The sequence below is a fragment of the Rousettus aegyptiacus genome, unplaced genomic scaffold (assembly GCF_014176215.1).
Source record: "Rousettus aegyptiacus isolate mRouAeg1 unplaced genomic scaffold, mRouAeg1.p scaffold_m13_p_3, whole genome shotgun sequence".
Taxonomy (NCBI): Eukaryota; Metazoa; Chordata; class Mammalia; order Chiroptera; family Pteropodidae; genus Rousettus; species Rousettus aegyptiacus.
In genome coordinates this window covers 49,288,868-49,577,225 of record NW_023416306.1, presented here as the reverse complement: position 1 = coordinate 49,577,225, position 288,358 = coordinate 49,288,868, and the positions used below count along the sequence as shown (strand labels likewise).

The window sequence follows — 288,358 nt, the reverse complement described above, 5'->3', positions numbered from 1 at the left end:
AGGGGGCAGGGGACCCTCCTGCTGCAGAATCTACCGTCGGAAGATAGGCACTCTAGTAGCACTGCTCACCTCGGATCACTGAATCACTTTTCTAAGGCTTGGATTTTTCTTTAAATGATAAAGATACAGCTAGTTCATGCAATACCTATTCTATCCTCGGTTTGAAATTCTTACAGTTATAGAAGGTTTGTTATTAGGTTCTCCATCTATAAGGCAACTAGTCACAGACCCACCACAGGTAGCCACTTCTGGAGCTTTGTGCTTATGAAGAAGGGTAATAAAGTGAGAGGAAGAAGGGAAGGGATTGAGCCGTTAGCAAGAGGTCTGAGACTTCCAGCTAGCTGATGTCTTGGTATCATTGGTATCACTTTTCCCTGAAAGGTGACAGCAACAGAAGCGAGCCACCTGCTACAAATTGCCAGTTTAAGAAAGTCAACTCTCTCTTCAAACCCAGTCCATTCCAAGTTGAACATAGATAATGAATTTTTATCACTGAGCTCATATGCAAGTTCATATTTAAATCTATCTTTTGTTAATTGATTGCTATTATCATTTCTACTGTAAATCAACATAATTTCCATATATGGATTTGTTAGTATCTTTTGTATGCCCCATGGACTTGGAAATCAACGGAAACCAAGCAGAGTTCCCTCTTTTTGGATTTAATTGTAGGTAGTTCCTATTGGTTTCTCCTGGATTTTCAGGATTCTGTCTCCAGGACTGCCTCATTTTCCCTGGGACTAGACTTCCTTAATGACCATCATCATCATAATGTCAACATATACTGAATACTTACCATGCTTGAGGCATTGTGTAACACACATATACTTCAGGTAATGACTTCACCCGATCAGTACAACTCTGCATAGTTGGTGTTATCATTATTACTATTAACCCTCCTTTTAAATTGAGGAAGTTGAGTCATAGAGAAGGTTCTTGCCCACAGAGAGGGCTGGAGCTGGGACTTATACCCATGTCTGTGTGACTCCAAATCCTGAGCCTTCAATAGGTCCACCGTATATATTCCATCTTGACTAGGATCTGAAAAAAAAATTCGTTTTCACCAGTTTCACTAAAACTGTGGCCCAATGAATGGCTCCCTCTGAGGGCAGGTTACATACTATTTACCAAATTATAGAAATACGAATTCAGTCCAACGTAAATGAGAGCTACCTGAATGTGGTAAGTCCATGCAATTATATAAATTAATGTTTCAGAAATAACTGAGTTGCACTGTGAGGAAAAGCGGTGGGTTTAATGGGTCTCTCCACTTTGATTCTTTTCTGTGTGTCACTGGGTAAGTGACTTAGCTTCTTTGTGCCTCAATACCTGGAATTGGAGTAGATGCAGTTTAAGGCAGTGTTTTTCAAACTGCTTCTCACAAACCATCAGTGGGTTATGAAATCAATTTAATGAACCACAATCATTATATTTTAAGGAATTAAATAGAATAGTAGAGTATAAATATATTTAAAGTATTAGTGCTATACTATGTACAGTATTCAAATAATAATAGAGAATAAAAAGCGGAGTAACCCACATGTAGTAAGATAAGTATGTTTGATCAATCTTTGTTTCAGTGTGGGGTGTGTTTGTGTTAGGTCACAACATAAAATATATTTCTTATAGAGGATCATAGTCAAAAAAGTTTGAATAACACTTGACTATGGTTCTTTCTACCTTAAATTGGAGGACTCTATCCAATAGTTATGATACTTTACACTCAAATTTGCAGACTGTCTCTATAATTTGTTAGTGACCATTGCATTGGCAAAATCCAGCAGAAGAAAGAGGGAAAGAGTCTAATAGAATCTAGAATCTAATAATGTTCAGTGTCTCCTTGATACCCAAAGTTCTTTCCTTGATATAAGAAGCTAAATGTACTATGATTGTCAAATAATGATGTTTTTCTTCTGATTCATGACTATTATCATATTTTCTCTTCTTTAACATATTCACAAAAGTGACATCTATGCCTTTCTCTACTCAACACAATTTCATGAATGATAAGAAACCAAAGTAACACAACTAATTTTCCTAGCATTTAGGAAAAATCTGTATGAAATATGTGGTACATTCCTCTGATCCCATTTACTTTGCAGCTGCACTTTTCTTGTTTGCTCCAAAATGACAATTTAGTGTAAAAACATAACAATCTAGTCTAAGTAGATTCTACCAAATCCGTCTCTTGCCCATTCATCTCTTTACATTGTTCTGAGAAAAAGTCAATTTCTTTTTGAGCATGTACCATCTAGATGATGGCAGTCAATGTGGTAGGCTACCAATGGCTTTCTCTAATTATCTCCATAACGATCTCCTAGTGTGTTAAATGGTTCCACAAAGATCCTCCCTACCACCAGTATAAAGGAGATCTAAAGTCTTGGGAAGGAGAACTAAAATAAATGCTGGCTTCACAAAAGCAACAGTTCCCTAAAACCCAAATCCAAATGCACTAGGATTCCTGGGTTACTTTTCAAAGATAGATTCCTGAGCCCCTTGTATAGATAGTTAAATTAGGTAGATATTCTAATTTGGTAGGTCTGAGATAGGGCTTACAAATCTGTAACATTTTTAACGATGGACAGCATAAATACAGAAAAAAGGTAAACATCATAAGTGTATGACTTCAAGCATTTTCACACAATGAACAACTATGTTCTATGTCCCAGAAACTGATCATAGCAAGAAACAGAAAATACTAGAATACCAGAATTTCTTCCATGTTCTTTTTCCAGACTTTGCCTCTTTCCCACAAAGTTAGCCAATATCTTGACTTTGAATAGCGTAGATTGGTTTTGCCTTTTTTAAAATTTCATATAAATGGAATTAGATATACTTTCCTGTGTTAGGCTTTCTTTGTTCAACATCATATTTATGAAATTTATGTTGTCACTATATTTGTGGTTTATTCATTTTCATGGTTGCTCTGTTGCTAGATAATTAGGTTCTTTCCAATTCGGGGCTCTGACAAAAAGTGTTGCAATGAACATTCTTACATATGTCTTCTGGTACACACACATATATATGCACTTATTATTGGGTACATATATAGAAATGAAATTGCTGGGTCAAAGAATAGTCATATAGTTAGCTTTAGTAGATACTGCCAAAAAGTTTTTCAATATGGTTATGTCAAATATGAATATTTTAAACTCTTGTCCAGATGACTCGATGCTAGGTTCGTAACTGCTGAACATGAAAAGAGCATGAGCATTTGAAGGCAGCCATTATGTTGATCTCTTTCTACTGTTCCCAATGTATTGGATAATATTTTACATATGGTAAGAGATCAACAAATATCTGTTGAATTGAATTAAATTTTCCACCAGAAGCTTTCAATTCACTTTATTTTCTGATCATTTTTCTTACAACGTTGTAGAACAGTATTCTAAATGAGATAGTAAAAAAGGAGACATTAAACCAACCACATTAGTTGGTCTCACTTCATAGTCTTGAGAAGAACTCCCATAGGGTCAAATTCCCTCAAAAAAATCTGTAGTACTAACGCTGGCTTACCTACAGACATATTCTGTATGAGCTGAATGCTTGTGTCCCCCTCAAATTTCTATGTTGAAGCTTTAACCCCTGTGTGGCTATATTTGGAGAAGGGTCCTCTACAGAATTAAGGTTAAATGAAGTCATAAGGGTAGGACCATGATCCGATAGAATTAGTGTTCTTACAAAAAAAATACCCAGAGGTCCTTCCTTGCTGCCCCACCCCTCACACACATATGCACAAAAAAGAGGCACTGTGAGGACAAAGCAAGAAACTGGCCCTCTACAACCTGGGGGAAAGCTCTCACCAGACATCGACCATGCCAGTGCCCTGATCTCAGACTTCCAGCCTCTAGAACTGTGAAAAAATAAATTTATGTTCTTTAAATAACCTAGTTTGTGGTAATTTGTTATGGCAGACTGAGCAGACTAATACATACTCCAACGTAATTTAATAAACATTTAATGAGCCTATTGGGTTTGAATGCCATTTTAATAATTTAACTAGGTTCCAAAAGAAAACTGGAATTTAACTTTCAGAGGGACACCTTAGCAAACAATTTCAAAGAGTTTGTTGACTGATTTCCAGGAAAAGAGAAGTCTCATTTCTGCCTACATCCAGGAGACAAATTCTTCAGATGTATGTTTAGGTTGGTTCCAATCCACAAGTTCCAATATTCGGAGCTAGTAATAATGCTTGTTGATGTATGCAAGAGATGCTCCAAAAGAATGACTCTACAGAAAGACTGAAAGTGAAAACTAAACATGCTTATGATTAAAAAATTAAAGGGAGATTTCAAAACAATTCTTATAGTACAATCCTAATGTTGTTTTTTAAAAAGCCTATTTATCTATGTATAGCCATATACTCATACCTATAAACAGGAAAAGAAAAGCCTAAATGAGGAAACAGAGAGTCTCATATATGTCAACAGGGCTGGAAATTGGTTAAGCTTTAATGAAAGGCAATTTGACAAGTAACTTTCAAATTTTAAAGACATGTGCTCTTTGACCCAGTAATTCTAATTCTGGGATTATTCTTACATATTAGCTCATAAGCCCACAAATGTAAAAAGATGTTTATTACAGCATCGACGGTAATATAGAAAAAAATGAAAATAATCTAAATGCTCATCAGTAATGTAAAAGTGAAAATAACTCATGATACAATCATACAATGGAGCCATGCAGTCTTCAAGAAGTATGTGGTAGATAGTTCTCTATATGTACTGGTATGGAAAGCTATCTATGATATTCTTGTTAAATGAAAAAAACAAGTCACAGAGCAATATTTATAGTATGATTCCATCCATGTAAACAAAGAAACTTCCTGTATATGATTCTGTGTGCAAAAGCTTAGGAAATGAGTATGGAAGAATAGTGTCGGTTATGGTTACCCTTGGGGAGAACAGTGGGATAAAGGGTAAAGGGTAAGTATTAGTCTGCTAGAGTTGCCATAACAAAATACCCAGACTAAGTGGCTTAACCAACAGAAATTTATTTTCTTACAGTTTTATATGCTAGAAGTCCAAGATAAAGGCGTCCACAGGTTTCTTTGGAGGCTTCTCTCCTTGGCTTGTCCTCACGTGGCTTTTTCTCTGTGTATGTATCCCTGGCGTCTAAGTGTCCATATTTCCTCTCCTTATAAGGATGTCAATCAGATAGGATTACACTCCACCCAAACAGCCTCATTTTAACTTAATGACATTTTAAAGGCCCTATCTCCAAAGAGTCACATTCTGAAGTACTGAGACTCAACATGACTTGAGGGGGGATAAAATTCAGCCCATAACAAGATGACTTCCAAATTTTGTTTATATTGTCTCAATTTTTTATGATGAACATATATCTTTTCTAATTTAAAAAAAGATAGGAAAAATCAACTAGGTAACAAATGTTAATGGAGAAATATTAATAGGAATTATCTCTAAAGAACTAAAGGTGATCCTTATCCTTGCTCTATCCCTGTTTTTTAATGTTTCTAATGCTCTTCAATGAATATGCATTACTTTTTAGTTAGAGAACAGAATAAATATTATTTTTTAATAAAATAAATAAACCCAATAGCTTCCTCTTCAAAAGCCTGGAAATTAGACATATTCAGGGAAAGCACCTACCTTTAGAATGGGCTAGTGATCTTTAATAATTTACAATGACATTTCACTTGCAATAAGTTATTTTAAAATATGAGATCATTCAGAGATGGCATGTAATTCTTAGGTTATAAAAACTGGCATATCTTCTCTCTATTTTCCAGGTTACAATAATAAATGAATCTAGCCTTAAATTAGTGACTTTTTCAAGCAATTATTCAAATTAAAGACTTTTCAAATGACTATTACATTATGCCTATGGTGTGAATTGCATACTTTTTCTTAACTTACTAAATTTCATTAAGTAATGAGTCTTAATCTCAACACCATATAATAATAATGTCCTATATATTAATAGACTACCTTTTCCAAGAGATGTAACATAGTCATTAACAAAATAATCCATCATGTTCTAAAATCACCTGCAGAGAAATGTATAAGGAATAAATAGCTTGCAATTCTAATACTTAGGTGCTTTGCCTCAAGGTTTAGAGCTCAGTCGGAAAAATCCATGTGATTTGCTGGCTTCTGAGTTCAGCAACTTTTCCTGGGACACCTCCTAAGTGAACTACTGTCAGGTGATGGGTTTATCATCATCCAGCTCTCAGGAGAGTTCCAGTCTGCATGTGCAGAAGAACAGATGTTTTGAACAGAATTTCCTAAGAAGGAAACCACTGCACATTCCCCCATGTGAGTATTTGAAGGATGAAGCCATGACATCTTCCAAAGTGGCATCTTCTTTTTTTCGCTCTCTTTTTTTTCCCCTTAGAAACTGCTTTTAGTGCTGGTAAGAGTGGATTTCCCAGAGATAGAAAGCAATCTAAAGTAACATAACTGGAAATTTTGAAAATTTTCTATTTGTGGTCAGTAATCTCAACAGTTTTCTTCCCATTGGGAAACCACTCATCACTTCTGACTATTCCTTCATCCGCTGGAATGTAGCAGATTTGGAAATTCCCAATCTCCATTCTTGTCAGGAATCTTTTTCTTCACCCTGCCAAGTCTTGTCAACCACAGAGTTTGCATTTACCGTTGGTTTCAGAAATGGGCAGGGTTTCTTTTCCCCTCACATTTTTAGGAGCAGTAAGTCAAACAAACACTTGGAGAATAACTCTGGATGGAAGATGACAGAGGAATGAATGGCTTCCAGTGTTACGCCACCAACTATGATGTTCCACAAATTCTTTGGCAGTAGAAATACTATATTTAAAAATACTTCTTTCCTGTAAACTTTTAACTAAAAGTTCACTTACATTAGCAATTATCTAAACATCTGTCTATACACTCACTTCTATTCAGGCTGTGAGGGTTAACCATGTTTATCTACCTACTGAAAAAAGGGTAAGAGAGGGGAAAAAAAGGCCAAGTGATTGAGAGCTACTGTTTGTGTCTGGATTCAATTCTCTTTCATCCTCAGTGTAGAATTTATGCCATTTTGTCCCTAGGAAGTAAGAAGCAGGCTCTTTGCCAGGTTTTTCGATAGGAATGGGGAGCCATCTTGTACTGCTGGGTTAGTTGGAGGGGCTCCATGCAGGCAACTGAGCAGCACAGTTTACAAAAGGAACTGAAAGAAGACAGAGGAAGAAAGGGGAGAGGTGGTTGCTGGATGGTCCTGGGCTGGATGTTGGCTGTTCTTCCTTGTTCCACTTTGGTGAGCAGGGACGTGAACCCCCACCCACTTGGGTAGTCCTTTACACTTTACCACACATTCTTACATACAGAACTCATCTGGCTTTCTCAACATCCCCATGTTAAAGAAATGGCCGGTATATACAGTAAATACTATTTTGTATCATGTCCCATTAAGTTCTCAGGTTGTTGAGTCAGACTACCAGGCTTCAAATCTTAATTTAGTCACTTCCTAATGATGTGAACTTAAGTTAAGCAATTAACTTCCTTCTGTTTCATTTTTCTTATTCATAAAAGGGTGATAACAATCATGTCTACTTCACAGGACTGATGTAAGAATTACATGAGATAACACACATCCTCAGCACAAGACCCAGCACATGGTAAGTCTTTAAAAGATGTTACTTACTATTCAGCATTTTCTTGGTATCATGCCTAGAAAGTTCTTCCCCTCCCTAAGAGTATATATTCACTCATACTTCCTTTTATGGTCTTATGTTTTACATTTAAATCTTTCTAAAATTTTATTTTATTTTGGAGAGAACATTTAACATAAGATCAATCCTCTTAAAAATGTAAGTGTATAAAACAGTATGTATTGTTAACTACAGGTACAATGTTGTGCAGCAGATCTCTAGAATTTACTCATTTTGCTTTTTATGCTCACTAATTAGAAATTCCCATTTCCCCACTCTCCCTAGTCACTGGCAAACATCATTCCACTCTTTGATTCTATAAATTTGACTATTTCATATAGCTCATATAAATGGAATCATGTAGTATGTACCTTTCTGTGACTGGCATACTTTACTTAACATAATGTCCTCAAGGGTCATTGTTATGGTCTTATGTTTTATTTAAATCTTTCATCTACTTGGAATTTATTTGGATATATGGAATAAGGAAAGGATCTAACTCTACTTTTTGCAAAAATGGTTAGAAGGCATAATATTTTAAACAACAAAATCATGTAATGCACTATTCCCAGCAAGAATAAGAACAAGTAATTCTTTCATATTGAGATCAATTCAATTTTATCTTTCAAAAACTAATTTCTACATAGAGTGATTTTTCCCCAAAAAGGCTATGAAATTATTAGATTTTCTTACCTACTTAATCCTGGGTTCAGTCATCAAAGAAAATAAAACATTTATTTATCTTCTGAAAATATTAATGAAAGAACAATATCTGAAAAGAAGTAAAAATAAAATGAGAAAATTAATGACACACTGGTAGGACCAAGACTTGTCTATGCTGGCAGGAAGGAGCTGTAAAAAATCCATACTTCTAGATATTTATAGACAAAGCAACAAAAGAGGGAAGGAAACATAACGCAAGCAAAATATTTGTATTCTATTTGCTTAAACCTATTTATTTTTTAAAATTAACATGGCTTAACAAAATACACAAAATGTAGACTGATTTAGAAATGGACAAGGAAGATGAAGAAAAATAAAAAGAAGACTAGGAGTATAAATAGGCAGCAGAAATGAAGCTGATCTAAACATATCACAATATTCTGTGCATTTCCTATGAATGGGCCAAATTTGTCCCTGAGCTTTCAACTGTCAATGTAGGATTAAACATAATCTCAGTCACAAAATACCAAGTACCTTATAAAAAAAAAAAAAAGCAAGGCAATTTTTCAGAGTATAATATACAACAAAGGTAGATATTGTTGGTTATCTTGCCAGAGTCTATTCTCCTTTTCATCTTTTCTAACAGAACAAAACTGAACTCAGTTTTGTTTAGGTATATATCTCTTCCTCATGTTCAGGTATATATCTCTTCCTCATGTAGCACTAGTAATTGAAGAAATATGACCCAAGAGGTGGGCTGATTAGTATGACCAAACCAATGATTGATTCAGGAATGACAACAAGACAACAAGGAGATGACTGCTAAAGACTTCTAGGAAAGTTCTTTCTTGGCCTTTAGAGAGACCAAGCAGAAGCTTGTGTCTCTTATCTGCTGGATGTGAAAAGAAGCTACAGTTACTACTGGCACCATCTTGAACATGAGGGAAACCAGCCTGAGGACAGGCAAAATATGAGAATGGAAGAGCCAAGACAGTTGAAGAGAAATGAATCAAAAGCCCTGAACAAAGTATATCGGACGTCTACACCACTATTAGATATCTATTCACTGAGTCTCATTGTTTACTAGTTTGACAATGGTGTCTGATATTGCAATTTAAGAAGCTGATACATAAACCCTCAAGTGTATAAAAACATACTCTCTTTTTCTGCCGAGATTTTCTATTTGTTCTTCTATGATTAACACATTTTCCTTTATCTCCATGAGTTGTTAGAATAGCTGTTTTTAAATCTTTAACTGCTAAATCCAAAATCTGAGTAATTTAAAAGTTGGTCTCCATTGGTTCTCTTTTGGGTATAGAATCACATTATCCTATTTCTTTTGTATAGAAATTTTGGACTTTAGGTGGATACTGTAAATAATACAATGTAGAGGCTCTGGATTCTATTATATTCTCTTGAAGAGTACTGATTTCTTTTTCAACATGGCTGAACTCAATGCCTAAACTCTTCCTCTCCTGCAGTGGACAACAGGTAAATGCTCTGTCCAGTACTTCTAGCCTCAGCTGGGATGTTGGGAGTCTACCTCAAGTGAAGATGCCAAGTAGGCAGTTAGATGGATGCATGGATTTGGAGCTCAGGAGTGAGATTTAGCCTAGAGATGAAAGATTGAGAGGAGTCAGTATTGGATGGTAGGTGAAGCCAATGAAGTAAATTAAATCATTCAAGCATAAAGGGAGAAGAAAGGAGGGCATATTAGTTTGTTATGGCTGCCACAACGAAGTACCACAGACTAGGTGATTTAAACAACAGAAAATTTTTTTCTCAAAATTCTGGAGGCTAGAAGTCCAAATCCAAGTGTCAGTAGGGTTGGTTTCTTCTGAGGCCTCTCTTCTTGGCTTGTAATGGTCATCTTCTCCCTATGTCTTCCCTCTGTATCTGTCTGTGTTCAAAGTCCTCTTCTCATAAGGTTACCAACCATATTAGATTAGGACTCACCCTAATAACCTCATTTTAACCTTTGAATTGTCTTTAAAGACCCTATCTCCAAATATGTCACATGCTAATGTACTAGAGGTTAGGACTTCCATATATGAATTTGAGAGGGGTCATAATTCAGCCCATAACAGAGGCCATTAACTAAGGCCAAAGGAACTCCAACATTTAAAGGTCAGGAAGTAGAGGAAAAACCAGCAAAAGAGACTTGGAAAAGATTTGCCGTAAAGGTAGGAAGGTAATCAAGAGGGTATCCCAAATGCCAAAGGAAGAAAACATTTCCAGGAGGGCATGGTCAGCAGTGTCAAATGCTACTATGAGGTTAAACTTGATATCCTACAGGTTTAGTAAAAGGTAAAGCACTGATGACTTTGTTGAGAACACGATGCATTGGCATGGTGAAGTGAAAGTCTGACTGAAACACAGTAAGCAATGAATAAGAGAGAAGAAAATAGGGTCATCTAAATTCTCTGGAGTTGGAAACTGAGTGGAGAGAATAGGAAAGATGCCAGGCTTTACCATGGCACATACTGAAGACTGGCTCATGCAGCCCCCACCTCAACACCCTTTTAGCTTCCTTTACTGTCCTGAATTACATTTGTTGAGTGCCTAATCTGTGCCAGACACTGTTTTAAAAGCTTGGGGTACACCTAAGAACAACAAATATCCCTACTCTCACGGAGCTTAACTTCAAGTGAAGAGAGACAGACTATAAGCATTAAACATAACAATAATAATATATTGTAATTAAACACAAACAATAAAGTATAAAATTATACATAGATTAGTAGGTATAAGAACTGAGAAAAAAAAAAGTAAAGAGAATGGAGTAAAGTGAATGGGAATTCCAGGAAATGAAAAACTGCATTAGTAAATATCAAATAAAGGGAGATACAGTTAATGAAAAATATGCAACGCTTCCACACTTAGAACCACCAAACAATCTGAGAAATATGAAAAGAGCAAATACATGGAGAGAGGTACAGTTATGTGGAGCTTTTCCGCACCAACACAAATTCCCCAACTGGACACCGAGTGTCCAATGATTCAATTTAATTTGGACACTAAATGCCCAGAGTTAGCAACAGAACCCACAGCCTTATGGCTCCATCTGCCCCGACTCCAGACACCAGTTCAAACTTCCAGACCTCTCATGCATCTGACTGACCTACTATATATAAATGGGCAGTTCCCAAGAACCCCACCTCAGGTTCACTATTTGGTACAACAGCTCATAGAACTCAGGAAAGCACTTCACTTACTATTATTGATTTATTATAAAGGATATTATAAAGAATACAACTGGCTAGCCAGATAGAGTAGTACATAGGTTGAGGTCTAAAAGCATCCCAAGTACAGGAGCTTCTGCCCCCAGGGAGTTGGAGGTATACCCCCCTCCCAGAATGTAGGTGTGTTTACCAGCCTAGAAGCTCTCTGAACCCCATAGTTTAGGGGTTTTAATGAGGTTTCGTTATGTAGGCATAGTTGATTAAATCATTCGCCATTGGTGATCTCCAGCCCCTCTTCCCTCCCAGGAGTTTGGGGTGGGAGGTTGACTCAAGAGAGAAGAGTTAATCTTCAAGCTTATTGAGATAAACCTTACATTTTAAGTAATATGAAGCATCAACTTTTCCTAAAAGGAGGAGGAGAAGAAGAAGGAGGAGGAGGAGGAGGAGGAGGAGGAGGAGGAGGAGGAGGAGGAGGAGGAGCAGGAGCTAGGAGATATGCTCTCTTTGAAATAGCTGTGTGACTTTGAGCAAGTATCACTTCAATCCTTTCTAATTCTATTTCTTTCCTATAGCCACAGAAGCAGAAATCCCCTAGTGAGAGAGTTCTTTGTGGTGGCCAAATATAAATGGAGTTGAATAACACAGAATTAAAGAGAATACAATGCTAGAATGGAAATCCCCAAACTATCCAGTTAGAAATTCTCTCTAATTGTCCTGGTTCTTGTTCTTTGAGTATTGACCACCGTTTGATGTCAGGCTTGGTTCCAGTGTCCCCACAGGCAGAGCAAGGTAAAAAGTGCACATTGCTGGGGAAAAGCCACCAAGGATGGGGCAAATTAGCAAAGGCAATGTAAAAGGGTCTACTCTGTAGGCCTTCCCACCAATAGCTGTGATCACTCAAATGCCCCCTTGTAAACCAGGCCTATGGGAATAGTTGTACAAAAAAAGAGGCTGGGAGGGATCTTTAAAGAACCTTAAATTACAAAAATTCAGAATAATTCAGATGAACAGCCCTCAGGGGAGAAACTGAAACAAAAGGCTGAAGTGTTGAGAATATCTGCTCCAAAATATCTTTCACTGCATATATGTATTATTTTCATTGATCTTATTACAATGAATTCCACTAATGAAAGATTCATTTAATGTAAGCTGATTTTATAAAGTTGGAACTATCTCTAGGAAGGTTAAAGAGCTATTAAACATCCATCTGGGATATGATTTTGCCCAATCAGTCCACTCTCCTCTTAATACTTGAAATTATGTGCACTCAGGAAAGAGGATTGTGATTGGTGGTGTGAGGAAAATAAGTGGGGGGATTGTTGTAGTTGGGGAGAAGCACGGTGGGGAACAGGTGTAAAGAAGACACTCATATAGTGACAGAGGAATGCGAAAGAGGCAGTGTGAAAAAGGAGGGTATTAATGACAAATCGGCCCATCTCAAATGGCTCCTAAGGCCTATTCTTCTATTTCTTCCTTCTCCCTCCTTCGCCTTATGTGCTCCTGCTCAAGGAAACCAGGAAAGCTGGGACTAAGGTTGGCTACATCGTGGGTGAGCTTAGTTTATTACAAGTTAGTGTGACGAGCTAAAAATCACCTATCATCATGATAGCCAGATGTATTGCAAATGTCAAAGGACCGCCTTACAAATATTTTAGGATATAACCTGTTCATGAACTGGGGGTTTCCAATAATATCCAGTCAATAAATAGTTACTGGGTGCCTACAATGTGAAGGCCTCACTAGGTGCTGAAGATACAGTGAAGATTAAGAGACATCATCTCTGTTCTCAGAAAGCTTAAAAGATCACATTTGTATTTCAAAGGTCACTCAGAAGTGCAGAAAGTGGGTTGAAGGGAAACAAGATTGGAGTCAGAAAACCAAGTAGAAGGCAGCTGCAGAAATGGTTTTTACTCTTCACTGAACATTTTTGCATAGAAGGGTATTAACAAGACTGTAGACTTTTCTGTTTTTGTCAGAACTTTTCTCTTTTTGTCAGAACTTGTATTTTGATTAGTGGAATGATGGGCACTCTTTGCCTCTAGGCTGATAATGAATAACTGGTTTACTTTTAATGTTCTACACAACTACCTGTCAGGATTTGGTTGAGGACAGCTCCCTCTACAGCAGCAGTGGCCACAGAAAGTCCCCAGGCAGAATGTAAAGGTGCTGGCAGATGGATATTCTGTCTTGCACTAAAGTGGTTAGGGCATAGATAATCTGCTATCTCCCAGTGGAGCAGGCATAGATTTTTGGATTCCCCTACAGGTTATAGGAAGAACATGGAATCAGGGAAATTGTCTCAGGCCCATCCACTTAGATACTTCTCTCAGCCATTTCTAACCATCATCCTGGGTATTATTTCACATGTTCTGGTGACCCACAGTTTAAGATACACAACTCCAGTTTTTTGCATAGTGTCTAGCAAATAATAAACACTGTTGAAAGAGTTGACATACAGTACATGTAAGGAACAAGCATGTGTTCATGTTCTCTATGATGTCTGTCTTCATTTCAGTTTTAATTGTTTCTCCTGTTGCACTCGTCCTTTCGACCTTAAGAAGTCTGGCTTCTTTTAGTGGATAATCATTTAGCCACCCTTTCTACAGGTCCTAACATCCCAATGTTATCATTGATACTTCAATTCAGTTTAGAAAATACTCCTGTTTGTAAAACTCTGCCTTGAGTGCTGTGGGGGCCACAAAGATGACTAGGAGGAGCACGGGCCCTTTCTTAGAGGGTATTTCTTTTGACCTTTTCTGGCTTTTTTGAAATTTTCTCTAATCCTCTATTAACTCCTGGCTCTCTCTAGTTCTGCTCAGTCTAGCACCCCATTGCCTCTTAAACATAAATTGTTACATTAATTTCCCCAAATGAATCACACATGCAATGAAACAGACCATTTCCTGGGGATAGCCCTTTCCCATGTTGAATATGAGCTTGGTTGGCCCAGTGACCTATTTTTGGCCAGTGGACATCCGTAAAAAAAAAATACTTGCAGAGGCTAGATAAGTGCATGTGAATTGCAGCTTTTTCTGTTGGAATACTGTCACTTTCATGTGAAGAAGTCTAGCTCAGTCTCTTTGAGGATGAAAGATCATAGAGGAATAAGCCTCGTTATCCCAGCCATCTCAGCTGAGTCCAGCATCCAGTGGCCCTAACAGCTATATACAGCCACATGAGAGGGCCTAGGCAAGACCCACAGACAAACCACTCTGCCCTGCCACAGAATCATAAGAATTAATTGTTGTTTAAGTCAAAGTCTGGGTTGTTTAGCTATGAAGCAATTGGTAACTGAAACACATACCTTATTTTCAAGGCCCTCCCCTGACTATCATAAAAGAGCTCTATGTTAGTCCTGAGGGTCTTCTGCTGACTCCTCAAGCTGTTGTGTTTAGGTCTACTCTGTATGAAGGAGGAGTGTGGGTTCTTGCATCCCCTTCTGGCATCAAAGCATTCTTGGCTTTGTGGCTTTGGACAATTTACTTAACCTTTCTAAACTTCGGTTTTCTGCATTAGAGCAATGCTGCTCAAAATGTGGTCCATTTGTATCCGAATGTTTGTTTAAAAAATAGACTTAAGCAGCTACTTTTATAATAGCCCCACCTGAAAACAATATCAACATCCATTAACTTGTAAAAAGATATGATATATTCATGCAGTGGAATACTTCTCAGCACTGAAAAAGGATGAAACTATTGATTCACTTAGCATGGTTGAATCTCTCAGATATTATTTTGGGCAAAAGAAGCCTGAAACAGAAGAATACATAGTGTATGGTTCTATTCATTTTAAGTCCTAGAATAGGCAAGACTGATTTGTGATTATCAGGCAAAACAAATTTATGACATGGAACAGATCACCTCTGAGTAGGAGGTGGGAAGGACTGACTATAAAGAGGCATGAGGGAATTTCCTGGCATTACAGAAATGTTTTATATCTTGATTCGGGTGTAGGTTAAATGAGTGCATGAATTTGTCAAAACATCAAACTGTACACTTAAAATTTGTGCATTTTTATATGAAAAGTATACTTCATTTAAAAAAAAAAAAGATTGCCAAAAACATGTAGATTTGGGTGGAATGGATACTTTAATTGGCTCTCTCAAACTCGACTTTATTTCCTGTGTTGAGAAGTTGAGAATATATTTCCCAGGTCTCCTTGCAGCTAGGCTTCTGGCCGTGAATTGCTTCTGCCAGTTAGGTGTGTTCATGAAAGATCTGGAAAGTGGAAAGAAGGCAATTCCACTTTGCCATCTTTCCAAAGAGTTTCAGTTCAATAAGTGGTCTCTGGCAAACGGGAGCGCTGACAGGTGCCAGACTCCCTGTTCCACTGTAGGGTGGGTTGGTGGTAGTGACAACAGTGACAGCGTGGCAAAAACAGTGACAGAATGTCAGGTCAGCAACCTCCAGATCTCAGCTGTGGTGGAATGCCCTTGAGACCAAAATTCCAGTGGCTTCCTTTCCTCCAGCCTTTCCGGTGATTTTGTAAGCCCCTCAATTCCTTGTTCTAAATCCTGATTTGCCTTATAATTGCCAAAAACTAAATACCTGGAGGAGTATCTGTTTCTTGTACTAAGCCCTAAGACAGAACCCACCCCGGGCCTAATGGGATGATGGGATGATAACACCTAGTTCAGAAAGTGATTGTGAGGCTCACATGAGATCCTACAGTTTTTAAAAAAGGCACTTGGTATATAGTAGATGCTGAATAAATTAAGCATCTACTAAGTTATTGGGATTTGGGGGTTAAATTATTGACATTATTACTGGACAAGATGTAAGAATCCATGATAGCTTAGACTTGGTACATACATGATGTTGTTGAAAAAAATGGAATGGAAAATTCTGGGACTTAGACACTAGTTCTAGCTGAGTCATAATCTGGTCTCTGTGTGTATGTATGACATCTTGAGTCAGTCTTTAACCTTTTCAAGCTTCTGTTTCTTTATCTGCAAAATGAAGGTCTTATAATAAATGACCTTTTGGATAATCCTAGGGATCTTTTATACTTTAAGGAGATTAACTGACATATGTTGGGGTTTTGTTTACTGGATCTTTCTTCTCTGTCTATACTATGTTTCTGGTGTGTGACTCCCACCCCCACCCTCCTGAGCATAATTGATTGATTTGGGGATGGGAACTGACAAGAGCTGGGCCAATCAGATTTTCTTCTCTGTGAACTTTAAATTAGCCTAGTTCCTTTAATGAAGGAGATAAAACTAGGCAGTTGTAGGGAAACCTCTTTCTTTTCACTAGGTACTATGAAGCAAAGAAAGGAAAATTTCAGAGAGAGAAGAATGAAGCATATCAGCAGAAGGAAGATTCCTAGTCTCTGACAGCTTTCGAGTTCTTTCCTAAGGCCCAGCTGTATGCCTGCCCTCATATTCCATGACATCCCTGTATCCTTATAATAAACTCCTTCCTTTCTCTTTAAGTTAGCTTTAAGTATACAGTGAATCATAGCAGCAATGGTGTTTGTCTACAATGTGTTTTCCCACCCCCTTCTTTTGAATTGGGAGAATTCCTCCCCTAATCTTCATGAGGTTGTAGTAGGACAAACCATTGTGGATGCTCTGCCCACGCCAAACCAAGAATGAGCACATGATCCAGGCAGGCCAATCATTGTATCCTAATCCCCTGGCCACAGTGACTGGTGTGTGTATGAGTACATTATCCAAACAAGGCCGATCAATGTATTCCCTAGGTTGACATAGGGAGTTGAAAAGTGAAGTTTTTTCTGCTTGGATGGCTAAACTGAGATGTTGTGAGTCTGGGACACTCAGCATCATTTTACTCTCTTTGTGAAGAGCTGCTGTCTGAAACCAAGAACAAGCCAACCCAGGAGACAGAGAGAGAGAGAAAAAACTATGAAGACATCATCTGAGTCTTTGATTCTATCCTGCCCAAAGCTAAATCCATCCTAGATTTTCTGGTTATGTAAATCAATTTCTTTTATTTCTTTGTTTAAGCCAACTGAAATTGGGTTTTCATCACTTGCAAACCAAATAGCCCTGACTCATAGAAATTCATGTCTATTACTCACCACAAAAATCCTAATAAAACAATATACACAAATACAAGGTTTTATGATGGAGTTTAGACAACTGTCCCTGTAGAATTAATGAGACCACTATTTAGGCAAGGGTTTCTAAGTTCCCTGCAAAATTCCTTCCAGGTCCACTTGCTGCAGGTCTGTCAGACTTTGGTCTTTGTTATGGGTTGAACTGTGTGCCCTTCCCTCACCACCCCACCCCCTCCGGCAAAAGATACGTTTAAGTCCTACACCAATACCTTGGAATGTGACCTTATTTGAAAATATAGTCACTAAAGATATAATCAGTTGAGGTCATACTTTAGTAGCATGGGCCCCTAATCCAATATGACTGGTGTCCTTATAAGAAGACAGCCATGTGAAGACAGAGACCTAGAGGGAACACCATGTGAAGATGGAGCATTAGAGTGATGCAACCACAAGCCAAGGAACACTAAGCGCCACCAGAACTAGGAGAGAGGCATGGAAGGGATTCTCCTTCGGAAGGTACCAAATCTGCCAACACCTTGATTTTAGACTTCTAGCCTCCAGAACTATGAGACAATAAGTTTAGGTTACTTTAAGCCACCCCAGTTGTGGTACTTTGTTACAGCTGCCCTAGGAAACTAATACAGTCCTCAAAACATGAAGTGTTTGTTGTTTGGGTGATGGCCGCAGGTACAGAAGGTGCTGCACTCAGTGCCTGGGTTGTTATTTTATTTATGGCAGAAAAACTGTCCTTAGACCACCTTCCTACTCCACTATCCCCCTTTCACCATTTGTTTTCCTTTTGCTCTAGGGAAACTGGAGGCCTAGATGGAAATTCTGAAAGGGTGGCCCATAGTCAATCCCAATGGAATTAAGTTCAGAGTCCAGTTTCCAAGGGACTCTAACATCTGAAGATGGCACGTGCGACTGGCTGCGAGGTGGGAAAATGTAAGTGGTGAAAACCACATGACAGGCATTCGGTAGTCAGCACTCAAGGTTCCATTCCCCGCCTGTCTGGGCAGTGTGTAGCCATCCTGATGAATGGGAATTTTCTCTTTTCCCAACAGCCAGCCCCATGCTGCAACACTACCACTGGATGGCCAGTCTAGGGCACAAGAGAGAGAAGGGAGGGGAGGGTGGGACAAGAAATGAAGCAAGCGCAAAACCTGGCACCTCTGTCCCTACGAGAGACACACAGGTGAGAAGACCCCAGCTTGGCTGCCTGTTCTCCACAGAAAACTAATGGAAGATGGAGATGATCCAACACATCACCAGTACAGGATAAAGGCACCCATGCTGAGAGCTACATGGTTCTACTGGAATTGTAGTCTCAAAGAGCTGCAAGAGGGATTCAGAAGATGAGCTGGTAGTTGTTACTCAAATATTTTTCCTCCAGAGTTTTTCTTCTGAAAAGACCACGATCTCCTTCCTCATTAGCTAACTCCTCATCTTACCTGTTGAGAGGACCTCCCAGCCTGGATGCTCCTGACCCTCCAACTAACTGTGAGAGCAGTTGCTGAGAACATTTTAAAGCCTCAACAAAGGATGAGAGTGTGGAGGTTAAAGTTAGGAGCCACTTTCCTACTTAAAGAATAACTTGAAGAGTAAGAAAAAGTAAGTTGTGGCCTTAGGGAAAACAAAAAAATCTCCTAGAAGATGTCAGATACTTGTTTCCTAGCAACAGTTCCATTCAATTGGATTTATTAGTTTAATGTTCAAGTGTGGTAACCACCAAGTTGTAGATCAAACTGTTCTTGTCCTTTACTTGGACAGGTTTTGGTGACCCAGATCCCGCAGGAGCAAATGAATCCAGGTCAGGCTCCTATGTACAACGAGAGCCTCCTCAGGCACTGTCTGTGACAACAGCCTGGTTTCTCCTTCCTCCGCCCCACCCACAACTGTCCCAGCCTCAGGACCCTGTTCAGCCTTCACTCTTCCCTTCACTCACCTCAGAGCCCAATCTGAGACTTCAGTTTTTGGAAGATGAGAGAGCTATGGGATGGGCTCAGACCACACCAAGTTCTTCACCAACTTGAGAAAGTTTGGTATCTCTAAGGCTATCAAGATAGTAATTCAATGGAGATCATCATAGAGGAAAGAAATGAAATCCTGGGTCTAGAATTTTTTTGGCGGGGTGGGGGGAGGGCAAAGGGGGCGGGTGGGCATTGCTTTCAGTTTTTGATTTACTTCTTAAACATGTCAATCTTTGAAGTTGTAATTATCCTTAAGGACAACCTACTTTCACACAATACTATGAGCCAGCATGGTAAATTCAGCCAGAAGACCTCATGGAGACACACAGTAGAGTTCTTGGTCAGCTGATCTGTCCTCAGTTTGCTTCCACACTCATGTGCCTCACTCGTATCCTTCTGAGCATCTCTTTTTAGTGCCCATCCCTTAAACAGCTGGAGTTTGGGGCACAACTCTTTTGCAATTTTCTAAAGGATTTTGCTTGTGTTGATAAAAGGAAACAGAAAAGAAAATAATGACTTAATTTTACTCCCTTTACCATCTCTTTCCTTATCGTAAAAAACTCAGTGGCCTAGAACTATCAGGTTTTTAGTGGCCCAGAACTAGCATCCATGTACCGATGATTCAAAAGGATACAACCATGGCCTCTGCCAGGCTGGCCATGGTAGGTTTCATTTCGTGCAAGAGAAGAAAAAGGAATGGCGTAAAGATGGGAATAGACCCAGACCCCTATGGGAAGCAATCATCAGATAGAGAAGAGTGAGAAGAGGAGTCCTAAGTGTATGTAGCTGGAGCCACTAGGCATTCTTAGGTCAATGTCGTGAAGGGTGTACTCTGCTCATGGAAATGAATGACATCTTCAAAGTAATCACCTGGGGAGATGAGATTCTTATTTCAAAAGAGAAGTCTTTTGTTACAAATATCCAGAAAACCTCTGTAGTATTTATGTTTTACACTTTATTATTCTAGATGTCCTCGGCAATGCCAAATCTTTCCAGAACACACTGATGACAAGTCTAACATCATTTGGAGTGATGCCTAGCCAAAATGCTAAGCAACTCCCTTTTAGGTCAAATTCTAGGTGTGGCTGGCTTAGCAATTTTTGCTTATGCCTTGTAAAACTGTCCAGGAAGGAAAAGACCAGGCTTGGGGGGGGTGAGGGTGGTGGTGGGCAGTGATCATCATCACCAGTCGATAGGGTCTTGACAATGTTAGGTCAAGTGTACCAAGCACATTGCCTAGTAGGTTCAGTGCCACTGAGAGAAAAAGTCCTTATCCTTTGAAGACAACTCTTCTGGGTCCTTGGCAGCCTTGTGTTTGGGTCCTGAGTCTTCTCTCCAACCTCTAGATCTCCTTCAGAAGTCAATTGCCAGTCTTTCTGAAATCCAATGTTCACAGCCAAGAGTAATTCCCCAGATATCCCATTGCAGCTCAGTGCCTCCCTCTAAATCACTCCAACAATAGGAAATACATAAGGCAAAAACATCCCCTCCCTGATCTCACATGCCTAGGCTACTCCTATTAACAAGCTAGATTGTATTTTGCCAGATGGTTTCTCTTTGGGGACTCTTAAGCTGGCTCTTTTACCTAAATCAATGCACATATTTTGAATGCCAGACAGAGTTCACTGTGGTGACCACACTGACACACCCTCTGCAGAGCTGAAAGTAGGTTGTAATTAAGTTAGGTCACGTTGGCTTAATTCCTAAGCCTGGAGATCTCTTGGTGCAGCGACAACCTATAACCAACCTTGGGTCCTAGGAGAACCAGGTGGGTTGTGGGACAAGGAAGACTGTGCTACAGGGCTTGTCCAAGCTGCAGGGTCAGTAGTGCTCACTGGTTCAAATAGCCAACTGTCTAGGGCCAGGACCTGGTCTGAACTCTGCCCTGTCCTGGCTGTGCAACTTGGGCCAAGTCCTTCTGTTCTCCAACTTCCTTACCTGTTAAAGACAGTTGGAATAAGAGGGACACAGTTGGGAAAATGTCTAGGGAACCAATTTGTAATGTAATACAATAATTGTATTGATGAGCATTCTACTCAGGGAGCATTCTGAATGTTGTTTAAAGAAATATTTTGATAAGCTGATGGATGTAAGGGGACAGAAGAACAGTTCTGTATTATATATTTGCTGCCTTGGCCTACCTAGCATCCCTTTTCTTGTCTTCTGGCACCACAAGCCGTATTTCCCTTGGGAGTCTATCTCTCTCACTTTTAGTGGTTTGGGAGTTTAACTTCCATGAGGTTTGTCTCCACCAGGCTCTAGTAGTTGGCATGTGAGCCAGGCGTGGCCAAGCATAGCAGCCAATCCTTTTCGTTACAGGAACTGATTACTGGTTGGGCAAATAACTCAAGTCAATTCCATGTTTTTCAACTCTTTGGGGATATTGTTGGAAACTATTAGATAGAGAGACTCTTTCTGTTGGGGCTGCTGAGAGGACAGGATATAAGTCAAGACCTTCTGACGATCTCTTGACACTATCAATGAAGAGATCCTGCTAAAGAACCGAGCAGGAGAAAGACCAGAGATATGTAGCAAAAGTAGTGGGTCTTGATATCAACCAAACCCCTGGATCCAGCAAGGCCCAAAGTAAGATGCATACTTGGACTTAAATGAATTAATACACTCCTATTTTTGCTTAAGCCTGTTTTTTTTTTTTCAGTCACTTACATTAAAGAAAAAACAAAAAACAAATCTTGACTAATATAACTTCCAGTGGGAATGGTTAGGCAACAAAAGATGGCAAAACAGGTCTTCTGCTGAGAAGACATGAAAAGCTGAGGTGCTATTGCCAGCATCCTCCCTGTCTAGCATTTGCCCTTCCTTTACAAAATGCTCATCCTGCCAACTCTAAATCGAGACTGAACAAGCATTTAAAGAATACCACTTGAAAGGGCACCAGGTATGACCTCTTAGAGACATCCAGTTTATCTACTAATTGTGTTACTTTTAGTAAGTCTCATAGCTTCTCTAAGCCTAAACATGTGCCTGTGAGGATGGAACAGGATAATGTTCATGGAAGTGTTTTGAATTCCATAAAGCAGAGACAATTATCAAGGCAAATCTGAACACTTGCCACTTTGGAAGGCTGCTGCTTTGTAGAGGAAAACATCATAAGGGAAAAAAGTAGCACTTTATCTCTAAAGGAGGCTTAGTTCAGACAACATTTTAGTAACCACAGGCCAATAATGCCAAGTGGAACTTCATCTTTTTGAATGATGATTGAGACTAACTCGATTACTGAATTGACCTTCAGTCTCTCACCTTCTTCTCTTCCCAAAACTACCTCCCCCTGACACACACACACACAAACAGATATAGTCAGAGTTTGTGCCAAGAAGTTCAAATCTTCCAGAACATTCCAGAATAACTGCATGACTAAAGCAGGTAACCAACAGGAGACTACTACTGGGGAGAAAATAATTATACAATGAAACAATCATTCTCACCTTTCCAAGAAAGCATGGAGATGTCTTTTGAACATCTAAAATTTTCCTAGACCTGTTTCTACATGATAGAATCTGTTAATTGAGAAGGTACTTAATGGAACAAATATGAATTCAGTAATGCTTTAAAATGAATTTGTGTATTATTCACAAGAGCAGTAGTTCTTAACATCTGGAAAGACAGTCATAAAAGAATGTACAAGTCTTATTATGAGTTTAGTGTTCACAATCCTTTGGTGCAGGCGACTTCTCTGGCAAACAGATAAGACAAGTAGGACGGCCCCTGAGGGACAGGAGCAGCTGAACCACTGCTGTTCTCCGAGCAGATTCTCTTGTTTTGCCAAAGCTGTTTTCTTAGTATTGTTAACAAAGGCACTGGCCACATGCCCCTTGGATCTGAGGCTGTTTTCCACTTCTTTTTGCACTTTTTCCTCTCAGGTAGGTTAGTCAGGGAATTGAAGTTGGTCAGGGAATTCAAGTTCTCTTCATTATTTCCTAACCTGGGGCGCATTCAGGGCTCTGATTGAAACTTTGTTGCTATTTCAGCTTCTGAACTCCCAAAAGGCAAAACTCAGAACTGCAAATAGCACCTACTCAGATTGCCAAGAGCTGCAAAAGTTTATCCTTGACAGCTTTAAAAAGCACTCATATTAAGTTCTACATTTTAAAGAAGATACTCTGAGTATTCAGGCAAGCTCCCTTCTGGAAAGCCCATTAGTAGAGGAGTAGGATGGCAAGGGCTTGTTTTAAGGGCAAAAGTCACTTTTTAAAGTCCTATTTAAAAAGCCCAAGCTCTCTTCCCATTCCTACACCCACTGCCTTAAGGATCCTGTTCTTGCATCTCAGTGAGAGCTGCTAGCAGGTGAGAGGTCTCTAAAAATCCAGGTGTTTGGGGGGCTTGGCTTAAGAGTATGGACAAAATTTTCCATGGTGCCCCCCCTTACCTTCCCCCAAGGGTACCCATTACCAAAACTTGGGCTAAGCTTCCACAGGCTCTGGTACTTACCCTGGATCCCTACCCTAGTCAAAACTTTTACATCTTCTGACTGCTTCTTCCTGAGAGCTCAAGTGGGGTCTACTGCCATGTTAAGGCTCTGAGCTAAGAAGAACAGTCAATGTGACTCTCAAGAAACTGGGGATGCTATAAAGATCACATGACCAAAAATAAAAATACAAAATAAAAAATGTCCCAGCCCATCTACATACCAGACCCATCCAATTCCTAGAAGCCCAGATAAGAAGGGAAGATGGTAAAGGGCTTGGTGGGCCTAGTGGCCATTGATTTGAAGCTCATGTGTGTGGGGTCGAGGCCATAGGGCTGAGGCAAAGGTTAGACATGAGCCTGGATTTTCCTTCAGGTTCCCTACTGCTCAGCTACTCACAAATACTCTAATCAAGAATAGAACAGTTTATCTTTTCCTAAAAAATTCTACCAGACCAGGAATCCCCAAAGTATGATCTGCAAAATAAGAGCCCTACATGTAACATATACATGTGTGTATATAGAGATATTTGAGTTTTTTTGGCAGGGTATAGAAAGTTGCATGGTCAAGTCAGCTTGAAAAGTGGTAGATTAAACAGAGTTTCAACTGCAGCACTTCATGGAATTCTGTTAATGTACATTGTGACTCTCCAAGCCTGGGCTGCAGGTTGCATGCAGTGTTGTCTACACCTCTGTTGAGCCTTTTCCAGGGAAAGCATCCCATGATGCTAGAGTGTCATGGAACATGCCCTGGGAAGCGCTACAGTGGACCTCACGGGATCTAAATTGGAGGTGAGCACAGTGCTCTGACCCCTAATCCTGCTGCCAGGCCTGAAATAGGGAGGGGTAAGGTGCAGGAGCCTATGGCACTTCCCAGCATCTAGGGCATGCCTTCCCTGTGAGAGTCCCCTCCGTCTGTGGCACATCCTTCCCCGGGCACCAGCCACATCACAAGTCACTTCTGTAGATTTTTTTTTTCTTTCTTTGAGGGAAGAAGCAGAAGAGTGAGACAAAGGGTATGTATGCCCCAATTTTTATTTACCTTGGAGCTGATGGAAAATCATGAGTCGTACCTGAGATTCTTAATATAACTAAATATATATACATACACACATATATAGATATATATCTGTGTGTATATATACTATGTAAAACTATAAAAACAAAATAGTGCAAAATTATTTGAAAAATCAGAGAAATATTTATCACACTCTCGTCCTAATATCCCCTCAACACTTATGTGTATCTTTACTGCTTTTCCGCAGGTAGCTCTTTATGTTTTTGTTATCATTTGAATTCTTGTGTTCCTGGAAATGGAATAAAAGTCCTAATATTTGTCCACCACTCCTGAAGCTGCCTTTCCAGAGGCGGACAAAAGCAGAACCAAGGCAGAGCACCAATTGACACTGCATGGAAATTCCCTTTCAGGCTGGCCCCCTACTCTTCCTCCTGGACCACAACCCACATGCTGCTCCCACACCCACAACTAGTCACTACCACTTCTCCTCCCCCTGTGTTATCATCCTAGGTATGCTCTCACTTCTAGTCCAAGAATACCACTGGCTATATTAACTGGCTTTCTGGATGCGAAGAGGTTGTCTTTGTCAGGCATCATTTGTTTAATTGAATTCATTCTTATCTACCACACAATGTGGGTGATGCTGACATCCCTACCACATAAAGGATGAAAATAAGACCCAGGTTCTGGTCAATCAAAACATCCTAGAGTTAGCAGAGGGAGACACAATTCTGGGAAATGTTTTTTTTTTTTTTTTTTTTTTTAAGTATTGAGTAGAGAGAATTTGTCTACTATGATTGCTGAGAGAATAGAATATTAAAGAGAATGCCTGCTGGAGAAGGGAGAGAACACGGAAGAAAGCAGAGCTGAGAGATGGAAGGGAGTTGGATTGTGATGATCTGTAGTTCTTTACACTGTAGCTGTAGACTACGTTGAAGTCTGCTGACACTGCAGTTCTTCAGTTTCATTCGGTGCACACAGTAGCTTTAGGATCTGACGGCCCTGAGGGCTACCCTGACTGAATGGATCCTGTTGGAACATGGTGAACTTCACAGAGATTCCTGTAGGCCATCTTTTTAATTCTGTAACATCGCTCATGGGGCAATTGACCCAACATGCATGCAGGCATCGTATCTTGTCTCTGGTCTTCTAGCTGAGTATATACAAGTACCATAAGATAAACCCTGTAACTTATGCTGACATTAACCTGTTAGGCAGAAGACTGCTTTGAATCCTCACCAGGAATTGAACAGCTTAAAAGAATCCTAAGCATTTAATACATAACCATTATGTTTAGCTAATCTTCTCAATGCCAGGGCAGACAGTAGATATTTCTCATTGTGCAGATGAGGAAACTAATCTCAGGTGGAGGACCTGCCCAGTGCCAACTAGCTACTGACACAGCTAGGATTCAAACACAGGTCTCATTCCTAACTCTGTGTTACTTCCACAACGCTCTACTGAAACTCAAGAAACCAAAAGCTTTCCTCATGAACAATTTAATTAATCTTTTTTTTTTTTAAAAAAAAAGTTTTTAAAAACAACTTTAAAATCATAGCCACAGCAAACCTTTAAAGACAAACCCAGTTCATACCATCCTAGGTTAACAGAGAGAATTAAGCAACAACTGAGTGTGGTGAGAGCTGAGATAAGGGAGACACTCAGGGGTCAATGAGAACATGTACTGGGAGTACATTGAGGTGGTGGAGGGGAAGTTACCTCAGGAAGTGCTGAGGCTTTAAGAATGAGAAGGTGGCTCAGTAAGCAGAGAGGGCTTACATGGTTTGACTCTTTAGGCCCCTTATATGATAGTATTATCAAACCACACATATTAAAATGTAGTCACTTCCCAAAGTTCTGAAATGTTTTTAATAATTTAGCTTCTTAAATTGTTTGGTGACTAGCAACTAATTTAACAGATAATTAACTATGATTTGTTTGTAATCATTATGTGCTTGGGAAGGCTTATAAAAAAAAATTCTCACCTATATTGTTTTCAATATTTTAACAAGGTGGGAAACATTTCGTTTTATGAATAATTATTTTTGCTCTCTTTTTTGCCTCATTTTAAGCCAGTATTGTTTTCCCTTTTTCTTTTTTTTTCTTTTTGCACAAACATTCCTATTGGTTCTTCAAAGTTTACAGATCTTTGGCATGATGCCTTTAATTGCCTAACAGGTAAAATAGCAGAGAGGTCGAAAGAGAACATGGGACTGACAGAGTATGTGGGAAGGTCCAGGAACCAGTACACTCAACACTTAAAACAGCCTGAAGTCAGTTGTCACAACCTGATGTTAGATCCCTGATGATGGATACCTACATGTAACAAGACAGGCACCATTTCAAAATATATGGTCCCCACTAATATATTTCCTTAAAGACTATAAAGAGCTTCAAGATGTCCTACATTCCCAGATGCAGCAGGAAGAGGCAGCTGCCCCTACCATTCCTTTCCCTTTGGAACACCTTCTACTCCCAAGACAGAGACAAGTTGCCCAAATGGCCACCAGTAAGTCCGGCAGCAGTACTACCACTCATGGTGACAGGGTATTCAGAGTAGACACATGAAGTTGCCACATGTGTTATAGCTGAGCTAGTTCATTTGCTTTGTTTTTAAGTTGGCCTCTGATTTCTAGAAACTCACCGAGTTTCATCAGTTTGAATATATTTCCCAACTCATAGCAAAAGGTATTAAAGCTCTTTAGAAGATTAGGAATGGGGAGGAAACATAGGAAAAAGAATGTTTTGAGACCTCAGAGAAAATATCTTCATAATGTTAAAAAGAAAAAATGCTTATGCCAACTCATCTACCTGCCATGGGGCACCTCTCTGATTTTTCTAGCAGCAACTCACACATCCACTCTGATTCCACAGAAGAAAACCAAGTGTGGGGGCGTGAATTATTTAATGTCGTAATAGCTAATTAATAGCTGAACTGGACCAGAAAGCAAGCTGTGCCACACTTACCTCCTGAGATCTCCATCATTTCCCTTGCAGACCCAACAGGTCTCAGCAGAGCAAGATCCACACCCAGAACCACTAGCATTAGAAGAACCAGGAAGAGAGGGAGTAGAAACACCTGGCCCTTCAACAGGTACTGCCTCAAGGCCCATGCATCAGGCTTGGGCTTAGACTATCTGACAGGCATGGACCAAAAGTAACAAAGAATCAAGAGTCTCTTCATACCCAGGCAGCCCTTGACAAAATGTCAGCTTTTATTTGCCTGAGTAAAAGAATGATGTGGCTTGGCCTCCCTAAGATGCCAAACATTGATAAATTGTTCCATTCAAATGGCTTCTTAGACTTAGCCAACAGAGTGCAAAAAGACCTAGCTTGCATATTCATGTTCCCATTAACGATTAGTCACTTGTAAAGAAGAGGCTGGAGTCATCTGAACATGGACACTCTGACTAAGCACAAATTATATCTCATCCACTCTGGAGCCGGGTGAGGAACAGTGGAGATCCAGGTTGGGCATACGGCCTGTGGTGCTGCTTTTCCATTCCTCATAGACTGGCTAAAATTGCCCACTGGTACCTCTACTGGTCTCCAACGAAGCGCCAACAGGAAGATTCAATGGATCCCATATTCTAATCTTCGCGCCATGACCAAGGCCCCCAATCCATTCCTTTACCCTGCTTTGATCTCCACATCTCATCCAGAATTCCACCCACATCTTGGGCACAGTTCAAACTGTGGTAATTCCTTATTTCCCTGGTGTTTTCTTCTCTACCTTTGATTTTATCCACTTCCTCAAGCCTCCTCTACTTCCTCCTGCCTACTTCCTTCCCTGCCTTTTATACTAACTCTTCCCCCTCGGTCTCCATAAAATTAACTGCCAGCACTGGCCTCACCTAGGAATCTCCCAACACAAAAGGCCTAACAGAAAATGTCTACATCATGGTCTTTTGTTGTAGAGTGACAGTGAAAGACAGGCACCACTGTGTAACTTAAGTTTGGGGTTTTTTGGTTGGGTCTGTAATCAGTGATATCCTTCCCCACTTTTTATCAGAGAAGATAAAACAAAAAAACAAACAAGAAAAAAAGAACCATGAGGTTTAGCTGCCTTATGAGGGTAATGTGGATTTCAGCAGGGCCTCCTGTTGCTCTTTCCCCATCAGCACGTCCTGTTGCAATACCCTAGCTTCCTCCCATCCCTTATCAACTGTCCTGATAAATACGGTAAAATAATCACGATGGAGGGAGGCTGGCTAGCGTTTACACAGAAAAGAGTTGAAGGGTGTTGAAAGGCAGAAGCAGAGCCTGGTAGATGACTGGAAGGCAAAGGCCATAATTCTGCCATGACCCTAATAAGGTCACAGATGTACCTGACTTTTAAAAAAAATCACTAGTCTCATTGAGTGGTCTGTCTCTGTCAAGAGTAGCGGGCAGGCCAAGGCAAAAAACCAAAATGTTAGAATCTCTCATCAAATTACGCCAGGATAGCTGGACCCATCAGGAGCTAAGCTAAGAACAAGGCAGAGACCGCAAGAGCTGAATGACACTAAGATGTACCAGCAACCTGCACAGGATGACTTCTCCCCAAGGAATGGTGCTCCTTTTCTTGGGCATTTGAAAGGAAGCAACCTGGAAGCAACCCGTTTAAATATTAAATTTGTCCTCCTTTTGGTAATATCACCACTACCATTGTATGTTTCCACTCCAAAAGCAGCTGTGCCAGATAGAGGGCTAGAAACCACCAGATATTTCCATGTTTATAGCAGAGAGGGGCACACGTCCCTTCTACGGCTTGCAATGATTTGCCTGGAGTCGATATGCCACCTCTAAATTGACCAACGGTACCATTTCTAGAGCTTGTTCCAAGGGATAGACAGTTCCTGTAGAATAGTATTTGACATGTAGTCCCTTAGTTCTGTATCTGAGCATGGACAGATCTGGGTTCAAATGTCAGTAGCACTAAATGAGACTGCAGCATATGGCATGCAAAATTCTCAGATGACCAAGATTCCCAGCCCCTGGCTATTTAAACAATAATCTAGGTACTGCTGTGTTCGGGTGACCATAAGATAGGGAGATTATTCAGGTGGGACTGTAATGTGAGTCACTCAGAAGCAATGTTTCCTTCAGCTGGTACCACAAGAGGAAGTCAGATTCGAAGCACGTGAAGGATCTGATGCAACACGATTTGATGTACCACTGTTGGCTTGAAGATGGAAGGAATCAAGTTATGAGGAATGCGTGTAGCCCCTATAAGCTGACAATCAGCCTTGAGACCCTAAGCAGAGAACCCAATCAAGCTCACTAGGCCCTCTGGGCTACAGAACTGTGAGATGATAAATGAATATTGTTTCAAGTTGCTAAGTTTGTAGTAATTTGTTATGCAGCAACAGAAAACTGATGCAATATGTAAAGCTCCCGGTAAGTAGACTGCCATAGTTCTAAATCGTCTGGACTTCTTCAGTGTTAGCCCTCCAATCTCCAAATCCTCCTACACCCCAGTCATAAGACCACAGACTTCTTCTGGCCCCTCTCACTAAAGAAAAGAAAAGTATACCAAGAAGACTAGGGAGATAAAGATCTCCCATACTTCAAAAGCCCACCCCAGGTGGAGATACCATTTGAAATCCTAGTAAAAAGAATTAGGTCTTTCTCCATCTACCAACTCCGACACACCAAATGTAGACTCATTAGTTGGCAGGAGCAATTCGCCACAGGCCCTGAGTGTTCCTGTACATCCTTGATGGGGAGGCCTTAACCAGGCCCTTCTCATAACTGTGTCTACAGCAAGAGTCTTGAGAGATGAAGTAATGTGTGCATCTGGAACAAATAGCAGGCCTGCTATAAAAGGTAGTTTCCCTAAGCACGCATGTTCCTTAGCTGTGATGCAAACCCACTGTGTACATGGCATCCCTGGGGGCCCATCTATATTACCACTGTGGGACATGGGGACAGGAGACACCAATTCAAGCATGAAGCTCAAGCCGCTTTCTGTGCTGAGTCACACAGTTCTTTGTCTCTGACTGAGGACTCTCATGTATTCTGCTAGCATTCATGAAACAGTAATAATCTAACTTATTAGCTTGTGAGGTAAAATTCCAGACTCTGACACTATAACACTTAGATCTTTAAATCAGGAGACTTAAGGTCTTTACATTATAAATTTCAAAGGGGTAGAATAGTCTTTCTGAATTTTCTTGTGGATATAATAAACTCTATATCACAAAGTTATTGTGAGACTAAAAATGTAGAGCACACCTGGGATATAGAAAATAGCCAATCACTTTAATTGGACCCCTGCCCTCCCTAGGTACTCATGCCCTCCCCCCCCCCCACACACACACATACAATGAACCAGACAGAAAGCAGTATCTGTCTCCAAGACAGCAGAGTCCATTCCAAAGACAAGAGATGACATACTCTGATATACCGATTCCTGACTTTTGCATAATACTGCACTAGTCATAAAGAGTTTCCACTCATGTTATCTCATTTAATCCCCACAGACACAAAGGTTCAAAAAGGTCAGTCTTTGCAGAAAAAAACAGTAACAGATTCCACAGTCTGGAAAATGGTCACACGACAGAAGCCCAGGGATGTGGACTGAGGCATTGTCGAAACGCAATTGTGCTGTTGGTCTAGCAGCACAACTACGTCCTAAAAGGCACACTCTTTGTCCAAGTAAGCCAAGAGGGCTCTCACCCGGACAGGGCCTCCTGAGGAATGTCAATGCCACTGGAGAAATGGCTGGAAACCACATGATATAAAGATGTTTTTTTATTCAGATATTCTGATTGTTTTTAAAAGGAAAACCAAGACTTTAACGCAAGAGGCTATCCTATGGATGAATCTGGACTTGGTCCCTTTGGGTCCTTGGCAGCTTCTGTTTTGTCTGTAGGCGTTGGGGCCCTTATTTGTGACAGTATCACTTGAGGGTCTTGCTAAGGTTGGAGAAGCCAATGCCAACACAGGTCAGCAGCACTTTATCCCCACCCTTGAGTTCTTCGCCACATGGCTTGGTTTCAATTTTAAACATAATCTGGAAAAAGCTCTTCAAATGCCGCAAAAATTCTATCCTAAAAAAAAAGGAGGGAGGAATGAAAGAGTAATTCAATTTAAAAGAAATTCTCCTCCCACCTAAAACCCAAGCTTTTAATTTCCCAGATCAAGAGGAATGACCCAAATTAAGAAATTCTCATCAAGGCTGATTAAATAATATTTATGTATAGCCTGCCAGTTTCCAAAGAGGATTTAGACAGCTTGCAGAGGTGCACACAAAATAAAATAAATTAAATAAATAAGGTTAGAGGTTAGTACATGACATATTAAGTCTTATTCTACACACTTGTTACAATGGACATAAATATGGTGTTAATCTTTGAGTGGCTCCTGCAAAGAAAGAAACACATACTCTCATGATTCACAGCATCATGAATGACTGCTGCCACTGCCAAAATATAGAATTCTCTCTCTTCATCCTCAACCTCAACAACACCCTTCCACTCACTTAACAAATACTTATGAAGGTCTACAGTGTGCCAGGCATTGCTCTCAGTGCTGGAGATGTTGCCGTCAACTAAAAATCCCTTCTTCCATGGTGTTTTCAATGTCGTGGGGAAGACAAGATAAGTTAAGTGTTCTTAAAAAGAGAAATTTAAATAAAGTAAACAAGGCAGATGGGAAGGAAATGTGGGTATAACAACATTTGTGTGTATATGGCAGGAGGCAATATTAAATAAGGTGGCCCGGGATGAACTCCCAGTAAACATGGCGAGAAATTTCATGGGGTTGTTTCTCGTCATCTTTGTTAAGACAAAGTGATGGCTTCACTCCAAGAATACCTTGGGAACAGCAAACTCTGTGGAAGGCCATGGTACAGGTATGCAGGCCTCTACTTGGCCTAGCAGATTCAGCATCGCCGCAGCTACCTTGACCATTAAGACTTACCTGGATAATTCATTAAACATACAGATTTCTGAAGGTTCTGACTAACTGGCAACTGAGAGGGAGGACATGTCCATGTGGAAGAGCCCAGAATCACAGGCCACAACAGACATCCCCTCCCCACCCCTTACCAGGTCCTGTCTCTCTAGTGCATAGGAGTCAGAAAGGTATTATTCATGAGCACCTCTCATGATATTTGTCAGGCAAGTTTGAAAAATACCACTTTGGTTAAGAACAGGTGGACTACATAGCTGTAATAAAGTATTCTAGCAACCTTGGGTTGTGCTCCCTCCCAAATGGACTATCCAAACTCCTACCCCAGCCAGATGTTTCTAAGGTCCAACTGTATATAGAATCACCTCAGGAGCTTTCAAAATACTGGTCCTAACATACAGATCAATGGAACAAAACTGAGGGTCAGGAAATAAACTCATTCATTTATGGTCAATTGAATTTCAAGAAGGGTGCCAAGATAATTTAACAGGGGAAAGAATAATCTCAACGAATGGTGCTGGAACAACTTCACAGGCAAAAGAATGAGGTTAGACCCCTTCTTCATATCATATACAAAAATAAACTCAAAATGGATCAAAGATCTGCAAGTAAAAGCTAAAACTAAGAAACTCACAGAAGAAAACAGGAGTAAATCTTCATGATCTTGGGCTAGGCAATGGTGTCTTAAATACAGCACAACATTTAAAAGCAGAGTGATGAAAGAAAAAAATAAATTGGACTTCAGTAAAATTAAAATCTTTTGTGAACATTATCAAGAAATTGAAAATACAAGCCCCAGGATGGGAGAAATTATTTACAAACCATATATCTGATAAGGACCTAATATCTAAGATATATAAAAAAATTCTAACAATCTAATAATAAAAAATCAAAAAAGCCCAATTTAAAAATGGGCAAAGGATCTGACAGACATTTCTCCAAAGATATACAAATGGCCAATAAGCATAGGAAAAAGTGTTCAACATCATTAGTTATTATAGAAGTAAAAATCAAAACCACTGTGAAACCATTTCACATCGAATAGAATGGCTACAATCAGAAAGACAGATAATAATGAATGTGTGGGTCAGGATGTGGAGAAATCGGACCACTTATACACTGTTGGTGGAAACTGTCACCACTGTGGAAAGTCTGGCAGTTACTCTAAATGTTAAACAAGGAGTTACCATATGATCCAGCAAAATGAAAAATACACTCACACAAAAACTTGTACACAAATGTTCAGAACAGCATTATTCATAACAGTGAAAACAACCCAAATGCCCATCAACTGATGACAGAATAAACAAAATGTGGTATATCTACATAATGGAATATTATTCAGCCATATAAAGGAACAAAATACCGACATATGCAACAATTTGGGTGAACCTTGAAAACATGCTAAATGAAAGCCAATCACCAAAAAACTCATACTGTATGAGTCTATTTATATGAAATGGACAGAACAGGCAAATCTATTATAGAGGCAGAAAACAGATTAGTGGTTGCCCAGGGCTGGGAGTAGTGGGAAGAATGGTGAACAACCATGAATGGGCAAAGGGTTTCTTTCCGGGGTGATGAAAATATTCTAAAATTAGATTGTGGTTATGTTTACACAACTTTGTGAATATACTAAAAACCACTGAACAGTATACTTTAATATGAGAAAACTGTGGTATATAAATTATACCTCAAGAAAGTTGTTTAAAATAAATAAATGAATACATACTTTTTGAAGTTAAACAAAAATGCACTGATCCTGGTTCCCACCCTCATATAGCACATACCAAACTAAGTATAAAGCCTAATGCGATAAATTTTCCACCTCTTTCTGTCCCTCTGTCCTAGGTGATCTAGTCAAAGAAGGGAAAGGCAAAAAGGAGAAAAGGGGGCCCAAACAATTCCTTTCCCTGCCTGACTGACATGACCAGCATGTTAGGGCTAAGAGATGAAACTGGAACTACCCTGGAGAGTAGGAGTTCCGGGGAGTGCTGCATGCAAACAGAAAAATTCCTCACTTCTTTGCTCTTTCTCCTCCCTATAATGATGCTACATCTCCATTTTTAAAATAACATTCTATTTGTCAACCTTCCTACAAAGCTTTCCCTGGCCAATAACCTTCTGCATTCTTGGCTCTGCTTATGGTCTCTAATTAAATGCTTATGTATAGTTGTTTCACAATTGCCCTCTCCCCCTTTGGTAAATTATTATAAATACCTTAAGGGCAACGACTTTATCTATTATTGAAATCTATTATATACCTGCTAGGCACTATATAAGGCATTCAATAATAAAGTATCGAGTAGAATTTAGGAGTTAGGGCTAATTTTGAGAAATGACTTCAACATTCTTAGCAATTAAGGGAAGTCAGTTCTTCCCCTGCTGGTTTTCCTGTATTACCAACCATTTGACATTTTCAGTTTTTTGCTCTCCATCTCAGCCTCACAACCTCCCCTACTCTGTCCTAGGAAAAAAAGAAAATAAACACATCAAACCCATATATAAACAGTGCACATCTGTGGGCAACGCTTCCAACTGGCAGCAACGCAGACAAAACCAGTCCTCTCACCCACTCGTCTGCATTCTAAGGAGAAAACAGCTTGTTCTCTCTTTCACTGTTGCCTCGGCTCTAACACAGGCCTGCCCCCAGTGCCTCCCTAGACGACTTCCCTCTGAATCGTTCGACTGTGCTGGAAAACCCAGATGCCTGCTCCAGCTGGCAGAATTCCTAAGAGACCTCAGCTTGCTTCTGATCTCTTGGAGGATAGGAGAAACACAGGTTTGAGTGTGCAGCTTTGGGATATTTGTAGACTTTGGAACAGTTAGAAAAAGCAAAGTCACTTCCACGTTTTACATAATGTTCTGCCAAACCCTCAGCCTGTCTGAGGAAGACTATATAGGAGACTGGATTAAGGTATGTTTCAGAATGTCCTCCTACCTCCAGCCCCATTCTCCCTATGTCTCTTGTGGCTGGGCTATCAAAGAGTAAATATGGTCAGAAGATGAGAAACGACCACAGACAATACAAAATCTTAACAAACAGTCTCTTTAAGAAAATAAAAACCAAACGGAGAACAAACTCGCTCATACCTATATGAAGTTGAACAAATTCACATCGGTGCTGATCCACAGCCTTCACCACAGCCCCACAGCTCTGCATGGCTCCTGCCACACACAGGCCCCACGAGGCCCCAACTCCCAAGGGCGGAACACTTCCCTTTCCTTCTCTTCCAAACTCTATACTGTAGGATCCACACTTCTTAGATACAACCACGTGGCCGCACAGCCAGGCAAAAGAGAGCCACGGCACACTGAGAGCAGCTCTTCTCCTTAACATATGACCAGTATAACTGGCATCTTTTCAGACTAACCAATTTAGGCAACTGGGACTGTGCAACTCCTATGTAAGGGACTTAGAGAACTATATCTATGCTAAACTTTTTATTTTCAGGACAAAGTAATTTAGTTTTCAAAAACACTCCCCAAAAACTAATAACCTTTTTGTGAAAGCCTTCAGTTCATCTAACAAGCAGGTTTCAGATAATCCTGGAACACAGAGATAATTTTTCCTATCTATCTTCCAAGAGTGGGTTGTTCCACCAGCCCTGTTGGTCAACAGGTGATGGCCACTGGGCTCACAGTCCATTAAATCTCACTGCCCAGGACTTACTAGGTTGCCCAGCCCTGCCCCTTAAAATACTGCCCCTCTCACCAGGTCCCTCTTTTGACACCTGCTAGAGAGTAGGAGTGAAAGGACTCATGCATGAGCTCTCCTCAGAGCACCAAACACAAGCTACAACAGAGAGTCCTGATTCCTGCTCCATTAAGCCACTTGGATATTGGAGTTACCTACTTCTCAGGTCTAAAGAGTTGCTATGGAAGTTGAGAGGAAGGGAGATTTGGGGATGAGAAGAGAACCTGCTGGATGGGGCCCCTGTAGTCATTACACCACAGCTTTTAAATATAGTGACAGTGTTTTTTCTGCCAAATAGTAGCTTTCCCAAAGCCCAGTTGGCCTCTGCTCTAAGAATTAAGTTATGAAATTTGATTATAAAGGCAGAAGGAAACAGAACCAGGCTAGCTACACTGTTGGGAGATGTGGGTTCCTGGCCAAATTTAGCTAAGAACTTACTATAAGCAGATCACTGACCTCTCTTTTTCATCTGAAAGGTAAAGATATCACTTGCTTTTACCATATGCCAAATACACTCTGGGGTTCAAACAGCTTAATAAAGGTGACAAAGCTTTGCAGAGTTTAAACACAAATCACAAATATAAGGTGGAGTGTTACTGTGCTGGCTCAGAAGAGCAGTTAACACTGAAACCAAATGGCAGTAGGCTTGGCCAGCAGTTTTCCCTGCGTTATCTCGTTTGATCTTCACATTGCAATGCTACAGACTGGGTAAGCCAAGAACCCCCAGTTAGTGTTTAACAAGGATACTAGGCTCTTCCTCCCCAGCACTTCACAAGTAGCAGAAAGAGGTAATTTATTAAAGTTTGAAAAACTTTATAGAGTGGCATGGTTTATTTTAGAACTCCAACTAAAGACAGAAGATCATTTTACAGCAGAATTTGAAACAGGGACTCTCTCAAAAGATGTGGCATGGCAACCTGCCTCAGGCAGAGACGTACTTGTAGTCCAACAAAAGAATCCCAACTCTTACATAAGGGTGCAGTGGGTCAGAAAACCATGGACTCTAGAAGAGATTGTCTGGGTCTGAACCCCATTTGCTGACTGTGTAGCTCTGGGCACGTGACTTGATCTCTCTATGCCTCAGTCCTCTCACCTGCAAAATGGAGCAGGCAGTACTACCTGCCTTTATCATCCTCACAGAGTTATTATGAAAACTTAATGAGTTCATATTTCTTAAGCGCTTAAACCAACATCTGACCAACAGTAAACACTGTTAAGTGTTTATAATTAACATCTACCCTACAGAATTCTTGGAAACAGTAAATAAGATGTGTGTAGCTTGTTTAGCAGGATGACTGCAGGAAGTTAGTGATAAATTTAAAAAATAATGGATATAAATTTATAGACAGCTGAGCAAACAATTTACAACTGACTTCAGGCCTGAGATTGCCCAAAGCAAGTTTATTGGGCCTCCTGGTGCTCAAAGCCACCTTAATGGGAGATTGGATTTCCCAACTGGGGCTGGGCGAGAACCACGGTGTCCAGCACTGATTGGGATCCTCCAGGCAGGTGCACTGCTGGGAGCATGAAGGACCTGACCTCATTTAAACTTTACTTCATCTCCACAAGCCCATGACTTCAGGACTATTTACATTCTCTACAGATGAGACCAAAGCTCTGACCTCATGGCAGCCCCTCTTGCATGAAACCCTAGGAGGCAACTAATCCAAAGGGAGAATATCCTGCAAGTCCCAAGTCTCAAAACGTAATTTTATAATTTGTCTCGCTCTTGTAAAGCTCAGGCAGACTACTTTGTTTTCCCAGGAGATGTAGTAATTTTAGGCAACGTTTCTGGAAGACAAGACACTGCAATTAATGTCTGGTGAGGGGGTGTGTAGAAGAGGACATAGGAACTTTAAAAAGTATCCAGTCACATCTTGACCATCACTACAGGGGCAGCTGACTTGACAAAATTATAAAGGCCCTGTAGCCAAACTGGAAAAAAAAATCTCTAAAAGCAAAAATAAAAAGTGTCAAAGAAAAATAAAAATATGCATTCCATTTTTCACATAATGTTCTGCCAAACCCCATGCCCCATGACCACACACATTTCTAGACACCGCCTCATGTTGTGTGAGCAATTATGCCTGCCTTCTGCTGCCCCGAAGAAGCTGGGAAAGTAGCAACAATGAGACAGCTAAGAAGCTAAGGGGGGCTGTGGTGGTCACAGAGCTGTCAGCCGCTTCCAGCAGGCTCTCCGCAGGAAGAGAATCTCTGCATTTGGGGTGCTGTACTCCCAGCCTTCACCTCCCCTCCAAATGCCTTGACTACAAAGTCTATTTTAGCAATGTTGATTCCTGATGTTAGCATGCCATTTTGAATTACTCAATTTCAGGTTTCCTGTCCTGTGAAATACTTTACACAAGTTATCAGCAGATAATGTGGTCCTCACCAGTTTCCTGCTTATCAGTCTTCCCCCACTGCTAACAGAATGTATTTCCTTGTTCCAAAAAAAACTTCCTACCACTAATTCAAAAAAAAAAAAAAAAGCCTCCAAAAGAATCTCTTTCAAGTTCCTGGGGCCGTACACCCACCCTCTCAGCCATGGTCCAGTGGTGCAATGCTTGCCCCTTTCTCAATGTGATGGCACCACCATTCTTCAGTTATCACAGTACTGTACCTTTCAGATATACAGCATCGGTACCATGATAACCGAAAAAGGACAGTTCAGTCTCATTATCTACCTGAATATTTCCTCCCACATAAGAAGCATCCACATACTCCTCACGCGCAGATAGCCATGTTATGGTCTCAAGTATATAAGCACATGTACACACACCCAGATGTCAGTGCTCAAACAGGTTGCTTACAGCAACCTCATTTACTATCCATGGGAAGTGCTTCTTTAACTGTGCTATTAATAATTCAAGTCTTCTGATGAGCTGCTCTTTTTGGAGAGTGCTTGCTTTAATACCTCATCGGTCAATTTCTGGTAATACTCAATGGCCTCAAACTCACCTTTCCAATTTCCTTACTCATCCAGTGACATTACTATGGACTTTGCCTCTTTCTTCATCTTTCTAGCTAGTTCATACCCTAACATCTTAGACAATAAAAAGGTAGTCTTATTTCCCACAGCTAGGGAAAAGATGGATTTAAAAAACTACCAAAATCCAAGCTATAACAGAACCAGGAGTTTACCTCCAAAAAGGATAAAAATCCTAAGCTTAGAGAAAAGAACTGTCCAATATGCCACACAACTTTAATGGCATGGAAATGACAGATGGGAATGAGAAAACTACAAGAGAGAAAGGAAGGCAAAATCCTTGGTGTTGTCACCAAGTTAACAGTGACAACCTTCAGCTCATTTAAGGATCAGTACAAGCAGATGCTCATAGTGATGGCTATGTGCAGTGCAACACCTTTGTCATTTCGTGCAATTCGAAGACTAAACTGGACAGCAGAGGCTGAAAGAAAACAACTCACGTGTAGGGAGAAAGTGGTCCTAGCAGGACTTTGGAAACATCCTGCTGTCCAAGGGTCATGAGCAGCAGAGCAAGGCTTTGGTTGGTTGAGTCCACACATCCACCCTATAAACACAAATACTTTAAAGATTAATCATTGTACCAACCAAGAATGGAAAATCAAGAAAACAGTCACAGATATCCCAGAATATCAGAACCACAGAAGAGCAGACTGAAAAGTTCAAGCAATAATAAAACAGAATATGGATCTTTTAAGAGTAATATTTATATTAATTAACTTTAGAATGTTAAACTAACAGTTAATCAAAATAACCGTACTAGCTGAGACTATCAGAATAAATAGACATTCAAATTTACTGATACATCTAGAGAAAACGAAACTTTACCTTCATAATTAGAGGAGCAGCAGGACATATAACAAAAAAGCATAATTAGCTCTAGGAAATGTATAGTTAATTAACAAGGGTGAAAGGAATACAGCTTCTATTTATTTCATGTCATAAAACAGCACAGTCAATCAGACATGAAAGGACCTTTACCTGTCAAGGGTCTTACCTATAATACCATCGGGCCACATTCCGAAACTGGGTGCCATGTTACATTAGTTTCTATTCTTTATCCCTCTCTATGTGTCTTAAAACTGAAAAACTGTTACGATCAGATTCCTCCATTCTTATTACTTATGCACTTTTCCTTCATTTTCTTACAAATCAGTAAGCAGAACACAATTCTTTTCACAAACTTTTCAACTGCTTTGGTAGCCTTTCTTCTTTTATTCTTGAATTTCTCAAGCATTTCAGCCATTTTGCTTCTACTAGATGTATGCATTACTGCTGTTTACATTTGTGCTTTAAAAAATGTATTTCTGATTCTTTCTGAGATAACTCTATTTAAAATAAAATAATTCAAACTGATATTGTACACAGTGAAAGAAGGATGGCCTTGAATTTCTACATATTTTGTATAAGTCACAAAAAGAACCCAGTTTTTGACCAAAGTACCTCAATCAATGTCCAAGACTAGATTCATTCAAACTTTGAACAGAACAGGTGGCCACCTACTGCTATTCATGTGGATACATTTCTCTTCCTTTTAAATGCATTTAGGGGTAGGAAATAAATCGATTCTCAGGCACAGACACTCACACTTTGCTATCAGACTTCACTTGTAACAATGGAGTAGGGAAATAAGTGGGCTTAGCTAAGCCTTTATGAAAATCTATGGCTCTTCCTAAATTACCTGAATTAACAAAGAATAATATTTATCTTACTTAGTAAATGTTAGGACAAGAAAAGTTATATATATATTTCCATCCAAAAATAAAAACGTGACCCATGGAGAATGAAGACCAACACTAATTCTGTTTTACAGAATTTGTTCCTTTTCGTAAGACTAAAATTAAAACTGTTCTCTTCAACTTCTGCTTCCTAGCACTATGTTGCTATTCCACCATTTTCAATTGATTTGTATTATGTACTAGACCAATATTTTAGTGCGATGTTAGGATATGTGATATGTACAGGGGCACCCTCCCATGGAGGGAGTAGTGGGGCCATCCCCACAGCAGAAGATGTAACCCTTGTGCTGTGTGGCTTCAATATCACTGCCAAGATGAGACAGGAGCAGGAATCAGAAACAATTCTAGGTGAAGGCAAAGCTATGCAGCAGCTGAGGGCTATGGGCACTGGGACTGCCCAAGTGCATGGGGGAGGGTCTGTCACTCACCTGGCACCAGAGGGAGGCTTTGAGGAGGTGGGAACTTAAACTGGCCCTGGAGAGATAAGTAGGATTTAGAGAGGGAGGAAGAATAAGAGGATGGGGGAAATATGACCCAGGGCCAGAGAGGAACGGCCAGGTGGCCAGCCTGAAAGTAGCTGCATGCTGTCTGTGAAGAAGTTTGCGAAGGTGCAGGGAGAAGGTGGAATAGGTGGACTGATAGCTTTTCTGAGTCAAGGGTTTTGACTTTATCTTGGGAAAATGAGAAGATAGTGAAGGTCTCTGAACACAGGAGTAAAAAGATTAGAGGGAGATTTAAACTGAAGAGGATGTTGGAATCTTTTTGGAAAGGACCTCCTCCCTGCAAGTGAAGAGAGCCAGCACACATAATAACCGTGGGAATGGGAGGAGGGCTGTTGATGGAGGCAGCAAAAAAAGATGCATAGGAAAGGGCAGTTCCAGAAAGCCTAGAATAGAATCGAGAGGAGGTGGTAACTGATGAGACATCAACAGAATGAGAGGGATTCAATCAGAAGATTAAAACGTTGGTAAAAATAAAGAGCACCTCCAAAAAGGATGAAATTTTACTACTCATTTAAACCATGTTACATCACGAACCTAAAAAGAATTATTCATAAAAACATTAAGCATTTCATCCTTTTAACAACTGAAGATGACACAAATAAAGGAAATTTTCTTAATGATTAAAAAAGAAGAAGAAAAAACCTTGGTCCAGGCACAATGAAATGGTTTAAAGTAAAACTTAACCAGAATGAAGAGGAAAAAATGAAGAGCTTAACCCAGATTGTTTTCTCAAAGTAGAACTTAACCAGAATGAAGAGAAAAGAATAAGAATGAAGAGAAAAAAATAAAATAACCTAATCCAGATTGTTTTGTCTTGTGAACTAGTTGGCAGGCTTTCAACCTGAGGCCCATACTGTGCTATTTACAGAGATGTAAAACTCACACTCCAGCTGTGTCAGTCTGGATATTTTGTAATGCGATGTTTCCAATTCCCCTAGGACTACTGGAAAGAGATGGAAGGGCCCCTACGGTCAGAAAGAGGGCTTGCCAGCCAACACAGAACCAAGGAAGGGAAATCTGAACAAGTCACCAAGGGCTTAGGGACACACCTATCACACACACATTCTGTCCTCACAAATGTCTAGATGACAAACTTCCTGAACTTAGTAACTGACAGGGTAACCTCTTGACCATTTACTTCCAACTTCCAAAAAAAATCACTAAATTAAGCATCAAACATTGGACTCACTTAGCATCAAAAAAGCTAAGGCCAGACCTCAACTGCACGAGAATCATGAAAAGATGCTTCCTCCTTCAGGAAGATTTCATTTGATAGAATGTTTCTTTCTGCCACTATATCCTAGCTGAACGGTGAGTAGAAGGGATGAAGTCACTCCACTGACGACACAATTATAGGTCCTTTGTCTTCCATTTTAATTAGATAGGCATTAAATAAAACCGTTTAAAATCTAGACATTTTAATTAACTCTGTAACAGTTCATTCTTACTTGATCCACCTTGAAACTAATGAGACAGTTTCAAGAACAGTGACTTGGATCAGGGGAGAAAACTGTGGCATAAGCTGTTTTCCTTAGTGAAACCTGTGCAGGGGTCAATACCAATGACCCAGCATCATCTTACCATGGTGATTAATAAATTATAGTGGCAAAAGGAAGAATTAAAAAATAAAACAAGATCACCACTGTATCCCTGCTTTACTGGTTTTATTTCACTGGGCTCATATATGATTTTGGCTATTTTAAATAGGGCAAAATTTCCTTGGAGACTTTGGGAAAGACACACAGAAATGTCTAATAACTGAGAATAAATACACAGATAAATAAAGATAAAAGGCTCTTCAGCTGGAGAAAAAATAAAATTTACAAACATTCTACACTATTCAATAGCAAATCATGCAGAATATAGTTCTTGCTAGTGCTTAGTTCAAGAATGTGAGACTTCACATACACAGCAGAGAAATGACCATCCCTCAGAGCCTGTCCTGGATTCTGCATGTCAAAGAAAAGGTGTCACCTTCCTGACATGGAACCAAGGCAAAAGATAGTGCAGAGTAACAGAAATATTGAAGCCAGACTTGTGATTCTTCTCTAACTAAGTATAAAGGACCTTAAAGAATGTATTTTCAGGCAACTTCATCTTATTTTTCCTGCCATCATCTTTCTAATTTCTTTCTTGCTAATTTTAGGTCATCTCGACTATTTTTGGGAAACAGAGTAAAAGTGTGCATATACATATGTGCACATTGCTAATATGGATCAAGACATAAAAACTGTGGCAACTGAGAGAGGATAGGGGGGCCTACGTTGGTCTGAGCTGTGTCCCACCAGCAGAGCTGCAGATGCAAAATGGCAATTAATAAAGTCTGGTCTTTGGTTTCCTGTCACTCCTTCTTTGTCCTGTGTTCTCATTTTTCCAAAGTCTTTGCCATGCTCTGACACAGGCCTGCCTCCCCAAACATTCTTCTATGCTCTAGAACATACTGCAAAATCTAGTCTGTTGACACTATTTTCTGTCTGAATCAATTGTCATGTACAAATCCAGATTTTCAACTTCTCTTGAAAAACCTGAAAATTGTGAGCCCCCACTCTCACATGTTAACAACTGGGGGAGCTGAGAGATGGTACCTGCTTTGGTCAAGGCAATGTATCTCTTCGACTGGCCAGTCCTCACCTAACTTGCTTCACTTTCTTTACTTTCTCTCTCCTGTATGACTCTGTTCCAGTTCTTTCCTCTCTCCACTGTTTAAACTTACCTGCCCCATGTTCCAAACCCGGGGGCTGAATTGCTATTCACTGACTAGTTTAGATAATCCATTAAACTAGCTCATGTTAAACTGTTTAAGGGGAGGAAGAGGTTAACTCCTTGGCTTAAGCCCTTGAAAGAGGAAGAAAGTTGCTAAGGACTAAAAATGAGACACAATGAGTCTGCTGCCATGCCACCCTGAACAAGCCCGAACCCAACTGATCTTGGAAGCTAAGCAGGGTCGGGCCTGGTTAGTACTTGGATGGGAGACCATCCAGGAAGAAAGAGCAGGTGCTGTAGGTATAAAAAATTTTAAAAAATAAAAAATAAGGGACTGTAAGCTGACAAGGTCCTTGCAATCTGTGAGGTCAACCAAGGGTTGCCTTGCCTAAAAAAAAAAAGAATAAAAAACAAGGAGAGAGAGAATGAACTGCTTCCTGATGGCTCCTCTCCCAGACCTGCAGAGGCTGAGGACATACCCTGTAGATTTCTTCAAGCAGTAGCTTGGCACAGTTCCTACCGAGGTCCTCTGGAAGCACCGCTGCTCCCTGGCCCTGGGGGTTGGAGGCCAATTCAGCACTGAGGAAGGTGCCGTTGGTGGTCTCAGCAACCAGTGACAAGCCAAAGCCTGGAGATCTGGGGATTCAAAGGCATGGACACTAAGTAGGGTTAATAAAGTGGGGTTAACATTCACCAGCAAAGAAAAAGACAAACATCTTTCTGATGACGTTCTGTCTGGTCACATCAATCCTTATTAGAGTACCTTCTAGCTTACAATGGAATATACATTACTTTGTGAAGGCCCACATGGCAAAAGATCCAAGTTAATTTTATTCATAGTGCCCGCACTAAGCATGGGGGCACTATGAGTAATGCTTACCAATACCACGCCACCCGTCCATCATCATAGGACATTTTACCACAATCTCAAGTTACCTTTGAGTCACTTGACCAAGAGGAGGGAGGGGACATCCAGCTCAGCTGTAGAGGCAGTGGTGTACAAAAATAAAGAATAAAAAATGGAGGGTAGAGAGAACCGGGAGATAAACTACCATCACTGCTTTAACCTCTTTAGCTGAATTTCCCAAGAACTTCCAAATTTTCTCATCCAAGTGAATTTTTTGAGGTATGTGTATTTGTTATAATAATAAACTTTATATTTGAGATTATTCCACTTAATATATTTGTTTCACAGAAAACAAAATAACATATTAAACTTTATGTGCATTATTTTAATCCCCCCCCCCCGCCTCCAATTTACGGTATGTACTATCAGTCCTATTTCAAGTTACACTGACAAAGCAGTTGGTCACCAGGTGATTTCACTGAAGATGCACATTAGTACAATTTACAAGTGACAGACACCAAAACTTTCCAACTGGTAATGGATAGATTTTTTTTTAAAGTCATTATGAGAGTCAAAATGCGACCACACTAGACAGATGTGCAAGTTGGTCAAAGCACTGACATAGGCCACCAAAAATTGCTGACCCCAAGGTTCTAGGCCATGGCCACAACATAAAACTCTTGCTCCTAGATTTCAATAAGCCTAACTCACATGGACATTTCATTGACTTAAAAGAGGAAAATACCCACCATGACTTTATAAGTTCATAACAGAGAAAGAAGATCATCATTTGTCATCTGAAACTTAAGATTTGGAAAACTAAACACAAACTTAACATAATGCATTGGTTTTAATTTTTAAGAGAGCTTGGAGTTGCTGACCCATGAGTCCACATACACCCACATCTTGATCCATGTGTGAGTTTCCTATTCACCATTGGCCAAGTATGGGACCAGACCACACACTAGGTTAGCTGAGTCAGTGGCATTATAAAAAGCCATACCATAGCTGGAGGCAGTATGGCCTTAAGGCCTGCTATGCTTGATAGCTGGCCACGTTTTAGTAGAGGCAGAGGCCAGGCAGAAAAGGCATGATGGAGATCAGGTCATTCATATAGCTGCTGCTACTATCTATCCTCCTCCATCTCTCTGTAATTCCCTTGGCCAAGAAGGGAAAAAAAAGGAAAAATGAGTCTTAGCAGCTACCTTTTCTGTAGCACCTACTATGTGCCAGGCATTGCATTAATGGCTAACGTATGTGATCTTTTCATCTTTATAGTAACCAAGAGATTCAGGTGTTATCACTCCAACGATATGAATGAGGAAAACAGTGGCCATATTTGAGCAATATGTCAAGGTTTGGTATCATCATTGACCTTTCTAAACTCCAGAAGAAAGGGCCAGCTTTGCACACAAATGCTTTCCCAACTCTAACCTCTGACACCACCATCTCTGTTGCTCTGGACTGTGTGCCACCACCACATTTCTAAAACCACCTTCATTTTTCCCTTGGGCCTCATAAAGGTCAGATATCTCATAACACACTCACCCCTCCATTATTCTCTTTCCTTCTTTTGCTGAAAAGAAACCTCAGATCGAACAACTGTGTAAAGGGTTAACTGTGGCACCACTTAGGAAAAATTGACTTCTTAAACCCACCACAGTCCATCTTAGACTCTCATATTGATTTTTAGAAGACACAACCTGAAAACTTTAGATTCAAAATCCAATGATACTGTCATTCACATTGAAATGATTCAGCAAAAATGAAAACAAACAAAATCTACATACAAGTAGGGCAAATTTGGCAAAATATTCATTAACCACAGGTAGTAGTAATAAACAGGTATTTACTTTCAACTTTTCTTTATATTTAACATTTTCACAGTATAAAAATTGCTTTTACTTGCTTCCCTGATTTATTGGTCTCTAAATGTACAACCAAGTCTATGGCCATGCTACCCCGAACAAGCCCAATCCCCTCTGATCTCAGAAGCTAAGCAGGGTCAGGCCTGGTTAGCACTTGGATGGGAGACCACCTAGGAAGAGCAGGTGCTTTAGGTGTAAAAAATTTAAAAAATAAAAAATAAGGGATTGTAAGCTGACAAGGTCCAAAATAAGGGATTGTAAGCTGACAAGGTCCTTGCAATCGGTGAGGTCAACCAAAGGTTGCCTTGCCTAAAAAATGAATGAATGAATAAATGAATGAATGAACAACCAAAACCTAAAACAGATATTTTCATTACAAAGATCGTCAACTTTTTATTTTCTAAAGTGAGGTTTTCTGCAATAGGATTAACTAAACCAAATTCAAATCTTCAATAACAACTTTGTCACTAGGTTTTCATTCCCTTCAGCTAAGGACTAGACTCCTCATCTCCCAGCACTGACTACGGTTATGCTTTCTACATGACAGGAGTTGCTGGTGACAATGGCAATAAGTCAAAAGGAAATTAATCCTGAAACTGTTCTTACTCTGGTTGCCCAACCTCAGAGCTGGCAGCTTTAACTTCAATCAGAACAGAAGTATGAAAAAGGCTAGGGTAGCTGCAGAATTAGGCTCCAAAAATGCACACACTTACTTCCCAGAGTTGACTCCTTTCATATGGTCTGTGTAAATATAGATATCAGGTATAAACTTGTTGAGGATACTCCTTGCAGAATCCACAATCCGGTTTGCCATCTGAGGTGACACACGCACAGAGTACCTATAAACTAGAGTTAAGGGTATCATTCTGCTTGGACTCCAGAACAGAGAAAAGTTAGTTATAAAGCTGGCGAATATTTGTGAAACTACAATAACAAACTGGGACTTCTACTTCCATTTTATTTTCTAACTGTATTTCATTATTTAACTGTATAGTACCATCCTCAATTTTTATTTATCACATAATTTTTATATTATTGTTATAAAAGGCTTAAATGCTCATGATGAAAAAATCCAAACAATATAGACAGTTAGAAAGTAAAACCTCCCAATCCTGCTCTAGACTTCCTACTCGTACCCTACCCTTAGAAATGGTTCAACTCAATTTTGGAACAAGAGAAGGCAACTCCCTCTCTGTATGGCATAAGCCAGACTCGCTTTGAAGTATTCTCTGACCATCCCCCATTGCTGTAACAAATAAGTCTTTCTCTTAGAACCTAAGACCAGAACAGATAGCACACTGGAGCTGACCAATCCACTCCCTGGTCTGTCGACAGAGGAAACAAAAAAAAGATTAGTGAAAGAACATGGTGGCTGCTGTGTATAAAGACCTAAACAGGTTTTTGTTTTTGTTTTTAATTTAGAGCTTATTTTCAATTATTTAAGTATCGATCACTCCACTTGCAGATGATCAAACACCTCACAACTATAATCTTATGGTCAAAATACTGGTAATTAGCACTTTTACAACAGGGCACCCCCAAAAAGAAAGGAGGAATAGATTAGCAATTAGGTGAAAAAGCTGATGCTTGAAGAAGTGGAAATGATTACCTAAAATTAGACTTTATTACAGAGACAGGCTCTCCCCAACCCTACTAATCAAATAAAAAATAAGTATGTACCAAACACCTGCAATGTGCAATGCATGGCCATGAGCTAGCTACATATGTGGGATGAGGAAATAAAGAAACGGAGAATAACACTATTTTTCCACTACCCTTATACAAACCTCATGAGGCAAGTCCAATAGGAAAAACAAAGTGTATGGTATGCCCATTCTAGCTCAACTCTTCCAAAATTACTATCAATAACACATTTAATTTTTATTTGAGCTTCAGAAACAAAATGCTCTGAGCGTCTGCAAAAATTCGACTACCATCTAGATTCCCTTTTTGATTTATCCAGAACATTCTACTGAAAGATCAATCTTCCTCACACTGAGAATCAACCAGTAACTCCGGGCCCTCCCAGATCTTGCTGTCTAACCCTCCAGCCTGCTCGGTGTTCATCCACAACCCGGAAACATCACCCCCTCTACTCATCCCAATCCTCCATCTTGAACGGTCTTCCTTCATTGTTCCCAGTCCGGAGTTCCTCTCTCTCCTGAAACCCTCCAGACAGCACCTGATTGTGGTCTGCACTTGAACTTACCATGTATCTCCCTTCATATATACACATGTTCTTGCTCGTCAATGAGACCGCACACTCCATAAGGAAAGGGGCCCTGCTGCTGCATCCCTCACGACTTTCCAATACACTACTTTTGTACTCAGTAATACTTGATAAATATTTGACTTGACTCAAAAGACAAACCTGAAATGAGGAAAGAGCAAAGAGGGATTTTTCAATACGCACACAGAGCCCAGTTACATCACCACCCCTTCTGTCCAGAATGTACTTTTGACCACCAGTAGCTTAGACAAACAGTCCCATGTCTCATACCCTTTGGACCAGGTGGGTGCGTGTGAGGCCTGAGGCTGCCCACTCTCCCCAGGAGAGCGCAGAGTCACTATCCTGATACATGATTCGACAGCATTCATGTTTCCCAAAGTTCTTTCAGGTACCTTATGAATTTAAGCTCATAGTAAGCACTTGGCAAGGGCCATGGATTCCCAGTTTTAGGGCTTACACTAAGGACAACTGGGTCACAGAACTAAGTTTCCAAATTAAAAAGATCCACTTCCCAAAGACAACCTCCTCCACTACCCCTCTGGAGATGTAGAAACCAGAAGGGTGACAATGCTAACTAAGTGCCAGTGGAAGTCTATACTACAATTCAGGTAGTGAGGTGAAGGGAAAGGAGCTTTAAAGCTGGCTACATCCCAGGGTCACTGTGGAGTCCCCTGGCTTGGCATGGAGACCCTACCAAGGAATGACTAAGAGTTCTAGAATCAGACTCTCTGTGTTGAAGTCCCAGCTCCAGCAAACTGCAACATACTGGGTCTAATGTACTAATCTCTATGTCATCACTTCCTCATCAGTAAAAGAAGGATTATCATAACACTACCCCACAGGGTTTGCAGGCTCAAATGAAATAATGACGTCAAGCACCTAGTGGTGCCTGGTGGAAGGTTGGAGTCTAGTGAATATCAACTACTGGTTTTCTTATTGTCAGTCCAAGATTCAAATCCCAAAGCAGAGGTTTTTATTCTTTCAGGAATCAAAGACCCCTCTGAGAATCTGACGAAAGTTATCGACTCTCTCAGGAGACACAGGAACACAGTTTTGCAGACAATTTCAAAGATTGTGAACGTCCTAAAGCTTATTTATGAATACCATATTAACTCATATCCAAGAGAGACAAGTTCATAGCTACAGTCTCTATGGCATGCACACCCTTTACCCTCTGCAGGGTTGCAGGTGAGAGAAAGCCAAGGAGAGAGTGAGTGTGTGTGCGCGTGTGCACGCGCGTGCATGCATGTGCACCTAAGAGCATGGTGGGGAGGAAAGAGGAAAAAAGGAAAAGAGGGAGAGAGGGGAAGAGGGGGAGAGGGGGAGAGGGAGAGAGGGAGCGAGGGAGAGGGGGAGAGAAGGAGAGGAGAGGGGGAGAGAGAGAAACGGATAGAGATAGATTGACTCACGCCCATCATCTGGATCTACCTGTTTCTTCATTTAATTCTTATGTACCAGATTATGAGCTACTAGGACAGTACTATAAAATTAAAACAGAGTGCTCCTTTCTCTCTCATCTGGCATCAGACAAAGGGGAGAGTGAGAGTGGGCGGCATTAAATAAACGGTAAGCTCACTTTCTACTCACAGCTGCTGGTAGGAACCAAGAATAGCTCCCATCCAGGCCCTGGCCAGCTGGTCAGAGAGGGAAAAGATGCACTTTGGGCCACAGCTCATTAAAATCACAAATGCACCCAAGAAAATAAGGCTAGTTCTATCAAGCCCTCTTATGAGGAATACAACCTCCAAGCTCAGTCCAACAGTTAACCAGTCTTGCAAGTAAAAACCACAAAACCAGTTAAAGCTTTTTCCAAAGGCGGCTCTTTTTTTTCCCAGGCTCCAATATTGGCCAAATCCACATTCCTTGGAGGTGTTTGTCAAATGGGCAGCTCTGCAGACCAGTGGCTGGAATGTTTGGTTTTCAGACAGGGATCTAAGCAAGGGAGCTGTTTCAATTTTCCAGGGGAGTTTGGAGGAAGATTAAGGAGGATTCAGGTGTCTTATCCCAGGCCAACAGGAGGGATTTGGGCCCTTACCACTGTCTGGCTCAGATTCTATATAGAGGAGGCTCTAAGAACACCCGAAGGAGAAATTAGGGAGGAACAGTCACATCCCAGGTGCCTCAGGCACCAGAGCTTTCAGCTTTCATGTTCTCTGCACAACCCAGGACTTTCCCAATTTCTCAGGATCATCATCAAAGGCTTACTCATGTGGCTTTTGCACACCCAATACAGACAGACTCCCAGTGTGACACCCTCCATGAAACCCATGTTGTTACCACAAGATGGTGTGAAAACAAACAGAGCACATGCTGGCAATCACATTTCCAGACTACAGGTAATGGATTCCAAGCAGGGTTCACTGCAACAATACAGCATTTAGGAAACAAACCTCAAATGAGAAAAACTAACTGAAATAGAACAATGCGTAGGACTTCATGGACAAGGCCATTAACTAACTGCAGCATTTTTGGCAACAATGAAATCAATTTAACTATCCATCAACCTGGGGACTCCCAAGACATAAACTATTTTTCCCCCACCTGCCCACTTTCTCCTCATATGTAAGGAGTGGCCCTTAGGTAGTGCCAAAATAGTCATGTAGAAAACAGACCATAATCCAGGGAAGCTTTGTTAGAAATTCCTCTGTTCCTGATGATCCTTACAAAGAATTTCAGGCAGCACTCCAGGTTTGATCTTTTAACTTTACAACAGCCTTCTCTTACCCATGGGTACGCAGCTCACTCTATTCCATGTTTTTCACTACTTACTGTTCAAGCTAATAAAAGTCGGTTCACTGCACACTTTTCCTCCAAGACAGAGCATTCCAAAATCTCCTGAGAAATCCAAAACTTGACTTTAAGCATCTATCTCACCGCTGAGAAGCATAAATCCTGGTCAACCCTACTTTATCGAACTCCCACTGGGAAGGCCGTTTCCCAGCCCCATCCACTACCCTGACCTCCGACATCTGCCTTTACCCAGATCTTGTCCTCACCTAGAAATTTACCATTTTTAATATCTTTACCACTCTTGTCATGCTCCCTTATCACACCTCTGCCAATCCTTATCCTTGAATCCATCTTAACTTAGTGAAAATTGAAAACTCCAAACTCCCTTCCGCTCACCTCCAGACAAATCAATCTAGAGCCATCCTTACCATATGCCTGCCACTCTCGATCCATCCCTTCTCAAATAATAAAAATAACAGCAGCCACCATTTACTGAATGCATACTTATATGTCCGCACAGTGCCTTATACTATGAATCTATGACCTCATTTAATACTCATCACAGGTACAGAAGGTATCATGGGCCCAATGACAAACAAGACAACCAAGGCTTGGGGGCAAAATCCTACCATCAGTGAATGGTAAAGCCAGAGTTAGAACCCACATCTGTCTGATTCCAACACCTGTGATTTAATTACCTTCTTACCTGGGTTCATCAGTCTCCTTCTCTCATACTTAAATCTACTTTACCCAACCTACAAAAATACTCAAATCATTACCAGCGTTTTATTTTTTAAACCCCACATGAAGGAATCTTATCAACTCTTCATCAAGTTACCACCTTATCTTTCTTTCTACTTCTCTTTCCTGTCAAGATTCTTCAAAGAGTGACCTTTACACGTCATCATTTTCCTCCTGGTCATTCCACAACCCAGAATTAATTATCTGGTCTCAGTCTCCACCACTTTATAAAAAGAGCTCCTCCCAGGGGCATCAGCGGCAGCTCGATGTGAGTTCCTCAGCTATTCCGCCTTCCTAATGCTGACTCCTCTGGGCTCTTCAAGGCACTGACCTGGGCTTCCAAGAAGCTGTGTTTTCTTTAATATGACTTTCTTTAGTCTCCCTTCCTGGGAGCACTTACTTTGCTTTTGCTGTCAAGTCTCAGTGGCCTCTCAAGGTTCCATCCTCCTCTCTTTGCATTCTGCATAAGTAGCTGACTCCAAAGCATTCACTTCTAGCCCTCATTTTGCCCCTAAGTAACAGATCTACATTTCTAATTTCCTTTCTATACTTGTCTCCCTATAACCACCCTAAAGGATCTTCAAACCCCACATGAATAAAACTGAACCTATCTTCATGTCCTCTACTCCACCATATACCAACCAAACATTTGTAGCTACTATAAGAACAAATCTCTCTACCCAGGTGCCCAAGTGAATATAAAAAACCATCCTCACGGACTACTTACTCCTCTATCACAGACCCAGGTAATCACTGCATCTTATCCATCCTGCCTCTAGGATCTCTATAAACTAATAGCCTTGTCTGGCCACTGCTCTCGTCATCTTTCTTTAGCACACAATAATTCTCTATCATTTTTGCCTCTAAGTAGTTGCCATTAGGTGATTTTTATTTTTTAATTTGTAGCTTCCAAAATTTCAATGAGTCAAAAGCCGCCAAAAGTTCTTTCAGTGTCACCAAAGTTTTCCTCAATATGCAAATTTACTCTACAGTCGTAAATTTTTGGTTTAAAATGAAGAACACCTCCTCAGTATGGCCTTCAAACTATCATGTGATCCAGTGATCCAATTCTGGGTATATATCCAAAGAAATAAAATCAGGATCTGTAAGAGATATATGTACTCCTATGTTCATTTCAGCATTATTTACAACTAGCCAATACACAGAAGTAATCTAAATGTCCATCAACAGATGAATAAATAAAATGTGATATTTACATACAATGGAGTGTTATTCAGCCTTAAAAAAAGAAGAAAATCCCATCATTTATGACAACAGGGCACCAGGAATGAACCTGGAAAACACTGTGCTAAGTGAAATAAGCTAGACACAGAAGAACAAATACTACATGATCCCACTTAAACAAGAAATCTGAAATACTAAACTCATAGAAACAAAAAGTAGAATGATAGTGGCCAGGGACTACGGGGTCTGGCCAGGGACTACGGGGTCGGGGTAGGGGAGAGAACAGGGAGGTCTTGGTAAGAGGGTACAAAGTTGCAGTTATACAAGAGGAATAAGACTGAGATATCTACATAATGACTATAGTTAATGATACTGTATTGTGTACTGTACTTTAAACTTCCCAAAAGATCTCATGTTAAGTTTATACTAAAACAAACAGATTTTAAATAAGGAGAACAAGAGGAAACATTTGGAAGTGATGGATATATTTACTGCATTGTGTTTCATGAGCATAAACTTATCTCCAAATTTATCAAGTTGTATACATTAAATATGTACAGCTTTTTAGATGTAAATCATACTTCAATAAAGTTTTTGAAAAGTAAATGAAAATTAAGTATCTTAATTATCAATGAAATAGACGCAGTGTAAACACTTAATAAACAGTAGATATTGTTATTATTCCACCCTCTGATATCTTCCAGACAAAATTAGCTACTCTCTATTCAGATCTCCCAGCCCATTACACATATGTTCATATCATTTTACATATTATATCAGAACTGTGTGTTTATATATGTTTCCTTCATCAGATGATAAGCTCTTCTGAAGGAGGGACTGCAAGTGTACTGGTAGCCCCCAAACCAGAGCCCTCAAGAGAGTATCACATACATGGTAGCCATTTAAGTGTTAATTTAAAAAGAATATGAATCAATCAATCTAGTCATGGTGAGGCAAATAATAAAGCATCATATCTCAGCTAACAATTATAATGTCACTGTTAAGACTTCTCCATGACTGCTGTCTAAAATGTAAATGATCCTAGGGAGAAGTAATGTTGTTATAAGTCATTCTTATCTTAGTGAGATGAAAAAAAAAAATCTGAACCAAACGTAAAGGATACGCCATTCCTCTGATACGTTTGATTTTTCCTGGATCTATGAGGTGAATGGGCTTCAGGACTTTCCTTACAGGACATGAGAAAAACACTTCACCTCCTCCTCCAGGTGGCATTCCTCGTCGCACAATCTGCATAGGTAGTAAGAAAGAAGAGACAAGGACAGGCAAGAGTGGATGACCCCGACATGCAATCCATAAGGTTTATATAAACGAGCTCTTCTTTAGAAGAGAGAGAGCTCTTTTACATACAATTTGGCAATCCCTTCAAGATCACAGCACATTACATTAGCTTCAAGAGAGCACGTGATAAGCAAGGACACCTCGTGGTATGTCAGAAATGGAAGTCCAACATGTCCTTAAAATGAAGGACTGGCCTATTTCATGAGCTAATCCCATTTCTTAACTATCAGAAACTCTCTTCTCTTCCTGTTCAATTAACTAATTTATCAAAACTCTTCATTATAGTCATGCCCACTTAATGACAGGGTCGTGTTCTGAGAAATGCATCATTAGGTGACTGTGCCATTGTTCAAACATCATAGAGTGTACTTAAACAAACCTAGATGGCATAGCTTACTACACACTTAAGCTATATCATATAGCCTATGATCCTCAGCTACAAAACTGTATAGCATGTTACAGTACTGAATACTGTAGGCAGCTATAACACAATGCTAAATATTTGTGTATCTAAACATATCTAAACATAGAAAAGGTACAGTAAAAATGCAGTATAAAAGATAAAAAAGGGTACATCTACATCAGTCACTTACCATGGAGCTTGCAGGACTGGAAGTTGTTCTAGGTGAGTCAGTGAATGAGTGGTGAGTGAACATAAGGGCACAGGATATTACTGTATACTACTGTAGACTTTATGACACTGTACACTTGGCTACTTTAAATTTATTTTAAAATATTTTCTTGAATAATAAATTAACCTTCACTTATTATAAATTTTTTACTTCATAAACTTAATTTTTTTTAATTGAACTATTTGTAATAACACTTAGCTTAAAACACAAATATATTGTACAGTTGTAAAAAATATTTTCTTTCTTTACATCATTCTATAAAGTCTTTTTCTATTTTTAATTTTTTTTTTAACTTTTTAAACTGTTAAAAACTAAGACACAAACACACACATTTGCCTAGGCCAACATGGGGTCAGGATCATCAATATCACTGTCTTCCACCTTCCATTTTGTCCCACTGGAAGGTTTTCAGGGATAATAACAAGCATGGAGCTTTCATCTATGATAACAATGTCTTCTGAAATACCTGCCTGGGGCTCTTCTTGAGGAGATGTCACTCTTTTCAGAAATATGACCATGATGGTTTTCTTGTTTTTGTTTCCTTTTTCATCATAGATTTGCTTGTAAGCAGATAATGTACCATGAACATTCCTCTCTATTAATGATCATCTTTTGGTGTTAGGGTCCATGTTTTCAAACTTTTTAAGGAGCTTCCTGAATTCTACAAAAGTTTCTGCTAAACCCTTCACTAGGAAATTTCTTGAGGGTTCTTCTTTTTATTCTTCTGTAGTTTCCTTTTCTCTTGCCTCTTCTACATCTACATGTTCTTGTTCCAGTTCCAACAACTCCTCAAAAGCCAATTTTTTAGGAACCATTTCTAGGAGCCTCAATATAAGCCTCATCCACACCCAGGTTAAAGTTGTTTGCCATCTCAACCTCAGCCTTGTTACCTCCTCCTCATTCATGGAATATCCTCTGAAGTCATGTACAAACCTCTTGAATGTCTTCTTCCAGATGTCATTCATACACTCCTTGGTGACATCACCCCAAGCCCAAGCAAGGTTCTTGATGCAGTCATAGATGTTGTAATCCTTCCAGAATTGCATCAGTGTCCTCCTCAGTTGCAGCAATAGCCTGGATAAAGGTCTTCCTGAGATAGTATGCCTTATAAGCGGCTGTAATGCCTTGATCCATTGATTGGATCAAAGAGGTGGTGTTTGGGATGAAGATCACCAACAAAAGGTGGGTGGATGTCCAGGAACACTGTCAACAATAAGCAAAATCCTGAAGGTTATGTTACACTCCAAACAGCAATTCAGGAGGGCATCTTAGGAAAGCAGCTGGTCATCCATGACTTTTTACTGCTCCTGTAGTACGTTGCAATGTGTGATTACTGACGACATGCTTAAAGGCTCTAGGGTTCTCACCCTGACAAATCACAAAGGGTTTCTTTCAATTTGTAGTCTGAAACATTGCCCCCAAGCAAGACTGTTATCCTGTCCTTAAAAGCCTTGAAACCTGGTGTGATTTGGCCTCCTTAGGAAAGTCCTTTAAGGCATTTGTTTCCAGAAGAGGAAGGTTTCACATATATTGAATATTTCTCTGGCAAGTAATCTTCCTCCACAATCAGCTTATCTAGAGTTTCCAAAAATTCTTCAGCTGCCTTCACAAAAGCACTCACAGACTCATCACTTACTTTCGCATTACGTAACGAATAACCATTCTTGAATCGTTTAAACCACCCAGGGCTGGCAGTAAATTCAACATTGTAGTCAAGTCCAGCCTTTTTATTTTGGCCAAGATCATCATGGTTCTGAGAGGGATATGCTTCTGTGTCTGGTCTTCAATCCAGATCATTAGAAGTTGCTCCATGTCTGATGTAAGCCCTTCTTAAATTTTTGTTGGTCTTGTTGCCTTCAGTGAAGCAGGTCCTTAGCTTCCATCACTTTGTTCTTGTCCCTTAAGAACACAGCTATGATGAAATGCGACACACCTGACTGGCGAGCAAGAACCGTCACTGATTTCCCATCTTTGTAGTCCTTAACCACTTTTTAATTTCATTTCTAGGTCAATCATTCAATGTGGTTTCTTAATGGCAACATTAGCAATGGACTTTGCATGCTTAGGGGCCATGATGAACAAAATAACATGAGATTAAATCAAGCACAAGAGGAAATAATGCAATCAAAAGACATGGTAAACAGGAGATGTAAGAGGCTGCTGTCAGCGTAACAGATCATTGTTTTATAACAAATTTTTTTTGTTATAAGTAGAAAGAATACATACTAAAATACAATAAAAAGTATAGTAAATACATAAACCAGTAAGATAGTCATTTATTATCAAGTATTATGTACTATATGTTAATTGTATTTGCTATACTTTTATATGACTGGCAGAGCAGTAGGTTTGTTTACACCAGCATCACTATAAACACATGAATAATGCAGTGCACTACAATGTTACCATAGCTATGAGGTCACTGGGTGATAGAAATTTTTTAGCTCCACTATAATCTTATGGAACCACAGTCATATATGCGGTCCATCATTGACTGAAATGTTATTATGTGGCAAATGACTATATTCAATAAAAATGAAGTCAGTTATCCTTTAAAAACATCAATTTTAAAAAGCAGAGATGCTAAATGACTTAAGATATCCAGTTATCACACTAACTTGATATAATTCCTTTCAATAGCAAACAAAGAGATGCTTACATTACTTCTAGTAGGTTCTGAATACACTAAAAATTCTCAGGGGCATCCAGGTTGAAAGACCATGGACATACATTGTATCTAGATGATCTAGATTAGAGAGGCATTATGGTCAGATTTCTGGCTCCACTACTTTTAGCTGAGTGACATGAATGGAGTTGTCATAAAGTAAAGGAATTAATACATGTAGAATGCTTACAATAGTGCCTACCATGAAGAAAATGCAATATAACCGTTGGCTACTATTGTCATTACTAAAGGGTCCCTTTCAGTTAAAAGTCTGTAATCTTTAATTCATGAGTCCTGTGGGTCTTCTTGTAAATGGTGACTTCAAATGGGACACACACGTATACACATATCATACAGCTCTTCCAATGAGTTGGTAAGGTAATGTTTTACACAGATATATACAGCCAGAAATTCACACATTCTTACCTTTAGCTCAAATGATTCACCATCAATCCCAAACTGTTTCAATAATGGGAGGGCCGTTGCCCTAAGAACATCAACCTGTAGAATTATTTCAGAATAAAAAAAAAAAAGTTTCATTAAACCTTGAGCAGATGGCAAAAAGAAAGAGACCACGAAGCAGAATGAGGCATAGCAACAGGTAGATGACGTAGTCTAGTAGAGAGAAAGGATGCTGGCTTACAACTGAATGTGTATGGACCAGCTCTGCTCCCAAGACTGTGATTTTATAAGTCACTGGCTCCTCTGAGCCTCTTTCCTCATAGAGACTTGTACCTACCTCAAGAGTCATCATCATGAGCATCACATTTATCATGTAAAAAGTATCAAAAAACTATCAGGCTCATATAGAAAACAAGCTGGGACCTCTGCTCATTCTTTTAGGTATAAACACTATGAAGAAAATATCAGCTTTTTAAATTAATCTTTTCCCAACACGTTTGTTTAATATTTAAAGCTGGTGGCACTCTGACCTAAACCAAAACAACTAACTACCTAAGAATCCTGCTGATGCCCATCACACAGGCAGCTAAAGAGTAGGTGGTTGATTCTATAAGAAAGTGAGGGCAGTAGGGAAATGATAGCCTCAAACTACCTGAAGCGGCACAAACTCCAAACTGCATAGTAACGGCAAGACTGTGCCAAGTATTACTGTCATCTACTCCCTGCTCAGAGCTCATAGGAGAACTGGGGTCCCTTCTTGTTCATCTGTGGAATTCTCAGAGTATAAGGATGGCATTCGAATCGCATTTATCTAACAAGTCAGTGAATGTTGCCTCAACTGAAACTCAAGAAAGAAAATTACTCCCTTACTTGTTCCCAATGAGCCATTCCTTTGCCTTGTGGGGACTGACCCGATCAGGAAGCAGTGAGGGCAAGCAAAGTGAGCAGAGGATGTAGGGGAAGGCCCTGTTCCTGGTTTAGGCTCTGCCTCTAGTTAGCTGCACGGCCTCAGACAAGAAAATCCCAACTGCCTGAATTATCCTTGTCTCTAAGGTAAAGGGTTCAGCCCGAGTTGCTACCAACTCTAACATGCTAAGATTCAATAGAATGATACTCCAATAAATAAGGTTTTGTAGCAGAGAAAAGACCCCAAATATTCTGCTGTCAGGAAATTAACCGAGGTAGAAATGTTCCATGAAACCTAAATGGATCAGGTGGAACAGAAACTGTTACTAGGAAAACCATTAAAGATTAGCTAATTTCAATTAATTATTAAAGCTAAACATACCCAAATACTTAAAATATGTAATTAAGATTGTCAGAACCAAGAGGAATTCAGTCTATGTTAGTATTAAGTGCAGCTGGGGAGAAGGCTGAGCCAAATTCTGGAAAAAAAATAGGGATGCAAGGATGTGGGTTACTCTGTCTACAAGACTCCTGGGAATTAAGCAGCCACCAGCTCTCTGGGGGGAAAAGAGGTGAGAAAACCAAACTACCCTGTGGCTCATCCTACCTGTACCTGGAGTCACACAGAATGAGTCAGATTTACTCTGAGAGTTAGCCGGAAGCCCAAGTGTAACTCCAGGTGTGGTTCTATCTTCCAAAGCACTCTCCACGTGACATGAAGGGCAGGCAACTTGGTGTAGAGGGACTGAAAGAGTGGATGTGAACTTGAGTCCCACTCTACCTCATACTAGCTATGAGACCTGGACACTTCCCCATCCCACCAGGCTTCCTGCTGTGTAAAATGAGGGGCTAGGCTAGACATGTCCCATGGTCTCCCCTAGCTCTGCTCACTAGTTTTAGCAGAGTGGGGATGGTCTGCAAGTTCTGCTAAAGGGAAACTGAGTAGTCACTCTGTGGTTAGAAAAAGCAAACATCTAACCCAAGTGGCACCTCAGGGCAAAGGTGTTATCATCTGGACAGTTCAGTCACTCAGTCAACAGGCAGAAATGTCATCAGATCCATGCCAAAAAGAGGGGAAGAAACCTGCTCTCAGTTACCTTGTCTGAAACTGACGAGAACACCCACCTCACAGGGTTTGGACCAGAATAAAACAAATATGGTACCCAGTACACAGTTGGCTTTATTGTACTTCTTTTCCTCTTCCAGAATGGTAAAGAAAAAGAAAGGAACCTTCATTCACCATCTGACCAGATTGTTGGCGCCAATAAATATCTACTGCAGGCTCTGGTGCCAAATCATTGAGATTCGAATGAGACCTCCTGGAACTTCTCGAAATTTCTCCCCATTTTCTATTCTTTTGCCTACGAGAAAAAAAAAATATTCCTACCCATTTATAAGGCTCATCCTATCACTTCTGCTTTCAATCTTCATCCTCTCTGGACTTCTGCAGGAGTTACCCTTATTAAATCCTCCAATGCCTTTTATTTTAATTCCTTCCTTCTCCATTACAGCATCTCTTCAGCCTACAAGTAAGCTCAAGTCTCCCTTCATTAAAAAAAATAAAAAATAAAAAAAATTTCAAACCTCATCTTTTCAGGAGTCATCCAATCTAACTTTCTGGAAGGATCTCCTAACCTTTCATAGTCCTCTTTCCAACTCGTTCTTCACTGTTAACTGTCTTTACACTCTACTGACACTGTTTTCTCAAAGGTCAATAAAACTTCTCACTGATGAATCTCCCTGCCCAATCCTGAATAAACTTCTGCTAAGACTGACTCTTTAAGTCCTCTCTGGCTTCTTAGAACTCAACTTCTACTTGGCTTCTCTGAATACTTCTATCTCCGTAGTCACCATCACCAGCTCCTCTTCCCTTACTCACACCTTAAACATTCATTTCCTCTTCTACTCTCAGTCCTTGGGACCATGGGGCAAAAACTCTAATGCCCACAGAGGTCAGAAAGGGAATTTAGGAGGAGGGAGAAAGGAGGTAGATAATGTAAATGGGTCAAATACATGGTGACAGAAAGAAATCTAACTATGGGAGGTGAACACACAATGTAAGTATATATATGCCTTACTGTTATAATGTACAGCTGAAACTTATTGGATTTCATTAACCAATGTCAACATAAAAAAACAAATTAATTAGTTAAAAAATAATAAATCAATTAATAAGCAAGTAAATAAATAAATAAATAGGAAATAAAAAAGAAAGGGAATTTAAATGAATGATGAGGTCAGCTAAGACCTCCAGCTAACTGAAGGGCGCATGCCTTATCCAGACAAGGCAGCTGCTACTCAGCTTCAATTGGTGGCTGTCGTGGAACCCATCAACCTACTATAACATAAAAGCTGGGGTTTCAAACATGAACATCCAATTCAGATATACACACCACCATACTATGCAAACCAAAGGAAAAACAGCAGAATATTTCAGCCAAGAAGCCACCAGTGTTCAATCTCGGCACTGGTCAATCTCATTCTTCTAGGAATTTAACTATCAGTGGGTAAGAAACTGATGGCCTATCACTGAGGCTCCAGACAATAATTTCCAACTGCCCACTGGACAACCTCATGTGGATATCCTGCCAACATAACAGGGAACAGGACCAAAATCAAGCATATCACCCATCATTTAATCATAATTTTCCTCTTTCCTATGTCGAACTCTGATCACTATCCTTTGAGTCAACCAGGACAGAAATTATGGAGTTATTTATGACCACTTCCTCCTATTCTATCTCCAGTTAGTTGTCAAGTTATAAAGTCTCCCTTTACACTGTCCTTCATATCTGTCCCTTTCTTTCCCCTTCCATCTCCCTTATGTTCAGACTAGCTGAGAATTCATCCTTCTCTCAACCTCCAAAGTTATCTTCCTAAAAACCAGACTGATTCTATGGTTTCCATTCCTCTAGAAAATGTTCCTCAACCCTCACACTATGCTTGCACCTCTATCAGAGCCCATAAATATTCAGCCTTGTAGTGTCCCTAGCTGTGCTCACAGCTATCCTCCCCATGAGACTGAGTTCCCAAGGGCAGAACTCATCTTATTCACCCTGGTGCGTAATAAATGTGGACATGAACTGATGGGGAAACCACATTTTGAGATTGCTCAAAATGAAGAAACCACAGGCTGGAGAAGTTACTCTTTATCCAAGATTAGTTACATGTATTTTATCCTGGATTGGAGACAAGTACTAACCAAGGTCACTTTAGTCATGCAGCTGCCAAAAGTGAATAGTCCTGCAGCACATGAAATAATTTTTTAAAAATACTCTGAATAAAAGTTAAGTATTATTTCTGGGGAATTTGTCAACTAATCTTTGCCTGTTAATGTGTAAAACTTTTTAAAATATTGCCAGTGATTACAGCTTTTAAGATCATCAGCAATTATAGAAAAAGAGTATAAAACTGGGATACACAGTGCCAAAGCCTCCCATATGCTTCAGGGTCTTTTCCTATTATTCAAAGCACCTTCACTACTCTCCAATCTAAAAGTGTAGAGGCCTCCTCTCAAGAACACTTTTAACTGAAGAGCCCATTTCCTAGAATCTTCCAGAAAATTCAGGAAAAAAAAAGCAATCTTTTAGAATAAGTTTAAAATTCTAAACAGAGTTTACAACATTTCTTTACAGCTAAGAATTTCAGATCTTGCACTGTACTTGTATTCTAGGAAAAGATTTTATGTACCCAAACTCCCAAGATGGGGAATAAGTCTTTTAATGTCTAAAAACACATTAACCAGGTTTATACCCTAATAAGTGTCTTGGTAAATATCAGCAGCTTCCACTTTGGAGCCCACTGACCCACCTAAATGGTCTTCTTTGGTTAGGAAAGTTACACACTTCACATTCTGCCTCAGAAGCCACTCCTGCATTGGTCTTGGTTCCATGTCTATAGAGGTGAAGGTAAGAGTCCTTGATTAAGACTTCGCGCCATGCCCTCAGCTATAAGATATCTTTTCTGGAAAGCAGAGCATCCAAAGGTAGGGGTCCTTCCCTCCCTACAACAGGTATAGGGCAGACCTAGACAGGACTGCTCTAATCTATTTTTTTTTTCTCTTTCTCTCTTTCACAGGCGTGAGTCCAGGACAAAACCCATCCTAAACTGGCACTAAGACAATTGTGGTGACCACAATGAAAATTCCACCTGTATATTAAATCATCCTCCCCATACCTGCAGGAAAGTTAGCATACTCAATAAAAAACTATCAAACTCACACAAACCTTCCCTACCCTTGTACCCTTTTTCTAAATCTACAAACTCTTCTCATAAGAAGAAAGTCCTAAAGTGTACAATTGAAGCTGGAGAAAATCAAGATCATGTTGCACCAATGCCAAGGAGATATTATTTTATGTCTAAAATTTTGGTTTGCTGCCTTCCAACCTCAGCTATCACATGACCTTATGAAAGTTCTACTCTCACACACTGCAGCCAACAGAGCCATATTTCATGTCAATCATGATGAGACAGACTACAAGTATCTGTTCTGAAGGTTCTTACATATGACAGAAAGGCATCTTGATAAATGTTAACAATTGTCACTGGATTTGTTGATTACAAGTCTTGGTTCATCTGCCTCCTGGAGTGATTAATCTCTACATCTCAAGGTCAATAACAAACAAATACATCCAACAATAAATCTGTGACTTTATCAGGAACTTATTCTCAAAAGTTGGGTTGTAACAAGAGACAAAGCAAAAATCACACCATGGTTTGACCTGACTACTCACCGAAGGGTCAACCTGGTCATTGGTCACTCCTCGCAGAACTATTCTTAATGGATGCTTCATAAATGGAGCCAGACAAAGAAGACTCTCCAGGTAATAGCCAATGCTGCGAAGGACACTACAATCATGTTCCACGGATCCACCATACAGGAGGCCAGGCTGATAATATAAAGTTGTTCCTTATACAAGAGGAAAGAGAATCGCATTCAGCAGGAAAAAAATTAAAATCAAAAGTGCTGAGGAGAAAAGTCTGAAAAGGGCATCCAAGAGAGTTCAAAATGCCATTCCTAACAGCTCACATTTCACTCCAAAAGCTGACTCATTATTGTCAAGCACCTGTAATAATAATGAACTGTGAGTGTAATTTAATAAACAGTAATAAATTAGCCCCTCCCTAACCCATTTGAATTGCCAAAGTTGTAGCAGAGCACAGAGAGATTCTAATGACATCTTAGTCTCCTAATAGCACACGCTCAGACCATGCTGATGGGAGGGATAGGGTGAGAGGGTTTACAAATGATGTGCTAAAATCATCACACCAGCAATCAGCATTTTTTTATCCCCCTGAAGTGAGATTTCCCATATACCACACTCACCAAACAAGATGCCTAGAAAAGGCAAATACTTAATTCCATTAATAGTGGCTATTTTAATTTAATAGTAATAAATGGAAAGATCTACATTTATTTCACAGCTTTAGTGGAAACTTATTATCTTTATTCACTTTTTCACATATTTATATCATTCAAAAAGTTTCTTACTAGATTTACATATTAGAGGAAAAACAAAGTAAGCTACTCTAGATGATTTGGGGAGTATAAATGGGTGAACAAGGTATTTTTACTGCTCAGGTATTTTGCAATGTCTTTTTGCACAATTTATCAATAAATAAATTTAACATTAGAGGAAGGAGATATGTTCACTCACTCAAAAGGAAAGCCGCTCTTGGAAGTTTCATAGAATAAATTTAGATTTTACTAAATTAAAACCCAAAATTGCAATAATCACAATTAGAATCATACTCTTCCTACACTTTTAAAATGGAAATATTCTACATTAGGTATTCTAAATACTATTAATGAGTTGTAAAACCAATCCTTTAGGTTAAAAAGCCAAAAACAGGGAGGAAAAAAAACCTATATAACTACTAAACTCTGCAAATCCGTTTATGCCTGCAAATTAACCAAATAAGAAATTGACCATATCATCAGAATGACGTATTCTACGTGTGCGTGTGTTGGGGGGAAGAGAGGATATGAGGTGGAAGCAGAATCACGTCAATGTCTGACTTCCAACCTAACCTGCATATGTGACTAGAAAAGAATAGAATTACTTGCCCTCTGAATTACCAATATAAACTTTTGAAAAACTCCAACAATTTCAGAGTAAAGCCAAGGAAGACCAAGGGAATCATAGCTTGCAAAGGGCATGTGAATGTTCATGCCTTCCTGTTCTTTGTAAGGTATGGCTGAATGCAGCTACGGATCAAGTTTCATGTGGTGCCAAGCCATTTATGAAGCCAAGCTTGTCTCATCTCTTAAAAGAGTCAACATATAGGAAAGTGCAATTTCTTTTGTTGCATATATGTGAAAAGGTTCATAGTTCATGGAGCCTGCCGAAGGATGTCTGCTATGGTCTTTTATAGATAAAAGAGTTTCTAATAGCAAACGAAAACCTAAAAACAGCCTGAATGTTCATCAGTTTGGAGTAGTTAAAAAAATTATCTTACATCATACAATAGAATACTATATTAGGCCCATTAAAATACTAAGATGGACCTGCATGTGCCAGACAGGTAAAGTAGTCTCAGACATCTGTGCTAGTGAAAAAAAAGCTGGCTGCAGAGCATATGAAGAGCACGCATGACCCTGTTGATGGTCTGAGATGCAGAGGTGCCCACGTAAGCAAATCCATATAGAGGAGACAAGGGCACGTACCCTAAGCTGGCTGCACCTGGGGGACGGAATGAAAGAGGAAACAGGTAAAGGGACTTTCACATTTTTTGCATATACCTGTATAAACTTATTTTAAAAGACAAATTAAAAAAGTAAAATTCAACACATACAACTACCTCAAAGTTTGTTGTAAGGTTTTACTGTGACAATATAAGTAAATGGACTTTGAAAAGTTGTATATAAATGTTGGTATAAAGTATTTTCATTGTTAAAAAAGAGGAGGTGCTTGTTTGTTGATCTAAAAATTTCAGTCTTAAATCGGCAGATTTCACACACATTTCCAAACAATTGTATCACAGACAGGAAACTGGGTTTTTCCATCTGAATAGAATATTTATACCATCAAATAGAGTGAGAAACAGGAATGTTTAAGTAGTACATATGTTGGTGCTTTCAGGAATGAGAAGGAGCTTACCTGTTTGATTTATTTCAATTCGAGAACCATTTGTTATTTTGTCCAACAGCCTTATGAAGCTGGCTTCAAAATCTGTGGAAAAAATTGAAAAAAATCTGTGGCTTCATGTTAGGTCACCATTTTCAGAGCGCACCTCTCATAGATGCACTGCCGTGGAAGGTAAGTTACTTCCTGCATCACGCTTGGGTTTTTCTCAGGACCTGAGGGGGATCACTGGCTGAGGAACCTGAAGCAGCTGAAAAGCACTGACAAGCATATATATGTTTAGTAGAACTATTAGAAACAATCCAGCTTTCATATTCCACAAAAAATAGCAACTCTACCATAATCTAAAGGAACATTAATTTCAGCAGCATAAGACCTATTTTTCTGACCTCAGGAGCACATGCCAAATAAGGGTGAAATAGCAGAAAGTAGGGAAGAGTTTTAAAGTCAAACTCATACTTATTCCAATAATACCTGAGAGGGCAGTTTAAATTGAGGGCCACCCTTCAGGCTTAGAGATAGTAAGAAGTCACTATCTCTCCCATTCAACAGTGTCCCTTCTCCCTTTCTCTGCCATTTTATTGATCTAGAGCTGTATAACCAGTTCATTTATAAAGGTGCTTGTGTTGAATATATAGTACTATTACTACCTTTTAAAAATGCATGAGAAAAGACTGGAAGGAAAAACACCAAATGTTAATAAATGGGTTTCTCTCCATGGTAGGACTTTATATGAATTTAATTTTCGTGTTTAAAATTTAAAGTTCAAAGTTGTTTCAATTCCCTTAAATGAACAGATAAAAGCTGGTCATTCTTTAAAAAGGGGGTAGGTAGGGCGGCCACTGATTTTAAATGTGAAATATGGAAGGTGGTAGAGTGAAGACTCAGGAAAGAATGTCCTCTGACCTTGCCCTGAGGTGATTTTACACATACACAAACACACACATACACACGCAGGTAAGCACTTTAGCTTCAACTTCCTACCCATAAACAAGGACAGGAAGAACCAACTCTTCTGCACTGAATGCATTGTGACTGCCTGACACTTTGATGCAGTTCCCACTCTTATAACAAACTAGCGGTGTTTGCAAGCACAGACCCCAGCAGTCACCTGAACTGATCCCAAAGGGTGAGCAGATTAACTAAGCAATTCCCATCCACCTGTTCTGTTATTTAACTGTCCCATAACTCCTGTCATTAGTAGATACTGCAATCTGTACAAAGACTACTGGGCTACAAGTCAGAAAAAATCCACCAAGTCCTGAAACAAGTAACAATGGCTAATAAGGGTTAATAATAGGTATGTATTAAAGCTTACCTTACAGCCATACATTCTCTCATTTAATTCTAAAAACCCCAAGGCAGGAAGTGCAATTCCCATTTTATAGAAGGCTTAAGCTCAAGAATGCCTACTAGCTTGTGACTGGCAAATGACAGAGCCAAGAACTGAGCCCAAGTCCATTCGTCCTCCAAAGTCCAGGCTCTTAAGCACTAGTTTGCCTAACTCAATTTAATTCCTCAGAGCCAACCTCTTTCTCTCAAAAATCATGGTATTTTTAAGCTACAGGCAGTGACCTAATGAAGGATCCTACATACAATTTAATGTCCTCAATCAACATTTATTTTTAAGGGAATCAGAACAGAATAAATTATATCAGAGTAACTATACATAGTAAAGGTACTGTTCATGAAACTTTAGTTCAGTTTTACATATATTTGTGTGTGTAAGGTTGTAGGGTAGGTCGCAACTACAAAACTAGAAATTACTTCTAGTCTTTTTATATAGAATAGTCTATATTTTAGAAATCAGACATGATCCATACCATAATGCCACTTAATACTTATGTTTACAGAAAAATGCAAGGCACTTGGCACAAAAAAGGAAAACCCTTGATTTGCTTAAGGTTTTGAAATGCCGAAATGAGAGAGGGACAAGCATTTCTGAATAAAGCCCAAAATTAAACTCTATAGCTTTCACAGATGAGGAAAGAAAAATAAAGCATGACTTTAAAACTAAAATTCTTTTTGGTAATCCACGAGGCTCTTAAGCATGAACACAGTTAAAAATGCCCAGCAGAGGAACACGAGTAGGAAAACAATGGGTATATAGAAACCTCCAGGCAGGAACATACCCTGGTCACAGCTAATAAGTGCTTTGGAAGTTGTACTTCAAAGAATCAAATAAAGAGGTAGTTTCAGAATCCTGGCAACAGTGAAGATATAGCTCCATCACCTGGTACATAAAAGATCTCAAGTTCACCCAATGATAGTAAGACTGAAGTTTCCCAAGTTTCATTAAGACAAGATGTATAGGATTCCTTGCCCCTTCACTTCCCACACATCCTCTCTGTGACTCTTTCTCTTCAAGGTTGTTCCTGGGAGTAACAAAATTTTAGATATCTAAAAATATTAAGGGAAAGTTCCAAAAACGAGCACAGTTTTACTACCTGGCTTAGAAATGCACAATTAGGTTATAAAGACAATTAACATTAATGTCATAAAGGTCAGGAAAGTGGTCACCACTAGGGGCATGGAAGGGAGCTATAAATGAAAGAGGCCCCATAGGTGCAGGCAGGAAATGTTCTATTTCTTGACCTAGATGGGGTCACACAGGTGTTTATTTTATAATCCTTTAAGTACTACTTTTATGTCTTACACATTTCTTATGTTATTATATTTCACATTTTAAACAACTTTGTACTGTTAGGACCTTCTGTCTCAGGATTCCTTAAATATCATCTCCACTGCCTAATGCTCGCTCTCCTTTCCCTATCCACCCAAAGAAGTGAGTTCATTTCTTTAAATGGCTGGTAACTCCTATAAGAGTGTCACAGAAATCAGCCTGACACATTCCTCACTACGAAAAACAAAACCAAGTCTCAAAGAAGAGGAGTAAAAGAAGGAATATAATCTAAAGATCTATACTTTAAAACAAGAAGCAAATCTCAAAAATTACAGTTTCAACTTAATGGTATTAATAACTTAAGTACTAGTCTGATTAAATTATGGCATACCTATATGTTAGAACACTATGCAGACTTAAAATTAATGGTTTTTAAATATGTGCTAATTCATTGAGAAAATTCAACACAAATCAATTGTCTCGTTCATTTTTAAAAGAAAATAATAAAATCAGAAATAAAAATAATGTAATAAAAGATTACAAACTTTTCTAGTAAGTTATTCTCCTTTATTTACTGATATATTTGGAATTAAGATATGTAGCTATATGAAAATATGACAAATCAAAATAAATAAAACAAAAGATAAAAAAAGATAAACATGAAACAAAGAGAATGAGAAAATTTATCAAGTAATAAACACTCCAAAGAACAGAAAAGAATGTACAGAGGTGGCTTCAATTGCAAAACAGTTAAAAGCACCACACACAAAAAAAATTAAATTACAAACTAACCTTATTTAATAAGAACAAATGAAAACTCCTAAATAAAATCTTAGAAAAGCGACCGTAACACATTTTTTAGCTATCCACTATGATTAAGAACAGTACATCCTGGGAATGGGCTTCAAATAAAAGAAAACTACAACATAATTAAATACAAGATCAAATACATAAACAGAAAAAAAAATCAAATAACAAGTTTAGTTGCTACTGAAAAGGCATCTGATAAAATTCAGCATCTACTTTTTCAGTAAAATTCTGTTTTACGAAGTATGGAAAATAAATTTATTTAATGTAATATTGTTTATATACAAAAACAGAAACCTTAAAAGTTCAAGAATGTCTTTGTGGCTTCATGGTAAGCAAAGATATCTTTAAAAGGTCACAGAAAGATCTATAAATTGGACTACATTAAAAGTAGCAACTATTGTTCCCAAAGACACCATTGAGAGTGTGAAAAGACAAGTCACGGAGTGGAACACAACATCTGCAATACTTGAACAGAGAATGCAGAAATTGTGGCATATTAAAAAATGTAATATGGCACAGCAAGGAAAACCAACAAACTACTAATGCTACAACAGAGATAAATTTCACAATCAATACAGAAATAAAGAAGCCAAATACACACAAAATACATACTCAAATAAATTATGGTTAATACTTTAAAAAACTAATCTATGGTGTAGAAAGTCAATTTATTGTTTATATTGGGGGTGGGAAGAAATTGTATGACTAGGAGCAAGCATGACAGAGATTGTGGGAGGCACTGGTCACGTTTTCTTTTTTGACATGGGTAATGGCTACGTGGATATATCCACGTAATAGCAATTCATTAAGCTTACATTTATGATTTGTATACTTTTCCTAATGTGTACTATATTTTAATAAAAGACTTTTAAAAATGAAAAATCAAGTTAAAAAAATAACACCTTTAAAAATAAAAAACAAAGAAACCTAATGATCTCTCCATCATGATACTAGGAATACCATTTGATACATCTTTAAAAAAAAATGACAGGTTTCACAATAAGGAAGAAATATCAATTAAGGAAAAGGCTATCTTACCAATTAAGCAAGAGGATTTCAAATACTTTGATTTGACCTCACATTCTCATTTTTTTTTAAAGTATAATCTTTGACCCAGCAATTTTAAATACATCTAGACCTTTATTGTGCAGAAATAGAACGCTAATATATATATACAAAAAATTTTACTGCTGCTTTATAACAAACATTGAACATTACTTTTTTTGGTCCCATACCTTCAAGTTTTCCTAGATATTTTGCTTTGCTTACATAAAAAAAAAAAAAAAAAAAATGAAACCAACAAAGGGCAACTTAATTCTCTCATTTATGCTATTTTGACCATCTTTCAAGTTTTCATTAACATCCAAACTCTTCAATCTAGTTCTTTTATTTACAAACACATTGGGAGGAGATAAGCTCTCTCTAGCCCAAATTCACTACAGCATTTCCTCCACCTCAGAAAATTACTAATGACGATGAAAACATTGTATAAAAGAGTCGATCCACCAGGAAAATCTAATAATGCTAAATGTACCAAACAACAAAGCTGCAAGATATATGAAGCTAAAACTTTTTGAACTGAAAAGAGAAAGACAAATCTACAATTATAATAGGAGAATTCAATACCCCTCTCTCAAAAGTTGACAGAAAATCAGCAAGGACAAAGAATTCGACAATGCCATCAACCAATAGGATCTAATCAATATTTATAGAACACTCCAGCCATGAGAGAATACACATTATTTCCAAGTGCCCATGGAACATATACCGAGATAAACCACATCTCGAGCCATTAAAAACAAACAAACAAACAAACAAAAACCCCTCAACAAATTTAAAAGAATTGAAATCATCCAGAGTATGTTCTCCAACCATAATGGAATCGGAACTGAAATCATAGACAGATAACAGGAAACTATATCCACACTTGGAAACTAAATAACACTCTTATAAATAATCCATAATTCAGAGAGGAAGTCTCAAAAGAAAAAAAAAATACACTGAACTGAATGAAAATTTAAAATTACATCAAAATTTGCAGGACACAGCTAAAGCAATGTTGAGAGGGAAGTTTATTGCACTAAATACATACATTAGAAAAGAGAAAGTTTCCAATAATCTAAGCCTCATCTCAAGAACTTAGAAACAAAGGAAAATTAATCCAAAGCAGTGAAGGAAAGAAATAATAAAAATAACAGAAATAAAGGAAATTGAAAACAAAAAACAATAGAGAAAAATTAATGAAAGAGTTGGGTCTTTTAAACCTTTAGCAAGACTGACCAATAAACAAAAGGGGGTTCGGGGGGAAGACACAAATCATCAATTCATCAATATCAGGAATGAAACAGGGGATGATATCACCCAAATTAATAGGCTCAAAAGAAAAATCAAATGCTTACATTCACTGGAGCAGAAGCACTTGACAAAATATAATAATTATAATAATTTTAAAAATACCTTTTCAAAAATAAGAAAAAAGATATCCATAACTTGATAATAAAGCATCTAAAAAAATACATACAGCTTAACATTATACTTAGTGGAAAAACACTTAAGTCTTTCCCCCTAAGATAGGGAACATACAAGGAGGTTCTCATCACTCTTACTTAAGTTAATGTAGTGCTAAAACTTCTAGCCAAGTGAAGAAGAAAGAAATAAAAGTCATAAAGTTCAGGAAAAACGAAGTAACTGTTCCTATTTGCAGACGATATGACTGTCTACAAAGAAAATCCAAATAAATCTATTTTAAAAAACCCAGAACTAATTCAGTAAGGTTGCAGGGTACAAGAAAAACATCCAAAAACCACATTGTATTTCTATACCCTAGCAATTAACACACAGAAACCTGACTTGTATGTTGAAAACTACACAATGCAATACACGAATCAAAGATCTAAACGAATGGAAAGATATACTATGTTTATGGATTAGAAAATTCAATATAGTAAAGATTGACATATACAGGTTTAACGCACAGTTCCTATCAAAATCCTAGCAAAAATTTTTTTTCTAAATATAGACAAGATTATTCTAACATTTAAATGGAAAGGCAAAGGAACTAGAATAGCTAAAATAATCACCAAAAAAATAACAATAAAGTTGGAGAGATAAGCCTACTCAATTTCAAGGCTTATTATATAGGTTCAGTAATCAAGACTGTGTGGTACCGGCAAAGAGATACACATATAGATCAGTGGTACAAAATAGAGAACCCAAAAGAGGTCCACACAAATATACCCAACAGGTTTTTTACAGAGATGCAAAAGTAGTTTAATGGAATTAAGAGTCTTTCAACGAATGGTGCTAGAAGAGTTGGACATCCATAGCAAAAAAATGAACCTCAACCTAAGTTTTACACCTCCTACAAAAATTAACTTAAGTGTAAAATGTAAAACTATCAAATCAGGATCTAGGGCAAGGCTTAGACTTGACACCAAAAGCACAAGCAGTACAAGAAAAATTTGATTAATTCTATTTCATTAAAATTAAAATCTTTTCCTCTGCAAAAGGCCCTGTTAAGAGACTAAAAGACGAGCTATGAAGTGGGATAAAATATTAGCAAATCATGTATCTGACAAAAGTCTAGAACATGTAAAGAAATCTCAAAATTTAACAGCAGAAAACAAACAATCCTACTAGAAAATGGGCAAAAGACTTGAAAAGACATTTCACCAAAGAGGCTATGTAGATGGCAAATAAGCATACGTTAAGATGTTCAACATCATTAACCATTAGGAATACACCAATTAAGCTACACAACAGCACTACACACCAATAAGAATGGCTAAAATTAAAAAAAGTGACAACACTAAATGCTGGCAAGAATGTAGAGAAATTAAATATAAAGTGGTAAAGTCACACTGGAAAATAGTCTTTCAGTTTCCTAAACATGCAACTGCCATACACCCCAGCAATTGGACTCCTGTACATTTATTCCAAAGAAAGACTATGTCCACATAAAAACCTATACACAAATTTTTATAGCATCCTTATTTATAACAGTCAAAAAAAAAAAAAAAACCTGAAAACAATACAGATGTCTTTCAACAAGTGAGTGATTAAAAAAAACTGGTACTTTTATACAAAGGAACACTATTCAGCAATAAAAAGGAACAAACTTGATAAAAACAACAACTTGGATAAACGTGCAGAGAATCATGCTGAGAGAAAAAAAAAAGTCAACCACAAAAGGTTACTTACTGTGTGATTCCATTTATAGAACATTCTTCAAATGAAAAAATTATAGGAATGGAGAACAGATCAGTGACTGTCAAAGGTTAAGAAGTGGGTGGGAAAGGAAGAAAGCGAATATGGCTATCAAAAGGCAACTTGAGGAATCCTTGTGATCACAGAAAAGCTCAGTATCCTCACTTTTATCAATGTCAATATCTTGGTTATAATATTGCTACTGTAGTTTTTCCAGATGTTACCAATGGGGAAACTGGGTAAAGTGCAGCGAGATCTCTCTGCATTACACAACTGCATGTGAATCTACAATGATCTCAAAATAAAAAATTTAGTCTAAAAAAAAAACAGTGCATAATTCCATCTGGAATAGCATTTTACAGCTTCCAAGCAATAGCACATCTGAAAATAGACCATTAAAATTCTTGGCATTTGTCTTTAAAAGATGAGCATCTTGTTTGAGGCAGCTAAAAATCATCACATGAGAGCAAACTTTAACAGTCAAGAGGCACAAGAGGGCAGGTTCCTAGCAACAAGACAATATTCAAACTAAAATTTATTCATACAGATTTAGCCTTCCCCAAATCCAGGTATCTATCAACAACAACTCTGAGTCCAAGACCATACTGAAATAAAATATAAGTACACCCTTGTGGTATAACAACAAATATTATTTGATGTGTGTCCTTGTTCCTGGCACAGAGCTCCTAAATTCTTTGGAAGTTCCAGAGTGATAGGAGTGTCTTTTAAGTTGTCCCTAAGGAGCCTCTTTTAAACACACTTCAGTTTATGATGATGAGGTGGCATAGGGTGGGGCCCCTAAATAGTTTCAGAATGGGGCATAGGTCCAGTTACTAGAAAGAACATCCACTGACCTGGGGTTGGGAGGTGTCTAGCCTAGAGATTAAGCCCTATAAAAACTCTTGAACAAGGAGAGAACTTTCAGGTTGATGCAGGAATCCACGTTCTGGGAAGGTGGCACACCCTGCTTCTACAAGGAAAGACACTCCTGCTTCAGGAACTTTTTGGAGCTGGCCCTATATAACTCTTATTCTGTCAGTTCATCAGTATTCCTTATTATATCCTTTATAATAAATTGGTAAATATAAGTAAATGTTCCCCTGAGCTTTTTGAGTCATTCTACCAAATTATCAGACCCAAGGAAGGAGCTGTGGAAACCCCCAATTTCTAACTAGCTAGTTAGAAGTACAAGTGACCCAGACTTGCGATCGAGATTTGTAATCGGGCATCTGAAGTGGAGGTTCAGTCTTGTGAGACTGAGACTTTAACCTGTGGAATCTGATGCTATTACCACACAGACAGTATAAGAGTTGAGCTAAATTTGTAGGACATCCAGCCGATGTCTGCTGAGAATTACAGTTGCTTGATGTGAGGGGGAGGGGCGGGGGGGGGACCACTTATCTGGTGAGAGAAGTATTAAGAGTAGAGGAGAAAAAGTTTTCCCTTACAAGCATCCTTTTAGAAGATCCCATTTATGAACAGCCAGGTTAATCATGAAAACAATGCATCAGTTTAATCAAAAGATGTTCTACCTTTCAAAGAACCTCTATGCAACATGTTTCCTCAGCACATTTTAAAGGATTCTTTTGATTAAAACTTCACTTCCCTCTCCTTTTACAGAATCTCATCTGCTTAAGCCAAATGCAGCACTCCCACAGGACCAAAACACTCTTCTCTCTAATTTCACAGGGAAAGACAGTGAGGCTTAGGCATGTGACCTGCTCAGGAACTGGGGTAGGAGCAGTCCCCTGTCCTAACTACTAAACCAATGCTCTTGCCCAAGTCCATCATTTCTGTATTCTCACTTTAAACAATTACCATTTCTGGTGGAATTTTTTCGATTTGGACCTTACCCTACCCAGAAAATGTTAACTCAACTGAACTCTGCAAGACATAGCCCTTGTGAAATCCAGAGGCAGAGGCATTTTGGACAGCTGCTTTTAAAATATGAAGAACACCCATCTATGGCCATGCCACCCTGAACAAGCCCAGTTCCGTCTGATCTCGGAAGCTAAACAGGGTCGGGCCTGGTTAGTACTTGGATGGGAGACCACCTAGGAAGACCAGGTGCCATAGGCGTAAAAAATAAAAAAAATAAGAGATTATAAGATAACAAAGTCCTTGCAATCTGTAAGGTCAACCAAGGGGTGCCGTGCCTAAAAAAATTAATAAATTTAATATGAAGAACACCCAAATCCATCAGACAGAAGGGAGAACAGGCCCTCCGGACCGGATCTGGCTGTGCTCTCTTTACAGCTCTGTCAACTTCACCATCTATCTTACCTAACTGTGTCTTGGCTTTTTTTTACCTTCAGTTAAACAGCAACCAAAAAATACTTATTTCCTCCTCACTGATAGGAGTCTAATGAGACAACATAATTTTTCATGTTCCTCAAGAGTGAAGCACAATTACACATGTGGCTATATAATTAATAAAAACCATTCCAGATAATCTTTCTTTTGGGTTCAAATTCTTCTCATTATTTATAATCCCTCTGCACTAGAAGGAGGCAGTTTTATTTGAGGTAAACTGTTCCGCCTGAAATCACGGAGTTTGAGCTGTGCCTAATCCCCTTCTGAATGAATCCTTATGCAGTTTTCTTGGGACCATTTACTACTATTCTCAACCTCAGGGAAATGGAAAAAAAGAAAAGGCTTAATAATTAAGACTAGGAGGCCAGAGTTTTTCAATATCGGCACTACCAATATTTTAGACAGAATAGTTCTTTCTGTGGGGAACTGTCCGGTGCATTTCAAGATATTTAGTGGCGCCCCTGGGGTCTACCTACTAGATGCCAGGCGCAGCCTTCCAGTTGTGACAACAAAAAAATGTCTCTAAACACTGTCAAATGTCTCCTGGGGAGCAGAACTGCCCCTAGTAAAGAACCATTATATTATACATATAACAAACAAATATTTGGAATCCACTACCTAAAAGGAAAACTTTAGACCAAAAAGAGAAAACGAAGAGAAGACATAATTCTTTAAATATTAGAAATGTTTCTATATAGATGCAGGCACAGATTTCAGATGCCAGAGAGCAGATTATACCCAGTGGGTAGAAGTATACATAATAAAATCAGCTAACATTTATTCTTCTTACATGGCAGGCACCATTTTTGTACTTTGGTACTGGCCCCACTTTACAGAGCAAAAAACTGAGGCTCAAAAATGTGAAAGAATATGCCCAAGGTCCAAGAGGGAATAGCAAAAGCAGAACCAGGTCTCAAACCAAGGTCTAAATCTAAGCCCAAGCTCTCAACCACCAAGCTACTACAACCATAACAAATTAAGGATTTTATCTCAATGTAATAATAGAAAAACCTTTTTAACTCAAAAGCTGTTTCTTTCACCATTGATGATTCTTACAGCTACCATCTCAATCCTATTTGTCTGGATCAGAAGCAGACGCAGAAAGCCTTCCTTCATAACCTCCAGGGAAGTCTCTGTTCTAATTCCAATGAGTCCCTTTACAACATTCAGCTCTCCCTACTTCAAGTTACTTGAGCTCTTGGTCAAGCTCTTCCTTAGAAAGCTCGAGTGGGGCCACCAACTTCTCATGTTTATACCCCCACAAAGCCTTGCACATACTGGGGCTCAATAAAATCTTTTCTGAATGACTGCTCCTGAGGCAGAAGTCCTCTGTACTACCCCTACCCTTCAAAGCCCATACCAGCGGACACTTTTGAGACATGTAATTCTTGCACCTAAGGGAAGATTTTATTGGAAATGCTCTGAGTTTTTTCCAACTCTCAGAATCTGAGTTCAGGAAGAGTCAGAAAGGGAAAGATGACTAGTAACACAGCCTTTTGGTTATCTCGTCAATCAAGCTCACAAAGACTCGCTTGACTACGACCATATAATTGTTTATATCAGGGGCTATGTGTATTTATGTATACATACTTACATGTGTATACATACACATATACATATCCATGTATATGTATGAATGCATGTGTAGTCATCCCTTGGCGTCTAGGGGGGATTTGTTCCAGGACCGTGCAGATAAAATCCATGGAAAGTTCACAAGCCTTATATAGTGTAGTATCTGCATATAGGCTCCAGCAGGGTATGCCTACACATCACTTTATTCTCATGGATTCTGCATAGTGCTCGATGAGTGGTAAATTCAAGTTTTCCTCTGAAACTTTATGTGATTTTTTTCCCCCTCAAACATATTCGATACACAGTTGGTTGAAGCCGCAGATACGAAAACCCTGGCTACAGAGGTCTGACTGTACTTACCTATATTTCAGTTCTCTAAGAAATTAAGCAAATATCCACATGATTTCTTAGGCCTTGAAGCCAGCACAAGGATATCTAAATTAGGGACCTCTTTTTTCCCCTAGTATATTAATAAATTAAGGCAAATAATGCTATATAATGTGCTCCTCAAAAAATACCAGCATATCTGCCAACTAGTACTACTTCCCCCAGTTATCAGAGTCCAGTATCCTCTCGGAAAAATGCCAAGAGGCCACGCTCTGTTTATGCGTATGACAGTGAGGAGATGCTCACAAACAGTGGAGAGGGGAGACAGGAAAGCATCCTTTGGAACATTAAACATTAATTTGGAGGTCACCTGTCAAGAGACAAACACTAAATTTTATCTTATGGGCATTAGAAATCTCCATGCTAAAGTACTTCTATTCCTCTAAAAAATAAAACAAAATAAATTTTAAAAAGCTATGCAGTAGAAGCCTGTCTTCTTACCATAGCCAGCTAGAAGCGATTTCTCTAGGGTAATGTGCAGGTGTAATGGAGAACTGGCTGGAATACCATAGAGTAGGGCAATCATGCGATTGCTTTGCCAAAGGGCCAGACTCAAAATAAGGGCAAGAGATAATCAGGCGAAGGGCCTCTGAAATAAACCAAGCTAGTGGTCTCTCTTTAACTTCTTCAGTGTTCTTGAACAATACAGCAGGGGCAATGATCATGTACCAATACAAACCTTTCCTACTGTCACCAGGTTCCTCTATATGGAATGGAGATGTAGTTCTTTCCTTCCTAACCTTGTATCTCCATCAATGACATGGCATTTTCCTCTTACATGCAACCAATCGCCATTGAAGAGAGGGAGAAATATGTCCAGAAAAATGCATTCAGGCAGATGATAAAATGGGCTGGCCACCTATCACAGGAGCCAGGGCGAAATTAAACACATCGACCCCAAAATCTGCCAGGACCAATCACACATCATCTCCTTCAATCTGCGGACAGGTTTTTTTTCTTTTTTTCTTTTACTGAGTCTCCCAATTTGAGATAACCAGAAAGAAACTTTTAAATGCATGTGTCTTATTCCAGAGGACCAGTTGAAAATCAGAGCCTTCTAATCGATGTATTTACATGGGGCCCACCTTTAATCTATCTTTGTAGGATAAAAAGGGAGCTTGGAAGCCCGTAGTTTGGCGCTTGTCACCAACACTTTACTCACGTCAAGGCAATTAGACCCATGACTGTTAAAATTTTATCTCAAAGTTCCCGTCCAGTGCACATCAATCACAGTCACAGCTGAAAACACAGAATTTTAAAATTCTTTATTCCACACCCAAGGTGTGAGGGCAACCAAGAAATCATGGAGACAGGGATAGCCGGTGTCCAAGGGAGCAGCTGCTTCTAAGATCTGTTTTGGGACAGGGCACGGAACTAACCAGGGGTACTCTTCTCTCCAAATCTCCCCTCATCTTTACATTTGCCCATTCACAACATTTCAGTCGAACAAACTGTTTCTTTTTTGAGAGGTTTACGGCGAGAGCGAAAGGGACTAAAGACAAGCGAGGGGCGAAGCCTGGGATTTGCTGCAACACGTAATACAGGAAAACGTGTAGCTGTTTACTATCAGCACCCTGGAGACGCCGAGCGCAGCGCGCAGCCGAGCTCACCCCTCCCGGCCCGACCCCGCCTCCCCCACCACCTCGGGCGCACTCGGGCGCGGGGGCGACGCCGCACCAGCCCTCCCCAACACGCCCGCGCGACCCGGAGGCTCCCCGCACGCCGGCCCTCAGGGCATCAGCACGGTCTCCTCCTCAACACCTGCGTCCACCCCGCGTGCTGTCCGTCCCGAATCACCTCGGAGGCCTGGATTGTCGTCTCTGGCCCGAATCTTTCGGATTTTGACGGGGCGCCCGCTCAAAGTCGACAGGACCAGACGCTGGCGCAAGAAGTTGCAGCCCGCGTAGCTGAGCGAGTGCGCCTGAGTCGCCATGTGCGCGCCCTGCGCAAGGCGCCGGCGGCTGGGGTGAAGGAACTTCTGACCCGTGCGGGGGTCGCGACCCAGGCAGCAGCGGCGACAGTGGCAGTGGCGACCCGGGTTCCTTCCCGCAGCTTCGCAGTCCCTGCGCGTCCACGTGGTTTGGAACAGGAAGACGGAGAAACGAGACACCGGGTCAGAGGGGAGCGGGGCGGAGCCGGTGACCGCCTACCCCTGCTCCCCCTTCCTGCCACTCCGCCCGGGGCTGTGGGCGGCCCGATACCAGCCTGCGCCGCTATTGGCCTTCGCAGGATCAGGGCGGTGCCCATGCCGCGCCACCATTGGCCCGGTGAAGCTAGGCGGTGCCTGGGTTGCGTTGCCATTGGTCCGCGCTGGAGTTGGGCGGTGCCCGGGCCCCGGCAACAGCGCGCGGCGGGAGGAGCCGGGAGGGGCGGCCTGCGAGCGGTGAGAAGGAAGCTCGCGTTCCGGGGCACTCTCTGCGGGGTCTCTCCCAGAGTAGAAGCAAGGGGAGGCAACCTGCGGGGACGGGTCCTGTACTTAGCCTCACTACTGACGTCAGCCACTGGGATGTGAATGGTATTACCCCACGCCCCTTTTTTCTTAATATAGTAGAAAATATGATTGGCGCGCTTACCCTGTTGCAGATACCTTTCTTGAGCGCGCTGCTAGCTCTCGGCTGGCTCCCCGCTCCCCCCTTTATCTTGCGAAGTACTGCCATTCTCGCCCTACACTGGGGAAAGGCTTGAGGAACACTACAAAGATGGCAGTGGCAGCATGCACTGGGCCTCCAGTCTTCCGACACCAGGCCATTGCTTATTTTATTTTGAGGCACCAAGCCTTGTCTCTTTCACATCGTTCCCTTCCTTTATATTCGCGCCGTCCGGTCCTCACATCTCGCATACCTCAAAATGAGTAGTTGTAATAACTTCACACACACATACACATACACAGATTTTTCCCTCTTTCTTGTCCTCTTCTTACCCTGCACACCAACATCTTACCAAAGATTGGCTGTCACACCTCTGCTCAAAAACCAAAAACGCGCAGTTAACTATCAAATGACCACAAATTTAGGAGTTCAATATCATAATAACTTGGCTTTGCGGCCATTTTTGGACAATGTTACCAGCTTATGAGTTCCAGAACACATGGAACGGGAGTAATTCTGGAAGGGGTGGGAACTTGAGTGAGACTAATGAAAGTTGCTAGCTTTAGGTGGATAAGACTCAGTTATAGGGAACCCCCGGGAAGATCTGACCTCCTATATGGTGACATGTAATTAGAGGTGTGGGTAGACTTTAACAGAATTAGCCTGAAGTCCATTGAGGGAGGTGTGTAATCCATGTCTATTATTGCCAGTTTTTCAGACTGCGTTTTGGAAATTAACAGTGGTGATGTGGGTGTGTTGAAAGCTCAAGGATCTGTAAGGACCTCCCTCAAATTCTACTCTGGGGGACGCCAAAGCAAGGAAAGGAGCCATCACACCAGGAGTGTTAATTATTCGACAACCTTAAAAAACAACTAATAACCTTTGTAGCAAAACCTGTTGATGCCCTGTTCATATCCCTTTGGCTCTTACTACTTTCAGTGCAACCCTGTTTAATTTTCCATTAACAGCACCTATCTCTCTTTGTCTGAGGATTCTTCCCATTTGCTTGCAACGTAGCAGACCAAAGGTACTGGAGAATTAATGCCCGTAATGAGGGATGGGAGTTGATGTATAAATATTCCAGCTTTCTCAACCCATGGGTGAGATAGTTCTGAAATTCTATCGTGTTTCCCTAGGGTTTCCCAGAGGTTTTAGCTCCAGTTGCTCTCAGGGTAACCTGCTTGATTAGGTATTTTTTATTGACTTTCTTTTCTTCTCTGTATACTTCCTAGCTCCTTTCTAATTCCTGGGATTAACTCCCAAATAAACTACTTTCACTCAAATTATTGCCCCAGAGTCTTCTGGGCAACCAACCCCAAAATAAGTTCTAATTTTTTAGCTTTGAGAACTGAGGTTCTCAGTCAATAAATGACCTGCTTGATGTGACATAGCTAATATATAGCAGAACCAGAATAGAAGGTCCTCCTCTCTCTCCCTCTCTCCACCCCCCTCCCTCTCTCCCTCTCTCTCCCTCTCTCTCTCCCGCTCTCTCTCCCTCTCCCTCTCCCTCTCCCTCTCTCATCATATATATTTGGAACCCTGAACCTCCAATAAGAAATCTGCCTACCATGCACCTGCCATGTCACAGACATTAAAGAGAGAGAGAGCCAGTTGTTTCAGCTAACAGCTACCATCAACTACCAAACACAGGAGTGAGTGAGCCTTCAAATGATTCCAGTTCCTAGCCAGCCCAATCAATTTTTGGAGCCACCCTAGCTGATGCCATATGGAGCACAGATGAGCTATCTTTGCTGAGTCCTGCCCAAATTGCGTATTCCTGGGTTAAACAAATGACTATTATTGTTTTAAGCTATGGGTTTGGTGGTGGTCGTTATACGTAGTAACAGATAATGGAAACTACATACCCCTGAACACCTTCCCCTACATAATTTTGGGTTAACAAGCCACAAGAAACATCTTGCATGAAATTTGGAAGGCAATCATGATGTCACAGCCATATTTTTTATGTTGGAAAGTCACTGCAGGGTATCGAGCTCCTTGAACCTCACATACTTATTGGAGGCTGATCTTATGGCATAGAGTAGCAGCCAGGCCCATAGCTCCTCCACCTAGCACCTGACCCTACTTCAACAACTCCAACCACTGGGCCAGCTATGCATCTACGTCACATGACAAAGAATACCGTTTATGCTGGTCACTCACATCATTGAAGTTGGAAGCTTGGAGATGGTGAGAGATATGCAGATTCCAGCTCAAGCTACTGACTTTGGACACCAGGCACAAAAACGACAGCTTCACATAGACTGTGATTTAGGTCAGATCTTTATTTTAAACCTCTAGGGAGTGCTTCTGCTTTTTTGATTGAACCTTGACTAGTATAAAGGCCATTATTGAAAGCCTACTGAGATCAAAGCTCTATATACATGATCTTATTTGGTCCTCATACCAACTAGCTCAAAAGTTATATTATGATTGCTCAGGTGTTTATGATAAAATTCTTTCCACTTTTGTTTATATTTGAAATTATCCATCATGAATTTCTTAATCTGCTCATATTCTTCTTTTAAACAAATGATAAATGTCATACACCTTGCCTTGTAATTACTTCCACAAATACTTCCATTTTAATAAGGATGAAAGCATACTTGGCTCAGCAAAGGGAATTGGATTTAGGGGCCAGAGTAGAAATGGATTCTTCCCAGTCTATAGAGAAAGTTGCTCAGTACCCTACTTTTACCTACTCCTTTGCTGAAACCATAATGGTTCTAAGGGCTTTCTCTCATCTCTGCCTGGAACTAATCCTTAAACTGCTCGAGTTTTAGGATGAATTTCTGTGTCCAGTGCTTCTCCTCTAGGCTCCCACAACAACTACTCACAGCTACATTTTTTTGTATATATATATATATACATATATATATACATACATACATGTATATATGTATATGTATATATATACATACATACATATATATACATACACATATATACACATATATATACATGTGTATATATATGTATATGTATATATATGTATATGTATATATATGTGTGTGTATATATATGTGTGTGTGTGTGTGTGTATGTGTGTGTATATATATATATATATATATATATTTCCTTTGATAACCTGCTTATGTGGCAGCCTTCCTAACTATGCTTTGTGATCCGGTAAGTTCAAGAAGTATATCCTGTCATTTAGAGCAGAAAGTCTTATAATTGTATCTCCAGTGCTTAGCACCTAGTAAGAGTTCAACAACTCTGACTAGAATTAATTTCTTAATCAATTAATTGAAAGACACATGGCTAGCCTAAATCAACAACTCAAAACCGTCTAAACCACTGGTTCTCAAACTTCAGCATGCATTAGAATTATCTGGAGGGCTTGTTAAAACACAGATTGCTAGGCCTTATCCCAGAATTTCTTCAATACATCTGGGGTCGGACCTGAGAATTTACATTTTCTAATAACTTCTCAGGTAAGTTGATGCTTCTTGCCTAAGGACCACACCTTGAGAAGCTTTAAAAACATTTAAAAAGTATGGAAGCCTTCAAGTGTACCAATATACACATGATGGGAGTCCCAGAAGGAAAAGAGAGAAAGAAAGAAGCAGAAAGAATATTTGAAGAAATAGGCAAAACTGCCCAAATTTGACAAAATACATAAACTTCTACACTCAAGTAGTTAATACTTAGAAGCTGAGCCTCCAGATGAGAACCCCATCCTAGCTGACACTGTGATTACAACCTTTTCAGGCCCTGAAGCACAGAACCCAGTTAAGCTATGCCTAAACTCCTGACCCACAGAAACTGTGAGATAACTAATATGTGTTCAAACTACTCACCTTGTGGTAATTTGTTATACAGGTATGGAAAATTAATACACTGGGTTTCAAGCCCAGGTCTGACTGGCTTCTAAAGTCTATGTTCTTTCTCCTCCACCTGATTAAACATATTGCAAAAGGTATTAACTGAGGAGTTGTTGGAGAATGGAGATTATAGATTTGCAGAATTCTAAGAAACACAGGTTCTGTAGTCCAGCCCCTCTATTATGAATAGATCCCCCTCTCCCAAGGGAACACCTAGGGAGGTTTCCATGCTGAGTTGGAAGACAGTGGCCTAAGTCCTGTTTATATTTAGATGATGACCAGAGACAACAATGACTAATGCTTTTAAAGACTTTTTTGTGTGTGTGATTTTTGGAGATCCACTGATTGTGACATTCGATTTCTGTTTTCCTATAATTCTTAGTAGTAAAAACACTGATAAAATTTGAGTTGTGTGCTTGTTTCAGAGCCTTCAGGAGTAGGGCAGGATGAGGAATTTGAGTCTTATTTTATGAACAAACATAAACATCTTTACTGACTATGAAAGTAAAAGAGAAGTGGGTGATCGGCAGGTAATAAGCACTTAGAGCAGAATTTTTGAGACTCCAGTTGCCCAATCTTGAAGCCATCATATCATAGTTATGAAACACTAAGATTTATAATTATGAAACTTCAAGTGTGAATTGAAGCTTAATACATAAATATGGCATTGTTACATAAATGTTACATTCCTGATTTTCTAGTACTGTCTTTAGTTCTATAGTAACTGTCTCCATCAAATCACTCATCACTCATCAAATCACATGTTCCAATATCTGATTCAAAACTATCTATATTACAACTCTTTCACTGTTTTAGAAATACTTAGCCATAAAAAAGACTCTTGATCTATTGACAGTAAAGGGGTATCTAAATGCCTATTAATTGATGAATGGATAAACAAAATAATACCGCAAATGAATTTACCCCCTAGAATTTACCCTACTCTTCAGTATTTTCTTACATAAAAATCTTTATCCTTCTATATTTCTTTCGAACTGTTTCAATATATCATTTTTATCTTTAAAAATAATTTACTGTTACATACTATTAGGGTTCCTTTTCGATTGACTCGCCTGATAATAACTAAGGAGTCACCTTAATCTCATGAATTAAATGTTGGTACGATCCCTCAATATGTTTAAAACTGATTCTGCAATCTTTTTATACCTTTTTAAAAAGCATAAATTTCTGAGACTAGAGTTTCTATCATTTTAGGAGGTCACAGACCAGTAAAATTAAAAGGAAAAAAAGAGAACAATTGTGTTGGTTTCAGAATATGTCCAGCAATTTTTTAATACTCCTTTCAATGGGTGGACCCTAATTTCCCTCCCTTGAGTATGGGCTGGACTTAGTGACTCATTTCTAATGAATAAAATATGGCAGAAGTGACAGTATGACTTCTGAGAGTAGGTTGCAAAAGGCACTATAGCCTCCTGCTTATTCTTCCTCTTGAATTGATAAAGCTTTTTGCATGACTCAAGTATTTCTTGATAACTTTCTTGCTTTCTTGAATATCATGATGTTCCAGCCTCAATTTGTATGCTTTCTTTCCCTAATCTGGAATCAGCCATTTTTTCCAAGAAGCTCTGATTTCTTCTAGTGGGAAGTGATATTTAGAGGTCATAATCTGGGCACTCTGCTATTTTGTTCTCATTTCTAGGCTTTTTCAGTAGATAGAGCAGGAAAATACTTTTTTCTTTTTTAAGATAAAATAAGTATATACAAGTTCATAGTATAGTTAATTCAAACTCAGGGTCGAGGTATTTAAATTAATATCATTGTTCTTATATTTGTATCTCTTTGTTCCTCTAGTGAAAATCTTGATTCCCAAATCCCCCAACATAATTTCTCAATTGCTTTACCCCACAAAACACAAAAAATAGTCTCAAAACAACAGTACTAACACTACCACCAACAATATGATTACAGAAAAGAGTGTACAATATATTTTTTATTCCTTAGGATATATACCACAAGGAATATATAGTGAAAATACTATTTTTTAGAAACACTAGAAATAGTTCCTCTCTGTGTGGTTATGCCAGCTACTCAATACAGAGTTAGACTTACTTTTCTCATTTAGCTTTCAATTTTTAGGAATTAATTTTTTAATTAACTTTATTTCATAATTCTGTAAAATTTATGAAACAAGTCATATTTACAAAAACATAGTCTATAAAGAGAAATGTAGCTACTGTCTCTGTCCTCTGTACCCTGTCCCTTCCTTTTCAATATAGCGGGCTGATTGTTTTAAAAGTTTTTGTTTTAGCCGTATTATTTATTTATTTTTATTATTTTTAATTACTTTATATTAGTAGCCTTATTTTTAAAAAATATAAGTATATATCTATAATTTTATTCTCTCCCTTCAGCGTTCTGAAGGGAGAGATAAGTAGGTTAAGTAGATCAGTAGTAGCGTACCACACATGATTTTCTTCATGTTGGTTTTCAATGAGCAAAAATATATCCTACAAATCACTTTCATAGTAGTACCTAAAGTTATCTCTCATTTTTTATAGCTTCCTTTATGTAAATAGTCCATGTCTTATTCAACAGCCCACTAAAAAATGGAGATTTCTAGTGTCTTGCTATTATAACACTGCAGCAATTAATAGCTCAGCTCATACATATTTTTATATTTTTCTAGTATAACTTTGGGATATTTCTAAAAGCAGATGGCTGGGACAAAGTGTAAATACATACGTAATTTTCTAGATATTGCCAAATTCTCTTTCATACTAATCATATTTTGCATTCCCACTTGTAACATGAAAGTACCTATTTCTCCACAGCCTCACCAAAACAGTATATTGTTAAATTTTCAAATTTTTGCCCATCTGAGAGGTGATAAGCAGTATTTTGACATATTTTTAATTTACTAAAAAATTTCTTTTCCAAATTTCAAAGTAAAATACATAATTCCAAAGTAAAATACAGCCCTTTGAATCAAAAACATTTATGCAAACTATAACAAATTACCACAGACTGAGTGGCTTAAGCAACGAACATTTATTTTTCCCAATTCTGGAAACTGAAAGTCTGAGATCAAGATGCAAGCATGGTTGAGTTATTGAGGAGTCCATTCTTTTTGGTTTACAGATGGCCATCTTTTTGCTGTGTCCTCACATGGCAGGAAAACTACCTCTCTGGCCTCTTCTTAGAGGGAATTGATCTCATTCCTGAAGGTGCCACAGTCTTACCCTACTTACTTCTGAAAGTCACCGCCTCCAAATACCATCACATTGGATCAGGATTTCAACATATGAATTTCTAGGGAACATAAACATTCAATCTATTGCACTCGTGAAATAATCCTTATTTTTCTCACTTTCTCTAGGTTGGTTAAGACTTGCTCAAAGACCAGTATCAGTCTCCAGAACAGCATATACTAACCATTGCTCTGGCCAGTGTTTCTCAATCACACATACAAAATAATAATATTTGTAGTTATTATTACAAATTGCACTCAGAAATAGAAGAGTGAGGCTGGTTATTACCAAAAACAATAGGCTCAGGAATTTTACCACGCCAAGTCTCTGTCCAGCCACCCAAGGATGAGGCTTTTAATATCTCCACACACTTGGAATCCACACCCGTTACAAAGCTCTGTATTGGAAAACTAACCCCATCTGTGACACATGGATGCTTGTAAGTTTCTATCTCAGAAGGTGGTCTTATCCTAACCTCTGAGTTAGAACTACATCTTACTCTGGGGTCTATAGCTTTCTATCTTCTAGTTATAGCTGATTTATTCAATAATGTTGACAGTACTTAAGAGAACAAAAAATAAACTGTTCCCAAATTCCAGTGAAGCATTTTAAAAATTCTATCAACATTTAAGTTTTTTAAAATTATAGATTATATGCTCTTTACATTATAAATAATTTTTATTTGCCTCTTAAAATAGGGCATATGCATCTTGCTGACCACCTGATTTTTAGATGTGACCATGTGTTTTGCTTTGGTCAATAAAATGTGAGCAGAAGTTACATGTGTGACTTTCAGGCTGAAGCTCCTCTTTCCCTTTGCCTTGGCAAGCAGCATTTTTCCATTTAGTAGGTGCTCCATCAGCCTGGCCCTGTAGCGGAGACAAACATAATGTGGCAGTTGATCCTCCATGGACATGTAGCCTGAGTGAAAAATAAACCTGTGTTGTTTTAAGCTACTGAGATTTTGGGGTTGCTCATTATTGTAACATAACCTAGCCTGTCACGACTAATATATCAAAGAGTCTAATGTGGTTCTATATTATGGAGACCTAAGTTTCAATGCAATTGAAGACATTGAAAAATGTACCTCTGAAACAGCACAGAAGTACCGAATAATTACTCTGTAACTAAAAAAACAATGTATATAATCTGTGGGATCAATATCAGGTTACAGGCTAATTAATTAATTATTGTAGAATCATTGGTTTTCAGAGTTTGATGGGATCTTAGAAATGACCAAGTCCAATGCTCCATCCAACATATATCTCTCTGTACCATTTTCAGAGAGCAGTCTTCCAGTATCTTCTTGAAAACTTATATGGATAAATAGCTTATGTCACAAGAGCAGCATGCTCCATTTCCCAATAACTCTAATTGTTTAAAAGTTCTTTGTATATCATCTTGACTTCTTTCTCCTTCTTATGAAAAGGCATTGGTTCTATGACTAAATTTAACCTCTCTTGCTACAAAGATCTAACATACTATGTTCTTCTGGTGAAATATATTCTGGGTTTTTTTTTGTTTGTTTTTTTTTTGTTTTTTTTGTTTTTGTTTTTTTTGCATTATTCCTTAATGTCATTATTTCCAGACCATTCTATTTCCTAGTCATTCACATTTGGATCTTTCTTCAATCTAATAACCAAGAGCCCTCTGAATTTTGCAGGCACTATTCTCTACTCCCCTTCTCCTGCTGTATTCTCCCCACCATCTATCACTATCTTCCCAAGCTGGTTGCTACTGGAATGAAAGCCATACCATAATAGAATGAACCCATTAAAGACACTTTTGATGTGACAGTCCTCAAAGAGATCAAAACCACATTGCGAAGAATAGCTAATAGTTAGGTCTGGGACTATACTAACAACAACAACAACAAAAAGGGACAAATCCCTGAATTTTGCCTTCAGGGAGAAATATTGGAACAATGGGCTTATTGTTATAATTCTAGCCCAGTGATTTTTGGGATCAAGACAATCTGAAACCAGAGAAGGGAAACCAGCTGCAAGAAATTCCAAGAAACATCAACATATGTGTACTTCTTGGAGGGAAATTTCTAATGATTCCTGGGAACATTTAGTAACTTCCGTGCTTACATATGTTTGGTGTGTAAAGGCAAGTGCTCACCTCAAAGATATTCATTCAGAAGTTACACAGTGAGTCTTTTACTTTCTTGTTAAAAATATGTGTCCTACTTTTTTGTTTGTTTATAGAAGTGCTACACGCTGCCATATAAAAATTGGAAAACGTTGAAAAGTACACATAAGTTGGAATTAAATGGGCTATAACAAGTACTCATATACTTAAAATCTTTTCATATTCAATAGATAATGGTACACCTTTTTATGGTCATGTTTGATATGACAAAATTATAGTTCAAAATTATTTGGCTGTGTCATTAAAATTTGTTTAACAGGGTTTAGAATTTTAAAGCTTTAACTACCTCCTTTCTGCTAGAATTATAGAATTTATTTCAATTCCTTGACTTTACAGATAAGGAAATCGAGAATAAAAAAACCCATGACTATTGCATGGTGGACCAAATTGTCAAACTTTTCCAGTTTGGTTGTTTTCAGTGGCTTATCGGAAATATTTATCATTTCAAACTCAACATGTCTAACAAAAACTAATTCTCCACTCAGATCTGAGGTTTTTCCTAGTCATGCTATTCTTTTTTAAAGAGATGAAATAATGTTATTTTTCTGGTTCACCAGACTTACAACATCAATGCCTCTCTCTTCTTCTCAGCACATTCATAAAGACAGAAATTCCTCCTTTAAACTCTCTCTAGGATCCCATCCCTTCCACTTGATTTCTATGCCACTACTTTAGACCCTATCAACTGGGAAGTTATTAGTACAAGTCTCTAATTAATGTCCATCCAGTTGCCTCCATTATTCCCCCCTAACATATCTTTATGTTTTATCAGCCCTTTTTCTGCAATGTGTGTGAAAACTTCCCATTGCTTATTGAATTAAACCTAAACCCTTTGGCTTAATGCTTCCCACTAAAAACTATTTATTTATGTAGCTTTGCGCAGTGGCAGTATTGAAGCCAATGAGGTTTATCTGAGGCATGATTATTGCTGAATGAAAACTATTTATTTACCTACTCTGTGCCAGACACTGTGCTAGGCAGGAAGGGTACAATGATGCACTTAACAGAAGATTCTCTGCCCCATTGTGCCACAATCTAGTAGGGAAGACAGACAACAAAATGAACAAAATAAATATATAACTTATGACAAGTGGTCTGAAGGAAGTAACCAGGGTACTGTGCCCAAGAATTACAGGGTGAGTCTACTGGTTGGTGGGTGATATGTAAATGGGGGAGGAGGGCTGTTGAATGAGGAAGCGAAGAGACCAATAAAGAGGCAACTCCCATTGTCTGGGTAGCAGATGACAATGGTTTGGATTACTGTGGTGGCAGTGGAGAGGGAAGTGGTCATACTAGAGATATGTTTAAGAAGTAGATATGATAACACTTGCTAATGGATTTGATATGAAAGCATAAGGAAAGGGCCGAATCAAAGATCATGCCCATTGTTCTGGTTTAAACAGTTTGGTACACAGCGGTACCAGTTCTGAGTTGAGGAATATGAGAGAAGAGTAGATTGGGGATTGAAGACAAAGAGTTCCATTTGGGACCTAACCAATCATCTAAGGAAGAGGAGCTAGCCCTGGACTCAAAACAGCAGTGGCAGAGAGCAGGCTCCCCTGATCCCTCCTCATAAACCCAGCTCTCCAAGAAAGAACCCAATCCTTTGGGCAACCAGTGGCCTGTCCTCATTCCAGCTAGGGACCCAGCCCAGAGTAGCTTTGACCTTGGCCTGTTGAGTTATATTCTACAGCCTCAAGGGCAGGAAGAATCTGGACACAGCTTTTTCCCAGCAGCAGCTGCTTCTAAGCCTCCTGTGGCTTGAGAAGAAGGGACAGAGAAAAGAGGGTTTCTCTTAAAGATGTCTCCATTTTGCAGGGCCACCTGCTCTAGACTGCCTGTGGGACAGAAAGAAGGGGAGCTCCTCTCTTCCATCCTTCCAATAGTGGGATCCCTTCTAAGAAGCAGCACTGCCACCCACAATTCCCTACTCATTGAGAGGAAGTAGGTCTGCCTCTTTCTGATCTGAAAGATATGCTCTCCCTATTTGGAGCAAATAAAGGCAAAGTCAGCCCCTCCTTGGTCCACAGCCATTCTGAAGCTGAGTCCTGGTATCCTGTTCAGTCCAGCATTGTGGGCCAGAGCCTATCCTGTGGGGATGAGGCCTCTAGCTGGATGGCTCCCCTCTTCCTTCCAGGTGGCCCTCCCTGGACAAGCTGAACCAGATCTGTCTCCCTGGCCATGTGACATGTGTTTTGTGGCCCCTGGAACCTACCCCCACCTGGCTACTCTCAACTCAGCCCCCCAAATGAGGCTCTCATCTTCCTGGAGAGAGATATGGTTGGTGCTTCTGCCCACAGTGTGCAAAATGCACTCTCCAAGGCCGAGTGCTCCCTCTGGCCATTGACCACAGGTGCTGCCCACAGCTGCAGCAGGCTCTGCTCTCCTGCTTCCACAGACAGCTCCTTCAGGCCCAGAGCTGCCCTTCTTCCCACGCTGGGGTAAGGGACATTGGATAAAGATTGGAACATCTGCCACCTGACAGACTCCTGCTGGGTGCTCCTCAGCCTCCTGGCCACTGACCCCAACCAGAAGTAGCTGTGGGCTCACCTCTTGTTATAAGGACAACCAAACCACATGTGGGGAACCTGGGAGGATGACCCTGCCTGCAGCTGCAACCAGGAGCAAGCCATGAAGTTCCAAGCTTGGAATAAAAATAAAAGGAAAGGGAACTGAATCTCTCATTACTTTTATGCACTTCCATCTAGTTTATACTTCATCATTCTGAACTTGATAAGTTATTTCTACCATGTACTGTTCTTAATTTGTATGACATCTTTAAATTATACCTTTCCAATAAGGGAAAACCCTGGGCTGAGAGCTGGAGTTTTGCCTTTCTTCTTTGTGTCTATTGCCCTTTTCCTTTTGCCTAGAGCTGGGAAGGCAGCAAGCCCCTCCCTTGGTTCCCTCCTAAGGGCCTCTGGCTTAAAGCTCCTCAGTCTTAGGAGAAAAACAGCTCAGCCTGTAGCTCTGGCCTAGCCTGATAGCCTTGCCAGTACCCCATGCCAGCCCTATCAGTCATTTGCACATGGATGTCTGGGGGGAGGGGGTGAGAGGGGAAATTGGAAGAGGGAGGAAGAGTCGTTCTTGGGGCCCTTGGCCTTTAAACTGTGAGTTTGCTTCCACCTTCTCAGGAGAATAAAGTACTCCACCCAGGAGGAAGACCTGGGCTTTCAGACCTTGGTTTGTGAAGGAAATGATTTTAGAAGGTTAGCCACACAGGCGTTTGACAGTGCATAAAGGAAACAGTGGATGACTAACAGAAATTACAGGATGGCTCCACCCTCTTGCTGAAATGGCATATTCTTTTGAATGCTTTGGGTAATTTCACAATACTTACTGCTCACTGGGAACAGCTTTCCATCATCAAGGATGGAAATAGGGGTAATCAGAATATCCTTTCCATCTCTTTCATTACCACCTCAGCTCCTCTCTGCGACCAGTCTCCTTCTCTAAGTCTTCATGACTTCAGAAGTCAATTTCTTCTTCTCTAAGTCTTCATGACTTCAGAAGTCAATTTACTTTTACAAGTAGGACAATGGTAGACACACTGAGTAGGAAAAAAGTAAATTCAATTATGCAGCACTTGAGGCTTGAATTCCAGTAAAAGGAAACCTGTTTTCCTCCAGCCATTCACGGAAAAGCATTTATGTTGACACAGCGCCATCTGCTGGCATCTGGAATCTCCGCAGCCAAATACATTTGCCTTCTATTTGTGTTGTCCTTGACCAGTGCTTCTCGCTTAACCCATGCATTCAGAACACGTTCACTGTGTGTTTACTTTGTGCTGAATGATAGGGGTACAGGAAAGCATGGTCACTGCCCTGTATGCTATGTGGTTCTTACACTTGGTTCAAGTCAGAATCACCTCAGGAAATGGTTAAAATGCAGATTCCTAGGTCCCGCCCTGCAAACAGTAGAATCCATTATTACAATATAGTCTGGTAAATGCCACAAAGTAAGGGCAGAGTCTGCTGGAGAAAGAGAGAAGGGACATCTAATCAGTCTATGGAATAAATTGAAGACGATTTCCCAGAGATAAGACTCTAAACAAATGTGAATTGATGAGATGAAGACAGGAGAGTAAGAGATGAGGACAGAGGGTGTAGCACAGGCAAAGGCAAGAGGGTATGAAACTGCATAGGCCCTGCAGGTAGTGTGGTAGGCTAGAGTGAAGTGTGGCTGAGTGCCAGAAAATGAAGGGCCTGGAATACTAAGCTAACTTTATCCTAAAAGCTCAGGGGAATTTGGAAACTTTTAAAGGAGAATGACTTGCTCGGATCAGCAATTTTCGGAACATCCCTCTGGTAGCAATGCTAAGGGGGCAGGACTGAGGACAGGGGATTCTTTGGGAAGGAAGTAGCAGGACAATGGCAGAGAGTGAAGAGGAGGAAGCAGGGAGGAGTTAAGAAGTACAGACAACAGAACCTAATGACTAATACATGGGGTAGGGGCAAGTGAGAGGGGCCTCAAGGATGATGCTAAGGGTCTGGCCTGGGTGACCGGATGTCCTTATTTCCTAAGACAAGGCACACATAGGGAGGGACAAGGTTGGGGAGGGGCAGGGAAGAGCAGGAGAGACACAAGAGAGAGAGGAACTGGACAGTGTTCCTTTCTAATGTAATTGTCACTATCCTCCTCTGACATCTACTGTGTGATCTTAATTCTTCCTTAACCCAGCTGTGCCTTGGTTGTTTCATCTCTAAAATATGGATCATAACAGTATCTCTCTCATAGGATTGTTGTGAGGATTAAATAATTTAATATATGCAAGGTACTTAACGAAAGTGTCGTTTTATAATTTTTAACATGTTATTCAAAATAACGTTTACTGTCAGATTACTGATTGTGATTCTTTGGACCATTGTTCCCAATGCTTCACTTCCTCCATGGTTTAGAATTTTATATCCGTGTCCTTTACTAAATGATTTTGCAGTACCTCCTATTGGTACAGAGTACATTGCCTATTTGGTATCCATGACTTACTCTGGGCAATGCACTGTTAGTGACACTGTAACATAAGCGGAGGCTTAACATGTACTCATGAGGTCTAGCTTCCTCTTTTGTGCTTATGCCACTCACCAACCACACCCTTGTAGCCAGTGGGCCTGGAATGGTGAAGACCAGGGAGCAGGCCTGGTTTGGACCTGCAGCCTTAATCCAGAGGGGCTAGCCAATCTACACACTTGTAAGCAAGATAATAAATGGTTTTGGTTGTGTGTCACTGAGATATGAGTGTAGTTATTACAGAGCATTATTGCAACAATTGCTAACTAACGCACTAACATGAGAAAACATTCTCTTGCCAAATTTTTACACTGCTCCTTGCAAGCAGAGGCCACTTAGGCACCCTAGATCTCTGACAGTGCATCAGGCCTTCTCAGCCTTTATCAAGAGCAATCATATTAGAGGTTTCCCAATTTGTGGTCACTGAGGGTTACTTTGGATGTCTTCATGCCCCTGAGAAGAGAGGCAGGAGCTGGAAAAGTGACAGGTGCAGAACTTACTTCTGCTTATATCTTTCCTTCCCCTTGACCAACTCATGGTCATGACCACAGAATGACCCAACAAAGATAACTATAATATGTTCAAAACCTAGGAGTAGGCTTAACTTGACCTCCAACCATCCGAAGAGCAGTTGTGTTCCCAAGGTCATCCTCTGTGTGGAACTTCTAACCCTTTGTCAGGGAGTTTTTGGGTCTTAGTCTATTTTTCAGTCGTATCTGACAACCCTGCTTTATTCTAGAGAGCAGTGTGGGAAGGACTCTCTGTCAGGAGTCAAAAAACTAGCTCTGATGCCTAATGATCTGACACTGAGTAAGTCACTAAACTTACTGCCTCTCAGTCTTTTGTCTATACAATGAGGATAATAGGACCTGCCCCCAATCATGACCTAGTTCTTGTAAGGATCAAATGAGAAAGTACTCTCAAAATTGTAAAATGAAATATAAGTGATAAGTCTCATGACTAGGAGCTTCATTACTGAGCAGTTAGAGCTGAAAGAACACAGAAATGGTGCCTCCTTCTGTTTGTTTCAGGAACTGCAAGACACCACTGAAGGGCGGCCTTCAACCAGAATGCAGAGTTGGAGCTTCAGGCATTACCAAGTTTTGTTCTATTTCAGGTTCCCTTTATCAGTTGCTCTATGACTCCTGGTTTCATTTGCATCACTCTCCGTTCCCTCAATTTGATTTTGGTTTGGAGGCAGGACCTTCACAGCAGCTTAGAATTCTCCTCCTGACCTGAGATAATTTCTTACCCCACTGCAGGGCTCTGTTGATCATTGTGCACCTTCCCTGGAGGAAATTGCCTAAGATGTTTAGGACAGATTTGATTTTAACAAAGTTAACCTTTCTCCTTTTAGCTCATCGACTAGTGCTTGTTGAGAAATATTCTTCATCTGCTTATCCACATAGTATGTGTTGTTCTCTGGACTAGGCAAAACTGTAAAGACCAGCAGGGTCTATGGCCATGCCACCCTGAACAAGGCTGATCCCACCTGATAACAGAAGCTTAAGCAGGATTGGGCCTGGTTAGTACTTAGATGGGAGACCACCTAGGAAGATCAGACGCTGTAGGCATAAAAAATCAAAAAAAGTAAAAGAGGGATTGTAAACTGACAAGGTCCTTGCAATCTGTGAGATCAACCAAGGGTTGTGTCCCTAAAAACAAACAAACAAACAAACAAAAAACAGCAGGGTTTGTCTCAAGGGTCCTTTCGCCCACCCTTTTGTACAGGTGATATCTTTACAAGCACCAAGGGCCTGGAACCAGGTTGTTCTTGACCTTCGCATTATATCCAAAGCCTCACTGTGCCCCAAGGCATTATACTTCCGCTATCTTCCAGGACAAATTTGAGTAATTAATTTTTTAAAAAGTTATCTGGTAGATGATAGTATCTTAATAGCAATCTTTAAAATCTGAGGGGGAGGAGGTAAACTTGAGCCAGTTTAAGTAAAGAGAATTTCAATCTCAAATTTTAAGATTTGCCTAAAGAGATTATTTGTAGACAGAGTCCTTCATTTACATAATGATAAAGCCTGTCCACATAGCTGCTAAGAGCCTCACCACCAGCTCTGAGACAGGCTCACTATCCATTTTACTATTGAGGATGGTGAGGCTCAGAAAGGTTAAGCACTTGCCCGGGTCTACAGAGTTAATTAGTAATAGAAACAGGACCAGGATTCAGCCAGCTCTTCTAATTCACATTTCATTCCTGTCATCTCATTCTGCCGAAGGGAATATATGATGAGGCAGAGATTGAAAATATCGACTGAAAAAAAAAGATATTGATATTTAAAAGAATTATCCACAAATTTAAATGTTCCTTTGTATCATCATTATTATTAATTAGGTTTTATTTTTTCATAGCATTCATTTCTATCCTTTCTCTCCCATCCATTAGCAGGAAAATTCCATGAGTGTAAAAGCTTGGTTGTTTTCATTGCTGTATTCCTAGGACTGTGCCTGATCTCTGCAAACATTAATTGAAACAAACAAGCAAAAATTTATCACTCAACACTGAATAAAAAGGTGATGCTATCAATTGTACCTGATTAAAACTAGGGGGAAAAGCTGAAAAAAACCCACTGTATTTTTTTAAGTGATGATTAAATAAATTTTTTTTTTTTTTAGAAAAGATGAATTTGGGGGACAAAAATTATATAAACTCATTAAAATGTTTTCAAATACAACAAAAAGTTAAAAAAATCAAATCGATACATCACACCCATTAGGATGGCACACGCACACAGAAAAGAGGCCAAGTGAAAACATGGTAAAAAAGTAGCCATCTGCAAACCAAGAAGAGAGCTCTCACCAGATGCCAGTCCTGATCACACCTTGATCTTGGACTTCCAGCCTCCAGAACAGTAAGAAAATAAAAATTGAAGCCACTCAGTCTGTCGTTTTGTTATGGCAACCAGAGACTAATATAGAACATATGTTTACGTTTCTCCTGAGTAAATACTTAGGACAAAGGTTGTTTGGTTTTATGGTAGGTATGCATTTAACTTTACAAGAAACTGTCAAACTGTTTTCCAGAGTTGCTGTACCATTTTGTATTCACATCAATAATCTATGAGAGTTGTAGTTGCCCTACATCCTCATCAATGCTTTTTTTTCTTCTTCTTCTTCTTATTTTAGCCATCTGGTGGTATATCCTGATATCTCTTTGTGGTTCTACTTTACCTTTTCCTGATGCTCAGTGATGTTAAGCATCTTTTGAGTGCTTACTGGTTAGTCATATATCGTCTTTGATGATGCGTTTATTCAAATTGTTTTGTTATCAGGTTATGTGTGTTATTATTACTGAATTATAAGAAATCTTTATATATCCTAAATACAAGCCTTTTAGGATTAGGCATATGTTTTGCAAAGATTTTTTCCCAGGCTGTGTCTTACCTTTACATTTTCTAAACACTGTTTTTCATATAGCCTAAGTTTCTATTTTTGATAAAATCCAATTTATAATGTTTTTCTTTTATGGTTTATGCTTTTTGTGTCCTAAGAAATCCTTGCCTAAACAAAAATCACAAAGATTTTCTCCTAGGTTTCTTTTGGAAGTTTTATAATTTTTAACTTTCACATTGAAGTCTATGATCCATTTTGAGTTAATTATGAAACATGGAGTCAAGTAGAAATTGAGATCATGTTTTTCCACATGAATATCCTATTATTCCAGCAACATTTTTAAAAAGACTATCCGTTCTTCCTCTGTAAAAAATGAATTGGCCCTATATGCGAGTCTATTTCTGGACTCTCTATTCTATTCCATTGATCCACATACCCATTTTTACACCAACACCACACTGTTTAATTACTGTTGCCTTACAGTAAGCTTGAAATCAGGTAAAGTTCCCCATTTTTGTTCTTTCTCAAGATTATTTTGGATAATCTAAGTTCTTTGTATTTCTCTACACATTTGAGAGTCAGCTTGTCAATTTCTATCCAGAAAAAAAACCCTGCTGTGATGTGATTTAGACTATTTAAGTCCACAGATGATTTGGAGGAGAATTGACATTATAACAATATTGAGTGTTTTGATACATAAACATGTCTATGTCTCTCCATTTATTGAGGTCTTCTATAATTTTTCTCAGAAATGTTTTGTAGTTTTCAGTATTCAGTTCTTGCATTCTAATTTGTTAAATTTACCCCTATTTTTTATTTTCATTTAAGAAAACATTTATTTGCAATTGTCTGTTGCTCATGTATAGAAATATCGCTATTTCTTTGTATTTGACCTTGAAGCCTGCAACTGGAACACATTTGTTCCAGTAGTTTCTTTGTATATTCCTTAGGATTTTCTACATACATTCTCCTTTGTGAATAAAACAGTTTTGTTCCTTCTTTTCCAATCTTCCTTGCCTTACTGCACTGACTAGGACGTCCAACGCCATGTTAAAGAGACATGCTAAGAGCAGACATCTTTGTCTTTTTCCCTACATTTGGGAGAATACATTTACCATTAAGTATGATGTTAGCTTTAGGTTTTGTTTTTTGTTTATGTATTATAAGTTCTTTGGTATCCTGTTGAATCCTGCTGTGGCTTGGAATGTGGTCATTGAAAATATTCTGCATGTGCATAAAAAGAACACACATATATATTTTTATGTCCTACATTTTCTCGTTTTAACACTTTCTCACCTGTCTATATGTAAAGGTATTATATTAATGTCTTAGAGTTGTATCACCCTGATAGATCATATTTTCATTTATTTATTTAGCCTACATCTTGGAATGCATTTAATATCAATATAAAAAGTCTTCCTCCTGCTTTCTTCCTCCCTTCTTCTGAGTGTCACTAAATGGCATTTCATTATATGGACGGACCACACTTAGATTAACCAATGCATCTCACTTTTAAGGTTTTGATTTTTTTGTTTTTGTTTTTGTTTTTATTTGCCATTGAATTGTAAGATTTGTTTATATATTTTGGATATTAGCCCCTTATCAGATCCATAATTTGCAAATATCTTCTCCCATCCAATAAGCCACATTTCATTTTGCTGATGTCCTTTGCTGTGAAGTTTTTTTTATATAGATGTCCTTTATCAAATTGAGGTGGTTTCCTTCTATTCCCATTTTTCTGAGTTTTAAATCATAAATGGGTGTAGAATTTTGTAAATTTTTTTTCACATCTATTGAGATAATTATATGGTTTTTAAAAAATCTGTTAATATGGTGAATTATGTTGACTTTTTAAAACAGCTTGGGATATTTCACACATCAACAATGCACTCATTTGAAGTGTACAATTCAATGTTTTTTAGTATGTTTACAGATGTGTGTAACCATCATCATAGTCCACTTTAGAACATTTTCATACCCCAAAAAGAAACTCTGTACCCCTTAGCTATAAACAGTCTGTTCCTCCTCCACCCTTCATACTCCCAACCCCAAGCATCCAAAAATCTACTTTCTGTCTCTATAGACTTTCCTATTCTGGATTTACATAGAAATGGGATCATATAATATATGGTCATTTGTGATTGGCTTCTTTTACTTAGCACAGTGTTTTAAATGTTCATACATGTCATAGCACATATCGGTACTTTATCTCTTTTTATGGCCACATAAACATTCATTGATTGGAATATTTTGTTGATCCAGTCATCTGTTGAAGTACATTTGGGTTGTTCTCATCTTTTGGCTATTACGAACAATGCTGCTATAAACATCCATGTACAAGTTTTTGTGTGAACATGTTTTCAATTCTCTTGAGTATACTCCTTGGAGTGGAACTGGGTTATATGGTAACTCTACATCCAGTTGTCGACCGACTGTTTTCCAAAATGACTTCACCATTTTCTATTTCCACCAGCAGAGCATGAGAATTCTGATTTCTCCACATCTTCACCAACACTCCTTACTTTCCACTTTTCCTTTTTCCCTACCTCCTTCCTTCACTTCCCTACTTTCTCCCCACCCTATGACAATAATATTTATAGTACCATTGATATCCTAAAATAGTTCCATCAAGGAAGCCTTTCCTCTGTACTTTCTTAGATCCTAAACTCTTCACTTAAAATCACCATTGACCTCTAAATTCACATTTCTACTATACCCATCTTTGAATTTCTAATCCTAGCAGCCAAGCCTCCATCTAAATTTGTTGCACTCCATCAGTTTCTAAGGATCTCAGGGTTTAAGAAGAACCTTAAAAGTTTTCTAGTCTAATTCATTTGTTTAATGAAAAATGGATGTGGAAGAAAAAGTGAATGAAAAGATGGAAAGGAAGAAGAGGCAGGAAGCAGAGCTTGGAGAAGGAGAACCTAGCATATGCCTGGCATTTTACATACATAATTTTATCTAAATCTCATAACTACCCCTTATATCGATTATACCCTCCCCCTTTTTCATAAACAAGGCCAGTTAGCTTTTGAGGGTCAAACTTTGCTGTGTGCAACTCCAAACCCTGTGACCCAAAAAACTCTTAAATGTCAAGGGGGAAGATTATCCTCAGAGGTATATGGATCCAGGGACAGAAGTACCCTGGATGAACCAAAGATTCACAATTGAAGGGGAATTGTTAGGAGAAAAACATGGTGGCTCTTTTCTGGAGGGAAGTCAGTGCTATGATGGGAGTAGTTTTGTCTCAAAGGACCAAATGATGCCTCAGACTAGGAGAAAATAGGTAAGGAAGTATTCCGTGGCTGAGGTTATGGTATATGTTAGCTTGAAAAAATGCCAAAGTTAGATATATGAGATGGTATGGAAAATTCCAAGAGAAAACTTCAGAACATGGGTTACCTCAGTACCAAAGGAAGCTACTTAGATTTCTATGAAGTATTTAGAAAACAATGTCAATTTATAAAAATAGAACCAGGTCCTTACACAACCAGGTTCATTAGTTTCATTTTGCCTTTGACTTTTAGGGCCTACTTTTGAAAACATTTTTAAAATTTAAATTTGTTGCATATCCCCATTTTCTCTTCCCCCAGAGGTAATCAGGTTTTTAAATTTTATTTTAAATAAAACAATTTTTTTGGTTTTGTTTTTAATTGTTTTTATCCTTCTATTTTTGTAAAATATAGATTCATATTCTCCTCCCTCTTTAGTTAAATGGTAATATATTACCTTTGGTTTTGCCATGTTGCTTTTTTCACTGGAGATCATGCCCTAGCAGTATATGAAGATATTTCTCATTTGTTTTTGCAACTGTGTAGTATTCTAGTCATGTGAGCAGGTCCTTGTGTATTTAACCCTTCTGTGATGGATGGACATTGCGGTTGTTTCCAGTTTTTTCCTACTACAAATAGTGTTCATTGAATAACCTCATGTATATGTCTTTTTGTATTTTTGCCAGTGTATCTTTAGGATATATTCCTAGAAGTGGGATTTCTTTATATGAAATTTTGCTAGATATTGCCAAATTTATTTCTCCATGAATTATCCATTTTTGCATTCCCACTAGCAAAATATGAGTGACTGTTTTTCTCACTACCTTGTCAATACATTATGTTGTCAAACTTTTGCCAATCTGGTAGCTGAAAATTTGTATCTCATTATAGTTTTAATTTGCATTTATTATAAGTATGATTTAACAACTTTTCATATATTTAAGGGCCTTTTATTTTCATTTCTTTTTTTTTTCTTTCTTCTCTATCTTTTTAAGTACTTTAGGTATTCAGAACATTTACAGTGGTGTGTTAAACTGGGTAGTGCTGGCTTACAAGTGCTGATTGTTAAATTTTCAGGAATTTTGTGAGCCATTTGATGTCATGTTGGTCCAGATTATGTCCTTTTGGCAACTTAAAACCTGCTGTGGTGAGAGTGTTTACCCCATGGTAATTGGCAAATGCTATAAATCAGGGCTCCTTTGTACCTTCCCCACCAAAACACACTGATGGACATTAATCCTTTGTCTATAATATAAATTGGAACTATTTCTTTACCAGTTTGTAATTTGTCTTTTTATTTTGGTTATGTTTTGTTATGAAAATATTTTGTTGTTTCTGTTGTTGTTTTGTATAATCCAAATTTTAGTCTTCCTTTATTGCCTCTGGATTTTGAGTTAGTTAGAAAAGTTTTCCCAGTTCCTTGGTTATGGAGGAATCTGCTCATACTTTCTTCTAGTATTTACTTAGTTTCATTATTATTGTTTTTTTAATTTAAATCTTTGATCTATTTGGAATTTATCTTTTGTGGAGAAACAGATATGATTGTATCTTTCTCCAGTGGCTATGCACTTACCCTAACACTATATATAAAGATGGTCTCCTTCTCCATTGCTTTGAGATGCCCCCTTTATCATACATTATATTTCCAGATGCAGTTAGGTTTATATTTGGATTTTCTACTCTTTGTTATTGATCTACGTATTCGTGTGTCAATGCCATCTTCTTATTATACTGGTTTTATAATATTTTACTAACTGGCAGGGCTAGCCTTTGCTCATTTTCTTCTTTTTCAGGCCTTTCCTAGATATTCTTGTATATTTATCCTTTTAAATGAATGTTATAATAAAATTGTCTTAGCTCTAAAGCTGCCTCTTCTGTTGCTTTGGCAAAGTGTTTTGAAAATATGGCCTCTTATTTTCTGACTTCAGCCTTCTCTGTTCTGTTCTCCCATTTTTGTCTAGACCTTCTCTTTCTTTTTCTCCTAATATCCTTGGTCTAGACATTTTAAATTCTACTCCCAGAAGCTTCCTCTCAGAGAAAGCATTTTCTATATTTCATCTAGCATTTTTTAAAATCACTAATTCAGTTGCTGAATAGCTATGGGATTTTGGTCAAAACGATCCTCAGAATTTTTTCACCTGTACATTGTAATTGGAAAATAATTTCACAGGTTTCTTTCTTTTTACAATTAGAAATAATTTTCATTCAGTTCTTAGTCCTACCTACCAGCAGAATTAAACTAATTTAATCACTCTCTCCTTGAAACACATTCAACTGATTTCCATGATACCACATTCACCCGTTTTCTTCCCAACTTTCCTCTCATTTAAGCTCGCTTCATGAGTTTATACTATCTCGTATATTTAAATATACAAACATCTCCGGCCTGGATCTCTACTATATATTCAAAATTTGTACATCTAACTGCTTCCTTATTAACTCCTTCTTAATGTCCCAAAGGCACCTCCAACTGAACTTACCACAAAAACAAAAACAAAAACAAAAAAACTCTAATATTCTTTCTCAAACCTATTTCTCCTACAGTCTTTTCAATCTCAGTTAATGACAATTCTGTTCTTCAAGTAGCTCAGGGAAAAATTCTTTACTCTCTAATCCACCTACTCATGGGTTCATTCATATGGCCACAACTGGCAGCTCAGCTGGAATGTCTGGACTTGGACAGCTGGGCCTCCCTCCACATGGTCTTCTATCTCAGGCTTCTTTAGATCCTGGCTTCTTTAGGATTTCTAAAGGGCAAGTCCCAACATACAAGCACTTCTTAAATCTCTTCTTGACTCACACTTTCTGATATATTAATTTGAATTCAGTGTCTTTACTACTAGAGCAAGTTAAACAGTGAATAACCCACCCACACAAATACCTATGTGTGGTGAAATGCAGTTGCTAGGAGATTTCCCACAGCTTGGCAGTTACTCATTTGTAATCAACAAACTTTTAGCAAAGATGCAGTTAGTTGGCATTTTATGGTGCCTGTCGGATGTGACCACAACACTCAGCTTTTCCTCCCCAATGACATGATGATTTCTCAGCTATTTTTGTTTATCTGAACATTCTTTTTTAAGCCAAATTTCTGCAGGATTTTCTTTCAGGTCTCTTTTGTAACTAAAACCTCAAGTGTTTCCAGCTTTGGAGATTAGACGTACTTCCCCTACATCTTCAGGTTTTCCATTGTTTCGTAACTTCTACTTGTGCAGACTTTTTCATTCTTCTGTTCTGTTTCTTAAGTTTTCTTATCCTTTCGTTTATATTTTTTCTTCACCTAATTCCTTCCTTTGCTTTCCTTGGGTTATTTCGATGCCCTTTTTCTGACTATGTGAACTGAATGTTTAATTGATCTTCATTCTTTCTTAGTAATGAATATGTATGAGCTGTTATATTTCTTCCTAAGTATTGCACATCTACATATTAAATCCATTCATCCAGATCAGATTCACCAGGGAGCAAGCTTTCCTTTACCATTCCTCTCTGAAATAATTTCTGTCTTTGAAATTGCAAGCAGTTTTGGGCTACTCACTTGGCAGCCTCTGAGGAGGATGGCACTGTGTTTATTTTCACAGGGCTTTCTTTCTGCCTTAGCATAGTGTCCTAGCACAAAGAACTGATGATAAGAATGAATAAACCTATTGTGTGCTTACCCTGTAGCTGGCATTGTACTTTATACACATTACTTGTAACAACTCCATACTTATCTTCCATGGCCTTTTTACATAGGAAATAGGTACTAAATGTTTGCCTGGTGTTTCTACTCTGGAACCTACCAAACCTTCAGTTTTAGGGCCTTTCCTTTTACTTGTGTTGCTCTCTTTCCATCTTCTAATTCAGTACTCAGTGCAAACCCCATTTCTTCAGAGCCTTACAGATCATGGGGTCTAATAGTCTCCAGCCACACTTTCACACATTCTATCACTTTGTTCATAGCACTATCTCATATTATCTTACTCATTTATTCTTCTCCTTGTTATGATCTGCGTCCACCACTAGACTTTAAATTCCAAGGAGTAAAAATTTCGTTCATTACAGCATTTCCCATGCCCCTTAGAACAATATCTGGCACATAGTAAGTCCTGAATGAATATTTATGGAATCAATTCCTTGACGAAAGCAAATAATGGAGCCTGAGGAAGAGCCAGTACTTTTAGGCTTTGCTAAGTGAAGTAATAGCTACTTTTGAATCTGAAGATGTGAAAATGTGACTTCTATTGACACAATTCAACGGACGAGTGGTTTAGAGGTCCTTACTCAATTTCACCTGGGTTTCCTCTCCTGTGAAATGAGGACAGCATTTTTACCTGTGATTCTACACAGAAACACATACCTTAAAAGTCAGCGCGAAAGCAAGAGAGGAGGGAGAGGTCCTTTTAAAGTCGCTCAGCAGCAGAGGAGGGGGAGGAGGAGTGGAGCCGAGCACAGTGAGGGATAGGGTGAGGCGGTGACTCTGGAGAGCGGAGGGGCACGGGTGGTGGCGAGGAAGGCACAGAGGTTTGGAGGGGCACGGAGGGGGCGCGGTCTATCTGGCTGGGACTGGGCAGGACAGCACCTGACGTGACTGAGGGGCGAGAGGTGCGAAGATGTTGGGGTGTGATAGGGAAGGATGGTATCAGGTAACCACCGCGCGGAGCGGCAGCTAGGGATAGAGAGGGGCGCGCAGTTTTCAAGAAAGCACGCGCGCGGCGCGGTCTGCTCGCCAGGACAGGGCGGGGCACTGACGGGACGCAGGGTTGAGTCTGAGGAAGAAGGGGGCCAACCAGGGGTCGACGAGCAGGCCTCGGCGGGGTGGGTGTGCCCGGGTGGCGGAGGAGCGTAAAGAGGGTGCAGAGGGACGGCCGAAGGGAGCAGACAGAAACAGGTGGGTGGGGAGGAGGTGCGCGGGGCGCAGGTGGCTGCCCGGCGGCCCAGGGGCTCGCAGGCGTGTCCAAGGGGCTGCGGCCGGTGGTGGGGAAGCTCTGGGTAACCAAGGGGCGGGCGCTGCAGCCGGGCCGGGCGCGGGAGGGGCGGCCCCGGTGGCTGTCGCCTCACTTCCGGGAGCGCCTAGGCGCTGCGGCCGCCTACGTGCAGCGCTGCCAGCCGGCCCGGCGCCGCGGAGTCGCGTGAGCGCGCAGCCAGGCCGAAGCCCCGCCGTCCGCGCCCCCCGCGCCTCTCCCTGCGGCCATGGGCGCGTCCGCGCGGCTGCTGCGCGCCGTGATCATGGGGGCGCCCGGCTCCGGCAAAGGCACTGTGTCGTCGCGCATCACCAAACACTTCGAGCTGAAGCACCTCTCCAGCGGAGATCTGCTCCGAGACAACATACTTCGGGGCACAGGTGGGACCCCGTGGTGGAGCGGTGCAGTGCGCTGTTGCTCGGGTTGGGATTTGCAGGCGAAGGGGCCGGGGCGGAGGATGCGCGTCCGGGGGATGCGGGTGCAGCATTTACTTTCCCGCTTCCCAGGGGTGAAACCTCGGGCTGTTGAGCAACTGACTGCTCACCGAAACCTCTGACCTCCTTGGACCACTTCAGACAGGTTTTTTTGGGGAAGGAACTAGGCAGTTAGGCCACGTTCGAAGTTCCAAGGTGAAAGGAAATCAGTTGGATTTGAGAGGCATGTCCAGCCCGAGTCACAGATGTTCCTAGGGATCCATCTAACTGGCTTATTCTCCATGCGCCCCGGTGCCTAGAGAATTGTTTGCTCTTTCTTTTTACCTTTTTTAATTTTTTCCCTGGAGGGCGGAGTGGTAAACTGTGGGATTTTCTGGTTCTGACCTTTCCCCTACAATCTGAAGGCCGAGCATTATTTACTCTCGTTGCAGTCACACAGTTGGCTTAGATCTTCCATACCCCAAGAGATTTCTGAAGACACGAAGGCTATTCTTGTGCGTGGTCCAACTGAAAGACTGTTTTGTTTCTCATGCCAAATAAATTCTTATAACTCAGCACTAAATCCAGTCAACAAACTCTACACTTTACAATGGGTTGATTTCATGTTATGTAAATTATATCTTAAGAAAGCTGTTTACCAAAAGTCAACGACAGGGTGAGGGGCTCCTTTTTAAAAATTATAGAAGTACCACAACTTCCTTATCTAATCGTCTGTTGATAGACACTTAGATTGCTTCTGTATCTTGGTTATTATATATAGCGCTGCTGTGAACATAGATAGATGTATAAATATTTTCGAATTAGTGTTTTGAGGGTTTTTTTTTATAGCTACCCATATTTTGATAAATATCCATAGTGGCTGTGCCAATTTGCAGAAGGTGACAGGATTAAGAAGTACAAATGAGTTACAAAACAGTCATGGGGATGTGGAGTACAGCATAGGGAATAGTCAATAATAGTGTAATGACCGTGTGTAGTGCCAGGGGGAGTTCTAGAGTAATGGGGGAGGGGTCACTTTGTAAATTACATGAATATCTAACCATTGTGCTGTACACCTGAAACTAATATAAAATAAAATAAAATTTAAAAAATTATAGAAGTAATGCCTGCACAAGGTAAAAGAAAAAAAAAAAGGATTGGAAACAGTACGGAAATACATAAAATAAAACCTCTTCTCGTGACCAGACTCAGTTCTATTTGTCAGAGGGGAACAGTGTCATGTATTTCCTTTTAGAAATTTATGTATAAGCTTTATTTATATGTATATGTATATGCTTTTTAAAAATGTAATATGTTAACTATATATGTATTCTGCACCAGTGTGTTTTCACTTTATATCTGGGATATCTTTCCACATAAAAACAGACACCTATTTCATTCTTTTAATGTTTGTATAGGTATCTGTTTACTGAATCTACTATGATTTATTTAACTGATCCCCTATTGATAAGCATATAGGTTATTTCTAGATGAGGCTTTGTTTGTTTCAAAATAGTGACATTTAAATGAAAAAAAGAACCACCCTAGTGTCTTTAGATTGTCTCTCAAAGTTCATTGGTTCAGCCCCTGGTTTGGTGAATTACTACCTTCATTTTTGTTCTAACATTGATCTTTAAAAACATTTTTTAAAAGTATTTTGTAATTAAGCCTCTTCAAAAGGTTAAATTGTTTGCTGCTTTTGCTAAGTGTTCTTGATGCAACATATTAAAATATTTAGGTAATAATAAACAGTCTCCAGTACTGCACCCAATTGGGGTAAGGTTGTCCCAAGTGGAGAGGAATAGAGAATCATTAAGTGATTCTCTGAAAAATAACTAAGTGGTGACTCATAACTGTGTGGGTAGAGAATACCTCCAGAGAAGAGTTAAGGATACATTAATTTGTGAAAACACAAAACATTAAAAAAATAAATATAAAGCCAATAACTAAAAATTTTAAAAACTTTAGAAACAATGCTCTTTGTTTATCCTTAACATTCGATGACATGCCTGCTGTCCTCTTTTGAGCTTCATAACATGAAAAGAGAGGCTACAGGAAGGAGAGGATCATCGAGATTCAACTTGTCTCAGGCATCTGCTCTTACTGGAGGCTTTACAGGCAATTGTTTAACAAGGAAAACAGAAAATGTAGTTTAGGGAAGTGTTATGAGATTGTTATTACAGATGTTCTCTATCTCAGGACTAAGAATATATTCTTAATAAATATTCGTGAATGGAGTGGATGTTTCCCACAGGATCAGAGCAAAAAGAGAGGTATAATTGTTTATTTAAAAATACTATTTAATTTTTTTTTGATATTAAGAATATTATGAAGAAAAACATGTCATGAGAATGTAAAAAAGAAAATTAAAATCCTCTGTGTTTTACCACCTAGAGACAATTATAATTTGCTGCTTTTTCTTATATATATTTTTTCTGTTGCATTTATATGTATTTGCAATTTTGTTATATTCTAAATTATTACTTAGAAACCTTTTTTCTCACTTACCGTGAGCATGTTCACACATCATTAAGCAGTCTTTAAAATGATACTTAGTTTCGTCAAGATTGCACAACTATTAAAACATTTTCCTGTTATCAGACATTTATGTTCTTAAACACTCTTTGGTATAACGAATACTATTATGATTATCCCTATACATGAACATTTGGCAGCATCTCTGCTTAAATGATACTATCAAATAGTGTTATAGAAGGATGTTGCCAATTTACTCTGCAACAACCATATCATGAGGTTATTTTATAATCCGCGGCTGTATTTCATAGCTAAAGTTTAAAATTATCCCAGTGGGTGTGATAAAGACACTGGCAACATGAGGCAACCCATTGACAGTCCCAAACCTGGAGTAACCGTAGACTCTACCATGGGGCCTTGGGGTCGGGAAACTGGAGTTTGACCCTTAGACCTTAGTTCAGCCCTCTCGTTTAATATGAGTAAACAGTTCGGGAGAGGTTAAAGAACCTGCTCCACAATATATAGCAGTTACTAGGGGACAAGGGTGAACACCCAGGTCTCCTTGTGTCCTAATTAAAATACTCTTTCCATTATGCAGCATCTCCCAAATCTCGAGGTTTATGAGATAATTTTAGGTAGACAAAATTTTATCTCAAAAGTAAAATTCAAATTTAAAAACCAATGAAAAATTTTTACTTCATTTGAAAGTGTATTTCAAAAACAACTAGCACACCAAACTTTGAATTTCATGAACATTATAGCTTATTAAAAAGCTGAATCACTTTAAAGAAAAGTATATAGAAAATAATCGTTCAGCTATGGCAGAAATTGTAAGGTTGCCAAAGTTCGAGAAATGGCACTGCAGCTTAGTGCTTCTCAAAGATGTAACCCTGGACCGGATGGCTAGCCCTTTATTTGTTCTCATCTGTAAGTTGAGGAAGTAGATAATCTTCAAAGCCTCTGTCAGCTCCCAAGATTCTGTATATATAACAAACTTTTATTATTACACATTTGCAGCATAGGTCTGCCTAATTAGAATATTTATAGTAAAGCAAATTATTTTTATAATGGCAAAAAATTTCATTTATAATAAATAATACATTTACATTGTGTGGAATTTTAAAAAATATAAAACATTTAGTAAAAGATCCTTCCAAAACTATTCCATGCACATAGAACCTTTTGCTCATTCTTCTGTTTTTTTTTTTTCTTTTTTATACAAATGATAGCAAACTGTACATACTGTTCTGGACCTTTAACAGTATTGCTTTTCATAAAGATTGCCCATTTCTTTTTTTCTAACAGCTTTATTGAGGTATAATTTACATATATAATTTACCCATTTAAGGTTTATAACTCAGTGAATTTACTGTATTCACAGAGTTATACAACCATCATCAAAATTGATTTTCGAACATTTTCATCACCCTCCAAAACAGTCACTCATACCCATTTAGCAGTCACTGTCATTCCCACTCGACCCTACTTTGAGTTACTGGCAGCACCAATTTATTTTCTGTCTCTATTGATTTGCCTATTCCGAACATTTCATGCAAATGGAATCATACAATATGTGGTCTTTTATGCCTGGCATCTTTTAACGCAATGTTTTCAAGGCTCCCCCGTGTTATAGTATGTATTTGTACTTCATTCCTTTTTATTGCCTAATAATATTACATTGAATGGATATGCTGCATTTTGTTTATCCATTCATGAGTTATGGACATGTGGGTGGTTTCCCCACTTTCTGTTATTTTAGGGGTGCACTGAAGTTTGTTGAAATAGTTTAAAGACCATTTGAAAAAGATGAACCTGATACTATCATACCAAAAAAAAGTAGGCTTGTTAGATTTTTAAAAACAAAACAAGTTAGGCTTTTTAAACTTCCATGGGTAGAATCTAGGCAAGTCGAGGAAGCTCATCTCTCCATCTATTCATCCATCCATTCATCCATGCATCCAATCTATCTATGGGTCCATTGAACACCTAATGCATGCTAGGTACTGGAGGTACAGAGACAAATATATTTTACTTGGAGGTACCCACAGTTGGAATGTAGGAGTGAGGGGAGGTGGGAAAATGGCCATGTGTATTAGTCTGCTCAGGCTGCCATAACAGAATACCACAGACTGGGTGGCTTGACTACAGAATTTTATTTTCTCATAGTTCTGGATGCTAGGAGTCCAAGATCCAGTTGCTAGCAGAGTTGGTTTCTGGTGTGGCCCTTCTTCATGGCTTGCAAGGAGCTGCTTTTGCAATTTGTCCTCGTATGGCCTTTGCACTGTTGCCATTCCTGGTGTCTCTTCCTCTTATAAGACACCAGATTAAATTAAAGCCCTACCTTTATGAACTCACTTAACCTTAATTACCTCTTTAACGGTCCTATCTCTAAATACAGCTATATTAAGGGTTAGGGTTTCAACGTACAGATTTGGTGTAGATGGGGGGATACAGTTATACATAAACAGGATAGTTTCAGAAGTGTGATAAGTGCACCAACAGAGACAAGTTGGTGACATGGAAGTCCAGAAGAGGAACTTCTGGTTGCTTTGGAGACTGAATGACACCTCACTACGAAGGGCCCTTTAAGATGGATGTATCTTGAAAGATGAATAAAAGATCAGGTGGCAGTGAGGAGAGAGAGGCTCGTACAAAGGCTAGGAGGATCCAGAGTACATGGAACTCCTTTCTGGGGGCGGGGGCCATTGTTTCAGGGTTGGGTGGGAATGGTGGGGAGGGAGTTAGGGCAGAGATAAGATGAGGCTAAACCCAAGGCCTTTTTTCAGTTCTTCATGAGAGTTTATCCCGAAACAGAGCAGGGAAGGGAAGAGTATAGACCTGGATGGGAACTCTATGTGCTTCACTGGGTGATGGTTGGAGGGAGGATCAATGGTCGAGGGTAGTTTTTATTTTCAATATAATTCTTGTGAAATATCCCATGCATGAAGGTATTATAATTTATGTGTGTGGTTAGAAGAAGAATAAAATGAATGCCCATTTATGCTCCACCAGGCAGAAAGCGAGTACTTTTGGGGCTTCCTTCTTGCCCCCCTCAGAGTTAACCACTATGTAGACTTGAGTCTTTATTAGTTGAGAAAAGTTTTTTTTTTAATACCCTTGTTTGGGTATAAAGCTATCATTTAACTCATTTCCTGTCTTTCTGGTAGTTTTGACGTGTTTTTAAAGTTTTATGTATTTTATTATATAACAATGCTAAAAGTAATTTTGGCAAGAACCGGGTTAATTCTCTGTAGCCCTTTCTCTTGGCACATATAAACGACAACTGTTATTTAGAGTTTGGTCAGGCCGTCTTTTGTACTTCATAGCTACTCAAACAAATTGTTGAGAGCTCACTCAGATATGAAGTGTAGTTGGTTTGGGTAATGTTATAAGAATGACCAGATTTTAAGAGGAGATATAGAATTACAAATGGATTTTTGTATAATACAAACTCTCATAACTCAGATTAATATCTCTATGTTTTAAAATTTCTGATTATTATCCTTAAAATTAAAAGCTGTTTTTAACCTTCCCTATTTTCATCTAACCTTCCGTTTATATTTTCGTGGTGTTTTAACTTTGTAGAATATTAGCTTATTTGAATATTTAACTTTTAAACTAGCTGTTGTGTTTCATAGGTGTGGAAGCTCCCAAATTTGTTAATTTTGGAATTCAAAGGGAAATAGTATTTTTATGAAGCATCTGTTCAGACACAATATTAAATTATAGGCAATCAAAGGAGTAAAAATTAACTGAATGTTCAAAGAACATACTGGAAAAGAGTCTTTACATATAATTTTCGGAGGGGGTAAAAATTGGAAACATAATAAACTGCTTAGACTTTGACATAGAGAGTTGAATCACGTTTTTCTTTTAAATAAACTCCAATGGAAACAATAAAGGAAACTATTATGGACAAATGTTTATTTATATAAACATATATAACTTTATCACATAAAGTTGTTAGTGATAAGTGAAAAAGATTATTAGACTATGCCTGAGACTATATCCTTTCACAAAACTTAAAATATTTGGAGTTTTTTATATTATCAGTTTCAACAATAATTATTTCTGAGTAGCGATGGGATTATAAATGACCTTTTTTGTTTTGCTCACTGGGCATTTTTCATCTTTCCTTTTAAAGTATATGGTTCAGTGTTTCATATTATCACTTCAAAAAGAAACCCTATTCCAATTAGCAGACACTCCCTATTTTTTCTTCATAGCTCTCAGCCCTAGACAACCAGAAATCTTCCTCTGTCTCTATAGATTTGCTTATTCTGAACATTTCCTTTAAATGGAATGAACCAATACATGTCTTTTGTATCTGACTTCTGTCACTTAGCATATTTTCAAAGTTTATACACTTTGTAACATGTATAAGTACTTCAGTTATTTTTATGGCTTAATATAATTTTGTGTGGATAGATCACATTTTATTTATCCATTCATCACTTAATGGATATTTGAGCATTCCAGTTTTTGGCTATTGTGAATATGTTGCTATGAACATTCATATAGACATTTTTGTGTGGATATGTTTTTATTTCTCTTGAGTGTATATATATGTGGATATACATATACACATACACATACACATACACAGACATATACATATACATATGTATATACACGTGTATAGATATATATGTGTGTGTGTATGTGTGAATGTGTGTAGACACACATGTACACCTACGGGTGGAATTACTAGGTCATATGGTAACTGTTTAACCTTTTGAAAAAGTGCCATACTTTTCCAAATTGGTTACACTATTTAAAATTCTAACGAGAACATATGAGGGTTTCAATTTAATTTTTGACAACACTTGTTATTTGTATTTTTGTTTACAGCCATTCTAGTGAGTGTGAAGTGGTATCTCATTGTGTTTTCCATTTGTTACTTCCCTAATGACTAATGATTTTGAACATTTTTTTCATGTGCTTATTGGCCATTTATATATCTCCTTTTTGTATTCAGACCCTTTGCCCATTTTAAAAAATAGGTTGTCTTTTTATTGTTGAGGTATAAGAATTCTTTACATATTCTAGATACAAATTCCTTATCAAATATATGATTTACAAAAATGTTCTAGTCAGTAGATGGTCTTTTCACTTTTGTAATGGTATTCATTGAATCATAAAAGTTTATAATTTTAATGAAAATCAGTTAAGAGTTTTGTAGTTTTAGCTCTTAGATTTAGGTCTATGATACATATTGAGTTAATTTTTATCTATCGTGTGAGGTAGAAGTCTAACTTTATTAATTGGTATGTCTATTCAGTTGTCCCAGCACCATTTCTTTAAAGGAATATTTTTCCTCCATTGAATTGTTTTTGGAGTCCTTGTCAAAAATCAATTGAACATAAATGTAAGGTTATTCTGGATTCTCAATTCTGTTCCATTAATCTATATATGTGTTTCCTTAGTATCACACAGTCTCGATTGCTGTTTTGAACTCTGAGGTGTGTCCTCCAACTTTGTTCTTCTTTTTCAATATTGTTTTGGCTATTTGTCAGTTTATGCAAAGACATTAGCTGGGATTTTGGTAGGATTGCATTGAATCTGTAGATCATTTTCAAGGAGTATTACCATCTTACTATTAACTTTTCTAATCTATGAATATTACATGTCTTTCCACTTAGGTCTTCTTTAATTTCTTTCAACAATGTTATAGTTCTCAGATTTCCAGTTTCGTACTTTTTAAGAAAAGTGTATTGGTAAAGTTTTTTTTATTATTTATTTTATTAAAAGTTTTTTTGTTTTTTTTTTTTGATGCAATTGTAAATAGAATTGCTTTTTTAATTTCATTTTTAGATTGTTCATCACTAATTTTTTTATGCTGATCTTGTACCCTATAACTTTGCTGAACTCATTATTAGTTCTAATAGTTTTTAGTGGATTTCTTAGGATTTTCTATATACAAGATCATGCCATCTGCACATAGGGGTCCTTTTACTTCTTCCTTTTTGGATGCCTTTTATTTCTTTTTTTCTGGACTGATTGCCCTGGCTACCATCTCTAGTACAAGGTTGAACAGAAGTAGCAAGAGCAGAGTAGCAAGGCTGTTCTTAAGAAAATATATGGGTGAAATTAAGTACTTTTTAAGTTAGTCTCATCATCTCAATCCATTTATTGTCGGTAATTGAAGGTTTAGAAGAGGGCTTGAAATTAAGTACTTTTTAGGTTAGTCTCATCATCTCAATCCATTTATTGTCAGTAATTGAAGGTTTAGAAGAGGGCTTGGCCTGATGAGTGAGAAGTGAGGAAGGGACCAATACCAGTTTTAGAGACTCATCTTTGAAGGAGAGCAAATTTTTACATTTTCTTCCCCAAACACTGTTGATGAGGTTGAGCTCTACTTCCTCAGAGCAGTGGTCAAAAGCCTGGGGACAGAGAGGTGCACACATATTAAGTATGTGGACCTTCCCAATAGGTTATTTTAGTGAGTCCTTACTGCTATCTCTTGGAACTCAGGCCCTCTTCTAGATACGATCTGTAAACCCTAGCAGCACACCTGTCACATGGCAGCCAGTGTTTAGGCAGTTAAAGTTTTATAAGTTTGACAATTTAGAATCTACTCCAAAGTCAGTATGGTAATTCATGTCAAGAATTATGAAAACAGTCATATACTTTGCCCCTTCAATCTAACTCTTGGGAATTTATCAATCAGAAGTAATTCAGAATACAAAAAGAGAAAAGAAAAAGAAAAATAGAAGAAAAAAAAGTGTTAGATTTTTAAAAGCAGCAATAGAGAAAAACCAGTTCTAGTTTAAATAATTTAAATGCCCACCAGTACTGCTGTGATAAAGTATATTTTATATATCATATTGGATGTATGTTGATGGAGTATTATATAGTTACCAAAAATGACTGTATAAAATCACTGAAAAATATTTACAAAATAATGCTAAGTGAGAAAAGAACACAAAATTATATATACAGAGATTACAATGACATTACAATTCTGAATGTATATAGTTTGGTAAGAGATGATGAGGAAATTAAAATGCTATTGCATAAGAATGGCATAGTTATGGATATTTTTGGGTTGTTCATAAATTCTTTCCTAGGGTTTTTTATTAATAAAAATGTAATATGATCACAGTGCTAATCTTGTCAAAATTGAGCTGTAACAGCAGCATCTATTTTAGAAGATTAGAAAGTTTCTATAGCACTTAAATTGAGCCACTTAAAAATAATGGCTATTTCAAGTTCTTATTTAAAAGTACAGAAAAGTGCAAATACGTAAACAAAATCACATAATTCTATCACACAGAGAGATGGCTACTATTAACATATTTGTCTATAGCTTTCCATTATTTTTTCTGTCTATACATATACATTTATATACTTTATGTAATAACAAATTTGAAATAGGCATAGATTATTTTGTAACCTCTGTTTTTATCACAAAAATCAATGCACATTTTCATATTAGTGTGCTCTCCAGAGGTCTTTGGGCAACCACTTTCAGGAAACCTGGAATGGGATAAAACAGATGTACTTGCTGATTTGCTTTTTCCCCTCATTCTGTGGTAGAAATTGGTGTGTTAGCCAAGACTTTCATTGAACAAGGGAAGCTCATCCCAGATGATGTCATGACTCGGCTGGCCTTTCATGAGCTGAAAAATCTCACCCAGTATAGCTGGCTATTGGATGGTAAGTGAAGTGTTGTGAGCATTTCAGCTGCCTAAAATGATGTGTTGGCAGGAGAGTGAGCATTTCATGGGCTACAGACAGACATCACAAATGGTGGACAAAGAGCCTGCATTCTGCCACTGACCACCTGAGACCTTGGGCCAGTCATCTCTGTGCCCGCTTCTATCCAAACGGAAGGAGGGAAGTGGACTGCATGACTTCTAAACTCCTTCAAATGTGACTTTAGTTCTTTCCCCTCTGTTGAGAATATTTTATCGGGAGGGTGGCTCACCACAAAAAAAAAAAAAAAAAAAAAAAAAAAAAAAAAAAAAAAACTTGAGGACCAATTGATTTTTAGTTTCTAAAGAGAGAAACATTCATTATAAGGAAGGCTCACATGATTATGGAGGCTGACAAGTCCCAGGATCTCCAGGGTGAGTTGCTAACCTGGAGATCCAGGAGGGCAAATGATGTTGTCTAAAGGCCAATAGATTTGAGACCCGGGAAGAGCTGACGTTTCAGTTTGAGTCGAATGCAGGAAAAAGCCCATGTCCCAGCTCCAAGGCAGTCTGGTGGGAGGAACAGCCTCTTTATTCGGGGGCGGATCAGCCCTTTTGCTCTATTCAGGCATTTGATAGTTTAGATGAAGCCCACTCACTTTAGGGAGAACAATCTGCTGTACTCAGCCTACTGATTTAAATGTTAAATTCATCCAAAAACACCCTCACAGACACACCCAAAATGTTGAACAAATATGTGGGCACCCCGTGGCCCAGTCAAGATGACAAATGAAATTCCATTCATGTCATGACAAACAAAAATTATCACAGTTGCCTTGCAGCTGTGATCAGCCTGCCTAGTGTTACTGCTTTTGTTCAGATTGCTCAACATTAATTCTCTTTCTTCTTCCCTCTCTTTTTCCCTTCCTAACCTACCTACCTTCCTTCCTTCCTCCCTCCCTCCCTCCCGCTCTCCCTTCCTCCCTCTCTCTCTCCTTCCTTCCCTCCCTCCCTCCTTCCTTCTGTCTTTTTTTTTTTTTTTTTTAATTTGTTAAGGTTTTCCAAGGACACTTCCTCAGGCAGAAGCCCTGGATAGAAATTATCAGATAGACACAGTGATTAACTTGAACGTGCCTTTCGAGGTCATTAAGCAACGCCTTACTGCGCGCTGGATTCATCCAGCTAGTGGGCGAGTCTACAACATGGAGTTCAACCCTCCCAAAACTGTGGTGAGTATTTGTGGTACGACACGGCCTTCCACACAGCACACTGTCTCTGAGTCCTCTTGCCCTCACAGACAGAAGTTTTATGACCTTGGAAATCCTGCCTGATCAAAACTTCTGAGGGGATAATCTCAGGTTGCTTGGTATAGTCAACTTCGCTAGTCTATTCAGCTTGTTAGTAAAGGCGTCCCCAGGAATAATAGGGGTTTGTCATTCCTTCAAAAGCATTTATTGATTTCCTTCTGTGCCAGGGAGTATGTTAGGAGTTGGGGCAATAGAGATTAGGGACACCTTGGTTTACTTAGGGCTTACAGTTGAGAGTCCTAGTCTGTAGCTGACTCTTTTTGCATATATGTTTGTCAACATAAGAATGTCCAAACCTGTAGAGAATTACTATAAAGATTCATTTGAGCCAAACAGAGGGTATGCCTGGAAGCAAAATCTCAACAGAATGAGAAAAATGCCTCTTAGAATAGCAGTTTGCAGCTTCTGTTATGCATTTTGAATTAAGGAGGGAACATAAGGAAGATTACGCGAAGGTAAGAGAAAGTAAGTCGGAGATTGGATTATAGGATAGTTAACAAGATTGTGTGCTCTCTTGAGAGTGGTCTGAGGGCTCTGAAAAGAGATACTTGAAAGGTGTGTTAACCTAGATGTACAGAAACAATGGACAGTACTTGATTCAAGCAAAGATAAACCTTTTACTAAAGAAGTTATATGCCTGGGGGTGACTACCCACCATGACCTGCCCAGTTAGGAATTTAAGATCAGTGAAGTTACTTTCCATAGAACTCCTTTTTCATCCACAATATGACATTATTTAGAGGCTGCTTAGAAAATCTTGTACTCTAAGAAGCAGGTGACTAACACTGTGGAAGTGATCCTGGGGTCTTATGGGGCTCTACATTGTAATGCTCTGGGTTTGAATTTGATTCTGTTTAAAAAGCCCATTTGTGTGTTTGGTAGAGATGATGTCTGTTTAAAACTAATGTAACTGCTCATAAACATATCCTTCAAAAATAAGATATTTGATACCAGCCCATTTTAACTCCTGTTTAGGGCATTGACGATCTGACTGGAGAGCCTCTCATTCAGCGTGAGGATGATAGACCAGAGACGGTTGTCAAAAGACTGAAGGCTTATGAAACTGAAACAGAGCCTGTCCTGAAATACTACCAGTGAGTCTATCGTTTTTCAGAACTTCTCTTGCAGGATGAAGCACTAAAGGCAGTTTTTTTGAGTATCTGTTATTTACTGCTAAAATGCTTAAATACCAGAAGATCTCATTCAAATTGGTTTATAATAAAGGAAATTTATTAGTGCAACAGAGAAGTCCAGAAGATAGGTCAGGCATCAGTCGCCCCTAGGTCTGATTCTGTCAGCTTTGTGTTGTCTTTGTCCTTAGGCTTCTTATAGATAGCTGCCAGAAACAGCCCTTTCATGAAGAGTAACCTTTCCCCCATTGAACAAAAGCCTCGAGTATCCTGCATTCTGAGCCAACTTGAACAGCCACCGTGGTCAGGGAATGCCCTGCACTGGCCATTTTAATCCTAGGTTACTGCCCATTCCTGAACTAGTCACTGGGATGGGAGGGAGTACATTGATTAGTCCACACCTGAAGCTGGGAGTGGGTCATTCTCACCCAGACTCTGCTGTCTGGTGAAGGGAGGGCTGGAATGAATGAATGGGAGGCAAACCTAATGCCTGTGGAGGATACTATATAGCATATAAGACTCAAATGGCAACCAATCCTCGGATCATTTATTTATCTAATAATCTTTAAAAGCTTATGTTGTAACATAGTTTTGTCTGCTCTTCAGAGAACTCATACTACACAACAAATATGGGATCTATACTGAGTTAATATTTGACTCAGGCTAAGAAACAATGCAGTTTCCTTTCCTTCTCCTCACAGAGGATTGATCACAACCCCTTGCCTTTCATTCATTCACTTACTGAATGATGATTCAGTGTTAGTACAGTATAGTGTTGCAGTTAGAGCACAGACTCTGGTGCCAGACTGCCTAAGTTCAAATCTCAGCTTACCATTTATTAACTCGGCCTTAACCTGTATCCTCCTCTATAAAATGAAGGTGAGAGTAGAGGGTTGAAGAACAGAATTAATATGTGTAACTCTAATTGTTTCTGACATAGTAAGCACTTTATAATTATCAGCTATTGTTACTGAAATAGGGTAAGTGTGCAGTGAAATCCAAAGCAATTGTCTGCAAACTGTTTTAATAGTTGTTTCTGGAGGGTAAAATTATAAGAGAGTTGATGATTCACTTTCTGCAGTAGCTCTTACTATAATTTTGTGATTGGTATAATGAGCCTGGTTCTGCGGATTGCCAACACCATAGCCCTGGGCAAGGTATTCAACCTCTGTGCCACATAGTTTTCATTTGTAAAATCAGAGCAATATTAAATAGTACCTACTTATATGGTTATGAAGGAAATTGAGAGAATCCATGTAAAGACTTAAACAGCCCTGGCACTATTAAATCACTGTTAGCTATTACTCTGTTGACACTATGCTAGGCCCTTGGTCCACACAGATTATTAGACCCAGTCCCTGCCAAACGCCAAGAAACTCACCTATCTGTGAGTAAGGCAGAGAGCTGGGTAAACAATAGTTATCATATAATGCACTTACATTAATCGGGAACCTAATTCACATTAGTCAAAGCAAAAGGGAAATTTGTTGGCTATGTAACTAAGAAGTCCAAAAGTAGATGCTGGGTCTAGGTGTTTAATCAGTGTTATCATGCCTCAACTCTCCAGCTTACCTGACCAGTTTAGTTAACCTAGCAGAAAAGAGAGCCTCTTTGTCAGCAGAAATCCTGGAGTTGGCACTGATTAGCTCATGTCCATTCTCAAAGCTGAGAAGTAGGGACAGTCTCACCCAAATCTCATGGACCCAGTTTCTCATGGTGAAGAAGTTGTTTCCCAAAAAGGGGTTTGTTTTTCACTTAAAATTAGCCAGAAGAAGGATGAACACATTGTTTGGCTGATAACACTGCAAGGCTATTAATAAAGGTAATCACTGAATGCAGTGGAAGCAGGGATTGATTCTATCAAAAAGTGGGAAGTTGGGGAAGGCTGCAGAGATGAAATGAATGACCCGGGTCCCTATCTTAGGAGATACCCTACATTTTTAGGCTTCTGGCTACCTCTTACCATTGTCTGAAGCTTTTTCCTTCCAAACTTCCACACATAGCACTAGGGTTGGACTTAACCAAAAACTCAAAAGTGGTGTTTGCAATAATCCTGGCGATAGTTACCATTGTTTTTTTTTTTTAATGGTTTAAACATTTTGTTAAATTTTTAATTCTGATTTCGAGACTAATTTCATCTATTTTTTACTTTAGAAATAATTTTATTTTTTATTAGGGTTACATTGGTTAACGAAATCTAGTAAGTTTCAGATGTACAATTCAACAGTAAGGCGTGTGTGTGTGTGTGTGTGTGTGTGTGTGTGTATTGCATTGTGTGTTCACTGCCCATAGTTAGATTTCTTCTGTCACCACATATTTGTCCCCATTTAACCTACCTCCCCTCCCCCCCCACTCTCTCGTAACCACTAGTCTATTGTCCATGTCAAGCATTGCTTTTTTAAAACTCAGCTGTGGGACATTCATAGAGTAATTAGATCTCTTTTTACAAACATGATGCTCTTTTTAGAGGACCGATAGTTGAAGCTGGTTCCATTTTATTACATAGAAGTTAAAATGACAAATTTTCATCCAAAGTACAGCTTTAGGACGAATAGATGCCTGTAGTTGTGCCCTCAGCAGTTTACCCACTTGTGACATTGGCTTGATTTTAAAGTAGCTCTTCTAGAGGCTTATAGCTGGTAAAAAGCTTGTTCTCTTGAAAGCTTTACAAGATGGCTATGAATTTAGAAGCAAGACAGTTCAAATGTGCAAAAATACTGTATTTGCATAATGTCTTTCTTTAGCAGATGTTTCTTACCAAGAAAATAGTGGGAATTATTTAAGTTAGTCTTAACTGTGACAAATTTTATGAGGAATTGAGAAAGGAATGCATTTGTCCCCAGTGAAAGCTCTGAAAACTTAGTGAAAATGTTGCAGAGGCATGATAGATCCTGTCTATGGAAAGAATAAACCAGAGTTCCTCAGTTGCTCTTTATACAGCCAGTAAGCCAGTGTGTATGAGTGGGTTGGAAGAGGAGGGTAAGCAAGTAGAGTACCAAAATCTGTTTAGGGAATCCGTGCCTCTTGAAAAGCAACCCCAGGATTCTGATTCTCCTCACCATTTATTTTATCCCCAGAAAACTGGGGTAAATAGACTTTGGTTGCTGGTCTGGTGACAAGTCAGACAGATCTTCCTGGTGAGAAATGGAGAAACACAATAAATATAATACTTTTTATTTGCCTTTTCCCTAAAACTCAGAAGAGTAGCATAGAGGAAAAAATAAACCTAGGTGAAAAGAAGGAAGCACTATCAAGTATTAGACAGCTGTTTTGCAAATGGGTAGTAGACGAAAAAAGCCAAGAGATGTCCTGGTGTCTGGCAGGCCCTGTGTTTAGAAACGTTGGTGATTTGGGCTGTTACTTTACATTTCTAACACACAGTTTTATCAGAAAAATAAGGAAACTTGAACTATAGAAAGGATTAAATGAACTATTATATATAAAGTACTTAGTTCATGTTCAATAAATTAATGTTCAATAGATTATTATTTTAAGTAATTCCCACTATTTTCTTGATAAGAAACATCTGCTAAAGAAAGACATTATGCTATTTTTAAGTAACCATTTTGGTAACCCAGAGGGTACAACTGAAACTAAAATCTAGGTTTTCCAGTGCCAGCCAAGTGCCGTTCTCTCTTGATAACAGATACCTACATTTACTGAGGCTCCTAAATCAACATTATTTTCTTTAAGAGTCACTTTGAAAAAGCTTATTAGGAAGACTGAGGCCTATGTTTTTTGTTTTTGTCACTTTTAGGAAGAAAGGGGTATTGGAAACATTCTCTGGAACAGAAACCAACAAGATATGGCCTTATGTATATGCTTTCCTACAAACAAAAGTTCCACAAGTAAACCAAAAAGCATCAGTTACTCCATGAGGAAAAGTGCGTATGACTAATAAGATGAGAGCTCCTCATCTGAACATTTAAGAAGCTCCTTGCCCTCAGACTCTGACATGTATGAATTCTTTGAAAATGTTAGAATCATTTCTACTGATTTTATTCTGGAAATTAAGGATGTGCCAAATAAGTCAGATACTGAAATTCATCTTTTGAAATCATCTAGTGTGTTTTATCCAGTTATCTTCTAAGGATGCATAATTCAAAAGTATCAGAGATGTCTAATGAAACTTTTGAAAAATTGTTTGGAGAATAAAAGAGAAATTGGTAGTAATCTAACTTTTGTTCAGAAGAGTAAGTGGTTTATAAAATTTCTGTATTTTTCTGGAAAAAAAAAATTCCATGTCATTTGAGAAAAGTATCTCGTCAGAGGCTTTTGCTTAGACTGATGCTGAAAAAACATCTCTAGCACTGTGACACATGGTTTTGTGAGACACTATGTCTATAAAATTCCAGAAGAAAAGCAACTGGACTTAAGATTAGTTTTAGGATGCAAAATCACTACTGCCTCTACACTAAGAAATTTATAAGCTAGTCATATATGTTGTATTTATTTTGTTGTTAAGCATAACTTCAGGTTACTCAGATATTTCAATTTGCTATAAAACTGTATCAATTAACATATAAGAAAGTATTAATTTCCTATGACTTGTTTTCTTTTAAAAATACATGTGTACTGAGGGATATGATTTATGTAAGAAATGGACATTATACGTTCTTGAAAAAGCACCAAAGTTGAATTTTCAATGGAAAATGTAAAGACCTATGTTTTCAGATGTTACTTAGGTTAAGAGATATGCTTTAGGATCTACTTGCCAGTTTCTCTTTCCAATCAAAATGTGTGATCTGCCTTGAGGAACAGTATATGAAAGTACACACACACAAAGAAAAAATCTGTGGTACTAGGTAAAGCAAGCATGCTGTGTCATTAGGAAATAGAAATAGATCAGGTTTGCCTGGATAAAATTACCTTGACAAATATAACAATCATAATTAGTAAACAGGTATGGCAATGAAAAAAAAAGATTTATATCACAGGTTAAAAAGGACCAGGAAACTAGTTTACTGAAGGAGTTTATTCCTAATCAAAGAAGTTGACACTGGCTAGCATTCACTGTTGTCATATCTTAAGGGTAAAGAACTTTGCTGGTAAATGTAACCTGAGCAGCCATTTTAAAAACAAAATGATTTGATTCCTTAGTGGGGCAACAGGGATGCATGCCTATGTACTATGGCCTGGTAAAAAGAGTGGGAGCAGAGAGGCAGAGAAACCTGACTATATATTCAGTGGCATATTTACTTTCACATTACTTGGTGCCAAATCAAATGAAACAGGTCCCTGTACAAGCTATTATTAACTGCCTTTGAAAATTTTGCCTGTTTTATTCTAGGCACTTAAAAGACAAATGCCAGTAAATGGTTCTTATGTATTTTGTGGGGAAAAAACCTTATTTTCCTTTCTTTTGATTTTTTAAAATTCAATATTGATCTGTCAAAATGGAACAAGGCTTTTAAAAAGGATTATAGTAAACATTCCACTCTTTACAAAACTTTCTATAATGTGTGAATTGAATGTCAATATTATGTGTTTTCTAAAAATGTTGTGTACTAAACAATTACCTCTATGTTATCAGGCATACATTAATATTAAGGTATTAGATTACAGTTGATTTTTAGAACTGTGGGTATTATTTTCTCCTTGGTAATCACAGGGCCCACTCTGTCCCACCTTTTGTCCTGCTGCCCTGTAGTCTCACTAGTTTCTGAATTAGTAACTGATTTCTAATAATTGTTTAAAAAGTGTACACAGGCTGGCTTCTATTTATGCTATACTTTTATCTCCTGCTGTAGTAACGCAGCTACACTGGCCTTCTTGACACCCTTAGGACATCTGAAAATCAAAAATGGTTAGAAGAACATGGCTATTAAGACTTCATCCCTGTGACTATTCTCTCCTCATCCCCAAAACACTTAACCCAGTTTTGCACATACATCCATAACTTTGGGAAATGCCTCCACTATTACTTTTTTCCTTCATTAAAGCAAAAAGAATTTGTTTTATGCTTAATGTCATAGGCGGTTCTGATGACCATTATCATAGCTGAGTACATCCTGCAAAAAAACCCATAATGCCATAATGCCTATCATTATGATTTATGTGCCAGATGGATATATGTCTGGTGCTGAATGGCATGGCTAAAAGCTACTATGCCTTAAAAGCTAATGAGAACAGTACTCCAACCCATTTCTGTGTTTTCTGGAGTACAATAGTTATTTTGGTACACCTTTCATAAGCAGAGGTGTGTTGTGGGAAATGGAAGTGAGAGTAGCAGCCAGAAATTTTATTTCAAAATTATATTTGAAATAGGTTAAATACTGGCTCAACTTTCTAAACCCTTGCCCATAGCTACTTTCCCCCCAGTTATTTACAACGGCATTCCAGCAAAGTAAATTATTTTGGGTACTCAGTTTGTGACAAAACTTATCTGTAACAAATCATGGTAATTACAGACTTCAGATTTAATTGCTGTAATACTTGCAGTCAACAGCAAGAATAAATATGTATTTAAAACATCCTTAAAAGCTGTGTCTTTTCATTGACAGAAAATATTCCCAGGAGCATTTGAGATCTTGCTCCCTGGCATATGTCATCATTTTTGGCTCAAATAAACTCTTAAGAAAATATTCCCAGACACTGGTAAATTTCAGAAATAGTTTTCCTTTCTTTGCAATCCAAGACTGTGATTTTGAAGTTAGTTTTAAAACTTTAAAAAACACAAAATAGTCTACTTAAAGCTCCTGGAAAAAGCCAGTGTGCTTTATGTAGAGTTCATACCCCACTCTACCTGCTTTTTTAAGCTAACAGTCATGCGTTTTTCTATATATATAGCATCAAGTAAACTGTCAGGCCAGATTGCACTTCGGAAGGATTTTACCAAAGTGTAAATCAATCTGATGATGTCATATTTTACCAAAGGATTCTAAATAAGTGTTTGAAGAGTAAATAGGATGAAGAATCATGCTGTTTAAAGAAACAAGTGAAAGATATGAGGATTTGTATCATTTTCATATTTAAAAAAGATCAAACCTCAAGTCTAATTCTTCAAGGTTTATGAGAATGGTTTTGACATCAGATGATAATTCATAATCAACTTTTATTCATCTTTGTATTCCCATCCCCCATTAGCTTACATAGTAAGCAAGCAAATACTCATTAGATGAATCAGCTTCTCGAACCGGTGATACAGTACATACATATCTATTACAGATGGAAAATGGATGCATAGCATTTTAGGAACTTATTAAAATGTGTATTATATAGAGGCAGAACTGAAATAAAAAGCCTGACCTCAACCCAAACAAGTACATTTCTATCTCATATCAATTTAAGAATTGACTTTGAGAACAGTAAATTGACATCTTTTTATTTTTCTCTTAAAATACCCCAAGGTTAACTTCAGGATAACTTTGTCTAAACCCATTATATTTTCATTTCCACTTCCTAGATTTATATTCTTTGGGCAGCATGTTAATTCACTTTTTAAAAAGTAATAGGAATGCTAATCTGAAAGAAGACCCAATTTTCTTAAAGAGAAGTTATAAGCATTGTAAACTCATTGGCAAAATTTGAAAGAGCCCACTAATGGAATTGGATGAAAATGTTATCCATCTCTCTCTTGGAGAATAATTTTAAATCAGTATTATCTCCACTATTGCTGATAAAATGACAGAATTAACGGGGAATAAATGGAGTGATAGCTATTTAAAAAATATTTTATTAGAATATTAATCAAATGAAACAAGAATCCTTGATGGATACTTTGGCATCAAAGATGTTTCATTTATCTATTTGGACCTTCCATGGTTTGTATAATTTGTCCAACCTGAAGAATGAATTATTCCTTTGCTTAATATACTCTTATTTAACAGAAAAGAGAACATTCCTCTCAATAGTAGTTGGTTCTTTGTACTAAAGAAAAATAAAGGAAAAGGATGTCAATTTACTGTTCTTAGTACTACAGTATTGCTAAATATATAAAAATTAGTCTCTAAGTGCAAATTATGGCAGTAGTCAGTGGTTTCCAAAATGAATTCAATCACACTTTTACATTGAAAACACAGAATACTTCCTTTTGAACACACATACACACACAAAGCCAAATTTAAATAGCTCTTCAATAATACCTATTTTAGAAAACAAAAACAAAAAACCCTTCAGAAACAGTTTACTCAGTTGATAATTTCTTCCAGTCTATAGTCATTAATACCTCTAACTTAAAGGCAAAATGAAATTCAAAACAATTTGGGTGCTTATAGGCAAATCCTGGGGAAAAGTACAGTTTAGGAATGGAAAGTAATGGTTCAAGTAACATTTTTGTGAAACTGGGGTTTTGACTCCTGTGTCCATTCTGTTTGATGGGAAGGAAAAAACAAGAGCTTATTCCAGAACAGAAAAAAAAAAAAAAAAAAGAAAAAATAAACCTCTATAACTAGGTCACTGGTTAAAAGAAAAATTTTACAGGCTGATGAATAGTACTGTATAAATTAGTCAAACATTTTATTATAATCTTTATATCAAAAACACATTTTATTCTGAAAACCAGGAAGATTGTGATGTTACATAAGTATGATTCAATAATTCCAGTCCATTTTTATGGGTATTAAGTGTCTTGTCACCTCAGTTAAAACAAGGTGCAAATGAGGCCACAGTCACAGGTCTGATCACCATGTGGGTCACTTAGCAATATTTGGTTTCTCAAATTGAGGCATGTATTCCTAATCCCAGTTATCCATCTTCCAAATGTTTGCTACTAGTCTCAATGGGACTGAACTAAAGATTATAACCAATACAAATCAAAGCTTATGTACTTATAAGTCAGAAGATTAATCCTCAAATAATAAAGATAGCATAATTAGCATTGTCATCTAATTCCAAATAAAATGCATCATGAAATATCTTGACATATTTAAAGTGAATTAAATAGGAAGTAGTAAAGCTCAGAACTGTTCTATGATAACTGAGCTATATAGAGGAATGACAAATGCAGTAAAAGCCATCATTACCAGTAAGGATCACAAAATTCTTAAAAATAAGTAGTTTGCAGCTTGAGACAGTTCTATAAGACTTTTAAAAGGGAAGTCCTTCGGCCACATCAGAGTGAAACAAACAATAACCGTAATTTAAAAAATCAGATTCTTCTTGTTTGTTCTTACGGGCCATTAGTATTCTTTTAAAACTTGCTCCCTGAGAGATCTCAGACTATATCAAGTAAAGGAATTAAGAGTGAGCTTGAAGTTGATCTGACTTAAAAAAAAAAAATCTGTATTATCTTTGTTACCTTTTAAATCCCTATAACCCTAAATATTAAAAAGCCAACAGGGTAAAATGAACTTCTAAAGAATACAATTTTGAGAATACTTAGAAGATTAATTTAGTGTCTGTATAAATTGATATCATAATCAACGATTTATCTGATGGTGCCGAAAATACAAATGTAATATTATTTTAAGGGGAAAGACTTTAATTTGTGTCACCAAGCTTATTTAGTAAAGTAGATTATCAACTACTGATTTATTGCTTTTAATATGATGAAACACCAGATTTGACAGCTAAATTAGCAGTAAGATACAGGTACATTTTTATCTTTAATTGTTTTTGTAGAGTAGGGCATATACATATCCATATAAAAAAAGACTATAGCAGATGCCTCCTAGAATCAACCAGCAGTTCTTGTAAACATTGCATTTGTGCAGATTTTCATACTTTGATTCCAAAATTGAGAACAGTAAGATTAAAGGCAAATTTAGTAGCAAAAAACGGTCCAGTTTGACTTCTTACAACATATGTACCACTCCTCTCTTCAGGGGGGGAAAAAAAAACAACGAAAAACAAAAAATTAACCAAAACACCTAGCAGCACATAAAAAGAAAATTTACAAAACGTTTCGGTACTCTTTTTTTTTTTCCCCCTCCCTTCAAAAACCAAACAAAAATAAAGTGCAGCACCCATAAAAGTGTCAAGAAAATAGCCAAGTTCTTCCTTTCTTGTAACAAAATAGCACTTGGCCTCAGCAGTCTTAACCAAATTATACAGTGTCCATCATTTTGGGTTCATCATCTTCTTTATGTACCACTGAGTTTAAACTGCAGAGAGCTGTATTGATAGAATACTGAAGATAATCTGGATTCTGGGGGAAAAAGTATAGGGAAGAAACCATGTATGATAACCAGTTTTATGCCAGATATGCAACAACAATTTCAGTTTCACATTTTCTATTTCTCTGAAGTATAGCAGAGTAGAAAAGATGAACTTTAAAGTCAGACTTGGTTGACACCCAGGAAGATAAAGAGAAAAACAGACTTTTACCTCTTAATCCAAAGAGATGTGATGAAAGACAGAATGATGTATGTGAAAAACAGAAACATAATAAACACTACCTTTTTTCTCCTTTGAAAAAGCTGTATAATTTTAATTACTAAATCATACAAGGCTACATCTTCCATGTGATTATATATACATAGCTATTGATAATTTAAATATAAACATGGTTTTAAACCAGAAATGCATTTTTAAGGTTATCTAATTACAACAGTAAATACTAAAAATGCAACACACCTGAATAAGGGGGGAAAAAAACTTGTTTATTGAGTAAATATTACAGCTATCTTCAGAATTTATTTTGGTTTCTCAAAGGTTAAAATAAACGAGAAATTAATCTTTCGAGAGGTACTTATATCCATATTTAAAAAATTGAAAATAAAAGAACAATTTAATTTAGGTCTTGGTAATTTTAAAACAGATCTCATAAGTGTTCCATTTGTCCTTTTCTGAAACTAGGAACAGAAAACCTTATTCAATAAATGCAAAAATAAAACCGTTATTTGTTAAAGCACCACGAATAGGGACATAAGCCATTAAGACCTAGGGCTTCAGGAAATTCTTCCTCAAGAATTCAGTTTTGTCTACTCAGTTCTAAATATGTGCTAGCTACTTAGAGTTTTACTACTGTATCACCTAGTTTCATTTATTTTATTTACAAACATTGATGAGGAAAATAGTCCAAATGAGATAGATGTGTTAAACCTCCCTGTCCCATAGGGAGGCAATGTTTTCAAAAGATCCTCTGAAATATGATACTTTGTGATTTTTTTTTTTATTATAAAAGTTAAAAAGCTAGCCAGAAATGGAATTATTCCCAATCAGATCTTTATGAAAGAAGTGGCACAAATAACTGAGGTCTGAGACACTAATGTAACAGTGGACCTCAGTTCTAATCCTGCCTCAACCACTTAGTATAACATAATCCTTAAAGAGAAAATATTTTATTACAATTTAACAGAAATAAAAGCTAGTCTATAGGATAAAGCTAAGATAACTACTACTTAGGTCTCTATCCAACAGGCTTTGGTTTAGTTCTCTCAAAACTAAGGATAATGGTACTTAGCTTTTAAGATTGTTGTCGATTAAAAAAACTAAAAGTTTAAGTGTTACCCAAATTTAAGTTTTATAAAATCATTAATATTCTCATTACATTCTCCCATTCTAAAGAAACAGTGTATTAAGATCTTTTTTGACAACTCAGGCCCAATTCCAAAGGCCTTCAGAATATAAGTCTCTAGTAAGACTAGGCTCTGGTTTTCCATGATGGAATTTTGTGTATTAGAATTGGCTAAAGAGATTCTCCAAAACTCATCTAACCCATCTTCCAAGGAACTGTAAGATATCATTATGAAGAGACTTAAAAAACAAAAAGCAATCAATATACCTAACCATATCTATACTTAAATTCCACTGATTACCTCACATTCTCATCTAGTAAATATTCTCAACACATTTCTTATTCTAGTGACCAGTTCTTCCCAAGAACACATGACTAAGCACCTTGTTCCATTTCTTGTAAATGAGTCAACAAAAGTCTATGGTACAAGTTCATGAGCAGTCAAGTAGGACAGAAACTCTGGATTAGAATATTAGCTCCATCATTTTTTTGTACTGACTTCAGTAAAATTACAAACCCCCACAAACTTCAGTTTATTCATCCATAATATGAATCGAAATGAATCACAGGGTTCTTGAGAAGATTAAATGATACAACATGTAATGGTGTTTTGTAATCCATAAACTGATATAATAAAAATAGGTTTTTATTATTATGGTAAATTTTACTTCCAAATCTCTCAGTTACAACTTGGTCCCTCAGGCTGCTTCTAATCTACCTGAAATCTTATCTAGCTCTCCTCTCCTACAGGAAGACTAGACTAGTATGCTCTTCTCCCAACATGAGGAATTGGTCTGTTAGTCCAGATGAATTAGGTCTGAACAATCCTGGAATATCAGCAACTCAAAAGGGTCAACACTATAATCCCAGGCCCCCCACCAAAATGACTAAGTATATATCAGTTGCTACCTGATACGCAGAACAAGAACTTACTTTTCTCATACCAGAAGCAACTTTTTGGTAATATAATATCTCATGCTATTTTAATAATGTGTGTATCTTTTCACTCTTAGGTTTAGAATCGATGACATCCTTTAAAATTTTTTCCTTTGCATTCATGATGTAACATCTTAATTTTAAGAAGTTTACATACTGAACTTGACAGTGACTTTGTTATAAAGTTCCCTTGGAAAGACTAATATCTGTGGGCTATTTCTCGAACTGAAGAAAAAAAATCATCACTATATTTAAACAGCATTAAGAAATAAGCTGTAGGACAAATCAAGGGGGACTATTACTTCCATATGTAAGTCTGTCTATGGGGTAGCATGACTAATTTAAAAATCAGATCTTGATTGTTTCCATCTTTGAGAATAACACTTCTGGCTAAGTTGAATATGATCAGTTGCTTTCTTTAAATCGTCCCTTTGGCCTACAATATATGTAACTGAAATGGTGAAATTATAGAGACATAAGGTCAAGATATTGAAAATCTCAATTCCCACCTTATGAGATATAAAAACACAGGGCTTTCCTCACATTGTCTTCTGAATGAGACATCCCTTTTCACTGTGTAGGTAACAGACTAAACTTTAGGCTAAAGCTGATTTTACAATCCTGAGGTATGGAAATGAGAGATGATTGGGCTCAATCAAAATGCTACTAAAATAAAAATGGGCAGCAACTCTCTGATGATAACTTAAAATTCTAAGCAGATTCAGGCAGACCAATGGTCTAACCTCCTCTTCTTTTTGCCATAAATTCTTCCATGTTAGTGACATGGTTTTACCTTGATCTAACAGCAGACTTCGAAGAGGCTCAAACAGCTGGCCAATATTACCAGAAAAAGTGGCTTAGCATAAGCTACACTAATGTGGACTAAAAATATTACAACTGGTAGGCCACACCAACAATTAATAAGATGTTATTAAAAAAACTCAAGTAACAGATCACCTTAATTGCCACTTGGATGCATGCTTTGAAGGTAATCCACCATAATAAATTCTTAAACAGTACAGTTCTATTCAGAATGAGATGTTCCTCAAAGCCATCTTGAGAAATTTATGATTGAGATGATCAATAGCTTAACATCCTCCTCTTAATAGTGCGTAGGTACAACTCATCTCTTATGTATTTAAAGGAGTGGAATTTGGTGTCTCTCTAAATACCTAGATATGAAAGAGATTTAGTGCCAAAACATGGCATGAAATAAATAAAACTCAAGAGTTACCTTCTGAGGCAAGAATATTTAAAATGCTCACACATATATTATACATGAGAACAGTCCAAAAGAACAAAAATTATATGAACTAACACATTTATAAAATAAATATTTACTTTCCCAACCTACCTGTGGTAACGATTCTAATAAACCTATAGATCCAACACCAGAATGGGGAACATGATTCTGAATTGTCATAGGTTGAAAACTTGATGATTGGGAATAAAGTCTGACTCTTGACTTGAAAGCTTCAAGTTCATTTTTGAATGCTTCAAAATAACCTTCTTCTTCTGCCTAGAAAACACAACAAACACAAAGATTATGTTTTTAAAGAATTTCAGACAACACAGTACATTCTAACAAGCATATATCAGGTCTGAAGTAGAGGAAGAAAAGATGAGATAAATAATTTAAATGTGGAAACAATTAAGCTCCCTATTAAGATTTTTGAAAACTTACTGTTTTTCAGGAATAGTAACAATTATTTTTTTCCACTTTCCTCTGCTTCAGCAAAATAAAACAAATAAAAAATAGCCCCTCTTTAAGCATACACACACAAATACAACAAAAGAAAGTAGGCTTTTTCTGTATTTCTCTTGATTAATATAGATTCTTGACAAGATCTAAATAATCCTCATGTTTTTCTCTCCCCTTCCCACTGCCAAGCAACAACCAAAGGATGGATGTATGTATGTATGTATGTGTGTGTGTGTGTGTGTATTTTTAGGCGAGGCAACCCTTGGTTGACCTCACAGATTGCAAGAACCTTGTCAGCTTACAATTCCTTTTTAAAATTTTTTAAAAAATATTTTACACCTACGCCTACAGCACCTGGTCTTCCTAAGTAGTCACCCATCCAAGTACTAACCAGGCCCAACCCTGCTTAGCTTCCGAGATGAGATTGAGCTTGTTCAGGGTGGCATGGCTGTAAACGAGGATATTCTTAAAACATTGTAATTCTCCACCACTTAATAGTAGAAGAGTTTATCAAAGTCTTGTTCCTTAATATCACTGGGACCATTTGTCTTCAATGCTATTTTTCCTTTAATGTAGTTTAGGTTGTGTAGCCAGATTAAAATCTATAAACTAGGTGCATCAGTATCTATCTATCTATCAATCAATCAATCAATCATCTATCTATATCTATACAAATAATGCAGACAATGTTCTATGCTGCCATTCTTTTTATGAATTTAGAATCCATTTCCTTAATCATAATAGTATGGCAGTTCACTTTGGTCAATATATGGTACTCGTGGATGTATGGAATGTTATCCTTCATAACCTAAAGTAATCCTTGTGAAATAATTATGTGAACTATTAAAGGAATCAAGCAGCACAACTGCTGATCTTACTGCATTGCCTAAGGCCTAGGGATTTAGATTTAGAGAGACCCGACACTTTTGTTTTATTAAGTAAACTATGGGTCACTTGCTTAATCTCTCTATGCTAATTTTCTCATTTGTAAAATAGAAATAATAATACTCATAAAATGGTATGAAGATTTAATGAGTTAATCCATGTAAAGTGCTTAGCACAGTACCCTGGCACAAAGTAAGCACCCATGAAAGTTATTCCATAATTTAAAAAATTATTATGAACACAATGTTAAGATCTAAAGACCTCAGGGCCTTTAAGTTAAATTTTGTCAAAGCAAATTTCAAGCATACAGATAAGTTGGCTCTGTTCCATTATCCTATTAAGCACTGGTTCAAACATATCCATTAATGTAAGATGAAAAGAAAGTATGATTTTTTTTAATGCCTATGCGTTAAGTGAAAATTTAGAAGAGTCATCAGAAGCCTAGCTAAAATATCAACTCATTTACTCATTAAGACTCTACTGTTTTGGAAAAAATTCCTGCTTATGTTACACTTTAGAAGAGTTTAGAGTATTTAAGGCAGGATTATTACTATCCTGATATATATTTGTTAATTTAAAAATACAATGTTTTTATTTATAAAAGAAAATATGTTCACTATAGTATATAAAAAAATAGAAATCATTTATTATAAGTCCACCAACCCAAGTATAATTAAAGTTAAACTTCTATTTCCTTTTAATTTCTAAAATGTATCATATATGAAAGAATGTGTAATATACAGTTTATTGGGCAAAAATCCTACTATATAAACACAGAAATTGGGAAATACATCATTACTAGTACCACAGAAATCAGTTCCTGAGAGCATTTCCTCTCTCTGAGGTTATAATTATGACTTCTGTCTTAATCACTCCTTTGCCTCTTTAGTTTTATTGCTTATGTATGTATCCCTCAACAATATATTTACTCCTGCTTGTTTCTGAACTTCACAAAAAATACAATATTATTTCAATGGTACTGAATATGTCTTTCTGTAACTTTTATTTTTCACTCTTATTTTTTTATCCATGCTGATTGATGCTGCTTAGTATTTTACCAAATGAATATACAATTTATTTATTCTACTGTTAACAGATATTTGGGTTGTCCCCAAGCTTTTTTGCTGTTATAAACAATTCTGCCAAGAACATTATGATATCTAGTGCACATCTACAAGAGTTCCTCTAAGGCAACAATTCTCAAACTTTATGGTCTCAGCACTTTTTCACACTCTTGAAATTACTGAGGAACCTAAAGAGCTCCTGTTTATGTGGGCTACATCTGTTAATATTTACTGTTAGACCTTTAAAAAATATTAACTAAAACATAAACTCATTATGTTAGCATTCGTAACATTTTTATTTAAAAAACTATTTACAAAACATATTTAGTGAGAAGATAGCTGAATTCACACATCTGCTTCTATTATCAATCTCTACTGTACACTCATGAAAGAATAAGAGTGAAAATGGCAAATAACATCTCAGCATTACTATTATGAAAATAGTTTTGACTCAGGGCCTCCCAAAAGGGTCCCGAAGACTCTCATGTCCCTGGACCAGATATTGACAAATCTATTCTCTAAGATACATACCTAGGAAAACTTCTGAGTGCTGGCACTTGTTCAACTTTACAAAGAAAATTTCCAAAGTGGTGGTAACAATTTATACTCCCACAGGCAATGAATGCGAGTTCTTATTGCTCTACTGCTTGTACGACTTTAAAATTATTACTAATCTAGTGAGTGTGAAATGGTACTTAATCTGTCTAGCCATATCTATTTTTCTTTAACATGGTCACCATCATTCTCTGTGTGTGTGTACACACACACTTGACTTTATAAAAAACCATCTCACATTAAAGATTCTTCAAAACATAATTTTAATGGCTGCATAATATTCTATGTACCACACTTTTTTAACCATTCCTCTTTGTTGAACTTTCTAGGTTTCTTGGTTTTTCATTACAAAAGTCTGATTTCTCACTAAGCTGTGAGTTCTATACATGGAGGATACTATGTCTGTTTCATTCAATATTGTATCTTCAACATGTTTTCGCCTGTGTTACCAGTACCTTTTATTATTTTCAAATAATTTACCTATATCATTTAAAAAATTCTTCCAATTATAGCTGACATACAATATAACATTACTTATCCTCAGCATCTTAGATAGCTGTGCTTTTGTATTAGAAGGTACTCATTATTTATTAAATGAATAAATAATATTCATTTATTAAATGAATATTAGAAGGTACTCATTATTTATTAAATGAATAAATGACAGAACATTAATTTTCCTGCATACATTTATTTGAATAGGTCTCAATTTCACATAAATACTATAGTACAGCTGCTTATATAGCTCCCTTATGTCTAAATTAGCATGAAATCAACAATATGATTTTTCTTTCCACTAAAAAATCTAACTGAAGTTAGCCTGTGGCATCCTGGTTGGATGGCTTCTTTTGATGTGTATAGACCAAAGAGGTCTCTGGTAAGGCCTAACCTTCCCATTTAACAGTACCAAATAGTTACTTACTTTGGCTTTCTGGAAAAATAAACGAAAACACCCTCTTGGATCCACATTACAGTTTTTGGCCATTTCCATAATAAACTGCATTACAACAGCTTGATGTGCTATTTGTTCCATTAGAGCCCCTTTCTGAAAATAAATAGATTAAGTAGTAAGAAACATTTCTTGAAATATATTTAATATTGTGATTACTATTTAGATTTTAAAAACATTAGAAAATCATTTGTTAAAAAAAAAGGTGTATACTATAGGGGAACAAGACAGATGGGGGAATGAGGAAAGCACATTAAAGTTTCCATATGCCAACTTAAACAACTAAAAATTATTTCCACAGTAAACTCAAGTAGATTTTAAAACAAACAAACAAAAAATTGTAGTTCCATTTAATGACCTTACTTTCATTTAAAGTAATGTAAAAAAACCCAAAAAACAGAAAATCGGAATTCCACTAAGGTTCCCAAAAATTTGAGGGTTCATATGATACCTGTTCAGCTTCCAGGTGAAAACACCATAAAATAAGATATTTAGCAGTTTCTTCACATACAAGGTATGGATGGTCAGACAAAAATCGCTGACTATCATCCCATCGACTCAACATACCTGTAAAAAAAGAATTAAACCGCGAATATCAAATACTTTCTTCTTGTAAGCAAAGAAATGATATTTTTAAATGATTCCCTTTAAAGACAATTCATGTTACCCCAGCAATATGTTATGGTAAAGGAGCAAATAAAATGATAAAGCTCTTTTAGAGTAATACCCAGTATATTGGAAATAGCTTCCAAAAATTCACAAAGTTTTATTTCAGATAATTAGTCACACTTAAGTAGAGTGAATGGTTTAATGCCCAACTTCCTGCAACTAGGGAATGCCCAAAGTCCTGAGCAAACTGAGATGGCTGGTCATTCTAGTGAATGATTTCTAGCAAATGATTTTTAGAGACTCAAACTTATTTATTCATTAACAGAATTTTTTCTATTATAAAGATATAGAAGACCCCAAAACCTCATGCAACTACACTTAGCAAACCAAGATCTAGAAGGTTCAGAGAAACTACATTCTAATTTATTAAAAGATGTCTGAGATGGTATGATAAAATGTTGACAGCATGGGAAATCAATCCAATCAGAGTTATAAAAGCAAATATACTTTATCTATTTTAATCATGTTAACCATTTAGTCACAATGACTGTTTATACACACAGAAAACAAAATTAAAAAATAAATGTTAAGCATATTTCAAAATATATCAAACTAATCCAAATACTACTTAAGGTGTATCTTCATCTTTATCTAAATTGGTAAGAAATTAGTTGCAAAGTTGATACCAGGCCCATGTCTTCTAAGACTCTGGAATGCAATCCAAGTTTAGAAAATCTCTAGCTGGAATCTTTAATTACAGCTACTATTCTGATGTGTTTACTTCAAAGAAGTATATCAATGCAGTCATTATTCTGGAAAATGCTTCTTTTTCCTTTACTACAATAAACATACAACACCAAAAACACTTGCTTACACCCAGCAAGGACAACATTAAACTTTCAGTTTCTCCTCAGGTCTCTATCAACTCTGTGCCATAATTTAGTCCACAGGTACTTTAATTATCTCATCATCCTACATGACTGTAAGCTGGTCTACCTCATACTGACAGAACTTGGTGAGCAGGAAGTAGCAGGTATACTAGAGGTCCTGGTAAGATATAAACATGCCAGAAAGTGAGAAATAAAACACAGGAAACTGTTGAGAACCTATGACCTTAATAACATTTCTGGGCATCAAACGGGCTGCAACAAGTAGGCTATCTCCTCCAAAGTGAAAAGTCAATGGGCATTTCCACTAAGAAACAGGTACAATGTGAATCTGGGAGTGGCTATCAGGTCTGGTTGGCTTTAAAGACAGAAGGCTCTGGTTAGTATTATAGGATGAGAAACTGGAAGCCTACACATGCAATGGCAAAACAATTGCTTAATCATCATTTGTAGATATCATGTCAGCCTTTTCCCTCAGCCATCTCATTGCTTGCAAAATATTTTTTAAACTAAGGGGTCATGGTGGCAGACCTGACATTACGCAAAGATTCAACAGCATGGGATCTCCTGATCAATATTCCAGGATAGCCACTGAACACCTAATTTGCCAGTAGCAGAATCCAGTGCTGAAACCTCAATATGGCACCATATGGTGGAGAGACCAGCCAACCATCAGGTAACAGGTTGATTATTTTGGTACCATTTCATCTTGGAGAGACCAGTGGTTCCTCACAAGCCCATTCTAGATCTGATATTGCTTTTTCTTCTCACCAAGCTTCTACGAATAAAATATATCTGTGGTCTTACTAAGTGAGTTATTTCCCTTACCACATTATTTCTTAACCTAGAAACTCATTTTATAACAAAAGAAATGAAGACAATGGGTTCATGAAATTCATTGGTCTTATGAACATCACTACCCAGAAACAGCAGGTTTTATAGAATGGAAAAATAATTTTTAAAGTCGCATACAGTTATAGTGACATGTGGGTTACTTACTACGGCTTGTGAGGTTGAGATTTTTCCCACACAAAATTGCTTCTGACCAAGTTTACAGCAAAAGTGAGAGAATTATTTCACGCCCACTAGGTTTCTCATGATTCCAAAGCAACTACCTTACTGTATGCCAGGTGGCTGACAATACCTTGAGGGATAGTGTTCAACCAGATGCAGTTATGCTCTGACAGAGCAATCAGAATATGGTACTCTTTTCCTACAGCACAACACATAGGCTTGGGAAGTAAGAACTGTAAGTGAGAGTGGTAACGCACATTATTACAACTAAGACTCATTTACAAAATTTTTGCTTTTTATCCTTATGAGTCAGGGCTCTACTCATTTAAAGATTTTAACATCTATCTAAGGGAAGACTGTTTATCCTTTTTTTTTCTATTATAAATAATACCAGAATGATAATAGTATGTACAAGAATAAACTTTTTTTTCAGATACTATTTTTGAATTAAATAGAATATACAGCTTTTTTTAAAAAAAATAAAATTGAAGAAAATGAGTATTTTATGAAAAACTGAATAAAAAGGAAAAAATTCTAAAGTAGTATTCATTGTCTTGACATAACTGAAGGATGAATGAAATTCTAAATGCTTTGGGGGAAAAATATCAATAGGAAAAAGATCTCGAAATGCCATTTAAAAAACTTATTAATATACTATAATAACAACTATGTTTACTAAATTATTACTTAACTCCTAATACTTTCCAGTAGCATTTTCACTCCATCAGTTTCATGAAACTTATGCATCTTAGAATACAGCATGCTGTTTCTTAACTCTGTCTTTGCACATGCTGTTGCTTTGCCTCCCTTATCTACATGGAAAACTCCCATGTGTTCCCCATAATTTAGTTCAGATGTTACCTCCTCTAGGAAGCTTTCACTTACATCAATCCCAATCTCACCACTTTTCCCCTACAGAGAAAACTCTTTTCAGTTCTTTGTATACATATATCTATTATTGTATTTATCTGAATAACAATTCAAGGATTTGCATGAATTATATAACATCATATCTAAAACCTAGAAAAAAATGAATGCGAATCCTATAACCATATGATAACCAGACACCAAGCAAGCAAAGAGGAAAAAAGACAAAAGCAAAGAGTAGTCAAGAAATGGAAAGAGACTATAGAGTAAATAAAGACTGTCTTAGATGGTAGTGTTGTATAATAATAGATTTCATTTGGGTCTTTTCACAATTTGGTTTACTCTGTCAAAGTCATTTTTTTTTTTTATGACTGCCCCTCCTCCCCCCCAACCCTCCCCCCGGCTCTCAAAAAAGTCTAAAACAAGAGCTGTACCACAGAAGTAGCTACACAACTAGAGTTTGTCACTTATCTTCATTTTGGTCCCCATTTTGTAAAATCCACTTTTTGTACACATATTTATGATCGTGAACATCACAGAAGAAGGAAACTCAAATAGAAGACTTACCAAAATGTCTGATTTGTTGCTCATATTTTTGCATAAATGATTCTGATTTATCATCTTCTGTTTCTTTTCTTTTATCTTGATTAATAAAACTCTAAGAAAAAAATTTGAAGTTATAATCAGATTTTATATTCTAATTGACTCTTCTTTCTCAGATACTGAATGTCTAGCAATCCTTCCTATAAATCTATGAAAAGGTGATAAGAGTATTATACTGATATTAAATTTATCTGTTAAACTCTATTAAACAACCAAAATTTACTTATACTGGAGTTTCATTAGTTTTGTTTAAAATGATACATGTGTGGAAAGTTATAAAATTACTTCAGAAATTAAATAAATAATTAACTTTTTTCTTAAACTAAATTTCCCTATCAAAGGTAGGTATAGAAAGATCCTTTACATGTGTAATTTATGTTTTGCATTATTCACTTCCATTAAATATTTGCAACTCTAGCATAATCTTTTAAGTTCTTGCTGGAAATAAACTCAGAAATTAAAAGAATATAGAGAATAAAGTACATTTACTATAATTTTTTTTTTTAATTTAGTCACTGATATTTCATTTTTTTTTCTTTGTTTAGGCAAGGCAATCCTTGACCTCACAGATTGCAAGGACCTTGTCAGCTTACAATCCTTATTTTTTTTACTTTTTAAGCCTACAGCACCTGGTCTTCCTATGTGGTCTCCCATCCAAGTACTAACCAGGCCCAACCCAGCTTAGCTTCTGAGATCAGAAGAGATTGGGCTTGTTCAGGATAGCATGGCCATAGACTAATATAAATTCTTTGATAAGACATAAACCTAAAATAGACCTTAGTTCTAAACTTTTCTTAGGAGAAGCCAGTTTGTTTCTAAAATCAAGTACAAATTTCTTTTAAGAAGGTGCTTATTTTCAATTAAATACGTTACAAAACAGACCAAGATGAAATTTGTATCTGTCCAAAAATACTGGCAGAACAGTTTCTCAGAACATTCTGTGTACACAATTACACCTTGAGATCACTGCTGCCAAAAACGAAAACTGCAAACTAGCTCTCTGCCAGTTTACAATCAGGAAGCACACCAAAATTTATAAAAACATTTTTTCCTTTATATATTCTGCTATCTAGACCAGCACTGTCCAGTAGAAATATAATTGAAGTCATAAATGTAATTTAATGTTTTCTATTAGCCACATTAAAAAGTAAAAAGTAGATAAATTACTAACATTTACTTAACCCAACACATCCAACATATTATCATTTCAACGTGCGAGCAATACAAAAAATTATTAATGAAATATTTTACTTTTTTTTGGTACTAGTCTTCAGAATCTGGTGTGTATTTTACACTTACAGCACATCTGAATTCGGACTAGCCACATTTCAAGCACTCAATAGCACATGTGGCTAGTTGCTATCAAGTTGGACAGCGCAGATCTAGATCAGTCCTCTCAAGTCTCAAGCTCCCAGACAAAATCAATGTACGATTTTGAGCAAATGACTGGAACATAAAGATAGTTCTAATTAATTTGTGGTATAAATGTAGGCCTTGTTAGAACCTAAGTTTAAAAAAAAAAAAAAAACAATTAAAAGCAAGAGACAAATGAAAATATACTCTTTGTGACTACATGTTAAGAAACATTAACTTTATAAAACAAAGAAACATTGTTTGACCATTCCCTCTAGAAGAAAAATACTATTTGAATAGTATTGAGGTAAAATAACACTTAAGATCCACCCCTTCAAACAATATATAATGACATAGTGAATCATTCAGAAAAAGAATGAGCCTGTTGTGGGGGAGGAAAAAAATATATAAATTGGTACAAGTACAGATAAAACTCACTGTTAACAGTGGTTATCTCTGGGAAATGGGAACTGGTAGTGAGGGAAGTCTTTCAATTCTATTTTACACTTATATATTTTCTCCTTTCTTACAATAAGGATGTTATATTCTTGTAATTTTTCTTGATTAAAGAATAAAGCACTAATAGGGCTAGTGGTTTACATTTACCTATATGTATTACTTATTGCTATAGCAGAACTAGAGCTGGTCTAGGGGAAAGAAATTAAGAGTGCTTAAGAGTGTGGGTTGAGAATGGTTGCCAAAACAAAAACATGTAGCTATAGACTGAAAAGTCTAGAGACTAATGATGGTTAAAGATAAAGTGAATGTAGACTCAGACAAGAATAAGCAGTCATCCTTGAATCTTGAAAGTGTAGTACAAACAGAAAGAAGTACTACTTTACACATTAGTTAAAAATAAGAGTTTTAATGCCCATATCTACTTCAGACATAAAAGTCAAAGAATAAAGCCTATATAATCCAGTGAAAAACAGAAAACTGCTCTCGAGTTAATTAACCAGTTAGTTAATAAACTAACTTGGTATAAGAACTGTGTAGCATTTGCACTAATAAGGCTTGTAATACTACGTCCAGATTACTACCTGAGGGTTACTAACTACATACTCGTAAATAATAGCACCAGATTTTATTTAGTAAATCTAGTAACTATACATTAGTGTTATAAAATCGATAGCATGCCGATAGCACTGAAAAACGAGAAAGCGCTTGTAACATCTGAGCTTTACCATGTGCAAGGCCCCATGCTACATGTTTTAAGACATTACTTTAGTCTTCATACCTACTCCTTATAGTTGAGCAAACTGAGGCTTAGAGATGTTAAGTGACTTGTCCAAGGTAACAAAGTCAGCATGTGACAAAGCTGAGATTTGAGGCAGTCTGATTCCAGAGCCACACTTATATTCAGTGTGCAATGCTATAGCCACATATTTAAATTAAGGACTACCCACATTAGACACTATTTTTATTTATTACAGATACTGGTTTCTGTAATAAACACTTTTCATGAACTATCAAAAATGAATACTGTTTACAGGTTCTGTTGCTTTGCCGGCAAACATACACAACTGGTTAGTACAAACACTTGCTTTTCTTCTTTCATTATGGTGCAATAAAAGGTTGTACCTTATTAAAAACATCCTTGCTAATGGCATCCACGTTCCACAGACACATTCTCTCTCTTTGTACTAGAGCCTCTTCTTTCTGCCGCCATTCTTCTTCCCGCTGCCTCAGTTCTGATACTGCTGTTTGTGCTTTGGCATGTTCCTGATCCAAGGACTCAGAGTTATGCAGTGCTAAGTTACCAAGTTTTTGTTGCGCTTCAGCAAGATTCCATTTGCATGCCACAGAGCTCTTCACAAACTCTTTCTGCTTTTGGCAAGCCATTTCAATTCCATGGCTATATATCTGGATGAAAAATAATATTTGTAAGAAATGAAGAAGTCAATGGGTATGTTTATATAGCACAGTTCAATTTTCTTTTAGTAATGGACTTCTATATAATCTTTTCAGTGCACAGGTATCCTGCCTTCTGTGTATGCAGTTACATTTTTATACTATAGGCCCGGTTTCACCAACTAGACTAAACTTCCTTGTTAATCTGGACCCCTCCCCCAAGAACTAACGAAAAGCCTGGTAACTAGCACAGTATACTGCATATAACTTTTGTTCAACAAACATTTGCTTTATAGTCTTCATAAACCTGAAATAGCAGAATGAGAAAAAAAAAGCTCGACTCTAGTTTACCACCTTATCACTCAACATGCTGAGTGATAAGGTGGTAAACTAGATCTTCAGAGTTTTGCTCTGCAAGTTCTTCCAAGAATCTTTTATTTAAAAGTAATCATTTCTTGGTTTCTATTTTTCTTTCTATATTATTCCAATCCTTGGGGATCTGAGAATTCCTTATTAGCAATTTCTATTTATAACTGACTATATCAAATAGATACCCTTTAACTTAATCCTAATTCAAATAGGCAAAGTTATTTTTTTAAAAACCCAACTGGTTCACCCTGGTGATTCTGTTCCATTCAGAGGCAATAGTAGTTTTAATATTTACTGAAACACTATATATAAGGCACCGAGAAGGGTGCCTTATAATCCTCAGCTCTATAAAACAAAAGTTAAAGGCACATTCTATATGATTCCTTAGCCAAAATGTTGATCAATGTCAAATTAAGTATTCAGAATAATCTTATTCCAGTCTGCTCCCGTATCTGCATCACTATTCAAACCCTTATAATTTCACACCTTAATTATTTAAATACAGCCTTTCTTATCTCAAGCCATTCTCCACTCTGCTAGACTTGATCTCTCCAAAACACAAATCTGGTAATTTTACTCTTCTTAGAGTCCTGGGATAAAGTGCAAACTGTGACATGGCATTGTCTCTCATGATCTCACTACCTAGTATCTCTCTGGTTTCAGTTCTAGTTACTCTACCACTTGTTTACTTATTCTTTCCATCCACCCCTTTAGCAGTCCCTTCTGCCCTTCTCCCCTATACCAAATTCCTATCTCCATTCAGATTCTGGCATCACATCCCTGAATTTTCTCTAATCCCTTTCCTCTCCACCCAAATTATACATATTTCTATATTGTGTTCTCAAAAAAAAACAGTGTTTATTTGTTTACTCACTATCTTCTTTAGAAGCTAGAATTCAATATATCTTCGATGAATAAATGACTATCCACTTCATGGAGCAGACTAGTGGTGGTAGAGAATTCTGAGACAAGCAGCATGCAAGGACCCTATTTCCTAGCTTAATTTTCAGGCAAACTTAGATTTCTACCAGGGCAATTGTGGACACTATTGTAATTCAGATGGTTTAGGTACTCATTTAGCAGGTTTGGAGCCCAGGCACCACATGGCGCTAAGAAACCTAGTAAAGTATTTGTTTTCTTAGAATAGAATCAAGAATAAGTACAGACTAGCTATGTTTAAGAAGGGGCCAGGAAAAGGTGAAGAGTAAAGCTATAAAGTTTATATTGTAAGAAAAGACAAAGATATACCAGGAAAGGAGATACACACAAATGGATCTTGCATTTTTAAATTATGTGGGAGCCAATTTTTAAAGCATTTCTCAAATCAAATGCAGAAATCTTATCTGCAAATTCTAAAAATGATTTATGTTTAAATTCTTCTCCACAGACTACACAGACAACATGTATTGAGATGATTAAATAGTCATATTTTATCTGTGAACATACCGAGGTTTTAAAGAGATATTAACCATAATTTTAATGAACATAAATTCGAGAAAGGAACATTTAAGGTCTACTAATGAAGCTTTACATTAAAAAAGAAAAATCCTCCAAAACAGGATCTCTACATTCCAAATTGCCTTTACATTAATTGGATCTCAGAACTATGCATCACATGATATTAAGATGTACAGAGTCCTCATATTTGGTAAAATTAAACCAGTTATTTTTATAAAAATTATACAATGTTTATAAACTGAATTAAAATATTTTATTATTTCCAAATACTCCAATCCAAAACTTAAGTCCTAAAGCCAACAAGACAAATAAGTAGGTTATAAACATATGAACCAATTTAGGATTAGTAATTACTTTGCAAATTTTAACACCATCCAAATTTAGTTCCAGCCAAATTATACATTACATCATAGGATGGATAGCGAGGTAGGTGGGAAAAAACGCTGTACTAGGAGTCAGAAGTGGGTTCTAGTTTTAATTCTGCCACTCACTAGCTACATGGTCTCAGGGAAATCACTTTTAATGAAGGAGATAAGCCTATTCACTTCTAAAATCCATTTCAGCTAAATAAGCTTGTAATTCCAAGTGTACAAGTAAAAATTAATACACAGTTATTTTTTAAATTGAGTTTCTCTTAGGTTACTTTTGAAATTCAATCACAATGCACTGAAATTCTTCTATCCTCTCCATATGCCTTAAAAATTGATGATGGCAGCTGCTGTTCATTCCTTTTTTCTCTTTCTGTAACATATTCATTATGTGGTTATATAACATATTTTGTATATAAAGATGACATTAGTGATCCATAATTAGTGGGTGACTACTGACCTATCAACTTCTAAAAAATGTCTTGCACTTTCCCAGTGACTGGCTGGCTGAAGAACAGTCTGTGGTTATGAAACAGCATTTTTCTCTGTGAAACCAACCTTGTGAGCTAGGCATAGAATCAATGACCCTACTAATGACTTAAGTCACTCGTATTTATAAATAGCTAGCAAAATGAATCCAGAGAAAAACTGTATTAATTCAATTAAGCTCTTAGGGACCTCATTTTGCATGAAACCTAGAAAGTAAACATTTGTAATTCATTTCATTGAACATATTAGTGTTTAGACCATGATGCTAAAATATACTTCCAAATACACGCGGGTTAGGAGAAAAACCAGGACAAGGTGATATTGGGTACGTAAGTATTTCTTAAGGCAGGACCTAGAACAATTCTTAAATGGTATTGATCACATTTAGATAAATTTCAAAGGTAGGAATGCTGGGGTGTAAACCATGACTAACATCAGGAGTCTCAGGAGGAAGTCTGAAGGAAAGGCAAACGTGTGCCCATAAGTTTTTACTGGAGAATGATATGAAGCAAAACTATAACAACTGTAAAGGGTAAAATGGTCACGCGAATGGGAGAGATTTACGCCAACATCAATAGCGAGGTTTAAAGAATTTGCTCAGATGTCAAAAGTCAGTGAAACTGGATCAGAAATCTTTTTAAGTCAGGAGCTCAGTGAATGGATCACTATACACAAGTATGTCTTCAACAGAATAAAACTCTCGGATAAAAGCACGCACAAGAGGACAAAGGGTCGATGTTATAGCATGACCAGCCCCCAATCTGGGTGCTGACAAGATGGGGACTCGAGTGGGGGGAGGTGGAGGGCGTCTTCCAAGGGTGAGAGGGAATCGGCCAAGGTGAGAAGTGCACGGAGGCAGAGGTTGGAAATATATGGCAAGTCCCTCTCCAAAGTCCTCAAAAGATGCTACAATAGCGATGGAATGGCATCCGGCGCCCAGCTCCCGCGAGTGAGGTGGGGGCGCAGAACAGGGCACAGATGAGGGTCGCAGGGGACTCTGGGGACCTGGCGATGTCACCTCTCCTACCCCAGCAGAAAGCGGGCCCCTCTCACCTGGGCGCCGCCGCCCGGCAGTTGTGGGCAGCGCGGAGAACTCGGGGATACGTCCAAGTCACTCTCTTCCTCAGCCTCACCCTCTGACCGAGGGAGGTTCCAAGGTCCTGGCGGCGGCCATGGTTGTTCCATGTCAGGTTACCCCAGGCCCTACAACGCCCACTGCCAACAGACTTGGCGAGAGTGAAACCAGCTACGCCGAGCCAGCAGCCCCAGCGGGCCGGGGCCGTTACCCAGAATCCCTCTGCTGGCCGCGACGCCGACGCACGCTCCACGCTAGCCTGGGCCGCGCCACCGGCGGTAGACGGAAAAAGACGGACTCGATTTGGGACGTCACTTCCGGCTTAAAGGGCGGGGCTGTGGGGTAAGCATCCCGGCTGGGCGTTTAGTGGCTGGGTATGGGAGTCTTTTTCAAAACTTGGTTTTCTAAAGCTTTCAGCGGTGTTGACTACTCTTAACGGTGCCGCGGGTTATGTAATATTAAGTCTTCGTTGTCATGTATTCCCTACGCTGTAAACAGTGGGTCCTGGATGAAGTGTCCACGTGTTTAAAAACTGCAACTCATTGCTGTATATTGATGTGTAAACCACTACTTCTGAAGCGGGAATTGAGGGACAAGAAGGGAGAATTTTGAAAAGCGGAGCCAATTTTCCTCTCATTTCGAGTTACAAAAAACAAGAGTTCTGCGAAACTTGGCTAGGAGGAGGACGCCAAAGATGTCCTGGACTAAGCGCCGCTTTAAAAAATTAAGACGAGTCTCATTAACAGTGAAAGTATAGGGAAGGCTTCTTGTGTTTCTACACATCTCGTTCAACCCTAAAGACTTGTCCTTTATTTATCTTATTTAGAAGAATAGGCTCAACATGCTTAAGGTTATACATATTAAGAAGAAGAACTAGGATTACCCCAAGGAGTCTGAGGTAAAACGTGCACGTTTAACAGGTATTGCTGTCCTCATAATTAGAGGGATGTATGAAAACGAGACGCCATTTTTTTTTCAATCTTATCAGATTGGCAAACTTTTAGAGTTAGTCAATACCGAGTGTTGACAAGATGTGAGGAAATGCTATTAGAGAAAATGTCGTTTGTGTAGCCTATTGAGAGGGGCAATTTGACAATATCAGAGGATTAAGTGCTTTATTCAGCAATTTCACTACCAGGAAATTATCTAGCAGTTATTTTTACACCAATGTGCAATGATTTACGAAGACGTTTACTGCAGCACATTTTCTTTTTATGGTAAAAAAAAAAAAAAAAAAACTTGAAACAATCTAATTGCCCATCAACAGAGGAACTTAAGTAAATTATGGTCTATTAATAAAATGGGATATTATCAGTTTTTTAAAAAAGTAAAATAGGTATAAATGTGTTGATATAGAAATATCTCCAAAATCTGGTGAGTTAAAAAAAAAGTTGCAGATTAGTTACGAGTGTGTGCATATCTCTATGGAGAAAGAGAATGATCCAGTTTATGTAAAAACAGGCGTGTGTATGTACACAGTGTGTACATATATGTACAATATGTACATGTGTATTGAAAATTCCCAGAGGGTAAACAGGAATTGTTACCGATTACCCTGGTGGGTAAGATTGGGAGGAAAGTTTCTGAGCATCTTTTTTCCACTCTCTTAGCTTTCCTGTATTGTACTGTTTGAATATTTCCAATAAATATATTATACTGTAATAATTAATTACAAATAAAAGTTGAGAAGGACTGTCAAAACCTTTCGAGTTTAGGCACGAAAGCCATGGGAGAAAATATGACATCAGCTAAAGCATGAAAGGAGGGGAGGCAAAACAGCTTTGTTCACTTGCAGCTTTTTTTTTTTTCACATAAAAGTTCTTAGTTTATTAATCCTCTCATGAAAAATCTGATCACCAGATAGTCACTGATGAATCTTTACTCCTGTTGACCCATCTCCGCCTCGCTTTTTGCCAGCACCAGCATTGGCCACAGTCCCTCTAACTTTCTTCATTCTGTTCTTGCGTACCTTTCGCTGTTTTCTTGAGGTCTTTTTCTTCTTATAAAGGCCATGTCTTGCAAGTCTATATTTGGGTTCATTTTTCTTTGCATAGTCCAAGGGAATCAAAACACACCAAAGCTGGTTGTCTTGCCACCACCAAAATGGGTTCGGAATCCAAATACAGAGGTGACATCTGGTGTGGTCTTGTACATTTTGGCTAGTTTTCCCCGAAATTCTGTCTTAGGTAATGCTGCCTTTCCAGGATGAAGGACATCGAAGACCATTTGTTTCCGTTGAAGTAGCCTATTGGTCATGAACTTCCTGGTCTGGATAGTTCCTGTGTTATTCATGATGGTGGCAGGCCCTCAAGCAGCCAGGGAGGGAAAGAGCACTTGCAGCTTTCATTTAAAGTAATTTATATTACTTTTATATTTAATTTATATTACTTTAAATTACTTTAACAATATTTTTCATAAGCTCCCAATTATTTCCCCATATATACCATTGGCCAGTCTGGCTTAAATAATTATGATTAATTCCCTAGATCCAGATGCATTGCCACCCGAGCAAACCTGGGGTTCTATTAGCAAGGAAGAAAAGCTTATGGGTGTTAGGTACTCAATCACATTGTCTGCCATAACTGTTTAAGTTCCTGTGATATCTAGTGCTAGCCCTAAGCCTTGAGTATCATCTCTTAACCAACTTTACCCCCTGTCCACATCTCTTCTTAGTATGTTCATTGGCCTCCCTCAGTTCCTCAAACCTACTAATTTCTTTGCCCTTACATCTGTTGCTCCCTTTGCCTCACTTTTACTTCTTTAAAAGTCATGCTAGTGGTTATGCTTTTCTTTTTAGATCTTGGATCAATTGTCATACCCTTAGAGAGGCTGACCTGTTCACTGGGTCTAAACTAGGTTCTTTTTCCTTCTCTAACCTGTAACCTATCTCACTCCTTGGATATTTCCTTCCTAGTATTTATTATACTGTTATTATCTTATTTATGTTCATTTATTTATTATTTTTTCCTACACTAGACTATAAAGTCCCCAAGAGCATAAATTGTTTCTTGTTCACCCTTATGTACCTTCATTGTTCAGAAGGGTACCTAGCACATAGGAGGTACTCAATATAATGTGCTGAATAGATGAATAGGGAACTAATGAATGGAAACAAGGATATAAGGAAAGGTGTAGGATTAAATAAAGATGGAAGAGGGTAAAAAGGGAGTGGAAATAGGTATATTTTGGTAACAGAAGAAAAGGCGAATATAATAACACCAGAAGTAGCTTCATCTTAGCTATTGCTAACTTTGGCATCTAAATCCTGTACCAAGGTACAGTGGACACTTTTTACAAGCCTTGAAACTAAATCTTACTCTTTTCTACTTTCCTGTATTGGATAATAAATATAATTTCTTGGAAATTGCTTTGGGTCATATTAGCCTACCTCTTTGAATGTATGTAAGACTGCTACTGAAGGGAATTTCATAGTAATACTACCAAGGATCCTCTTGATGGGCTATTTTACAACAGAAGGAAGGCCACATAAGGATATGATTGTTTTTAGTAAGTACTGTCAAAGATTTTTAAATTGTTATGAATATTTTTAAATATACAAAAGTATAGAATTAGAAAGTAAACCCCATATATCCATCACCCAGATCAACAATTATAGAGATTTTGGTACCTTTGCTGTATCTATTCCTTTTATTCATTTCCTAGAGTATTTGAAAACAAAATCATAGGCATTAGATAATTTCTACAGTATACCTTATATATCTCTAAACAATGTTGATATTTGCCTTACATAAACTCAAGGACATTATCATGTCTATCAAAATTACTTGCTTGATATTATCTAATACTCAAATCATAGTCGAACTTCCCTGATAGTCTCAAATATTTTATGTAAGTTGGTTTGTTTGAATCAGGGTTCCAACAAAGTCCACATATTACATTTGGCTGGCAGGTCTCTTAAGTATCTTTTCGTCTAGAGCATTTTCCCATCACCCTTCCTTTATTTTTCAATGTCATTGATTTATTGCAGACCAATTGGGTCAGTTGTCCTATAGAATGTCCCGCATTCTAGACATATCTGCTTCCTTGTGGTATCACTAACATGTTTCTATCTCCCATAAATCCTTTAAGTGAAGTTAGCTCTAGAGTCACTCCACAATAGAAGTTTCTGCGATCATGGAAATGGTCTCCCTGCACCATCCAATACCGTAGCCACTAGCCACATGCAGCTACTGAACACTAAATGTGAATAGTGCGAGTGAGGAACTGAATTTAAAATTTTCTTTAGTTTTAGTTAATTTAAATTTATATATACGTGTGTACATGTATATATGTGTGTGTATGTGTGTGTGTATATGTATATATATTTGTAATAGTGAGATACCACCTTGTCAGGGAGGGTGGCCTGGGTGGGCTATGTAAATCTGTGTACCTGTGCTATCTCACACATACAGTGGATGACACCATAGGTAAAGGATATAGAGTGAAGAAAAGAAAGGACCTAGAAACATTGCTTAAGCAAGTAGAGGAGGATGAACAAAGACAGAGAAAGAATGGCCAAAGAGTTGGAAAGAAACCAGACGAGGGCCGTGCCCTAGGAGCCAAGCAAGGAGAGTCCAGTTATATCTAGGAGAGTTCAGTTAGGCAAGGTGAGTCCAGTTAAGGCTAGGAAGAACATGGGATGGGACATTGTGTTTCTAGGGTATCTATGTTTTGGGGGCAGTGATGTGGCAGGATACACATAGATTTTAGTGTGGCTGCTTCCCTTTAGCTGTGTGGACTTGGGCAAAAGGCTGGCTGGCTTCAGATTCTGCATCTGTAAAATAGGAATAATAACATTTCTCTCAGAGAGTTATTGTAGGGATGAAATGAATTAGCATATGCAATGTGCCTAGTACTTTGCAGGTTCTCAATAAAGATTGATCCCTCCCTTCCATTATATCTCTAACCACTCATTTATCTGTTTTGATGGTCACTCTCCTTGATGTCTTAGCCTTGGTTTTGGTTGCTTACTTGTGAGGATAAACGGAGATCCTTTCCCCATATATCACTGTATGAGTCTGGGTGCCAGCAAGCTGTTATGAGCTGACAAATCAGTGCTCTGGATACTGTAGGGAGCCAGTACCCACTTGTGCAGCTCTTAATATATAGACAGAGCATCAAGGATTCGATAAGGACATAATATACCCTCCTTCATTATACTGAGTTTTTTATTTCCAGTTAACAAAATAAGTATCTAATTCTTGTCTCAGGACATCTTTCAGCACTTGCATTTTGCAGCTGTATTAATTTCCAAAGCAAAATATTAGTAATATTAGTAAACTACTTATCATAATTAAATTTCTTTTAAGAGACAGTATTGGTCCTACCAGATTTTTCCGATTGGCTAGAAGCAGCCACTCCCTCCCTCCTTCCTTCCTTCATTTTTATCTGTTAAATATAGTGAATGGAAAAAAATGCAATTTTCCTGACCCAGTAGGAAATCTTGCTTTGCCTGCCACCTCTGATGGTTTTTGCAGTGTAACCCTTGCTTTGGCAACTTCAGTAACTACGCCTTGAGAGATAATGTAATTCGATGCTTGCCTTAGGTTAACTAAACCCCAGAAAAGAGAGACTGACAAATATTTCTATTGTGGCTAAAAAGGGGTACCTAACTTTTAAGCATCTTAATATCCTTCTATTTCTAATTAGCACAGTTTAATTTATTATTGACAGTGGCTATGTTCTCCAAACCAGACATGAGGCGATATTTCATAATCAAGGCAGTACCTTCAGGGACAGGCTACTATAGTCATTGGAATTGTTACAAAAATTCCCAGGGCTGGGGGTCGGGGTGGGGGTGTCGTATAGTTAACAAAAAATAGGTAGCACTTAAATTATAATGGCACTACAATCAGATCCACCAGAGATTGGCACCATAAAGAGTTGATGGAAAGAGTTAGTGGAAAGGAAACTAGGGCTTTTAGCATCTCTCGATCAGGCTACTACCTCATTATCCAGTCATTCTCACCCGCTGGTGCACAGCTTCGGAAGTATACGTCAAGACTGCGTGTTCCAAGTGTTCCAAGCGGTACACAGTGGGCGAGCTCGCTTGCGCCTGCGCTGTGGACCTTGCTCGCGTTCTAGGGTGGAAGGTTGCGTGTTTGGGTGTCCATGGCAACGCGACGCTACAGCCTTCTGGAAGGCTTAGCTCCAGCTCCTGTAGTGTGAGACCGGTCTGGGTGGGAGGGACCTGGGGGGGGTGGGGGGGACAGATGGGGCAGGAGGGGGTGCGGGGCTGGGGAAGCTACTAAGAACATTCGCCTCAGAGATTGAGCTAAACTAAGAAAAGTCTGTCCAAGGCTCAGCACAAAAGGATCTCTTCATTCTGGTCCTTTCGCCCACGCAGGGAACGATGCCTTTGGAGGTAGTGGTGGAGCTGCAGATCCGTGCGGTAAGAGATCGACGAACCTCCCCGCTCCTTGCCCCAAATCACATTCTTTCCTCAGGGTTCTTAAATGGTCCTGGGTCGTTTTCACCACCCCCTCCCCACCTCACCACATCATTCTCTTTTGGAACAAATCGTACTTGTATTCCTATGATTTCTCTACACTAGTCTTCCCTGACTTCCCGACCTTTCAGTCAGCTCAACGTCTCCCCACTGTTTTTCCCCCTAAAGCCAACTTGTTTCTCAGCTTTATCCCTGTTCTTTTAAACTAACCTTGCATTAAGTCCAAGAAGGATTTTTTTTCCAGGGTGAAGATTTATGAAAGTTTTTTTTTTTTTTTTAAGAAAACCACTTTTAAACAACAAGAGAATTTAATTTCAAAAAGCTGCATCACTTCCTGATAATTTTCCATTTCTGTGAAACAAACATTATTTAACCTACTTCTAGGAATAGCTCTGGCTTGCTACTTCCAAAAAGTAAATCAGTCAACAACTGTTTTATAATTATCCACTGTATCCTGCTTGAGTTGCTGTGGCAGTGACTCCATTGTTCCTACTTGGGGTCAGTCCTTTTTATTTCAGCTTCCATTTTCCAATCCTTCCATATGTAGTTAGTAACAGACTGTCGTGCAGCTTTGCCTGCAAGCCATGGGGGCTTCTCTCCTGGCCATGATTACAAGCAAAAATAGCAACAGGTTATGGCTGTGGAAAATCTGGTTAGCCTCCAGACAAGTGACAAATGCTGTGGTTTCATCATACATGCAGCTACGAAATAAAGAGAACATCCTGGATTTGTCCCACTTTGACAGCAAATAGAACTAGGGTTTATCAATTATGAGCTCTCAAAGTTGTACAGTAAGGTGAAGGAATTCTTGAGAAGCGAAGTGATAAATCAGTCTTCCTCCTCATCAAGGCAAAAATTAAACAAATTTTCATCTCACTTCATTCAACGTTATTGGTTAATTTTATTTAGATTTTTAAAGGACATTCTTCAGTACACAATTAATAGTGAAATCAGTTTTCTACTCTACAGTATTTAGGATGCTCCAAAAACAGGGTGAATTGATCTGTGTTTTATAAGCCAGCAAACTCAGGCCCCAGCAACTAAGACAGGGAATTCCAGAAGTATAACCAGGAACCAGAAGGTAAGCCTAATTTTGAGTCTCCAGTATTCAGATTTGTGGACCTTGCAAGAGGAAATATCTTGCTTCCAAATATCTGGCCTGAATTTTGCTGCAATTAAAATAAAGGATCTAAGATTAAATAAAAAAGCAAACCACTTACAGCTTCACAGCTTGGCTGATTCAGCAAGTGAAGAGGTAGTCTGTGTTTAGGATGATGTGGGAATGCAAATATTATTTTATTTTGAAGAGTAGCTTCCTTTTTCATTGTGCCTCTCCTGCTCAGAGTTAACATTTCGAATCAGAGCCTACTTATTGCAGCCATTCTTCAGATTCCTATGTGCACTGCTATGACACACCAAAGGCCATAACCCTTTCTATATATAAATGTCAAAATAATTAGTCATTAAGATTATCTGAAGACACCAGTATCATAGGTAATTTAAAGGTTCTTATTTTCAGGTAGAGCAGCATTTAAAGTATATCCCTTTTCGGTCTTTCCTGAATTTGGTGGTTTTGGTCTTGTGATTTGGGGAGGCACCTTGGATAAACTGCTTTAAATGTAAAGGTCAATGTAAATGGAAATTTAGGAGTTAGTTATATTTTGTGCCTCGTATAGCAGCAGACTCCCCTGATGAACTTCAAATTAAATACTGTTACATAAAGTGTGCTATAAATAGGGAAACGGAATTTCATATGAAAAACTAATATACAAGGTCATCCTTCTAGTATATATGAAAAACCTTATGCATTACTTTCCCATTTTATTACCTCGATAGAGGAGCATTTTCTTTATTCAGTAGAGATGCTGGGCGGCAAGGCTCCATTTCTTGCATACTGATCCATTGACAAAGTATATGGTTAGCCTGTCCCCAAACCCTCACTTCCTCTGACCTCCTCAGCAGCTTAGCTTTTCTGCCTTCTCTCATGCCATACTATTGGGTCTCAATAGAATTAAGCGTGAGGCCATAGTCCCATTCTTCCTTTTCTATGGGGACAACAGTTATGCCCATCTTTAAGTGTTTCTTCTTTGTTAAGTTCTTGGCTTGTTCTCTGAAAGCTAAAATACGATGTTAGTAGTGGGAAATAAATATAAATGTAAAGATCTTTTGAGGAGTTAGAGGGAAAGATATGCACCATAATCTCTTATTGCCCCAGTCCACAAAGATGGAAGAAACAATAAACTAAAAAAGCTTACCAAGAAAATCAAGATTAAGAGGACAAATGTCTTAGCCTTAAAAAATTGTTTAAAATCTACTATAGGAAAAGAACTAGGATTAGTATGTGGCTTATCTGCAAGTATATGTACAGAATGAAGATCAGGTTTCTTTTTCAAAGTTCAATTTACAAGTGATATGTTGCTTTATAGGATTATTACAAACACAATTTTACTGATGTAAACGTTTAAAAAAACAGCAACAATATAATCACCCCAGCCTGATTTCTTTGCAGTTTTCCTGGAGATATAAACAGTTGTTGAATAAATACATAATAGAGGGAGTTTTTTGCTTTCTGTAATATGTCTGTGATCAGTAATGGCAGCATGTGCTCCAGCCTAGCAACCCATCAAGATGGTAGAACACCTGAAATCTCAAAGTCCCTAAGAGGGACAAGCAGGATGGCTGCTGGTTTATGTTGGCATTATTGCATGTGGAAACCTTCAGATCTCCTGGTGCCGTAATGAATGGGATGATGTTACTGTTGGTTCCACAGTACAAAGAGGACTGGAGCATTCTGTGGTGAGAGCCAGCAATAGTCCACGATGCTGTACTGCAAGTAGCCTAGAAAAAAGCCAAAAGCCACATCAGTGACATTGTGCCGTCCCAGCATGACCCTGGAGAGGCCTAATATAAAGGCCCACAGTACCACCAGCACCCTCAGTGGAATGGCCAACACCAGGTGGTTCAAGATAAACCGCGAAACCAGAGCGGCCCTGGTGGCATGGCCCGAGGGGAAGGAGTACTTGTCTACCGAGAGAGTGACAAACATGTCCATCTGGTTGTGGGCCGGGCGGCGCCTGCGGACCAACCCCTTAAGCAGGGCCACCAGCAGCAGGTCCAACAGCAGCGCGAAGAGCAGGTTCATCAGCACCTCACGCCCGGCCCAGCTGTTGCTCCTGGACAGGCAGTAGAGAGTGCCCAGTAGCCAGGGGATGCCGTGTCCAGAGATCTCCAACAGCTTCATAAGGGGCCGCATGCTTCCCCAGGACGAACTCTCTCCCGCGCACACCCCCAGCTTCTTAGATAGCCATAGGTCGATGGCCAGCAGACAGCGCAGGGCGATGCCCAGGAAGGACGGGTTCAGGTCCATGCGGTCCTCCTCGGGCAACTGGGGCGGTGGCGCCTGCGAGGGGCCCGCTCCTGCCACAGGAAAGGAGCCTCGGCGGTGCACCGGGCTCTCGGACGTGCGGAGTCGGGGGCAGGTGGCATCCGCGCCTGGCGCTCGGCTGCTGAGCAGAGACTGGAATTCGAACCTGCTGCTGCAGCCGCTGCCACCGCCTCCATGGGCTGGGCTGCCGGGGCTGCTGCTGCTTGAGGCGGCGGTGCCCAGTGGGCGTCCCTCGACATTCCTCCGGGGGCTCGGCATTGCGGAGAGCGGCCCGGACCCCGGGACCCAGCCGGCTTAAAGACGGGTTCCCCCGCCCTGCAGCCTCTTCCGCTTCCGCGCTGCCATCCTTTAGGGGCGGGGAAAGAAAACGGCGAGAGGACGATTGTGACACCTGGCGGAGACGAGGAGTTGAATTGGACTTACAATCTGAGGGAGGAGAGGGGGAGGGTGTTATGTGAGATTCAGGTGAAGGGTTGCGGTAATGGGGGAAATTTGGCATTGTTGGTTGGTTAGGAAAAATGGGGCCCTGTTTAAAAAACAAAACAAAACAAAACCCTGTTCTCTACCCATCCCCAACCTCGCTTTTTTTTTTTTTTTTTTTTTTTTTAAAGATTTCTTGTCCAGGGGTGTTCCTTCCTGACAAGCAAGATGTATACCTTGGGGTTTACCTCCTGAATCAGTACCTGGAGACAGCCTGCTTTCCCTCTGTGTTCCCTATTATGATTCAGCAGAGAATGACATTTGAAAAGGTGATCTTGACTTTCTCACTGCTAAATGGAAATTTAAAGTTCGCTGATGATCATTTAATGGTTTTTATAAAGAACACAGTTTTTATGAAGTTATTTTGTAAGTTTCCTTTTAAGAAATTACTTGAAGGCACCTCAGAACAGTACAAAACCATTGTTGAAGGACTTGCTTTTGTAGCCCGAGTCTGAGCCAAGTTCTGTCAACCTAGTGCTAAAAACCCTGGTTGATGTTTTCTATTCTTGGAACTCCCGTGGCATTTTCTAACTGGAGCAGAGAGAGCATTTTCTATGTTCTTGGAGGTGTTAGAGGCAGTTGCATTACATTTATGACAGGGATTATCAATAAACAAGCAGACCGTAGAAACAAACTTTTTTAGACTCAGAAAAATCATAGAACACTATATTCAGATTAGTTAAGTACTATATCCTATAACAAAACGAGAAGGCTCTACAGATTTATTGCATTTTCTTAAATCATACTTGGTTTATTTAGCAACAATGATAAAGCTAGACTCCATTCCAATGAATATGATCATGATATAGTCAAACCATTACCAACCTTTGTCCCATTTCAGAGTGTTAATTTCATTACTATGCAATTATAATCCTTTGAGGTTTTTATTTTGGAATTTGGAGATAGAATCAATCTGATTCCTTTAACCTTGATAAGTCTGATGTTTTTGCCCCACAGAGGTGATTCTTTTGTGAAGAGGTTGAGTATGGGAAGTGTCCATGGCAGAGCCCATCACTTTTAAAGGTGTAGATGGTGGTGCTAGAAAATGACCTGTTTCCACTTGAGAATGGGAGAGGAAATGAGGATTGATTTTCTAAGGGACTAGAGCTGTATGTAATGTTTTATAAATTGCAGCCTATTAATTTAAATAAAGTCTACCAAACTGGTTGTATAAGAGAGGAGAAGAATAAATGGATATTACTTTAAAACATACAGTCAGAATCCAAAAGAGCCTTCTTCTACCATTTAGATGTTGATAATGGTAAAAAGAGGGTGGTAAAAAATCTAGTCTTATTTTTTTCCCCAAGAATTTTCTTATTATATCAATTTTAAATTTGCTTCTGTATAAGAAGCCAAAGTATACAAAATCAAAGAAGCACAAAATAATAAATCTGTAAATGACTTTGGATGTCATCTAGTCCCACTTTCTTGATTTGTAGAAGAGAATGAGCCTCAGAGTCACATTCTAGATGCCACTACTGTTCTGTTGTAGAGCTGGATATTTGAGATTCCTAGTCAAACACATAATGGGGCATTTTTCATTTTATAAAATGTGATTAAATAAGTGTTTTATTTTAAATTTTGAAAATTGCCCTCATGTATGAGCTGTTTGGGTTCATATTCCAGCTTTCTTCCAGTTGGCTCCAAATTTGTTGTATCTGTTACATTCCCTAGCTGCAAATCCTTGAAGCAAGTAACGAAAAACATTTTCTCCTTGGACTTTCTGTGTAATTCAGAATTGAATGTTCTAAAGCATTTGGATAAATAAGAAATTACTTATAAAGAATGTATGCACTATTGTGTTTGAGCAGTTCGTGTTGGTCATTTACTCCCCAAGATCATACTTGAGAAAGTCCTTAGACATGGATAAAGTGAAGGGATGCAATTATTGAAATAGTTTAGGGGGGAAAAATTACCCATATTTGTTTGATAAATTCTAGTCAGTAAGAAATTACAGGGGACAGCCTCCATTTTTGTAGTTAAAATAGACCAGGCTTTGGATCAAGAACAGATAGATTTTGACTATGTGTAAGTTTAAATACCATTTAAATGAGAACTTTAATGCCTGAAATCAAGCTCCTCTGAAAACTTCTTATTTCGTTATGGGGTTCTAGCATTCAGGAAAAGAGATGTGGTATGCCTTTTATACTAGTCCTATTCCAGGTCTTTTTTATCTCAAGGACAGAATATGCAGATTTGGCAATGGCTAGACAGGTGTCTCTGTTTTTCTTGTGCTTCATGATACATTTAAAACTTATGAGGCTGTCTCTTTTTACTTATTTTTGAATTCTATGAGGGTATAGGTCCTATACTTAGTTTTTCTTTTGTGTTACACATAGAATTTTTATTTGTATTTTTTTTTGGGGGGGGGGGGGAGGGGAAGCACAAGCAATTCCTTGGCAAGAGAAGTCATTCTTCAGTTAACATTTTATGAGTATCTGTGGTATCCAGACAGTTTTTCTAGGAACTCAAACAAAACTCTTTGAAGCTGATGCCAGATGTGCTTTTAGCAATAAACCATAGGGCTAGGTCAAGTTGATGACATTTTGAACTTTGGTAGATTCATCTAACTCAGATTTTCCTTGCACTTGGTATTGTTTTGTTATTTCTCATTCATTTATTCTGTAGTCATTTGTGAAACTTTTAACTACATACCTGTTAAAGGTATTCCTGTTGAATACTAAAATATTATTTGACTGGATTTGATGTGTTAATTATTTGGAAAAATATCTACAATATTTTTAAGTATATATTAATAAAACTGAAATTTATTTTCCACATTTTTTTCCCCCGCAGTTATTTGAAAATGCAGTAGATCCTGGAGCTGTAGCAGATATTTTAGAAAGTAGGTACTCTCCAAAAAAAAAAAAAAAAAAAAACAAAAAAAAAAGAGAGAGACTATTGTGTGTATGTAATTCACAGATTTCACAGGTATAAAATTCTACTATTTTCTAAGTTGTGATACTTCCATGTTCAATCCATATTTATATTCAAAAGAGTCTATAAAATTTGAATCATGTTTTTGACTCAGTTATAACCCCTTTTTTAGAAATAGATAGGGTATACGGGATGGTACCATTCTGTTTGTTTATTTTTTACAATTAAATGGTTCCTGTATATTCGGAGTTGTGTAACCATCACTGTAATCAATTTTAGAACATTTTTTATCTCCACAGAAAGAAACCCTGTATAATTCTTCCTCATCCCTCCCAGCCCTAGGCAACTGCTAACCAATCTTTCTGTCTCTAGATTTATTTATTCTGGATATTTCATATAAATGGAATTATATAATATATATTCCTTTGTGACTGGCTTCTTTCATTTAGCATAATGTTTTCAAGGGCTTCCTTGATGTAGCAAGTGTCCGTACTTCATTTCTTTTTACGGCCAAATACTATTCCATTGTGTGGATATGTCACATATCATTTATCCATTCATAAGTTGATGGGCATTTGTGTTGTTTTCACTTTGGGGCTATGATGAATAATGCTGCTATGAATATTTGTGTACAAGTTCTTCCATAGATATGTTTTCATTTCTCTTGGCTATATATCTAGGAATGGAATTGCTGTGTCATATGGTGACTCTGTTTAATTTTTTAACTGTTTACCAAAGCTGCTGCATCATTTTACATTCCACCAGCAATATATGAGAGTTCCATTTCTCCACATCCTGGCCAACACTTGTTATTATCTATCTTTTAGATTTGTAGCTATCCTTGTGGGCATAAAGAGGTATCTCATTGTGGTTTTGATTTGCACCTTCCTGATAACTAATGATATTGAGCATTTTTTCATGTGCTTAATGGCCATTTGTATATCTTATCTGGAGAAACATCTATTTTCAGATCTTTTGTCTATATTTTGATTGGGTATTTGTCTTGTTATTATTGAGTTGTAAATTGTTTATGTATTATACATGTAAGTCCCATATCAGATGTATGATTGATAAATATTTTCTCCCATTTAGATTACCTTTTTACTTCTTGATGGCGTTTTTTAAAACAAAAGTTTTTTATTTTGATAATTTTTGTTTTATCTATTTTTCTTTTGTTATTTGGACTTTTAATGTTATGACTAAGAAACCACTGTCTAATTCATGTTACAAAGATTCATGTCTATGTTTTCTTTTAAGAGTTTTATATTATTAGGTCTTACATTTAGGTCTGTAATACATATTGAGTTTATTTTTGTAAATGGCATGAGGTAGAGGTCCAACTCATTCTTCTACACCTGGATATTCAGTTGTCTCAGTACCATATGTTGGTAAGAGTATTTTTCCCCTGTTGAGTAGTCTTGGCATCTTTGTTGAAAATCAACTGACAATAAATGTGAGGGTTTCTTTGGGGGCTCTTAATTCTATTCCATTGATCCGTATAACTATCAGTACCACACAACTCGATTATTGTAGCTTTGCCGTATGTTTTGAAAGCAGGAAGTGTGAGTCCTCCAACTTAATTCTTCTTTTTCAAGACTGCTATTGCTATTTGGGTTCCCTTGGTTTTCCATATGAATTTTAGGATTGGCTTGTCTCTTTCTGCAAAGAAGCCAGGTAGGATGTTGATGGGGATTGCATTGAATCTATAGATCAATTTGGGGGATATTCTCATCTTAACAATATTGTCTTCTAATCCGTGAACATGGAATGTGGTGAGATTAAATTGAATGTAAGGAATTTAGAGCCTGAGACAAATGAAGTGTTTAACATTACCGTTGGGGTGATAATTGGAAAGGATATAGTTCCTCCTCCCTTTTGGAAAACCTGAACTATGGGCTGTCTTGGTTTTAAGTTTCTTGGCGTTTAAAATTCTGTCTGAGCGCATCCATATATTTTTTATAAGTCTACAAAGGAAAGATTTTACTTTTATTGTGTATTTTTCCAGTTTTTTTGGAGACATAATTGACATATAGCATTGTGTAAGTTTAATATGTGCAACATGTTGATTCAATACACTTATGTATTGCAAAATGATTACCACTATAAATATTAGCTAACACCTCCATCGTATCGCATAATTGCCATTTCTTTTTTGTGGTGATAACATTTCAGATTAAGGGTTTTAGCAACTTTCAAGTACAATTGACCCTTGAACAACACTGGGATTAGAGGCGCCAACCCCCCATAGAGTTGAAAATCCATTATAACTTTTGACTATAGATAGAGTTGGTCCTTTGCATTTGTGGATTCAACCAAATGTAGATGGAAAACTGTATTTTCAATCAATAGTCATGGTTAGGAATGCAAAAATACTGTATTTCATCCATGGTTAGTTGAATCTTTAGATGCACAACCTTAGATACAAACGGCTGACTATATTTATTGAAAAAAATCCACGCACAAGTAGACACTCAGTTCAAACCCATGTTGTTCAAGGGTCATCTGTATATAATACAGTATTATTAACTATTCTCATCATTATTGCCTATTTTTAAATGTTTTCACTTTTAATATTTTGCAAGAATTATCTTTGACTTTTTATTGTTATATATTTATGTTTTAAATTACTTTTAAGATTTTGAATTTTATTCTTGTCCTTGTAGACTTTGTACTTGGGCTCAATATTTCTAAATATATTCTGAACTTGGAAAATATTTAAAAAATGTTAATTTTATATCTAACATATAGTCATATCATACTATTTTTGGCAAGATAAACTTTTCTAGGTTAATTGATAACAATTGTATTTTGAATTTTTAAAGTGAAAAGCTTATGGTTTTTTCAATGACTTATGAATATATTTTTAAGAGAGAAAATATTGCGTTTATTTTGTCAATACTTTTCAGGGGGTGAAATGCGACTTTTATAACATGGTTATTCCATGCCCTTGGTTTATTGGGTCTAGAAATAACTGAGTCATTGTTGGTATGACACTTATTATTAATAATGTAAATACGATATTATGGCAATTTTAAAGGTAGCAATAAATAAAAAATCTGACAATTTTCTAAAGTATTAAAATCTCATTTTTTCTTTTTTAGGCTTCCTAACCAGGTTTGAATTAATACAGCTAGTATCTCCAGGTAATGTGCCAGTAAATGCATTTCTAAATTAGCTTAATTTACATTTAAAAGGATTTTGGCAGAACAGAATGAGTCCTGGCATTTAAAAGTTGTGCTTTATATAACATTTGCTTTTTTTTTTTTCTCTTTTAGTTTGTTGAATTTTGTCCAATTTCAGAAGAGTAACTTTATGGGTTTGGTGGTTCTTTGACTTTCCATTTTTTATAACTATCTAATTAGTATCAAATAATTTTTTCAGTCCTGAGTCAGCTTCTTTTAAGTTTTTGCCTTTGACTATGTTCTAATTTGTGGGTGGGGAGAGAGTGCGTTGTATGTATGTTTGTAAAACCCAAGGCCATCTTTTCTATTCCATGCTGGAACAGGGCTGGCAAACTTTGGCCCTGAGGCCAAATCCAGCTGCAGCGTGTTTCTGTATGGCTCATGAGCTCAATCTCTATACTTTTAAAAACTGAGATTTAATTCATATATTATAAAATTCACCATTTTCAAGTGTACAATTCAGTTGTTTTAGTGTGCTCACAAGCTTGTGCAACTGTGACCACTATCTAATTCTGAAATATTTTTATTGCCTGGAAAGAGACCGGTACTGATTAACAATCACTTCTCATTCTCTCTTTTCCATAGCCCCTAGCCACCACTAATCTACTTTCTGTCTCTATCGATTTGCCTCTTCTAGATATTTCATATAAATGGAATCAGACAATGTGTGGTCTTTTATGTATGGCTTCTTTTACTTAGTATGTTTCAAGGTTCATCCGCATTATAGCATATACCAGTACTTCATTCCTTTTTATTGCCAAATAATATTCTTTTATGTTGAACATACCACAGTTTGCTAATCCATTCATCAGTTGATAGACTGCATTGTTCCCACTTTTTGGATATTATGAATAATACTGCTATCAATATTCATGTACAAGTTGTTGGATGAGTACATATTTTCAGTTCTCTTGTGTATATATACTTAGGATTGGAATTCTTGGGTAGCTCCATGTTTGACTTTTTAAGGAACTGTTTTTAGTTCTTAAGTTTTAAATAGTTGGAAAAATTTTAAATATGAATATTTAGTGATGTGAAAATAATGAAATTCAGATTTCATTGTCCATAAAGTTTTATTAGAACAGCCATATTCATTTGTTTAAGTATCGTTTATGGCTATTTTCATGTTGCAGTGACAGAGTTGAGTAGTTGTGATCATACTCAAAGCCTAAAATATTGATTGTCTGGCCCTTACTGAAAACTTTTGTGACCTGGTGCTAGAATCATGGATCTTGGGGAGGAAACTGTTCTGTGGTGCTTACCTTTTGGTGTGTCTTGAATGGCCGGAAACCTGAGCTAGGGAGAGAGAGAGTAGAAACTGCCACCTGGTGGCACCAGTTCTCATACATTGTCTCTAAATGTAGCTGATGATCATCTGATTTTATTCTGATTTTACAGTCCTCTGGGGGGTGTGTGTGTGTGTGTGTGTGTGTGTGTGTGTGTGTGTGTATGTCTGTGTGTTTATGAGAGAGAGAGAGAGAGAGAGAGAGAGAGAGAGAGAGAGAAAGTGCGGGTGCGAGCACGACCATGTAAGCAGGGCTGGAGGGAAAGTAGCTAAAACCCAGAAACATTTCTAATTCTCTTTTGATCTTTTTTTGCTATTATACATTTTTTCCTTTTCCTTTCTCCAAATGAAAGTATCTTCACAATTTCACCTTGTTGTAATAAGCATCTTTTTAAAAATATTTTCGTGAACTTGTTTCTTCATATTTTCCTGTGGATAAAAGAACACATAGATATGGAATTTTTACATAAATAGTGTCGCATACATTTTCTTCTGTTTTTAGCTTCCCTCATTCTATATTGCCATTGTCATTTCAAAAGCATTATTCTGCATCATTATTTTTAATAGTTATAAAGAATTTCATTAAATTATTTGTATTTTCATAGATCTATAATCTATGTATACAATATTTTAGGTTTTGGTTTTTCACTTTACATTGTTACTTGTAGTTTACTTATTTGTCATTTTCAATAGCTATGTATTTTTCCATTAGTGTTATAATTACCATTAAATTGATATTGTTAAGCATTTCAAATTTTCATAAAAATTATTCTTTCCTGTTAGTATATTTTCAAAGAATAGAATTACTAGATTGAATCGTGTCTTGTAACTTGGTAGTAAACTGATCCACAGCAAATTTCCACTACTTCAGCGGCATTCAGCAGTATATAGTGTGCCCATTTTGCATATTCTAGCTGATGCTGGAGATTCTCTTTTCGATTCATTATGTTTACAGAATGTGTAATAATGTTTAAAAAATATATCTTACCATACTTTATGGCCCTTTCTTTTTAAATATCACTTGTGATAACTTAAGATTTACTTCCTAAAATTTTCCATTTTCCTATGTCATGTTTTGTTTTCTTTCTTTCCTTCTGTGTAATATGACTGTCAGTATCTTTTGATTACTTGTGGGGTATGTCCGGATGTTAACATTGCATTACGAAATAAATTTCAGATATTTTTTCCAAAGTTTCTAGTCAGTTATGCTCAATACATATGCATTTTCCCCGTTTTATTGCATTATTTTGATATTTTATTGTATGAACTTTTCTTTTTCTTAAGAAAGCATTGGAGAAGGAAAAGGGGCCTGGCAGATGCCTCAGCTAAAGGAGAGGTGGCTATAAAGGCTTCTGTGAGGATTGTAGCCCTGTCTGAAGTAGCTGTCACTGGAGCAGGTCAAGGCCCCCAGAGGAGTGGTCCCAGGATTCTCTAGTTCTTTTTTCTGCCTTTTGGTTCATTGGCAGAAACAGGCTCTGAAAACAGATAAGAACCTCATTCTCCATGAATTTAGGGATAGATGCTTTTGTATATGTCATTACTTTCTTAGATAGCCATAAGTGAGGAAAGATCAGAGATGCCCCCTACTTGCTTTTCAGAAATTCCCACTGAAAGTTTTTCGGCCTCAAAGTGACAAGCTAAAATGAGGGCATTGAGTTATTTTCCTATAAGTTTTTTTTTTTTTTAATTTGACCCAGTTTTATGTCTAAACATAAATCACTGCTAATTGGCAAGTTATATTTTAGTATGCTAGTAAAATAGAGGCAGGCCCATTTTGGGCTTACTTAACTTACATGAATTAAAAAATTACCCAATATCTAAATATTCTTGCTATAAAATTGTTAATTAACACAAATTTTATGAAATAAAAAGCCAAAAGTCACATTTATCAACAACCCCTGACAATAATTACTATAAAAAATTTGTTGTATGTCTTTTTAGACCTTTTAAGATATATTTAGTATATATATTTAGTATATTCAGCCAACCCTAAAATATATACATATGTATACATACACACATATGTATACATATATACTAAATATGTCTAGTATTTAGCATATGCATATGTAGTATTATATTTTTGTTGAATAAACAAGTTGAACATACTTGTTTTTTAAAATTTAATATATGTTAGACTGCCATATGTTTTTCACATGACCAGAAATCCATCTGTGAGAAAGTATCAAGAATAGTTTTAAACTATGATGATTGGAGAATACTGAAGCTAGATATAGTATACTGTTTATAACTCAAAAGTTAACCATCTACAAAATGGAGGCTTTATTATATACTTGCTTGCTTTTTTCCTACAGTCCTTCAAATTGTAATTAAATTTAAATTGCTCAAAATAACAATTAATTTCACTCAATTTCAGATACATTACAGATTGACCATTAATTTGTCCAACATTTGTTTATAAAGGGGAGATATATATACATGCTTTATATTGTGCTACTTCCTGGTATTGCACAGGTAGCACCGGTCACAGAATGGCAGCGGTGAACAGATATAGTCCTCGAGACTAGATAATTAAGTAAAAATGATCTACTTAAAGTCTCGTGTGGATTGCACTGTGTTGGTCACGAGAGCCAGCCACATCTGGGTTCTCAGGGGCCAGTTTTTCATCGGCAAAATTGTTACCTTTTCATTTTGTTGTATATATTTATTGTTCGTTATTTTTCACATCACTTTTAAACACATTTATTATAGTCAAAAGACACATTATGACCATTAAGTTAATGATACAAGCACCTCAGATTTGAATACAGCTTTATTGCTAAAGAATGAAGAGATCCAATGATTTGGCTTAGAAACAAGACGACTCTGGTTCTTCAATTTACGAAGATGGGAAAAAGCAAATGGACACAGGGGGGCAGCATAATCCTGGTTGACAGCTTGGTGCTTTCTTTTGTAGACCTCTTAAGTGAAAACCTCTACTTTGGTATATACCATGTACATTCGGTCCAGCTGTAAAATGCTGTTTTAGTGGACACCCATTTCCTGCATCAGAGCTTGATTTTATACTTTGTCATGATGTTTACTAGGCACCAGCAAGGAAACAACTTCTGCCTCAGATAATGTGGTTTTGAATTCCTACTTTGCCATGTGGCATCATGACAAATGTTTCCAACTAACTCTCAGATGCTCAGTTTCCTTATTTGTAAAGAGGTAATCAAATAAGATCCTGTATCGGGAAGTAAGCTTTCAATTCTGATATGTGCTATAAATGATAGATATTTCTCAAACCAATATTGTTATTAAAATTATTAGTTGTAGTCTCATTTATTTCCTTTTGGGGGAAGAACTTATTCAAAGATGGCATTGATGGTGTTTCTGTCTGTGCTATTAGCCTATTGAGAATGTGGAATTCTTTCAGACATTTCACTTGGCCTATGAGAATTGTTTAGTCTGTGTATGTTTATTTATTATATATAACCTAGGCTCTTGCTACAATATCTCCTTGGTATGCTGCATTTTTATACTGGGTGGCACTATGAAGCTCTAGAAAGTGACCCAAATCAATCCATTATGTTATTTGATGTAAGATCAGTTATTTTATACATCAATTGATGTACTAAAAATATATCCTCATGAGAATTCGTCACACACACACACACACACACACACACACACACACACACACACACAGCAATCATCAAATGGTAAAGCTACCTCATCAACTATATTACTTTTCTGGTGGTGCTCTGTACAGGGACCATTCTTAATCCAAACCTCTCATGTAATAATTACTTTGCAGACCAGGAGGACTCAAATGTCAGCTTCTCTGTCCTTTAACTCAGCGATTCTCAATCCTATTAGACCCAAGGTCTTTTGTTAATGGGTAGCATACCTCTTATCAAACTGAAATAATATTCATAGTTAATAGAACCAGCTTATACAGGTTATAATATTTCAACTGTAATATAAAGAAGAAATAATAGGAAAATGGTTTAAAATAAAATATGTATATCAATATGTAAATATTGAGCATAATGAAATATTTAGATATGACATGATTTTCAAAATGCCAAAAGGGTCCCAGCGAAGATCCAAACAAAGCAAAAGATATATTTTTTCTTAATTTACATGGTACTTGTATTCCTGAAAATTCATTGCATTTTTAAATTGTGCAAAAAAGTGCTTTGTATTTATGTATAACAGTTAGGTTCCAGGCTCAGATAGTTACAAAATGGTTTCTTGCCTGAAATAATGTCTGATTGGATGTTAAGAAAGGTGTGCAGGAGTCTCTTGAACATTGCAGGACATCCTAGCACCTTTGGCTCCTGCCCATGAACTGTCCCCACAAATTTTGGAAATGATTCTGGGGTTCGTACCAGCTCTGCTAAGAACTACAGCCCTCTCTAGCTGTTCTCTGAGCCATTGGGACACTGACATTCCTGTATCACAGAACCTGTTGAAGCCCAGTCTATATATAACCTTTGTATGAACAGGGCATTGTCTGCCTTCTTTCTGTTCTATTCTTAAGATCTGGCCCATGGTGGTATGTCCTTAGAAAATATTTGTTGAGGGAAAGGATGGATGAATGGATGGGTATATGTAAAGATTTTCCTCTTTGTTCTGTTTTGTAGGTCAACACTTTAGATAATATTTTTTCTCTGTTATGAATCAGGAAGGCTTTTAGAAATTATCATGAGATAAAAAGTAGCAGAAGTCATCTGCCTCTTGAATAATAGGTACTGCAATTAAAATGTCTGTTTTTATCTGTGTGCCATCTCTGTTATCATCTGTAAGCTTTTATTTTGTTAAACTTGAAGATGTCGATACATCATTTCCAGAACGTAAATCTACTTATACCTTTTTTTCTTTCTTTCTAGTTTGGGAAGAGTTGGCCTACTATGAAGAAAACACACGGGATTTTCTTTTCCCTGAGCCCAAGCTGACACCTTCGCACCCTGGGATGTGTAGGGAGGTGCTCATGAAAACGGCTGCAAGTTTTCCGGTAAGTAAGGGATCTCCAATGCCTCCCCTCCTGCTTGCACCCCTCCACCCGGGCTGCAGACCAGATCAGGAGGTGAGCAGCAGGAGTGAGCGAAGCTTCATCTGTATTTGCAGCCGCTCCTCAGCGCTAGCATCAGCACCTTAGCTCCACCTCAGATCATTAGATTTTCATAGGAGCACCCATCCCTGGTGCCAGAAAGGTTAGGGCCGCTGCAGTGAGTGATCCGTGCCAAGCTGGGCTTCTGTGGGGAGAGAAATTCTTGGAACCTGAGCATTGCGTCCCTGATACGGCTTACTCTTGGGTGGATTGCTTTATCTTAGTTGGTTCCTCTGCCACCCTGTTGAGCACTCCTGTTTAGATGCCCCACTTGACATACCAATTATACCAAGTCCTGTTATTGATTTGAAAGGTAGGAGTCTTACCTAACTTGGCTAAATCATTGCCATGTTCACACTGTTACATAGTTATAAAAAGAATGCTTTATTCACAACCTTCTCTTAATGAAGATTAATGGAAAGATTTGGTATCAGCTTATTTAATTATAACTATTGTTTTAGTAATAATAATAGTAAAATAGAGCAGTAATAGTAATAATGCTACCTCTCGTTTATTTTGCACTTTCAGTTTTTTATATGATATCTTATTTTTCTGATAATTCTCAAGTCAGCCGAGGCAGATACTATGGCCACTACTCAATAGAGGGAAACCTGACAAGAGGTTCACAGACTGATACTATTGAAGGATCTTAAAAGACACAACAGTTATTTAGTTAATTATCTAACTGTTTGGGGGGCATTATCTAGACCCAAATTCAAAATATTTATTTTGATGTTATCTATGATGATTTCTAACTCTGCAGCAACTCTGACAATTTTCTCGACTTCTGTGTTACTTGGATGACCTCCAATTTAGGGGCCATATCTTTGTGAATTATAAAAGCATATTTAATACTCGACTTTTCTGTTAGTAAATCACTGTTATTATAATTTAATAAAATGTTATCATCTCCATTTTGTTGAGAGTACTATGCAAAATATATAACATTGTGGGACCTCTGTTTTTATGTTATTTATGATGAAAGAACTTCTAGTTCTAAACACTTCAAATAGCAAACATTCATCAAAAGTTGTCCTAATCAGAATTCCTAATGACCATACCTTTAAGCCCTCCATTATCTTTGAGGGTTTGAAGAAAATCACTGACACCATATTTTTTTCCTTAGAGATATTCTTTGTGTATCACTTATATCCATGTTACTTGTGAGATGCTTGCCTTTATTATTTTGAGTTATTGAGATTTTATTCTTCAGAAACTAAAAGGGAATAAGAATTGGTGAGAATCAGGTGGAAAATATGCTTCATATTAACTTTGGTTTATGTGAGTTTTCTATTAAATAAAAGCCATCTAAAAACATTGGGCTGGTGTCAAGTATCATAAGTATCATACTTATCAAGTATGGTAAGTATCCAGACTAGGAGAAACACACCTACTTATATTCTTCCAAATGTTATCTCTGTTTAACTTTATGGGCATAATTAGGAAGAACAACCTTTTGGAAGTTGTGTTTATAGTTATTCATTAATGAAGGTAACCATCAGATAAAGGGCTTTAAAACTTGAAGATCTTCATGCATTAGGGGAAAGTATCTTCAAATTGTAATTTTGAAGATGTAGTAATTTTTACAGTGAAATTAATCAAACTGTATTTTAAACAATTTTTAAAAAGATAGATGAACTCAATTTCTTTCAAATTTCCTATAAAGCAAAATGAAACCAATTGATGAAGTTTTGTAATAGCCAACATTCATTTGTGCTCACTAGTTGCCAATCACTATGTTTAATTCGTTATGTGGAGTCCTCCTTAACCTTGCAAGGTGGCTACTATTCTTTTCCTCACTTTATTGGTGGGGAAGCTGGCATAGGGAGTTTAAGAAATGTACTCAGAGTCACAGAGCTAGTGAGTGATGGAGCAGAAATTCTCATACTGGCCTATTGGACTTTAAAGTTTGGACTCTTAGTTACTGTTCAATGTTAATTCTCACATGTTTACTTTAGCCCAATGTCCAATTTCTTTGCATTAATATTGTAGAACATGAGAATGAATGACATGTACAGGTCAGGCAAATCATTCGCTTCATTTATTTTTTCTTAATTTATTAATTTATTAAGAATTTGATTTATTTCCTTCATTAAAATGTGACTTTTTCTTTGTATTTCCATGTTTTGTTTTATTATATTTACTTGATATCCTAAGTGATACCCTGTTTCCTGCCGAGGTCAAGAATTTTTTAAAAATATAATCTATTTTCTTGTTAGGTGAAGACAATTTATAAGGTAGGCAGAAAGAGTAGTATTTTTTTAAATTATTAACTTTTAGTTAATTTTGTTTTTTCTCTAGTGTGATGATTCTAGAAAAATCCAGTTGTTAAATTCATTTATTGATCTAACCATCATTGCTATCATCCTGTTTATAAGGAGATTGGACAAGATAGAGCCTGTAAATTTTATCTCCAAACTACTATGCTAAAATTGGTGCTGTTGTGAGAAAGGAAACACATTTCTCCTTACTGTCTGTGAATCATTGCCTGGAGTGGAGGTTATATGACTAACTGAACATGACCGTATAACAGAATGAGAATTCCTTACTGATAGGGTCTCTTCTCTCCTCTCTAAGCAAAGTGAATCAGGGATTTGAAGACCTATTAAGCAGCTGCATAGACAGTGGTTAAATATGGATTCATATTGTTTGGGTTCAATCGAGTTTTGTCACTCAGTGACTGTGACTTAGGGTAAATTACCTAATCACCGTGTAACTTAGTTTTCTCATCTGTAAAATGGGGCTGATAATAGTACTTCTCTTACAAAGTTATTGTGAGGATTAAATGATTAATATATGTATAGTATTTAGCATAATGCTGGCATATAGTTAAGAGCACAATGTGAGCTCTTACATTTTATTATGCTGTCGTCGTCAAAGACTTGATACTGTCTCTTTATGAAGCAATGAGAAGACTGCACTAATCTGTGGTTTAAGAGATAACTTGTTTAGGCTCAGACACTTGGGCCATGGGAGATCAGGAGCTTGGCACACATGGGAGATCTTGTGACCCTGAAACCCCACCCCACCGCCTTCTTTGCAGTCTTGATAACTGGAGGTGAGGCTGTGCTGGTCATGCCACTGTAAATTCTTTTTCAAATGGTCACTTGGTTTATCTGACTCCGTGCAGTAACTGGGCGCTCCTGTTAATAAGCCCAGAAATCTTGAGTTACCAGTCCAGGCCTAGCACTCTTATGGGCATACTATGCATTCCAGAGTGGGGAAAAAAAGAGCTGAGTATGTAGGTTGTGTCGAGAAGGATTCATTCCAAAGACAAGATGAATGTACAGGAATGAACGTGCATAGGAATGAATTAATGCACAGGAAACGAGCTGACTAGTTGATAAATGAACCCCACCTCCCACCAGGAAGTAGCATAGGGTAATGGAAAGAAGATGGGCTTTTGCTGTCTGACAGTTTCAAATCTTGGCTCTACCAATCCCCAGCTGTGTGATGTTGGACAGACTGTTTAACCTCTCTGAGCCTGTTCCCTCACATGTAAAATCCTTATTAAGATAGGATACACACACACATACACCCACATGTATATGTATGTATGTATCTCACAGTATGTTAGAGACAGTATGGTACTAAGCAAAAATAGAAGTATCAATCAATAAAACAAAACGAAGAATTTGGAAGTATATAAATGAACATAAATATTTAGTATAATGTAATATAAAATAAAACAAGTTTTTCAAAGCAAGTAGATAAGGGAAGGAGAATTCCTATCTATCTTTCCCTCTAGATAATCTTTTTTAGTTCCATGGTCCAATGTTTTAAATATAGTAGCTGACCCCATGAATACTGGAGTTGGAATGCCTGGGTTCAGTTACTTGCTCTGCTAAGTTACTGAACTTCTTGTGCCTTAGTTTACACATCTACGAAGTAGAGATACTATTAGGACCTACCTCATGGGGTTGTTGTGAGGATTAGATGAGTTAATATGTGCAAAGCACTTAGGTCAGGGCCTGGCACATAATACGATTTATATGTTTAGCTGTTCTTATTTTGCATATATTTTATTTTGTTTTTCATCTTTATTGATACATACTTTACAAATAAAAATTGTATACATGTAAGGTGTACAGCTTGATGTTTTGATATATATCCACATTGTAAAATAATTGCCACAATCAAGCTAATTAACATATTCATCACTTACTGTTACTAGTTACCATTTGTTTCTTTGTGGTGAGAACACTTGGAAAACTTCAAATGTAAAATATAGTATTGTTAACTATAGTCACATTGCTGTATGTTTGGTCTCCAGAACTTATTCATCTCGCATAACCCTTTGACCAACATCTCCCTGTTTCTCCTATCCTCCAGCCCCTGGTAACCAATAGTCTATTTTCTGCTTCTGCAAGTTTGACTACTTTAGAATCCTCAGACAAGCGAGATCATGCAGAATTTATTTTTTGTTATCTGGCTCATTTCACTTAGCATAATGTCCTTCAGGTTCTTCTGTGTTGTCACAAATGTGGTATTTCTTTTTAAAGGCTGAGTAATATTTCATTGTGTGTGTGTGTGTGTGTGTGTGTGTATTATGAGTATATTTTAAATAGTGTGTGTGGATTATGCCAACCATACAAAGAGCAATTAAGTTCTTTTATGATTTCAAGTTAGGATGGGATGGACAAAGAACTTGTTTCTAGTAATCTTATTTGCCTCTTTTATTCTGTTTTATTTTTAGGGCATTGCTCCCAAAATTGAGTTTTCTACGAGAACAGCTATCAGAGAATGTGTGTTTCTGCATAGAAACAGATTTCTTGTAAGTATAATCAAAGAGTGAGTAATATAAATGTCAGGCATTTTCTCTACAAATTTAAAGAACTCAGTTTACCAAGTTTAGATGCAACTGGACGAATAGAAACCTGGAGACTTATTGCTAGGTTTGAATTTCTGTATTTAAGCTATTTGCTCAGCCTATCACATTAGAGCGAGTATATTTGGCACATATTCATCATGGTATGGTTGGTGGAGCAGAATGATCCAGAAGCTAAGATCACAAGTTTGAAGTGTAAGTTAGTTAGCTTTACTGGTTGTTGTTGTTCTATGACTTTTACTTTTGATCTTAAGAACAATACTGTTTCCTTCCTCTGAGCTGAAGCTCAGAGTTGAATTTGCAGGCCATCTTTGGTAACCGCGAGGGGTCTTGAAGCATCCATGAACACTACTTCCATTTTACTCTCTCATTCAGCCCTAATTTCCTTTTAAGCTTTATTTCTTTCTATGTTTCTTTTACCTTTTTTGTACACATTTTTAAAAACTATTTAAAGTCCTTTCTAAAACAATGTGGAGAATGAATGAATGAAATTTGTAAAGCTTTAGGTACTTTGCTCGTCATCCTAAATCTTGCCTGGGTTCTTAGAAAAAAACCTTGGATATGTGGGGCTGTGGGTTATAAGACACTGAATGAGAAGAGTCACTAGTGTGCAAATCCATCAATTGCCTGGGCATCATAACTCATATAATGGGAGACCAATGACTAATTTTAAAGAAGGCATTAGCTATTTTTTAGTTTTTCTTTATTTACCCACTATTTTTTCCAATCTGTTTGCTATGTGTGTGCTGTGATTTTTTGTGTTTCTTTTTTTTTTAATAGCTCCTAATATAGATCTTCCTTTAAGTGTTAACTTTTTAAAGTAATATATTTTATTTTTTCTTATAACACAAGTATCTCACTTATTTTAGAAAATTAGAAAATATGGATAAGCAAAAAGGACATAAAAATAAAATTATCTGTCATTCTTACTATCTAGAGATGAACATTACTAAATTTTTTTAGTATATCCTTCTATACGACACGTGTGCACACACACACTGCACATCGTTTTGTACCCTTCCTTTTTCACTTAATATACCATGAACGTATTCTCCTGTCCTTAAGTATTCTTATACCAGGCAGTTTTTCATGGCTTTATCATATTCCATTGTGTGAAATTACCATACTTCGTTTGGCCAATCATTTTCTTATTGTTGGGCACTTAATTGATATTTCAGAGTCCAGTCAGGAAAACAAACCACGCCTGTCATTTTAACAGAAAAATTTAATATAAAAAAAAAAGTCTTAGTAAGGGTTGGAGTGCTAGAAGATGAAAGAGGAACATGGAAGTGATAGAGATAGTAACTGCAGAAGGTGGATTCTACCTCTAGAGCTGGGGGCACAAAGGAAAGAGGTTGGGTCATGAAGAACATAGACGTTTGGGGAAGGGACCCTGGGGAGGGACTGCCTTCCTAGGTGCTTCTGCAGGAGTTCAGAGGTAGGACTCTGATGAGCTGGGACTCAGACCTTAGAGGAGGGGGGACCCTCCTCATTGCTGGTGCCTCAGGAGCTTGGAGGAAGGATCATTTGGGGCTAGACCCAAATCTCTGAGTTCTGGGATATCTGAGAGGGGCACAGTGAGGCTTGTTCTGGCATTGTGATGGGGAGGAAACGATAAACTGAAACCATTTGCTGCTGCCAAGGTGAAGAACAGTTGCTGGGGTGATGCCGACGGGACTAGACTGCAGAACTGGCAGTGGCTAGTCCGCCTTCCTCTTTCAATCTTGTGTTCTCCTTCTAGCACCTTATAGTGGTAGAGCCTAAAAGAACAGCTGGAAGGCAGAAAGGGGGTTAGCAGAATGCCAGCCCCAATATCATAAAGCTGAGTATAGAAAGGTGGGTTTGGAGCTGAGAGGCCATTGCTTATTCACCACTCACCAATATAGTTGATTTCTTATTGTTAAACTATTAAAAGAATTTTTGCAGCTGTACACATAACCGTAATTATTTCCTTATAATAAATTCCTTGAAGTGAAATTTCTGGATATGAGTGTATGCCAGATTTTTTCTCTCTTTTTCTCAGTATCAGTCTTAATCTCACACCTAGCCATAATTATTTCCTTATAATATATTTCTTGAAGTAAAATTCCTGGACCAAGTGTATGCCAAATTTTCTGTCTCTCGATCTCATCTCTCTCAATCTCTCTATATCTATCAATATCTACCTCTGACTGGCAGAGGGTGTCTGAAACTTTCCAACTTTCTCCTAATACGAATAAATCTTACTGGTACTAATCAAAATATACTAGCAAGTTATAAATACTAGTGATGTTAAGCCGAACTGAAGAGAAATTAAGCAGAGAGAAGCCCTTCCTTAAGTTCATGTTTTATAAATCCAAGGTGTTCAGTCTTCTACTTTAGTTAAACAAAGTTCAATTAAATACAATTATATTCTGATTGAATTTTTTTTATATTTCTTGTTTTTAACATATTGTTTCTTTTTTTTTTTTGATTTCAGGAAGAAAGATATAAGTCACGAAGGCCTTTATCTACATCATATGGGCCCAGATGTCCCTTAAATAATATGCAGATGAAGCCAAAGGAGAGTAATCTTAACAGACGGCCCCAAAGCATGCAATCCCGGGCGCCTTCTCCATATTCTGCCAGGCGTTTTTCCCAGGACCAGCCAGCTCAAATGAACCTTGGAAATAATTTCAGAATCTCCAGAGAAAGCAAACCTCCATTTGTAGTTAGACATGTGAGCTTAAAATTACTTTTCATAGTTCTTTGAAATGATGAGGGTGTGAATGAGAGCAGAATAAAAAGAGGTTGGGCCATTAAAACAAATGAGTAATATTAAATAAAGAGGGAATTCAAACTGAATAATAACTATGATTAAATTATGCTCTCTTCCTAGAGTCATTGTCACAAAGCTCCTATAAAGATGTCTGTACAGAGTACTTGCTTAGTAGATATCAGGCATCTCTATTTTTAATTTTTTAAAATTATTAACAGAGTGCGATGTCTACATATGGCAAGAAGACTTAGTGAACTGACAGGGTAGAAGACGCATAACAAAGTCTGGCACATATCCTGTACCGATCTAGAACTAAAGTGTCGTCAGTTTTAAAGAAAACTGCTTGAATTTTTTATTGAAGTTGTAGTTCTTTGGCCACATTTTAAAAAGCAAGGAAAATGTGGCTGCAGAAAGAAGCAATGTGCCATACTCAAAATCCTTAATTAAATTTACCTTAGATTTAACCCTTAGAAAGTAGTAAGCAGATTTAATCACACTTATTCTTATAGTCTCCTTAAATTTTTTGACTACTACAAGAGTAATGGAAAATATGGAAAAGTTCAAAAAAATTACCCATTTACTCACCAACATAATAAAAATAAACTAAAATTTTATTTAATTTAATGCATTTTCTTTCACCTTTTTTATATTTATAAAGCTTAATTTTCACATAAAGTTGTAGCTATACTGCATTATATACAGATTTGTTTCTCAATATAAAGTTACTATCACATTAAAAACATTTCCTATATTTCATAATCTTCATGAACACCATTCTGCATTCTAGTTCACGACTTATTCTCCAGTAGTTCTTACAACTCCAGTAGTTAACTATTGATGTTATCATCAAGTTGATAGTTTGACTTAAAGCCACTAGTGGTAATGTTTATATATTAGACATCATATATGAAGCAAGGTCAGGCCCAAAGTCAAGGTGCTGTTGAGATGACTGATATAGAGTTGGCTTTTAGGTAAAACAGAGATTTTTTTTCTGGCTAGAAACTATAGAACAGATGTTTTCTTCATGGTGACCTATGTAAAAATGTCTGGCAAAAATCTAGCAACCAATTTTTAAACATGGCATCATAAAAGTGTTGAATTTTTATTGGACAGTTTGTTTTATTCCATTTGAAATAAAATTGTATTTGTAAAATACAACTTTAGTTTATGCTGTTATGGGCCCAATAAGCTTAAAATATTGGGAGATTTCTTAGGGAATATAACTGGCTTGACATTTATTTTATTCAATAAATTCTTATACAGCCTTTACTAAGTGCCAAGCTCCTTTCTAAGTGCCTTATACATGTTAACTCTTTTATTTAGCCAGATTTCCTGATGATACCTGATGTTTCTTTAAGTAGAAACATTAAAATTTAGAGGATGTAATATAGTGAAGATTGTGAATACTAATCAATGTATTTCATAAGTAGAATGAAGAGTAACATTACAACCTGCCATCTTGAAACTTAAACAAACAAATACACAAGGTAAAAAAAATCCAGCAACTCTATAATGTCATAGATATTCTGGAAGAGTTAATATTTCAAGTATTTTGACCTATTTTTAAATCATATTGTCCTATTTAGGAAAATATGGTCACCTTAGGTAAAATAATACAGTCCCCACTATTTTTTTTTCAAGTGTATAGACACTCAGACTGGCAAAGGATATGGAAGGCTGAACTGTCACTTTGTGATAATCCCTTGTCTTCAGGGAGGACCCCACCTAGGTCAGCACTGTTCAGACTGTTTAGGAACATGACACTCTGTCCCATTTTAAAAGACTGTAAAATAAACTTCATTCACTCTTTTCTGGGTTGATCCTTACCAATGGTTAGACTATAACTTTTGTTCAACTTTAATTTTTTATGCTAACATTTAGCCCATATCTTTGTGTTGTAGCCTCAGTGAAGACAGGGACAGCTTCCCCTACTGGGATAACATTTAACGTACTTGGAGACTGTGATTTAATTTGTTCCCAACCTTCTTTTCTCACCTGCATGACTCACGATTGAGGGGGAGAAAGGCATTACAGGTAATAAGAGATTTTATTTCTTTCCTTTACTTCCAGGTGGACAGCACAAAGCCCTTTGGTGAGAATATTTCAGAACATCATTCCCTGAAGTCTAGAAGAAAATCTAAGTTTTCAAACTTTCCCTTTCCAATGAGAAGAGGTACTCAAGTTTCTTGTAATTTCCCTGTGGGAATGAATGCATCCTACTTCTAAATCTTCCTTCATTCTGCAGAATCACAAGTTTCTTTGTGATTCACAAGTGGAATTTTTAGGGAAGGAGTCCACGTGGAGTAGAGTCAGCTGAGAAACTGTCCATTTCAGAGTTCCCCTAGCTATTGAAGGGAACTGCTCTGAGTAGTGTGGTCATCAAGTGTCATCTAGTTCCAATTGCTCCTTGGCTAGATTAGAAAAGGAAGGAGCAGTTCATTCTGGTGCTAACTCCTTGCAAAGACACCATTGATGGCCAGCAATTAAAACTTACCATTTCTCTGAATGTGAAAGAGCAGGAGGAGATTGGTGGTGAGAAGACTTAACATTTGCTTTACAAAATTCCATGTCAGCGAAGAGGGAACTAACTCTATTTGAAGCAGTTAGGTTAAGGCAGGGCATCTCAGATTTTCAGGTTTCAGGACCCTTTTGCATTCTTAAACATTGAGGACCCCAAAGAGCTTTTGTTTATATGGTTGATATCTATTAATATTACCATATTAAAAATTAAAACTGAAACATATATCCCACTAGCCATCAGAGTGGTGGTGTCATGACATGTCATGTAGGTTTTTAAAAACTCAAAAATAAGAGTGGAATTATACTAAGAATATGTCTTAGTATAATTAGGAGAAAAGTTTTGACCTTGCAGGTCTCCTGAAGGGCTTGGGAACACCTCAAGAGGGCCCTGGACCAAACACATTGAGAGTCACTGGGTTAAAATATCCCTTGGAGGCTTTTACTTTATAATTAAAATACATAAACCATGTTAACAATGAAGGTCATGGCAATGAATTTCAGCAATTCCTGAACTTAATAAAAATTCTTATGATAGAAGGGGATTTTGATAGCCCATTCTCTTGACTCATGATAGAATTGGACCTGTGCCATCTCTGACAACAGGGGTTCCAGTCTTAGGTTTAAAGGTTTATACTTTTAAAGGGCTGCACAATCTTATAGTAACTCAAGACACTGTCCTTGGATCATGTGTGATTGTTCGATAGCAGCCAACTAAGGTCAGAATATAGTTTGAAACAAAGTGTTTTATCACCTCTGACATTTAATTTAAGTCCTCTGGATTGAAAATCACCAGTGTAACCCATAAAAGCAGCACTGTCTTCCCTATTACTGTGAAATCAAACAACAGCAAATATCCTTTCCCTGGGAGTACAAGTTTGGCTTAATGCTGGCTCAATTACAATGGAACTCATACATAATCACACGAGTCTTGGCCTTTGTCTTTTCTTAATCCTGACAGGTGGAGAACTAAGGTTCCAGAGAGGTTATAGAGTACATACAGGTCACACAGCAAGTTTTTGGCAAACCTACTCTTAGAGAAGACGTTCAGACCTATGGGCCCAGATCCGTGGAATCCCTGTAGCTGCCAAGCCAGACCTTTGCTTAGGTCACCTGTCAGCTCATTCATCCAGGCTTCAAGTAGAATAAAGCAGTGTTTCTCAAATTTGAATGTGCATTTGAATCACCTGGGGATCATGTTAAACTGAAGATTCTGATTCAGTAGGGCTGGGTTAGGGCCCAGGATCCTTCTTTTCTAACAAGTTTCCAGGTGGTAACAATGTTGCTGGTCCATGGACTGCACTTTGAGAAACAAGGGAACAAAGGCAAGACCCTGTGGAAGGGAGTGCTCAAGACCATTAGCAAGGGGGCCACAGGGCGGATTTGTGGCCATAGGTGAAAAGGACCTTAGTTAGCATTGCCAATACCCTGCTAAGCTGGGAAAAGAGAACTTCTGGGACAAGAGAGACACATACCTGCATGCCCAGAGGATATGACTATGCCAGGCTTTAAAATCCCTGTTCATAGCTTCTTTCCCTATTGCCAGTGGCACAGGGGAATCAGCAATCCAGGAAAAGCCCATTGTCACTGCTTAAGCCCCGGTCATATTAGGGGAAACCATGATGGCCTTAGCATAGCCTTGCAAATACTCATTTCAAAAGTATTTTTTTCTCAGTCTGGAAAAATTCAATTTAGTCTTGGTTTTGTCTATGTGTATTAATTATTTCACTTCCTAGTCATTCTTCCTATTCTCTGGCATTAGGTTTCCTTACTTATAATTAGGGTAATCATAATGATTTGCCTTTTTTGCTCCAAGCTCTTACATATTTTTACATTGTCTCAATTTAATATTTATGTCTACCTTAAACAAATATAATCAAGAGTTTCTGCATAAATAGGATTCCATGAAAACCAAATACGAAGGGAATGGCAGAAGGGCAAAATATATGAATTTTATATTAGAGCCACATAACTTTCTTTTAGGTTATTGACACTTGAGCAAATATGAGTTTTCCAGGCTGCTTAAGGGGTACTGAAATTATTGCTTCACTTTAGACTCTCTTTTACTCTTCCCATATTCATATGTGCTATCATTAGTAACATAACCTCATTGTTGACCTCAAGAGGATAGAAAAAAATGACCAAACTGCTGTGACTTAAAGGAGACTTAAAAGTGATAATGCAATTTACAAAGGAGCATTTAAGTTCTTCAATAATTTATTCAATGAGTAACATTTTTATACTGCAGTGAAATAAATGTAATGGCAGTTTTAGGGGTAACTGGTAATAAAGAGTCATTGATATACCTGTTCCTCTTTCTTCCAGCTTCCTCTCTTGACAGCCTTGCAGCTAACGTAAAGGTAATTTTAGCAGTAGCATTTGTAAAATTATTTATTTCCAGCTATCTAAGGTCAATTATTGTGCTTTCTCCAATGAGTTATGATAGTTTATTTCTAACTCTTGCTGCTTATGGAATTGCTGTAGAGTTTAAGCGGTGCCTAAGCTCCCCTGCCTATTTTGTTTTGTTTTAGTTGTCCCCTCCCTCCATAAATGCTTTTTTCATTTGTTGGATGAATCACCAGTGAGAGTGTGTGTAAGCCCAGTATCTACTTTATCAGTAGGATTTTCATTGCTTTTTCTCTAATCAAATATCTTTATACACAGAAGTGGTAAATCACTTGTTCTTGAAGTTCGGTTTGTCAAGGTGAAGGGGCAGAGTTCTGTGTTGCAACACGAGAATAAATGTATGCAGAGAAAATGGAGTATTCTGTGAAATTCTGAAAAGTAAAACTACAGTTAAAGAATAATGTACATTATCACTCAGGTTATTAAAGCACCAGATGAACGGATTGTTTTAAGGAATGAATCACCATCACCTCTAGATTCAAGTAAGTTTGGGAAGCCCTCGCCCAGTTACGGTAACCAAGGGGATGCCGAGTTCCTCCAGGAAACTTCATTTGCCAGCTCCCAGCACTCCAGATCTCCCAGCCCTCTTCTGGATCAGCCCCTTCTCCAAGAAAGGTCAGCAGCAACTGCCCATCTCTTTGCATGAAGAGTGCCTTGTGATCTGGCAAGAGAAAAGCCAGGTCACTACATCATTTGCTTCCTCAGGAATATTTAGCTGGTGACAATTTGATATGAAACATTATTCCTTTAAAAATCTCCCCAGAAGTAAGAATTGAGCCTTTTTTTGTGTGTGGACATATGTTTTTATTTCTGTTGGGTAGATACCTAGAAATGAGATTACTAGCTGGTATGATAAGTGTATGTTTAACTTTTTCCCCCCATTTTTTCCTGCTTATTGTTCTATTCCTTTGTTTATTGGGAGAGTACTCAATTTCTCAGTTTGCCTAGAGTTCTTTTTTAAAAAAAATAAATTTATTTATTTAAGATAGTTTCAAGTATACAGTACATTGGTTAGACATCTATAATGTTCATAAAACGATCCCCCCAATTGCTCCCTACCTCCCCTAGCCCTCCATTTAACCATCATATTAATGCTAAGTGCATTCCCTCTGTCATGCTCCCTATACCCAACTATCAACTACTAATTTGTACTTCTTTAACCCTTTACCCCATTATTCCAGCCTCCCAACCCTCCTCCCCTCTGTCCATCACCAAATCGTTCACTATATTTGTGAGTCTGTTTTTGATTAGTTTGTTCTTTTTGTTCCTTAGATAATGCATATAAGTGAAATCATATGGTATTTATCTTTCTCTGTCTAACTTATTTCACTCAGCATAATAACTTCTAGGTCCATCGGTGTCATTGCAAATGGTAGGATTTAATTTTTTTAAATAACTGAGTAATATCCAAAGAAAACTGAAACAATAATTCATAAAGATTTATGCACTCCAATATTCATGGCAGCACAATTTACAATAGCCAAGATATGGAAGCAACCTAAATGCCCATCAACAGATGATTGGATAAAGAAATTATGGTTCACTTATATAAGAGTTGAGCCTTATGTCTTGCCCCTGGAAAACATCTTAGGATTTTTGTTGAAAATGGGACAGATAGCTAATTTGGCATTGGTGCTATTTATTTATCCATATTTAGCTGATATAAATTTTAAAACTCAAGCTTTTGATTTTACCAGTATAAAAATGCTCACTATAGAGATTTTGGAAATTATAGAAAAATGAAAAGGAGTGAAAAAAAATTACCCATATTCCTACCACCCAAAGACAAACATCAGCAACATGTGGGTATATTTTCTTTCTCCTTTTCTAGACATGGTTTCTGGGTTTGTTTATATTACTGATATAAATTTAAAAAAAAAAGATGATCACAGAAGTTTGGAGGGCAGGCCAGAGATGGAGAGCAGAATTTTTTTTTTTTTCCTAACTGTACTGTCTAGTAACATTGCTAACCATTTGGTTTGCCTAGGACTGTCCCAGTCTTATATTCTGAGGAACCCTTTAGTCACAGGCAAACCCAGGACAGTTGGTCACCTTACTTCCACATAAGTGGCACAGGAAATAATATTTTCAAGACAGCTGTTTTGAATGAAGTATATGCCTTTGTATCGTTGGGGATGAATCCATTCCCTGTTGACTTCAGCATGATTGCAGAGGTGGCCCCTAGAACACTAGGTGCTATCAGTACTTTTGGAAACTTCATTCATATCAGCATCTTCCCATATCAACATCATTGGGACCAGTGTTTCCATGCCCATATTGCAGGAGCACATGAGAAACACTTTTCAAGTTTCTGCTAGCTTAATACTGAAATCAGTAAGGGCCAAGTTTGCAGGGATGCATTGGGGAGACAAATTTTGGATTGAGAATTAGTCCAAAGTTTTAATGGAAGAAGTAAGTGGAAAACTCTCTTAACTAGCAGGGTGAAAATAGTAGTCCCAAAGGAGAGAGGAACACTTTTGAGACTGTTCCTTATATTCATCATATGGTTAGTGTCACATCCCATCAGCACACATCCTTACTTTTCCACTGCATGAGAAGGCTGTAATAAAGGCGCAACGTTGCTCCTATCTATTGTCATCATTTCATCCTGTCACCATTTTCAAAGATCTTCAAATGTAATATCGATTGTACATAATAATAGTGGTAACAAATGTAGGAATTGTTTTGGTACTGGTTACTCAAGACCTATGAAAAAACATTACAGTGTCCAGCTGGTGGCTATTTTTCATTGCTAACTTTATTTATAGTTTTGAAACATTTCCATTCCATGCTTTTAAAAATTCTTAGAGGAGCATAGAAATGATGTGCCCTGCCTTTTCTTAAACATGTGCAGTGCTTCAGGTGGTGCTTTCATTTACTGAGTTGTTTTCTTGGGTTGGTAAAGGATTTGTGTAGATCCAGTCATACTCTTGGTCTTGGCTCCCTGGAAACCAGCTGTATGTGCTTGCTACAGAGAGAGCTGGAGTAGGTTGCCCAGATGTGGGTTCCAAACTAAGCAGAGGGGCAACTGCATAGGGGCTTATCAGTGTGGTGGCCATATAACAACTGATTGATTCCCAAATGTTCCTGTCATTTAAAATGTTTATTGTACATTAATTAAAGAGAATGATTTTATCCAAATTGCTAAAATTCTTTAGGCATTTTAAGAAAACAATATCTGTGCTTTTCATAATCATATTGCAAATTCTGCCTCAGAATTTAGGAATTGGTACCCACTCCCCTCCAGAAGATGAATGAATGAATTCATCAAATGAATGAATGAATTCAATCACTTGGGAAATATTTATCAAATACCTACTGTGATATTTAATACCTGGGAGACCCTGAGACGAACTGTTAACCTAAGAGTTTCAGTCCCAATTTCAGTCTAGGAGTACAGACAGACATTAATCAAATAATAACAAAATGTCTGCTGGGGGAAGTGCTAGGTATAAGGGGTAAATGGACTCCTAATGTATCAAATAGGGGAGCTGACTTCTTTAGGAGAGGGATCAGGAAAGACTTTCCTGAGAAATCAATAATTGAGCTGAGCTCTGGGGGTGGGCGGGAGTTAATGTGAGTGAGGACGGGGTTGGGGGTGGCAGCGTTCTAGGCAGAGAAAACCGTTGGCAAATGCCTAAGGAGAAAGAAGCTTTATGTTTGAGGAACTGAATGATGCTGTGAGATCTGTGGTCAAAAATAAATGAGATATAAAATAAAATTCTATGGTGGAAAACAATTGGGATTAAATTTCATATGAAAAATTTTCAGGTTAAAGATTTAAATGTAAAAGCAGGATATATTCTTTAGAGAAATAACTAAAATACACAGTAAAGTACAAAGAACAAAAGAATAACTTATAGTTATACACCTGAATACAAACCATTCTTAATATCTTCATTTTTATTCCCCGTAATTTTCCTTTGTGTAGATTTAAGAGGCACTGAAACCACACTTTTGCATATTGCTGCTTTTTTCTTACTATTAAGTAATAAATATCAACTCATATTCTTATGTACTCTAAGTATCCATTTTATTAGCTGCATAATGCTACACCCTGTTTAATATATTGAGCAGGTTCTACCCTGGTTCTCAGCCCACATGGAAGAAGATCCACGAAAGGGTATGCGGTCTTCTGACATCCCATGGAGCTTGGCAACACCTAAACAAGGTTAGGGCTTCTGGTAAAACTAGATCTTTGCTGAAAAAATGATATGGGAACTGAGACTTACAGTTTAGCAGGGGAAACAGACATTAAATAAGTACCCACAGAAATAAATGTAAAATTGTGATGCTTACCAAGGAGGGTACGTGGTGTCCTGAGAGTGTATGAAAAGGGGTATTTGATTTGTTGAGAGTCAAGGCAGGCTTCCCCAAGTAAGAGACAGTGGAGCTTTGATCTGAGCAATGAGTTGCAGTTAATTTGGAGCACAGCATGCATCAAGAGGAGGTCCTGCAGTGAGAGGGAGCACAGCCTTTAGAGGACTTCGAGAAGACAGTGTAACTGGCCCAAAGCCTGTTGCTTTCTATTATGCACAGGAATCCTGGTCTAGGGAAGAATCCAGGAAAGTGTGTATGGTCTGTGTGAGGCCACAGCATAGAAGAAAGTTTTCCTAAAACTTGTTGAAGGAACTCAGAGTCTGGAGGTTTTGCTAGAAATAATTGATATTTATTCATGGGTCTTAGAGTTTGAAAACTGGAAACAAAGGCAGATGAAAACCCGTGTTCCAAAGAAGAGAGAAAAGTTAAAATAATCATAGAAAAAGTGCATTCTTAAGAATTATCGGTCTGCATTTTTAAGCCTAGGGTTGGTATGGGACTATTATCAGTCAGATGACAGGGAGTCAGGATGATGGATGCCAGGTGGTATGGAAGATGGGCACCAGGAGGTCTGGTCACATCCAGTGGTCTAGATGTCAGGTGGACATATACATGAGTCCTTCAATGGGTAATTAGTAGATTATCTGGAGGTCCAGATGCATAGCCAGGGATTGACACAGCACTAGAAAGTTTAAAAAATTTAAGTCCTAGAATGGAGCCTTTCCTCATGCTCAAACCTTCATAATGTTAAATTTAGCAACTTGGTTAAAGTGACCCCATTTTATATAGTCCCTATCTTCACTCTTTTTTCAAAGTTAATAAGATATTTGGTCTGTTGACTTTTATAGGGTTTGGAGTGTGTTTCTTATCCATAGATAGATGTACCCAGTACCTTTCCTACTGCAGGTGTACAGCATTAGCTAAGTAATTTGTCACATTTCAAAATAATTCAAATGAGAGGTTAACGGTGCTCCCAGTGGTTGGATTTCATCATACTATGTAGTCTAATTGGTCATATTGACTTATTTAAATGCTGGCATATCCTAGATTTATAGGATGACACTTATAAATGAATACTAATTACCATAGTGAAGGGGTAATTCTTGTTCAAGTAAAGTGAATTCTTTACTTCCTCTCTGCAAAGCCTTTGGCTTTGCTTTGTTAATTCTAAGTGTTTTCCAGTAAGGAAATTCCTTTAAAATGTGACAAGAGAGGGAGGGAGGGAAAGTGAGAGAAGAAGGAAGGAAGACAGAGAGGGAAGGAGGAGAGAAGAAAGAAAGAAAAAGAAAGAAAGAAGGAGGGAGGGAGGGAAGGAGGGAGGGAGGGAGGGAGGGAGAGAGAGAGAGAGAGAGAGAGAGAGAGAGAGAGAGAGAGAGAGAGAAAGAAAAAAAGAAAGAAAAGCTACACTCATACACACATAGTGTGGGAGTCCTAGACCTCTTTAATGCAAAACTACACATCTTGCTATCATTGATTTATATTATGTTATGAATAATGCAATTGCTGCATTTGTTTTTTTGTTATAGGAGGATTCTGTCTCTGAAGTAAATTATACCCTTGAAAGACCAAGCTACCCTAAGAAGAAATACCCAGTGCATGCACAGAGATATTTTTAAGCTGCTATCTTATGTAAGTAAGCTGCTTCTTATCTTGATTTGTTAAAATAATTTTAGTTTCCTGCCGTCAATATAAGATAACTAGAAAATGTGGACAGATGAGGAAGAGACCTAAGAACCACATTCTTTCTTCATGCAGTATAATGACAGAACATATGTGGGTCCGCCAGCTCTCTTCCCTCCTCTTGCTTCTCTCCCTCCTTCTCCCTCTCCCTCTCCCTCTTCTCTCTCTCCATCTCTCTTGGACCTCCTCCTCCTCCCTCTTCTTCTCTTTTCTTTCTCTCTCTCTTTCCTTCTCCCTCTTTCTCTCCCTCTCTCTCTCCCTCTCTCTCCTCCCTTATATAACAGCCGTTCTTTCAGCTCCTTGAACACAAGTTCTTTCCTGCTATGAGGCCTTCACATATATTGCTCTCTCTGTCTGGAATACTTACTTCTTCCTGACCCTACTTGGGTCACTTTTATTTATCCTTTGAATCTCATGATTTTCTGATACTCCCTCCCTCTCCAAGGCATGCCTTTTTAGCACCCTGCACTTTTATAAAGTATGACACAACTTGTTATATTTTTATATGGGTTGATTGCTTAAAAGGTTGCCCCTCTACATGCATGAAGCCTTCCTGAAGTCTGAGACTCTGTCTCTCCTGCACACTATTTTATAGCCAGTATTTAGTGCACTACAACGGAATCCCGTTTGCCTCAAGTGAGTTGAACCCCATATGCTAGGTAGGTGTGTGCCCTCTACAAGAATCTAACTCCCCACTTCTTACCTATTGCTGTAGGTAAATATTTTTTATGTGTGTGAATGTTGAATAAGGTAATGAGGCAACTCTAGAATTCAGCTATGTGGCAAGCTGTTGGTCATGTAGTGGAGTTTCATCATTTCTGTTATTCTCTTCTTTTCCATTCCTAACCCAGGCCCCAAATAAAAATAACCCATCGTATTAAGTGCTTCCTGAGTGATGGGAACTGGTCCAAATACTTTGCATGTATTTAATGAATTAATATTTTGTTCTCAAGCCCTATGAAATAGTTACTGTTAGTTCCATTCTACAGATGGGGAAACTGAGGCACAGAGGGCTCAGGCGACATGGCTAGGTAGTCTGGCTTCAGCAACCATGCTTTTAACCATTACATTCTATTGCTTCTCCAAACCTAGCGTGTGTGATGAGTGAGCCCTGTGGAGAAAGACAGAGCAAAGCCCTTTGGAACCCCAGAAGAGAGTGTGGATGTTGCCCTTTAACAACAGCACAGGAGCCTATGCTGTTGTATTATGCAGTCCCTCATTCTAGTAATATCAAATAATTATGAACCTTTTTAAACAATGAAGGAGTGTGGGTTGGCATGCTAGATTTTTACTTAGTTAGGGCCAGGATCCTGAAAATCTGATTTGAGGGTCATTCATGCTCTAGGCACAAGTCACCTTGCCCCGGGGCTGGCCAGGACTCCCTGCCTTCAACACAGGGAACGTGGAGGACAGCCGGGCAATTGCCCAGTCTGCAGGCTTTCACCTTAGAACATTCTGCTTGGTAGATTAAAGGATGGATTCTAGGCCACATAATCTCTGGTTGCCAAAACAGTCATCTAGGCATTTATTAGGTGGTTATACAGGATGTAACCCACATAATTACCATTTAGGGAACATGGCCCACATAATTACCAAATGCCAGATTGCACCGAATTTTAACATAGGTAACATTGAGTTACATAAAGCGCCAGCCCAGCTCATATGTGAACACTGATGTGAGGGTATAGAGACAGGTGAAAAAAAAAATAGTAAATTCTGTCTTAGAAAATAGGTTTCCCACATATCACAAGATCCCATTCAATGGTCCGGGAATATACTGTGGGCCTTCTATGGAAACGCTCCATACCAGCCTCCCGCTACCCCTACTTCTTGAATCATGGATTCTTGATGAGGCAGGGGCCCTGGAAGACTGTGTTGGTGAAGATTTTCATGGTTACAAAAAACCCACTTGACTTTGGCTGTTTTAAGGAAACGGGGCATTTATTGGAAAGATGCCAAGCAGCATAGTGAATCCAGGGGAGATCCAAACAAGCAAGGTCAAGCAGCTGAAGGGGGGCAGCCAGAGTAACCCCCATGCATTGGAAAGACAGCACAGAGAACATTCTGCGGAAGACGCAGTGCTTTTCTGCTATAGGCCCCCTTTCCTGCTTTTCTCAAGGAAGCTCTCCTGCTTGCAGCACCAATTCTTTTTTTTCCTTCTCTCTCTCTCTCTCTCTCTCTCTCTCTTTCTTCTCCCTCCCTGCCTCCTTTCCTTCCTTTCTTCCTCTCTCTCTTTCTTTCTTTTTCACAGTGTCGTACTTAACATCCTACATGTTCTGATATCCCAACCAAGAATAAGCCTCTGCTCTTGTCTCTAGAATGGAATATTTTTTTTCAGGAATCACAGGGACGATGCTGTTAATATGGGAGGTGCTGTTTACATTCAGCTAACAAACTGACCTGAGATACTAATATATTTAATCATTGCCCACCTCAAATTCTACTTTTAATACCAAGAACCTTTTTTCTATTGAGGGCACTCATGTCACACTTCCTGCCCCAAGTCTTTGAAGGGTTAGAGGGCAGCACCAATTCTTGCCCCTTTTCTTTCTCTCTCTCTACTTCTGCTGTTTCACTGTTTATCAGCTTTCCCTCTCCTTGAGATCCTAGTGATCTCAAGATTTGGAGGAACCGAATAAGTAACTCAAACACAGACAAGAATTGTAGCACAAAACTTTCCTAAAATTAAAGACTAGCAGAAAGGAAATAAACCTAGGAAGAAAAAAAATAAAGGATAAAAATGAATCAAAGCACTGGTTTCTGATTGTCATAGCTCATTTGGCTTCTTGCTCCTAAGATGGTAGCTAGTATGGCCTCCAACTTTACCTATCTCTGCTGGCAGGCAGGTTTTACTTCCTCCCACAGGAACCCCTTCAACCTCCATTACAACCAAAGCTCAAAGCAAACCAGCCTAGAGATTTCAAACTTCAGCCCTGGGGACCCTCCCTCTCTGATTTGGTCACTGGCTTCTGAGGAATTTTTCATTTGGTGACTTGTGAGAACTGACACAATAGATAACACCTCCTTCATCCCAGGAGCTCTTGGTCTTGTTACTGTCCCACAGACCCCACAAGCAGTAGCTGTGCACCTAAATCACGAGTCAGACTCCTGGGTCAGTTGTCCTCAATGAGCCTTAGAATCATGGGGCCTGGGGGTGGTGGAGATACGTGCTTTGAAAAATACTGAAAAATACTGATGGTAATATTCAGTTTGTAAATTGGTATGGCTCCACTACAGACCAATTTCATTGGAATCTCTGTGGGTTGTGTCTGGCATTTTTATAAGCGTCCTTAGGAGATTCTGATGCACATTTATGATTGAGAATCTCTGCAGTAGGCTTGGGGGTTTGCTTGGAACACCCTCTAATCCTATACTGACACCGTCCATGCCCAGAAATAATTGTTTCATAGACTTGAATTGATTGGGGGGCATGTTTCACAGTTTCACTCAGTAGCACCTGGCATTTTCTGCTCACATACTGTACACCAAGGACTGTACCAACTCTTCATGATAACACTCTATCCAGAGATGGATACTCTGCTTATTACCATCCCCATATTATACAAAGAGTGCAGGTTACTTGCTTAAGGCCACACAGCTTTGTCATGCTAACTAATGTTGCCTCATTCTATGCCAGGAATGTAGAAGGGGCTCAGAAACCAGTGATCCCAAGGTAGAGAGACATGTCAAGAGTAGGATAAAATGAAGTCATCATTTTTGTCTTGGTTATATTGATCGTTTTTCTCTTTTTCTCAGTACCACATGCAGTATGGGAAGTTTCAGATCTTGGAGGGGAAACTGGATGAAAGAAAGCTGGAGGAGCATCATAAAGAACTCTCTCTTGGAGTCGTCAATACATCCTTAGAGAAATGAACAACGATTTTTGTTATATATATCAAGTTGCTGGTGTCTCATCCCCTTTAAATCAAACCCTGTACTCAGTCTTTTGTACCCAGGTAAGAGTGGTTGATTAAAGTGTTCATTGTTTGGGGCTCATATTTTCTTGTCGAGGTGGAAAATTTGTTTTAGTTTGTATGTTTGTTTTGAGCTTGAAATAGAAAATAACAGTAGTCCAATGGTAGGTGCTTTTTCATTTGGAAAGTACTTCTGAGAATTCTCATGAAAATATCAAGGCGCCTTTTCAGGAGTTCCTGATTTTTGGCAGTGGATGTGTTTTTGAAAAGTTCTTTTTTCCTCCTCCCTCCCGCCCTCCCTCTTTCTTCCTTTCTAAATCAACTTATATTTTACATAGGCTAAAGGAAGCTGCTATTTAAAGAAACAACTTGATAAATCCTCCAAGACAAGACTGCCAACCTGATTTTCTCTTTTTGGTAAATCTGTGTGTGTGTGTGTGTGCGCGTGCACGCGCACGTGTTTTAGTGTTAAGCTTGATTTACATGAAGTCCACGGAAAACCTAGAAAAAGGGAGAAAAAAACCTCCCAAAACAAAAACAGTAAAACAAAACCCATTTATCCTCCTCTCAGAATTTCATCCAGGTAAAGGTGTATATTACAACAAGCATTGTACCTTTGGAAAACAGACAACATGCTTAAATTACACCTGCTTATATGTTCTCAGAGTGAGTGAAACTATAGTTCTCAATTTATTTTGATGTCTCAGTAGTTATCAAAAATAAAAAATATTATATTACATTAAGAGTATAGTATAATTCTCAGGAAAGAGCCACTTTCAAAGAAGGACATAAACAGCTGCGGGAAATCAGTTCTAATGAATTTGTATCCTATGTCAGTTATTATTCAAATACTTTGGGACATTCATGTTTTTTTTTTTTTTTTGAAATGATTTGAGCACAACTCCTTAATTCAATTTAGGGATATGATCTTAAATACCCATTCTTAATTAAAGTCTTCCTCCCGCCCCCACAAATCGATCTGCCTTTTTCTTACTTTCTGATCTGCTAGCTCTATTGTTTAAATTATTCCTCTTTTGCCATTTTTTATTTCTCAAGGAATTATTTCAGTTTTGTGGGGTAATATTGGACTAGGATTGCAGTTGAGATATTTTGCTTTTGGAGTAAATAATAATGTGACTAATTCTGTGATGCATTGAGATTTGGATTCTTTTGGGAAGATCTGTCATTAAATGTAATGAAAATTCCTACCTGCCTTACTTCTGTTAGTTATTCATTTCTTTTCCTTTTCTTTTTCTTTACCTTTTATTTTTTAAGGTGAGGCAACCCTTGGTTGACCTCATAGATTGCGAGGACCTTGTCAGCTTACAATCCCTTATTATTTATTTTTTTTACACCTACTGCACCTGATCTTCCTAGGTGGTCTCCTATATAAGTTCTAACCAGGCCTGACCCTGTTTGGCTTCCAAGATCAGATGGGATTAAGCTTGTTCAGGGTGGCATGGCCGTAGACAGTTATTCGTTTCTTGACTTTCACAGTTGCAAATCTGTCAAAGCCTGTACCACATTTTACAAGCCTGTTTCACAGGTCTGGGTTTGTAGTGGCTCCTGGGAAGCTCTCCCTTATAGAGCCTGGGCCCTCCCAGCAAAAGCCACCATACAGCAAGGCCATTTCCCTATGGTCACCTGACTGATCCAAAGTAACCTGAAGCCTATAGACCTGGAATTATAAATAGGATTTTAAAAGTGAGAGTATACATGATAAGTTTAACATAAAAGAAGGTGGTTGGTTTTAAATCTAAGTACAGGATGGATGGGTCCTGTATGCAAGTTCGGCCTAGCCTCTAAATGCCTGGCCACTCTTAATAATGGCCATGGCTCTACTCAATTAGGTCCATTATAAGGGCAACCTGAGGTAAGGACATGCCCTCTAAATCTGCATGTAACCAATGAATCTGTTAGTACTGCTTAATGGGACTGCTGTCCTTCTCTGAATAGGTGATCCATCCCAGCACTCCTTGGGGGCATGCAGGTCTCAGAGAACTCCCTCCTTTCTTTTCCTTTACTGGGAACTCTGCTGACAATGAGAAGAGCTGCGACTCTCAGGCTCCTGGGGTGTGCTGCCTCCTGCTCCTCCACACTGGATCTAGGAGCAGCAATAATTACTTTTTTCATCAGAGGAGTCTTTGCTTAGTTTCATCTTCAGAACTAGGAAATGTAACAAAAATAGGGTCAAGCCTAAGACATGAGCTTTTTCCTGGTGCAAATGAGTCCTTTTCAGGGTGGCTGGGTCATTTGGATGGAGCTGCTTCAGCACAGTGAGGAGCTCATACTCTGAAATTTCCCCCTTGGGATTCTGTGTCTTTTAGAGTGATCCTCTAGTACCCGCCATAAGTATATATTTTTCTTTGTTCTTATCTTTATTTTAAAAGTAGCCTGTAGCCCATAGTATCCTCATTTACTCATCCGAATCACCTGCTGGGGCTTGTTTGCTCTCTCTGGCTCTGTGGTGACCACAGCTTTGCCTCCTCTTGAAGACCATGTGGTCCAATAGTACAGATGGAAGATGACATAATGCATGGCTAGGTTTGCTTTGTATGTGTAGGAGGGTCACGTGCTGGAGGGCACTAATCTTTATTTCGACATCAGGAGCTCTGAGATGGCAGCACTGAGTGACTCAGCATTTCATGGCCTGCCCCCAAAATGAAGGGGGTTTGAGGCCGCTGGGCTGCTGAGTCACCAGAATTAGGATTTTCAAATGAAGAAAGAAAAGGAAGACCTCTGGCTAAGCAAAGAGTTGGCTCTAAGGTAAGAGAGTTGAAATACCCGTGGTGGGTCATGGGGCTTTAGTTTGTGAGTGGTTGAGGATGCTTTTGTATCAGCCAAGGTACGTTACTGCATGTCCTGCTTAGCCTGGGTGCGTATGGAGGGTGATTTGTTCTAAGTTCTACCACAGAAGAGGCAGGGACAAGGGCAACGTTGAGGGGCTTGGGAGAGTGATAGTCTTTTAAAGACCTTGTTGCCTGACCTTGGCCAACTGGAATCCCAGTAATGAAATGGAGTAAAGGTCTTTTTCCTTTTTCCTGCCTCCCCTGCCTTGTTTTTCATTCCTTTGTTTAGTGCCTCAGTTTGCCAGGCACTATGTCAAGTGCTTCATTAGGGCATCATCATTTAGGTATGAAGACTGGGGACTCTGGAGTGAATGCACTTAGATTTGAATCCTGGTTCTGGCATTTACTGGCTGAGTGACAAATAACCTCCTTATGCCTCAGTGTCCTGTGTGAAGTGAAGGCAATAATAGTAACTACTTCATAACAGGGGCATAAGTAGATGAGTCAACACATTTAAAGCCCTTTAAATCAGTGCCTGGCATGAAATATGCACCCAGTAAGTATTAGCTGCTAAGTTATTCTCATCTTATTTAATTATTTGAGGAAAACTTTTTTTTTCTTTCCTTTTTTGCTAAGGACACCAAGGCTCAGAAAAACTAACGTGTATCAGAGACAATTTTCAAACACTTGTTTATTTGTTTCCAAACCTCATGTTCTTCCTACCACTTTCTGCCACCCTTAGTTGTCCCCTGGTTGTCTCTGAGGCTGGCGCATGCTGGCTAATTCAACCTACAGGGTTTTAAAAAAATGAACTCAGAGCATTTCAGCAGAGTGACAGGGCAACTAAGGTCTCTTGACAGAAGTTGGAATGAGGTTAACCACTTCTTGTTTAGGCCAATAAGAGATGCTTTCTACTCTTATTTCCCATCACTGGAGTATTATGTTTATAAATGGCATTTTTAGGAAGCCACCTCTCACCTCAAAATAAATATCCCTCCCTGTTCTTTTTCCTCCAGGAACTGACACCCAAATAGGTGTCTTAAACTGAGAGAAATATCACACCTATTTTAGTGGGGTGACTTCCAGGAATAGACTGAATGTAATAGGTGTCATTGTTGGAAGCGCTGGATTCCTGGTGAGAGCTCATCCTCATAAAAGTTCGTTTGTCATTGCATAAGGGAAGTTCAACACAGGTGAAAGGTGACATCTTTTGTTCACTGAGTCATGCAGTCTCCCCGTCCTGACAAATAATTAAATTGATTCCATAGCCTTGCATGGGATCACTCAACTTGTATTTATTAAGCTCCTACTATGTGCTCAGTATTGTACTGGGCCCCGTGAAGTAAGGGACAAGTTATGCTAATGAGTGTAACATGCAACCTGTGCCTTACTGGAGTCTTCAGACTTCTTAGGGCAATGAGATGTTTCAAAGGTGTTGCAAACTCAGATGCCTTCAGGACCAGGCAGGATTTGTGACTGTTGGAAACAGTGGGTTTGAAATAATGGTGAGTAATGGGGGCTGGGGTGAAATGGAGAGCGTAACTTCACCCCTTCCACTTCCTGCAAGGTGTTCAAATTCTTCAAATTCAAATCTAAGACAACAAAAGGCTCTATGGCCACATAAAGCTGGTCTGAAGCTGATCTTGCCCACAGCCACCAGTTTTGACTCTTATTGAACAATATGACATAATAGTAACTCAAGTTTGTGGAACTCAATTTCATTATGTTACAATCAAGTCTCAAATTGATTAATTTAAGGCAATTATCTGATTATACACCAAAGCACTGTTATTCCTCTAGGTTCCATAAGGTAAGAAATAATGTAGTTCTGGGGCCAAGGACCAAGAATTTATTTCTGACATTAAGTCATAGGAAGACCAGGTGGAGAAGAGGTTTGGGAGAAGTGAGGAAATTAGAGTCTGATGAAGGATATGTGAATGGAGAAGAAGAAAATAGCCATTGGGGATATATTATGAAGTATCTCAAATACTGGGTTTGGTGTTTTAGACTTAGTGCTGTAGACAGGAAGAAACCATTAGAGTTTAGTGTGAGAAAGCAGACTATTAATCTGATGATCTTGTTCAGCGTGGTTTGGGAGTGGGTAGAAGGTGGCAGCAGGGAGACTATTGAAGAAGTCTGGAAATTAGGGTAATAGAACCTAGACAGTGTGGGAGGGTTATAGAGGAAAAAGGGGCTCATTAAACCTCACTAGGCAACTTTTTAAAATGGCGCTTATTTTAATGGTGTGTGTGTGGCAGGGGAGGGGGAGTCTGGCTCCCTTAAAGAAGAAACTGTTTAGTCAGAAGGCCTGGGCTGAGTTGCAAAATGAAGGTGAACTATTTAATCATCAGGAATGAAGTATTGATTGAGACAATAATTACCTTGCAGATAAAAGGACACAGTGTTCTTCATTTCGTAGACTCACATTCACATCTACATTCTTCATGATATGAGGTGAAATGAGCTCAGGAACAAAAGAACAAAATAGGAGGCCGAATAAAACATTTTAAGGAAGGATTTTTTTTTCCTGGTGTCTTTTTTGTCAGTAGGGCCAGATAGGGAACACACAAAGGCAGGGTAAGTGCTCAAAGGCAATGGGAGCCATCTCTTGGTTTTAGATTTTTGCTGTTGTTGGTACCTCTGAATCTTGTTACTATTTTGAAGATTTTATTGTTGTAAATAGAATTGAGGATTATCAAAGTATTCATTATTTATTTAAGAATTACATGGGAAGAGAAGTGTAGGAATGCACCATGTCCAGTTATACATGTCTGAACTGAAGCTAAGTCATGGACCAGCCACTTCACAGACATGCAGCATTGTCACTAAGGGGCTCCCACCTAAGTGGGGAGTGGGATTCAGATAAATGAAAGAACCTCTGTAGACCTGCCTTGTTACCTCCAACCGCTTGGGGTCAAAGAGGGTCAAAGAAATTGTTATGATCCGAGGTTGCAGTGGAAATAATGGTGATTTTGAAAACACAACACCTAATTTAGAAAAAAAGAGAATACAGAAGAAATTTGCAAGTTTGACTTTGGATAAATTCAATTTTACAAAGATAGTCCAATAGAAGTTAGGAATGTAGACCTGAAATTTGGCTGGGAGGTCAGGACAGGAGAAACCAAAGGCAGCTATAGATTTTGCAGATACATATTTTTGTTAATCATCTGAATATAAGTGGCATTTGAAGCCATAATAATGGATGAATTTCTGGTGGAGAGAGTGTAGAGAAAGAGACCAAAAGAAACTGGAGCTTGTTGATTCATTCCGTATTTGAGAGTCTCCTGTGTGTTCGCCACAGGCCAACCATTGCACGGAGATGAGGCCCACAGGAAGGGAGCACAGGAAAAGGAAGTTACAAAGCTTGTTGAAGAATGGGGTAAGAGGATTGGGATAGAACCCAATAGTGTCTTAGAAATCAAGGGAAGAGAACTGAGTGGAAAATGAGCTAATTAACAGTGACAAATACTGCAAAAGAGTAAAAATGAATGAAAATGCCAGTTGGATTTCACAAGGAGGACATTGGTTTACCTTGGAGCTTATATTGTTCCTGATCTTAGAGGAAAAGTTTTCATCTTTTCACTATTGAATATATTAGATGTGGGCTTACCATATATGGCCTTCATCATTTTGAAGGACGTTCCTTCTGTACCCTATTTGTTAAAAGAGTTTTTATCATGAAAGGATGTTGAATTTTGTCAGATGCTTTTTCTGCATTTATAGAGATGATCATAATGATTTTTATACCTAATTTTGTTAATGTGGTGTATCACGTTTATTGATTTGCTTATGTTGAATTATCCTGTATCCTAGAATTATTATTTTTATTTTTAGTACTTTATTATTATTATTTTTTTGTACCCCAGAATTAAAGCCCACTTGGTCATGGTGTACAGTCCTTTTAATGTGCTATTGAATTTGGTTTGTTAATATTTTGTTAAGGATTTTTGCATCTATGTTCATCAAGGATATTGACCTGTAGTTTTGTTTTTGTTTTTCTTGTAATGTCCTTGTTTGGCTTTGGTTTCAGGATAATGCTGACCTTGTAAAATTAGTATGAAAATTCCCTCCTCTTCTGTTTTTTAGAAGAGCTTGAGAAGGATTGGTATTAATTCTTTAAATATTTGTTAGAATTTACCAGTGAAACCATTTGGTCCTAGATTTTTCTTTGTTGGGAAGTTTTTGATTATCTCTGCTTTCTTTTTTTTCCCCCAATTTGCATGGAATTTTTAGACATTTTGAAGTGTCACATCTCAATGGTTAGAAACATACACTTTGGAATCAGGTTTGAGTTCCAGCTGTGTGAACTTGGGCAAGTTACCTAACCCCTCTCTAAGCCATAATTTCCTCATCTGGAAACGGAAGTTGACAATACGTGCCTGAAGGCACTGCTGAGAAGAATAAATGAGATCAAGCATGTAAAATACCTAGTATAGTGCCAGGCATGTAGTTAACACTTGGTAAGTATTAACAATGATTATTATTTGTCTTGAAAATGTTAGGCCATCCCAAACTTGAGTTAGAATTAATATTCTAGCACTTCTGGCCTTCAGTGGTTTTCAATGCGTGGTAAAGAATGTCGACGCTGGAGACCCAATTGCTGTGCCACCTGTCCAATGTGTGATCTTGGGCAAGTGACTTACCTTTTTTTTTGGTACCAGTTTCTCATCTATAGAAAGGGTATAATAATAGTACCTACTTCACATTATTGTTGAGATTAAATGAGTTAATATTTTTTAAGTGCTAAGAACAGTGCTTGCCACATAGTAACTCCAATGCAAACATTTGTCAAGTAAATAAACATTTCTCAAGTAAATAAAAATGAGTTTCTTCTGTGTTGCTGTTGCTGGTTTTTTTTTTTTTTTTTTTTCCTGGAGTCGTGATATCTCATCCTCTCCTGCATTCATCCTGGCAAGGAGAAAACTCCTCACTCAGTGCCTGCAGCAGTGAGGAGGTCAGCATCTTAAAAGAAACTGACCTATATTTGCCTTAGAGTGTCATCTCTATGAAAGGTGATGATACCCAACAATAGGGTAGATAATCTGGCTGTCTGCCTGGAATGATACAGGAGCAAAGTTTCCCTTAGTGCCAGAAAAGCAGATTCAGTATCCTTGCACACTGAGTCTGCCTTGTTGTTTGTATTGCTAATTTTCTCATTAACTTCAAGTGGCCTGTTTTTCTAACTAAACTGGCCCCTCTTGACTGAGCAAAGTCTTGAGTTTGTGTGCTTAATGTAAAGTTGACACATTCTTGCCTGTCTTACTCTTTCTGGCTAAATTAGGAAATGGGGGATTAGTTTGTAAGCCTTGGGAATTAAACTCAATTTGACACGCTGAGAAGACAAAAGCAAGTGTTAGGCAAGGATCATCCAGTGTCCCTCTGCTGCTGACTGCTGTCGCTTTAGTTCCTAACATAACTCTGAGTTACACTGCAGCAGTTCTTTGACACCTGTCAGAACTACCCAGTCTCCTAAACACCTGGGCATTTCATTCTCCTTGGATTCATTTTGGAGAAACTGCCCCCCCCGCCTCCCCCCGTCCCCCACCCCTGAGTCCTCAGCTCAGACAAAACTTTCTTCTGGCTTCTTATGATTCTTGCTAAGTTAAACTGATAACCTTGGAAACACAACATGAAGACTCCTTAAGTGACAATTACATTTCGATGCTTGGAGGATGATCAAAGCTATCTTTGAAATGTTCATGCCTTAAGTACTTTGTGAAGGTGTGTCTATGAAATAAATCACCTGAGCAATGACAGAGTGGTGCCTTTCCCCCTGCGATTATCCTCCTGGGATCACTCAATTCGTTCCAGTCAGCCTTATCCTCACCTTGGAAAATGTATCTTTCCACTGGGTCTGGACAAGCTAAAGCAGATCCTGGCTAATGCCAGGCCTCCAAACTCCTCATTTCTTTCCAGAAATGACTCACAGTCAGACTCTTGACTCTGAAATTCTCAGGTGATGCAGTCCTCCTTTGCATTCTCTCAACTGCCCTTAATTAAGTGAAAGACAAGAATGTGGCATCTTTATAAACTTGCTGATAGCTTTCCTGTCGCTACCCAGAGTCTAGAGTCTGGAAGATGGTGTGTGTGTGTGTGTGGTGTGTATGTGTGAGTGGTAGTGGTGTGTGTGTGTGTGTGTGTGTCCCATTTCAGGAATTGGGCTGATTCTGTATTTTAATTTCAGGTTTCCTTAACTCCATCTTTTGATAAGAGGTACTTTTGTGGGGCAAGTGTCCCTCTAGGTAGTATCCTGGTTCTGCTTTTGTGAAGCCAGTTTTCTGGCTGCAGACCAGCGAAGCCATGTAGAAATCAGATTTCTCTAGAACAGGCCACTGCTTTCCCTTTTCCTTTTTTTCCAACCAGAATGAAAGAGATATTAATTTTATCTTTGCTTTAGGGGTTTACTAATAATTGTTCTGAACTTTGTGGCATCTAAAATTTGGCAGACCATGTGGAGTTTACAGATGAAACCACAAGTGTCTCTATAATCCTGGGGGTACATTCTCCAAATCACATATAACATTGGTTTTTCCTAGTAAGAGAGGAAATGGGACAGAAATTGTGTGGTTAGATATTACTGCTTGCTTAGGAGTTTTGTGGCAATATTTAGCTTGGCCCATTGAGAGATCTCCCTAATAATGTCCATCAGAGTCAGTAACTTTATATACTTAGGTACAGTCACTTAATTTGACAGATGTGGATCAATATATTGTTATCAAAACTAATTTAACAAGGTTTATATCTTGTCGTTTACATTATATGGCTTTCATTTAAAAAATCTAAGATTGCAGGGGAGGGAGGTACATTTCCTACTATAGGGGTTATTGAAAAGCCCCGTGTGGGGCCCAGAAAAAAGTCTCAGATTGGGGAGGACAGACACAAGATTTACAGGTGAAGATGGCAGAAGTGAATTTCATGTTGTACCTAATTTCAGGACATATGAAGGGGTGCTACATGAATGTGCATCTTGGCCTCACATATGCAGCCTGATCTCAAACCCCTCTCTGTGTGTCAGGCCACAGAAGAAAGGTGGTGAACACTTTTGTTTAGTTCCCATGTAATATTTTACAGGAGAAGATATTGTCTTACTCTATTTAAATGAAACCTTTTCAAAGAATGATAGTTCATATATTAAGTCTCATTAGGTTGGATGCACTGTTTGCTCTAATAACTCAGATAACACCAAGTGATGAGAGCTGCAATCCTTAATCATATCAGTGACAAAGGTCCTGAGACAATGAGTAGCAGTCGTAGCTGCATCTCTATGGATTACCCATGTAAATAGGGGGTGAGTGGTGTAGGGCTTTTTTTTGGGGGGGGGTGGCACTAGCATTTATCTATCGCACGTATATGTGACAATCTCCACTAAATGCATCATATACATTTTCTCATTAACTACTTAAAGCAACCTCAAAGGGCAAGATTTATCACCATTTCACAGATTAAACCAAAGCCTAGATTATTGGCAAAGGTCACAAAGCTGTTAAGAGATTGGAACTGTGTGTCCAAACACTTGCAAAAAAACACTGTTGCTGGCAAACTGCCGGATTATAAGCCAAATACAGTTTTCTCATACTATTCTAATGAGATGTATTTTAAATAAAAGGCCTTGTACCCGGTGGGCTAAGATTTGTTTAAAAATAAAGGCACTTTCCAGAGCTGATAACACCACTACTCTCGGCAAGATCAATATTATATCTTCCAAACAGATCTCTTTAAGGAGTTGTTGAGTATTTTATCCCACATTGCCAAAAGAGAAAACTATTCTGAATTAGTTTTGCCAGGTAATGATGAGCATTTTTAAAGGGTTATCTCTGAGGTTTACGGGGGCTATCCACTCCTTTGTTGTCTATCATGAACTAGTGGGTCTACCAGCGGACCCCTCTCATGACTTAGGTTCCAGGCAGAACAGTGCCATCTCTTTATAAGTTCTCTGAATACGTCCATTCATAGTTTATAGTCACATTTCAGAGGGCAGAACTGGTCCTTTGGTGAAATCAAGTCACCATGATATTGAGATCAGACTATCTCCCATTATGGTAATTTCTAACCAAATTTTCCCTTCCCTTCCATTTCACTCATGAAGTATGGGCAAACTGTTCATAATGACACTGTATTTCAGCCTTATAATCCCCACTGATTAACACAGAAGAATTACTTTTCCTTAAGCTCTGCTTTTTCATTCTTTGGCGTAAAGTTTTGGAAGTAATCATCTGTGTACAATCTAAATCAACTGACCACATCTTTACCTTCCCACACCCATGTAAGTGAGACAAAAGAAAATAAAGGCGGGGAAGAAAGAATGATGGAAATGTTTATTGAGATTGAAACGGAACATTGTTCCCTTTGATGAGTTAACAGCACAGTGTAAGAGGCTGGTTACAAACTGACTCCAAAACAAAGATGACCTGCAGTTCATGAACAGCTCTGCCAACTCTAGTGCCTCAAATCAGAGAAACCTGTCAAGGGGTAAAACCATTCAACCTAAGATAAATTACTGATTCAACTGCATTTACATTCATATTTATTTCCTTATAAACAATACCACTATTTGATTTTAAAACACTGAATTATTGGTTCAGATTTATGATAATTACATGCCAATTCAGTATCATTCTTTTGTAGATTTCAAATGCAGGCTGTCGATATAGAGCATTTATTTACTTTTCCATGATCTTTGGCACAATTTCTGGTTTCTTAAATACAAAAGCACAGGCTTAAATTGGCTACTCAATACTGCAGAGACATGAGTATTTTGAATCTCAGTGTAAATACAAGTTTATGTTAAGCATTATTTACAAGATGTGAGCTAAAGCACAGACTTTAATAAGCTATCTTCATAAATTAGAATGACAAGCAATGGATTTTAATGAGCACAGCCAAGATTACTAGACTACTAGTCACTTAGAATGATCCTCCCTGGAGGAGATAACTGTCATACAATGGAAGAAGTTTCCTGAACCACTGATACCAACGTCTCATGTCCTGGGATTTACTCTGCAAGAATCTAGGGTAGGGATAGTGTTTTTCTGATCAATGTGGCTTGTTCAATCCATTAAATCCCTATTAAAATACAACTTAGCTGGTAGCTTGCCCTTGTTGTTTGGGCCCTGATGGGTACAAAGGGGCAAAGTACGGTCATTTTTAAGTGGGCATAACTGACCTTGGAACAATGAAGTCTTCCAGTTGGATAAAAACACATCCAGCCTTACGTGAGTGACACCTTTGTATGTAATCTTATAAAGAGCCAATAGAGATTCCCTCCCAGCAGTAGAATCTGTAAGTTGTAATGTATGGCTATGCCACCTTGGAGCATCACCATAATACAGCTCTGCTTTGGGTCTGATACACAGACATGAAACAATCAAACAACATTTCTCACTCTAGTGCTCCTGAGAGAGGAATTCTGATAAACCCCAAAGTAGATCTGGATTGGAATCATAGTTATTATTCAAGTATAAGGAAAGCTCTTTATTTCACATTGACAGTTCAATTCTGATCTCTGTCTGGCAAATTATATGAAAATATATACATACATATATATATCTAGCTCTATACTGAACACTGATTTTATAGTTACCAGTGTCCCAATACAGTACATTGAAAAGAGAACCCTTCTCCCTTCCTCCCAAACCTGACGTCTTTCTTAAAACTGTTATTGCAGAACTGGGCTGGTCTGTTTTCCTTCAAAACAGTTTCTTTGAAATGGGCTGGAGATGATTTCAAAATGGACGACTTGGCACATTAACTAGGGGAAGGGGATGGTTTAGATACATTAAAATCTATAAAAATGTGAGACGTCAAAGGAAATCCATGCCAATAGAAAGCCCGAGTAAAAATTTGTAGTCAGTGACAGAATAGTTTTTAAAAAACCCTAACACCGGTCTGTGCATGAGAAAGTAATTTCTCTTTCACATCTGTTAACCTAATTCCATCAGTAGCAACTCTGTCATAAAATTTTAAAACTCCAGATTATATAGCTTTCCTTTTAGTCAATTTCATTTTATCTTACACCACCCCCAAATCCTAGAACTTGGAGAGCGAAAGCTGTGAATCCAAATATAGAAAATAATCTGGAGGTCTGTATATCAGGTCAAATGTACAACTGGCCACTAGTGTTTTTCTTTTTCCTTAATGTTTGAATTTGCTATGAGATGTCCTTTATTATTTCCAGTCATCTGAAGCCAGGGCTCTAGAACTGTGAGGTCTGGGTGAATGAGATGGTGTCAGATTTGTCTACAGCAAAGCCTCCGTTGACATAGGACTTCTTGGTGTCTGAGTCTTCATTATCGAGTGTCGTAGATTCCACAGCAAAGGGGTTCACAAAGTTGACGTCGGATGAAACATTCATCTGCTCTAGCTCCTTCTTAGAGAGCTTCTCCACGATGCCTGTCCCAAAAGCATCACCGAGGACATTCACCATGGTCCTGAACCGGTCCCTGGGGAAGGGAGAGAGTGAGTCAGATAGCAGACCCAGATTTCTTTTTCCTTCACCACTGGAGCGAAGAAAGGACCTGAAGTGTTATGTCAAGCAAATGCAGAAAGGACTGTCCTCATGGCTGGCTGGCTAGAGGCTCCTCTTCTTTCAGGCCTGGGGCAGAAGGAGGTTCACAGGGACAGATGAGCAAACAGGCTCCCCCAGGCCTATGCTCCTAATAAGTCACAGTGATTCCCCTAGATTCATCACCAATCTCCTTAAATTCTGCTTTCTTCCCAAAGAAATGTGAACAGTCTTCACAGATATTTTTTGGGAGCTGAGAGAGGGTCAAAATTCAGTAAGACTTTCACCCCTAACCTCTGTCTTGTGGGCATTTCTGGGCTCTCTTTTGGCTAAGGTGAGAGAACTTGGATGTTTTATGGGTGGTACATGGGTGGTGTATGTGGTGTGTGTGTGTGTGGGCGCGCGTGTTGTACTCATTTCTTTACCAGACTATGTCACTCTAAAAGCAAGCCATCAGGGAAGTCACAGAGCACAGGTCAGAAAACAGGTCTGCCTGGGAATGGCTTTCTCCTTGAGGTAATCTCAGCCAGTCTTAACTCCCAGAGAGCCTGGGGTTAGGAAGATATATAGGTAGAGAAGGCACACTGGTAACAGGATGTTAGAGCATTGTTGGTAGGAACTATGTACAAGAATATTCTTGTGAAAACTATACCTGCAGGTCAGAGAAGGTCGTCAATGCTTACATATTTCCACTCTGGATGTCCTTGTTATTTAGAACAAGGCTATAGACTGAGCTGGACTCCAGTAAGGATCCGCTAGTGTCTTTTTATCCCATGGATCAGATTGGACCTTTGACTTCTCTAAGTGTCTTGGAAGTGAAGGTCACTGATTCTAAGAAGAACCAGGGGAAGTAGAGAAAAATCCACCAACGCTGTTTGGAAGAAAAACTGAAGCACTTGCTTCACAAAGGTACCCACAATAGTTGAGTACCTTTGTAAGAAAGGTGCTGCCTCGGTTGGGTCTTGTAGAACCAGCTTGTTACTGAGGGAGCCCCACACAGCACAGCTTCCAAGGTATAGGAGCTTCTACCTTCTGGGATATGACTGTATCTTCAATCCTACATGGAATGTTTCTGCTTTCCTTTCCTCCATCTCAGCTTTCATTTGCAAACTACATATACTGGATGCTCCAGTAAGCCTGGGCTGGTTCTGGGTGAAGGCTCACTATGGAGCTACACTTATCCCTAATGGCCAGGGGACAGAGCCAGACCTATGTGTTGGAAGAACAATGAACAAAGTGGGTATCAACCAGGACAGAGCTAGGAACCAGGCTCATTCTAACTTTAACTTTGGGGGTCACAAAAGGCACATTCTTACCAGAATATATCAAAGATATTCTGTGTTTCTTAGCTGTGTGTATGAGTGTGTGTGTGCGTGTATGTGTGTGTGTGAGAGAGAGAGAGAGAGAAGAGAAGAGAAGAGAAGAGAAGAGAGGAGAGGGGAGGGGAGGGGAGTGGAGGGAAGGGGAGTGGAGGGGGGGAGGGGAGGGGAGGGGAGAGGAGAGGAGAGATAAAGGAGGGGGAGAGAGAGAGAAACAGATTTGTTGGCTGAGACCTGAATGGTGCAACTCATTATAGTTATAACAATAAAACTTGCTTTTTATTGAGTATATACTACTTGCCAGACACTATTCTAGATGCTCCTCTCATATTAGTTCACTCAGTCCTTACACCAACAGAATCTTTCCCATGTCATGGATAATACCACTGGACCTCAGAGAAGTAAAGGAACTTATTCAAGGCCAACAGTAAGAAGATACTGAATGGGGAATCAAACCCAAATCAATCTTACCGCAAGCCTTTGCTTGTGCCACTGCTTCTGATGGTCTGATGCTTAGGAAGACTGGCTGACTTTGAAACTATGATGGTGACACAAGGCTGGGATAGGCCAGGGTGGTCTAAAGGGTTGGGAATGTCTGAGGCCTTGCTCGACTTCTTCACATTATTATTTTGTTTATCTCGTCCCATACTCGGCTTCTAACCTTGGTCATTACCAGGTATAATGAGCTAATAGAGATCACTGGCTTTTTAAAAATCACTACTCGAAGCTGTGAGGAGTTAATATTTAAGCACATTATCAGATGGCCTGGTTAGAGAGAAATTAAAGCAGCAACAGATGGCTAATTGGGCAATCTGAGGAGAGAATGATGACAGACTGCAGATTCTGCATGGCTAGGAAGCCCGCCTTTATATCCGGCCGAGGCAGAGCAATTATTCCAACTCACAGAAGCCAGTCTACAGCGATGATCAGGGTGACATCCTCAGTGGGCAGGCCCACAGCACTCAGCACGATCACCATGGTCACCAGGCCCGCCTGTGGCACACCGGCAGCTCCGATGCTGGCAGCTGTGGCTGTAACACTGTAGCGAAAACACACCAGAGCAAAAAGAGTTAGATGCTCATTTCTTCCTTCAAGGCCCGTTGGCCTGAAATGGTTAGTCCCAATGACTGTTACTGCTATGTCCCTAAATAGGCCAGTCAGAATCTGCTATCTGCTAAGCATCAGCTTTGCCTCATTAGAGGGCTGTTGGGAGACCGAGGGGAGCATGATCTTCCAGGAGGAGATATGGCACATCACTCTAATGCAAGGAAGTGGAGAAGACCTGCATGAGTGGCATACAGAAAATGCGCAAGAGAGAGATTCAAGAGGAAGACAAGAGTTTTGCCAACTTGGGTGTTGATGGAAGGCTCTATCCACCCACCCATCCTAAACAAGGGCCAAAAACCTCTCCACCTGATTTAGTCTTCCATCTACTCACCCAGCCAATCATTTACTGAACGTCTAGTATGTGCCAGGAATTTATGTGGCCTTGGAAGGTGGTAGAGGGGTAGTGGTAGGGATGGATAGGCAAGTGTATTTCAAGTGAAAACAAACCTTGCAAGGTTCAAGCAGGTTTTATTAACTTTATTGACATCACAAGACTCTTGATCTCTCTGGGAACTGCCCTGTAGGGCACTGAGTTGAGAAATGGCTATGACTCTTGTCCAAGGTACAAGCATTTATTCCTGACTGCGCCTTTTTGCCAGTGGATACACTTTGTGCCAAAGAAAGTTAGCTCTGGAATCTAGGAGTGGCAGCAGAGTGAACTTCATTACTGTATATTTAGAAAAATCCCTTTTGGGCAGATAGAATGTGGCAGAAGGGAATTTTTCTCTTCAGAATATAGTTTTTTATCAGCACCTCCCTTATTTAAATCTGGTCATTCTGTAGGAAACAAGGGCTCACCATTCTCTGAAAAGTCCCTTGATTTGAGTCAGCCTAAGGGGACACCCACTATATTTTTTGGAGACATGTCCTTATCTTCGGCCAAAGCCTGAACTCCCTTTAGGATGCCACTGAGCTGAAAGGTGATGACGTAGAAAATGCCAATTAAAACAAGAAAAATCCCTGATTCTGTCCTTAACCCATATTTCTGTAGGCTTACGAAGCCTCAGAGTTCTTAGGAAGCTGAGTCTGGTGCCCATTCTTCTGCCAGTGATATGTCACAGACGGTGTTCGAGGGTATGGTTAAACTCAGGCCAGAGTTGTTTGACAAGTGTGTTGTTCTCCACTGCCTGTGGTCACTAATTTACAGTAAATTAGAGATATCTGAGGCTGTCTCGGTGCCTCTAAAAGTTTCAGGCCTGCATAATCCTTTAGATGTGTTCTGACTTAAGTACTCTTTGGAAAACCCAAGTTTATTTCAACACTGGTTGAAAAAATTTAAACTGGATGTACGGATGGATTTTCTTTGTCAGAACTGATTTGTGCCCGTGCCCACTGAGCCCCCTTGGAACCTCCGACACATCACGGTTAACCATGCGGTGGTCCCTACAGCCCAAGGCTGGGCTTGAAACTCAAAATCCATTAAGTCAAAGAAAACTCTGCTTACTTACTAAACTCCAGCTATCTGGCTTTGGTTTGAAATATAAATCTTTAGAAAGGGGAAAAAATTTTACTTATAACCTGTCCTTACGCAAGTTACTTCTCCGAAGCTCAATTTCTCGCATGCAAGATAGGACTAATATGTTTACTTTGCAGGGTTGCTGTGAAGATTACATGAGGTAATACGTGTAAATATATGTAAAGCATCCAGTACAGCACCTGAATATAGCAGATGCTTAAAAACTGATGCCATTTCTGCTACTTCAGGAGCTGCTACTACTGCTTCTATTACCACTGCTGTAGTATTACTGCTACTTTTTTCCTCCATACTCTTTCCAGCACTTGGCATAGGCATAAGTTCCAGGCATAAAGTAAGTTCAAACAGTGTCCTAATACAGTACATTTTTAAATCTTTCCCAACCCTAAATTATAAAGTTATCAGCCAAGTCTGATATAAGAATACCTCAGAGCAGGGAGAGGTTGTTATGTGATAGATTATTTAGTCCAAAGTTTATTCCTCTAGCAGTCAGGTTAAAAAAAAGAAAGATCTAGGAAACACATGACTGAGGCAGAGGAAGGGACTTCATCACAAAATGGTGAATACCCCAAAGAACTGGCACATTACACAACCAACCACTCCTTGGAAATCAGGTCAGTGCAGACAGGGCACCACAGCCTGAGGTAAGGGAGGTGGGAAAAGGCACTTTGAAGTCTAAACGTAACAATGACTGGTGGCCGTGGAACTTTCTCTGCCACGAATCAAGGTTTCAGTTTTAACATATTTACTGCTGTTCAAACTACAGGACTTTACTCAAACTCTGCTAGGGAGGCTTCTTCAGCCACTAATGCTTTTTGCGGATCATGCAGCATCAGTATAGCTTCCCAGATGATGTGCCAAATGGTCTAGTGTGCACTTGTCTTCAGTTAATTTCAAGCAAACTGCAATAAAGACTTTAAGATTTAGGCTTGGGAAAGATTTAAAAAGGTACTGTATTAGGACACTTTGAACTTACTTTATACTTGGAATTTATACTTATGCCAAGTGCTGGGGATATAAGAGTGAATTAACTCTGAAAGGTTCAGATTCTACCTTGCGTAGGCTCAGGGACCCAAACTGAACTAAAGTCTCCGGTCAACTCTCATGGCAATCCAGACTTCAAAGCAGCACTGCCCAGTAGAAATTTCTACAATGACAGAACCTGCTATATCTGCTCTGTCCAATTTGTGTGTGTGGCTTATGGCTACCATATTGAGCAGTGCTGTTCCAGAGAAACAGGTCTGGCAAGATTCACTGACATTTTCATCATCTCCTTGAGCACACAATTTCAGTCTTCATTTGACTATAATTTTCTGCAGTATTTGACTCTACTGACCATTTCCTCCTTAAAAATCTCTGTTGTCTGGATTTCCATGACACCATGGCTCTCTTCCCACCTTCCTTTCTTTCTCATTCCTCCTCTTGGGGTCCTCTGCCTGCTCCTAAGATTAAGAGTTTCCAAGGCTCGATCCTTCATCCTTTTCTCTTTCCTACGAACTCTCCCTATGTAACGTCATCCATGTCCAATATTTACTGAGTGCTCACACTATGTGGGCACCATTCTAAGCATTTTACATACATCATCTGACTTAATTATCATTACTCACATAAAATGTAGATACTATTACTATCCCCATTTTATAGGTGAGAGTACTGAAGTTTAGAGAACCTAAGTAACTTGGCCAAAGTCTTAGCTAATCATGGTGAAGCTCAGATTCAAACAGATAACTGACACACCATCAAGCTGATGAGCCTTGATTTCTGTATCTCCAGAGACCACATTTCTCACTGTGTGTTTCCACCTGGATGTCTTAAAGGCATTTCAAATATAATGTGTCAGGAAGTATAAATTCTTTTTTAAAAATTTTTTAAAAGTGTTTTTAAGAGCTGTTACTTTTTAAATTAAGTTTATTGGGGTAACATTGAAGAAGTATAAACTCTTTATTTTCCTATTTATACTTGTTTCTCTTACACCTGGTCCTGTTCTTGTAAGTACCATTCACCAAAACAACCAATCTTGGAGGTCATCCTAGCCTTCCCCTGTCCCTCACTGTGAATCTAACTGAGGCCTCTAGAATTCATTAGCTCTTCTCCATTCCCTGTGTCAATGCCTTGATACAGGCCCTTTCATACCTTACTTGGACTTCTGCAACAGTTTCCTAACTCGTCTTTCAGCTTACGGTTCCTGCCCCCATCTGGTCCATCCAACATATTGCCAGTTACTGTTCTTAAATGAAAATCTGTCCATAATATGAAAGATTGTCTAAGCCACTTCCATGAGCTCCCCACACAAAGCCTCTCAAGATAATGTCCCTGACTCATTTCTTTATGTTCTCTACATTGCACTCTTTATGCCAGCCATACCAAATAATCAGTACCCTGTCACTAGGTCATGGTTACCTCATAAGATCCTTTACATGCTATTCTTTTTATCAAAAATGCTCTTAGCGTCCTTCTCTTCCTAAAAAATTTTTATTCACCTTCTAAGATTTAGCTAAACTTGCCCCCCCTCAGGGAAGCCATTCCTCACCTTTCCAGGTAGAGCCAACCCTTTGGTGTCTTCAGTGCTTCCCACTCAAACCTCTATTATAACCATTATCACACCACTCAGCATCCATTTATGTCTCTATGTCACCCAGCTACCTATTGAGAACCCCTTGAAAGCAGAGACTGACCCCTAATTGACCTTGAGGTCTTGGTTCTTACTCTGTGCCTAGTACCTAGTGGGTGCACTGAACTGTGAACAGAGTGATGTTTTTGACTATCCAGACCCTGAAGCAGAAATCTTGCATACCACGATTCTACTACTGGTGATGCCACTGTGTTTAGTCCTGGGAAGGGATTCTGTAGACCAAGAAAATCAGTCCACCTGTGGACCATTCGTGGTCTTTCTTCACAGGCAATTTGTACTAGAGGCAATTCCAGTAAGAAAGATGAAAACGAATGTGACACCATGCCCCACCTGATAGTGATGATCTTCCCAATGCCCAACTCCAAGCCATTCAGCTGTGCAATAAACACAGCTGCCACTGCTTCGTAGAGTGCAGTTCCATCCATGTTGATTGTAGCACCCACGGGTAACACAAACCTAGTGATCCTTTTGTCTACTTGGTTCTTTTCTTCTGCACAGCGGAAAGTGACAGGCAGCGTTGCTGAACTGTGTGATAAAAAGAGACAGGAACTTATGGCCTAGGAATGCTGGTCCTCAATCCCCACCTGAAGAGACACCTCTATTCCAAAAACTAAAACAAGAGCCCAAAGCATGCTGACACTTTTGGCAGGTCTAGGAGTCAGAGGGTGCTGTGCTTTCCACTCACTGCTCCGAGTCACACCATAACCCTTTCCTGGGCTGCAGGCCATGCCAAGAGGGCAGAGAATATCAAATAGGGTGAAGAAACATGTTCAAGGAAATAGGTAGAGAATATGGAAATCATTTCTTGAATTAAAGCTGCAGCCAGTGCTTCATCAAGTGAGGTTAGGGTTGATAGGGCTTGGCTCAGAGACTGCTAGACACCGCTCCTCTATTTACCTGGAAGAGATCATAAGAGCTGTCAGGAGAGCCTGGGCCATTCCCATGGCGAATCGGAAAGGGTTCTTGCGAACAACTATGAAATATATCAGTGGGAGAACTATTATGGAGTGTATTGCAAGCCTGTAAACAAGAGAGAGAAACGAGTTCATAGATAATACCACCTCTTCATATTAATCCTTTTTTTGAAATAGTTTTTTTATTCATAAGTCATTCAACTTGCATACTGACCCGATAAGAAAATGAGAAGCAGGGCAGGAATATATGTCTCCATTCCACATAGGAGAATAAAGAGACTCACTCAGCAAATGAAGTATCTTGTCAAAGTTAGTGGCAAAGCCAGTAGTGGAATCCACATTTCAGAGCTCACCAACAGTTATATCATGCTGCCAAGCCCTCACATGCTATTCCTGCTATATGCATTAAAATGCTTTCCCTTCTTTCTGCTGCTGAATTCTTATACCTCCACTAAGATGCAGTGAAACTTCCCCCTCCTCCAGGAAGCCTTCCCTCACCTGCCCATGTCAAGCTGACTCTTCCCTATTCAGTGACTGTGGCCCGATACAAACCTCTATTTTAGCCCTTATCACAGCCCTCAGGCCCTCTGCTCCCCAAACCCACTGTCTTGCTTGATGGCACCCACTGTCTAAGAGGGGAGTCGGGACTGCAGTGAGGAGGAGGATGTCCTCACTCTTCCACAGTCACACTTCAAGACTGACCTGCTTTTCTTTGTTATTCCTGCCTCCCAAAGCTATTCTTTGTTCTACATGGAGACATACAGGTTACACAAAACAGAGGCTTAAGAAACTAGATTCAGCAGATGCCATGTAAGTGGTGACTTAAGAGTTCACACACCAGTTATATAGAGCTGAAATACTAAGAAATGAGTTCTTGCTGAAAACAGAGATCCAAGGGACTTGGGAAGAGGGTTTTCTCGATAAAGAGATTGTGTCTAAGAACTGAGGAACTGACTTTTCGTTTGCTGTTAGAAACCCAGATAGGGTGAGAGAACAGAGACCAGCAGAAGCCCATTATTAACTGGCTCGGCATAATAAACTTCAGCCATGTCACTGCCTGGACGCAGGCCCTGGCCTCTAGTGAGGTAGATGGTCCCGCCTTTCTTATTACTGGGGCCCTGGAATTTTGCTGGGCCTCACACTGTATGAAGCCAGCTTCTTCTCTGTTGGCCATCAGTGCTGTGCTTTTGGTAAACATAGACTAGGAACCACAGTGCTATCGAGTTCAAATAGGTGAGTTGACCACTTAAGTTGGGTGTTTGGGGGCATTGACCTGTGGGAGTCAGACTGAGGTTTATTCATTCTCTCGGTCCATATTTTTCAGCACATGTGTTTTTTGCCACTAGATGGCTAGCTGGGGGCACCTTTTATGACTTATTCCACTATATTTCTCTTTAAGGAACCAATAACTGGGTTGTAATAAACATGCAAATGACCTGTACCCTGCTGCCTTCCTGCTTTATATAAATCCCACTAGCCTGAAGATTTTCCCAGTATTCTCTCTGGCCTTCTGATAATTCAGGGGGTAACAGTGGTTCCTAGTCCCACCAAAAGGGTTGGAATAAACCAGCCATCCCGTTCCTACTTGCTCTAGTCTGATTTCATTTAGGGTCTGCCCAATTTCTTTCAGGCTCAGGGTACATGGGCATTATTCCTACTTACTTAGTTAGTTTATATCCTTGAGGAAGTAAAGGCCAGGAAAGAGCCAAGAGAGGATACCAGTGGTTTTTGCTCTTGTTTTAAAAAATTGTTTGAACACAGCTAATAAAGGCAGTAACAGAGTCTGGTCCAGGCTGTTCTGCCAAGATCTGGCAATTAGCACAATGTAATCCACCTCCAGTACGGCTGTTAAAGGGCAGCCCTCCTCCCCCTCCCCACATCTTGCTCTTGCTGATGAACCCCATCTCTCCCTGCACATGGGAGGGAAGCCAGTTTTAACCAACTGAAACCCAGCCTCTCGGCAGCAATCTATTGGCTCAAATGAGGTCTCTGTTTTTTGAGCCTGACATACCCAGTCAGGACAGTGGCCATGTAAAGGCCCAGCTTGCGGAATATGTCCCAGTCTTCAACTTCTATGATCTTCCCAGCAATCAGGAACATAATACCAAACGGCATGTAACTAGAAAGTAAGCACAACAACGTCAACAACTATTTTCTCAGGGTGGGATTGTTGGGGAAGAAACAAGACAGGGTATGTGCCTTGGCTTGGCATACACTCTGAGCTGGGAGGAGCACAGGGTATACAATGAAGCTAAGGTCTCAGTTTCAGGACCTGTTGGACCACACTAGTGCCTGGTCTTAATACCTGTGTACATCTAAAATTCTATCCACTTAAGCTACCATATAGGTCAAACTTGGCAGAAAGCTGTGGTTAAACTGGTGCACATACCACCTTTTGCTCCCAGTACACAAACATTCTGCTGATTGTTATACCTGAGATCTTGCTTTAGCTTGACCCTCCAAATATGGTCACTTTGTTTTCCAGGTAGTAGTATCAGCAACAGAATTAGTAGTGGAAATGGTCATAATAGCTGTTTGTGGAACTCTCATTACATTCTTTGCATTGAGTTAAATGTTTTACTTGCATCAATTCACCTAGTTTACTTCTCCCAACCCTAAGGTAGATTTGATTATCATTTTTATAGATAATGAAGCTGAGGTTCAGCGGGATTAAGGGACTGAAATAACTAAACCCTTTATGTCACTATCAATGTTTACACTTTGGAGTTAATAATGTTAAACCAACTCAGTATGAGATAAGTGGGGCGGAGGTCTCCTAGGAAAGGCAGGCTTTTTATACTTCCAGGGACAGGGCATATTCTGGTATCTATGCTAACAGTTTAAGTGTTTTGAATATCGCTCCTTTCTGGGCCCTAATAATAATAATAATAAAAACCCCCACTTTGTATCCCGATATGCAGGGAACACCTGAAAATCCCTCCTTTAAGAGTTACTTCTTGTATGAATGCTGGCTGGGTGCAAGGTGATCAAAGGCTTTGGTAGAAAAGACAGAGGTTGGTATCTAGACTTTCGTTAGTGAACAGAAAGCAATATGAGGAATGATTTAATATTCTAGTGTCTTGATATCCAGCATTCACCCTATTTAGGGTGAGTCAGTTGAGAAACATAAGACACCTGTTTCTTATTTTGAGGGGACAGTTTTCAGGGGAAGCAAGGTGGCATTCATAGGCATCTGCTTACCACATAATGATCTGAACAATTTTCATGGTCGCGTCACTCAGAGCATTGAAGAAATCCACCAGAATCTGTCCCTTTTCTCCCATTTTTCCAATGACAAGTCCAAAGACGAGGCAAAAGACAATCAAGCCGAGGACATTTATGCCATCTGAATACGTGCCCACTACTTCGTATTCCTTTGTTTCATTCTGTAGATCAAAACCAAGAAAATATATTGATGCATGATTATAATCTTGTTAGAATGCACAGGCACAGAAAGAATACACAATAGCCAAACATAAAACTAGTGATCTACCAGAGTCAACAATATTTTGGGAAATATAACTAAAAACAAACAAACAAAAAACCTCAACCTACACATCAAGTTTTTACTGCCCCATCCATTGCCATTGAAATGTAAAGGCTTTTTTTTTCCTTCTTTTTCTTTCTCAACAAATCCATATATGAATATTTCTTTTAAAGATTTATTATTGAGATTTTTAAAAAGAAGTTAAGAATCAAGGCACTTTTCAGGGTTATTTTAACTACTACCTACATTTGAAGGCTGTGTAAAAAGACAGGGATTAATAATGCAGGAAGCACAAAATATTTACCAGTGTGGACACTGTAGGACATTTTACTGTTTTATCCAGATAATGAAACATAAGAATATTCTTTACTGCCTCTAATCTTAAATGACTAATTGGATTTTGGAGATATAAAAGTTATCCAGATTCCTACTACTATAAACCATTTCTGGCTTTACACTGGGTAAGAATTGCAGAAGATTTACCGAGAGATTATTTAATCTGAATGGTGCAGCATGAGGTTTACTGAGAGATGTCATAAGAAGATAACATAACTTGATGAGCCCCTGGGGTACCAGTGATTTCTTAATTATGATCTGATATGATCAAACAAATATTTATCAAGCAGCTAGAGCATGCCAACTGCGTTGGCTACAGCATAAAGTCTTAAAGTGCAGCTGAGAAACAAAATTAACCATGAGAAACATGAGCCAATAATAGCAAGATGTATATAATTAATTGCACAGCCAAGCTATAAATTGCAGATGTCATATGGAGATTGGGGACACAAATGAGGGCCATGAGGTTAAGGAAATCTAGGCCTGAGGTGTAGGGAGCCAGGAGATGCAAACATACTCCTGAAAAATGGTGAGAAAAGGCAAAAGTCATCAGGACTGCACCTCTGTACCCTGCTTGGATAATTCCTATCCATCATTTATGGCTCCCAAACTAATTTAAACTTCCTGTTGAATGCCCCAGAGTACTCCATTCTTCCCTATTGTAATATTCATCACTTCACATGAGGGCAGATGCCATATTTGTCTTTTCATTATTGTAATCCCAATGCTCATTGTGGCCTGGCTCTTGGAGGGTGCTCAGAATATCTTTGTGGAACCACATCAGAAGGCAGGAATAAGGAGTCACTGAGGAGGCGGGTCTGGAAAGAACAGAGGAGATCCACTGAGAAGCAAGCCTGGAAGGAGCCAGGTCATGGAAGGCTATCGAACCTGTCAGAGGAGTTAAGGCTTTCTGCAGGAAGAAGCAGGGAGCTACCCCTGGCCTATTTAATTTGAATTTTTAAGTCTACTGAATATTTCTTTTTCCCTTAAATCTTTCCTTCCTGTGTGAAGTCAAAGAACATTTGGGAGAAATCTACTACAGGACTACAGATGCACTACATGAGGCCTGTCCATTTTAGTCTTCAATGCTGAAATTCCAAAAGCTCTCAAAGCCCACTGATTTCATCAGTGAGTTTATGGCAAACTCTTGGTGGCAAAACCTATTTTGAACTGAGATGAGACAACTTATCATCTATTTCTTACTTGACAGAACATTCAGTTTGTTGCAGTAATACTGATGTGCTTGATCTTTGAGTGCTGTCGCCAACCCACTTAAAGATGTAGCATAAAGTACACACATGTCCTGACCCATCTCAAGTGAAAACTCTGGACTCTGAATCACATCTGGGCAGAGATTTTCAAATAAGAAATTGTGGGCCTGCATTCTGTGTTTGTGCAGTCTTGCAAATTTAAAGCAGTTCCTGGAGGTGCTCAACTCAACTCTAAGGGGTGGCAGAGACATAGAGGCAACAGGGCTCATTCTTTTCTATATGTGGTTCAGTTACTTCTCATTACCCAATAGTTATGTTTTATAAAGGGGTCACCAGCACTGAATTAGCGAATATTGAATCATTGTTTCTAGGGGAAATGTATGATTAAGTACCTGGGAACTGATGTTTACAACATTTTCATCAAATAATCCATATGTAACCTTGCTTTATGCATGTTTCTGTTGAAAGACACCTTATTTAATACAGACTGTTGAGCTGTTAACATTGAACTCACAACCAACACACTATAACTCATGGCTGAATGAAGCTATTCTAGCAAACATATATTCTTCATGAGACACACTGCAACCTTCTTAGGAACCATAGACAGTATGTCAGTACTACACTTGGGAGACATTTTAAACAGCAAAATCACCTCAAAAAAGCTCAAAAAATGTAAAAAAAAATGTGACATAAACACACCACTAAAAGGATACTTGTTTTTAGTAAGCAAGCTGAAACAAGAAGGCAGAGCACAGCCTTGTTCAGCCTCAGCTAGGAACATGTGCATTGGGTGACTTAAATTTTTCATCACTCTTTTCATGTCTATGAATGATGCCAGAGAGCCCTGAGTGTTGATTCTGAGGTTGCAAATGCTTTTTGTTGAGCAAGTGAATTCACAAATGCGGAATGCACAAATAATACAGCTGACTGTATTTCTATCTCCTCCTCACTCACGACTCAGCCTCTGCCTACTGGGGAAGGGGCGCAGGTGACAAGGAAGGAAATGGTACCTTGGCAATAGCAGTTGTCATGATAGTTGTGACAGATGCTTCTGTCCCATTTATCCCTGACTCGCTGGAAGACGTCACTTCTTCACGCGTGGTTTTATACTGCATGTTGAGGAAAAAAAGGACAAAGAAACAAATGAAAGAGAAGTTTTTTAAGCACCTGAGTCTAAACCACAGGAATGTTACTTTAGCTAAACAATGCCATTGAAGGGTTCTACCTCCAACATCTCTATTCGCTCCAGGTTTTGACAGTACGTCCTATGAGGCTTTGGAACCAAAAGTGGAATTGAGAAATCCAAACCCCTGACTTCCATAGCCATTCGAAGATGTCAAAATTTCTCTCACTTTCATAATAAAGGACAAATTAATGGAACATAACGTGAAAGAAAGTATAGGTTTTACTTGTGGGTGCTTTAACACAGACTTTATAGGGATCCTGTCAATCACTTTTGTTTCTATTTACTTATTCACTTATTACTTTTAATCTTGAAGAAACACCACATCATTTTGATAAATGCAGGCACTATGACTTTAACAAACTAACAACTATACAGTTGTTCCAAAATCAACAGTCCCTTGAAGGCTATTCCATGAGATTTCTGTTGAATCCCTTCCCTCAGCTGTGTCAGGTTCTGCGGAGCTTCAGCAGAGAGGTTTAAGAAAGAGCTAGTTTACCATCACACCAGGCATAAATGTCACTCCTATGAAGCTCTGCCAACACCAAGAACCTTACAAATGACCACTGTGGCTAACCTGCAAAGGCACCCCTGAAATAGAGGTGGTTCTGTGCTGCTCAGGTCGGCAGGGAGCAATTTAATTGCCATTTTTGTTGGTAAACACAGCGGTCTCTGTTCATGTAATTAATGTAAATGAATTCAGCAGTTTGTGATAGACTTAGCTGTCTAAGTGCATAGATAAATAAGAGAAACAGGCTCGAAGGAAACGGAATGAAGAGATTGTTACACTTTCCTAGAGGAAAAAAAATCATGGTTTTGTTACATTGCTCTGTAGCGTGCCAGAAATGGGGACAGAATGCTTAAGGCAAAGACCAAACACCAGGAACACTAACCACCCATGTAGGTTAGACACTAATTTCCCACAAGAGAGGGAAAGGAAAGAGAAGCAGGGCTACTTTTTTTACTCATGGCGTGTGCAGGCCGTCTAAGTTTCTTCACAAATACAATGTAGTTCTCCAAAAATTGGTAGTATGAGCCACATTTTAAAACACTCATTGTTTGACATGTTCCTGACTTGTTCCATATGAACCACTTAGGAGAAAACAAAAAAAGCATTAAAGAAAAAGGGAACAGACACTTCACTGTGGCCAGAAAGACCAGGGATACAGAACAGAGGAGTCACCTGGAAGTCCTCCATTCACAGGTGTATTTCCTGCCATTTTTGATGAGCTAATTCCATTTGCTGGGTTACAGCATGAAAAAAATCTTAATTAGTAATAGGAAAAGGGGAGCAACTTTATTACCTGCTGAAAACAGGCTTGGACAAGGTTCTCAGGGAACATATTCCTGTTGGAGACATGAAAAGCAGTATTATGTTAAGGCAAAAGTGTTCTATTTTGTTTGTCTTACCCAATATACTGGTGGAAATAAGGGTAATATAGAATTAGTACTCCAGTTTCTCTTCTGGCTTCTCCTTTGCATAATACTTCTTTGTATTAAGATTTATTCTTCTTGGCAAAACCTTGACCAAGTAGAGAAAGCTCTCCTAATCAACGTCACTTAACTGATTCACTTAGTAAATGATCCACTTGTCCTTGGTGAAACACTAACTGGCACGGTTAAGAGACTTCTTTAATATTCTGCACATTTCTATTTTCATTAATGAGAATGTATGTTTACCAAGAGTCCACTGCATTTTGCCCATTGCAAAAATTATTCTGTAATTACTGAAGTAAAAATCATGTAAATCAATGAAACATGAGTGTGAAAAGGAAGGTGTGGTTTCAATAAAAACTAAGCTGAGTGCCTGGAAACTTGATCGAGACAAGTGACTAAGATTTCTATGGTTAAATTAGTTATGGGAAGACAAGTGAAATAAAAAGAAAAACAAGAAGGATTTGGCGGTCATCTTTCCTTGCAATTTGCTAAGGTTTTGTTGCTCCACTTCGTGGAAACTGAATCTGGAAATTGTAGATGATGCATTTATAAGGGTGGCATATGCAACAGAAATAATATGAAATTACAATCAATGGATACACTCAAAGAAAGGGCCTTGACCCTACATCAAAAAATTGGCAAATAAATGCATTTAAGTTTTAAGTGTAAGCAAAATATGTAATGCATATTTATCACTTTTTATGATTCTCTGCTTTAATCTATTTCTTAACTGACCAATTTCCAGCCCTGATTGCTTCAAATAAGAGTTTTTCCTGTTCAATTAAAAATTTATTTTTTCAAGTGTGCTTCAGAACTGAGCATCTAACCCATCCCAGCATCTTAATGCAACAAGTATACTTTCTGCATCTTTATCCATCCTAAATCCTGACAGAGAAGCCTGTTCCCTCTATTTTGTCCTAAAGCCACAATCTGGCAAGCAAGACTAGCTATGTAATCTACAGGGTCCAGGGCAAAATGAAAGTGTACAATTTAAATGTTATTAAAAATTTCCAAGACAGCCACAGCAGAGCATTAAACCAAACACAGCGTCCTGTGTGATCACACAGGTCATGTACCTGTGAAGCCACCCTACTGACAAGATACTCACCTGATCAGGTCTAACATAGCATCCACTGTGCTGACTTCAACAGTGCTTCCTGTCCTGTCTATTTCATCCACATTCTGGGTGACACCAGGCTTGATGCTTATAACCAGCACGATACCTGTGGCCAAGGATAGTACCCGTAGAGCATTAAGACCCTTCCAGGGCACCTGGCACCCCTAGCGCATCCTTCTTTGAACTGGTAGGCATGGTGGTACCAGGAAATACTGGGATGGGGCCCCAAGGTCCAACCAAAATACTGAATCTCAGCTGGGACCTCAGCAGCAACCTTAATTACTTTTCCACTTAAATGAAGTAGAAGGAACTCATCCCATGCTTTAAAAAAAAATGAAGGGGTTACATGCCAGAATTGCTTCTGAAAATACCTGCTGATGAGAATATTATTTTTGCTTTTTTTTTTTTTTTTTTTTTTTTTAAGTCTATGAGGTTAGCCTAGGCAAGGGTTGGGGTGAGTGTGATTTATTTTCCAATTTGGGGCACTCATCCAATATCTCTATGCAACTTTTACCCACAGATGCTGTTTATTTTCCTGAGGGTAACACAGAAGAAGCCTTATCTTCCTTCCTTACCACAACCCTTCACATATCTGGTAAGCTGTTGTATAACTCAAAACAGGTTAGGATTGGGAATAGTGTTGTACCATGTGACTCTCAGGGTGGAATGAAGGAAAAACAGACAGGAGTTACAAGGAGATAGTTCTTCTCACTGTAAGGAAGAACTGCCTAAACAGAGACCATCTGAAAATGCCATTTTGGCTTTTAGAGGTAATGGCTTCCTGTCACTTGAAGTGTCTAAGCAGAGGTAGGAAACTGTAGGAGACCAAGGTTGTTTGACTAGAGGGGAGTGAAGAAGAAAAAAGTCCCCAAGACTTTATTGCTCTTCCCAAGGAGAAATGCCAATCCAAGGGGGCAGGACTTCAAGGATGCTGAATGGATCAGTTTTGCTAGTAGGAGTCACTGGGCAATAGAAGAGTTATGAGTGGATGCGGTCCACTTTTCCTTCTCAGGGTTGCAGAAAAAACATACACCCAGCTCTTCCCTTTGTGTTGGCCTCCCTCAGGAACCTCATGAGGGATGTGGCTGTGGTTTAAGGCAGGGTTCAGGCCTTCCTACATCCCCCAGCCTAATAACTCTAAAACCTTTCCACCTCTTATCATTGCCTTAGAGCAGAGCTGCAAGGGTCAAGCTGGTTGCACCTGGGTGCCTTCCCGTTTCCTCTCTAATCTGGGCATCACTATTAAAATATCATGCTAGGTCCCAAAGGATGGACCACACTTTCTTCACAAAAGAATACCAAAGGTACAAAAGCAGCTCTAATCCTGTTTAGAACGTCCTCCCTTTTTCAAATGGACTTTATACTTAGCTGTTAGCTCTTGGTACTAGGTGAAATTCGAAATGAACTCAAGTGTGATCTCTCTGGAAATCTTTTATAATTATACTCAACTCCATTATTATTGATTCATCAGTTCAAAGATTTTATAAGTTCTCAGCTTCACTTCCTTCTATTCAATGATCCTGATAAGAAATAGAACCGTCATCCTCTTTCTGTTTCTTACTAGAAACATTAATAAAAAGTTAATGGCTGAAATTCAGTCAGTATTATATTTTCTCCATATAAAAGGTATTGTGTAGACTTTAAGCCAAAAAGTCTCATGGTTGTATGATAATACTATTCTATTGAAAAAATATATATATATGTATGTGTGTGTGTATATATATATATATGTGTGTGTATATATACATATATATATACACACACACACACCCAACTACTTTTAAATTAGAAGTCATAATTATATACAGGAATAAGAATTCAGAAATAAATTTTACCTAGAATTACAGCAATGAAAGTGGTACAGAAGTAATATACGACAGCACGCAGGCCAATTTTTCCAGATACATTGGAATCCAGTGCCGCAACACCTAAAAGGGGTGGGGGAGAAGTCAAATTACATTTTTAAAAAACTGATTTCCAGGACAGGTGGTGATTCAATCCTTAAATACGTAAAAAGAAGAGCTGAAACTCGTCTCTGGATCTGTTAGGTCTATCTCACACACTTGTTTGAATAAGATGCAAAGGGCAAAAAAAAGCACTTCAAAATTCCAAACATAGACTTAGAAGATGGGAGCCTAGTGATACGCAAGCAAGGTCCCCTTCTGGCGAACCCTCACTGCCTCCATCCTTACGAGTGCCCTGCTTTTGGGCTCTTCTGGGCGGGGGGGGCGCGGGGGGGGGTCCTCATGAGACATAGTTGGAAGCAGTCCTCTTTCTACATTTGCTCTAAGAACTTTATAAAGATTTGTGCATTACATCACTCAACAATCGGTTGGGAATTCAGTATCAAGGAAAAGCTTATCTTGAAGAACTGAGATAGTTCTTTCATCACACAGGGAAAATTGTGTAACCCATGCTTGTTCCCCCTTCGACCTTTTCTATCAGGAAGCTCAAAGACAATGAAAAAGATAACTTTTACATGTAATTATAAAGGTAATATATGTTCATTATAATTATCTGAAGAAAGAAACAAATATAAAGAAGAAAACAAAAATCATCTCATCATACATCGTTAATATTCTGGTGAAGTTTCTTCCATTATTTTTTTTTCTCAATTTTTTGTTAACATAGCTAATTTTATAGTGTTCAATCCTCTCTTATTAATATTGTATTATAAGCATTTCCCCTTATTATTATAAATTCACCCTGAGGCTATTAAAGGCTACATAATCGCCTGTCATGTGGCTATACCATAATGTATTTAATCATCTAGTTATTGCTGCATCTTTAGATAGTCTCAGGGCCAAATTCAATAATAAATCACAATAATTTCATTAATCATCTGGTTAGCATATTTCCTTCTTTTCATGATTTTTCAATTTGCTTTTATGTTAACAATTTTATTGTATATGGCTTTGATTGTGACATACCTTAAAAATTTTATTTTAAAGAGGCAGAGTATACATAGAAATTTCTGAGGGCAGAGGTGATTTAAGAGATTTACAGCCACACTGTTAGATCTAGTTTCAAATGGTCTTTGATTTCCAATGAAATGGCTGAATGTTGCCTGGACTTGCAAGGCTTATCTAGAATAGCAAGGATGGCTGTAGAGGTGGAAGGCATATATTTCCCCTTGTTAGAAACCCTTGCCCTCCATCAAATATGCTTGTACAAATGGAGTCAGTGATGCAGCTCTATAACTGGACTGCTTCTACTTTCGACATGGGGCAAGCTGAGAAGCAACCAACCCATTTTTCAGCAAGCTGTCATTTGCAGGTTTCAGACTACCCTGACCAATTTCCCAAAAGACAGTTATATTTTGAATCAAACGATCACCACAGAAGATAATTTTTTGACTCTGTAACATACCTGAGTTGTCCCATAACTGTTTTTGCAAAACGTGAAGTACAGGGTAGCAGGAAAAATGAAGAGATTGTCATGAAGCAATTCCAAGGTAAAGGTAATAAGCTATCAGCATGCACAAGGAGCTTTTATGTTCACTCCTCACACTACAGAAGGCCTATTATGCTCCTTATATATAAGCAAACAGATCTGATGCATAGGAAAAATCTATAAGGAAGCTATCATCGTGATGATGACAGAACAAGTCATCTTTCACTCTAAATGCGTCTGGCTGTTGATTGCTCCTTTGGAAGTTAATTATTTTGAGAGAAGGGGCTCTGGCCTCTTTAGTATCCACCCCAGGATGTTGTTAAGGGCCCATTCACCAACCTCTGGGACAAGATTGTGCCATTACCATAAATACATATATATGATGGGCGTATTGCAACAGTCATATCCTGGAATAACCTTGATCATAGACTTTATTCTTTTCTTTGGGAAAAATAGCAGTTTGGTGTGCTAAGACTTTCTTTTTCTAATGATAAGAATCAAAAATAATAATTCCACAAGAAACAAAAATAAAAACAAAAAAAATCAAGAGACACTGAAGGCCATTATTTAGAAACAATTGGACTGTCTCCTATTTAGTTTTGGTCTCTTAAAAAAAAAAGAACAAACAATAATGCATATTTAAAAGTTTGCTAAGTATATCGTATGATTATAAAATGTATCTATTCCATTTTAGAGCTTTGTATATTATCCTGATGAACAATGATGATAATTATTCATAACAATATGCTAGGCTGAAAAAAAACAAACAAGAACCTCTCAGGATTTTCTCCCAGCAGTGAAACAAATCTATATGGTTAATTGTTTCCAGCATATGTTAACATGTCTTAATTTGTCTTAATGATTTGGCCATGGGCTGATGTCTCTGTTTCTAGTCCAGGACCCAGCTGCCAATAAAAGGCTTCATAATACAGAGATTGTTGATGGAAATATCTTACATAAATACATCCCCAAAGAAGTCAGCCACCTCCTCCCTATTGGAGTTCAGCTACTTTCCTGTATGATTTTCAGGGAGAGCTTTGTTTCCCATTCTTCAAATCTACCTCAGTCCTACAATTCTGGACATATCAGAAATGTATTCAAATCAATAACTGTGCTACTCCGCCTCTCTAGAGTTGCCCTTCTCCTCTCCAGTCAGCATTGATCAAGGGCTCTTGGACAATTTATAATGCGATGTTGAGCACAGGGGTGGTGACCACCATAGAGGGAGGGAGCATATGCAGGGAAACGGCCTAATCTTTGAAAACCTCCATAATAGGAGCATTAATGAACTTAACTTGAATATAAAATACCTGTCTAGATGGTCTAAACACCCCACCTTCCAATAATAATGATGATGATGACAAATATAATAAAATAATAAGGATGACAACACATACTGTATTTTGAGCAATGAGTTCTTGTTGAGTGCATCATCTCCTTTAATTCGTACTATAGCCCATGAGGTAGGCATTATTTTTCCTATTTTACAGAGGAGACAGCTATGGCTCAGAAAGGCTAAGCAACATGCCATGGTCTTACAGCTGGTCAAAGAAGAAGCCAGGATCTCAACCCAAGGTTTGACTCCAAAGGCCATATTTTTATGTCATCTTCACTCTATCCACATGCTACAAAGTTCTAGAGCAGCGCTGCCCGATAGAATTTCCTGTGATGACAGAAACATTCTCTATTTGTGCTGTTCACTGCAGTAGCCTCAACCTACTTGTGGTTAGTGAGTACTTGGAATGTGGCTAGTGTGACTAAGGAATTGAATTTTAATTTTAATTAACCTCAATTTAAATGGCCACATGTCGGTAATGGTTGCCATGTTGTACAGCACAATCTCTAGACCTTCCCTGAGTGTCCAGCATTTAGTGGATGCTCAACAATGATGAATGAACAAACTCAAGCTTAACTCCATCACAAAATCCAGTACAGTCTCTTATCTTGCCAGCACAAGGGCAGGGAGGGGAGAGGATGAAGGTAAACCATCATCTCCTGGTATGCGTTTCCATTACCACACATACCATACTGCTCTGAGGCCTAAGGCTTATTCTTCTTTAGTCCCCGGGATATTAAATAAGGTGCTCTGTGAATTTTGTACTTGATGCTTTCCATGTGACAGAAAGAGCTGCATTTTTTATGGGTAGTCTTCTCCATACAAGGTGAGCCTATTTCAAAGATCCACATGTATGTCAGAGATTAGGGACTTGGCAGTTAAGTCTCCTTAGAAACCACCTGTACAGGCAGTTTGGTTTGGTTCCCAGGATGGCCACCCATGACAGACCTCTATGTAAGAATATATTTAGCATCATAGTATATCTTTACCCTTTTTTTCATTATCATCTATTCTACCCCATGCCCCCTATCCCCAGCCTTTCAGACATTTTTTTCCTAATGGTGCCTCCATGAAATTTTAATACCATAGATAAACTTTGTATCTGTTCCTGTACCGAATGTATATACGTGCTTTCTGTGTAAAAAGAATGTTTCTTTCCCTTACTCCAAACCAGCTTTTGCTGCCTTGGGGGCGATATTGCTCCTTCTGAGAACGTGTAGTCTAGCTCAATGTATATGTTATGTGAATGGTACCTTAATCTAGATGTTGGACACTGAAGATGGCGTCTCTCCATCAGTTCCTTAGTCACACTAGCCAGTGTTCCAAGTGCTCACCAGCCACATGTAACTTGTGGCTACTGCAATGGACAGCACAAATACAGACCATTTCTATCATCACAGTAAGTTCTATTAGGCGGTGCTGGTCTAGAATTTATAGCATATGGATAGAGCTAGTATGACACAGTGGTTAAGACTATGGCCTCTATCACTTACTGGGGGAGGTCAGATGACACAGACGCCGTAGTCCCAAAGAGGTGAAACATCACTGTGCTTTATCCTGGGGCTTTACTCTCAATAGCCACCTGGCTTCCTTGCTTTCAGGCCATACTTTGTACCCTAGGGAGTCTAGAGGACCACCTCTCTTTACAAGCCATTCCCAGGATTCATTTATTCTGGAACTGGATACCTACCCTCTGAGAGTTGAAGGAGAGGGACTATGCACTAATATATTACAAAGCAAGTACGAAGGATCTGAATAGAAATCAAAGGTGTTTAAAAATGTTTAAAGCAATTGGATGGTAGTTTTATGTCTTTTGAATGTAATAACAAGAAATAAGGCTAGCATTTTGTAGGTCTTTGTTTTTTATAGCTTTTAGTAATTCAGTTTTTTTTTTATTGTTTACAAAGATTAGCGGTCTGGAACAGACTGGAAATTTTAAAAACTGCATCTTTTCCAACCAGTCTAAAAACTAGATGCCTTGCAAAGCACTGGTACAGAGGACAGGTACCATGAACTTTCAGAGGAGCCAGAGGTGTCACCTGGCTGAAGTAATGTGCAACAGGCAGCACTTGAAATGGGTAGAAAACAATGAGCAGGATTCTGACAAAGATTCTTTGCAAAATCTAGTTTTAGTAAATACCCTGCTAAATTGGTTTAATCAGAACCCCCTACACCCTGATATCTGATGACCTTCGACATCTGATTGAGTTATCAGATACTGTCCTCCATTACCCCCAGGTGATGTCTGATCACCTGGGCCTATATTCTACAAGATTCTGGTTAGGTCAGTTTACCCAGATCCCCTTTACCCCTGATGTTTCCTCTTGGCAATTTTCCATCCACTGACCTCCGCCCGGCTCTTCAGCTATCAATTCCCACCTGCTCACGCTGTATTCATTCACAGTTGAGCCCAACTTGTCCCCCAATACAAAATCCCATTACCGTGGTTCCTACACCTATCTTGAGGGTCCTGAATGAAATCTGCGTTACCACCTTTAACGAGTATCATTTAATTATTTTTTTCTTCATTGAGTCCAGTTACCAGTGAGACCAGGTTTGTTCTTTAAAGCCAGGGACAGTTTTGAGGTTGGGCTGCGGCCTAGGAAAGAGGATGCAATCCAAGGTTGTCCTTGGAAGTTAGGGGCATCTGCTACCTTCTTATGTTAAGAAATTGCACTTGCTTTTTAACTTCGGGAAGAGGTTTCGATGAGCTGGGGTGCTGGCTCTTGTCTCAAAAAGTTCTAATAATCTATTACAACTTTTTATAAAAACACTACAGAGGAAGCAGTTGCTGTGGACTAAACAATAGCATATTTTAAAAATAAACGCTCAAGGACAAAAGACTCCTCTGAGAGCTCTCCGATTAAGCTACCACCCACTGGAGAACAACAAAGTTTTGGTGACAATATCTCTACCTTGTGATTAAGGTGTCAGAATTAACTCTGTTATTGGAAGATTTCTGGTCTGGTATTTGATGGTGCTTCTCAACTGTGAATGGACTCAACATCCAAGAAACTCATTGTTGCATCCTCATGTCCAGATGACTTCTGTCTCTCTGCCACCAGCAGAGGAGTAATCAGCGTGGAGAGAAACAAGCACGGGCTCTGGTGGGACAGACTAGGCTCGAAATGCCAACCTTCTCCTAGACTAGGTTTCCCCATCTATCAAATGGAGATTTTTAAATGCCTCTACCTCCTAAAGGGTAATTGTGAGGAGCAAAGTGAACCACCTCATCTTGCACAGCTGTTGTAAGGATTAGGAATAGTATATTACACACCTAGAATAGTATATTACAGTGCCTAGACCTTAGTTTGTCAGTAAATAGCCTTCATTATTACTGAATAAAATGATGAATACAAAGTGTGTCACCGAGCAAATGGAAGGCACTTAAGTGTTAACTCATTCATTCCCTCACTGTTTCTTCCATAATCTTTCTGTATTTATCACATGGTTACTAAAGAGATCTTTTAAAAACATAAATCGGGCCACCTCACTTGCAGATATAACCCTCCAATGGCACTTAAGATGAAATAGAAAGTGCTTACTCCAGCTAACAAGACCCTGTGGGATGGGGACTTGCTTGCCTTGCAGTCCCCGCTCGTGCTGCCTTCCCATGGTGTTGCCCTCCTTCAACCCTCTTCTAAAGCAGACCAAGCTCCTTCCCACTTCAAGGCTTTTGCAAAGGCTCTTCTCTCTGCTGAACCACTTTTGTCTACCCTTCATTTGGCCATATTCAAGCCCTTTCCTCAGAGTCCTCCCCTCCCTGAGTCTCTGGGCTGAATCAGGCTCGTTTTCCTCACCTGGCATCCTGTTCATGTCACGGTTCACATTTTTTATCAATGGGTTCATTTAATGTTGGTTTTTCTCACTAGACTATAAGCTCCTTGATGGCAGGAGACCTAGGTATCTGCCTGTTCACCAATGTGGACTCAGTACCCAGCACATAAGAGGAGCTCTATAAACATGTGTGGGTTGAAAGAATAACTGAGTTATTTATGTATGGCTGCCTGCTACCCCCTTCCCCCTCCCCCAAGGACCTTCTTCCCAGGTTTTGGTCCCTGGACAAGAGAATGTTCCAGAATGAAATTTGAGGCTCTGTGTCAGCCCTAGGTGCTGCTCTTAGAATCTGTGTGATCTTGGAAAAGTGGCTTAATCTCTCTCTTCAATCCCTTGTTTCCTCATCTCTAAAGATGGAGGTAAGATCCTACCTACTGTATTACTTCATTGGGTTGCTATGAGGATTAAATAAACAAGTTCATTCCCCAGGGACAACAAGGCTGAATATAATCTCATTTTGTTAATTCAGAGCACAGGGAAATCTCTGTAGCCTGGAATAATGCCCTTGGGTTGATAAGAAGAAAAAGAAAAGGCAGAGGTGAACATGCAAAATATTTCTGTACGCACTTCACCTAGGACATCTATTTTTCTTAGAAGCTGTAACATACAGAACTCCCTTAAAATAGGTTCTATCACCACTGTACACTACTCTATGAAGTTAATGAAACAGCCTGGTCCTCAGGCAGGACCAACTAAAGGTCACCCTGCAGCCTCTGTCAGCAGGTCCACATTTGATGTTTGAAGTGTGTCAAGAAGCAGCGGGCTGCTCTCCCGCTTCCTCAGCAGTTCCGAGAGCTGTTTTAACATTTTTTTTTTTTTTTTTTGTAATACCACGAAGCATGGTGATATTTGTATTGAGACCAATTTCTTAGAAGGCCCCACGAGCTTTTCTAGGAGTCTTATCGTCTAATAAAAGCATTAAACATACCTCAGAGGATCTGAGGAACTCAGCCATTCCTTTCAAAGTCTGTATGTGTGCTTTGACAAGAGGATAGCTTAAGAGCTCAGTGAAACTTTTTGGGTTTTCTTCCACAGCCTGTTATTGAACTCTCTTTGTTTTTCCTTACGCTGTAAAATTGGTAGCTCAGCTTCTGGGTATACGCTACTTGTATGCTGATAAACTTTACAAACCAGGGGCAGAGCAGGTCATTTTATATTGTTTTCATTTCCAGAATGAATGCATTGTGTGCACTCCCACATGTATGGCTCAATTCTAATACTGGTCCTGTAGCTTTATGCCAAATGCAGGGACTTTTAGAAACTTCTATAGACAAAAAAGGGGTTGTACAGAAAGTATCCTTACAGGGTGATCTAATTGTAAATTCCTAACTGGGCTGGTCAAGGTGGGTAGTCACGCCCTAGTCACATAAGGAACTTTGCCTTAAGCAAGCCCTGTCCATTGTTTTTATGCATCTAGGCTAACACTCTTTTGAAACAAGCATAGCCATTTGGGAGAGAGAAGCTGCAAAACTGTCATTCTCAGGGGCATTTGACATCTTGCTTCCCAGCATATGTTGTCAGTTTTGGCTCATATAAACTCTTACAAAATTCTCTACAGGTTTGGACGTTTCTTAAGTTGATTCTTCTCACAGTATTAGACAAAAAAAGAGTAAGTTAAAAAAACTATATAGCACTTTAAATGCATTAAGACACAGTACACTTGTTCAAGGTTTCACAGCTAGTAAATAGCAAAGTGAGGATTCAAGCCCAGGCAGTCTGGATTCTACATCTGCGCTAGAAGATACTAACAAAATTCTTTGACTAAACTTTAGTCAGGCTCCTGAACATTCTCCTAGGTCCATTTGTACTTCCTTATCAAATCCAATTTTAGCAAGATCCCTGCTAAGTCAGTTTAACCAGAACTGCAGCCCCCACCCCTTGTATCACTATTATATCTAAGCAGGTTCCTTATCTTGCACTACTCCCCAGGTGATGTCTGATCACCCTGGCCAGCTTTCAGCAAGAATTAGGTCAGTTTAGCCAGAATCCCCCTTACTCCTGATGTTTCCTCTTAGTAATTTTCCATCTGCTGATCCCCCTACCCTGCTCCTTGGCCATCAATTCTCACTGCTAATGATATATTCATCTGGAGTTGAGCCCAATCTCTTTCTCTGAAAAATCCCATTGCAGTGGACCCTACAGCTGTCACAATGGGCCTGAATGAAGTTTGCTTTACCATCTTTAATAAGCGTGACTGGATTTTTTTTTTTTCTTTAATAATACTTTCCTACCTGAAGGTTGTTCAGAGTGTCCCTCTGGAGAGAACAGCACAGGGAGTAATTGCTGCTATGACTTGCTTCCCCATGCCTGCAGGCTAAAGTCCAGACCCCTCAGGAAGGCACATAACCCCAATGAAGCTACATGCTCACTTTTCCATTCCCATTCCCTCTCCCCATGTCTCCAGCATTCCAGTTAAGTCTCACTGTCCTCCCAAGATGCCATGCCTTGTGCTAATTTCCTCTGCCTAGAATGCCCACCCCACTTCATTTGATTACTATCTTTTCTTAAAAACTCAACCCCGGTGTCCCCTCCACTGTCCTCATTCCCACAGAGCACTTATCACACGGCACTGCAATGTACTCTCTTGCAGGATAGCACTCCTTTTTGCACCTCTGTACCTAGCACAGAGCCTGGGACACTGAAGATGAAATGAATAAATGAATGAATGGTCCCCAGGTCTGTGCATTCAACACATAGGAGGTTCCTTAGAATCTCTGCATGGTTTCTCTCTCTCTCTTTTTTAAACAAACAAAACCAAATTAACTCATAGTCAAACAGAGTTGTGAAGCAGTCTGTGAACCAGTTTAGGCAGAAGTAAAGCTCATTCATGGTGAATTCTCTAGGCTTCACTATCTCAGAGAAGGACTGAAGCATCTCTTGCCACTTTTCATTTTATTCCTGTGCCAAGCGGCATGTTTGTTATGGAAACTGTTCTTTGTGCATCATGTGCCCCTTCCTTCCCTGGAGAAAAGGCATTGCAGAAATCCAATTAATATAATAAGTCCTCTGGCTTCAATAGCTGTGTTCTAACTCAACACAAATTTCTTGAGTTGAGGAAATGTTTACTTATTGTGTGCAAAACTGCTTAGGCCATCTTATTTTCCTGGTTTCCGCCCAAAACAGGGGAAGGAGAAAGGAGGTACTCCTTGAAATGTAGTCAGAGTCCAGTGGTTCTAGATGTTGTGAACCAGGCAAGACATTACTTCTCAGTTTATATAATCTTAAGCTCCAGCATGGAGTTTTAGGTTTATATGACATTTTGAAATGGCAATTTTCATAGATACTGTATAAAAAAAATCACCGATGTTTCAAGAAAAGCATGCATCTCCCCATCCGTGGTAGCTTAAGGTGACATTAATGGCAAGCTGTACAAAAAGTCTTATGTGCATCTTTGACTCTTACACCTTCCTGTCAGCAAGAGAAGTCACGAGCCTGGCTAGCAGAGGACCTGGGCTCCGTGATCAGGTGGGTGGTAGGAACCTCACCCTCTCAGAGGTGCTTTTCTATTCTGTTTTCACATAGTTGGGGTTGATGAATGTTTGCTGAATTAAACTGAACCCATTTCAGGGAGGCACATGGCACAGTTCTATTCAGTAGAGGATGGGATAGTCCAAGCACACAGCTACTTATGAGTAAAGGAATACATATCCTTGGGAAAAAAAAGTCTTTCCAAGCCCAAATGATCCAAAACTTGAGTTTAAACATGGGGTCTCCAAAACGTTGACTGACTTGACTTCATTCTGCTCCGTCATCTATTCTTCAGTCTCTTCAATGTCTTTAGACTCATTGCTTGATATGAGTATATTTGCTTGGTGTGTTGGTTTATTTTGTCACCTGGATTCCATCTCAACTAGACTGTATCTTGAGAATCAGAACCTATCATTCATCTCATTAGGGGTCAGCTTCCAGCTGGCCTTAGGTTTTTTGTAAATAAATGTTATATTGGCACACCCAATCATTTATATCTTATCCCTAGCTGTGACAAGGGCTGTGACAACCAGTCGGGTAGTGGGACAGAAACTCTATGGTTTGAAAGGCTTTAAATATTCACTGTCTGGCACTTTACTAAGAAAAATGTGTAGACCCCCTACTTGAAAAGAAACTGACTCACATATATATTCTACATCTTGCTGTTCAATAAATACCTTTTATATCTAAGACTTTATAATTTTTTTCTTTGTTAAAAAGTAAAACTTCTGCCCTGAGAGATGAGATCAAGCCCTAAAAATTTTGAAATCGTGATACAGAAGTTGGAGTAACAACTATTTAAAATTTGGGAGCAATGTTTTTTTAAACTTCCAAGGGTGGAGTCTTAAATTTTCCTTGGGAGAAGCTCTCCATAAATGTAAATCCATTACCCAATCAGTGCTCGTAGAAACTGGAAAGTCATTGACAAACAAATCACAAATGATTCCTCCCGAAGTCTTCAGTACTAGGACCCAGGGACTCAGTGGCTTGGGATGAAGGGTACAGAGTTTTCTTGGCTTGGTATAAACTCAGAATGCATGGAGCTGCAAACTGGTGCTGCTTCTTGAGTAGACAGCATCTGTAGGAAATTCAGAGTAAGATGCGACAGGATGGTGAACTGTCCACAGGACCAGCTTCGACTGGGCATAGCCCAACCTGGGCAGAGACTCTTGAGTCCTGCAAGTTGGGCAGGTATGCCACAACCCAGCAGGTACTAATGTCATCCACTCCAGTGTGAGTCTCCTAATAAGGTCCTTAGGACAAAACCATCTCCTTGCGGCTGTGAAGGGGGTGTCCAGAGCTCTCAAGTGGGTATTTCACAATGTCAGTCATCTCAGGAAGAGGTTGCTCCTGGGCCAGGACCTGTGTGATAGGAAACTTTTTCTTCTTAGAACTTAGTGTCAGGTGGTGAGGTGTGGAGTACAGCAATGCCTGGACCATCTTCATGTGGAGGGATAAGCTGGCCCCAGCCTCCTGGATGTAGGCTAGTAGCTTAGCAGTCAGGCAGCTCTCTTAAGGGTTTCTGGGGCTCTTATAAAAGTCCCTTCATTGATATTCCACTTTCTTTTATTCCCCAACCTTTCATAAAACTTTGCCTCAAGCATGGGTCCCAGGCTTGGTTGTGATCCAGGCTCATGGCTAGGAATAGGACCCTGGATTTAGAATGTTATATTAGTAGGGTGCCTGCACCTAAAATATGTAAACATAATTCAGCTTACTGATGACGCATGTGTGGCTCAATGCCATTGCTGTACTCTGATATATGTGGAGCCATGTGGTCCCCTGGGAAGCAGACGGGGAGCATAAGAAGAGCAGGAGCAGAAGCGCGCTCCCCGCAATAAAGTTGGTGCCTGCCAGTTCATTCTCTCATCAGCCCCTCGTGCATTTTTTCAGCAGGAGTCTCACCACTGAAATCTTCCCTTCTCGATCAGCTCCGCACTGATACCAAGTAGGAGTCTAGTCTCAGCTGCACTATGAAGAATGAAGTTCTCATTCCCATCTTAGGATGGAGGAGCAAAGAGGGGAGCTCTTCAGGATCAGAGGAATGACAGTAGCCACAGGAGACAGCAGGGAGGCAACTGTGCCCAGTGGAGCACTTCTGGCCCAGGCAGTTGTGGCAAAGTGGCTGGAGTGGAAGAGCCGGGGACCGCCTCCTGATCACAACTGGGATCGTACCTCTGGGAGTGGGTGCCAGGGGCTTTCCATTTCCTGTGCTGGTTGTAGGAGGTTCAAATCATCATAATTTGGATATGAAAGAAAATGTGACTTGAATTTAAACTCACTGGCTGGTGAGACCTGGACCAGGATTTTCCACGGCCACAGTTCCCAGGCATGTTCATAAGCCATTTCCCAGGCTATTTCCCTTGTGGTTGATATAAATATAGCTTTTGTACCTAAGTGTTAACAGGGCCCAAGCACAGATATTCTGAGGGTGGCCCTCAGGATGTAAATTACATGCAGAGTTCTGTTAGTGCCTACACTGTCTCTGAAAATGTCTTGAGATTATGTCTACTATGCCTTCTCTTATTTTAATGTGAATTCTAGACATTGTCATTTCATTCCTACACAATCCCATGTGCATTAAAAGGTAAGGATACTTTCTTACATAACTAAATTTCATTCTCAACACTAACAAAATTATCAACAATTTCTTGATACCATCTAACAGCCAGTCTATATTCCAATTTCAATGATTAACATGACATTTTATCATCATCATCACACAAAGAGGGATTGTTCCTGTTTTTTTTTTTTTTTTTTTTTTAATGGCAATAATGTAAGTATTTCTATATTGGCAGAGACTTTGATGGAAGAGGGTTTTTCCTATTTGTCAATTTGGCAAGAGTTTCCTTGATGCAGAAGCAAAGGTTAGTCTTGGGTCTCAATTTTTTTCTGTGTCTCTATCTCGAATTTATGTTCTTAGGGCTCCCCAGCTTCAAACATTTAACCTCCATTGGCCTAATTAATGTATAAACTAAGCTTTTGATCCGCTGGATTTATAAAGCCTCTTGCAATGTGAAAACTGTTTGTCTTGTGTATTTTCTAGCTTCTGCTTTACTCTCCTGACTGTCCTGACTGTGGAGGTTGAGCAGCACTGCCAGGTTTGGGGGACAGACCTCACACCAGGGTAAGGGTGGTGCTGAGCTACAGGGACATGGAGCAGAGCTGGGGAGGAGAGGAACAGGCAAGGCTGGAAGGACACAAAGCAGAATCCATCTCACTTTCTTCTTTCTTTCTTTTAAAAAAGAAAAAAAAAACCCACAAAACAAAAACAAACAAAAGTAATATGTGTTTGCCTTAAAAATGTGATGAAAACCCAATGGGATCAAATTTTCTTACTATCCAGATCTAACCATTGTTAACCATTTGGTTGTGATTCCAACTTTTTAAAATGTATATAAATTTTAATAAAATTTGGATTGTAAGCATCCCATTGTGTTATTTTTTTAATGCTCCTACTTTATACCATAATAGGAACATTTCTACATGTCATTAAATGTTTCCGAAATAAGGTTCTTAATAGTTGCATAGAACTCTAATTTACAAGTATAACATACATTTGGATTGCTTATAATTTATCAACATTACAAAAAACAATTCTATCATGAACATCCTTGTACCTAAATCTCTGAACATATTTCTGATTATTCTTTATGATAAATTCCAAGAAGCTGAATTACCAAGTGGAAAAATCAGAACATTTTCCAAACCGATCTCCCAGTAAGTTTGTTCCAATTTATATGATAACCAAACATATGCGATTGAGCCCATATTCCCACAACCTTGCCAACACTAGTGGTATTACTTTTTGCTTTTAATATGATAACTTAAAACATGAATACAGAATCATGTCCCCATCTTGCTTTGTTCACATCCCTTGAATCTTGGACCATTTTATCACTCCATGTCAAAAGCAGAGGTAGTGGTTCTGTTCTCTAACTCCTATTTAACTTCTAGGGGTTTGGTGAAGGAAAAATGTAGAAATTACTGGACTTGTGCTACAGCTTCAAAAACAGCTGGGTTATGTGAGTGGAATGCTGAGGCTTGCAAACCATTTCTCTAGATTATGTGCAAAGCTGAAGTAGCACCCAAAACAGAGACTGCAAAAATCTCACTAGTTATTGACTGCCAAGAGTAGTACATATTTTCAAACATCCAATATTACACATCTGGTATATTCATGCATTTATTACCTTTTCTTCTAAAACCTGGTTTACCGCATGAGTTTTGGATCTGCTGTCTAATTTGGATCAACTTTCCACACCTTCTTCTATATACATAAGTTTTAAATAGTATTGATCATCAAGTGGTTTATGAACCTTGGGCAACTACATACAAAATACAGTATATATGTACATCTGTGAAATTTTTGTTGGGAGAGAGTTATGTGCCCAAAGGAGCCTAAGATTAAGACTCTTTGATATGGAGAAATTTCTAAGGGGTTGTAATGGTAATGTCTCTAGGGGCCAGTACGTAAGGGAAATAAGTGAAGTAAATGAGGTATTAGGGAGCGGTGGGGACTATGGTATCTTCAAATACATCTGCTCCAACTAAACAGAGTAGCTGTCTTTCAGCTCCAGACCACTGTTGGTATGTGAGGAAATGCGTCCAGTGTTTCATGATGTTAATTTTTTTTCACGGATGCCAGAAATCTGGTTGATTACATGAAATCTTCCAAATTTTAAATACTTACAATAATTGCAAGTTAAATAAATAAACATTATATGGTACAAACAACTGGTTTGCTGATTTGGCCTTCAGGCTGCAGGCCAGAAAACAAGACAAGCATTTCAAAACATAATTAAATTCATAACTAAAAATAATGTTCTCTTTACGTTTGTAATAAGCCAGGAACACTAAGACCATTTAAGAACAAGGCTCCCAAAAGATTCTAGTTAGACTGGTTTGGCATTTGAAAAGTTCAATGGCCAAATCTACAGCTCTTCTGGCAATGCAACTGCTGAATGCAGCAGACCCTGACACCCTCCCTTTCTTCCCCAGACAATGTCTAGTACTTTACATAGATCAGTCCCAGATCTCTTCAGTGGCAGGAGAAAAATGTTCTACAAAAATCCTATGTGCATGGTTATATAAAATCTTAATTTTTCAAGTTGACGCTAGTGATTGTGCCACATTTTGCCTGTTACCAGAATTCAGACAAGTACAAGAAACTATGAAATGCACAGAGAAGCTCACCATATCCAGACAAGTGATATTTTTGTAAACCAAGTTAATCTCCATCTACATAAAGGAGCTTGTGTGTGCTTTAAAGGAATCTGCAATATAATGATCAATAAGGGAAAAAAATGTCCAAATTCAACTATCACAAGTTCAGATTTCAAAACATGAGGCATTTAAAATATGGGGCAAACCTATAATTGAATCTTTCCCATGGGATGTGGCTACTGGTCCATGGGCAAACTTCCAGGGCAGGTATGTAGCAAGTTCTGAGTTCTGTGGAGGAGTGGAAGTAGGTGAAGAGAAGGAGGAGAGGACCCTGAAGGCAGGTACTGAGAGGGTAGGGGGCAGGACAGTTGCAGCTGGGAAATAAATGAGCAAACTACTTTTTAGTAGTTACTAAATGATCAGAACTGACAATCATATTTTGCCTGAGAATACTACCTGACTTTTCTATTTTTGTTTTTACTTCTGTGCTCTGGATAGAGTTTTATATATAGTATTTCTGAAAAATGACATCTTTCTCACAAGACATCATATGGCTGGTCAAATGAAGATTTGAGCTGTGGTGGATAGTACTGTACTATCGGTAGAACCATGCCACGAAGCACTGTCACTTTGTAAATAATGAAATATTTCCATTCAAGCAAATATATACATTCCAAGTAATATTTTGATTTTTTCCATAATTAGAACAGAACAACTTAGGTGATGGCTCCTTAAATAATCATAGACAACATCAGTTCTCTCAAGGTACCTGTAATCATGCTGGATACAATTAATGGTAAAATGATGAGTTTCAGCATCCTCATTAAGATTTCTCCAGGAAAAGCAAAGTAGAATTTCTCCAAGTTAGAGAACTTGCTGTATTCTCGAATCAAGACTCCCAAGGCAATCCCTAAATAAAATGAGGATTGGAAAGAAGAAAACAACATTGAGTTCTCCCATATAATTTTCTTCAGAAAAATACACACAAAAAGCAAATTTTAATGGCAAGAAAAACATTTTAGATATTGTGGTAATCTCCCACGAGTTGGTAAATTTTAGACTGAAAAAACGAATCACATTTTAATGAGTAAGAATATTCTAAAAAATATTCTTCATGTGAAAAAATTCTCATTTCTTTTTTTCCTTCATATTTATGACAAAACATCACAATATACCAAGAAAGAAATTTATCATCTTAGTCAACCCAGTATAACTATTTTGTTTTTACATACCATCTTTATTCTTTGTTTGCCTTAGATGTCTTATGTTTTATAGTTTATATATCAGTTTTCATTTTCCTCATATTTTTATCATAAATGCTGTATAATTTTTATGGTACTCTTATGTTTACACAACTTTTATAATTTTAATAGCAACATAAGATACTGTTGGTTTGAAATATTTACCACATTGTTGAAAAATTACATTCTTTAATGCTTTGCATTCTTTTCTGTTCTTCCTAGATAAGGCCCTAAGTTTGTCTGATAAAGAGGCTTTTTACAAAGCTTCTGATCCTGAATACCTTGGATATTTAGGCTTCTAATTATGTGAGTAGGGAAATGTTCAATATCAAGAAATGTTAAGCATTCTCTGAAAGCCTGCCTTTACAAGGTGCCTTTACGAAATCCTTCCATTGTGATAACTTTGATAACTAAACATCACACATTTTAAATATTTTTTAAACCTCTTCCAAATGGTTTCAATAACACAAAATTGCCTTAGGCCATCCCACTCCCCACCAACCCATTCTTCCTAACCGTCCCCCTTTTGTTAAACAAGAAATACAATAGGCTGGGATGACCCTCATGTCTTTTTTTCCTTCACCAAACTCTGAAGATGACATGCTAATTGGAGATAAAATGACTAAAAGACAAGAGTATTCAAGGAAGATATCACCACAAATAGGATATTCACAATTGACAAACGTGAAAATTTTGAGTTGTTCAGGCACAGTTAAGAACTCTAGGGCAATGAAAAGAGACGTGAATTATAATCAGTATTAGAATTTTCATTTAAATTTAGGCATACTTCCCATGCCCACTAGTAGATCAAATAAGTGAACCTCACAGGGTACATTTCTGTAGCAGTAACCTTATTCTTGACTTAATTTTATTTTTCCTTATCTTTTACTTTTGCCTTGATCTCTATTTTTTGCGTCCATTACTGTATTTCTGATCAGCCATTTAAAATTATTTCTGGAAAAATATTACACATAAATGTTTCTCATATTATATTAAAGACAGAAAAAAACTCTATTATCAATGCTATTTGGTTCGTATTTTAAAACTTAGTGTTAAAGACTTCTGAATGGTTAAGCACACCAATGATTCAAAGTATTTTAAGTAAATTTAAAAAGCATGTGTTCACTTCCTACTTATGAAATTGCCTATGTTCAGCTGTTCTATAGGGAACATACCTATATTATGCTGTAAGGATACTCTGTGATGCTCATTGTTTAAAACATACACACACCCACACACCCACCCAACCAAAGAGACATTCTTCCTCATACTATTTAGATTGATTCAAGTAAATTTCTGGCTTGTATATCAAAGAAAGCTCTGTATGTAAAAATAAAGCAGATGTGTCTGTGCTTAAAAATCAGCCACAAAAGCTCTCTGTTGAGTAGTGAAAGTACTCCATGTGCTCCAATCTTAGGGTTTATATTACTAACAATTAACTGTGCTTCTAATCGTCTCCACCCCAAATGAATGCAGGCAGTTAGAAAGATATGAATTTTTATGGGAGGGATAAAAGAATTACCACAAGGAGTTATTTGAAAAACAATCATAGATGATAAACACCATAAACAGGTTACTGTATTTAATAATGAAAGCTTTCTCTCAAGCTTGTTCTTGGACTATCGAGAGAGAGAGAGAGAGAGAGAGAGAGAGAGAGAGAGAGAGAGAGAGAGAGAGAGAGAGAGTGTGTGTGTGTGTGTGTGTGTGTGTGTGTGTGTGAGAGATCACTGAAAAGAATATAAACACAAACCAAGGCCTGGAAAAGCAGTTGGGAGATTCAACCTGGGCCAGAGATGTCATCCTGGGACCCTAAAGTACAAAAAGTGGCTGATGAATAACCTTGATCAGGAGTTACTTCTAGGAAATGAGTGCTTTACCTTGGTCTCAAACAAGTTTGGAAAAATAAGATGCAGGATAAGAAAAACCACTGGAAGTTTTTCTAGGTTCCAATATAAGGCAAGGATTTCACAGGACACAATCCTCCCCTACCTTTTTCTAGAGAGAAACTTGGACTGGATTAAGGAGTATGGAGAGAGCCATGGGCTGCTGGAAATAAGTCCCTACTTCAGAGGGCACAGGTCTGACCCACCTGGTAGGGCCACTCCCAGAAACAGGCAAGAAGATCAAGAACTCCCTGAATGGTATAGTTCTAAGAAGGCCTTCAGCAGGACCTACAAGGAAGTACAAAGGTAAAATTGCTACCCAGACCTCTGTAACCCCAGAAACTAAGAGGAACTCATTCTTGGGCTGCCTTCCCCCACACAGGCAAGAAGATCCCAAACAGGTACTAAGACAGTTTGGGAAGAACATGGTGTTAGAAGAGCAGGCTTGAGCTCTGGTTCCACCATTCACAAGGTATATTATAATTGGGTTATAACTTTAACCTCTCCCATTGTTAAATGATGGGATTAGAAGCAGGGGAAAAAACATTGAATCAGATACCTTCGAAGGTCCCTCCTAATGTCCAAGATGCTATGATCACCTCTGCGCCCTGATGTCCTAAACTTTAAAATGGGATATGCCCAGCTCATTAGCTCATCTAGAAAGCTGGCTGTGCTTTCTCCAGTTTTTATGCTAAATGTTAAGTATATTAGTAAAACAGGGAAAGGAGAAACTAGGGAAGAAAGCAATTGAGACCTCCACTAGAGATTTCTTCTTCAAGTTCATGTTCAAAAATTTAAGCTTAAAAGAGGAGATGTCATTTCTTTGTGCCCAGATAGTCTCAAACAACAATTGCGAGTCCAATAGCCTTATCTTGGAGGTAATGGGGTGATTTTTTCCCCCACTAAGTTTACAAAAAATTACAGTTTAAGAAATAATTCTAGAGATCAAAATAAAGAAAAAGGTCACATGTAATTAATTATAGAAACCTATCCACGTCTTTGTGCCCAATTTTCCAGGCCCCACACAGCCTTTGTTCTTATGTACTTTTTTATAGTTATAAGATTTTAATCTGGGGATAGTTGTTGAATTATATTTGATTCAGATTTATGAAAATAGCATTGTTACTGTTTTAGAATATTTGCAGAAAAGAGTTTAAAATCTGTGGCTTTTAATCAAAGCCTCAGAATAGTTCTCTGATACACAAATTGATTTTGGCTTTATTAAATAAGAATTATTGGCAAAGGAAAAATATTTTTAATTATCACTGAAATAGTTATCTAGCCATGCCATTATGCTAGGCACTATATTAGGCAAATTAAAAATATGCATTTTTGCCTTCAGAGGCTAATCTAAGGTGAATGTTGATAACCAGAAAATAAAAAGTACAGATTAAATAGAGTTAATAAATGACTCCATGCATACACTGAATAGATGAGAAGATGGTTTCTCTATCCTGTACTTCCACTGAAATATATCTGTCCCCTTTTCTCATCTTTTTCTTTAGAGCTGAGTAGCTCCACCAATGCAAGCTCTTACATGAACTTTGGCTCACAAACAGATGCCCCTGAGTCAGTACAGCTTTTATTTTTAAACCCTTTAAAATTTATTTATTGCACAAGCAGTATTATCACAGCTCTGCTGGAAATAATAACTGTAAAAATTCACCCACAACCTTTCCAGCTCAAGTATGTGCAAAGTAAAATTGTTTTCATTTTTCCATATACTATTACAGTTAAACATAGTAAAATGGTTAACAATTACTGAGTATATACTATCTCAGACTCTGTGTTAAGCATGTAAAATGCATTTTTTTTTTTTTTTTTGTATATTATCTCCTGGCTGTATAATTATAGTGTCTGGATTCTTTCACTTTGCATAATGTTTTCAAAATTCATTCATGTAATAGCATGTAAAAAATTTTGCTTTTAGTATTTTTCATTTAGCATATTATAAGCATTTCCTCATGTTACATATCTTTATTTTCTTAATGCTACTTTGGATGGACACATTTCTTGACTTTCACCCAACTGTAAAATATCTCAATTCGTGACAATTTTTAAAGATATTACTGACTTTTCCTGACAACCAAAAGGAAGAAGCACAAAATAGGATGATGCAAAGGCTTGAGTTACTGTACATTTTTAGGTTCAAGGGAAGAAGTACATTATACACATTCTTTATAGTATCTTAATTCAAGAGAAAGCAGTAACAAACAAACATTTATTAATATCCAACTACATGCCACATACTGTACTGAGAGCCTGAGGTTCTGAGGGAGAGGAGTTAAAAAAGAATAAATATTTTTATTATTGCAATAAATTTTTTCCTTCATGGATCTGGAGAGAAGATTTGTTGACTATCAACAGGAAATGTGGTGATCATTTACTGAGTCATCAATACCTTTTTGTCTGCCACCTACAATTAAAAATTCGGTCTGATTTAGGAAGAAAGTTGATTTTGGTGAGGATCTAACAGATTTCTGCACGTCTCTATCCATTAAAATGTATAATGTTATCTGTGTTTGAAATCTTGACTTACATGTTATCGGTTTGGATGTATTCTTTTGCAACCTGCCTTTACTTTTTGAGTTTTTTTCATTATGTCTTTGGGTTTTATTCATATTAATTCAGGTAGATCCATTCTAAGTGCTGTTCAGTATTCTATACTATACTCTCAATTTTGTTGTTTTCTATGTAATTAAATTCTCCCCTTGATTTTTTCTTTTATTTAGACTCATCTTTTTCTATTTTTTTTTTGTGCTGAATGCTTAGCACATTAGCTTGTTTTTTTTTCTATATATTTACTTAAAAGAATACATTGCTTTCTAAATTCTGTTTGTGTCCCATTATTAGCATTTTTACTGTTTAGTTCAAAATGTCTTATAATATCTACTGGGACTTCTTTGAACTGTGAATTCTTTAAATATATGCTTTTCAATATCTAAATATATGGCAATTTGAGGGCTTTTTATAACATCTTTTTATCTATCTGTGATGCATTTTGACTGATATTTTCTCAGACCTGCCTTTTAATTTACCAATCCTTCATTCAATTGTTTAATTAATCCACTGAGTTTTAAATTCTTTAAATTCTTTCTCTAACATTCATTTCTAGAAGTTACAGTATCCTTTTCCTACTTTCATTTTCCTATTTTCAATCCATCTCTTTTTCTTTAATCACTTAAAACATACTTAGTATATATTCTTTCAGATTATTATATCATCTCCAGTTTTTGGAACATGTATTATCTTGTGTCATTTCCTTGTGTGGTTTGTAATTTTTGACTGTAAACTTGTCTTTTGGGAAGGATTAGCTTTTTTGTGTGAGTTGTGAAAGTGTCTTTATAGGATACTTGTTTTTCTTGGGAATTTAGGCATTTCAAGGCATCCAGGACTGTACTCATATTAGTTTTTCAGCTTAGGAAGTCGGGATTATGTGGTGGTATAAGTTCAGATCTGGGTTTTAATTTTCTCATCGTTCCCCTCTCCTCTTTCCCTCTTATACCCATGGGCAGATGACAAGCTTTCTTAAGGTTTTCTCAAATCACTGGATAGAATTTTTCTGGTCTTCTTTCCAAGGATTGGGCCAAAATTTGAGGTTCGAGCTTTATGCAGAGGTCTGATTCTAGCTCCTTCACTGAGACGGGCCAAAATTAAATCTTGTTTCCCCATGTGGATATTGAAATTCCTGTCTCCCATTATTAAGGCCTATAATTGGGTTTAGAACTTAGCATCAGCTTTGGTTTACATTCTACCTTTGAGCCTTCTTTTTATTTCCAGCACACAGGGATTTTTCCTTATGTCTTTTGAATTTGGGTTTGGCTATATCCTAACTCAGAGAGAGATGGTATATTTCTATGTATTTGAGATGGTAGGGAAACTCATCCATATTAGCTCAACCACCATATTACTGGTTGTTATAGCATCATCAATTATATAGTCCTTACCATTTTCACTATATCCATTGTAAAATAGTTAAAGAAGTCAGTGAAGATTAAAGTTAAGTCAGTGAAGATTAAAGTTGACAGTCCACAAAATATAGGAAGATCTGGCCTTATTAAGGATTTGCCATATGAAAACAATCATTGCTTTTCCACATATTCTCAAATAATCTCATGGAATCAATTAGCCGATACTCATTTACAGACCACCTAATCCTTTAAACACATTGGTCAATGGGGAAACACAGATGAGAATACCGAATAATAAATGTGCATGATGAAATCAGGCATATTAAATCACATGAGACATTTTGAGGGAATAAACTAATTCAGTACCAGCTCTTCACGAGCCAGGCTCGGTAGTCAAACTGTGTTCAAATCCTGGCTTCACCATCTTATCAGCTGGGCAAAATATTTATTCTGCTGCCTTTGCCTTAGTTTCCTCATCTGTAACAATGGCCATAATATCAACCTCATAGAGTCATTGGGAGATTTAAAAATGAGACTATATATGAAGCATTTAGAATAAATAGTACCTGGCTCACATAGTTAGTACAAAATAAATGTTAGCTATTATTATAGGCTATATACTCTTCTTTGATTTTTCTCATGAAATCCTCAATACAGTTGTGGCTCTCACAGGTGAGTGTCATGGTCACAGAGCTCAAAAGCAGTGGAGTCAGGAGTTGAGGGGAAAAGTTCAAGTAAATTATTTTCAGGATGACTAAATTTACAGAATTATCCCCTTAGTGAACTGAATTTATTTTGATAGAGAAATATTTCTTTTTATCCTATAAATGAAAAAAAAATTTTCAGGGTTAAAATGATGACACATAAAAGACCCATGAAATGCACCGAATGTAATGTTTGTTAATCTCTAAACTACTTGACATCACTGAAGTAAAAAGGTCTCAGGATCTTAGTGGTACCAGAAGAAAAGACATTAAAAAATGTTTTTAGTGTCTTCTGAAATGATTTTCATTAGATTCAAAAATCTAATTAGATTCAAACCACAAAGACATAACCACTTCAGGATGTCAACAGATTTTTTACAAGCCCGAGAGCACTTCAAGGGAAATGCCAGCTGCTTTTCTTCACCCGGCAGTGCAAGGGCACTACAGCCGGTACTAGAATGGCACCAGCACCACACCTGGCCAAACCCACGGAACCAGGAAAAGACAGACAACTGTTCAGACACAAGAAAACACACAGAAAATAACATGTGTTGGTGAAGATGTGAAGAAACTGAAACCTTCCTATGTTGTGTGTATATAAAATGGTATAGTCCCTGTGGAAAACTATTTGGCAGTTCCTCAAAAAATTCAACAGAGCTACTATATGACCTAGCAATTCCACTCCTTCGTTTATACTCAAGGAAACTGAAAGCATATCTTCACACAAAAACTTGTACAAGAAATGTAATAACATTCTTCATAACAGCCTAGGAATGAAAAATAACAAACGTCTATTAACTTATTATTAGATAAACAAAATGTGGCATATCCATACAATGAAACATTGTTCAGCTACAAAAAAAAAAAAAGTACTGATATATGTTATAGCATGGATAAACCCTGAAAATTGTATGCTCGGTGAAAGAAGCCAGACACAAAAGGCCATGTATTATAAGATTCCACTACTATGAAATGTCCAGAACAGGCAAATCTATAGAGATAGTGGCTGCCATAAGATGGAGGTTAAGGGTAGGGACTGACTGCCAATAGGTTTCTTTTTGGGGCATGATTCGAAATGTTCTGAAATTAGATTGTGGTGAAGGTTGTACAACAGTGAATATACTAAAAACCACTAAACTGTATACTTTAAAATGGTGAATTTTATACTATGTGAATTGTATCTCAATTTAAAAAAGCATACACATATTGTCAAACTGAACCGATTTAAAAAACAGAAAGTGAGATAGGCAGATAATATTAAATGTGATTCGTTTCCATTTTGACTGGTTAATAATTTGATGGCTTTTGCACAGGGTCAAAGAAAAGATGAAAATATAGGGAAACTTCTTTTTTTTTTTCTTTTAATCATCATACCAACAGCTCCAAAACTGCCAAAGATGCAGCATTCTTTTTTTTGCTTTGTAGGATATGTATGAGCTTATCATATCTGAAGGCCTTACCATCTGAAAATAACAACTTGAAAACCCAAGTGAAGCAAGCCAGACATGTTTATTAAAAGCTTAAAAGAAGATCAATTTAAAGAAAAGTTGTAATTACAGATCGTAGTTCATAGCCCACAAAAGAGATGTTTGAGAGCTTGATTTTTCAATTATAGGGTATAAAAATCAATCAAAACAACCCACAGAAAACCAGGATTATTCTGAGAGTAGTATGACCTGAAAATACCTGCAGAAAAAGAAAAATCGAACTAATGGCCTAGAAAAAAATCAGCTGTCAGTATTAAGAACTCGCATCCTTGCTGTATTTTGCTAAGTTCTGTGGAGAATACACTCATTGTCCTGGTCCTCATGTGATTTACAGTCTTGGTGGAGATAAAAGTCATATCAGATATTCCATGTGTCACCCAGGTTTGAGTTGAGTCTGCTCCAACAGTTACTAGCTAAGGGACTGCGGGTAAACTACTTACTTCAGGTATGTCAGAGTATCCTCATCAAGGAGGGATAATAACAGTAGCTCTGTCACGTGGCTGTGTGTGCTAAGTGGAATAATGAATGCAAAGAACTGAGCCCCAACCTGGACCACAGGAAGGCTTGATAAGTGTCAGCCCTGACTGAACAACAACAGGTGATAATAGCAGCCGCAAAAGTGCAGAGAACACAGACTTCGAAATGAACTTATGCCCTGGTGTCAGTAAACACCAAGCAGGAACATGTAATGGAAAGAGGGGTCAGGAATCTGGATTCTAATTCCATTTCTACCACATAAGTTAGCTGTCATTCGTTTAATGCCTTTGATTTTGGTTGCTCTATCTAAAAACTTTAATGAAGGAACCTCAGAAATGTTGTGAGAAGCAAATAAGAAAATGTACATAAGAAGTGCTTTGTGATTAAAGCCAATGTCATGTATTATTCTAATTTTACAATGTGTTTATGTTATTAATCTTATTGTTCCCATTTTCATGAAGACTATTCAAATTATAGAGAGATTAACAGTGGAAAATTTGCAGGCTGAAAGACACATTCTCAGTGGAGGTTTGAACAGAAACTACTCTTTATTATTGGCAGAAACTCTAGTTTTATTTTGGCTCAACTCTTAATTTTCTTCAAACTAATAAACACTTATATACACAACAATTTTATAAACATTGTGAGAAGGGGCTGAGTCCTAAGCAGACAGAACAGGGAGAAAAGGACAAAAGTTAGATATAACTGGGCCCAAACTCTGCTCATCATTTATTTCCTAAGCTCTGGGACAGAAGGTAAATAGCCTATCAGTACCTTTGTTTTATCGCCAGTTAAGAAGGAATGTTATCTGACTAAAATACTTCAGGTATGGATTAAAAGTGATAAAGTATAAAGTAAGACAATTCTCTTCCTGTTTCCCCTTTCCTGTTTCCCCTTCTACGTTCAGGGAGGTGGACTTTCCTATCACTTCTGCCTTTCCTGTGGAAGCATAGTGATCTGACACTTTTTCCTCTTCCCTGAGGGACAGAATGGGATTGATGGGTTCTCCATTTGAAAGGAGCCACAGCTGCTGCATTGAAAGGGGACTGGCTTTGGAACTGGGCTTGGGGCCTCCATCATCATAGAGTCTAAACAAATGAAAGATTTCTGCAGACAGAGAACACAAAAGACATTTAAAAATCATACCTAAAAGAAGAATAACCTTTCACATCTCTGGGAAAGAACAACCCCTTGGTCATCTGTCTTAAAGTCAAAAGAAAAAACTCCATTCTTAAATATGAATTTTAAATACATTTAGATGGTTTTCAGTTTACATCAAAGATTGCAAAGGTCCAAGGCTAGGGGTCAGAGCAGCAGTGACAGAACCAGGCCTGTGGGGTCTGCAGTGGTCCTCACAGTTCCACCAAGAGCTGCGACATGGAAATGAGGGTCTAGGGTGGACTCATCCTCTAAATCTAATTTTAAAAAGAAACTAAGCAAACCACTCAATTTTTAAAAGTTAAAAGCTTAAAAACAATTGTTAAACTCTGTGAGGTCACACTGAATACCTCTGTATGCCAACTGCCTCTTGAGTCATCATCTTTCATTCTGGTTTTCACACTGAAGATGGTATAGGAACACAATGAATCACAAGAGGGAAGGCCACCGTGTTCAAATGAAAGTAAATATCACAGCGATCCGGATATGGTTACAGTGACCTCATGAACCCTTCTACGGTCTTGAGTGGATCTTACAGCTGTTACCTGAGCAACTTCTTTGTTCAGCACCACAGGCAATACTATGGGGTGAGACCAAAGAGAGTTTGCTCCTCCCGCCACCAAAAGCATATAAAGGTATGATATGAGACAAGAGAACTTGGTAGTCTGCAGGAAGGGCCACCTCAAAGTTGTAGGAATTCAAGACTACCTAGAAATTCTCATTAGGCTAAATTAAGAAAGGCAGAAATTTAGATGCCCCTTACATGTAAGAATAGAAATTCAACAGTCAGAAACCATTGAGGAGGAAGGAGAGTGAGCGAAACACCCCAAAATAAAGGAGTTTGGAGGAAGAAGAAATTAATGTTTATCAAGCGGCTCTGTACAAAGCAATTTTATTATGCGTTATTTTATTATTGAATCTAACAAACCTGCCCTTTACAGATAAAGCTAGTAAAATGAGAAAGGTTAGGAAACTTGCCCAAGATCACATGACCAGCCTCAAAAACCAGGTCTGTCTGACTCCAAAGTGTGGCTCCTTTCACAATGAGGTGACAGAAGTGTGCTCAGTCAAAGGTCTGGCTGGTACTCCAGGGTTAGTTTAGAAAACGAAGACTCCAGGGTTAGTTTAGAAAACTGAGACTAACCTAAGTTGGGGCATATCAGGAAAGAAGAGAATTTATATTTCTCTAACCCTTAGGTCCCTTCCTAGAATCCTAGTCATTGTGAGGATTAAATAAGATAAATCACATATTAAGCTACAAAGTAATATACAAAGATTTGCTGTTAGTAGAGATAGTGAGTAGCCATTGAACATATTTGCATAAGGGTAGGGGCCTTGATTGGAGATAAGCCCGGTGGGGGTGAGATGGATTAGAACCAAAGGTAAAAGAGTCAAGAGGCTGTTCAGGGGCAGGGACATGAAGCCATACCAGTTGGAGGATGGAAAAGGAACTTCATCAGGAGTGAGAGAGAGAGAAGGCAGGAGAAGAATGAGAATCTCAGATTCAGGATTTGGGATGGGGAAAGGTTTGGTGAGGTGATTAGAACGGTCCATTTAGAGCCTGGGTGAGAGGGAGTGTGAATAACTAATTCTTTTAGTCATCTATTTCTGAGACAGAAGAGGAGGTTGGGTAAAGCCATTCTGACTTTCCCATGTGCCTGGGGAGCTAAGTTACCAGTGTTGAAAGGTGACTGCAGAAGCAGAGTGATCTGACAGTTTTTATTTCATGTTTGCTCAAACTAAATTCATCAGACCCAAGCTTAATCTGTCAGGAACAAGCTGATGTATATTGTATTCAACTGTCCAAATGTCCAGGCCCCTGCAGGGTGAGTTTACACTGGTATTTCCAGATGGATGCATGGGGTGAAGAGCTCAGCTCTGAAGTCAGACACACCTGACTTGGAACTTGGCTCTTTCATAGACTCACAGATCACTTTTGTCCTTGTGGCAATTTATAAAAGAGGAACTAGGCTTGTCCTAGTTATCAATGTAGTTCTCTAAAAGGATCTGGAACTGAAAGCCAAATTACAGGGATGTGGCTTAAATTCAGGACATTTATAGGTGGTCGGAGGAAATTTCCTAACAACTTGTTCCAGTATTTTTTTATTTTAGAAAGCACCTGACTGGGAGGAGGTGGAGTACCTAATTCCTTGTCCCATACTGGAAACAGGACAGAAGCAATCAGAACCCAGTGCTCCTTACAAGGACTTACTGGCCTGTGGGGTTTCTGACATTCAGCAGCCTGGTAGGAGAGAATGCTCAGTATGGTCGACTGAGGGTCCAATATGACTAGAGGGATAACTTTTTTGCCAAGAAGATGATTGGACCTGGAGAAATAATTCTCAGACTGCAACGTGCTACTGGTAAAACCAGATGGATGCCTGGGCCAGGCTAAGTTCTCCATTTCCCTCTGCATTGATGCTGGTGTTTCTCAAGAGCTTGTATTCCAACCTCTTCTTAGGCTGCACACACTCCCAGCATGATCCTATCTGATCTTAGAAATTCAATTTCCACCTCTATCTCCTGCCTCATTCTGTCTCCCACACAGCAGACTCAATATACAACTCCCTTCAGGGCATCTTTATCTGGAAGTGTACCTCAGCATGAGACCAACATGGGAAAAACAGACAAACCCTCCCTTCTCCCATAAAACTTGACTTTCCATCCTGAGTTACCCTGGTGGTTTTAAAATAGGTCCACAAATTATTTGACACTCCTCTGATCAGAAGATGAAGTCTCTGTCCCCTTCCCTTAAACCTGGGTAGGCCTTTGCGACAGCCTTAATAAACAGAATGCAGCAGAAGTGAGGCTGTGTGGAGTCTGAAGCTAGGTTAGAAAGGGCCAGCTTCTGATGGTTTCTCTTCTTGGGACACCCTCTTTGAAGCCCCAAGGTACCATGTAAGAAGCTCAGCTCCCCTGAAGCCGCACTGTTGGACAGGCCACAGGGGAAAATCAGAAAGTCTGAGAGGCCAGAGGAGCTCCAGCTGTTTGAGAGTCTTCCCGGTAGTTAGACAAGAGGACGATAGGTTTTGGCTGACCCAAGCTGGCCCCAGAAGCCACCTCCCTGTAATCACAAAAGAAAACCCAAGCGAGAATTGCCTAGCTGAGCCGGGCAACTTTCAGAATCATAAGGGATAATATGATCATTGTTACTTTAAGCCACTAAGCTTGGGAGTGATTAGTTATATAAAAAGAGATTATCTGGAAGAGTTCCCTGTCTCCCTAAATTCTGTTGTGATTGTAAACTTTTTTGAGGGCTGTGTAGAAATTGTATCGGGTAGTGGCCTAAGCATAATTAACTCTGCTCTTCACATCAACTCTATGAGGTAATTTCATTTTCAGGTGAGAAATCAAGGCATGAGGAAGTGAAGTAACTTGCCTGAGACCCCACAGGAAATAAGTGACATTGCTGAGATGATGAAGCAGTCTGGGTACAAAGTGGCACATTTAGAAACATTCTATATGACTCTGTATCCTGTCCGAGGTCCACGACAATGAACAGTCACCAAGTTCCACTGATTCTACTGGTTAAACAACTCAAATCTGTCTCCCCTCCGACCTTGCTGACTGCCTTGGTTCATGTCCATCTCATTTCTCACCAAGACTATTTCACCGACTTCCTAAAACTCTTCCTGCTTCCAGTCTTATTTCCTCCACTTTATCCTTCAAACCAAAGCCAGTGTGATCTTTCCAAGATGTAAATCTAGTCGAATCACTTTCCTGCTTGTAGCCCTCTCAATGGTTCCCCATCACGGGGTGGCATCTAAGCTCCTTGGTCTAACCTCACTCTGCCCCACTGTTTCGATTCTACCCAGTACCCAGGTCTCTGAGCCTGTGCACATTGCTCCCTTTGCTTTCTCACTTTACCTGCCTTTCATTTAGGCAACTTCAAAACTCAGCTCAAGGGTGTTTGGAAAGCCTTCAAAACCTCTTCCATGATCCATGTGACATGCATTTCCCTGGGCAAGATAACCAGGCAGGCCCTGGCTGGCCCTGCAGATGTGGAGTTAAGAAATTCCCTTACCTTTCACACCCAACAGTACCAAAAAAAAAAAATTAGATCAGATAGGTCCAATATCGTCTTTGAGAACTGTGGCAGCATCAGGTCACTGGAAGCTTTGCTCTTCACAGGGATGAAGACAGAAAACAGAAATTCCTCACCAGTAAATACAGACCACCTCTTGCAAACACTGGACTTCTCTGCACTATCCTGACTCTTTAGGAGTGTGTGTTTGTGTATGTGTGAAGTATCACACACTAAAATTGACTTTTTTAATTTTAATGTATAATCCTATGACTTTTACCATGTGTTAAAATTCTTAGAACTACGATCAAAATCAGGATATGGATATAGAACAGTTCCATCACCCCAAAGAACTCCCTTATTCAATATCTTTATAGTCTCTCTGTCACACACACACACACACATACACACTCTTTCACACCCCTGCTCCCAACCTCAGGCAAACACTAATTTCTCCATCACTATGGTTTTATCTTTTTGAGAATTTTATGTAAACAGAATTATACTCTATGCAGCCGTTTAAGACTGCCTTCTTTCACTGAATATAATGTCTTTGTGCATATCAATAGTATGTTCTTTTTTTCTTGCTGAATGGACATTTTATGGATAGACTGTATTAGTTTATTCTTTCACTCAATGAAAGATATCCGGATTGTTTCTACTTTGGGTGATTATCAATAGAGCTACTATAAACATTAGTGTACAAGTTTCTGTGTGAATATAAGTTTTTCTTTTTCTAGAATATAAACCCAGAAGTGGGGTTGCTGGGTCATATGCTAAGTGTATATTTAACTTTTAAGAAACTATCAAACTGTTCCGGAGTGGTTGGCTTTACCTTTTACATTCCCACTAGTGATGTATAAGTGTTGGTCCAAATTGCTTGCTCCAGTTGCTCCAAATCATTGGCACTTAGTATTATGTTTTTTATTTTAGCCAATCTAATAGGTATATAGTGGCATCTCATTGTGTTTTTAATTTGCATTTCTCTAACGGCTAATAATACTTTTTGTGTGTTTATTTGCCATCAGTATATCCTCTTTGGTGAAGTGTCTATTCAAGTCTTTTGCTCATTTTTCAAGATGGGTTATTTGTTTTCTTACTATTAAGTTTTGAAAGTTCTTTCTATATTTTGGACATAAATTCATATATGTTGGATATGTGGATCTGCAGTTATTTTCTCCTAGTGTGTAGACTGTTCAATCTATTTTCCCTCAGCTTTACTGAAGTACAACTGACAAATTAAAAATTGCATATATTTAAAATGTATAATTTGATTTGATATGTAATTGTTTAACAGTGCCATTCATAGAGCAAAAGTTTTTATTTTTTATAAAGTCCAATTTATCATTTTTTTTTAATGAACTGTGCTCTGGTGTTATGTCTAAGAACTCTTTGCCTAACTCTAGGTCATGAAGATTTTGTTTTCTTCATGTGAATGCCTAGCTGTTCCAATGCCACTTGTTGATAAGATTATTCTTTCTTCTTTGAATAGTTTTTGCACCTTTGTCAAATATCAATTGGACACATTCGCATGGGTCTATTTCTGGAATCTCTGTTTTTTTGATCTATGTGTCTATCCCTTCACCAATATTACAATGCCTTGATTACTGTCTTAAAACAGAATAATGTGATTCTTGTTTTAGTTATTCAAGTTCCTCTGCCTTTCTATATAAATTTCAGAATCAGGTTGTCTGACATTTCCATAAAAAATACCTGAAAGCATACATCATTTTAGACTTTCAGAATGTCTGTTCAAGAAAGCAAGTTTGATCTGTCCTATTTCAATTGTACTTAGTTGGTGTCTTCCAACTTAAGATGTTTATAGAGTCTTGGGAACAAAAAGCAATAAAAAAAAAATCTACTAATCATGGTGAACATGACAAGACAAACAGAGAGATGTGTACATACTCCAAAAAGAAACTACTCCATAAAAGAGATTTGTTTTTTTTTTGTTTTTTGTTTTTTTACCCTTCTAGAAAAAGAAGTTTAAATTCAGAAAAAGAGAGATTTAGTATTAATCCTCGGATACCTCATTGTAAAGGTCTTTCTCTCATCTTTAATTGGAATTTCCAGAGTCTGAACTGTCCTATTAGTCATTCATTCAAAAATATTTACTGACTCTCTGAAGGGTGATACCAACACCTTGAGGGATTGGCAAATAAAAGAACCAAGATAAAGAGATTTGGTGATGAGTAAGAGTCATCAGATAAAACAAATTATCAAAAAAAAAAAATTACTCTTTGGATTTTGACCAGCATTGCATTATACCTATAGATCAATTCATGGAGAACTGACATCATTATTATAATTTTCAATCTATAAACAGGTATGACTCTTTATTTAGTTAGCTATATACCCAATCTTTTACTTTTTGGAACTATTATAAAAAATATTTTTAAATTTCCATTTCCAATTTTATACTGTTAGAACATAGAAAACAATTTCCATACTAATCTTGTATCTTACAACTTTGCTAAATCACTTATCAGTCATAGAAGTTATTTTGTAAATTCCTTCATGTCAACGGTGAACAAGAAGAGTTTTATTTTTTTTCTTTCCAATCTATGCCTTTTCTTGCTCTATTGCACTGACTCAGGCTTCCAGTGAGATACTGAATACAAGTGACAATGGACATCATTGACTTATTCCTGACTTTAAGGGGAAAGCAGTCAGGCTTTCACCATTAAATATATTAGATGTAGGGTTGGGGGGGGGCTTAATTTTTAAGAGTTTACAGAAAAAATCCAATTGTGGTTCTTAATTATTCTTCCTCTCTTTCAAAAAAATTTTAAGTGGTTTCTGTCTAAACTTAATCAATTTCAAAATATGTGGTTGATATGTAAAAAACTGTAAATGTTTCTATAGCACTATGAATTCAATGAAACTTAACCTGTGAATATTTACTGATTATATACAGGAAATAGCTCCGGAAAAGAGATAAAAGCAGGGCATTTTTTGTGATCACTACCCAATATCCACAGTCCTGGCTACAACTGCACACCTTTCAACTCTCGGTCTGTCTCAGGTGGGGCTGAATCAATAACTAGTTCAGAAGTTGGGGAAACAGGACAGGAGGAGAGAGTAACTTTGGTCTGGTTCATCAGTTAATCACATTCCTTTTGTCCTAAAACTGACTGAGGAATGGGGATATGACCTAATTAGAGCTCAGTGAGGTTCAATCTAAGGCCCAGGAGTCTATTTGAAACTATAAGGGATCAGAAACTTACTCTTTTCTGCTGGATGTGGAACAGAAAAATGGAAACCTTGAGCTGTGCTTGCAGCTATCTCAAAGGCAGCTTTGCCTGAGAGTGAAAACAACACAGGAGTGCAGAGACTTTATACAGAGCAAAATAAGGTCAGGATGATATTGTTTGCACCCCTGCAGCCCGCTGTACCGGAAGCCAGTTTTTATTTCTGAGCTCTTAAGCTATCTGAGCCATGCATTTTATGCCTCATCCTCCATCTTTCTGCTGAAGCCTTTTTGACCTGGATTTTCTGTCACTTCCATTTAGAAGGGTCCTAAATTATAGGTGGGGAGAGAGAAGTTATCACTGGTATTCTGGGTGCCTTCTCCATCACCTGCTCTCTTTCTGGGGAAGAAAGGCTGGTTGATGTTGGGGCAAGGCCCTCTAGATGTGGATGCCAAGGAGGTGGGCCTGTGGGACAGGGCCAGGCAGGAGGACGGTCACGCTGGTATATAGTTACAGAGGTTGTGGGAGGCATTATACTGCTTATTTGCCATAATGCCCAGAAGCAGCAGTCACCGGATGTCATCAAACTAACTTCTTTGCCATCATTCACGGACCTTATATCTTTTTAACACTTCTTTTTGATAGTAGTGCCCCAAGAAAATCTTTCAGCACCACATTCAGTGTCATATAGCTCTGCACTACTTATTCTCCATTTTCCCTTCAGATTTACCTTCTGTCCTTCTTTGCCCTGCTTCGCTTCCCAGGAGGCTGATCTCTACAAAGTATGTAACCCAGGGTTCCTTGCTGTCTGGCTCTGGCTGGGTCTAGCCAGGTAGAGGCACTAGCTGTAGATGTTAAAGATGGAAAGAGCAAGAGAGAGGTCAAGGTATTTATTGCCTTTACTCCCTCCCTGCTTTGCACCGTTCCAGCGATGGATATGTTCCTTTGTGGCCATACAAGTCCTGTCATGTGGCCCATCTGACATAGCCCTAGCCCTCACTGGACTGGGTAACACTGTTCCCCTCCCCCTGCTTGTTCAGACATAGGTGAACTAATGGCTTCTCGCAGTTATTAGCCCTGGGTGCCTCACCAGCAGCTGTCAGTTTCCTTAACCATGTCCAACTATGCAGTCCCTTGACTGAATTCTGTTTAAACACTTTCGAGTGAGTGGATTACCTGCTTCTTGGCAGGTCCATAACTGATATAGGCCTGCCTGCACAACCTCACCACCCTCCATTGATCAAATCTAGTCACGACAAACGCCTTGTTATTTTTTAAACATGGTCCTTGCTTTTGTGCCCTTGTTCACACAGATGTCCCTTTGAGAAAAACCCTTTGTCACTATATTTACCCAGTGAACTATTCACCACTCAAAATCTAGTTAAAATGTCACCTCCTCCAGAAAGCCTTTCCCAGGCTCTCTCCACAGGTGGAATGAGTCTCTTTTCTGGGCCCTGTTGAGCTTCATCTACATCTCTTATCCCATCCATGCTCCCTTATCCCATCTCAATTGAGGCATAAGCACTCTATGCTCACTTCTGTACCCCTATTGCCGTAGGCAGTGAGTCTGACACTCCATAGGTGTTTGAGTAATACCTGCTGCATTAAACTGAACCAGGAATACATGATAATTGCTATTTAAGGCATGCGCCCAGGAAGCCACTACACCTTTTGCATTTTCTCTTTTGTAATCATCAAACCTGATTACAAAAGGTAGGAGAAAAAAATAGCTGAAAGAGGATGTCATTTGCAGAGTATGAAAACTGGGCAACAAGAATGTGGGTACAAATTTTGCCACATTATCCCAGGCCATCAAACCCAGAGAGGCATTGTAAATATGGCCTTTCCAGTAACTCTTGATTCATGAAATCATCTTCCTTTGACAATGGCTATAGTAATGCTCCCATGAGAAGTTGGGTGCCTGGTTACTACGCCTTAGAACTTCTCCTAGGTGCCTGGGGCCTCTGAAGTCCAAAAGCCCCCTTTGGGTTCAAGTAAGGATGAGGTTGGTTATAGGACCAGCCCACAAGAACCCAGACTCTCCAACAAACATCCAGCTGAAGAGGAACAACCAGATTCCCCCTCTTACCTTAAGGTATGCCAGTCCCACGCATGTGTGGCTGGGCTATTTTCTGAGATACATATTTATGACTTGACTTGTGGGTTCAAAAATATCCCATTTTCTACCCCGGTCTACTCTCTTTATTCTACTTTTTTTCCCTTCCAAAAATGATTCATATCTGATAATCTCATGGGTAACTCTACCTGTTAGCCTGCTTTACTCATTCCTCTGAAAGTCCTTCATCTACTTTGTGGTCACCCTCTACTCTCTCCTCTCCTTGGCACCTGGATGAATATTTGGCCTCCACATCACTGAAGGAATTACAAGCCTCCTCACCCAGACTTGTACATTTTGGAGAGGCTCTGGAATCCTTTACTTCGAGGACAGTCCTTTTCCTCAGTTTTAAAACCAGATGTCTGAGACTACTACCTCTTTCTAATAACCAGTTTTACAACTCTTGTAAATATCTTCTTAGTTCATTACACAATCTTAGGAAGCCTTTTCCCTACGTGTAAATGAAATCCTACCATCTCCCCCGCAGTGGGTTTTAGTCAGAAGCAATTTGAGAGCAGAGAAAGAGATAAACCTCTGGGAGAAATAAGGTAACCAGCCAGTTATCCTGGAATTCTCAGTTTGATGAAACCTGCATTCGGAATGCTAAGTCTAAGTAACTGGGACTCCCTGACTTCCTCAGCCTATTCCTCGCCTCTGCTTCGAAAACTTGCATCACCTTGAACTCTATTCTCCCTGATTTCTAATCATGTGGCCTGCCTGCCAACTGTTTACCCTTCTCTCCCAACTTTTATGGAGCTGTAAATCTGACCTCTCTTTCCCTACTCCAAGAAGGACCACAGAAATATTTACTATTATCTTCAAGTAGTTAAGATAGATTTGACGAATTTAATTTTATTTATTAAAATGAAACTGGTCCCCAGTGTTGAAAGGCTGGTTCAGGAATCTCTGTCTGTAAATACTTTGAATGCTTCTCTTAATCCTTGCTGTAAGAATAAAGGCAAAGACAGGCCAGTACGCATGATTATTATTTGTGAAAGGAAAGAATGGTCATGTATAGAATGATAAATATCCCATATAACCTCTAAAAGGGGTCCAGATGTCTTTTTACGCAGGATGAGAGTAGTGCCCCAGAAAATAAAAATGACATTGTATAACAGGGTCTTCTAACATGGTGAGTATAATCTTTTTTTCACAGTAACACTGAGAATTTTTATTCTTGCAATCTCGGAATGTTTTATGTGTGTGAGGCTCTTTAGTCCCCTTTCTCAGTATCGCCCTTACAGACAAGAGATGTTCCCTGAGGCATGGGCAGAGGCCGTACCAGGGTAGACAGAATCTGTCTGGAGGGAGAAAGAGAGAGAGGAGAATCTAAGCAAAAAGTCACAGCTGCAAACCTCACCTGCTGCAATCCACTAACCTTCTCCCCCACTCACAGAGCACTAAGCAGGATTCACAAAGCCTAAAAGGCTCAGTGATGAGTGCCACTTCAGGTAACTTTAGGGTTTTGGATCCCAGATTCAATATATCCAGCCTTCTATGGTTACTCACTTGAGATTGAAAAAGCAACCAAACCTTACTTGATCATTTCCACTTAAATAGTAGTAGATATAAACTTTTACTTATATATATATTTTTCAAAATAAACAAATTAGTTGGAGATTATTAGAAAATATTAATATTCAATGTAGGTGGCAAACCAGTTTCAGAGGCGATCTGGGTATGTTTCACAGGCTCTGTGGCAATAAGATCTCAATCTCCATTACTATGTGAAACTCAGGATCTCCTTCATGCAATGAATCCTCAGGATATCCTCCAAGTATAAGAAAGAGAAAGAGGAAGCAGAAATGGAGCAAACCTGTTATGTCTCCTGGTTGACAATTAACTTTTGTTAATACAAAGGTAAAAATTCATCTTCAGATTCTTTGAAATGACCAAGCCTAGTGTTTTTCCAAGCAATTCAAGCTCAAGGTCTACTGGAATAGGCAACACAGACTGGCTAATTAATTACTTATATAGAAATAATCTCCAGACAGGAAGAAAAATGGGCAAAATTTAGGAAAGGATGCATGGTAGGGGAAAACCTAAAAATAAATTCACCAAAAGACATAGGAGTTGCTTGCGGGATGTAAAGTGCAGAATAGGAAGTATAGTCAATAATATTGTGATACTTATGTACTGTGTCAGCTGGGCCCTAGACTTATTGGGGTGATCACTTTGTAAGTTATATAAATGTCTAATTACTATGTTGTACACTTGAAACTATTATAACATTGTAGGACAATTGTAATTGAAAAAAAAGAAAAGACATCGGAGTTGCTAAATACCCCATTCAAAAAAGACTACCACCCAAGACCGATTCCGTTCCATGCCATGGCCCAACTTTGGGAAACCAGATAGAGTACTTTTTTTTTTTTTCCCCAGCCAAAGAATTCTCTAAAGATCAGGTTGGTTCTGCTGCTGGTTTCCTGAGGTCAGAGCTTTCTCAAGGTACAGAGATGCCATCCAATCTGGGAGTTTCAGGGCCATGCTAAGCTCACACTAAAATGGCTAGGATCTCCATACTAGGAGTAAAGTATATTTGGAATAACTTGGCTTGGATTAAGAGTTCCCTGGGGTCTTCACTCAAAACACCATACAAATAAGTGGGTAACTAGGGATCGATGGGGATGGGATAGGCTCATCAAGGATTTACCTCTTCTTCAACGAAGAAGGTTTTTTATTCAGTCAAACATATTTTGTGGCATCTCCTACCAAGTAGGTGCAATGCTAGATGCTATGAGTGCAACAGACTCAAAAGACAACATTTTTTCTCTTTGGGAAACTGAAGTAAAAAAGAGAAGTCATGAAAACATAAGAATACATGTATTAAATAGTAGTTCCATACAATACTGAAATTGGACATAAGACTGGGTAAAGGCCTCTGTACTCATATGATTGTCTCTACTTGGACTTGTAATCTTTCCAATCTTCAAGCCCAGGAATCCCAGCAAGGCCATCCCTGGTCTCTTCTTGGACTCTTTCTCAATTCCACCTTTGCTGAAAGTCCAAGGTACATGTTAGCTTTCTTACAGCACTTACCACACTTAGGCTCATGTTAGTGATATCTGTGCATGTAGTGTCTCCGACAGACTAAGACAAAACACAGACTTCAACTCTGTATCCCTTACCAGTAACATCAACACTTGTTAAATTTAAAGTGAATTCCTAACTTATTGCTAAATGAATAGATTTTCCCAGCAATTGACAATACTTTTCATCTAACTTGCCGATTCTCTTTGATTAACAGTAGTTGCCTGGAGGATAGTTTTGGGGATTGTGAGGCATAACAAACCTCCATGATAAGTGGGCTATTATCAACTAGTGATGTCTGCCTAGGGCATGAATGTGAATGGTGTTGCAAATGCAGCAATTTTAGGAATATAAATTAAGGGTTATAAGAGCACAGCAAAGGAAGATTATCTCCAATGGAGTAGTCAGAGAAATCTATATGATAAAAATGGGCATTAGATCCATCCTCAAGGATGGGTAAGATAACAGTGGGTAAAACACATGAGCAAAAGCATTAGGGTAGGAAAATACCACACATTCTGGGAAAGCCACTACGAGACATGTTCAAATAGGTTTATGTAGAAGAAGAATGGGGGCAAGGATTAAACACTGTGGAATGCTCCAAGCTAAGGGAAAGACAAGAGAGAGGGGATGGACCAAGAGGGAAGATAACAGGCTTCATTTAGCCACTGTCCAAGAGTGAAGTTTGCAAAAATGATTTGAACTATAAATTAGATGAATCAAGGTTTGCTAGGAAGTAAGTAGTCTTGCTTTAATGGTTAATAACCTTGGATTTGGAGTGAGGCAATCCTGAGTACAAATCCCAGCTCTATGATTTGGCCCCATGACTTAAGCCTTATAGATTTCAGTTCCCTTATCTATAAAAGGGGTAAAACTTTCCACCTTATTATGCTGTGGAAATGGGAAGGAAATATGCATAAAACCCACAGTAAGTCCTCAGTAAATATTAACTATTAGGCTTGGTTAACCACAAGGGATAGAACTTGTCAAAAAATAAAATGTGTCTCCATCATTTTCTTATAATTTGGGGAATCTTATATGAAACCTACAAAGTGGTTAAGCGGCTCAGAAAACAAGTATATGAAATATGGAGAGAAAATCAGTTTATTTTCCAGATATGGGAAGAGTCTTACGAGATTAGGCTTTCTGTAGTTAGTCATTTCCCATGATGGTGCATTTTTTGTTGTTGTTGACTTAATTCTTCACTGAGTTATAAGTAACTCAGTAAGTCTCACGCAATAAAATAGAAGTATAAAAATAATTTAATTATACCATCTCACTTAATTTCACTTAAGGTCTCTTCTCTAAGAGTTTGACTTAGTAACTAAATGTAGTTTCAACCATCTGAGGGCACTGAACTCAAATAGTTGTCTCAGTGCAGTTATAATAAACACACAGTGCAGACTCCTTCTGAGGGGCTTTCTGAATTGAAGTTCTGGTCCCAAAAGCTGCAACTTTGCTACAATGTACAGCACTACCATAGAGTCACATGATGCTGGTTTCTGGACCCTTCACAGAGTCACATGAAGATCTGCTGTGACAACTGTCCTCTCTATGGACATGGTCAGAGATTAAAACCAGGGCCCTGGGAACAAAGCCTTCAGCCTGAGCATGGAAACATTGGGGGGAGTGTCTTTATCTGGGTCTTAAGGTGGACAATGAGGTTCAGTGTCCTCCCTGTGCTGATTGGGTGGGGAACAGTGTCTCGAGCTCACACAGCTGAGACTGGGCCTGGGAGAGGGATGACACAGAACACACAGCATGAAGTGTCTATGAGCTGGGATAGGGTCCATCCATCTAGGAAAGCTTAGGAGTATTTGCTGGAAAGGAAGTATTCTACCTCTGGTAATGGAACAGGCATTTGAAAGGTAGCTAGTAACATTTCTGGCAACCAGTGAGTCACAAGAACACTTCCTTTCCATTAACAGAGGTGTTACTGTGGAGTATACTAATTGCAACAGAACTCTCTTTGTTGCAATTTGGAGCTGTTACCTCAGAAAGTATAATGAATTCGTGCCTTCTAAATCTATTCCTGAGTTAAACCATAGCTCAGAAATGAATAATTGGCTTAATAGTAACTGTCTCCAATAATCTTCTATTAGATACATGTTTAGTATTCAAAATAGGAAAGGCCATTGAAAACACTTGCTATTTTAACAGACACTGCTGCAGGGGAGTTTAAATGGGCCACTCCATGTCATCTAAAATGAATTCATTTTCTTTGACAGTGCTCGAGTCCCCACAGTATACGTGATCACAGATCTCCAGCAACACCCAACATCAGGGAGATCTGCAATTTTTCTGACAAACAGAGCTTCTCTGGCACCAGGCCAGCATGTCACTGACTCCCTGCAGGACAGTTATTTTCAGTCTCAGCTTCGTGAAAGGTAATCACAATTTCTCACAAGTAATTAATGTGGAAAGCTTTCTCTCTTTACAGGCAAGTAAGTGCTCACAGAAGCATGCATATGCTCTCCAATAGCTAATTCCTAATCCCATTTATTTACACCTTGTCTGACTAATCCAGGGTTTTTACCCAACTGAACTAATATATGAGCTCTACCACCTCCTGATTTAGATAGATCGGGATCGTTCAGGGTGGTATGGCTGTGGACCACATCCTGATTTAGAGCACGAAAATTTTCTACATCTTATATTTTCATTTAAAACTCTTTTCTTTTCTTATACCTGCTGCTCACATTTTTGACAGGTGGGTAAATGTGATTTTGCAGTTTTATTGTACTAGATAAAATAGTATATCTGAGATTAAGCAAAATCTAACAAGATATTGAATATTTATCAACTACCTTTTCTGAGTACTAAAGCTGAAAAGACAGCAGACATATACATACCCTTTTCCTCTTCTCTGCACTTTAGCTAAATGTACATTCAAAATTCTCCCAATGGATAGCATTAAGAATGCATATAACCAATTATGATGTGCAGAGTCTGAGACTTTAATCTTTTTAAGATTTATTTTATAATTTGTGTTCAGATAATTTTGTGTGAGGTTTTGGTTAGACAGATTTTTGGTAAGGAACCAAAAATTAGAATCTTTTTAGTGATTTGCAACTGGTAGGCTTTGATTTAGTTTCAGAAATGAAAGCACAAGGCATAGGCCCAGCCCAAAATGCTCTTGCAAATTCTTCAATATGTGAAACTGGAGCCAGGGCAGCTAAAGGACATAGTTTCTAAGGTACTTAAGCAGATACATTTAAGATATATCTAAACAACGTAAGTTTATTGGAACTCCTATTACTGCTGTGATGACTCATCTAAAACTGATATTGAACATTATTACCCTGATAATAGTCCCGTGTACAATTTACATTATTATACTCAAGTTACTGATCAAGTAGTTCAAATGCTAAACAAATGACTCCATGTCAAGGTTATTTTGCCCTGCAGTAATGACCTTTAACCCTCCCTGAGTTCCCTATAGGAGTTCCTCTGGCTCCTAGTAATGAACTAAGGAAACTATATAATCATAGAGCTAAAACAGTCTTAAAGCTAGAAGGAACTTTGAGAGGCTTTCTAACCCAGGATCAATAAGAATGTAGCACATATGCCACCACTCCCTGAACCTAAGCCATTGGCAAATATTAGCAACCAATTTCAGAACTTTTGTTTCCAATCCTTTCAAGCATATCACACCAGACAGTCCACTGCCTAAAAATGGGAGTTGGCTCATGAATGGAATCCTCTTTGCTCTTCCAGCTAATCCAATTCCCTCTTCTTTCTGATAAGAAATGAAAGTCCAGAGAGTTTAAATATCAGAAATACTTTCTTACATAGTTTTTAAGAGTCTCATTACTTTAAGGTCTCATTTCATTTTCCAGTGCCTGCTAGGGGTAATAGAAGTACTTTTGCTCTCAAGGGGTCTATAATCTTGTTTTAAGGAAGAAAGGATTAACGCGCTTGATATATAGTAGATTAAGTGTTAATTTGCCTTAATAATATAGATCAGAGGAGGTTGAAATTAATTTATGATGGACATAGAGAAGAATTTATGGCAGAAATGGAGTTTGAGCTAAGCTCTGGGCTCATTTATTTACTCAATAAAAAAGGACATCTTACTAACTTTCTGGGTCAGAAATGACTCAACAATTCAACGAAAGTATTGAGCCTACCAGGCATTGTGACAGGTGCTGTGGGTACAAAGAGGTGCAATACAGAATTCTCTCCCTCAAGGGCTTATGGGTCACTGCAAGAGGCAGAACAAATTAGAATATATTCTAACTCTCGAGTAATAAAAATCAAATAGATATTGGTTCTGTACAGTGGGAGAGCATAATAGCTCTTTTCAAGCTGGTGCCCCCTCCAGGACACCCTCTTCTGCTGTAGATCACCACCTCCTCCTGTGGACCACACCCAGTCAAGCCCCATAAGGTAAACCTGTGACCTTGCACAGCTGTCTTCCTTTCCACTCCCACAGCTGCTGCCCAGCAGAGGCCCCCATCTCTCCCTGCCTGGACCTTAACATTAAACCCCTGGGAGTACTGCTCACCTGTCATTTTGCCTTCCTTGGATCCATCTTCCACATCCACCACCTCAATGACACTTTCTAAGCACAGCTCTAAAAATGCTCAGCTTAATCCTCAGGACCATGTTCGAACTCATCAGCCTGGCATTCCAGGCTCCCCAGGATCTGGACCCTGGCCTCCTCTGCAGCCTTACTTTTATGCTTTCTCATGTCCCTCAATCATACCCTCTGCTCCCATCATGGCAAACCACTTAGTTAGAAGGTAGGAAGGCAGACTTTAAAGGTGGACAAATCAGCGGGGCAGCCTCATGGACATAGGTGTAAGGGTAGGTCTGAGTCCAGAGTGGAGACCAGCCTGGCTGATGAGTCTGGCAAAACCCACTGGTGCAGTGTTCCTCCACTGCACACACTGCAATTCTGAGAGTCCTATGGAGGCAGATTTCTGCTCCTTCCTGGTCTCAAAGGAGAAGAGCAACTATAGACCAAAGTGTATAGTATAGAATACTTATTCCTCACCCCAACACGGCACACAGCCAAATGACTAGGGCTCCCAGGTAAGTCAGCAAGAACCAACTATGAAGGGAGATGGGAAGCAAGACGGCAGAGGAGGAGAAGCCCGAAGGAGGGGAAGGAAAGGAATAGGAAGACCTGGTGTTGCCGGTTATGAGATTAGAAAAGTGTGTAGTAAGTAAAACACACAGTAGGTTAACGGCACTAGTTTCTTAAATTGGTTTTCACGGTTGCCTCTGCAGTCTATGGTCAAAACAGCAGCCAAGGAGAGCTGATTAAAATACAACCAGACCATGTCACTACTCTGCTCAAAACCTTTTAATGGTTTCCTGTCTTCCAATGAAAGTCTAAGTTCTTATAATATAAAAGCTTACACTATCCTCGTGTTCTGTCCCCCTCTGAGCCTCTACCTCATCCCACTCACTTTCTCGAAGAAGCCAAGATGCTCCTCAGATATCTGTGACATATTCCCTCACCTCTTTTCTCGATTCAGTTGTCACCTTCTCATCAGGGCCTTCTGACCTTATTTAAAACTGCAACCCCCAGCCCCCTCCCTGCCTTATGTCACTCTGAGCACTCTCACCATCTAACATGCTTTATTGTATCTAACCCATTTATTCTGTTTACTGACCGTCTCTCTCCACTTGAATATAAGTTCCACGAGGACAGGGATTTTTTATTGTTTGTTGTTGTTTTTTGCTGCTGTGTGCCTTAGCTCTAGAATAATCCCCAGCACACAGTAGGTGCCCAAGATATATTTGTTGAAGGAAGGAATGATTTAAGTGTTGGCTACTGCAGGTATATTCCAAGGCTGAGCTGGTGAGAGGCCTAGCAGCACAAAGCCTGGGACCTGCCAGAGAAAATGAGCTTTATGGATAACAAAATATATTTTGAATACTACAGCATGCAAGGCTCTGTGCAGGTGAAGTGCTGGAACTGGAATGGAACCAGCCTGAGCTGCAGCCAGCTCCTGTTCTCAGGGTCTTTACAGACTTTAAAAACATGCAGAGCTAGACTCAAATTCCATGACTCGAATTAGCACTACAAGACCTCCAGCACGAGAGATGCAAGGCTGGGGCAAGGATACTACGAAGCATGTGAAGAAACTGTTCTCGATTTTAGACAATGGAATCTGAATCTAGAAATGACTGCTTCCTTAGCGCTCCAAAGAAAATTATTCAGACTGAATAAGCTTGCCAGCTTTGTCGTGTAAATAACAACACCTACTTCCTTTCTTGAAAATCCATATGCTAGATATCGGATTTTTCAAATGACTGCAATAAAGTACAACCTTTCTGGAAAGATGAGGCTTCATGTTGTGAATGGGGTGTGGATTCCATGACTGCTTTACCAACATTATACACAACATGATCATTATTAGGTGACTTGAATTAGAATGCTCTGACACAGAGTTCTCACACAGTGATTCTGCTTGGACAGAATTCCTACGTGGAACACAAAAATTCTTCCTTCAGAATTTCTGCCTGTTAAAAAAACTGAAAATCAGGCCATGGGGCACAAGACCAACTGATTAATCCTTTCCATATCCTTTTAAAAAAGTGAATAATGCTCTGGATCTGGAGGCTGGTATTTGCTTAGATGGAGCATGTGATCAAAGCACCTGAATTAACTTGGACCCTATGTATTATAGAGCGGTCACTAAGCAGAACACAGAAAGACCATAAGAGACCAGATTTCATAAGAAAATATTAATTTCCTTAAAAACACGTTATTCAGATTTATCTTAAAATAACATTGATTGAATTTATTATGTGCCAGCCACATGACTGTGTACTTTCACACTGTCTTAACCAACCCTACTAACAAATGAGGTAACGACTAATATCCCTATTTTCCAGATGAGGAAATTGAAGATTCCAGAAAATAAAAGAATTGTCTAAGTGATAGTCTGGTAGTGCCAGAATTCAAATCCGGCACTACTGACTCCAAGCTTTGTGCTCATTCTGCTAGACTACAGAAGCATTTAAAAGCCTATAAGAATTGTAATGAAAACAATGAAAAATAATTCCTAATGGTGTTTTAGTACAGGCATCTTATCTGAAAATCCAAGATATTAGTTCTAGGACATTGTAGGCTTTCACAGAAATTAACAAAGATGGCCACTTACCATTAAATTCCTTTATCTAATGAATCAGAATATAAGGAAATGTTTAGCTCTTAGCATCTCCTTGTCCATGAAAAGAATTAACTTTCACAACTGATAAAGACAATCTTTAATTGCATAATTGCATTACCCCTCACACATTATGTCTTGAAAAATCAAAGGCTTTAAGCTGGCTCATACTTTGCCCCTCATTTAATAATCAAAATATTTTAAAGTGTCAGTGCTGTTAAATCATAGCACGGCCAAAATATTTTGACGGCTGTAATCAGATGTCACTGTTAGAGTAGTTAATGAATGTAAGAGTCTTTACTTCTTTAAGATCCACATGCTGAAAGGTCCAGAAAGGAAGCTGTAGAAGTTCCAGAAAGCAGTGCTTGTGATTTTCTATATCAATTAAGACTATTACAAAAATAATTTTACTCTCATGATTAGTAAGAGCTTATGGACTCTGTGTCACTGTTATAAGTTGGCTGGAATTTCACTTATGAATGAGCTTGTGTAGACTACACAAACAGAAGTATGATTTCCACTTAGGCCCAGTGCTTCGAAGAAAGAGGAAAGGGGGAGGACCCTGGGAAGTGCTTATGATGGGCACACTGGGGGTAGCCTAGGCCTGACACTTCTCAGACCAGGAGTTGAAACACTCAGGGATTGCCTTATATTGCTCCTAGTCAGGCAAATGTCCAGGAAGATTTTAGCTGAGGACTTACAGTTTTTAAATGATGGTCTTCATTTCAAAAGAAAAGTATCTGAATCAAGCTCCTGGGCTCATTCACATTATAACTAGAGAAAAATGCCCACCTGACACGAAAAGCCCTGGCTGCAAAATGGGCATGTAATCCCTCTTGACCTCGAAGTTGTATTTATGCAACAGGTTCCAAGGTCAGGGAACAACTGCTCAAAATCCTTTCCAAACCAGTTGCCAGTGATTTGGTACACTCAACACTGGTGTGCAACACTTAAGGTTAACAGGTATCTCTGGAAAGAATACCTTGGCTGAAAAGACAGGATTCCACTTCTGCAGGGAATAGGGAGGGAAATGCCAACCAAGGGTTAACCTGAAAACTGTCCTTAAAAAGGGACTTAACAATTAATTCTGAACTCATCATTAGGAAAACAATCAAGGCCATTTCACCTGTTTGGCTGCAGGTAAATCATCTGTCTCTCTCTTTGTGGTATCTGTTACTTAAATGTAGTGGGGTAAGATAAATCTTTCCTAAAAACCACCCTAAGCCACTTGGTCCTTCTAGGGGGAAATACAGTAGAGGTAAGCAGTCAAGACGTGATTCTCTACTTCTCTCTTTTCCTCCCCAAATGGCCTCTGCTATGGCAATTTAAGAATGTTATTTATTTCCTAGAAACCTGACTTTACTTTGCACAAGGTTCTAGAGGAGTAAATCTGGAATATAAGGAGGGGAAGCAGGCAGCACCAACTATTCTGAGATGCAGAAGCAAGCAGCTGGAGAGGGAGATGCATGAGGTTGGTATAGGCTGTCATGACCTACTCCCCACCCCAGCAAACCCAGCTTCTGTTTCCAAACGGAAGGTGGAGACTTCTAAGGAGTCTCATCTGCTGGGTGTCATCACCTGTGCGAACTCATAGAGGAAAGGAGACAGACAAGGCTCCAACTTCAAAGAGAAGCATTCTGGAGCCCAAGTTGTAAAACAGACAACCTGGCAGAAATCCACAATCTAACTAAATAGGAACAGCTCATACCTCTGAGCGATGGCTCAGACATGCACCTAGTCCAGTGATCTATCAGTAGTGAATCCCTGAAATACATCTTTGTTGAAAAACCAGCAAATATGACTTAAAAATTTTATTTTCAGTAGAAAAAAAAAATGTGGAGACCAAGGAAGTTCAGGGAGGCGTTATCTGAACAGTAGCAGGGTGGGAAAAGGAGAAATCTGAGTTCTCCTAGCTCTCTTCTCGCCAATCCTCTCTGGCCCTGGCCTCCTGCGGGCCATGACTGCACACTCCTGAATTCGCCACGAAATCTGGCAGGTTTTCAGAGCCCTGGTGTGGGCATTTGGCACTCGGCGTCTGGGAAGGCACCTTTTCAGGAACTGCCCAAGGCGAGCAATGGCAACACCCCCATCCTCCCTTCTCGGCCCTGCTGTCTCAGAGGTTAACGTGCCTGCCTCTTTCAGTCTAAGTGGGAACCGTAATACAGACTAGATCTCTATCCGGGCAGCGTGGTTCTGGCAAAAAATGAGTAGTCATGACTTAAAAAAAAAATAATTAAACCATGTTTGCTTCCACACGGGCAGAACTGAGAGCTACCTGCTTCCCTTTTCCCCTTCCAACTCCCTTTGATCATTTTGAGTAAAGCAGAAACCGGCAGCTCCTGGAGCACCCAAACGGGACGCCCGAGGAGCTTTGTTCTTGACACGCAGGAAACAACATCCTTCCCGCGTGGAAGCCGAGGAGGCACGGAGAGACTCAGGCGCCCGGTGCGCGAGAGCCTGGCCCACCCTCGCACCCGCGCGCCCCGCACGCGGCCTGGGCGCTGCGAGCGCGTGGGGGTGCGCTCCTCGCCCGCCCGCCCGCCGCGCCGCTCACCTAGCACCACCGCGGCGACAGTGGAGAACAGCAGCCAATTATTCCTCAGGAAGCGCCTGTAGTCGCATCCTTTCCTCGCCAGCTTCCTCATGGCGGGCGGTCGGGCTTGGAGCCGCAGTGGAGGCGGCCGCTATTGTGCGCAGGGCTTGGCCGTGCGTGCCGGAGTCGGGGGTCCGGGGGACCGCGGGTGGCTCCTCGGAGTAGTGGAGGCGAGATACAGGGGCGTCGGAGGGAGCGATGCGCGCCGGCGGCTGCAGTCACGGCTGTCACGGCTGTCACTGCTGCCGCTGCCGCGGCCGCTGCCACCTGAGATCCCGCGCCGCGCCTGCAGCTCCGTGGATATGCGCGGCGGGCGCGCCTGGCTCCTCCTGCCGCTGCCGCGGTTTGCGGCGCGCAGACCAACCAGCGAGAAAGGGGGGAGGAGCAGCGGGCGGCGCAGGGAGGTGGTTAGGTGCGCGCGTGGGGCGCCGGCGGTCCCCGGGGAGCGGGCGTGGGAGCGCGCGCAGCACTGAGGCAGGGGCTGAAGTAGCTACTCCGGGAACTCTGAGCCCCGCCCCAGCCTTGGGCTGGAGTCTCTCGCTTTTTTTTTTTTTTTTTTTTTTTTTTTTTTTTTTTGGTCAGGCTTGGTTTTCAGAGTTAAGGTTGCTTCCTCGCCGTAATCCAGAGGGGCGGAGCCGCTGGCCCCTTTGGCTTGGCCTTCATCATGCACACCCCCTCTGCTCTGCTTTCTCCATACCAGCCATTCCCAGTACAGCACTGGAGACCGTGGTGCCCTTTAGAGTGGGGAGAGTTGGAGGAAATTGAGTTGTCTTGGGTCCCCTTTGCTTCTTCAAGCTGCCTCGGATTTGACAGCAGTCTAGAAAGCCTGAAGCCTCTAGGAAGAGGGAAAAAAAGGTGTGTGTGTGTGGGGGGGGGGGTGAGGGACAGTACAGGACTTTGTGAACTTTCTCACGAGGCCTCTTACCCCTCTCCTTCCCCTTCAGGTATTATTAACTCTCCTCTTTGAGTCTCGGGAGATGAAGCTCCAACAAAATTGTCTTTGGACCCGGGGCTTGAAATGGGCCCTCTTAGAACTTCACTTCTACTCCTTGCGAGTGGCCCTGTGGCTGCGAAAGGCCCCAAACCTGGGAGACCTGGCAGAATAATTAGGACTGAGATCGCGACCAAGTGGTCCTGAGGAGAAGGTGGGCAGGCCCATCCCTGAGACCAGATGCATTGGAAAGCCAAACACAGGAGAGTTGGACAAACTAGGTAAGTGATACCAGATATAGTCTGTGATGCTGAGTGAATTTTCTAATTCTCTTACATTCTTCTACGCAGTTTTTTTCATCGTTGCTTATACAAACTTCTTTTTTTATTATTATTTTTTTTTACCACATCATCACCCTTGCAACTCTAGCTACCTTCTCATCTGATTTACTAACATTAGTAACCCCTGAACATTTTTTGCTACTGTGGAGTCTACTTTGTGATTGGGGAGGGTGGAGATTTTCTGATGACTAAATCCTCACAATTAGCTTTATTCCTTTAGCTTAAATTGATACAAGTATCCTTGAAGAGATAATAAATTAAGCTTTATGAACCATGTATGAATGAGTTTATCAGCTCCTTTCCAGAAAGTAAATTTTAAGAGAGGGAAAGGTAGAGGAATATCAAGGTCATTTTTTGCTGAGGAAGATATGCAGAAATGTCAGAAGAAGGGAAACTATCAAGAAAGAGGGGTCAAAGATATTCATCCTACAGTAAAAATGTTGGAAATACTCAGATGTTTAACATGAAAGGGAATAGTAAATATGGAACTGCCATGTGGTGGTACATTGTGCAGCCCATATGAAGGAAGTTAATGAAATTTCTAATAGAATGGTTTAGCCACATGTTTTATTATGGGAGGGGGAAGGAAGATTAAAATTGTAATTACAATTTGATTACAATTATGTAAAAACAAACACAAAACAAAACCATGTACTTATAAAAAAGTCTAGAAGGAAATACACCACAGTTTTCACAGTGGTCATTTTTGGGCGATACTATCATTCTTGAACCTTTTTGCTTTCTATCTTTCTGTATTTTCCAAGATGTTTACCATAAGCATACTCATGCCTACTACAGTTGTGGGTAGGGCTGTGTATATATATTGTGTGTGTGTGTGTGTGTGTGTATATATATATATATATATATATATATATATATTTTTTTTTTTTTTTTTTTAAAAAGGCCCTGAAGAGAGAAAAGAGTAGAAGAACCTAAGATGAACTTTGTACATCACAAGTTTTTGAGATGTAGTAAGACAATTATTATACTTGGAGTTTGGGGATAGGATATCTAGGTTTAAATACCAGCACCACCACTTCACAGCTGGGTGACCTTATACAAGTGGTTTGACTTCTTTGTGCCTCAGTTTCTATACCTGTAAAGTGGGGGCAATAATAGTATTTATCTCATCAGGGTGTTGTAAGGATTGTTAAGAATTTCAAAAGTTTAAAGCGGGTGGGCAAAGTGAATTATAAACTGCATTTATGCAGTTGCTACATGGCAGTTCCACTTTGGCTGGTAATAAAAATAATAAGCAAACACTTCTAATGCACTTTTATTCTAGGCACATTTTTAACCACTTTACACATATTAACTCATTTGGTCCCCACAAAAACTTAATAAGGTAGGTGCTATTATTGCCTCATGGGACTGTTAGAAGAATCAAATGAGATATTGTGTATTATCATTATCTTCATTTTATAGCTGAGGAATCTGAGTTCCTTCTGTTAGTAAGAGGAGGAGCAAGATTGAACTAGGTAGTCTGGCTCAAGCTAAATGCACAAGTTCGTGCCTTAAACTACTGCCTCTTATATGAGGAACAACTATAGAATTTCTATAGGAAAATTACTTTTGAGTTATGTGAATTTTACTTTATGTAAAATCTTCAGGAATCCATTGGTCCATATACAGGGGATACTATGGTGGCCTAAGGTGCTACAGTGGAAACAGCATACATTTTATAGAACAGTGATCGAACTCTTGAAGTCTCTCCCCATTGTTGCTACTGGGACCTATGTGATTTCTCTGCCTAAGACAAAAAAAATGGAATAGGAAAGCATAACTTTGGGGAGGAGGAAGATTGGAGACCCTCTAGTGCTTAAATTCCATTCTTTTTTACTTTCTTGGCCTGGGAGAGTCAGGAACACAAATGATATTAACAACTCCCTTTTTCTGGGTTCTTCAAATTCTTTCATCCTGCTGAAATAGACCTTTGGCCAATTTTAACTAGATTATATTTGGCCAGTGGGGTTTTGTTTATTTGTTTGTTTGTTTTTTTTCTTTTTAAACATTGCAGTAACTCTGCCATTTTCTTTAATATTAATATCTATTGGAGGGGAAAAATCCTAACAACTTTTTCTACTTGACTTTATGTTCTTATTTCAGGAGAGTGAAATTTTAAAAAAGGTTGACTCATGGACTCTCTTGTTATTAAAGAGAGAAGTCTTTGGCTTTGCCACAAAAGATTAAACAAGCAGGTGACAGCCTGGCCTTATACATTAATTGGGATAGAAATTAAAAAGGCATTCAGAACTAAGAATTAAGGCATCAGCTTCTGAGCATCTCTAGGAATAGTTTGCTGGTTGTATTCTACTATCATAAAACATATTCACTTGGTTGCTTTGTCCTCATGCTGTGGTTACGGGGAGAAGGAGGCCATGGGGTACCAGAATCTCCTTCAGCATCTACAGCTGTCCAGCCATATCACGACTGACAGATGGTAAGAAAGGAGCTAGAAGCATATTTAGACACCCTTTTTTAGCAATCTCTTCTTTATCTTTCAGTCTTGATCTGGATTTAATTTACCTCAGACTTATAAATTAATGAATAAAAGAAACGTAATTTATGAAATCTTTATAATAATTTTCCAACCAATATTTTATAAAGATGATTTAGCCTGAAGAGATTAGTTAGATGTTCTCAAACTCCTAGATTAAACAGAATTTTGCCACTTGGGCTTTATTGCTTACTCCGACAAACTGAAGAACAATCCCATTTCATTGTAGAATATGAAGAAAAAAGTTAAATGCTTTATAGAAGCTATGTGTCCTTGAAGAAGTCATTTAACTTCTCTGAACCTCAATTTCCTCATCTAAAAATACTATGTAAAGTAATAAACATAATGATCAATACATATTTGAAACATGAAAAAATTTTAATCTCACTAGTACTCAAGGAAATTAAAATTTAAACCAATATTTGTTTACCAGCTGAGTAAAGATATTTTAACATAAAGTATTTTAAAATTCACAAGTATGAAATTTATAATTTTAACATAAATCATAAATTTAGAGAAGGTATAGAAAAATAGGCAAGTGTCATGTACTGCTGGTGGAGCTAGAGAATGCTATGACTTTTCTGAGGATAATTAGGCAATTCGTAGTATTTTTCTATCAAAAGTGTTTGTATTCTTTAACTCGACCATTCCACCTCTAGAAATTTATACCAAGGGGGGAAAAACACACACACACAAAAGGCTGTTTATCTCAGCTCAGTTGGAAACAACTTAATCTGCCTAGTAAAGTTGATTGGCTAAAGATTCATGAAGTATGTAAAAATTCACTGGATAGTGGAACAGGGATTGAAAAACATATTTTAGTAGAACATTGAATTACATGGAAAATGGTAAACACACACATGCACACACACACACACACACACACGCACAACCATGTTTTGAAATGACAAAAGTAAGTTATAAAACAGTGGGCGGTTTGGTTTTTACAATGAGGATATAGTCATTTATTATTTTTATACCTAAAAATATAGAACTTTAAATATACATATTGTAATTCTAATTAAGTCTGTGTGTATGTATGTTTGTGTGTGTAAGTGTAGTAATATGAAAGTTTATGTGCCTTTTTCCTTTGTCTTTCTTTGCCCTGCTAGGTCAAGGTGTTCACATGCTTGAGAGATTAGGATTAAGATTTAGATTAGGAATTTAAAGGAAAAAAATGTACCAACATTCCACTTCTGCATGCTATATAGGATTAGGTAACAGAAAAGACTATTATCTTGAGAAAGAATGTTCCATATTCCTTCATTTCCCCATTAGAATATCAAAATCCCAGCATGGAAGACTAATCTCATAGAATTCTCCTATGGTGTAGGAAAGACATCCCTTTACCTATATAGCAGCTGGCACTCCTTTGCAGCAGGAGTTTAAGATGAAGGAAAATTAGAAGTAAAACTCACCACTTTGTGGTCAAGGAAATGGTGGTAAGAAGAAAGGGAGAGGAGGAGAGATATTGGTCCTGTTTGTTCTCTCCAAGCTTCTTTCAGGAAGGCAGTGCATGTTAGAGAAAGAGGGTGGCAACTCCGTCCCCTATTCACCATTAGTTGGCAGTCTTCCAGGCTCTTCCTACATCAGTGCAAATGTGGCAGGGCAGTGTGGTCAGGCCGAGAGAGGCTCCGAGATTTTACTTCTTAACCACCCTCAGTTTCTGGTGGCAGGGTTGCTGAGAGCCATGCGATGGTCATGGTAGGATGAGGTGACTCTTCTTAGAGTTTGGGGGTAACCCATATGAACTGGCCTGATGTAGAGAATCACTTATTTGTTATTAACAGTAGCTGAGATGAGACTGAGGCTGTGGGTAAATGCCCCTCAACTCTAATGAAGCTAAGGGAAAAGACAGAATACGTCTTTGTAAAGGGTGGAAAATTTTCAAGTGAGCCAATTTATGCTTCTGTAATCTGCTTGCTTGTTTGTTGTTAATCAGGGTGTGGTAATCTGCTCAAAAATATGCCAACAGCCAACTTCTGCTTCTGTAATCTGCTTGTTTGTTTGTTATTAACCAGGGTGAGGTAATCTGCTCAAAGATATGCTAACGGCCAACTTCTGCTTCTGTGATCTGCTTGCTTTATGTTAACCAGAGTGGTTCTAAGCTTTATAAACTGCCTCTTTTGGGAGCACAGAGCTGATCTCCTCTAACTGCGTGGTAGAGAGTCAGTCACTGGCTGGCTAATAAAGGTTCACAATTCATCTCAATTGGCTCCGTGGGTCTTAGATTTGATCTCGCCACAACAATCTTCACATCTGTAAATTTTAACCATAAATGCCTACAGAGCAAGTTGCAACCAAGGACACAGAGGACAATGCTCTGGACACCAAGATCCAAATGAGTCCACGACATAGTGGGTTGTTAATTTTTTAACATCCCTTATTCTACAACAGATCTCCCACATCCTGTTTGTTTGTTAAAGGGAGGTCATTTGTCCTACAAAATTCTCGCATTCTGGATTTAGCTGATTCCTTCTTCCTGGTGGCAATTAATTACCTCTACTCTTTCTTTATCTACGCTGGTGGTTAGACCTAGAGGGTTGGTATTTAGCAATGCTAAGATTGGACAATAGATTCTAATATTGTCAGCTTGATTCATCTGTAATAAATTCACCATCAACCTTTTGAATAAGTTTTGGCATCTGTTGGTGATGGTTGTTTCAGGAAATTTTATTTAATTCATTCTAATTCTGTCATTCCTCCTGAATATATTTCCTGGGATTCTTCTTAAATTAAAAATAATTTTTTTTTAACCTCATTAACCATTTGGTTACTCTGAAGTAGATTTTATACAGAGAAGATAGGATCTATGCTTAATTCTTTCTCTTTGTTGGTGTTCTTAATGAATTGGTGTACTAGCAACCTCAATGGTGACCAATAAGGTTTGGTTTTCTTGTTCTTTATTAGTATTATTATGCACACATGGATTTAATATGTGTTTTGGATGGATTAATGTGTTTCAGTCAGTTACAATCATGATACTTTTCCTTGCTTAAATTGCCCATCTTTGGCCAATGGGAGCCCATTCATTTTGGCAAGCATGTTTTTTCTGATAGCACCATTTGTCTTCAATAATGTCCTTCTCTTCTGGTTCAGCAATACATCCCAAGACCATCTCATACATTTCTTGCCCTGGAATGGTAATCAGTCACTTCTCCAAAGGGTCTGGGTTCCTTTTATTAGAGAATAGTATCTAGAAACTACAGTCTTGCTGAAGAGAGGGGCGCTCGTTGCTACTTGGTTGTCAGTGTTGCTAGGCCTTCTTAGTGGATAGCACTCAGACATCCATATTTTCTTATAAGAGACATAGAAATAATGAGTCCATACTAATGTTTCCTATTCATATTTTTAAAATTATGGTAACATTTTCTTAATAAATTTTACCATTTTAACAATTTTTAAATGTATGGTTTTGTGACATTAAGTATATTCATATTGTTCTGCAACCATCATCACCGTCCATCTCCAGGACTTTTTAATCTTCCTATACTGAAACCCTTTACCCATTAAATACTACTCCCCACTCCCTTTTTCTCCAGCTCCTGGCAACCAGCACTCTACTTTCTGTATCTATGAATGTTTGTCCTTTTTTGACAGGTTTTTTTCACTTAGCATAATTTCCTCAAGGGTCATCCATGTTGTGACATGTATCAGAATTCCTTTCTTTTTAAGGCTGAATAATGTCTTACTGTATGTATATAGCACATTTTGTTTATCCACTCATACATTGATGAACACTTGGGTTATTTCTACCTTTCGCCTATTGTGAATAATGTTGCTATGAAAATGGTTGTAAAAATATCTGTTCAAGTCCCTGTCTTCATTTCTTTTGTGTATGTACCTGGAAGCAGAATTGTTAGATTATACAATAATTCTATGATTAATATTTTGAGGAACTGCCATGCCATTTTCCACACAGGCTACACCATTTTACATTCCTCTAGAAATGCATAGGGTTCCAATTTCTCCACATCCTTATCAACACTTGTTATTTTCTCTTTGTTTTGATAGTAGCCATCCTAATGGGTGTGAATCAATTCAAATTTAAGATTAGAGAGTTTTGATTAAACTTCTTTGGTTTTACTTTTATATCTATATTTTTTTACTCTAAAAATTTTGATTCTTAATGACATTAATTCAAGTATTTATTTCCTACTCCTAGAATGTACTTATAATAGTTTAGAAAGCAATATCAATATTAGTCCTAATAATGAGAGCACTGAATGTACCTAACGATTTTTTTGTGGTTCTTTTGTCTCCAAGATGTACCCCACGAAGAATATATAGTCAAATTATGGTGTTTAAAATTACTTGAAATAATTATTTTCCCTGTGTGGTTAGACTATCCATATGATACACAGTTATGATTATAGGTTTTCATTTGTTTTCAAATTTTAGAACTTGGTTTTTCAAGATTTGGTAATTTTTAAAGTATGTAAAATATTTATTTAGTTCAGTCAAAAGTAGAACAACACAATCAGAATACTTTTTTGTACCATTATTTTGGTGTTTTTATGTGTATATCAGGCTCCTACTTCCTCATCCACTTATCCTTATATGCAATTATAAATTCATACAGGCAAAGTCTATATTTTACATTTTTTTTTGTTTCTCTTACAGCTTAAAAAAGATTTTTAAGGTATAAAATGAAGTTAGTAATATCTACAGTTTTATTGCGAGAAGTAAAAAACAATACATAGGAAAGACTAAAAAATAGAGTGCTATATATGTGTTCTTCCCTCTCTTCCTGCCCCCCTTCCTTCCTTCTGTTATTCCTTTCTTCCTGCAGTTTAATGCAAAGGGAAACCTAGAAAAGATGGAAGGTAAATATTTTATTTTGGCTGGGGGAATGCTGTATACAAATTACTGATAATTTTCAGGAGCTGGAGTTACAGACATCAACTTATGTTAGGTCAGGTTTCTTCTGTTCTGGCCACATAATGAGAATGACTCTAAGTGCACACCTGTTAGCCCGCCTACTATTAACATATATTAATTTTCCCTGTCTTCTAACTTCATAAATATAAAAACACACATCAAACTTTATTGGATCTGGCTTCTTTCAGTACATATTACATTTATAAATTCGTCCAATTCATAAAGATTTTCTGTTAATTTTGGTTCATTTAGGGTTTTGTTAAAGAAATACTTATATACTCCAAGGTATGAAGATATATGTTTTATTCTTGAAGTTTTATTGTTTTAATTCTCTCATTTGATTTAAAGTCCATCTCAAATTTATTACTTTGACTGGTTTGAGGTGGGTCAAGATCATTTTTCTTTATACGGTATTTATTGAAAAGATCATCTGGTCTCCACTACACTGTAGTGCCACTTTTATATAGGTATATGTGTGAATCTGTTTCTAGACTCTCGATGTTGTTACATTGTTCTATTTGTTTATCTTTCTACCAGTCTCCACTCTGTTGTAATTATTGTTGCTTTATAATGAGCTTGGATATTTGAGATCATAAATTCTCTAACTTTTTCTTCTTTCAGATTATCTTGCTTAATAATAATCCTTTGGATTTCCATGTAAAATTTAGACAGTTTCTGAATGTGCACAGAAAAACTTTATGAATTCTGTTTGCCTATAGATCAATTTGGGGAGAATTGTCATCTTTACAATATACTAGATTCATGGATTTTGAGTCTTTTAATTCATGAACCTGGTATATTCCTTCATTTATCTAGGTCTTCCTTAGTTTTTCTAAGTAATATCTTGTAGTTTTCTGTGTAGATGTCTTGTGCTCCTTTCACTAGGTTTTTACTATTGTAAATGGTATCTTTAAGTATTTTTTATCTTCCAAAATTTTGTTAATGAGACAAAAAATAAATTGATTTTTATATTAATTTTCTTTACAGCAACTTAATAAATTCATTTAACTCTAATAATCATCTGTATATTATTTTTGATTTCCAAACATGTTTTATGTTAATGATGACAACTCTAGTTCTTCCTTTCCTTTCCTTCCCTTCCCTTCCATTCCTATTTTTGTCCTGGGTAGAACAAACATCCATGTCTTCTTCCCAGTCTTGGGAGGAAAGCTTTCAATATTTTACCTTAAATAAAATTTAATATCAGATCGTGAGAGTTCCTTGTAGTTAGCTAAGGGTATTCTTAATAAATGAGTGTTGAGTTATATCAAATTCTTTTCTTTTGCTCCTGTAGAGATAAATATATGATTTTTCACACTTTTTCTGTCAATGTAGTGAATTTTGGCACTTAAATCGTGAATGTTAAACCCTTGCATTCCTGGAATAAGCCCAACTTGGTCATGATGTATTATCCTTTTTGTGTTTTTCTTTCCCTAGATTACATTTGCTAATTTTATTTTTCAATTTTTTTTCAATTTTACATTTGCTAATTTTAATAATATTGTTTTTATGTTCATGAGCCATATTAGTATATTATTGTGCTCTTTTAAAATGCCCTTATTAGATTTTGGTATAAAGGTTTTGTAGACTCCAGATCTTCTCAGTAAGAGATATCTAGCAGAAGAGGCAAGAAATAAAAGGAAAATTCAGACATAGACTAGGAATAATGAATGACGCACAAGGAAGCATGTTATATGAGCAGGAGAAAATAAAAGGAAGGTGGGGAAACAGTGTACTTTTTCTTTACAGAAAAGTCAAAGGATGACAGGTACTTTTGAAGAAAATTCCTACGAGGAAAAACCTGTAATCTAGAGAGTGAAGTGAAAGCTGCCCTGAAGGTATTGGCAAGATATAAATTACCAAGGGTAGGTGAGATACTGATAGAATTATTTCAAGCCACAGAAACTTAATGTGTCAAAATCCTAACAAATGTATGTCAAGAAATATGGAAAACAAAATCATGGCTACAGATTGGAAACATTTAATATACAACCCAATTTTCGAAAAAAGAGATGCCGAGGAATGCAGGAACTTCAGGACCATTGCTCTGATTCCCATACAAGTAAAGGGATGCTCAGGGTGATGCAACAGAAGGCTTCTACCTCATATAGAGCAGGAAATGCAAGTTGTTAAGGCTGCATTCAGAAAAGGAAGAGGCACTCAACATCTAATTGCGAACATTCATGGGATACTGGAGTGCTCCAAATAAATTCAGAAGATTAGTCTATGTTTTATAGACTACAGTAAAGCCTTTGACTATGTGGATCATGAAAAATTATGCGTTGCACTGAAAGAAATTGGCGTGCCTCAGCACTTGATTGTCCTGATTCGTAGCCTGTATTATGGACGGGAAACCACTGACAGGACAAAATATGGAAAGACAGAAGGAAAGGTGAAAATTGGTAGAAGAAATATCAATAACTTAAGAAATGCAAATGACTCCATCTTATTGGCAGAAAGTGTCATTGATTTAAAATGACTTCTTATGAAAGTGAATCAGAAAGTGCCAGAGGAGGACTGTATTTGAACATTAAGAAGACAAAACAAAAATCATGTGCAGAAGTGATACACAACTTCAACATAGACAATGAAGATATCAAAATTGTTAAAGATTTTCTATACCGTTGTTCACTCATCAATTCAAATGGAGCTTGTAGGCAAGAAATCGAGAGAAGGCTGAGTTGGAAGATCAGCCGCAGAAGAAGTAGGAAAGATCGCTAAGATCAAAGGTATGTCGTTAGAGGCCAAGGCCGAGATCATCTACACCCTCGTGTTCCCAATTACAGCATGCAGATGCAAAAACTGGATAGTGAAGAAGGCTAATAAGAAAAAGACTGATTCATTTGAAATATTATGTTGGAAGAGAGCTCTTCAGAAACCCTGGGCCACCAGAAAGACAAACAAATGGGCCCAAAAGCAAATTAGGCCTGAAACATTGCTGGAGGCAAAAATGACAAAATTGAAGTTGTCCTGCCTCAGCCATATCATGAGAAGGCAGGCTTGTTTGGAAAAGATGATAATGCTGGGAAAAATCGAAGGCAACAGGAATTGAGGAAGACCAAATTTGAGATGAACCGACTCCATAAAAGAAGCCGTAGGCATGAGTCTACAGGAGCTAAGCAGGGCTGTTGAGGCCAGCAAGTTGTCAGGAGTTGGAGACAACTCAATGTTACAAAACGAACACAAGTCTTCAGGACTGGGCAAAGATGTACATTGTGTATATTCTTTTTCTTTGGAAGAATTTCTATAAGATTTGTTCTTTCCCCCCACCCTCCCCTTTAAATGTTTGGAAAAATTCACTAGATATCTTTTTGTCATTTTCTAGCTCAATTCCATTGGATTCTTAAACATATTTGGAATGATTTTAATATTCGAAATTTGTTCAAAATTGTTTTATGGTCTATCATGTAGCCAATTTTAGTAAATATTCTGTAGGCCTTAAAAATAATTAAATCAAGTTTGTTAATCAGATTATGTAGATCTTCTATATACTCACTGATTTTTTTCCTTATTTATTCTTTAAGTTACTAAGAGATATAAGTACCCTTCATTGGGTACTTTCCTCAGGACCACTGTATTCTTTAGCATTCCCCTTATGTCTTTATAGTTACTTCCCTGTTGGAATTATTCTTTATATCAAACTTTCCCTGTTTAAATTACTGTGTGATTTCTCTCTCCTGATTGAGCCCCGAATGATATACTTCCTCAGAATAAATCCCATTGGTCATGATGCATTATCTTTATTGCATATATATTATCTACTATATTAGATGTATATTTTTGGATTAAATTTATTAATATTTTGAAAGAAGTTTTACATGTATGTTAATGAGGGATAATGATCTGAAATTCTGTTTTCTTTTAATGTCTTTGCCTGCTTTTGGAATCAGAGTAATACTAGTCTCAAAAAATGATTTCATATTTCCTCTTCTATTTTCCGAAAATGTAAGTGTAGAACTGGTATTATTTCTTTGTTAAATGTTGAGTGGAATTCACCAATGAAGTCATCTGGGCCTGAAGTTTCTTTGTGGAAGTTGTTAAATTTAAATTCAATTTCTTTCTTTGATAATGGGCTGTTCAAGTTTTGTATTTCTTCTTGGGTCAATTTTTGATAATTTGTGTCATTCAGTGAATCTGTGCATTTCATCTAAGTTGTCAATTTATTAGCATAAAGTTGTTCATAATATACCCTTGTATCCTTAATGTCTTTTAATTCTTAGTGATGCCCTCTTTTTCTCTACTGGTATTTGTATTTTGTATCTTCTCATATTTTTTCTTGACTAGTCTAGTTTAGGTAGGCCCTTGTAAATTTTATCACTTCCCATAGAACCAAATTTTGTGTTCATTGATTTTCTGCATTGCGTTTCTGATTGGTAGGCCACATTTTTGGCGTTCCCTTATCTCTGTGATCCTGTATTCTAAAATCCTGACTGCTAAGGCAATTTTCTAATGATGTCAAATAGATTTAATGTCTTTAAATAGATTTTATTTTTGTATTTTTTCTGGTTATTCAAGTTTTTTTAATCAGGAGCACATGTTACTTCATTACAGCCAAAAGCAGAAATCTGAGAGGAATAATTTATGGCGGCTAGTATTACAGGCAGAGCACTGATGTTTAGACTTTTCTCTGTGGCTTAATAATACTGCTATTAATAACATTGGGCAAGTCAACTTGACTAAGCTCTAGTTTCCTGTCTCTAAAAGGAGGATAATAATATCTTACACCACAGTGTTTCTGTAAGTATTAAGTAAAGTAATTCAACATGCAACCGTTTTATGAACTATGATGAATTTCATAAATATGCCATGGCTTATATTTAATTTGTACAACTGTAGATGCCTTGAAGGCAAGGACTAAGTCTTTTTGATCATGATTCCTCAACACCTAGCATAATTCCTGGAACATATTTTTGTGTTTAATAAACATTCATTGACCTCAACTAAAGCTCTTTTACATTAATGATTAAAATTCTCACAGCAATTCAGAATAAATGCATACTGTATTCTCATAGTTATCGACAACGTCTGAATCTGGATTGTCAAATCATGCCGAATTTCTATTTATTATTATTTAGACTAAAAATTTATGCTATACTATATGTAAATTTCCTGTATTATTCTTTTGATTATCCTCTTTTTGGTCACAAGTAGAAAAATGTGCTAGAAGGTCTATAAGTGGTGGGAAATCCTTGAGAATTGTCTCATAGGAGGAAGAGGTAGAAAAATGCCCTGATTCTGGTAATGCTATAGATTAACTATATAAATGAAAACAGGTTCCTAAGAGATGTGTCACTGAAGCTTGTAAGCACTAACCTTGTGGCCATATCTTTTTACAGTATGCAAATGAGTCTGTTCAGAAGAATTAACTACACAACTTACAGGTGACAGGTCTGTGTTTTACCATAGCACCATTTCTGTTTTCTGCCCCCACATGTGTGCATATCTCTTTCATCAGTTTTTTTTATTTATATATCTATTTATTTATTTATTTATTTATTTATTTTTATTTTTTAAAAATAAAGTTTATTAGGGTAACATTGGTTAATACAATTATATAATTTTCAGGTGTACATTGTAATTTGACATCTGTATATTCTATTCTGTGTTTACCACCCAAAGTCCAGTTTCCTTCAGCTACCATATCTTTGATCCCCTTTACCCACTTCAGCCCCCTCTACCGCGCTATTTGACCCCTTTTAACCATCTACCTCCCCCCTCCTTCCCCACCCTCTACCTTTTGGTAACCACTAGTCTATAGTTCATGTCCATGAGTCTCTGTTTGTTAAGTTCATTTGTTGCTTTTAGGTTTATTTTCCACATATAAGTGATGTGATTTTTAACTTTTTCTGCCTGGCTCATTTTGCTTAGCATGATTATCTCGAGGTCCATCCATGTTGCCGCAAATGGCAGTATTTCATCTCTTCTTATGGCTGAGTAATATTCCATTGTATATATGTACCACTGCTTCTTTAGCCAATCATATGTCGTAGGACACTTTGGTTGCTTCCGTGTCATGGCCACTGTGAATAGTGCTGCTATGAACATTGGTGTGCAAATATCTTTTTGGATATAAGTTTTCAAGTCTTTGGGGGTAAATTCCCAGCAGAGAAATTGCTGGATCATATGGTTGATCAATTCTTAGTTTTTTGAGGAATTTCCATACTGTTTTCCATAGTGGCTGTACCAATTCGCAGTCTCACCAGTAGTGTAAAAGGGTTCCTTTTTCTCCGCATCCTCTCCAACATTTGTTATTACTTGTCCTATTGAT

At 38.4% G+C, this 288,358-nt stretch overlaps 6 protein-coding genes, 1 long non-coding RNA gene, 1 other non-coding gene and 6 pseudogenes across 14 annotated transcripts in view; 6 read left to right on the top strand and 8 right to left on the bottom strand.

Moving 5' to 3' along the window:
* The window catches only part of LOC118600351, a 14,132-nt gene extending 2,246 nt beyond the window's left edge, over positions 1-11,886 (bottom strand). The window contains exons 1-2 of the long non-coding RNA XR_004949932.1: positions 8,327-11,886; positions 1-1,041 (exon numbers count right to left, since the gene is read on the bottom strand). The exon at positions 1-1,041 is cut by the window's left edge and continues 2,246 nt beyond it. This is a non-coding gene — a long non-coding RNA (uncharacterized LOC118600351). The remainder of the gene's footprint in view (positions 1,042-8,326) is intronic.
* Positions 11,887-31,618: 19,732 nt separating this feature from the next.
* On the bottom strand, positions 31,619-81,040 carry RCL1 (RNA terminal phosphate cyclase like 1). Its single transcript, XM_016138352.2, has 9 exons — positions 80,732-81,040; positions 67,039-67,110; positions 64,672-64,847; positions 59,057-59,131; positions 55,158-55,282; positions 47,862-47,987; positions 44,913-45,069; positions 39,932-40,035; positions 31,619-31,946 (listed from the first exon to the last, which is right to left on the bottom strand). The coding sequence occupies exons 1-9, from the start codon at positions 80,865-80,867 to the stop codon at positions 31,796-31,798; spliced, it is 1,122 nt and encodes a 373-aa protein (XP_015993838.1). The 5' UTR covers positions 80,868-81,040; the 3' UTR covers positions 31,619-31,795.
* On the top strand, positions 44,614-44,736 carry LOC118600805 (annotated as a pseudogene).
* Positions 47,225-47,343, top strand: LOC118600908 (annotated as a pseudogene).
* Positions 76,623-76,741, top strand: LOC118601099 (annotated as a pseudogene).
* Positions 81,041-91,583: 10,543 nt separating the features above from the next.
* Positions 91,584-91,725, top strand: LOC118601037. Its single transcript, XR_004950146.1, has one exon. It is a non-coding gene; the product is annotated as a U4 spliceosomal RNA (small nuclear RNA).
* A 15,457-nt stretch (positions 91,726-107,182) lies between these two features.
* On the top strand, positions 107,183-126,720 carry AK3 (adenylate kinase 3). Of its 2 annotated transcripts, none has more exons than XM_036238505.1 (5): positions 107,183-107,203; positions 117,704-117,823; positions 118,858-119,030; positions 120,084-120,202; positions 123,996-126,720. In XM_036238505.1, the coding sequence occupies exons 2-5, from the start codon at positions 117,763-117,765 to the stop codon at positions 124,114-124,116; spliced, it is 474 nt and encodes a 157-aa protein (XP_036094398.1). In that variant the 5' UTR covers positions 107,183-107,203; positions 117,704-117,762; the 3' UTR covers positions 124,117-126,720. The 2 variants fall into 2 exon arrangements, with proteins under 2 accessions (XP_036094398.1, XP_015993836.1); XM_016138350.2 differs by lacking the exon at positions 107,183-107,203 and adding an exon at positions 107,431-107,656.
* Positions 126,721-128,671: 1,951 nt separating this feature from the next.
* On the bottom strand, positions 128,672-148,953 carry CDC37L1 (cell division cycle 37 like 1). Its single transcript, XM_016138348.2, has 7 exons — positions 148,649-148,953; positions 144,642-144,923; positions 141,672-141,762; positions 138,179-138,294; positions 137,701-137,823; positions 133,927-134,091; positions 128,672-130,325 (listed from the first exon to the last, which is right to left on the bottom strand). Exons 1-7 carry the CDS (start codon positions 148,778-148,780, stop codon positions 130,224-130,226), a joined length of 1,011 nt encoding a protein of 336 aa, XP_015993834.1. The 5' UTR covers positions 148,781-148,953; the 3' UTR covers positions 128,672-130,223.
* Positions 134,617-134,730, bottom strand: LOC118600659 (annotated as a pseudogene).
* On the bottom strand, positions 142,325-142,443 carry LOC118601365 (annotated as a pseudogene).
* A 45-nt stretch (positions 148,954-148,998) lies between the features above and the next one.
* Positions 148,999-194,240, top strand: SPATA6L (spermatogenesis associated 6 like). Of its 5 annotated transcripts, none has more exons than XM_016138345.2 (14): positions 148,999-149,012; positions 155,017-155,061; positions 159,115-159,252; positions 161,780-161,828; positions 164,962-165,003; positions 171,166-171,290; positions 176,083-176,160; positions 178,673-178,912; positions 181,022-181,124; positions 183,794-183,828; positions 184,293-184,489; positions 187,952-188,045; positions 189,721-189,823; positions 193,631-194,240. In XM_016138345.2, exons 2-13 carry the CDS (start codon positions 155,023-155,025, stop codon positions 189,808-189,810), a joined length of 1,230 nt encoding a protein of 409 aa, XP_015993831.1. In that variant the 5' UTR covers positions 148,999-149,012; positions 155,017-155,022; the 3' UTR covers positions 189,811-189,823; positions 193,631-194,240. The 5 variants fall into 5 exon arrangements, with proteins under 5 accessions (XP_015993831.1, XP_036094393.1, XP_015993832.1 ...); XM_036238500.1 differs by lacking the exon at positions 148,999-149,012 and adding an exon at positions 154,827-154,832; XM_016138346.2 differs by lacking the exons at positions 148,999-149,012; positions 159,115-159,252 and having other exon boundaries at positions 154,882-155,061.
* On the bottom strand, positions 150,520-152,341 carry LOC107507292 (annotated as a pseudogene).
* Positions 155,996-158,843, bottom strand: PLPP6 (phospholipid phosphatase 6). 2 transcript variants are annotated; one of them, XM_036238504.1, is made up of 2 exons: positions 158,147-158,843; positions 155,996-157,956 (listed from the first exon to the last, which is right to left on the bottom strand). In XM_036238504.1, the coding sequence occupies exons 1-2, from the start codon at positions 158,759-158,761 to the stop codon at positions 157,705-157,707; spliced, it is 867 nt and encodes a 288-aa protein (XP_036094397.1). In that variant the 5' UTR covers positions 158,762-158,843; the 3' UTR covers positions 155,996-157,704. The 2 variants fall into 2 exon arrangements, with proteins under 2 accessions (XP_036094397.1, XP_036094396.1); XM_036238503.1 differs by having other exon boundaries at positions 157,742-158,843.
* Positions 194,241-204,878: 10,638 nt separating the features above from the next.
* Positions 204,879-273,676, bottom strand: SLC1A1 (solute carrier family 1 member 1). The gene is made up of 12 exons (XM_016138344.2): positions 273,402-273,676; positions 241,268-241,408; positions 225,134-225,226; positions 223,290-223,404; positions 222,049-222,091; positions 220,572-220,670; positions 217,726-217,910; positions 216,536-216,643; positions 214,508-214,630; positions 213,941-214,135; positions 209,302-209,436; positions 204,879-207,016 (listed from the first exon to the last, which is right to left on the bottom strand). The coding sequence occupies exons 1-12, from the start codon at positions 273,490-273,492 to the stop codon at positions 206,770-206,772; spliced, it is 1,575 nt and encodes a 524-aa protein (XP_015993830.2). The 5' UTR covers positions 273,493-273,676; the 3' UTR covers positions 204,879-206,769.
* Positions 273,677-288,358: the final 14,682 nt, after the last annotated feature.

Bases quoted from the DNA above. Each gene is read 5' to 3' on its own strand.
- RCL1 (XM_016138352.2), bottom strand. From the start codon at position 80,867: ATGGCGACTCAGGCGCACTCGCTCAGCTACGCGGGCTGCAACTTCTTG. The intron at 59,132-64,671 runs GTGAGTAGTCAG...ATAATTCTACAG, and splicing joins ATGACCAGGTTGACCCTTCG to GTTGATGTTCTTAGGGCAAC. The intron at 55,283-59,056 runs GTAAGAATGTGT...CTACCTATGCAG, and splicing joins GTGAATCATTTGAGCTAAAG to ATTGTGCGACGAGGAATGCC.
- AK3 (XM_016138350.2), top strand. From the start codon at position 107,506: ATGGGCGCGTCCGCGCGGCTGCTGCGCGCCGTGATCATGGGGGCGCCC. The intron at 107,657-117,703 runs GTGGGACCCCGT...ATTCTGTGGTAG, and splicing joins CAACATACTTCGGGGCACAG to AAATTGGTGTGTTAGCCAAG. The intron at 119,031-120,083 runs GTGAGTATTTGT...ACTCCTGTTTAG, and splicing joins TCAACCCTCCCAAAACTGTG to GGCATTGACGATCTGACTGG.
- CDC37L1 (XM_016138348.2), bottom strand. From the start codon at position 148,780: ATGGAACAACCATGGCCGCCGCCAGGACCTTGGAACCTCCCTCGGTCA. The intron at 141,763-144,641 runs GTACAACCTTTT...TTTTTTTCTTAG, and splicing joins GCAAGGATGTTTTTAATAAG to AGTTTTATTAATCAAGATAA. The intron at 130,326-133,926 runs GTAGGTTGGGAA...TTTTTCCCCCAG, and splicing joins TATTAGAATCGTTACCACAG to AATCCAGATTATCTTCAGTA.
- SPATA6L (XM_016138345.2), top strand. From the start codon at position 155,023: ATGCCTTTGGAGGTAGTGGTGGAGCTGCAGATCCGTGCG. The intron at 159,253-161,779 runs GTGATCTTGACT...TTTCCCCCGCAG, and splicing joins AGAGAATGACATTTGAAAAG to TTATTTGAAAATGCAGTAGA. The intron at 178,913-181,021 runs GTGAGCTTAAAA...CTTTACTTCCAG, and splicing joins CTCCATTTGTAGTTAGACAT to GTGGACAGCACAAAGCCCTT.
- PLPP6 (XM_036238503.1), bottom strand. From the start codon at position 158,761: ATGCCGAGCCCCCGGAGGAATGTCGAGGGACGCCCACTGGGCACCGCC.
- SLC1A1 (XM_016138344.2), bottom strand. From the start codon at position 273,492: ATGAGGAAGCTGGCGAGGAAAGGATGCGACTACAGGCGCTTCCTGAGG. The intron at 225,227-241,267 runs GTACCTTGAGAG...CACCCCTTTTAG, and splicing joins TGTATCCAGCATGATTACAG to GTGTTGCGGCACTGGATTCC. The intron at 220,671-222,048 runs GTAATAAAGTTG...CTCAACATGCAG, and splicing joins TCCAAGCCTGTTTTCAGCAG to TATAAAACCACGCGTGAAGA.